Source organism: Hyperolius riggenbachi, chromosome 2, assembly GCF_040937935.1.
Source record: "Hyperolius riggenbachi isolate aHypRig1 chromosome 2, aHypRig1.pri, whole genome shotgun sequence".
Classification (NCBI taxonomy): Eukaryota; Metazoa; Chordata; class Amphibia; order Anura; family Hyperoliidae; genus Hyperolius; species Hyperolius riggenbachi.
In genome coordinates this window covers 318,544,033-318,828,317 of record NC_090647.1, presented here as the reverse complement: position 1 = coordinate 318,828,317, position 284,285 = coordinate 318,544,033, and the positions used below count along the sequence as shown (strand labels likewise).

Below are 284,285 nucleotides of genomic sequence, written 5' to 3'. Positions count from 1 at the left end.
ATCACCTGTCAATCACCCATCAATCATCCAGTCACCACCTTTCACTGCCACCCATCTGATCAGACCTAACCTGCCTCTTGCGGGCATCTGATCACCCTCACACCATCAGATCGCCCACAGACCCACCGTCATATCACCACCAAAGTGCATTGTGCGTTTTACCCGCCCACACCCTCAGATAGCCCCCCAGACCCTCTCTGATCAACTCACCAGTGCATTGCTTGCATATATTCTCCCATGTAATCATCTACTGATCACCTATCAATCAGCCCGTCACCCCCTGTCACTGCTACCCATCAGATCAGACCCTAATCTGCCCGTTGCGGGCAACCAATCACCTGCCCACACCCTCAGATAGCCCCCCAGACCACCTCTGATCAACTCGCCAGTGCATTGCTTGCACATATTCCCCCCTCTAATCACACCTTGAGACACCCATCAATCACTTCCTGTCACCCCCCTAGCACTCCTATCCATCAGATCAGGCCCTCATCTGCCCCATTTTAGAAAGAAGACACCCCAAGGCATTCCGTTAGGTGTATGATGAGTTCATAGAAGATTTTATTTTTTGTCACAAGTTAGTGTAAAATGGCACTTTGAAAAAAAAAAAAAACAATTTTCGCTAACCTGTGACAAAAGATAAAATCTTCTATGAACTCACCATACTCCTAACAGAATACCTTGGGGTGTCTTCTTTCTAAAATGGGGTCACTTGTGGGGTTCCTATACTGCCCTAGCATTTTAGGGGCCCTAAACCGTTAGTAGTCTAGAAACCAAATGCCTCAAAATGACCTGTGAATAGGACGTTGGGCCCCTTAGTGCACCTAAGCTCCAAAAAAGTGTCACACATGTGGTATCGCCGTACTCAGGAGAAGTAGTATAATGTGTTTTGGAGTGTATTTTTACACATACCCATGCTGGATGGGAGAAATATCTCTGTAAATGACACTTTTTTGATTTTTTTACACACAATTGTCCATTTACACAAATATTTCTCCCACCCAGCATGGGTATGTGTAAAAATACACCCCAAAACACATAATACTACTTCTCTTGAGTATGGCGATACCACATGTGTAACACTTTTTTGCAGCCTAGGTGCGCTAAGGGGCCGAACGTACTATTCACAGGTCATTTTGAGGAATTTGGTTTCTAGACTACTCCTCACGCTTTAGGGCCCCTAAAATACCAGGGCAGTATAGGAACCCCACAAGTGACCCCATTTTAGAAAGAAGACACCCCAAGGTATTTTATTAGTTGTATGGTGAGTTCATAGAAGATTTTATTTTTTGTCACAAGTTAGTGGAAAATGACACTTTGTGAAAAAAAACAATAATAATCAATTTCTGCTAACTTGTGACAAAAAAATAAAATCTTCTATGAACTCACCATACTCCTAATGGAATACCTTGGGGTGTCTTCTTTCTAAAATGGGGTCATTTGTGGGGTTCCAATACTGCCCTGGCATTTTAGGGGCCCTAAAGCGTGAGGAGTAGAGGTGGGCCGAACGGTTCACCGGCGAACGGTTCCAGGCGAACCTCGGGTGGTTCGCCTTCGCCGGCGAAGGCGAACTTTCCCGGAAGTTCGATTCACCCCATAATGCTCTATGAGGGTCAACTTTGACCCTCTGCATCACAGTCAGCAGGCGCATTGTAGCCATTCCGGCTATACTAAGCCCTGGAGCCCTACCCCCCCTTATATAAGGCAGGCTCCAGCGGCCATTAGCCTCACTCGTGTGCCTGCTAGAGACAGACTAGGGACAGCTGCTGCAGACTTGTTCTCCTAGGGACAGATTAGTCAGGCTCTTGCCTTCTTAGCTTGTTCCTAGCTGAATCTTATTGCTATAATAGTGCCCCAGAACAGCTCTTTTCAGAGCTCATCCTGCTCGTGTGATCAATTATTTTTTTTCTGTGTTTAAAACTGACACTTGTGTTGTTTAGACAGCATTGCTAATTCATACTGTGTGTCCCACTGCCAGCAGCAGCAGCAGCAGCACATTCAGTGACTACCTGTGTGTGTGAGACACTTGTGTTGCTTAGACAGCATTGCTAATTCATAATGTGTGTGTCCCACTGCCAGCAGCCCACCAGCATTCAGCAGCACATTTAGTGACTACCTGTGTGTGTGACAGGGAGCTGCACATTGTACTACCCACCCAGTACTGCATTTACCTACTACTAGTACCTGTTGTGTTTAGTTAACCCACCTCATCACTGCATACACCTACGTTTGTGTTGAGTGAACCCACCTCGCTGCACATAACTACCTTTTGTGTTGAGTGAACTTGCCTTACTGCATATAACTACCTTTTAAGTTGAGTGAACTCACCTCACTGCATATCTACCTTTTCTGTAGAGTGAACTCACCTCACTGCATATAACTACCTTTGTGTTGAGTGAACTCAGCTGACTGCATCTAACTACCTGTTGTGTTCAGTGAACTCACCTCAATGCATATATAACTACCTTTGGGTTGAGTGAACTCACCTCACTGCATATAGCTACCTTTTGTGTTCAGTGAACTCACCTCACAGCATATATAACTACCCTTGGGTTGAGTGAACTCACCTCACTGCATATAGCTACCTTTTGTGTTCAGTGAACTCACCTCACTGCATATCTACCTTTTCTGTTGAGTGAACTCACCTCACTGCATATAACTACCTTTGTGTTGAGTGAACTCAGCTGACTGCATCTAACTACCTGTTGTGCTCAGTGAACTCACCTTACTGCATATATAACTACCTTTGGGTTGAGTGAACTCACCTCACTGCACATAGCTACCTTTTGTGTTCAGTGAACTCACCTCACTGCATATATAACTACCTTTGTGTTGAGTGAACTCACCTCACTGCATATCTACCTTTTCTGTTGAGTGAACTCACCTCACTGCATATACCTAGCTTCCCCCCAAAATGGACACAATGGACAAACCAGGTAGAGGAAGAGGTAGAGGCAGACCCATAAGGGAGGCCACCTGGCACTGGCAGGTCTGTGTGAGGTGGTGTTGCTGTGATTTCGTGCGGACCTGGCCCAAAGTACAGTGCTCAGAAGAAGGCACGTGCCATCACTTCCCAAAATTGTGAGGAAGTGCTTGAGTATTTAACACAGAACACCTCATCTCCCGCAGCCACCAGCGCTACAACAAGCACCACATGCGCTGCATTTGACACTTCGCAGGAGTTATTTGGTGGTGGTGGTGGTGAAATCACTGATTCACAGCCACTACTGCAACAACAAGAAGAAGGCGCAGGTACACCACCTCATACGTCTGAGTTAGGTGGCGATAGTATGGACGTAACGTGTGAGGAGGGGCATGATGAACCACCTGAAGTTGGTGCAGTTGTGGAGTTGTCTGAGGAAAGCGAAGCTGGGCAGGAGGATTATGATGACGATTATATGGATGCCACGTATGTTCCCAATAGAGGAGATGACCAGGAGGACAGTTCAAAGGGGGAGCCAGAGAGGAGTAGGAGGAGACAACTCCATGATAGAAGCAGAGGGAGCTCGTCCTCAGAAACAGCTGGGGGCAGTGTCCGGCGCCATGTATGGCCAGCTATGGCCAGCCAGCCAACATGCCCTTCAAGGTCAGCTGTTGATGCCACCGTAGTGCCATCACCCCAGGGGGAATCAGCGGTTTGGAAATATTTTAACGTGTGTGCCTCAGATAGGAGCAAAACCATCTGTTCTCTCTGCCTCCAAAAATTGGGCCGTGGAAAGGCCAACACTCACGTAGGGACAAGTGCCTTACGAAGGCACCTGGAGAAAAGGCACAAACAGCTATGGGAAGAACACCTGAGGAAAAGCAGCACCCCTCAAAAGACAAGCCACCCTCCTTCTCCTCTTCCTCCTTCAGGTGCATCGGCTTTCTCCCTTGAACCTTCACAGCCACCATCCTTCACACCGCCTCTGCCCTTGAGCGGTTCCTGCTCCTCTGCCCACAGCCGTAGCCAGGTGTCCGTGAAGGAAGTCTTTGAGCGGAAGAAGCCAATTTCGGCCAGTCACCCTCTTGCCCGGCGTCTGACAGCTGGTGTGGAGGAACTATTAGCTCGCCAGCTATTACCATACAAGCTGGTGGAGTCAGAGGCTTTCCGTAAATTTGTGGCCATTGGGACACCTCAGTGGAAGATACCAGGCCGCACTTATTTTTCACAAAAGGCCATACCCAAACTGTACCGTGCAGTTCAGAGGCAAGTGGTGTCATCTATTGCGAAGAGCGTTGGGTCAAGGGTCCACCTGACCACGGATGCCTGGTCTGCCAAGCACGGGCAGGGCCACTACATTACGTACACAGCCCATTGGGTCAACCTGGTGACCGATGGCAGCAAGCAGGGAGTACGTGGCTGCGCAGCGGACCGACTTGTCACACCTCCACGGCTTGCAGGCAGGCCTCCTGCCACCTCCTCTCCTTCTCCTCCAGCTACATCCTTTTCGCTGTCAACCTCCTCCTTGGCTGAGTGGCAGTTGAACTCTAGCGGTGCTGCCATCTCCTCTTCCTCTCCAGCTACACAGCCCCATCTCCCCAGAGCCTACGCTGCATGCCAGGTACGACGGTGTCACGCAATTTTAGACATGTCTTGCCTCAAATCGGAGAGTCACACTGGAGCAGCTCTCCTGGCTGCTCTTAACAAACAGGTGGAGCAATGGCTGACCCCGCACCAGCTGGAGATCGGCAACGTGGTGTGTGACAACGGCAGCAATCTCCTTTCCGCTTTGAATTTAGGAAAGCTGACACATGTACCCTGCATGGCACATGTGCTGAATCTGGTCATGCAAAGATTTGTCTCAAAGTACCCAGGCTTAGAGGACGTCCTGAAGCAGACCAGGAAGTTGTGTGGGCATTTCAGGCGGTCTTATACGGCCATGGCACGCTTTGCGGACATTCAGCGGAAAAAAAACTTGCCGGTGAGACGCTTGATATGCGATAGCCCAACTCGCTGGAATTCCACCCTGCTCATGTTCTCTCGCCTGCTAGACCAGGAGAAAGCCGTCACCCAGTACCTGTACAACTACAGTAGAAGGACACAATCTGGGAAGATGGGGATGTTGTGGCCCAACAGCTGGACACTGATGCGAAATGCATGCAGGACCATGCGGCCGTTTGAGGAGGAGGAGGTGACCAACCTGGTGAGTCGCGCTAAAGGCACCATCAGCGACTTGATCCCCTATGCTTACTTCCTGGAGAGGGCCGTGCGTAGAGTAGTGGATGAAGCTGTGGAGGAGCGGGAACAGGAACAGCTACGGCAGGAGGATTCGTGGGAGCGATTTACGTCCGAACCACATGTTTCCTCGACACCTGCGGCACCACAGAGGGGGGAGGAGGAAGAAGAGGAGTCGTGTGGGGAAGGAGAGGAGTCAGACTCGGATGACGATTATGAGGAAGGTGTTTCTGTGGAGGAGGAAGAGGCGACGGCGCCTGAAGAACAACAGCAGCAGCCATCACAGGGACCTTCTGCTGCTCCAAGTTCCCGTGGTATTGTTCGTGGTAGGGGGAGGAAGAGGAGTTGCGTGACGTCACTGTGGAAGAGCAAGAGGAGATGGAGAGTACGTCTGGATCCGATTTTGTGCAGATGGCCTCTTTCACGTTGTCCAGCCTGTTGAGGGACCCCCGTATCAAAAAACTCAAGGGGAATGACCTGTACTGGGTGGCCATGCTACTAGACCCTCGGTACAGGCACAAAGTGGCAGACCTGTTACCAACTCAACACAAGGCGGAAATGATGCAGCACTTGCAGAACAAGCTGTCAATGATGCTTTACAATGCATTTAAGGGTGATGTGACAGTACAACGCAATAAAGGTACCACTGGCAGTAATCCTCCTCACCAGTCCACGCAGGCAAGGACAGGACGCTCCAGCGATCTCGGGGTGATGTCGGGCATGCGGACATTCTTTAGTCCAACGCCTCGCAGTAGCCCTTCGGGATCCACCCTCCACCAACGCCTGGACCAGCAGGTAAACGACTACCTGGCCTTAAGTGTGGATGTACACACTGTGACTGCGAGCAGCGAGGATGAACCCTTGCTCTACTGGTTGCGCATGCTTGACCTGTAGCCAGAGCTGTCCCAATTTGCCATACAACTTCTCTCTTGCCCTGCCGCACGCGTCCTGTCAGAAAGGACCTTCAGTGCAGCTGGAGGCATTGTCACTGAGAAGAGAAGTCGCCTAAGTCATGACAGTGTTCAGTACCTGACCTTTATCAAAATGAATGAGGCATGGATCCCTGAGGGCTATTGCACGACCGAAGACTAAGTCAGTCCCCACACACAGCATCTCTGCCTGCAGGCCGCTTGACTGCCTTCTCCGCCACCACCACCAGGGTCCAGGACTCTAGGCGGATTCCAGAATTTTTAAGGCCGCTGCTAGCAGCGGCCGCTATACTAATTTTTCTGGGGCGTGCACATGCCTGCCTAATTTTTCTGGCTGAACTGCAGGCGGCTGCAACAAAAAAATAAAAGGCATGTACATGTGTCCATCCCCCTTCGTGATCATTACCTTGCCGCAGTGAAGGGGCTTGCGTATCACAATGAAGCAATGAGTGTCTCGGGTGGGGGTGGCACACCAAAGATAATAAGGTCGTTGTTTCATTGTGGTCAGACCAAATTTGATCAGCTGGACAGTCACTGTTCTGTCATTCAGCTACATCAGCTGGGCGACCATATGGGCTGAAAAGCCACCATCACCTGCACTCTCGTCATGGTGCACACCAGTCCAGCACGGCCGTCACTACACAAACGGCTGTTTGCAGTCACTGCATACCTTTCACTGTATCTGTGACTGCACATTGTATTATATCTGGCAGTCAGTGCAGAACTTGCACTTCAATGGATGGCAGACTTGCCCTCCATAACGGATTCCCGTTAAAGGATTTAAGGTTGATTCATTACAATTAGGGCCTTAAAAGTCTACCTGAGTCCTGTATTGTTATTTTTGGTCACTACCTCGGGGCGGGCGTGCATGCCTGCCTGCTGCCCTCCTTGCCTGGATGTGTGGTGGTAGCCATTTCTTAGGCTCCAACTCCGGAACGCAATACAACCATCTACAGTTTCAAACAATTTTAAAATACAACCATCTACATTTTAAAACAATTTAAAAATACAACCATCTACAGTTTCAAACAATTTAAAAATACAACCATCTACAGTTTCAAACAATTGAAAAATACAACCATCTACAGTTTCAAACAATTGAAAAAAATGGCAAAAAACTTGCCCTCCGTAAAACATTCTTGGCAAATGCTTTCTACTTGGTTTTTCTTCCGCTGGGTCAAGGGTCCATCTGACCACAGATGCCTGGTCTGCAAAGCACGGTCAGGGCAGCTACAGCATGGGTCTCAGCAGGCTCCCACTTCGGGCCGGAATCCAACCTTCATTCCCCGCCCATCACCCGTGGTGACAATGGCAGACTTGCCTTCCATAATGGATTACCGTTAAAGGATTTAAAGTTGATTCATTACAATTAGGGCCTCAAAAGTCCTCCTGAGTCCTGTATTGTTATTTTTGGTCACTACCTCGGGGCGGGCGTGCACGCCTGCCTGCTGCCCTCCTTGCCTGTGTAGTGGTAGCCGTTGCTCAGGCTCCACACCGGATTCCATCCCTCATTCCCCCGCCATTACCCGGGGTCACAAATGGCAGACTTGCCCGCCTCCATATGATTCTCGTGAAAGGAATGTGGTGTCATCTTTGCCCGCCATAACTGGTTCTCGTTAAAGGATTTAAAGTACATTCATTTCATATACACAGCAGGGCCTTGAAAGTCCTCCTCCTGTATTGTTATTTTTGGTCACTACCTCGGGGCGGGCATGCATGCCTGCCTGCTGCCCTCCTTGGATGTTCCACACCGGATTCAAACCCTCATTCCCCGGCCATTACCCGGGGTCACAAATGGCAGACTTGCCCGCCTCCATATGATTCTCGTGAAAGGAATGTGGTGTCATCTTTGCCCGCCATAACTGGTTCTCGTTAAAGGATTTAAAGTACATTCATTTCAAATACACAGCAGGGCCTCGAAAGTCCTCTTCCTGTATTGTTATTTTTGGTCACTACTTCGGGGCGGGCGTGCATGCCTGCCTGCTGCCCTCCTTGGATGTGTAGTGGTAGCCGTTGCTCAGGCTCCACACCGGATTCAAACCCTCATTCCCCGGCCATTACCCGGGGTCACAATGCCAGACTTGCCCGCCTCCATAGGATTCTCATTGTAGCGGTACTGAACAAGTACACAGCAAGTAGAAAATGTAATTTAAAAACAAAACATAAGCTTTTTAACAATGCCATGGAAAGTTGAGAAGGCAGTCACACATTACCTGACATCACTGAGTGAGGAAGAGCAATCTCGCCATGTTGCGCAGTAGTCCAGCATGGCCGTCACTACACAAACAGCTGGTAACTTGCGGTGCGTTACTCAGTTAGTTTGGTGCGTCAGTGTGAAGCAGTACTCTAATTACACTACCTGATTGATGTATACACATGCAAGATGTTTTAAAGCACGTTAGGCCTGCAATTTAGCATTCAATGTGATTTCTGCCCCTAAAACGCTGTTTTGCGTCACATCCAGATTTTTCCCCGGGACTTTTGGCATGTATCCCACTCCGCCCTGCCCCCCTCCAGGTGTTAGACCCCTTGAAACATCTTTTCCATCACTTTTGTGGCCAGCATAATTTTTTCTATTTTTCAAAGTTCGCCTCCCCATTGAAGTCTATTGCGGTTCGCGAACTTTTCCGTGAACCGAACCTTCCGCGGAAGTTCGCGAACCTGGTTTGCGAACCTAAAATCGGAGGTTCGGCCCATCACTAGTGAGGAGTAGTCTATAAACCAAATGCCTCAAAATGCCCTGTGAAATCCTAAAGGTACTCATAGGACGTTTGGCCCCTTAGCGCACCTAGGCTACAAAAAAGTGTTACACATGTGGTATCGCCGTACTCAGGAAAAGTAGTATAATGTATTTTGGGGTGTATTTTTACACATGCCTATGCTGGGTGGGTGAAATCTCTCTGTAAATGGACAATTGTGTGTAAAAAAAAATCAAAAAAATCTCATTTACAGAGATATTTCTCCCACCCAGCATGGGTGTGTGTAAAAATACACCCCAAAACACATTATACTACTTCTCCTGAGTACGGCAATACCACATGTGTGACCCCTTTTTGCAGCCTAGGTGCGCTAAGGGGCCCAACGTCCTATGAGCACCTTTAGGCTTTACAGGGGTGCTTACAATTTAGCACCCCCAAAATGCCAGGGCAGTAAACACACCCCGCAAATGACCCCATTTTGGAAAGTAGACACCCCAAGGTATTCAGAGAGGGGCATGGTGAGTCCGTGGCAGATTTATTTATTTTTTTGTCACAAGTTAGCAGAAATGGAAACTTTTTTTTTGTTTTATTTTTGTTTCAAAGTGTCATTTTCCGCTAACTTGTGACAAAAAATAATATCTTCTATGAACTCACCATGCCTCTCAGTGAATACTTTGGGATGTCTTCTTTCCAAAATGGGGTCATTTGGGGGGTATTTATACTATCCTGGAATTTTAGCGCCTCATGAAACCTGACAGGTGGTCAGAAAAGTCAGAGATGCTTCAAAATGGGAAAATTCACTTTTTGCACCATAGTTTGTAAACGCTATAACTTTTACCCAAACCAATAAATATACACTTATTGGATTTTTTTTTTTATCAAAGACATGTAGCAGAATAAATTTGGACAAAAATGTATATAGAAATTTTACTTTATTTGAAAAATGTCAGCACAGAAATGTAAAAAAAATAAATCATTTTTTGGACAAAATTCATGTCTTTTTTGATGAATATAAATCACAGCAGCAATTAAATAGCACCAAAAGAAAAAAATGAGTTTTACTCACCTGGGGCTTCCCTCAGCCCCCTGCAGCCCTCGCCGTGTCCATCCGATCCTCCTGTCCCCGCCGGCGGCTACTTCCGGTTTCGCCGTCACCGGCCGTCAGGCTAGGAACGCGAGTGATTCTTGGCTTTCCCAGCCACAATATCTCCCCCTATGCTGCTATTGCGGCCTCCTTCCTGACGGCCAGTGACGGCGAAACCGGTAGTAGTCGCCGGCGTGGACAGGAGGATTGGAGGGACACGACGAGGGCTGCAGGGGGCTGAGGGAAGCCCCAGGTGAGTAAAACTCATTTTTTTCTTTTGGTGCTAGCGCCAATATTTAACTATTGTATCAGAGTCCCCCAGTGGTTGTTACCCAATTTTAAATGTTTTTATCTTTTTTTGTCTCAGTGTTTATAATAAAGATTATGTTTATGAAGTTACATTTGTGTTCAGTGGAGCTTGAATTATTACCCATGCAGATGATCTTTTCTTTTTGGTTCGATGTGACCGATGTCATTACAGGGGGTGCTGTTACCAATGCGAGCTACGCCAGGGGAGGAAGTCGGAAGAAGCGATGAAAGGTGAGTAATTAACTACACCCGCTCCACTCTGCCCAGCTTCCCGCACCTTCCTATCTAATCTATACTGGGGGAAGCTACCTATCTAATTTACACTGGGGGAGCTACCTATCTAACCTTAAGTGGGGGAAGCTACCTATTTAATCTATACTGGAGGATGTTACCTATCTAACCTATATTTGGGGAAGCTACCTATGATATCTAATCTATACTGGGCGAAGCTACCTATCTAACCTACACTAGGAGAAGCTACCTATCTAATCTACACTGGGGGGAAGCTACCAATCTAATCTACACTGGGGGAAGCTACCTATTTAATCTACATTGGGGGAAGCTACCTATCTAATCTACACTGGGGGAAGCTACCTATCTAATCTACACTCAGGAAGCTACCTATCTAATCTACACTGGGGGAAGCTACCTATCTAATCTACACTGGGGGAAGCTACCTATCTAATTTACACTGGGGGAAGCTACCTATCTAAACTATACTGGGGGAAGCTACCTATTTAACTTACACTGGGGGAAGTTACCTATCTAATCTACACTGGGGGAAGATACCAATCTAATCTACACTGGGGGAAGCTACCTATTTAATCTACATTGGGGGCAGCTACCTATTTAATCTACACTGGGGGAAGCTACCTATCTAATCTACACTGGGGGAAGCTACCTATTTAATCTACATTGGGGGAAGCTACCTATCTAATCTACACTGGGGGAAGCTACCTATCTAATCTACACTGGGGGAAGCTACCTATCTAATCTACACTGGGGGAAGCTACCTATCTAATCTACACTGGGGGAAGCTACCTATCTAATCTACACTGGGGGAAGCTACCTATCTAATCTACACTGGGGGAAGCTACCTATCGAATTTACACTGGGGGAAGCTACCTATCTAAACTATACTGGGGGAAGCTACTTATTTAACTTACACTGGGGGAAGTTACCTATCTAACCTATACTGGGGGAAGCTACCTATCTAATCTATACTGGAGTCACCTACCTATCTAGTCTATACTGGGGGAAGTTACCTATCTAATCTACACTGGGGGAAGTTACCTATCTAATCTACACTGGGGGAAGTTACCTATCTAATCTACACTGGGGGAAGCTACCTATCTAATGTACACTGGGGGAAGCTACCTATCTAATCTACACTGGGGGAAGCTACCTATCTAACCTACACTGGGGGAAGCTACCTATCTAATCTACACTGGGGGAAGATACCAATCTAATCTACACTGGGGGAAGCTACCTATTTAATCTACATTGGGGGCAGCTACCTATTTAATCTACACTGGGGGAAGCTACCTATCTAATCTACACTGGGGGAAGCTACCTATCTAATCTACACTGGGGGAAGCTACCTATCTAACCTACACTGGGGGAAGCTACCTATCTAATCTACACTGGGGGAAGATGCCAATCTAATCTACACTGGGGGAAGTTACCTATCTAATCTACACTGGGGGAAGATACCTATCTAATCTACACTGGGGGAAGTTACCTATCTAATCTACACTGGGGGAAGTTACCTATCTAATCTACACTGGGGGCAGCTACCTATCTAATCTACACTGGGGGAAGCTACCTATCTAATCTACACTGGGGCACCTACCTATCTAACCTATACTGGGGCACCTACCGATCTAACCTATACTGGAGGCACCTACCTATCCAACCTATACTGGAGGAAACTACCTATCTAACCTAGACTGGAGGCACCTACAGCCTACAGCTAAGCAAAGCCCTAGGGCCCCAGCCCAGCAAAGTACAGCCCTCAGCAAAGCAAACCCCCCATCCTAGCAAAGCCTCCTGGTCCCAGCCCAGCAAAGCATGCAGCCAAGCAAAGCCTAGTAAAGCCTCAGCCCAGCAAAGCCCCCCAAAATGCCCCCAGCAAATTGCCCAGACCAGCAAAGCCCCCAGCAAGTCATTTAGCAAAGTCAGGCCGGCTCAACATCACCGCCAGCCAAGCTGGCACAGCATCACCATCAGCCAGGTCGGCACAGCATCACTGCCAGCAATGCCAGCACAGCATAACCACCAGCCAGGCAGCCCAGTATAACCGTTAGCCGAGTACAGCACACAGACCAGCCAGCCAAATACAAGACAGAAGCCAGGTGAGGGGCTTATTTATTTGAAATATTGCCTATTGAATATATTTAAGTTACGCCACTGCTATGTTCATGTACAACAATCATTCCCTCATGGGGCCCAGGGGTGCCCCAGATTTGCAAACACTAGCCGAAGATTGTCTCAGGTCGGGACAATTTGACTGACGAGGTCAGTCAATACATTGACAAATTTTTGCGCCCATTTGTGGAGGCCCTACCGTCCTACCTCAAGGACACTAAAGATGTCCTAGCACGTCTGCAAGATCTGGAAGTTTTATCCAATACGTTTTTAGCAAGTTTAGACGTGGAATCCCTCTACAGCAATATCCAACATGATTTGGGGATGAAGGCGATCAATTATTTCCTGCAGACAAGGGGAAAACACCTTGAGGAACATAGCAAATTTCTGATAAACCTTTTAGAGTTTGTGTTAACACACAATCTTTTCCTCTTTGGTGGCCGCATGTACCATCAGCTCAGGGGCAATGCAATGGGGGCGGCGTGTGCGCCGTCCTATGCAAATCTGTTCCTGGGCTGATGGAAAGATACCCTTGTCTTCTCTGAGGACTTACTGTTTTTTACGTCCCATATTCTATACTGGGGGCGTTTTATTGACGATGTGATAATCCTGTGGGAGGGTCCGAGTAAACTTTTTGAGGATTTTGTGTCCATTCTCAATGACAATACGATTGGCATGAAGTTCACTCATGAGATCCATCCATCGTCTATAAACTTTTTGGATTTGACTATATCCATTGGTGAGGGAGGCAAATTGGATACGGCCATTTATCGCAAACCCACGTCTACCAATGCCCTGTTAAAATGGGAGAGCTCACATCCAAGGTCCCTCAGGCAGAGCATTCCAGTGGGTCAATTTTTGAGGGCAAGACGCAACTGTTCCTCTGAGCAGTCTTTTAATGAAGAATGTTTACTACTAACTAAGCGTTTTAACTACTTGAGGACCCACCCTTTACCCCCCCTTAAGGACCAGCGTTATTTTTTGTGATCTGTGCTGGGTGGGCTCTGCAGCCCCCAGCACAGATCATGTTTCATGCAGAGCGATCAGATCGCCCCCCTTTTTTCCCCCCTATGGGGATGATGTGCAGGGGGGGTCTGATCGCTCCGGTGGGCAGGCATGTTGCGGGGGGGGCACCTCAAAGCCCCCCTCCGTGCCGAAATTCCCCCCTCCCTCTCCTACCTGCTCATCCCCGGTGATCGGGGCTGCACAAGACGCTATCCGTCCTGTGCAGCCAGTGACAGGCTGTCCCCTGTCACATGGCGGCGATCCCCGGCCGCTGATTGGCCGGGGATCGCCGATCTGCCTTACGGCGCTGCTGCGCAGCAGCGGCGTACAATGTAAACAAAGGAGACAAATGTCTCCTACGTTTACATTTAGTCTGCGAGCCGCAATCAGCGGCTCGCAGGCTATTCACGGAGACCCACTCCGTGATCTAACAGGAAACGGCCGCTCGCGCGAGCGGCCTTTCCTGATTAATTAGGGAGGCACCTGGCGACGCACAGTTGCGTCGCTGGTCCTCCAGCTACCACTTTGCCGCCGCACGGTATGAGTGTGCGGTCGGCAAGTGGTTAAACAAAGAGGCTTTCCTGACCAAGTGATTGCACGGGCACAAAAAAGAGCTATCGACACCCCAAGAAGTGAATCCTTAAAAGAGAAAATCAAGTAAAGTCAGGGCAAGAACATCCCGAGATTGATCGGTACATTTACGGACCAGTCGCACACAATTTTTTAAATAGTGCGACATTACTGGCCGATCCTACAGAAGGATAGAGATTTGTCACGTATCTTACCACATAATCCAGCAATCACATATAGGAGATCTCCCAACCTCAGAGATATGCTTGTGCACAGCACATTCACACGACATCCATCGTCAGTACAGACTTGGCTACCCCAAAGACCCAATGGGTCGTTTAGATGTGGGAAATGCAAAGCATGTAGATATATACCCACTACCAAACACTTTACATCCCCCAACAATGGACGAACCTTGAGATCAGGTCATTTATAAATTGTGATACCCGTGGGGTTGTATATGGGGCAAAGTGTACATGCAATCTCTGATATGTGGGTAAAACTACAAGACAAATGAAGGATCGTGTTCTCGAACACGTGGGTGACATCAAACATAGAAGGGAGACATCGATATCAAAACACATGAATGAAGTACATGGGTCTGATGGATTCAACATCTCTTTTTGGGGTATCCAATGTTAGAAGAAAAGGGTGAGGGGAGGGGACTTTGATCGCAAATTGACTCAGATAGAATCGCAGTGGATTTTTAGATTAGATACAATTGCGCCGAGAGGATTGAACGAAGATTTCAATTTGGCCTGTTTTTTGTGAGAGTCTAAGTCTCGGCACGGTCAATATGCATTCCTATAATAAATATTTTTTAACATGTACTGCCAGCACTTCTAATTGGTCTATAATTGGTCTTTTCATGTATGCTATATGAAGCATCGTATCCACTTATCCAGTAAGCATATGCGCCTAGTCCCCTATACACTGACCCACCACCAAGATTGTGAGATTGGTTTGCCCCGGAGTTGAGGACATATGGGCCGAATCTACACTAAGAACTACATTTCATATATACGCACATATGTGTTTTATAACTTATAAATGTTTAATCATCATATATGTACTATTGACATTATACTATCAGGCTCATGTACATTTATTGAGATGAGTGTCCGGTGTCACCACTAAGATATTATACATGTGATTGCACTGAATATGTGGCTTATCTAGTCTTGATGATATCTTTTTACATATAACCCACCTAGTCCAATCTACTTCCTCCTTTTTACTGATGCATGTTTGTATATATTGACCATAGGTAGTTTACATGTTGCTGCAGGATTTACGCCTTAATTATATGTACGACAGGTTGCTTAGCAACCTTTGGTAAACATAGCCACATGCTCTGATCTGCTTGGGGGTGTGTCTGCAGAGCGCCAGCATATTATAGGCTATGATGCCGCCAGGCATCAGATGGAGGCATGGGACGCAAGCTGCGCTCCAGACGCAGCTTGTAGTGCGAGGGAATGACCGTGCAGGCGGAAATGACGTCACCGCCTAAGCACCGATCGGACAATTAGTTTACCGGTATAGGGGAAGCCAATTTGAATAATTGGGGCTACCCAATCGGCATGGCAGGATAGAGAGAAACCCTCCCCCTTGCTCCACTTACCTCCCCATATGGGTGGATACTATACAGCGCCTGCTGACTTGGGCGTAACCCTGTGTTTCGTCATCCATCTTCCAGACTAAGGAATTTGATACATAGGTAAGACTTATGGACTTTTACCTCAACCCCGCAACATGTTTACCTATAACAGGTGGGCGGACAAGGGCACACCCCCGCCACACCTGGACATCCATCTCCCCTCCTTCCTTGCCCTCTATATATATATGGCTGTGCAAGATGGGGCACTTCAGCTCTGACTGGGGCTACTATGATGGGGGGTTTTATTGTACATTTGTAAATATGTGAATTAGGTTGTTATTTGACTACTGTAGATATGTATAGCACACTTTCTGAGGAAGCCGTTTAGGTGAAACATGACCATGTAAAAGTTTTGTACAGCACCTTGCACTATTTGTTTTGTCTGAAACCCATCCGTCTCCCTTTGTGGTTCTGTAGGGGGATAACTTACCTTAGGTGATGCACCAGTTTTTGATCCTATAGTAGATCTTTTTGGTAGCATTCCACCATATTGCCCACAGAACACCTCTGTGTATGTTGTCAGTGTGGGATAGCTACACCTCGCTTCAGTAATTGTTACTGGAACGGAGGGGGATAAGCAAAGACCCCCATGTCATCAACATTTCCTCTCATTTGAGACGTACACAGGAGAATTCTCCAGACCTGTGGAATTCTCATTTTTTAACATTATATGTTATATTTATAAGTAAAGATTATTACGTTTTTACATATGTACTGATAGGGCTATGTCCTTCTGGACTTTAGTGTTTGTGCCCCAGATTTCCCAGGAACCTAGAAATGCCCCTGCTGCCAAATATACTGAAGGCATGCATTGCTGTTAGCATTAGGCCCACTCTGAGTGAAGTTCATTCACTCAGATTTCTCCAAAGGATGGATAATAAAAGTAAGGCCTATATTATCTCCCCTCCCTATAACAATCAGGACAAACATATTGGTACTCACCCTCGGGCCCTTTTTTCTATGAGCAGTTGTATGAGACAGCGGAAAGCCTCTTGAATTCCCACAACTGCTTGCTGCTGCCTGGGTACTGCTCACTGCTCCCTGGCAACTGCTCACTGCTGCCTGGTAACTGCTTGCTGAGCACACAGTTGAACTGACCGTGGAAATTAGCCCTCAGAGGTCTAGCAGGCAGCAAATACATATGTAGAGGAGGAATAGAGCCAATCCAAAAGTCAGTAGCTGATGAAAGCTCTTTAGACAAGCTGGAGTTTAGAAGCCAGGAAAATCATCAGCTAATGTCAGAAACCCAGATTACAGTCAGCAGAATAGTTAAAATATTTTTTTTTTCTTTTTACACTCAGATGCACACCACATGCGGAAAGCTTGTCAGCTAAGGGCCTATCAGCCTTAAGTGGCTGTATGCCATCGCTGGGTAGTGCTATCATCATCGTTCGTCTGATATAGTGATTATATTTCTTATATTGCTCATAGGTAGCTTGATTAGATACTCGCCCTTTCAGAGCCCGATCATCCCCACCCTGTAGACAGCCGTGCTACAACAACTACCCCTTCTCACAAACCCTAAGACGATGGACAGTAAATTCCAGCTACCGCATGTGAGCACACACAACCCTCATCCAACCAGCTCTTATACCACAAACTACCCATTCAGACTTCACAAATACCACACCCCTATCACCAGTCTCTGCTACGAATTGCCCAACCGCCTCGAACCCCACCCGCCTTTATCCCCGACATGAATCTATATTTATGAGTTGTTTAAATACCCTTCTGTGATTACTCGCCAGGTTTTACTACACGGTCTTGCCCATTCACCTCCATCATAGGTCATATCATCTTCCTTCATATCTTGGACTACAGGATTCCTGCCACCGCACAGCTGGTCCATTCTACAAACCCATTCATCCAGACTTGGGGGGGTTGGTTCTTTCTACTTATCCAGTATCATTCTTTTAGCAACCTTGGAACCTACTTCTTTGATTAAAATGCTACCCTTACAACCACCTGCATCAGCAAATCCAAAGATAGCTTCTTCTGCGGATAGGTTGAAGGTATCTGTTAGTAATTCTCTGCAAAAGAGGGTTATTTCTTCCCAAAAAACTTTTACTATGGGGCATGACCACCACATATGCATCTCTGTCCCGTCCTCCTGCCCACACCTCCAACAAACCACTTTATGGCTAGTAAATTTCTGGATGCGTGATGGAGTGAGATACCATTTAGCAGTGGTCTTGTACTGGATGAGTTGTAGACTTGTATCCCGTATGGACCAATTACTCTGCCAAATCTTTGGCCATTTGTGGCTAAGAGTGGGACTAACGGCCGTTTCCCATTTTTCAAAATAGGTTGGGGTAGAGTTATCTATCTCGCCTGGGCTATTAAGTTTATTAAGTTTAGATAAAGCTTTTTCCATTTTTTTGTTAAAGAGGAGCTGTTAGGTATAAGGTCTCAGAGAAAATAAACACATATATCAGTAGCTAAAGATTGGCTGTACTTACATTACATATGCATTTCACTGTCCACGTTTGGATTTCACAGAATTTGTATATAGTATATGCAGAGATAGATGCTCCTGACAGCTCATGGCAGGCTCCATGTTTTTCTGTCAAATGTGTCGTCATGTCCTGCCTGCTTCCTGATCACAGAAAAGCTCGTACTGAATAACACAGTGTGCAGTGAATATTAATGAGCCATGTGGCTAGGAACAATAGCTGACTCCTGCAGTGTACTCTGCCCGGAGATTTATCAGTGCTACGCGCTGGACTGATTACAAGCTGCTGTAACGTCTCATTAGCAGCCGAGGGGAGGGCCCCAGAATGCTTTGCAGTATAGTATGCGGCTTGCGTCCTCTTAGGTCTAACAGCTTTTCTGATAAGCACACATCAAAGGTAACTGAGATTTTTATCTTCACTAATGCCTTTTTGGTTTCCTTCTAAACTGTTTAACACAGGAGAATAGAGGTTTAAATTAGCTTCTGCAGCCTGACAGTAACTCTTTAAGCAAGATGTGTTTTTCTAGGATATTCAAGTCTATCCTACTTTTCAAGTGCACTTTATGCAGGAAACTTCGCGCTTGGGTTAGTCCCCACGTATTTTTCTGCCCATCGTTATATAAAAGGCTAGGTATTTTCAGAGTGTGGTCGCCCCTAAGGTTAATAATACGTGTTTCACTACTTATATTATTTTTTATGAACCACGACTTCTTCGCGCCTGGAATAAAGTCTGGGTTGTCCCTCAGTGTAGTCATGGGCGAGAGGCTCGTTTCTTTTTGCCATTTTTGCACATGGCAACACGTGTTGGTGTAATCAAAGGATGGTGGGTAGTCGAATAAATTTTGTAAATGTTGCTGGGTATCCATGAGAAGATTAAATCAGGTTTGCCTTCTTCCTTTTCTAGTGATGTCCATATTTTGCCTGTTTTATTAGGAGAGGATTCTATCCTCCAGTCTAGAATTCTGGCCAAGTGTATACTTCTATAATAATTCTGGATATTTGGGGCGGCTAAGCCACCTCTCTCTTTCCCTCTGGAGATTAGCTTATAACTTAATCTACGTCTGGACCTACTCCATAAAAAATTTTGAATTTTTTTTTGCCAAATTTGGAACCATGAACCTGGGATTGTCACTGGCAAACTCCACAATAAAAAGATGAGTTTAGGTAGCACGACCATTTTGATAATACTGATCCTACCAATAATATTAAAACAAGGGCGGTCCCATGACTGAAGTTTACCCTTAAATTCTTTTATAATTTTTGAGAAATTAGCCTTAAAAAGATCCTTAGGGTCTTTTGTGAGGGAGATTCCAAGATAGTTAATCACGCACTCATTCCATTTAAATTTGTTTTTTTGTTTAATTTTATGTACAGTAGCAACTGAACAGCCCAAATCTAAAATTGTAGTTTTTTCTTGATTTAGCTTAAAGTTGGAATACAGTGCGAATGTGTTTAAGATTTCCTCACATCTAATAATAGAGTGGATCGGGTCAGTCAGGATTAACAACAGATCATCCGCATAAGCAAGGATTTTAATCTCATCTTCATTTGTTTTAACGGCTTTTACCTGATCATCACATTGAATTAATTGAATAACAGCTTCTAGGCTTAAGTTGAATAGCCAAGATGATAGTGGGCAACCCTGCCTGACCCCATTTTTTATATCAAAAATATCAGATATGTGTCCATTAACGTTGACTCCTGCACTTTGATTCGAGTATAATCTTTTTATTTTCTTAATAAAATTGAGGCCAAAGCCAAGCCTATCAAGCATTTGGAATAAAAAGTCCCTTGAAAGTCTGTCAAACGCTTTTTCAGCATCTACAGCAATTATTATTGCTTCAACTCCTCTTTTTTTGCATATGTGAATCGAGTTTATTGCTGCATAGATATTATCTTGAGTTTGTTTATTTTTGACGAAACCTGCCTGTTGTTTGCCCAGGATTCCATCAGCAACCCCGCCCAGTCTATTTGCCAGGATTTTTGCATAAATCTTGACATCACAATTCAGAAGTGATATAGGCCTAAAATTTGCACAATCCAGATTAGATTTCCCTTCCTTTGGGATTAACGTTATCGTTGCTCGGTTAGTCTCTATAGAGAAAGTAGCAGCTCCTTCCTCATTATTAACCATATTACAGAAGATGGGGGCCAAGACAGGGGCGAAGTGCTGATAAAACTCTGCGCAATAGCCATCAGGACCAGGACTTTTTCCCTTCTGGAGTTTCGACACAGTGTCTATAAATTCACTTTCTTTTATTATTGCTCCAAGTATTTCTTGGTCTATAGTATTTAATTTAGGTAAGTTTATTTTTTCCAAGTAAACCCCTATATTCTGGAGCTTAGGAATGTCTGCATTGTATAGTCTTTCATAAAAAAGAGAGAACACTTTACATATGTTTTCTGTACCTATAACCAGTTTGCCGTCTGTTTTTTTAATTTGTTGAATAAATTTAGTTGTATGCTGTTTTTTTTTAATTAAGTCCGCTAATATTTTACCCGGTTTATTTTTCCCTTGTATGTAATGCCTTTTAAACTCTTTATACTCTTTTATACATTTATTATCAAGCATTACATTTAGTTCTGTCTTGATTTTTGATAGATTGAGTAATGTTTTAGACGATAAGCAAGATTTATGTTTTTTTTCAGCTAAGTGTAGACTGTTCATTAATTCGGTGATTTTTTTTTTGCTTGTCTTTCTTTTTCTTAAAACTCAGTTTAATTAGAATTCCTCTTATAACACATTTTAAAGTGTCCCAAAGGATGGCTGGAGTAGTAGCCGTAGGTAAATTAATTTCAATAAATTCTTTAATGGCATTTGTTATCAAAAGTCTGGTGTCTTCATCTTCTAATAGGGTTTTATCTAGTCTCCATAATTTTTTCTGTGGGGCAGTTAAACCTAGATTTATACTTAATATGACAGGGGCATGATCGGAAAAAGTAATATTCCCAATTGTGGCTTCTATAATAGATGTAATGACATTTTCTGCCACAAGAAAATAGTCTAGTCTAGAATAATTTTGATGTACGTGAGAAAAAAAAGTGTAGTCTCTTTCTTCAAGGTTCTTAATCCTCCAAGCATCTACAAGCTTTAAATTTGTGAGTTCATTACTAAATTTTAAAATATCGCGTTTACGAATGTGTGAAAAGCCTTGTGACGTATCCTGTGTTGGGTCGATCGTGAGGTTGAAATCTCCCCCAATAATGACCCTACCTCTGGCTTTTTCTCTCACGTTCTTAAAGAAGTCAATTAGAAAGGCTACTTGGCCTTTATTTGGTGCATAAACGTTTGCCAATGTCAAACAAAAGCCGTTGACCTTCCCAAGCACAATTAGCTCTCTTGCTACTTTATCCTTGTAAATTTTGTCTATGGAGAAGTCCAGACCTGATCTTACTACAATTGCTACACCACAGGTTTTTTTGTGATCATTCAAATTTACGATCCACTCTTTATACCTTTTATCAAAAAACCTGGGGACTTTCCCTTTTTTAAAATGCGTCTCCTGAATAAATGCTATATCAATTTTATTCTTTATTAATTCGTCTACAATTCTCCTACGCTTACACCCAGAGTTAGCCCCTTTAACATTAAGTGTAAGCAATCTTAAATTATCTGCCATATTAATTAATTGCTAAAATCATTGTATAACGCTCCATTCAGTGACTGAGTCAGGGCAGGAGGGCGGGACAGCAGCACTAGGGTACACCAAGGCGGGAATTGGTAGGAAGCATTCATCCATACACTCATTCTTTCCACATTCAAATTGGTCATGTCCGAGTTGACAACTAGATGTTGTCGACATGTATCGGACTTCTCTATTTCCATCTTGACACTCATCAATAGGAAAAGAGCCCCGATGTCAGATTTTTTCCATCTACCTTCTTCTAAAGTGCATCATTAAACAATACTTTGTGAACGAGAAAGAGAGAGAGAAAGAAAAAAACCAAAAAAGAAAAAAATTCAGCCACAAACTATATATCTTCCCAGCCTGGAACATCAATTTGGGGGAGCCCTAGATTGGACAGGAACTTTTGAATTGGTTCGCCGTCTCTAAGAACATATGATTTGCCATCAATAGTAGCTCTCAATGATAAGGGGAAACCCCATTTATAAATTCCTCGTTTCTGTTTAATTTTCACCAGCAGTGGTTTCAACAACCTCCTGCGGTCAATTGTTCTTTTAGACAGATCTGGAAATAGCTCAATGCTCCAACCATTAAATTTCAGAGAGCCTAACGTACGAGTTTTACTCAAAATCTGTTCCTTTTCGTGAAAAAAGTGTACCCTGCAGAGTACATCTGTGCTTTTTAGGCCAGAAATTATCTTTTCTTTGCCAATCCTATGGATTCTGTCAATTAATATGCCGGTCGGTGCGTCATTGCCTGTTATTTCTTTAAACATTTTGCCAGCCACTTCTTGTAACTCCTTAGGAGGAATATTAGATGGCAGACCACGTATTTTTATATTGTTTCTGCGGTTCCTATTCTCTAGGTCATCTATTTTGTGTGTAAGGACCTTCAAACACTTTTCATGTGCCCCTAATTCTTCCTTGTGCAAGTCTGTCTGTTTGGCATTGTCATCCGACTTTTTTTCCAGACTGTTCATTCTCTCTGATAGCTGTAGCATTTCTTCTTTGATCATTTTAAGCTCACTGCTCACTGTGTATACTGAATGCAAAATATGTGTATACTGAATGCATGATAAGGGGCTAGCACAGTCTTGCTTTGTGATGCTAGGGTACATGTTCAATTCTTGCAAAGAAATAATCTGCATGGCGTTTGTATATTCTCTCAGTTTTTGTGTGGGTGGGGACAAAGGTTACACTGGGTGGGGAGGGTTATGACGGGGAGGAGGATGATGCTGGGTGGGGAGGGTGATGTCAGGGAGGAAGGTAACACTGGGTGAGGAGGGTGACAGTGGGTAGGAGAATTACAACCCCAGCACTTACCACCATAAAGCCCCACTGAGCCAGGGAGGTGTGGTCATACCACGTGATCTCAAACAAAGCATCAGCAGCCAGCCCAGCCAAGATTACCAACACAGGCTGACAATGACAAAGGCCTAAATAAAAGGGACTATAGAAAGCTGCAAGGAACGATACATAGAGAAATGTAGAAGTGACATAAAGAACTCCCAGAAACTTACTGTCAGGGGCGTAGCAATAGTCATAGCAGCCATAGCAGCTGCTATGGGGCCCTGGAGCAGAGGGGGCCCAGTGGGTACTTAATGTATTCACCATTAACTTTCTTGTGTTTCTCCACCCTCTGACTTTGTCTCGGTGCCCATGAACTATGTGCAGTGTTGATTGTATGAGAATGTAAATTGCCCAATAAAGTCATATCCATAGGGTAAGGACAGGTGGCATTGCTCAAGAGTGCCTATATGTGAGGGCCCCATAAACATTTTTCTATGGGTCCCAGTCCTCACAGGTGCAGCAAATATGCACCTGTGAGGACTGTCCACTTCCAGAGACTCTCTGACCACATCCAGGATTTCACCTCCACAGATGAGGAGAGGAAACTCTACATCCTGTTGGGGGAAGAGGAAACAACTGTGCAAATAGCTGCCCAAAGTCATGGCCTGCCACCAACTGAGAGGAACATGATACCACATGGACTGTACATCCCCAATAACCTCCTATGGACTGTATATCCCAGCCCCCATACTTTCTCTTATATCCTCCACACCCTATGGACTATATACCCCAACCCTCTTTACCCTTCCCTTATTCCCACAACCCCCTCCCGATATTATTGCTTTGTTATGCTTTGGGAATGATAAATGTATTTAGTCCTGCCAATAAAGCTTTTTTTGATTTGGATTTGCATGACAGCAGGGAGGAAGGTGACACTGGGTGGGGAGGGTGACAGCAGGGAGAAGGGTGACACGGGGTAAGGAGGGTGACGGTGGGAAAGAAAATAACATTGGGTGGGCAGGTTGATGGCGGGGAGGAAGGTGACACTGGGTGGGGAGGGTGACGGTGGGGAGGAAGATGACACTGGGTGGGGACAAGGGTGACACTGGGTGGAGAGGGTGACGACTTGGAGGAGGGTGACTGTGGGGAGGAGAATGACACTAGGTGGGGAGGGTGATGGCAGGGAGGAAGGTGACACTGGGTGGGGAGGGTGACAGAAGGGAGGAGGGTGACACTGGGTGAGGAGGGTGACGGTGGGGAGGAGGATCACACTGGGTGGGGAGGGTGACGGCTGGGAGGCGGGTGACACTAGGTGGGGGAGGGTGACGCTGGGTGGGAGGGTGATGGCAGGGAGAAGGTGACACTAAGTGGGGAGGGTGACAGCGGGGAGGAAGGTGACGGTGGGGAGGAGGATGACACTGGGTGGGAAAGGTGGCAGTGGGGAGGAAGGTGAAACTGGATTGGGAAGAGGGTGAGACTGGGTAGCAAGAGGTTCGCACTGGGTGGAAGGAAATATATTTTAAATTATTCACTCACACATTATTACAGGCCTCCCGCCATTTGCCTTCATCCTCTCTTGTCATCCTGCCTCCACCCTTTGTTCAGTCAGGCTCAAAAACTGTACCTCAGGTGAACCTGTCTGGGCTGACACTGTGTGCCGTGCATCGATGGTTGTTTCTTATTCCGTACCTAATATGACAATTTAAAAAATTTTTTTTAAAAGAAATGACAAGTGCTGACTTACCTTTCTGTGAAATAAATGAGCAGTAGGCCATTAAAAAAGAAACAAAATTTATGTGACAAAAATCCTTAGACATCAATAGGATAGACAGGCGCATGTAATGCTGCCTGGGGCTATTTTTGGTACATACATTGACTTGAAGTAGCAAGGTGTGACTTACAAAACGCTTCGTTGTTTGAGCATTAGGATCTACCCACATGCCTATTGGGTGGTTACTGGTCTAAGTAACCTGGGTTTTTGAGTAACTTCTTTCACATTGTTTCCTAGTATTACCCTTGCCTTGGCACACTAGACTATTGTGGGTGCTTAGTGTTTCCTGAGTGTTTTTAGATCCCTAAGATCCCTCCTAACTTTGTTGACTTTGATCATTGTATAGCACAGCAGCTGTAAGTTGAAAAAACTGTATGGAATTTGCAGACAAAGCCAACTGGTTTGACTGACTATATTTTGAGACATGCCTAAGGCCACATCATAAGGCCTGGCATATGCAAATAAATCAGATATGTAACTTGATTTTCAACACAACGAGGAAGCATCTAGAAATTCACACACACAGGTAATACACACCTTTGAGTTTCTATCCCTGGGTATTATTTAGTGGAAGCTTCCCCTCCTTACCAACTAACCCCAGTGCCTTGAAATAATACAGCATTATAAAATGTTGGAATCTCTAAGGGCCCTTTCACACTGGGCTGATTCGGTGCGGTATTTTTACCGCACTCTACCCCAGGGCAATGAAAGTCTATGGGGACTTTCATACCGACGCTGTACGGCACGATGCAACAGAAGTTGACACCGCGTCCCCGATGTTCGGACAAGTCTACAATACTGCACGGTTCTGTGACGACCTGCGACGACGTGCGGCAGACCAGAAGTACCATATAAGTCTATGGCGACGCATGTGTGTGAAAACCCGCCACAAGTTTTATGCATTGCACATGTGCAGAAGCGTATTTTTAGCAATACGCTTCCGCGCACGTGATTGCTTCAGCCACAGGAAGTGAGTATTACTTCCAGCTTGGCCGACTGCCAGACAGGGAATTACTGCATACTAACTCCGTAATCCCCAAAGGCCTGTTTTTGGCAGTGCAGTGTAGACCCCGGGATGCCCTACACCACTAACGCCCATCTGCAGTATAAAACCAGCCTAAGGGATCACTAGAAATCACAATCAATCAGCGTTTTTGCAAGCGCTTTGTAAAGCGATTTCAGCAGCAATTCCCAAGGCTTTCTGCAGCGATTTAACTTTAGTGCTAGAAATTGCAAAAGCAATTGGGAGTAGCAATTGCAATTTCTATTTTTTTTGTCGGGGGGGGGGGGGGGTTCGGCTAGTAAAATTGCTGCAAAATTGCTTTTCTACAGTGACTGCAAAGTGACTTTGCTGCGATCCTATGCTTAACATTGAATCACAATTGTAAAAATGCTGCATGCCGAGCATTTGTGATTTGTCAAATCGCAATCGCTCCAGTGGGCTTGCCTCCATCCTCTTTTATTAGCAAAGCGATTTCTGGAATCACTGTTGATTATTGGCAATTCCAAATCGCTGCTGAAATCGCTTTAGTGGGCCGTAGCACTAAAGGCACTTCTGACAGTACTGGGAGCACAGAAGTAAACTGGTAAGGGAACAAAACACCTCATCAGTGCATAGTGGTGAACCTTGGGCAATAGAAAAATAAATGAAATAAAAGTTAATTTGGAAAAAGGGAAAATTGATGGTTGCCAACCAATGTCTGACTTGAATCATGGGACATCCCAAAAGCCATCAGTTACAGAGTTAGGCTCCTTTCACACTGCACCCTGTGTGTGTCATTGCAACAGACAATACAATATTTGTATAATGCGTTCACACTGGCGCATCAGCGTTGTGGTGTGTGTTGCTGGGATAATGCTCATAATGCTGTGTGTTTACCAGATGAGGTGCATGCTTACAGTGGCAATGAGGCCTCTTTTACACTACATGCGATTTTGATTTCTGATTTTGATGCGATTTTAAATATGATTTCTAATTTTTAATGCTATTAGCTCTTAGTAATCCTGCCGGCTGCATCTTTACTGTGTTTTCCTTCTTGTGTTGCTAGCATCCAGCAGAGTATGCGGGGCCTGGGGCGAGTGTCATATGCGGGGCCTAGAGACATATGCTGTGATGCTGTGGATACACACACACACACACACACACACACACACACACACACACACACACACACGCTGTGGAAACACAAGCACACACTGTGGAAACACAAGCACACACTGTGGAAACACACACTCTGTATAGGTTAGATAGGTAGGTGCCCCACAGTATAATTTAGATAGGTAGGTGCCTGCAGTATAGATTAGATAGGTAGGTGCCCCGCAGTATAGATTAGATAGGTGCCTGCAGTATAGATTAGTTAGGTAGGTGCCCCACAGTATAGATTAGATAGGTGCCTGCAGTATAGATTAGATAGGTAGGTACCCCACCATATAGATTATAGGTGCCCCGCAGTATAGATTAGATAGGTGCCTGCAGTGTAGATTAGATAGGTAGGTGCCCCACAGTATAGATTAGATAGATGCCTGCAATATAGTCTAGATTAGATAGGTAGGTGCCTCACAGTATAGATTAGATAGGTGCCTGCAGTACAGATTAGATAGGTAGGTGCCCCGCAGTATAGATTAGATAGGTGCCTGCAGTACAGATTAGATAGGTAGGTGCCCCGCAGTATAGATTAGATAGATGCCTGCAGTACAGATTAGATAGGTAGGTGGCCCACAGTATAGATTAGATAGGTAGGTAGGTGCCCCACAGTATAGATTAAATAGGTGTCTGCAGTATAGATTAGATAGGTAGGTGCCCCACCATATAGATTACAGGTGCCTGCAGAATAGATTAGATAGGTAAGTGCCCCGCAGTATCAGTGGCGGACACAGGCAGCAGTGGGCCCCTGTGCAAAATATCAATTGTGGGCCTGCCTGACCTGCGGCGCGCGAAGCGCGCCGCGGCAAAAAATGGGTGCGGCTATAACCTGCGGCGCGCGAAGCGTGCCGCGGCAGAAAATGGGCGTGGATAGAACCTGCGGCGCATAGCGCCGCGTCAAAAAATGGGCGTGGCAATGACCGGATAAGGGTGGAGCTAACTGTAATTTAAAGTGATCCCGGGGTGAGAGTGATATGGAGGCTGCCATATTTATTTCCTTTTAAACAATACTAGTTGCCTGGCGGCCCTGCTGATCTATTTGGCTGCAGTAATAAACTGAATTACACCAGCAACAAGCATGCAGCTTAATCTTCTCAGTTCTGACAATATTGTCAGAAACCCCTGACCTGCTGCATGCTTGTTCAGGGTCTATGGTTGAAAGAATAAGAGGCAGAGGACCAGAACGGCAACCAGGCAACTGGTATTGCTTAAAAGGAGAGAAATATGGCAGCCTCAATATTATTCTCACCTCAGGTTCCCTTGAAAAGTGCAACGCAAAGACAGTGGGCCCAAGTTTTGGTGACCCTTTCCCCAGAAAATTCACATAATTGTGCAGGTTTTCTCAAGAAAATACACATAATGTGAGCAGATTTGCCCAGAAAATACATTCAATCATGTCGGCAGATTTGCCCAGAAAATACGTGCAATGATGTCGGCAGATATGCCCAGAAAATACGTGCAATGATGTCGGCAGATATGCCCAGAAAATACGTGCAATGATGTCGGCAGATATGCCCAGAAAATACGTGCAATGATGTCGGCAGATATGCCCAGAAAATACGTGCAATGATGTCGGCAGATATGCCCAGAAAATACGTGCAATCATGTCGGCAGATATGCCCAGAAAATACGTGCAATCATGTCGGCAGATATGCCCAGAAAATACCTGCAATCATGTCGGCAGATATGCCCAGAAAATACCTGCAATCATGTCGGCAGATATGCCCAGAAAATACCTGCAATCATGTCGGCAGATATGCCCAGAAAATACGTGCAATCATGTCGGCAGATTTGCCCAGAAAACACATGCAATCATGTAGCAAATTTGCCCAGAACATACATGCAATCATGTGGCAGACCTGCCCAGAACATACACGCAATCATGTGGCAGACCTGCCCAGAACATACACGCAATCATGTGGCAGACCTGCCCAGAACATACACCTGCTAAAATAAATAATAAAAAAAAAACATTTACTCACCTGCAGCAGCAGACCTCCTGTCCCAGCCTCCATCCGGCGCGCAGCTCCCATGGGTGGTTGGGTGGATAGGTAGCCTGGTGGGTAGGTAGGCAGCCGGGTGGGTAGGTAGGTAGCCGGGTAGGTAGCCGGGTGGGTGGTTAGGTTGCGGGGTAGGTAGCCGGGTGGGTGGTTAGGTAGCGGGGTAGGTAGCCGGGTGGGTGGGTAAGGTAGCCGGGTGGGTGGGTAGGTAGCCGGGTGGGTGGGTAGGTAGCCGGGTAGGTAGCCGGGTGGGTGGTTAGGTAGCGGGGTAGGTAGCCGGGTGGGTGGGTAAGGTAGCCGGGTGGGTGGGTAGGTAGCCGGGTGGGTGTGTAGGTAGCCGGGTGGGTGGGTAGGTAGCCAGGTAGGTAGGTAGCCGGCAGGGTGGTTAGGTAGCCGGGTGGGTAGCTAGGTAGCCGGGTGGGTAGGTAGCCGGGTGGGTAGGTAGCCAGGTAGATAGCCGGCAGGGTGGTTAGGTAGCCGGGTGGGTAGCTACGTAGCCGGGTGGGTAGGTAGCCGGGTGGGTAGGTAGCCAGGTAGATAGCCGGCAGGGTGGTTAGGTAGCCGGGTGGGTAGCTAGGTAGCCGGGTGGGTGGGTAGGTAGCCTGGTTAGGTAGCCGGGTAGGTAGCCGGGTGGATGGTTAGGTAGCGGGGTAGGTAGCCGGGTGGGTGGGTAAGGTAGCCGGGTGGGTGTGTAGGTAGCCAGGTGGGTGGGTAGGTAGCTAGGTAGGTAGGTAGCCGGCAGGGTGGTTAGGTAGCCGGGTGGGTAGCTAGGTAGCCGGGTGGGTAGGTAGCCGGGTGGGTAGGTAGCCAGGTAGATAGCCGGCAGGGTGGTTAGGTAGCCGGGTGGGTAGCTAGGTAGCCGGGTGGGTAGGTAGCCGGGTGGGTAGGTAGCCAGGTAGATAGCCGGCAGGGTGGTTAGGTAGCCGGGTGGGTAGCTAGGTAGCCGGGTGGGTAGGTAGCCAGGTAGGTAGCCGGCAGGGTGGTTAGGTAGCCGGGTGGGTAGCTACGTAGCCGGGTGGGTAGGTAGCCGGGTGGGTAGGTAGCCAGGTAGATAGCCGGCAGGGTGGTTAGGTAGCCGGGTGGGTAGGTAGCCAGGTAGATAGCCGGCAGGGTGGTTAGGTAGCCTGGTGGGTAGCTAGGTAGCCGGGTGGGTGGGTAGGTAGCCTGGTTAGGTAGCCGGGTAGGTAGCCGGGTGGATGGTTAGGTAGCGGGGTAGGTAGCCGGGTGGGTGGGTAAGGTAGCCGGGTGGGTAGCTATCCGGGTGGGGGGCCCGACTCCTATCCTCCCTCACTCACCTCGGGGCCCCCCTCCCGGTATGCGCTGCAGCCGGCGGGAGAGCAGAAAATACAGGAAGTCTCCGGCCAGGGCTGCAGCAGACGCTAGAGGCAGCTGCTGCTTAGTTTCCGATATGTCTCCAAGTTGGAGACCAAGCGGCAGCTGCCGCCCTGGCCGGAGACTTCTTGTATTTTCCGCTCTCCCGCCGCATGAGGGGGGGGGGCGAGGTGAGGGGGGAGGACAGGAGTTGGGCCCCCCAGGTTAAAAAAATAAAACATAAAAAAAAAAAAATTAAATAAAAAAAACCTGCAATACTTAATGGGCCCCTGAAGCAGCGGAACTTCAGGGGCCCTCGTGCGGCGGCACGGCCTGCACGGCCTTATGTCCGCCACTGCGCAGTATAGATTAGATAGGTGTCTGCAGTATAGATTAGATAGGTAGGTAGCTCGCAGTATAGATTAGATAGGTGCCTGCAGTACAGATTAGATAGGTAGGTGCCCCGCAGTATAGATTAGATAGGTGCCTGCAGTACAGATTAGATAGGTAGGTGCCTGCAGTATAGATTAGATAGGTGTCTGCAGTATAGATTAGATAGGTAGGTGCCTGCAGTATAGATTAGATAGGTAGGTAGCTCGCAGTATAGATTAGATAGGTACCTGCAGTACAGATTAGATAGGTAAGTGCCCCGCAGTATAGATTAGATAGGTGTCTGCAGTATAGATTAGATAGGTAGGTAGCTCGCAGTATAGATTAGATAGGTGCCTGCAGTACCGATTAGATAGGTAGGTGCCCCGCAGTATAGATTAGATAGGTGCCTGCAGTACAGATTAGATAGGTAGGTGGCCCACAGTATAGATTAGATAGGTAGGTAGGTGCCCCACAGTATAGATTAGATAGGTGTCTGCAGTATAGATTAGATAGGTAGGTACCCCACCATATAGATTATAGGTGCCTGCAGTATAGATTAGATAGGTAGGTACCCCGCAGTACAGATTAGATAGGTAAGTGCCTCGCAGTATAGATTAGATAGGTGTCTGCAGTATAGATTAGATAGGTAGGTGCCTGCTGTATAGATTAGATAGGTAGGTAGCTCGCAGTATAGATTAGATAGGTGCCTGCAGTACAGATTAGATAGGTAGGTGCCCCGCAGTATAGATTAGATAGGTACCTGCAGTATAGATTAGATAGGTAGGTGCCTGCAGTATAGATTAGACAAGTAGGTAGGTGCCTGCAGTATAGATTAGATAAGTAGGTAGGTGCCCTGCAGTATAGATTAGATAAGTAGGTGCACCACAGTATAGATTAGATAGGTGCCTGCAGTATAGATTAGATAGGTAGGTGCCCTGCAGTACAGGCTAGATAGGTAGGTTTCTTGAGTAAAGGTTAAATTGGTAAGTGGCTGCAGCGGTGGGGAGAGCAGGCATAGTAGTTAAAATTCGACTTTCTTCCTCCGATCATCGCAGCTTCCATCTCCTACCTGTCCCGGCATCTGTGTATTGGTAACAGCGCCCCCTGTGGTGACATGCAGTCATGTCATCACAGGGACCTCTGTTACCAATGCGTCAGATGCTGGGAGAGGAAGGAGATGGAAACTGCGATGATCGGCGAAAGAAAGGGATAACTTTAACTACTATGCCTCTCCCCACCACCGCAGAGGGTGCAGAGCCTCTTCAGGCGCGGAGCCTGAGGCGATTGCCCCACTTGCCACCCCCAAAGGCCGGCTCTGCTTCCAGTGAAAAATGCAAATCGGAATGGCAAATCGGAATTGCGAATGTACAGTGTAAAGGAAGCCTGAAACATACTTTCTTTGTATTGTATTCCTCACTGTATGCGTCCCATTGTATTCCTACTGCGTGATGCCACTTTTCACCTCTGTTGCATTGTGATCCTATAGCAACGAATCATGCATAGTGTGAAAGGATGATTAGTCGTTTCATGTTTCTGATCTCAAAGCAATCATTTACTCAATGACGTCATACATTTTATCACTACACTATTTAACTACCTTCTCCCATCAGGCTTTCTCCCACCTCCAACTCATTCAAGCAAGCCTTAAAGAATGTTCAGCATCACTAATCCGCCATTTTCATAGTTCCCACCCCCTCCCTTGGACATACACCCCAAGCTCCTAATGTGTCCCTCTCCCTCACCTTTTAGATTGTAACAGAGGCTTTGCTAGCCCCAAAGATCAGTGGCACATGCCCCGGATCTATTCTGGGGCACCATGGATGTCCCCAAGGCAGTCAGCTGTGGAGCCTCAATGACAGACATGCTGGGAACTGTGGTGCATCAATCAGGGTTATACTGGGTGCTGTGGTGCCTCTATGTGGGCATACTGGGTGCTGTGATTCCATGCCAGGTACGCTGTAATGGCTTTATGGGGCATGTAGGGAGCTGTGGTGCCTCAATGAGAGTCCCATGGGAGCATGGGAGCGGTCCACTAGAAGTCAGGGAATGCTGTGGGACCGCCAGATAACCTGGCGGCAGGTCAGCTCGCCCAGCAGAAAGCCAGACCAGCCAGCACAGGAGCCAGGTAACTCTGCCTAGTTATGTTTAAGTGACACTACCTATTTATGTATGTGATATGCTGTATTTTATTTCATTTTTTTTTTGTATTAAAGGACTTCCGAGGCCAGAGAGCCAAAAATCGTTCTGTACCTTTATGATTCTAGAATCCATGGACGACGCCATCCGCGCCCTCCGCTCCGTTCCCCCATCAATTAATTATTTTTACTGCCCCCAGGTCGGGTCCCGACCCCACCGCACGGGTCGCTTCTTCATTCCACACAAAAGATGGCCGCTGAGCTGAGCCGCGGCTGCACAGTACGCATGGACGCTAGTGCAGCTGCGCAGGACTTAGCCCTCCTCCAGCCACGTACTGGGTCCCAGCGTCCTCCTGAGCGTACGTCGGGAGGACGCTCAGGAGGACGCTGGGACCCAGTACGCGGCTAAAGGAGGGCTAAGGGCTGCGCAGCCGCACTAGCGTCCATGCATACTGCGCAGCTGCGGCTCAGCTCAGCGGTCATCTTTTGTGTGGAATGAAGAAGCGACCCATGCGGTGGGGTCGGGACTCGACCTGGGGGCAGTAAAAAGAATTGATTGCCGGCAGAATGGAGCAGAGAGCGCAGATGGCGTCCTCCATGGATTCTAGAATCATAAAGGTAAAGAATGATTTTTGGCTCTCTGGCCTCGGAAGTCCTTTAATGGAGAGGGGGCTTCATCCAACATTTTGCTAGGCAGGCCTACTTAAACTGATGTTAAGTAGGTATGTAAATTTGGCTCCACCCATGACCACACCCACATTCTGGTGCATGGCCACATACATTTTTCGTCTGGAGTGCCCAAAAGTGCCCCAGATTTCTTAGGATCCTAGCAATGTCCCTGGATTGTAAGCCAATTTGGAATGGCCCTCTTCCTTATGGTGCTCTTCACTGACACAATATGGACTCAGTGACTCATTTGCTTTATTTATCTACTAGCGGACCTGTCACGGAACAGCCGTGAGAAACGCGGGCGAATTGGAAGGAGCCATGCAGTCCAATTTCTGATCACTGTCTGGTTAAATTTGTGCAGCCATTACAGGAATCAGAACGGACATTCCTGGTTTTTTTAAAGTACAAGTTTTTCTCCTCTGCCCCTGACTTAGATGCAGGATGTCTTTTGATGTGTTAATTAGCTTAGAATGTTTATCTTTCATTACCTCTCTAGTCACCAGCTGGGGACTCTATTCAGAGAAGGCTTCCCTCCCCAGCAGGGGGCTACTCCAAACCTACTTCCCCCCCCCAGACTTCTTGGCACCGATGAATGGCCAATCTGAAAGCCTGGGTGGTATGATTTCCTGTCGGTATACGAAAACCGAATATCGCACAGCTATGAAATTCATATAGTCTTATTCGGTAAAATCTAGCCATCGTGCTGATATGAAATTCATTGTGATAGTCCGTCCGGTTATTGAGGTATGACCCTTCTCAATAACTGGACCCGCTGCCCTAGCCATGTCTGATGTCATATTAATCTGTATTTTCCGACAAGTATTAATCTGTTATCCCCCTAAATATAACGGGTATCATTTGTGAGGTACGGCAGTTTGTAAGTTTAAAACCTAAAATCTCTCAGAGGGAATGAGCTGTCATTGGTGGGTGACTCAGAGGGGGCCGGCATTGCCACACCCTCAAACCAGCTTCATCAAAAGCACATGGCAGGCAGGCGGGCCTTTATTCCTCCATTTTTCCACCTTCATGAACACACGGTCACCGTGAGGAACAAGTGGTGGCCATTTTGATTGAACTTAGCTGAAACAAAGAACTCTGCGGGACTTGAAATCAAGGACTTGATGATTTTCCCACAAAAGGACATTTTCCATGAAACTAAGTATTTTTTCTCCCCTTTATTTTCATACTGTGTTATCTCATGTCTCAATAATTGTTGATTTTAATAATTTTCTGTATATATTAATTATTTATATTGCTTTCAATAAACCGACGCTATCGTCAGTTGTTGTTCTAGCTACCCTATTATTCAGCATACATAGAAACCGATCCCAGGTGTCTGAAGAGACGCTACTATTGTTTATTGTTGGCTAGACAGAATACAGCGTGTTTTAACCGTTTTATTTGCAGGTCGAGAAATAGCCAGTTAGTGAGTTCCCCTGTCTCAGAAAACAGAGGTGGTGGCAGATACCCTGAAATAGTGTGTAAAGTTGTAATTACCGTACCTCACAGGCTCCCTTCTGGTTTGTCTGCGGCCAATTCCCAACGGTTCCTACGCATTGACTGCGACCAGAGTTCGCACGATCTGTGCGCTGGCACCGTTTGGAAGGCATTTCGCGGTCTGACCACTAGGGCTCCTGTGACAGTGTTTGGCAGCGGTTGGGACCTGTGCTGTGCTGAAAGTATCTAAGATAGCGATAGCGCTATCCAGAAATGAACTAATTCGTTGGTGTAGCTGGAAGGCAATATATTTTTTATATATACAGAGAGACTGTGTAGCCAGTACCCCTCCCCAAAAGTTTTATTTTATTTGGCATGGAAATGTCCGGGAACTACAAGAACATGTGCCTGGCGGACCTGCAAACTCTTTGCCAAGCGAGAGGCATTGATGTCGGCTGCAAGAAACACCAGGACCTGGTAACGGACTTGTTTCAATGGGATGTGTCTGCTGAGGTAGACCCCGACCCATCTGGCTCAAGGCCAGGGGAACCAGAGGCTGAAGATCCTAGGCGTACAGAGGTTGAGCAACCTGTGGGCAATGCGGCAACAGTTACGCAAGAGGCTGTCAGTGTGGTCCCCAATCCCAGAGTTTCTGAAAGTACTTGCCCGGAACCGGCCAGTACTGGACTGTCCGTTTGTACTGATTCGCTAATGCAGCAGGCATTACGACAGCTGATAGAGACTGACCTGGACAAGTACCTGCAGTACATGGCGGAGCAAAAGCGAGAGGCACGAGAGGAACGGGAACGGCAAGCAGCTGCTACGGAACGGGAGCTCCAAAGACAGCATGAGCTGAACCTGGCAAAAGTTCAACAGGCCAGCCGGAGTTCTCTGCCCAGCCTCCCTGCTGAAGGAGCTGCACCACCCGTAAATGCAAAATTTAAATTTGCTAATATTAAAAAAGACTCAGACATTGACTTGTTTTTGCGATCTTTTGAAAAAGCATGTCGTCAGTATCAATTATATAAAATGTCCACAGCGCTAGAGAAAAAATATCAGTTTTATTGTTGTGCAATAAAAATCAATGGTACCACAAGACCTTAAACTAAAATAGCACCTGTCCCCTTCAATTACATGCAATTGTATATCTACTTTGTTGCTTATTCCTACTGCTGCCTAACAACACTGCCTAACAAAACTGCCTAACAACGCTGTTTATTACAACGCTTGCTGTTTGTATGAACTTGTGCATTCATCTACCGCTTCATTATATAATGGATTTGCTCTATATAATCTAAGCACTTTGAGGATAACTTTTATGCATGCCTACTATATCAGGATTTTTATTCCCAGAAATTTTTTGAGTGGACTTTTATTTGTCAGTGGACCTTCTTGACTTTTTTCCGGGATCCCTTTTTTACATACCCAAGTGTGCTCACTGCAGTGAGTTGGAGTTGAGTGCTGTGATTGTGGTTGCATGTAATTGAAGGGGACAGGTGCTATTTTAGTTTAAGGTCTTGTGGTACCATTGATTTTTATTGCACAACAATAAAACTGATATCTTTTCTCTAGCGCTGTGGACATTTTATATAATTAATCGTTTGGTATTTGGGGTGTTAGAGGAACACCTAGTCCACTGGAGCAGCTGACATTTAAAGTGGCGCGGTTTCTCCATCACATTTTTAGATGTCGTCAGTATCGTCTGTCCCAAGACCAGTGGGCCAGACATCTGACACCTTTGCTGCGCTAAAAAGCGCTTGATGCTTTCGCAGAATTGCCTGCGGAGAAAGATAATAATTATGCCGCTATAAAAGACGCTATCATTACCAAATACCAGCTGACGCCAGAAGCCTATCGCAAAAAGTTCAGGGCCTGGCAGAAAAAGTCTTCTGACTCTTATCGAGATGTGGTCAGCAGCTTGCTCACCACACTCCGCCAGCAGACTCTAGGCCTCACCAAAGGGTCTTATGATGTCCAGGAGGACTTCATAGTCCTGGAACAATTTCTGAACATTTGCCCTGCTGATGTACATTACACAGGTTGTCACTGCTGGACAGGGCCCCCGACATTCTCGTGTTACACGTTGGGGGCAATGATCTGGCTGCGCGGTCCACCAGGGTAGTTATTAAAGAAATAAAATTTGATTTCTTGAGGATTAGTGCCCTGTTCCCGGAGACCATTGTGGTCTGGTCGGATGTAGTGGCCAGGAACTATTGGAGATTGGGTAATTCAGTATTCAAGGTTAATACGACTAGGATAAAATTGAGCAAAGAGGTGGCGAGGTTTTTCATTAGAAATGGAGGTTTGGCCATCCGGCACATCGACTTGGAGGAAGACATTGTTTTTTTCTTACGGGAGGATGGGGTCCAACTCAACGATATTGGAACAGACATATGGGCTCTGGGTATTGAGGATGGGATACAAAGAGCTTTGATGTTGTGGGCCTCAAGGGCATAAGGGATCATGCTCTTTCGTGGTGAAGGGGTAAAAAGGGGCTCCGGAGGCCGGTTTTATTGTGAAGGGAGATTTGTCGCGGGACAAATCCGGTGTTGTAGGTAAACGGCGAGAGAGAGAGGCGAATTTGGGGCATGCAGCTGTCCTCGAGCCGGTGGGCGCGGCTTGGGGCTGGTACAAGGCTGCATGTCACACAGGTGTTTGAAAACTGCATTCGGTGCCTCCTGGACCCCCTGTACTCCAGCTCTTTGTAAATGATGTTGGTTGTTTCTAATGGTTATTTATGGTTATCTATTACAATGTTTTGGACTATTGTTAATTTGGCTGATTGTAGTGGAGGCTAATGGTCTCTAGACCAATCTTATTCAAACACTAGGGCTGTGTGGATGTTCATAAGGATGCTGTGTAATCGGCTTTGACGATTGTCGGCTCGCATTGTAAGGATCGCTTTAAGGATCTTACTAATTGAATTTACCAGAATTCACCAGCAATCCAGCAGCATTAAGCAGTCACTAAGGTATTTGCATTATTTACAACTTTAAACACTGCCAAACATCTCGGCCTGCACAAACCATCTCTCCCTACTCTCAAACTCCATGACTCCTCCACCTTTCTGCACACCTCTTCCTCCACTATCTACATATCACAATATGCTCTTCCTCCACCTGCTCCTTCACCACCTAGTCCTCAATAAGGTCACCTTATGTAACTCTACCCTCCCATTTTACCCTCCAACCCCACGCAACTCCCATACCACTCCATCACTGACTCCATGCACACCCCACTCTAAACATGTCTCCACCCCCCTCACAGTTCCTTCCCGCACCCACACTCACTCCCTCTCCTCCCTCATTCCCATCCAGACCTCTCACAAGCACACCACCCCTCTCTCCTGCGCCCTCTGGAATGCTAGATCAGTCCGCAACAAACTCACTGAAATCCATGACCTTTTCCTCTCCAACTCCCTCACCCTCCTTGCCCTCACAGAGACATGGCTCACCCCCTCTGACTCTGCTGCAGCAGCGGCCCTCTCCTATGGGGGACTTCACCTCAGTCACACCCCCAGACCAGAAAACAGGTCTGGGGGAGGGGTGGGTCTGCTCCTCTCCCCGTCCTGCACTTTCCGTGTCCTCACGCCACCCCCTTCTTTAAACTTTACATCCTTTGAGACACATGTTATCCGCCTCTACCATCCCCTTCCAGCAGTCATCGCAGTCCTTTACCGCCCCCCATCCACCTCCATTAAACAATTCCTGGACAACCTGGCCTCTTGGCTCCCACACATCCTCTCCTCTGACCTCCCCACAATCATACTTGGGGACTTCAACATCCCCATGGGCAGTCCTTACTCCCCTGAAGCCTCTCAACTGCTCTCCCTCACTACTTCCCTTGGCCTCTCCCAACACACCAATTCCCCCACCCACCGCGCTGGCCACACTCTCGACCTGATTCTCTCAAAATCCGCCACCCTCCCCAACCTGGACATCACACCCTTCCCCCTCTCCGACCATCACCTTCTCACTTTCTCCATCTCCCCATCATCCTCCCCCAACCCTCCTCCACCCTCAGGTCGTTGGCAGAGAGATTTGCATAACCTAGACCCAACTGCACTAGCCAACCCCCTCCACTCCCTCACATCCACCCTCCCAAACGTTACCTGCCCAAACCAAGCCGTGGCCAAATACAACCAGGCCCTTTCAGCAGCCCTAGACATTGCTGCACCCCCCACATTCCGCCCCAGCCGTCCCATCAACCCCCAGCCCTGGCACAATGCACACACTCGCAACCTCCAAAAACAGACACGCACCTACGAACGCAAATGGAGGAAATCCCGCAGCAACTCCGACTTCTTGGCGTACAAGGCCAACCTGCAGCTGTTCTATACTGCATTAACTGATGCTAAACAAAAATACTTTGCTGCCTTGATCGGATCCCAAGCCTCCAACCCTCGGCGCCTCTTCGCCACCTTCAACTCCCTCCTTAACCCCACCACTCCTCCCCCCACCTCCGCCCTCTCAGCCACTGATCTGTCCACCCACTTTACCGACAAAATAGCCAGCATCCGACGGGAAATCTCATGCCTCCACTCCACCACCTCTTCCTCCCCCACCAATACCTATTCCCCACCCCACCCTCCACTCACTGCCTTTACTCCTATCACAGAGGACCAAGTCAGCTGTCTCCTAGCCACTTCTCCTGCCACCTCCAGCCCCCTAGACCCTGTGCCATCCAAATGCCTCCGTCCTCACTTCCCTGTTCTGGCTCCTGTCCTCACCACTCTGTTTAACCTCTCCCTCTCCACGGGTACCTTCCCCTCTGACTTCAAACAGGCCACTGTACTTCCCCTACTTAAAAAACCCTCACTAGACCCCTCACTTCCATCCAGCTACCGTCCTATCTCCTTACTCCCTTTTGCATCTAAACTCCTAGAGCGTTTAGTCCACCAACGCATGACCCATTACCTTGACTCCAACTCCCTATTTGATCCCCTACAATCATGATTTCGGCCAGGCCACTCCACCGAGACTGCCCTCACCAAGGTCGTCAATGACCTCACGCTTGCCAAGGCCGAAGGAAAATACACTATCCTTCTCCTCCTAGACCTCTCATCAGCATTCGACACTGTTGATCACTCCCTGCTACTCCAGTCCCTGCAATCTGTGGGTATCCAAGACCGTGCCCTAGCATGGTTTTCCTCCTACCTCTCAAATCGCTCCTTCAAGACCTCCTTCAATGGTTCCTCCTCAACCTCCTTCCCACTTTCAGTTGGGGTCCCCCAAGGCTCTGTTCTTGGTCCCCTGCTGTTCTCCATTTACACCGCCTCCATCGGAAAACTCATCTCCTCTCTGGGTTTCAACTATCACCTATATGCAGATGACACCCAGATTTACCTCCATACCACTGACCTCTCCACCACCACCATGGAGAAGGTATCCTCTGGTCTCTCAGCTATTTCATCGTGGATGTCTGCCAGGTTCCTAAAATTAAACCTGGATAAGACTGAGCTCCTAATCTTCCCGCCCCGTGCTGCTTCACCCCCCACTGACCTCTATGTCACTGTCAATGGCACAATCATTCATCCAACCACACAAGCCCGCTGCCTGGGTGTCACCCTAGACTCGGCCCTCTCCTTCACCTCACACATCCAAACCGTAGCTAGAGCCTGCTATTTCCACTTACGCAACATCTCCAAGATCCGGCCTTTCCTGACCCCAGACACTACCAAACTCCTTGTCCATGCCCTCATCATCTCCCGCCTGGACTACTGCAACTCCCTCTTGTCAGGCCTTCCTCAAAACCGCATCGCCCCCCTAAAATCCATCATGAACGCAGCAGCCAGACTCATCTACTCCTCCCACCGCTCTGTCTCCACAACTCCCCTACGCAAATCCCTTCATTGGCTTCCAATTCACTTCAGAATCAGCTTCAAGATCCTATGTTTGGCATACAAATCCTTACACAAGTCCTGCCCAACCTACATCTCTGACCTGGTCAGCAGATATACACCTGGCCGCCCACTTCGCTCCTCCAACGACCTCCTCTTAACCACCCCACGCATCTCGCACTCCCATGCCAGACTGCAGGACTTCACTAGAGCTGCCCCTATCCTGTGGAACTCTCTCCCGCTGCCCATCAGGCTCGCTCCCACCTTCAACACCTTCAAAAAAGCACTCAAAACTCACTTCTTCAAGGAGGCCTACATTAACTCAACACTACCCTAATCCTTTCTGCCAATAACTTCTTGATGCACCCCCTCCTTTTGTGTCACCAGCCCCTCCCTCTAGATTGTAAGCCTTTGGCAGGGCCCTCTTCCCTTGTGTATCATACTTGACTGTGTGCACTTTACCCAGAATTTGGAACTGGTAATTTTTTACCACTACCATTCCAGTTTATGATCTGGCATTGTACTATTATCTGCATTGTGTTGTGTATCTTATTGCTATTACCTGTATTGTTGTATCTATGGTCTGTTACCTGTATTGTTCTGTCAACCCTGTTATCATTGTCTGTAATCCTATTTATTGTACAGCGCTGCGTAATATGTTGGCGCTATATAAATCTAATAAATAATAATAATAATAATAATAAAGAAGGGCTGCTCTGGCCTTAAATTAATCCAATGCCGAGTAGTCCGTGTGCAGTTATTTTAATAGTGTAAGATGGAAAATAGGTCAGATGGTTGGGGGAGGGTCCCAGAGGAGGTAGGCTTTACCATTATCAAGAGAGGGCCTGGAGCTGTAGCAAGCGGAGTGCGGAGGGCCCGGCCATGATGGGGTAGCCATCTCCCTGGTAGTGGTGGGGTTAACTGGGGTGGGCGGGCTGGGACAGCCGTCTTAGCAGTGAAGGGGTTAATTGGGGGAGGGTGGTTTGTACAGGGGGTGGGGGCGTTTTTTCCCGGGCTAGGTGGAGGAAGAAGGGGGGCGGGCACATCCGGTTGGAGAGCGAAAGGGAAAGAAGCTCCCTCCCTCTCTCCCTCCCTGTTTTTCTGTTTTATGTTGTGTGGTGTCTTGTTTGTCATTGCAGCCGGAGGGGTAAAAAGGGGCTCCGGAGGCGGTTTTATTGTGAAGGGAGATTTGTCACGGGACAAATCCGGTGTTTTAGGTGAACGGCGAGAGAGAGAGACGAATTTGGGGCATGCAGCTGTCCTCGAGCCGGTGGGCGCGGCTGGGGGCTGGTACAAGGCTGCATGTCACACGGGTGTTTTGGTGTTTTGGAAACTGCATTCGGTGCCCCCCGGACCCCCTGTACCCCAGCTCTTTGTAAATGATGTTGGTTGTTTCTAATGGTTATTTATGGTTATCTATTACAATGTTTTGGACTATTGTTAATTTGGCTGAATAAAGAAGGGCTGCTCTGGCCTTAAATTAATCCAATGCCGAGTAGTCCGTGTGCAGTTATTTTAATAGCGTAAGATGGTAAATAGGTCAGATGGTTGGGGGAGGGTCCCAGGGGAGGTAGGCTTTACCATTATCATGCTCTTCCATTGCCAGTAGAGGACCTGTGTGAGTGCCTTGACGTTGTGTGTGTGTGGGGGGAAGGATGGGTATCTAATTGTGTGAAGGGGTTACTCTGCCTTGAGGGTGGAAAAGGATGCTGTTATTACAGGGGAACGGGACTTTGATGGGGATGGATGCACAATTTCAGCTTTTGCCATAGCTGCTATTTTACCCAGATACACCACTGTTTATGGATTCCTGATTCTGCTTGGAAAATAGTATCCAGTTTGGTGTGACGCTCCTACACAGTCACTGTTGTTTTTCTTAAGGCTTCTGTCACATGAACATTTCCCGCCCAGTCGCCGGCAGTAAGCACCTTCTGGTTTCGAAGTAATTTAATCAAACAGAAGCATGTAGCCACGTGTGTGTCAGTGATGAAGTTACTATCTGGTAAAGTACCACCTCACGTCACGTCTAGAGGCAGCTGCAACCCATTTAGATGTGCATACATGAGACCACCACAAGTGCTGGGCACTTTCAGCTAAACTGAAAAAGCCCAGCAAATAAACAGAAGCAGCTGACTAGTAGTTAAGTATTCAGTTGTAAGCCATAATTTATGCTGGTGCCGTGGGCCACTCCTTTTTCCTCTAGGGCAATGATTATGCCGTTTTAAGGCAGCCACACAAGATACAATAAAACAATACGATTTTACAGCAATTCAATAAATACGATTGCTTGTGCAGAAAAATGTAAATCTTTTTTTTTTTTTTTTTTATTCGAGTGAAAAATCGAATTTCCTGTTTTTGTTTCGATCTTTCTCGACCGGGAGTGGTGGAAATTTCTGATCAATGTTTTGCAAGATTCTGTGGTGTGGTAGTTGATTGACAATTTCTTTATGTAGGGTGTCAAGAACCGGCCCGCGGCACGCCTGCGTATACGGTTCCCGACGGTTTGACCAGACTGAGAGGGGAAGCAGCCTTAGTCAAGATGAAACAAGGCTGGGACCCCTCAGAACACCTCTTACTGCCACCACTAGTGGTTCGCTAGACACTTCCACTCTGCTGTCGAGTCCTCAGCGCGCACTCCGCGTTTTCGTATTTGGGTCAGCTTTGTGCTTAGGCCGAATACGAGAACGCCACGCACCCACACACACAGTACAGTTGTACAGTTACACAGCACAATCAGACACTGACTTGTAATGCAAGTTACACTGTCGTGCAGCAAAACCACTAACAGTCGTTCCGAACGATACTGTTAGCTACTCGCACTGGTGTTTCGTACGGGTGGTCAGCTGCGCGCTTTAGGCCAACGTATGACAAACGCCCCCACACACACAATGCAATTACAATTTCATATGGTAGTGTTGCTCAAACATACAACTAGGCACGGACTTATACACAGCTACACTGCAGTCTCCTTTAGGCTATGAGTGTTAGTTTAGTACGGCAGAAGTCAAGCTTATTAAATAATAATTTAATATTCCAGAAAAACATAGAACAATGCAGAACTTAATATATACAAAAGATTACAAAAAACAAAGTAAAACTAGTTACAAGATAAAAGTTACAAAGATAACACACACGGATATTTGCGTAAAATAAAAATGGGGATTAAAAAAAACGTTACCAACTTGAAGGTCTCAACGTTGTCGGCAGGAGCATGCCGCTTGTTCGACCAGAAGTCGAGATCAACTCTAGCTATGCGCTAACTCCAAGAGCAGATCTTTATTAGGTATCTGCCTCTGCTTTTTATACTCTGAGCTACGCCTGGAGGCTGCAACTTCCTTGGGGAGGGGAGGAACTAGGTTTTAATTAAATCTCAGACATCCCATTTCCAGGTAACAGTCTATACATCAAAGATTGTGAAGTGAGGCTTTTCACCTCCACCAATAATTTAATTTCCTCACAGTGAAATAGTTTTTCTTCACCAAAAGTTGACATGTGTTAGACTTTTCCTGACTAGGCTTGCTTTGTGTATTGAGACAATGGGCCGTCTCCTGAGTTCAAAAGCCAGGCAGATAATCCCATTAGCAGAAACTCATATGGTCAAGACAATACCCACTTCCTTGCCCCAAGCAATCAACGGACACAGCTCCCTTCTAGCAGACCTACATGGAACACAGGCAGAAAAATGAAAGAATATGTTCCTGTTATCCTTACATCATAAGCACCCCAATATATTCCTGACACGCCCCCTCTTCCAGACGGCGCCGGTAGATGATTCTAACGAATCGTCCTGCCAAAGCCGACACTGACGGCCGGGCCTGGGGGGGGTAACTCCTTAGCTCCAAGCTACAGGAATGGAAAAGTTGGTCAGGTTGCTGCAATGTGTCGTTGTCCTTGGCAACTTGACGTAACCAACCAGGGGAATGCGAGTCAGTGACGACCGTGAATTCGCGACCATAGAGACAGTGCTGCAACTGGGGAAGGGTTCCAACCGTCGCTACACGCACTTTCTCTATAGTGGCAGGAGCTATCTCTCGGTCCCTTTGGGAAACGAGTATCTGCCGGTCTGCCTCCTCCACCTCGGACAGCTCCGAGGGAATAACTTCCCAGAACCCTCTCAGCCTGCCCCTCCCAACTGGTGACCTGCTGGCTAGCCCCCTGAGCTCTTCCAGGCTGCTGTCAAATCGAACAGCCCCAGAGAGCTCAGTGCTGCCTGTCACACATTCCAGGAAGGCTGCAGACGGAGAGGCTCCTGGGCCCTCAGGGCCAGGTTCCGAACTGGATGTGGCTGACCCAGCAACATTTGCCGCTTCGGAGGACAGTCCTTCTGCTGTAGGCCCGCTAGCGCTGCGGGTTACCACTGCAGCTGAGGGAGTGCCCACATTACCCACATCATTATGTAGTTCCTCAAGCGTCCAGGAGCACCAACGAGGCTCAATACACAAAGAATGGCGTGCCAAGGTCCTCACCCCAGTACCCAGGGGCCACAAGCAGCAATCACACGAAAGGACCGGCACCACTCCGTAAAATTATAGCTCTTTTACAGCTTTATTGATGCCAGCATGATGAGCAACAACAGACTGCTGTTTCGGCCTCCAATGGCCTTTGTCAAGTTGCTAAACGATCATATGCACACATAGTGCCCAAGCATATACATATATAGTGCAAAACCCTGCCCCCAAATAGACTAGTGACCAATCATGGGAAGTATACACAGGAGGCTATCAATTCAAAAGATCCATTGCAGTAGACAATCTGCACGTATATGGGTATGGGACAATAGGTCATAGTCTCCAACCCAATAATCAAATACTAGTCTGTACCACTGCCATGAACACAACCAGTTAGTAATAACTAAATTAAATGACTCAAATAATATGGTCTCACGTGTAATCATACAAATAAATGTTTTTATTATATCAAAAATGTAGGAGATGTTAAAAAATAAGAACAGTTAAAAACTAGAGAAGGATGGTTGCGGAGTCATAACAGCAATATACATGGCCGGCCAATTGATAAACACACACCACTCACTCCATGCACACCATAACTCCCCTCATACGACCTATTAGAGCTCAGCGCTGAGATAAACTTCACTAAATAGTGCTAATTCAGAATCCAGTGATGACTGATACATCTTCAATGTTAGTGGATCATAAGCAAATAAAGATCATCCAAGCGAAAAGTTCATTTAGCAGGAAGCAGCTTTTTGCAGGTTAGAGCATAAGCGTAAATCATGCATAGCAAGGTACAATGGCATAGATCTCACCAGTCCAGCTTTCAACTTCCGCAGCGCTTTTTGCAGGTTATGAAGGTTGAGAGGATATGTAGGTTGTGGTCTTTGGGGAGCCCCCTCTCTCTCTCTAAGACCAGGACACCGTGTGTAGAAGGCAGTCAGCGGGATGCAGCGTGGGAACGTAGCCGGCCGGCGTCCCAGCCCAGCTCCAATACTGTCACCACGATCCTCCAATGAGAGCGCCCGTTCTCCTGCCTAAAGGGCTCCTGGGTAGGGTAGTTCCCCGTGAGGAGTGATATGAACGGCTAGACGTTGCGTATGGCTCCGCCCACCGACGCGTTTCACGCCGTGGGCGTTTCTTCAGGGTGTAGTTTCCTCCCCCCCTGTGCATTAGCTTTTAATCCATAAGGACCTCCTCCTCTGTCATCTCAACTCCTCCACTATTGGTCAGTTTTCGCTGTGGCTACCGAGAAAGCAGCGCCCAGCATAGATAAATGTAACTTTCAATTCAATACAAGATGAGAGACGAGCTCTTGATACAAATGGGAACCAGAAGTATTGCAGTGACGATCAATCACTTAAAGTTATCAATTTCAATATTATTTCAAACTTATTTCAGACGTAGTTTTCACTCCAACAATCAGTCTCCAGTGTCATTGATATTCATATAATATTTGATGAAATACAAGTCTCATACTTTATTTATAGAGATATCATTATTCCTTAGTCATATTTTCAAAGATTCTAAGAGTCCTCCACTTCAATATCAAAATTTATGGAGGGCATTTCTAAAGTGAGATTCTGACTGTTTCTCGGCCGCACAATTATCACACATCACTCATTTAAAGGGACATCACCAAAAAGGTCTATTTTCAAAAATAGGGCAAGAGGGGGAGACAGTCCAGTGAGGGACTCTTTTAGTTCTCAACCACAAGCGCACGTCTCACGCTCTCCATCATGTGTACGCATTTAAACGCAAAAATGCTCTCAGATCTAACTCTCTATTGAGGCCATGTGGATACAGGGTATTCAACCTATATATCCACATGGCCTCCTTACAATAAAGAATGTCATCATAATCCCCCCTCCTGCCTGATATATTCAACCTGTATATGCCCTTCACTTTGGTCCCAGTTAGCTCACTATTGTGAAATTCAGCATAATGTGCAGCCAAAAAACTTTTTTCCTCATTGTTATCCTCAATCAAGCGTAAATGTTCAAGAACTCTGTCTTTTAGCATTCTTTTAGATTCTAAAAGAATGCTAAAAGACAGAGTTCTTGAACATTTACGCTTGATTGAGGATAACAATGAGGAAAAAAGTTTTTTGGCTGCACATTATGCTGAATTTCACAATAGTGAGCTAACTGGGACCAAAGTGAAGGGCATATACAGGTTGAATATATCAGGCAGGAGGGGGGATTATGATGACGTTCTTTATTGTAAGGAGGCCATGTGGATATATAGGTTGAATGCCCTGTATCCACATGGCCTCAATAGAGAGTTAGATCTGAGAGCATTTTTGCGTTTAAATGCGTACACATGATGGAGAGCGTGAGACGTGCGCTTGTGGTTGAGAACTAAAAGAGTCCCTCACTGGACTGTCTCCCCCTCTTGCCCTATTTTTGAAAATAGACCTTTTTGGTGATGTCCCTTTAAATGAGTGATGTGTGATAATTGTGCGGCCGAGAAACAGTCAGAATCTCACTGTAGAAATGCCCTCCATAAATTTTGATATTGAAGTGGAGGACTCTTAGAATCTTTGAAAATATGACTAAGGAATAATGATATCTCTATAAATAAAGTATGAGACTTGTATTTCATCAAATATTATATGAATATCAATGACACTGGAGACTGATTGTTGGAGTGAAAACTACGTCTGAAATAAGTTTGAAATAATATTGAAATTGATAACTTTAAGTGATTGATCGTCACTGCAATACTTCTGGTTCCCATTTGTATCAAGAGCTCGTCTCTCATCTTGTATTGAATTGAAAGTTACATTTATCTATGCTGGGCGCTGCTTTCTCGGTAGCCACAGCGAAAACTGACCAATAGTGGAGGAGTTGAGATGACAGAGGAGGAGGTCCTTATGGATTAAAAGCTAATGCACAGGAGGGGAGGAAACTACACCCTGAAGAAACGCCCACGGCGTGAAACGCGTCGGTGGGCGGAGCCATACGCAACGTCTGGCCATTCATATCACTCCTCACGGGGAACTACCCTACCCAGGAGCCCTTTAGGCAGGAGAACGGGCGCTCTCATTGGAGGATCGTGGTGACAGTATTGGAGCTGGGCTGGGACGCCGGCCGGCTACGTTCCCACGCTGCATCCCGCTGACTGCCTTCTACACACGGCGTCCTGGTCTTAGAGAGAGAGAGGGGGCCCCCCAAAGACCACAACCTACATATCCCCTCAACCTTCATAACCTGCAAAAAGCGCTGCGGAAGTTGAAAGCTGGACTGGTGAGATCTATGCCATTGTACCTTGCTATGCATGATTTACGCTTATGCTCTAACCTGCAAAAAGCTACTTCCTGCTAAATGAACTTTTCGCTTGGATGATCTTTATTTGCTTATGATCCACTAACATTGAAGATGTATCAGTGATCACTGGATTCTGAATTAGCACTATTTAGTGAAGTTTATCTCAGCGCTGAGCTCTAATAGGTCGTATGAGGGGAGTTATGGTGTGCATGGAGTGAGTGGTGTGTGTTTATCAATTGGCCGGCCATGTATATTGCTGTTATGACTCCGCAACAATCCTTCTCTAGTTTTTAACTGTTCTTATTTTTTAACATCTCCTACATTTTTGATATAATAAAAACATTTATTTGTATGATTACACGTGAGACCATATTATTTGAGTCATTTAATTTAAGTATACACAGGAGGACCTGGTGGAAGACTGCACACGTCCAGATGGACCAATGGCAAATAAGAAGATTTGAATTCAAAAACTCACCAGTCAGGGGTGAGGTTCCACCGCTGCCTAAAGCTCCAGCACACGAATAGGCGCATCAAAATGCCGGAAAATCGCCGCCTCCATTCACGGAGGAGAGCGAAATGACGTCACAGCCATGTGACCCAGTCACATGACTGAATCAGCTGAACGGCACAGCCAATCACTTGCGCCCAGACGCTGCCTGGCAAAACAGCAGCCCCTGCATCATCACGGCGGGCGGTGCTAAGGCGGCCAAGTAGCTGCCCACATGGTCATAGCAACGGAGCGCGCCCACACAAACAAACAGACCGCAGCAACTCACCAAGCCGCTGCAGGGTTAAAGGGGAACTCCTCACTCCTCCAAATACTTCCCACGAGTGATCTAGATAAAAGAAATAAGATAAAAATTAAAACAGTAACAGAGCCACAATATCAGTATCAGATACACATCAGTTAAATACAGAATCCCAAATCCAACTCCCGATTGAGTCCCGCCCTCCCCATAGCATCCAATCGCCTGATCCAACCCGCCTCTCTTCACAATAACTCTTTGAGTCTATCTCCTCCCCGCCACTGTGTAGGTACCCCATCAATGGCCATCACCCTAAGTTGGGAAACAGTGTGTCCACATGCTTTAAAATGTTCCGCTACTGCCTGCCCCGCCGTGCCTTTAGGAATCGTAGATTTATGAGCAGAGATCCTCATCCTCAGGCACTGTGTAGTTATTTGTAGCACTGTGTAGTCATGCCAACATAGATGAAACTACATGGACACTTAAGTAAATAAACAACACAACTTGATTCACAAGTATAGTGCCCTCTGACATGATACACAGTGCCCAAGGTGGGATGAGTAAATGTATTACCACGTATCACACTGTTGCACATGTGGCAGGACAGGCAGGGGAACATACGTGATAAGTTCGAGAGAAGGGGGTATCCATCTGAAATTCTTCATGATGGGAGATCTCATCGAGCTCGAGGCAATAGGAGGGTACCACGTATCCCTTTTGTCTCGACATATAATACATGTAGTGACGTGATCGCGAGGGCGGTGCGACGCCATTGGCACTTACTAAGGGATGGTTTCCCTACAGTGCCGGAATTCAATCACCCCCCGAGGATGTCATTTCGACGTGCACCTACGCTCCGTGATAAACTGCGACCTAAAACGGCACCTCCTGTTCAGGCTCACTGTGGTAGAACTGGTATGTTCCCCTGCCTGTCCTGCCACATGTGCAACAGTGTGATACGTGGTAATACATTTACTCATCCCACCTTGGGCACTGTGTATCATGTCAGAGGGCACTATACTTGTGAATCAAGTTTTGTTGTTTATTTACTTAAGTGTCCATGTAGTTTCATCTATGTTGGCATGACTACACAGTGCCTGAGGATGAGGATCTCTGCTCATAAATCTACGATTCGTAAAGGCACGGCGGGGCAGGCAGTAGCGGAACATTTTAAAGCATGTGGACACACTGTTTCCCAACTTAGGGTGATGGCCATTGATAGGGTACCTACACAGTGGCGGGGAGGAGATAGACTCAAAGAGTTATTGCGAAGAGAGGCGGATTGGATCAGGCGATTGGATGCTATGGGGAGGGTGGGACTCAATCGGGAGTTGGATTTGGGATTCTGTATTTAACTGATGTGTATCTGATACTGTTTACCTTTATTTATAATGTTTTGATATTGTGGCTCTGTTACTGTTTTAATTTTTATCTTATTTCTTTTATCTAGATCACTCGTGGGAAGTATTTGGAGGAGTGAGGAGTTCCCCTTTAACCCTGCAGCGGCTTGGTGAGTTGCTGCGGTCTGTTTGTTTGTGTGGGCGCGCTCCGTTGCTATGACCATGTGGGCAGCTACTTGGCCGCCTTAGCACCGCCCGCCGTGATGATGCAGGGGCTGCTGTTTTGCCAGGCAGCGTCTGGGCGCAAGTGATTGGCTGTGCCATTCAGCTGATTCAGTCATGTGACTGGGTCACATGGCTGTGACGTCATTTCGCTCTCCTCCGTGAATGGAGGCGGCGATTTTCCGGCATTTTGATGCGCCTATTCGTGTGCTGGAGCTTTAGGCAGCGGTGGAACCTCACCCCTGACTGGTGAGTTTTTGAATTCAAATCTTCTTATTTGCCATTGGTCCATCTGGACGTGTGTAGTCTTCCACCAGGTCCTCCTGTGTATACTTCCCATGATTGGTCACTAGTCTATTTGGGGGTAGGGTTTTGCACTATATATGTATATGCTTGGGCACTATGTGTGCATATGATCGTTTAGCAACTTGACAAAGGCCATTGGAGGCCGAAACAGCAGTCTGTTGTTGCTCATCATGCTGGCATCAATAAAGCTGTAAAAGAGCTATAATTTTACGGAGTGGTGCCGGTCCTTTCGTGTGATTCCACATCATTATGTAGCACAACACATATGACATCAGCATTATCCGTCCTACATATATTGACATTTAGAACATCACATTCCACATCAACATTATCTGCCGCATTATACCCAGTGCTACCCAGCACTTCACAAGTAGCCTCAACAGTTCCTGCATCGATCACCTCGATAGTCCGTGCGTCATGTATGACATCATCAGATTCTGCATTCTTTGTATCGACATGTCCCACTCCAGGCCTAGGCACTGGAGAATCACTAGGGCTGGGTTCTAGTACACAGTCCATAGCCCCTGGGGCCTCACCAGCACTCCCCACTTGAACTGCATTATCAAATAGTACCTTGCAAGAGTCCTGAACTTCTGCTGGGGATGCAGGCTCCACAGGGTTTAGAGTAGGCTCATACCGGGCTGCTAACTGTCCCAGGTCAGTACTCAGCAAAACGTTGGTGGGGATTTTGTCAATTACCCCAACTTCTTTCATTCCGCTGCCGGCCCCCCAATTTAGGTGGACCAAGGCGGTGGGTAGGGCTGGGGTGACACCCCCAATTCCTCGGACAGCAATCATTTTCCCAGGTATGTACTGCTCCGGGTTCACAAGCTGGGGATGTATGAGAGTCACTTCTGCTCCAGTGTCTCTCAGCCCAGTGGCAATTGTACCCCCAACTGTGACAAGCTGCAGATTCTCTGCATAGCCAGTGGCATTCCTGGTAGCACACAAAGCCATTGGGACTTCACTGGGGTTTGAGGCCTCACTGGATTTTGGGGCCTCCCTCTTCCTCTGTGGGCAAGTCGTGCTGATATGACCCACCCTGTCACATACAAAGCATTTCCGAGTGTCAGTGGTTGGTTGCCTGAATCCAGGAGACAGCGGTGCTTGCCTCCTCTGGGTGCTGGGTGACACAGGTTTAGCAATCTGTTCTCCCCTCCAGCTGGGCGTAGTAGTCCTCCGGGACTCAGGTGCTCAATGGGCGGTGTAGGAATCGGCCATTTCCGCAGCCTCATCCACTGTCTTGGGTTCTCGATCCAGCACAAACAGCCGGACCTCAACAGGACAGGTGTGTAGGAACTGGTCTTTTATCATCAGCTCCTGCAGGGCATCCAAGGTTTTGACTGACAGTCCTTTTACCCACTGCTGGAAGGCAGTGCGCAGGTTGCACGCGTGATCCAGGTAACTGTCATTAGGACCTCGCTGCACTGTCCTGCAACGTTTTCGATACACCTCTGGCGTGAGGTGGTATCGTGCAATGATGGCTTTCTTAATTGCCTCAAAGTCTGTTTCTTCCTCCTGGGGGAGACTCACAAACGCCTCCAGGGCCTCGCCTCTCAGCCCTGGTGTGAGGTACCTTGCCCACTGCTCATGGGGCACCCCATACTGCCGACAAGTCCTTTCAAACCCCTGTAGGAAAGTGTCTATGTCAGAGTCCTTGTCCATAGCAGGGAACTTATCCAGGGGGATTCTGTGGACTCGCTCACCTTCGCGTTCTGTGGGTCCAGCAGACCGGTTCTGCTGCTGAAGTTTAGCCAGCTCCAGCTGGTGTCGCTGTGCAGCTTGTTCCCTCTCGGCCTGGAGTCGCTGTGCCGCTTGTTCCTTCTCTGCCTGTCGGTGCAGTAGGATCAGCTTTAGGCGCAGTTCCGGATCAGCCGAGTTCAGTAGCTGTAGATCAGCTTCCAGAGATGTCATCTCCGTGTTCGGTGGATCATCCAGGACATCGTCTCCACTCGCATTCTGTGGTGGGAGCGATTCCTCCTCTGGCGTGTCGTGAGCTGCATCCGCTGACGTTGAAGCACGGGCTCGCTCTGCCTCATCATGCTCCTCGAGCGCACTAACTAACTGCTCCTTAGTCTGGCCGCTCACCATCTCGATGCCTTTGTGCTCACACAGGTTGAGTAGTATCTCCTTGTTTTGCCTTGCATAGCTGGATGCTTTCTGAGCCACCGTGTTGCAAAAAAAAAAAGAAAAAAAAAAAGGGGGGAAGGGAAAGCAAACACCAAGTGTGTATCTTTGGTCAAAAAAAACGTATATAGATTCTGCACTGAGTAGACTTCTGTAGGCTAGTTGCTTCTAGCAAGCTTCCAGCCTTTAGTACTCAGAATAGCAAGCTAAACTGCGTACTAATGTACTAAACGATGCCACCACTGCCAGCCAATTATGTCAAGAACCGGCCCGCGGCACGCCTGCGTATACGGTTCCCGACTGCGGGTTTGACCAGACTGAGAGGGGAAGCAGCCTTAGTCAAGCTAAAACAAGGCTGGGACCCCTCAGAACACCTCTTACTGCCACCACTAGCGGTTCGCTAGACACTTCCACTCTGCTGTCGAGTCCTCAGCACGCACTCCGCGTTTTCGTATTTGGGTCAGCTTTGCGCTTAGGCCGAATACGAGAACGCCACGCACCCACACACACAGTACAGTTGTACAGTAACACAGCACAATCAAACACTGACTTGTAATGCAAGTTACAACTGTCGTGCAGCAAAACCACTAACAGTCGTTCCGAACGATACTGTTAGCTACTCGCACTGGCGTTTCGTACGTTGGGTCAGCTGCGCGCTTTAGGCCAACGTATGACAAACACCCCCACACACACAATGCAATTACAATTTCATATGGTGGTGTTGCTCAAACATACAACTAGGCACGGACTTATACACAGCTACACTGCAGTCTCCTTTAGGCTATGAGTGTTAGTTTAGTACGGCAGAAGTCAAGCTTATTAAATAATAATTTAATATTCCAGCAAAAAAAACATAGAACAATGCAGAACTTAATATATACAAAAGATTACAAAAAACAAAGTAAAACTAGTTACAAGATAAAAGTTACAAAGATAACACACACGGATATTTGCGTAAAATAAAAATGGGGATTAAAAAAAACGTTACCAACTTGAAGGTCTCAACGTTGTCGGCAGGAGCATGCCGCTTGTTCGACCAGAAGTCGAGATCAACTCTAGCTATGCGCTAACTCCAAGAGCAGATCTTTATTAGGTATCTGCCTCTGCTTTTTATACTCTGAGCTACGCCTGGAGGCTGCAACTTCCTTGGGGAGGGGAGGAACTAGGTTTTAATTAAATCTCAGACATTCCATTTCCAGGTAACAGTCTATACATCAAAGATTGTGAAGTGAGGCTTTTCACCTCCACCAATAATTTAATTTCCTCACAGTGAAATAGTTTTTCTTCACCAAAAGTTGACATGTGTTAGACTTTTCCTGACTAGGCTTGCTTTGTGTATTGAGACAATGGGCCGTCTCCTGAGTTCAAAAGCCAGGCAGATAATCCCATTAGCAGAAACTCAAAGCACCTCATATGGTCAAGACAATACCCACTTCCTTGCCCCCAAGCAATCAACGGGCACAGCTCCCTTCTAGCAGACCTACATGGAACACAGGCAGAAAAATTAAAGAATATGTTCCTGTTATCCTTACATCATAAGCACCCCAATATATTCCTGACATAGGGACACAAGCAATTTTTTTCATAAGTGGGGAAAAATTGAACACACACAATGTGGTACATTGGTCCGATTTTTCAAATGTTACAATCAATCAGAAAAATTGATTGTAAACCTTGAATAACAAAAAAAAATTGTATGGTGTGTGGCCACGTTTAACCTCTCTGGCGGTATGATCATTTATGGATTTTAGGGTCTTTTCAGCATTTTTCAAACCCTATAATCAGGAAAAATCATGCTGCCAGAAAGCCAGCAACAGCCCCAGCACTCACTCACCTCCCTGGGCTTCAGCGCTGCAATTTTCCCTCCGTCCTCCAGGTGGCGCTGTAACTCTGTAGTGAAATCACTGACGGCGATCTCACCAGAGTGATTCAGAGCCTCGGAGGATGGAAGGAGAATGGCTACCGACGTATGGATCCCCCGGGAGGGGAGTAAAAACACCCGCTGAGCACTATACTCTGCATAGAACTCCCGGTGGCTAGCCCTGGCTTACCGCCAGGGAGGTTGAGGGCTGTTTCACACTGCAAGCGCTTTACCAGGCACTTGTGATTTGCTCGTGATAATGTAAAGCTATGGGTGTGTTCTCACTGGAGCAATGTGATCTTATAAAAATCCCCTATAGCATTGCCTTAGCAAGAGCTTTTCAAATAACTAGTGCTTAAGAAGCTCTTGCAGTATGAAACATCCCTTATGGTGGCCATACATGGTACAATTTTTTCATACATTCTTACCATTTCTATGTAGTATAAGGGTAAATTAAATTAATATACTGAAAGGATAATTTAGGCAGTTCCCTTATATTACATAGAAATGGTAAGATTGGATGAAAAAATTGTACCATGTATGGCCACCATTAGTGTGATAAAAATGTGTTAATCTCTGTGCTTCATAGAAAAATGTTGCAAAACGGCTAATTTTCCCAAGCAGGTTTATCTGTTTATTTCCTGTAAATCTTGCATCAACTTAATGCACTAAATTCTTTGAGGAGAAATTTCAAACTTGTGAAGAATTGTTGGTCTAAAGATTCCAGCTTACCACCGGATGTGTAGTGATGTACTAAGGCAAACCAGTACAGCAAAATACATTTACCATGGTCTCCTGCACATCTGAAGCTGGGCCTGGCTTCATCAAAATGATTAAGGGAACCAGCGCATGTGCATGACCATTTCCCTACTCTGCACATGTTTATGGATGGCATGTGATAAGAAGAGGTTTGGTTTTTTTGATGCTAGGTACACACTATTATTATTATTTATTTATAAAGCGCCAACAAATTCCGTGGCGCTGTACAATATAAGAAAACAAACAAGGGGTACATAATGATACAGACAATGATATACATCAAATATGAACACTGGTACAAAACACAGAACTGCTGATTACAATAGCAAATTTAACATGATAACTAAAATGTATAAATGTATAACAGAGTGCAAGCGATTAACCCTTTCAGGACCGGCCACCTAACCCCTAACCAGGCACTTTTGCATTGGAGGGGGGGGGCGCGTGTTTGGGGGGGGTCAGGTAGCCGGATCCTGTTAAGGCTTGCTGGTGAGCGCCCCCCCCCCCTGTGTGGCCAGGTGTCCCCCCCTTACAGCAGCAGCCATCACTCACCTTCCAGGCTCCAGCGATTAGCCACTGCGTACACCACCGCTCTCTCCGACATCCCCGCTCGTTCTGACGCTAAGTCCCGGGTCGCGGCTTGATGACGTCATCAAGCCGCGGCCGGGGACTTACATCACAACGAGTAGAGATGCCGGTAAAAGGTGGGGGGTGCCGATCGTCACGGGAACGGCAGGAAGGTGAGTGGATCCTCTTCTTTCCCCCCTGCCGCCGCAGCTGCCAAAGTGATCACTACGATCCACCGGCGATCATAGTGATCACGTGATCAGCAGCCATACGCGATGGCTGCTGATCACTCAGGGGAGATGTCAGCTGTCATATGACAGCTTAATCTCCCCCTCCGGGTGCGCACGATCGAACAGAACAGCTAGAACAGCCACAAGTGCGGCCTAGAATCTAATGCACGCGGTCCCCAAAAGGTTAACCACTTCCCGACCGCCGTATTGACAATTGGCGGCCGGGAAGTGGACCCTGCAAGGACCGCCGTATTGACAAATGGCGGCGGTCCTTGTAGGGGCATGGGCGGAGCGATCGCGTCATCCGTGACGCGATCCTCCGGCGCCGCCTGTCTCCGCTCACCCGCCGCAACATCCTGCCGGCGCTTTCAAAGTGTATAATACACTTTGTAATGTTTACAAAGTGTATTATACAGGCTGCCTCCTGCCCTGGTGGTCCCAGTGTCCGAGGGACCACCAGGGCAGGCTGCATCCACCCTAGTCTGCACCAAGAACACTGATTTCCCCCCCCCCTGCCCCCTGATCGCCCACAGCACCCCTCAGACCCCCCCCTGCCCACCCCCCAGACCCATGTTTACACCCAATCACCCCCCTAATCACCCATCAATCACTCCCTGTCACTATCTGTCAACGCTATTTTTTTTATACCCCCCCTGCCCCCGCTCCCTCCTGAGCACCCCCCCCCCACCCCTCAGATTCTCCCGAGACCCCCCCAGGACCCCCACCCCCCCATGTACTGTATGCATCTATCCCCCCTGATCACCTGTCAATCACCTGTCAATCACCCATCAATCACCCCCTGTCACTGCCACCCATCAATCAGCCCCTAACCTGCCCCTTGCGGGCAATCTGATCACCCACCCACACCAATAGATCGCCCGCAGATCCGACATCAGATCCCCACCTAAGCGCAGTGTTTACATCTATTCTCTCCTCTAAACACCCACTAATTACCCATCAATCACCCATCAATCACCCCCTATCACCACCTGTCACTGTTACCCATCAGATCAGACCCTAATCTGCCCCTTGCGGGCACCCAATCACCCGCCTACACGCTCAGATTGCCCTCAGACCCCACCTTATCAATTCGCGAGGGCATTATTTACATCTGTCCTTCCCTGTAATAACCCACTGATCACCTGTCAATCACCTGTCAATCACCCATCAATCACCCCCTCTCACTGCCACCCATCAATCAGCCCCTAACCTGCCCCTTGCGGGCAATCTGATCACCCACCCACACCAATAGATCGCCCGCAGATCCGACATCAGATCACCACCCAAGCGCAGTGTTTACATCTATTCTCTCCTCTAAACACCCACTAATTACCCATCAATCACCCATCAATCACCCCCTATCACCACCTGTCACTGTTACCCATCAGATCAGACCCTAATCTGCCCCTTGCGGGCACCCAATCACCCGCCTACACGCTCAGATTGCCCTCAGACCCCCCCTTATCAATTCGCCAGGGCATTATTTACATCTGTCCTTCCCTGTAATAACCCACTGATCACCTGTCAATCACCTGTCAATCACCCATCAATCACCCCCTGTCACTGCCACCCATCAATCACCCCCTGTCACTGCCACCCATCAATAAGCCCCTAACCTGCCCCTTGCGGGCAATCTGATCACCCACCCACACCAATAGATCGCCCGCAGATCCAACATCAGATCACCTCTCAAGTGCAGTGTTTACATCTGTTCTCTCCTCCAAACACGGGCAGTGGTTGCAAAGTGCCTACAGGAGCATGCCTGGACGGTTTACTCCTGGCACACACAGAACAATCTCTGACAAATTCTTTACAATCAGAGACTATGGATGGCCACCAAACACATCTGTCCAGGAGTTCCTGTGTTCTGGCAACCCCCAGATGTCCTGCATTCTTATGGGAATGGAAGACATGAAGAATTTTAAATTGAAACTGCAGGGGTCGAGTCCTGCGTAAACGCGGGGGGGCCGGCGTCCACTTACTTTTTTTGGACAGTGAACGCCGTCCCCCCTAGCACCCTGGAGGGGAGCAGCGCAGCAGAGAGGAGCATCGTGCGCAGCGTGGGGAAGGGCGGACGTTTCCCCCCCCCATCCCTCACCTTGGGGCTCCTCTCCCTGGCTCTCCCCTCCATAAAGATGAGACTAGAGTAGCTGCACGCACAGAGGCCACCCGGAACACTGGAGGAGGTAAGTCCCGCCCACCGATGCCGCTGCCAGTCACCGCCGCCGCCGCCGCATCTTTGTGGAGGGGAGAGCCAGGGAGAGAAGCCCCAAGGTGAGGGATGGGGGGGGGAAACGTCCGCCCTTCCCCACGCTGCGCACAATGCTCCTCTCTGCTGCGCTGCTCCCCTCCAGCCGGGGAGGGGACGGGGGGGGGGGGAGAGAACTGGCTACATATACTGGGGGCCACTATATACCTGGCTACATATACTGGGGGCCACTATATACCTGGCTACATATACTGGGGGCCACTAAACACCTGACTACATATACTGGGGGCCACTATACACCTGGCTACATATACTGGGGGCCACTATACACCTGGCTACATAAACTGGGGGCCACTAAACACCTGGCTACATATACTGGGGGCCACTAAACACCTGGCTACATATACTGGGGGCCACTATACACCTGGCTACATATACTGGGGGCCACTATACACCTGGCTACATATACTGGGGGTCATTATACACCTGGCTACATATACTGGGGGCCACTATATACCTGGCTACATATACTGGGGGCCACTATATACCTGGCTACATATACTGGGGGCCACTATATACCTGGCTACATATACTGGGGGCCACTAAACACCTGGCTACATATACTGGGGGCCACTATACACCTGGCTACATATACTGGGGGCCACTATACACCTGGCTACATATACTGGGGGCCACTATACACCTGGCTACATATACTGGGGGCCACTATACACCTGGCTACATAAACTGGGGGCCACTATATACCTGGCTACATATACTGGGGGCCACTAAACACCTGGCTACATATACTGGGGGCCACTATACACCTGGCTACATATACTGGGGGCCATTATACACCTGGCTACATATACTGGGGGCCACTATATACCTGGCTACATATACTGAGGGCCACTAAACACCTGGCTACATATACTGGGGGCCACTATACACCTGGCTACATATACTGGGGGCCACTATACACCTGGCTACATATACTGGGGGCCACTATATGCCTGGCTACATATACTGGTGGCCACTAAACACCTGGCTACATATACTGGGGGCCACTATACACCTGGCTACATATAGAGGGCACATATACCCCTGGCTACATATACTGGGCACATATACACCTGGCTACATATACTGGGGACACCTATACACCTGGCTACTTACACTGCAAACACCTACACACCTGGCTATACTGGGGACACCTATACACTTGGCTATACTGGGGGCACCTATACACCTGGCTATACTGGGGACACCTGAACACCTGGTTAGATATACTGGGGACACATGGCTATACTAGGGGCACCTATAGACCTGGCTACCTATTCTGGGGACATCTATACACTTGGCCACCTATTCTGGGAATATCTTTACACCGGACCACCTATTCTAAGGACATCTATACACCTGGCTATCTATTCTGGTGACATCTCTACATCTGGCCACCTATTCTGGGGACAACTATACACATGGCTACTTATACTGGGGACACATATAGACCTGGCTAGCTATACTGGGGGTACCTATTTTGGGAGAACTGCTGTCAGATCTATATTTTTGGGGAACCGCTGATGCCAGATTACGTGTATTTTGGGGAATTGCTGCCAGATTGTGTATGTTGGGGACCACTACTGCCAGATTACATGTATTTTGGGTGTTACATGTATTTTGGGTGATCCACTACCAGGTTACACGTATTTGGGGGAACTGTTTCCAGATTATGTGTATGTAGGGGGAACTGCTGCTGCCAGATTGTCTATTTTGGGGGAACCACTGCCATATTATCTGTATTTTGGAGGAACCTCTGCCAGATTGTGTATTTTTGGTGAAATGCTGTCAGATTACATCTACTTTTTGGGGATACTCTACGACAGAGTTCAAACTTCCCCTGGCAGACCTTTTATACCACTGCTAAGGCCATGTATATTTGGCCCCACCCATGGCCACGCCCACGCTATGCTTAACCACGCCCATTTTTGGGCACGCCGCGCCACGCGCGGCGCAGAGGTTTTTAGGGTGAGTCCACTCACTTCTTTTTCCAGGACTAGACCCCTGTGAAACTGTAATGGTACAAAGAGAACTCCCTCAGGTTTCTCCTCAGGAGCCTGCTGCTGATAAGAGCTTAGAGTAGAAGCCCAATCCTCCCAAGTTTCTGTAGCAGCCAGTATCACTTTTTCGGGGAGGATGCTTTCAGGGGTCGAGGGCTGTATTGTCTCGGGTTCAAAACATCTGGATAGTGCATCTGCCTTGACGTTTTTACTACCAGGTTTGTAGGTAATAATGAATCTGAACCTTGTAAAAAACAAAGACCAATGGGCTTGTCTTAGACTGAGGCGTTTGGCACCTTCAATATACTCTAAGTTCTTGTGATCGGTGTAAACTGTTATAGTATGTTCAGCCCCCTCGAGCCAGTGTCGCCATTCCTCAAACGCGAGTTTGATGGCCAACAGTTCTCGATTCCCAATGTCATAATTTCTCTCAGCAGAGGAAAATTTCCTAGAGAAAAATGCACATGGATGCAACCTGCCTTGCAGACCAGAGTGCTGAGACAATACAGCCCCCACTCCGATCTCTGAAGCATCCACCTCAACAATGAAAGGGAGCGTGATATCCACATGTCTCAAAATGGGAGCGGAGCAGAACAATTTCTTAAGTGTTGAGAATGCAGATTGTGCTTCTGCTGACCAATTGTAGGTATCTGCTCCCTTTTTGGTAAGTTCTGTGAGGGGTGACACTACAGCAGAAAATCCTTTAATAAACTTCCTGTAATAGTTGGCAAAACCAATGAATCGCTGGAGTGCCTTCAACCCTAAAGGCTGTGGTCACTCCAAGACAGCAGAAACCTTCTTGGGGTCGATAGAGAGTCCGGCAGTGGTAAATATGTACCCCAGGAAGGGAACCTCAGAAACTTCAAAAAGACATTTCTCAAGTTTGGCATACAAGGAATTTTGTCGTAGTTTCTTTAGTACATATTTCACATGCTCCCTGTGCTCAGAAATACAAGATGAGAAAATGAGTATGTCATCTAAGTATACAAGGACGAACCGCCCCAGAACCTCTCTAAAAACTTCATTAATCAGTTCTTGTAAGACGGCAGGTGCGTTGCACAACCCGAAGGGCATCACTAGGTACTCGTAGTGCCCGTCGGGTGTGTTGAATGCCGTCTTCCACTCGTCACCCTATCTAATGCGAACCAGGTTGTATGCTCCTCTGAGATCAAGATTGGTGAAAATACTGGCATCAGTAATCTGAGAGTCATCAATCAGAGGGAGGGGATATCGATTCTTTACAGTAATTTTGTTCAACTGTCTGTAATCGATACAAGGCCAAAGTCCCCCATCCTTCTTTTTTACAAAAAAGAAGCCTGCCCCGGCCGGGGACCTAGAAGGACGGATGAACCCTTTGGCCAAGTTTTCTTCAATATACTCCTGCATAGCAAGTTTCTCTGGCCCAGAAAGGTTATACAAATGGCCTCTGGGAGGCATACAACCTGATCTCAACTCAATGGGGCAGTCAAAACTTCGATGAGGAGGAAGTTTATCTGCCGCTTTAGGACAGAAAACATCAGAAAAGTCTGAATACTGAGTAGGCAACCCCTCCACATGAACCTTGGTAGCACAAATGGTGACTTTTTCCATACAATGATGATGGCAAAAAGAGGACCAGCTCAACAGTTGTCCGGAACTCCAGTCGATCTGAGGGGAATGTTTTTGAAGCCACGGCATACCAAGAATCACTGTGGAGGTAGCCATCTTAAGAACAAAGAATTGTATTTGTTCTTTATGCAGAACTTCAATCTGACATAATAATACAGGAGTGTAAGAGAGAGGTTGTTTGCCCTGTAGTGGTGAATGATCCACTGCAGTAACCACAATCTGATGTCCCAAGGAAAGGAAAGGAAAACCAAACTTGACAGCAAAATCATAATCCATAAAATTAGCTGCAGAACCCGAGTCTATAAATGCCTGGGTGGACCGGACTTGATCCTCCCAAGTGATAGAACACGGGAGCAGTAAGCGATTATTTTTTAGAGGTAAGACAGAATTGCCTAGGGTAGTACCTCCAGCTACACCTAGGCGATAGAGTTTTCCGCCTTCCTGGGACAATTTTGTACCATATGACCCTTCTCAGCACAATACAGACAGTCTTTCAGTACGTCTCCTGTTTTTCTCAACCTCCGAAAGCTTGGATTGTCCAATTTGCATCAGTTCATTCTAAGGAGGAGAAGAAGGAGCAGAGAAAGGAATATGAGAGTGCTTTCTTGGCGGTCTAGCTCGAGTCTGTCTTTGATAACAGACTCGACGATCAATCTTGACCGCTAAAGAAATCACCTCATCCACCGTTTTGGGTTCTGGGTGGCTTAACATTAGATCAGCAACAGCATCAGATAATCCTGATAGAAAACAATCTAATAAAGCATACTGCCCCCATCTGGCTGATACTGCCCATTTCCTAAACTCAGCAGCGTAAGTTTCAACAGTATTGAGCCCTTGTCGGAGCATTTTGAGCTTCCTTTCTGAAGTCATAGCTAAATCGGGATCATCATATATAATTGCCATAGCTTTAAAAAATTCCTGAACAGAAGTTAAAGCCTCATGACCAGTGGGAAGGCTGTAAGCCCATATCTGCGAGTCTCCAGATAATAACGTCTTTAAAAAAGAAACTCGCTGAGTCTCAGAGCCTGAACACACCGGGCGTAACTCAAAGTATGATAAGCAACGATGTTTAAAGTTCTGGAAGTCAGACCGGTGCCCTGAAAATCTTTCAGGATGAGGCATCCTGAGCTCACTGACTATAGGAGATGACACTGTTGTATTGGTCTTTTGAAGTCGAGTCACTACCTCAGATAATAAATTAATCTGAGTCTGCTGTGTGTTGACCGCATTGGTAAGATTGTTTACGGTTGTGGTCAACAGTTTGACCTGAGTGCACAGTGTCTCCATAGACATATTGGTCTGCTGTTCTGTAAAGATTTGTGTCAGCAAACGGCAGAATTCTGATTATTAGGTGATCTGCAGTAATACCAATAATGCAGAAGTATACCTGATGATAAGATGATCTGCAGAATCCCCTATAATGCTTGTATATCAGAAGTTGCCGTGACAACAAATACAAAAGGTGTAACAGGTGTAACGTGTTTGGTGCAACAGTAATGCAGATAGCTCACCAGAGGAGCTGGTGAGTACTTATCAGTGCAGGAGCTATTTCCAGAGGAGCTGGTGAATGATAACAAGTACAATAGTTCTCACCAGAGGAGCTGGTGTATGTTAACAATGTAATAGTTCTCACCAGAGGAGCTGGTGTATGATACAATGTAATTGTTCTCACCAGAGGAGCTGGTGTATGATACAAGGTAATAGTTCTCACCAGAGGTATTGGTGGAGACTATCAAAACAGAAGTCCTCACCAGAGAAGCTGGTGGGCGCTAATAGAAGTAACCTAACCAGTGACAAGGGCTCACTGGTGAGTAGAGTAGTCAGACAGATCGGGTTGGCAACAGACAGGAAGATACAGTACAGAATCGGCAAGCAAGAGGATCAAGGTAATACAGGCAGAGTTAGCAACAGGATCAGATGGCTATAGTACAAAGGCGTTCAGCGAAAGGGAAGTCAGAAGAGAGAGCCAGAGTCATACACAGGTATCAAGCAATATATATCAAATAACAATAATAATCCTAGTCTGTGTGAAATTCCTGGTTTCCTCCCGGATCAAAGCACTCCAGATCTATCTAAAGGTCTGAGTGCTAACACGTAGCATTCGCAACAGCAGACACTTTGCAAGTGAAAGCACGCCGCTTAAGAAGCGGAGGAGACCCCTCAGCCACGCCTCTGCTCATCAGCCAATCGGAGACGCCGAAAGTCTTCCGCTGACGTCAGCCGACCAGCCGGTCAGCTGACGCGCCTCCTTCCCGCATAAAGATCTCGTCTGTGCGCGCGCGCGACAAAGTTACTCTGTGAGCCACTGACAGTCCCCTCCTCGGCGTGCGAGACGCCGGAGGGACGGTAGACCTGCCTGATAGTGAAACCGAAGCAGCTGCAGAGGTATCCAGACTGCCCGCAGCTGCTTCTCCAGGAATTGGTACACCAGGTGAGATCATATTAAGGGGCATTCTGCCTATTTATGTGAAATGCTGTCTATTTATGTGCCTCATGACTGCTGAATTTGTGTTGGTGGGGACCTCCTGATTTGTTGGGGTCCTCATGATTGATGAATTTGTCTAGTTGGGGGCATCATGATTGCTGAATTTGTCTTGTTGGGGACCTCATTTGTTGGGGGCCTCAAGATTGCTGAATTTGTCTTGTTGGGGGCATCATGATTGCTGAATGTGTCTTGTTCGGGGCCTGATGATTTGTTCGGGGCCTGATGATTTGTTCGGGGCCTCATGATTGCTGAATTTGTCTTGTTGGAGGTCACATGATTGCTAACTGCGAGACTATGGGAAAAGCTGAATCATCATCATGAGACAATAGCATTAAACCTACTTTTTTAGCTTTTTAAAACAGAAAATAAAAGTGGGAGGTACTAAAAAAAGAATACATTTTTCAGGAGTAGGATGGATGAAATTGTTTATCTTTATGGAGTTTCCATAATGTTCATGTATGAGTTAAAACGTTTCTATTTAGTTTAAGCTTTTGCCGACCGCGTCACGCCGATGGGCGTGGCCGCGGCTGCAGCCCCAGGACCGCCCAACGCCGATTGGCGTAAAGTCCCGGGGCTCTGTTTTGCAGGAGATCGCTGCGCGCGCATCTCCTGCTTGGGGGGCGGAGCTGCAGTGGCCAATTTGACTAAAAATGGCCTGGTCACTAGGGGGTTTAGCCCTGCAGTTCTCAAGAGGTTAAATTGCTGTTGCCATTTTGCGATAAGTGACTTTTGGGTTGCAGTTTGGGCACTCGGCCTCCAAAAGGTTCGCCACCACTGTCCTAATCTAATGTCCCACATTGCTAAATTCATGTAAATTTGTCTTCACCCGTGGCCACACCAACATTCTGGTCCATGGCCACACCCATTTTTGGTCCATGGCCACACCCATTTTTTGTAACCCCTATGTTTTACTGCCTCCCCGAAATCTTTGGCGCAGCGCGCGTAGCACTTCTTCCCCACCTTTTTGCAACCCTCCCCCCCTGGAAAATTTTCTGCGGACGCCCATGCTTCTTGTCACTCTTCCATAAGAGCCAACTTTGTGCAGTGCACGACTAATAGTTGTCCTATGGTCAGATTCCTCCACCTGAGCTGTAGATCTCGGCCGCTCGTCCAGAGTCACCATGGGCCTCTTGACTGTATTTCTGATTAGTGCTATCCTTGTTCGGCCTGTGAGTTTAGGTGGACGGCCTTGTCTTGGTAGGCTTACAGTTGTGCCATACTCCTTCCATTTCTGAATGATCGCTTGAACAGTGCTCCGTGGGATGTTCAGGGCTTTGGAAATCTTTTTGTAGCCTAAGCCTGCTTTAAATTTCTCAATAACTTTATCCCTGACCTGTCTGGTGTCTTCTTTGGACTTCATGGTGTTGTTGCTCCCAATATTCTCTTGGACAACCTCTGAGGCCGTCACAAAGTAGCTGTATTTGTACTGACATAAGATTACACACAGGTGCACTCTATTTAGTCATTACCACTCATCAGGCAATGTCTATGGGCAACTGAATGCACTCAATTATGCACACCCCACTTTGCAGTTATTGATTTGTAAAAAAAAATTTGAAATCATGTATGATTTTCGGTCCACTTCTCACGTATACACCACTTTGTATTGGTCTTTCACAGGGAATTCCAATTAAATTGATTCATGTTTGTGGCAGTAATGTGACAAAATGTGGAAAACTTCAAGGGGCCGAATACTTTTGCAAGCCACTGTATGTGCTCCAAGAAGGAACTAGGGTAATGGTATAAGGCAGACTTACTATGAAATCTGGAAAGCCATTAATAATAAAGGGGTCCACAGATATGCCCCCACCCAGAAAAACAGGTAAAAAGTGTGGTGATATACTGGGGTGCTTATGATGTTGGGATAATACAGGAGTATATTTCCATCTTTCTGTCTGCTGTATATTATGTATGTCAGCCAGTCTGGCTTTGAAGGTATTGGCAGCTAGCTTCCTGGAGTTCTGTATATACAAGTGAATTAACTCTATCATTGTCTGCTGCTAATTTACAGGGGCGCTCCTACCATGAGGCAAACCAGGCAGGGGCTTGGAGCGGCAAGATGGGGGGGAAGCGCCGCCGCGGGGGGGGGGGGAAGATTCGCCACTACACACTCTGTACTGTCTGTGAGAACTTGGACGGAGCCCGTGGTTTGTTTACATCCACGAGCTCCGCCGCTGCTGCCGCCTCTATGCACTCCCCCAGGCCCCAGCAGCCAATGGGCATGACGCTAGGCAGCTCTGGTCCCACCCTTTATTTCCTCCTCCTCTAGTGGCCAGCCCCCTGCTCATAGCAGCAGCCGCATGGGTTCTTGGACTCCCTTGTGCGCGGCGCCGCCTCTAACTCCGCCCCCCGCAACGTGACTTGCCGCCGGACCAGGGCCGGATTTACAGCTCAGGAGCCTATAGGCACAGAAGTCTTGGCGCCTTAAGCCCCACCCCTCACTACAGGCCACACCCCCATGCCACACAAAAATTAAGAATAAAAAAAGGATCAAATACATACCTTGGGAGGGTGAAGCCTCTGCATCCTAATGAGACTTCTCCTGTCTTTCTCAGCAGAGGGGATCCAATGCTGGCAGCCCCCAAAATACAATAACAAGTGGCCAGTGCGCGTAGGCACAATAGCGGCTTCCCGCTTGGGTGGAAATAACTGAATCTGATCGGGTCCAATGTACAGTGCAGACGTGAGATGACTGTGCAGTAGAGCGAACACGATCGGGCCCAGCTATTCCTGCCAGAGCCTGAGGGGAAAGCCATTACTGTGCCTACGTGCAACACCAAGAAGCGGACTTTTGAGGGTGCCAGCGCTGGATCCAGGAGACTGAGAAAGACTGGATTCTGGAAGCCTCTTTAGGCTTCCCTCTCCCCAAGATAAGTACCCCAAGGTGCACTTTTTTTTCTCCCTGTAAAGTGTACCTGAGACAAGAAGCGTCTCGGATACCTTACTTACATGGTGCTTCCTTAAGCCCCCTTAAGGCTGCACATCCTTCGCCATCTCCCTGGCAATTCAGCCCAAAATCCTGGCTGAGTCGCACTTCACCACGCATGCGTGGCCTGGCAAGCTCCCGTCCCTGGGAGCAATCTGCACCTGCGGGCTGAATTGGCAGGGACCTGAGCCACCCAGGGAGATGGCGAGGGACGAACGGCCTTAAGAAAGCTCCAGGTAAGTATGGAACCGGAGACGCTTCTTGTCCCAGGTTCCATTTAAAGGAACCTTAACGCAAAAAAAAGGTTTCACTTACCTGGGGCATCTACCAGCCCCCTGCAACCATCCTGTGCCCTTTACGTCAGTCACGTCTCCTCTGGTCCCCCACTGTCAGCTTCGATTTTGCCGCCTTGAAGTAGGCAGGCCGCCACGCGTATCTTTGCACACGTTCCCACTGGTGCAGGGAACATGGTGCAGTGGGAACACGTATCTTTACAGGCGAAACTAGCTGACAGCGGGATACCAGAGAAGACGACGTAGAGGGCAAAGGATGGCTGCAGGAGGTTGGTAGATGGAGTACATTTGAAATCGGCGCCGGTAGACTTGGGCGCAGGATACAGCAGTATATGGCTGATCCTGCTTCTTGCACAAGTCCGGGCCGTTGTAATTACTATTCCCCCTCTAGGCCGCCATGGATAGTGGGGGAATGAAATAATTCGGCTTCCAGCAGAGCCGACATTACTCACTGAGCGCCGCTAAAGACTGATTACCATTACAGTCTATGGCGGCACTGGCTGCGCCCAAATCTAGCAGCGCTGAAAAGCACTGCTCCGTGGTAGATGCCCCAAGTAAGTGAAACTTTTTTTGCAGCGTTAAGGACACAGATTCCCTTTAACCATAGAATCCCCCTTCCCCATCAAAAAAGCAATGAAAACAACCACCGAGCACCCTATAAACACACACACTGTACACAACACAAACACACATACAAATACCCAGCCATAGTAACAGCCCCAGCCCCCCTAAGTAGCAGAGATTCCCTTTAATCATAGAACCCTCCTTTCCCATCAAAAAAAGCAATGAAAACAGCAACAGAGCACCCTCTAAACACACACACACACACACACAACGTAACAGCCCCGGACCCCCTAATGAGCAGGAAACAATAGAATACACAAGGGGCGGGGGGAGGAGCTGTAACAAATAAACAGTGCAGTGCAGCCAGGGCCGGGCTATCTCCTACGACCTAAAGGGGCAGAGCTGTTTCGCCCACCCCCTCCCCGCCTGTCACTTATACACATGCTGGTTGGCTGGTTTAGAACAGGACAGGAGAGGGGTCGGGGCGGATCTTTTTGCCTACCTGTGCTGTACGGCTCCGCCGCTTGATTCCTCCTCCACCTTCTCTCTAATTCTCCCACTCCATCAGGAGGCTCTGGGGCTGGGCTCACTGGCGCAGGCAGGGCAGGCTAATCACGCTGTGTGACTTGCCGGCAGTAAGTGATGCCATGCCCGCCTCGCCTTGGCCGCCCACGTGGTTCTACAAAGTTCAAACTCCCAGCCGGCAGAAGACGGATCGTTCCGCCCCTGCTGCCTATGCACGCAGCAGCTGTTTGCAGCGCTGCGTGCAGCCATGGAAACGGCGGCCGGTGGGTGGGGAGAGCGGCGTTATCTATATGTGTGTGTGTGCGCTGTCACTAGCTGCCCGCCCCTGTCTGTAGTTGCGGCCGCCCGCTGTCCTCTGTATTATTATGTAAATAAGGACGCGAGCGGCCGCTATTGTTTTTCACTCTTTTAAATTTAAAGGGGACATGAAACAGATGCCGCCTTTGACCAATCAGGCGCCTGTAGGCACGTGCCTAGTGTGCCTTATGGTAAATCCGGCCCTGCGCCGGACACTATTGCCCTGCTCGTCTGTGCAGCATGGTCCTTGGTTCCCCCTGGCCGGCCCCTCGAACACCTGCTGTGACCCAGCCAGGAGTCAGTCAGGAAAGCAAGCAGCCTGGATTCTAGTGAGAGGAGGTAAGCCTACTCACTGATGGCTGTCTTGCGAGTTGCGACGAAGTTGCAGCTCATATATCATCCTCTGTCTGCTGTCACTCACTGTGCTGTCTGCTCTGCTCTAAAATACACAAGCATCATCACAGGCTCACAGCATAAACGTCTAGTTGCAGGGCAGCAGCCAGAGCAGCAGCAGCAGCTGATAAAAGTCCTAAATATGCAGTTTCTACTCCCTGAAAGCAGACTGCAAACATATACTGTTACACAGTCAGCCTGTGTGCTTTTCAAATGAGCTTATCTGCTATGTCAGGTGACCCAGTCCCAGGGGATCAAATTGCAACTTGCTAAACTCAAATACATACAGGGTGCATTGATTTCTTTTCCGGTTTTGTCTTCTTTCTGTCCTGTGCGTTCAGGTCCACTTTAACCTCTTGACAACTGGCTATAAAACCCCCTTAAGGAGTTATCAGGCTTCTAGATGTAAAATAAGTGCTACTTACCCGGGGCTTCGTCCAGCCCCAAGCTCCCAGCATGTTCCTCACAGCTGCTCTGCACGCAGCCGTTTACCGCCTCTACCTGTTGATCCGCGGTGAGTCAGGCCGACCTGGAGGTCGGACTGTACTGCGCCTGTGCGAGCGGCACTGTCAATCACCGCCACGTGGACCGGAGTGTACTGCACAGACGCAGTAGTTCTGCGTCTGCGCAGTACGATTCGGTCCACGTGGCGGTGATTGACAGCGCAACTCACGCATGCGCAGTACAGGCCGACCTCCAGGTCGGCCTGACGTCATCACCGTGGACCGGGAAACAGAGGAGGCGAACGGTTGCTGCACGAGCTGCGGCGAGGGACATGCTGGGAGATCGAGGCTGGACGAAGCCCCGGGTAAGTAGCACTTATTTTACATCTAGAAGCCTGATAACTCCTTTCAAAGGGAAGGTCAGAGCAGGGAAATAAAAAAAAATTCTACTTGCCTGGGGCTTCCTCCAGCCCCCAGCAGCCTCCCTGTGCCCTAGCCACAGCTCCCCTTCCAGACGGTGGCCCGTGGTGTGTGCTTGTGTGTAAGTGTATGTGGTGGGGGGCAGGGATGAAGGTGGGGGGGGGCACCGGGGAGGGGGGCGCCACAGGTTTTCTCGCCTGGAGTGACAAAATGTCTAGAGGCGCCCCTGAGGGAACACTTAGGAGCAGGGAATGCTAAATGGATTTGCTAGCCCCTGGCAAGGAGATGGCTACTTAGTCAATAGCCAGTCAAATCCTTCCCTTTGATATGCTAGGAAATAATGTCACCCATGTGTTGTCACCTGTAACCGGGAGTAAGGAAGTCTTTTGCTGTGTGTGTGCTATAATAAACTTTTTACATGTGGAAGTAGATCTCTGGGAATCAAATTATGTCTGGGGATTAGTGTTGGGCGAACAGTGTTCGCCACTGTTCAGGTTCTGCAGAACATCACCCTGTTTGGGTGATGTTCGAGTTCGGCCGAACACCTGATGGTGTTCGGCCAAACCGTTCGGCCACATGGCCGAACTAAGAGCGCATGGCCGAACGTTCGGCTAGCGCTGTGATTGGCCGAACGGGTCACGTGGTTCGGACCCGAACGCGCTCTGATTGGCCGAACTGTCACGTGGTTCGGGTAAATAAATACCCGAACCACGTCATATCTCCTCCATTTGTCTGTGGGTTTAGCTTTGGGTAGGCAGGCAGGGTAGTTCGCGCTCCAGCCACGCTAGCCAGGGTCCCCCCAGTCATTGTGTGTCGCTGCTGGGAACAGTAGTACACCGCTCGCTCAGCCACACTATATAGCATTGTGTTTACTGCCACTCTGTGTACCTCGCTCAGCCACACTATATAGCATTGTGTTTACTGCCACTCTGTGTCTGCTGGGAACAGTAGTACACTGCTCGCTCAGCCACACTATATAGCATTGTGTTTACTGCCACTCTGTGTACCTCGCTCAGCCACACTATATAGCATTGTGTTTACTGCCACTCTGTGTCTGCTGGGAACAGTAGTACACTGCTCGCTCAGCCACACTATATAGCACACTATATGCTGCTGGGTTAGCGTTGCCGGTCCCTGTTTATTGAACCTCTCATCTTTATTACATTTATGACTGCATGGCGGCAAAAAGCATTGCTATATCCGCACGCTATTTGTCCTCACGCAAGGCCTGGGATGTTGTGTCTCAAAAAGCGTGGCCTTCTCTTCCTGCGCCTCCTCCTGTTCCATCACGTGTGCTGCTGCTGCTGCTGCTGGGTTAGCGTTGCCGGTCCCTGTTTATTGAACCTCTCATCTTTATTACATTTATGACTGCATGACGGCAAAAAGCATTGCTATATCTGCACGCTATTTGTCCTCATGCAAGGCCTGGGATGTTGTGTCTCAAAAAGCATGGCCTTCTCCTCCTGCGCCTCCTCCTGTTCCATCACGTGTGCTGCTGCTGGGTTAGCGTTTCCAGTCCCTGTTTATTGAACCTCTCATCTTTATTACATTTATGACTGCATGGCGGCAAAAAGCATTGCTATATCCGCACGCTTTTTGTCCTCATGCAAGGCCTGGGTTGCGTCTCAAAAAGCGTGGCCTTCTCCTCCTGCGCCTCCTCCTGTTCCATCACGTGTGCTGCTGCTGCTGCTGGGTTAGCGTTGCCGGTCCCTGTTTATTGAACCTCACATCTTTATTACATTTATGACTGCATGGCGGCAAAAAGCATTGCTATATCCGCACGCTATTTGTCCTCATGCAAGGCCTGGAATGTTGTGTCTCAAAAAGCGTGGCCTTCTCCTCCTGCGCCTCCTCCTGTTCCATCACGTGTTCTGCTGCTTGTGCTGGGTTAGCGTTACCGGTCCCTTTTCCTGGAACCTCTTCTCTGTATTACATTTATGACTGCATGGCGACAAAAAGCATGTTACCTGTGCAAAGAAACATGACATTTTCCACATTTAAAAGACAGTTTTTCCTTTGAAAGTTTACAATCAATTTTCTCAAAAACTATAAGCTCTTTTTCAAATATTTTTTTTCCTCTTGTACCCACTCCCAAGGTGCACATACCCTGCAAATTTGGGGTATGTAGCATGTAAGGAAGCTTTACAAAGCACGAAAGTTCGGGTCCCCATTGACTTCCATTATGTTCGGAGTTCGGCGCGAACACCCGAACATCGCGGCGATGTTCGGCGAACGTTCGCGAACCCGAACATCTAGGTTTTCGCCCAACACTACTGGGGATGTAATTAAAACTAGTTCCCCCCGTCCAAACAGGCTTGCAGCCTCAAGGCAAATATTCCAGCATAAAAAGCAGGGGCAGATACCTAAAATCAGTCCACTCCTGACGGTAGCTGAAGCTAAGTGACCCCTGGTCCAACCAGAACTGTGTCCGTCCACAAAACCCAAGTCCAAGGTTCTTCTATCTTGATCCCTGTTTTATTTGGTAAGCAAATCGCCTTGTGTGTATCTTTGTAACTTGTATTTTGTAACTTTTACTGTTTTTTTGTACATCTTTTGTGTATATTACTTTCTGCATTGTTCCACTTTTTTTCTGGAATATTAAATCGTTATTTAATAAGTTTAACTTCTGCTGTACTAAACTAACACTCATAGCCTAGAAGAGACTGAAGTGTAACTGTGTATAAGTCCATGCCTGATTGTATGATTGAGCAACCCTACTGTATAAGATTGTAATTGCATTGTGTGTGGGGCGTTTGTCATACGTCGGCCTAAAGCGCGCAGCTGACCCAACATACGAAAACGCCAGTGCGAGTAGCTCGACAGCAGAGTGACTAACAGTATCGTTCGGAATGACTGTTAGTGGTTTTGCTTCACTACAGTGTAAGATTGTAATTGTGCGTGTGTGTGTGTGGCGTTCCCGTATTCAGCCTAAAGCGCAAAGCTGACCAGAATACGAAAACGCGGATTGCGCGCTGAGCACTCGACAGCAGAGTGGAAGTGTATAGCAACAGCTAGTGGTGGCAGTGAGAAGTGTTCTGAGGGGTCACAGCCTTGTTTTAGCTTGACTAAGGCTGCTTCCCCTCTCGATCTGGTCAAACCCGCAGTCGGGAACCGTATACGCAGGCGTGCCGTGGGCCGGTTCCTGACAGAAAGCATACACTGTAGAGCAGTGGTCCTCAAACTAAGGCCCACGGGCCGAATGTGGCCCCCTGAGGCTTTTTTACCGGCCCCCCACACACAAAATGTATTACTTACAGATGAGGTCAGCTACATCTTTAAATATTGGTGGTCCGCATATAGAATAGAAGTGCTGGCACCACCCATCCACATGGAAGCCAGAAAGCAGTAATTCCCTGGTTTCCAACCAAATTCCACATCAGGTGACGCTGCTGTCCAATTGCACTGTAGGTTGTCGCCTGGGTATGCTTCACTGTCTGGCCCGAAAAAACTTCTACATCATTTTATGTATACTCTGGCCCCCCAGCAGTCTGAAGTATGTTGACCTGGCCCTCGACCCAAAACGTTTGGGGACCCCTGCTGTAGAGGATTAAAAGGTGAGCAAGTAGACACATATTAAGAAAAAAAAGTTTTCAATGTAATAAACACACCCATTTAAAGCGGAATATAACCCAGAATTTCTTCTTTGCTCTAATAGATCATTCACAGCATATTAGATACAACCAGCATTTTTTTTTTTTACTAGAACATCATTCAAAGTGTTAATCACAGGCTTTAGAAGCCGCCCTGCCAATAGAGCTGCCGCATCCGAATGTTAAACAATGTTATCTTGTGTTTACTTGAATGTATCAAGTGTGAAATGTGACACATTCTCTGACTGTGCAGGAGCTGGTGGACACAGACAAAGGGCTTGATTCACAAAGCGGTGCAAAGTGTTTGCACGCCTGTGAAAAGCCCTTTATCACGCCTAAACTCAGTTTAGGAGTGATAAGAAGAAACTCGCGCGATCTCCCGCGCGCAAAGTTTTGCGCGCGTAGCGCACCGCGCTGCGCGCGCAGTGTGCCCTGCTTCGCGCGCAGCGTCCATTGAGCCCTATGGGACTTTGCGCGCGCAGCGCGGTGCGCTACGCGCGCAAAACTTTGCGCGCGGGAGCTTCGCGCGAAGAGCAGCACAAATCGGTGATAACTCAGCTTTGCACCGCTTATCACGCCTAAAGTCTTTTAGGCGTGATAACTGAGTTATCACCGCTTTGTGAATCAAGCCCAAAGAGTCAAATCATGTCTGCCTGAATGAATGAATGAATGAATGAATGAATGAATGAATGAATGAATGAATGTATGAATAAAACCAGTTATTAATAAAATGCAAAGTCAGCTCACAAAGCAAAAAACTGTACTTTTGGGAACCTATAACTTCTAAATGAATAATAATACTTATGCACAAATGCAAATATGATAACCGTATGGCATATAAAAAGTAGGTAAACATGTTTTTATTGAATTTTATGTCAGGGTTTTTAAACCGCTTTAAGAAAAAAAAATGTTGTGAAAAATCCAGTATTTGCTTACTTTCCAGTAAATGTTCTCTTTTTTCTTTCATTGATGTTCTGTAATTCATCTCTCTTGCTTTACAGAACACTGTCCCGTTGTTTGCGCTGTTGTTTACACCCAACTCTGACTGCAAACCCTGGCATCTGTACCACTCAGATTTCTAGACAGTTATTAACCACTTCCCGACCGCCTAACGCACAGAGGCGGCCGAGAAGTGGACCCCGCAAGGACCAGCTCATGCCCAAAGGCGGCGGTCCTTGTAGGGGCATGGGCGGCGCGATCGCGTCATTCGTGACGCGATTGGCCGCCGGGGACTGGCTCCGCCCACCTCGCGCTGTAACCCGCCAGCCGTTCGGAAGCGCCGGCGGGTTACTAGCACCCGGATTGCCGCATACAAAGTGTATAATACACTTTGTAATGTATACAAAGTGTATTATACAGGCTGCCTCCTGCCCTGGTGGTCCCAGTGTCCGAGGGACCACCAGGGCAGGCTGCAGCCACCCTAGTCTGCACCCAAGCACACTGATTCCCCCCCCCTGCCCCCTGAACGCCCACAGCACCCCTAAGACCCACCCCCTGCCCACCCCCCAGACCACTGTTTGCACCCAATCCCCCCCCTAATCACCCATCAATCACTTCCTGTCACTATCTGTAAACGCTATTTTTTTTTATTCCCTAAACTGCCCCCTGCTCCCTCCTGATCACCCCCCCCCCCCACCCCTCAGATTCTCCCCAGACCCCCCCCCCCCAGACACCCCCCCCTCCTGTGTACTGTATGCATCTATTCCCCTGATCACCTGTCAATCACCTGTCAATCACCTATCAATCACCTGTCAATCACCCATCAATCACCCCCTGTCACTGCCACCCATCAATCAGCCCCTAACCTGCCCCTTGCAGGCAATCTGATCACCCACCCACACCAATAGATCGCCCGCAGATCCGACGTCAGATCACCTCCCAAGTGCAGTGTTTACATCTGTTCTCTACCCTAAACACCCACTAATTACCCATCAATCACCCCCTATCACCACCTGTCACTGTTACCCATCACATCAGACACTAATCTGCCCCTTGCGGGCACCCAATCACCCGCCTACATGCTCAGATTGCACTCAGACCCCCCCTTATAAATTCGCCAGTGCAATATTTACATCTGTTCTTCCCTGTAATAACCCACTGATCACCTATCAATCACCTGTCAATCACCCATCAATCACCCCCTGTCACTGCCACCCATCAATCACCCCCTGTCACTGCCACCCATCAATCAGCCCCTAACCTGCCCCTTGCGGGCAATCTGATCACCCACCCACACCAATAGATCGCCTGCAGACCCGACGTCAGATCACCTCCCCAGTGCAGTGTTTACATCTGTTCTCTACCCTAAACACCCACTAATTACCCATCAATCACCCCCTGTCACTGCTACCTATCAGATTAGACCCCTATCTGCCCCTAGGGCACTCAACCACCCGCCCACACCCTCAGAACGCCCTCAGACCCCAGCCCTGATCACCTCGCCAGTGCATTGCTTGCATCTATTCCCCCCACTAATCACACCTTGAGACACCCATCAATCACCTCCTGTCACCCCCTACCACAACTACCCATCAGATCAGGCCCTAATTTGCCCCGTGTGGGCTCCTGATTACTCGGCCAAACCCTCAGATCCCCCTCAGACCCCCTTCCGATCACCTCCCCAGTGCATTGATTGCATCTATTTTCCCCTCTAACCACCCCTTGAGACACCCATCAATCACCTCCTGTCACCCCCCTAGCACTCCTATCCATCAGATCAGGCCCAATACAACCTGTCATCTAAAAGGCCACCCTGCTTATGACCGTTTCCACAAAATTCGCCCCCTCATAGACCACCTGTCATCAAAATTTTCAGATGCTTATACCCCTGAACAGTCATTTTGAGACATTTGGTTTCCAGACTACTCACGGTTTTGGGCCCATAAAATGCCAGGGCGGTATAGGAACCCCACAAGTGACCCCATTTTAGAAAAAAAGACACCCCAAGGTATTCTGTTAGGTGTATGACAAGTTCATAGAAGATTTTATTTTTTGTCAAAAGTTAGCGGAAATTGATTTTTATTGTTTTTTTTCACAAAGTGTCATTTTTCACTAACTTGTGACAAAAAATAAAATCTTCTATGAACTCACCATACACCTAACGGAATACCTTGGGGTGTCTTCTTTCTAAAATGGGGTCACTTGTGGGGTTCCTATACTGCCCTGGCATTTTAGGGGCCCTAAACCGTGAGGAGTAGTCTAGAAAACAAATGCCTCAAAGGTATTCCGTTAGGAGTATGGTGAGTTCATAGAAGATTTTATTTCTTGTCACAAGTTAGCGGAAAATGACACTTTGTGGAAAAAAAACAATTAAAATCAATTTCCGCTAACTTGTGACAAAAAAATAAAATCTTCTATGAACTCACCATACTCCTAACGGAATACCTTGGGGTGTCTTCTTTCTAAAATGGGGTCATTAGTGGGGTTCCTATACTGCCCTGGCATTTTAGGGACCCTAAACCGTGAGGAGTAGTCTTGAAACAAAAATGACCTGTGAAATCCTAAAGGAACTCATTGGACTTTGGGCCCCTTAGCGCAGTTAGGGTGCAAAAAAGTGCCACACATGTGGTATCACCGTACTCAGGAGAAGTAGTATAATGTGTTTTGGGCTGAGTGGGAGAAATATCTCTGTAAATGGACAATTGTGTGTAAAAAAAAATCAAACAATTGTCATTTACAGAGATATTTCTCCCACCCAGCATGGGTATGTGTAAAAATACACCCCAAAACACATTATACTACTTCTCCTGAGTACGGCAATACCACATGTGTGGCACTTTTTTGCAGCCTAACTGCGCTAAGGGGCCCAAAGTCCAATGAGCACCTTTAGGCTTTACAGGGGTGCTTACAATTTAGCACCCCCTAAAATGTCAGGACAGTAAACACACCCCACAAATGACCCCATTTTGGAAAGTAGACACTTCAAGGTATTCAGAGAGGGGCATGGTGAGTCCGTGGCAGATTTCATTTATTTATTTTTTGTCGCAATTGGAAATGGAAACTTTTTTTTTTTGGGTCACAAAGTGTCATTTTCCGCTTACTTGTGGCAAAAAATAATATCTTCTATGAACTCACTATGCCTCTCAGTGAATACTTTGGGATGTCTTCTTTCCAAAATGGGGTCATTTGGGAGGTATTTATACTATCCTGGAATTTTAGCCCCTCATGAAACATGTCAGGTGGTTAGAAAAGGCAGAGATGCTTCAAAATGGGAAAATTCACTTTTTGCACCATAGTTTGTAAACGCTATAACTTTTACCCAAACCAATAAATATAAGCTGAATGGTTTTTTTTTATCAAAAACATGTTTGTCCACATTTTTTGCGCTGCATGTATACAGAAATTTTACTTTATTTGAAAAATACCAGCATAGAAAGTTAAAAAAATCCTTTTTTTTGACAAAATTCATGTCTTTTTTGATGAATATAATAAAAACTAAAAATCGCAGCAGCAATCAAATAGCACCAAAAGAAAGCTTTATTAGTGACAAGAAAAGGAGCCCAAATTCATTTAGGTGGTAGGTTGTATGAGCGAGCAATAAACTGTGAAAGCTGCAGTGGTCTGAATGGAAAAAAAGTGCCTGGTCCTTAAGGGGGGTAAAGCCCACGGTCCTCAAGTGGTTAAAAACGTCCACACACAATCTGGTATTGGCAACCTAGAATGTGGTCATCCCTCATTAAGCCACCTTGCATGACTTAGTAATGTGTGTATAAAATACACAGCGAACCATAAAATGAGAGTTAATAAATTAATCCACTTACAATAGCAGGGCCAGATTTACCATAAGGCGCTGTAGGCGGCTTACTCCCCCTCCTGAGCGCCTCCCTCCTTCCTTTGCTATACAGAGTGCTGATGAAAGTTTAAATAAGAGGTAATTCACCCTACTCTTGGCATTCCATTGACTAGATCTCTCTTCAGTCGGGGGCACAACTAGCTACTTTATACTGAGGGTACCTCTGGCTACCTAATACTAAGGGGCACCTGTAGCTACCTATCAAAAATAAGGGAGGAGTGACATCTGGGACAACTAGCAGACTTGTGGTGCAGTACGGTGGGGTGTTTTTAGGTTCATGGAGGGTGAAATTCAAGGTGCCAGGACATCTGTGCCTATCGGCTCCATTGAGGTAAATCCAGGCCTGTACAATAGGCATTCACAGTGCAGTAATCTGGAGTGATCTATCAACCTGTACAAAAAGAAAAAAAGAAGGCCTCAAAACTGCACCAGACCAGGGAATATCAATCACAAATCAATTTCGTTAAATTATAAGATTAAAAATCACTAAAATTGCAAAACCATTAAAGTGGGTAATAACAGATTCAAATAACAGTATAAAGATGACACGTTTCACAGGCTACAATCTGCTTTTCAGGCCAATACTTACTGTGGTAAGCAGATACCTCACAGGCATTCTAAACTATCTGATCACCATAAACACTCATTGTTGACCTGAGGATGCCAGATCTAGCCCACAAAACATGTTGCTTGTAGTGTTTTAGCAAATAAATATTGTTTACCTTTTTTCTTTTTAAACTGCTTTTAGATGTTTTATTTTACCTGGGGCGAGGCCCACACTTTAAAGGCCTCAATTCACTAAGCTTTATCAAACACTTTATCAAACGTTTGATAATTTACCTCATGGGTAAAATCTAATTTTGAATTCACTAAGGTGTTATGTATTTATCAAATGTTTTATCGATAAAACGTTCAATAAATCAATAACATCTTAGTGAATACTTTGTGAATTCAAATTTAGATTTTATCCATGACGTAAATTATCAAACGTTTCAATAAAGTGTTTGATAAAACATAGTGAATTGAGGCCAAAGTTGTGTGTTATCTTGCTTGGTCGAGTGGTGGGACTAGCACAGGTCTTCCTTAGCTACACAGTAGTTACTCTTTGCTTTGAATGAAGTATTCACATCCATGAAATTCTGAAATCCTGTCAGGCATTGAAGGAAAACATTTTATTGATACTGGGGATGTGCAGCAATGTTCTGGTATATTTTCTGTTGGAGTCCAGGTAAAGGAAAAGTAGAATTTTTTCAGCGCAATATTTGCCGTTATCATGTGGAACCTATACAATAGGCAGAAACAAGCCAATCTAAAAAATACAAACACGCAATAACTGTATTCATACATAAGCAATGATTCAGTCATGAACACCTTGATATTTCCTTTACTTCTGGCCCGAACAGTTATCTGTAATCTGTGTCGCATTCTTTATTCACCACTCCCTTCTACCATGTCTTCAATTGTTCTCTTCACTTCTAGAGCCTCACACTCTGCTGCAGAATGCTGCTGCTGTGCGCTCTCTTCCTCTTCACAACATTGACTCCAGGTAACTTTTATTTTTATTCTATAATGTAGAAGTGAACCTGAGAGGGCTCTAGCTTTAAGGCACAGCAATTCTGGCTATGCTTTGACATGACTCCGGTGATAGTTGACAGGTTTTGTCATCTGATACTTGAGAAGTTTAGACATTTAAGCCATTCAGTTCAGGTTTGCCAAATCTCTTATGTCCTCCAGCATTCTCTAAGTGGAGACATTTTAGTAAATCAGACCTATTGGCCCATATGCAATTAACGTTTTCTCCCAGGAGATATTTTTTCATCTTCTATTTAAAATAACTTTCCAGCATTTTTCAACTGAAAAAGTATCAAAAAGTAGGTGAAAAAGTGCCATCAAAATTATTTTGACTATTTTCTTGCTTTCTTTTTAAAGGCATTTTATTGACAAGTTCAAAAATATCACCTCGGAGAAAACTCAGGAGAAAAAGTTAATTGCATATGGGCCATTGTCTCTTCTACAATGTATATCCCTTTCTACACTTGCCCATTGCACGCCAGTGTCAGCCATATCCTAAGATCTCACAACTCCAGTAATACTGTTCATTTGATTCATATGTTAGAACCATAGAAGGTTGATCTGTAACATACCTGAACTCACTCCCTTATATACATTAGAAGTTAATCATAAAATAGAAGTGAGAGTGAATGACTCCCCATCAGTATTCCATTATATACTACACCAAATGAGAGATTACCAAATCATAATGAAGCAGTGTGCTGCTCTCACAAAAAAAGCTAAGATTTGGAAAATAGGACAAAAGAGTGTCTAAACCAGCCAATTCCATAACATAGGTCACTTTTCCTCCTAAGTTTTCTCCTAGGAGATACGTTTTCATTTTCTGTTTGAAATACCTTTCAGCACTTTGCAATTAAAGTACAAAAAGGAAAGTGGAGAAACACTATCAAAATAATTCTATTTTCTTACTTACTGGTGGCTCAAAAACATTTTATTGATAAGCTATGAAAATATCACTTAGGAAACAACTTAGGAGAGAAAAAAGTGCATATGGCCCCTAATATGTTAGGGTGCCCACTAATGGTACAATTTTCAGCATAAAAATCATCCAAGTGATCAGATAAATCTGATCGGATTGGCAGAAAATAAACCTCATTGATGTCCCAAATCGAATGTAAAAGATTCCAATGGTGATTGTCCAATGACAATTTAGCCATCTGGAAAAAAACTTTTTTTCATAAGCGGTTGTGATTTATTAGAAAGGGATAAAGCACCAACTATATGGCCCACCATAAGCACCACATACTATATTAGGCAAATGTATAACAATTGTATTCACATACATTACACTATAAAGTACACATTAAAATTCATTAAAATATTCCTCTCCAACAATATATGACCATATATAGTAAATTGCATCACACTATAGAATGGATAATGTTCAGGATAATGACCATAAGAATAAACCCAAGGTGTTTATGAATGAGCTCCCTAAGGGTGTAGAACCTGGCTTCTGCAGAATTGACCATAAAGGTCCGTACACACGTCGGACTGGAGGCAACGACGAGTCCGTCGTTGCCTCCCGCTGGGTGGGCATTCCAACGACAGTCCGGCATGTGTACGCACTGTCGGCGGATCTCTCAGAAACAGCCGTATCAGTCCGCAGACAGTGCGTACACACGCCGAACTGTCGTTGTAACGCCCACCGAGCGGGAGGCAACGACGGACCCGTCGTTGCCTCCAGTCCGACGTGTGTACGGACCTTAAGTGTGATCCAATGGGACCCTAAGAACAACAATAATTGCAAACCATAAAGTGCATAATCAATATATCTTACTTATATTATATATGCAAACGTTTGGATGTTTGTTACTCAATCACACAACAATGGCTGAACGGATTTTAATGAAATTTGGCACACACATAGTACATTACCTGGAATAACATATAGGATAGTTTTTATCCCCATAACCAGAACGTGGGTGGAGACAAATACAAATTTCACTTGGAAAATGTAAACTGCAGCCACTCTTACACTGTTAATGATAGGGTTCTCAAACTTTGCACAGTTGGTCACTGGTTGAGTGAGATTAACCCTCCTGGCGGTATAAAAAAATCCGCAGCAGCGCAGCAGTTTTTTTTTTATTTTTTTTTTCTATATCATGTAGCGAGCCCAGGGCTCGCTACATGATAGCCGCTGCTCAGCGGCATCCCCCCGCCCTCTCTTCGGCGATCTCCGATCAGGAAATCCCATTCAAAGAACGGGATTTCCTGGAGGGCTTCTCCCGTCGCCATGGCGACGGGCGGGATGACGTCACCGACGTCACTGACGTCGGGACGTCATTGGGAGTCCCGGGCCACTCCTCGGCGCTGCCTGGCCCTGATTGGCCAGGCAGCGCACGGGGTCTGGGGGGGGGGGTGCGTGCCGCACCGGATAGCGGCGATCGAACTACGTTCGGGGTTACCGCCAAGGAGGTTAATATTCAGAAAAGTGGGTGGAGCATACAAAAGCCAGGGGAATATTTAATTGCTGCTTGCACTGTTAATGGCACAAGCTTCAAACCCGGTACAGTTGGCCATTGCGTGACTGGGGTTCAAATTTAGAAAAGGGAGTGGAGCCAAAGAAAATCAGATTTGTTTCATTTCAATGCAAATTATTGATGCCAAAGACCACAAAGCTCATAAACTAGGTAATTGAGTAACTGTGTGTTAGGGTTATAAAAGGTGGGCGAAGCCAACAACAGCCAAATTCATACAGCTAATATAGAGATATATATATATAGATATAGATAGATATATATATATATATAGATATAGATAGATATATATATATATATAGATATAGATAGATATATATATATATATATATATAGATATAGATAGATATATATAGATATATATATATATATATATATATATATATATATAGATATAGATAGAGATATATATATATATAGATATAGATATAGATAGATATATAGATATAGATAGATAGATAGATAGATAGATAGATAGAGAGAGAGAGAGAGAGAGAGAGAGAGAGAGAGAGAGAGAGAGTGTGTGTTTTAGTTTTGTTTTTTATTTGGCACTTCAATAATATTCTTCGCTCTGCCTATACTCGGGGCACCTACCTATCTAACCTATACTGGGGGGCAACTACTTATCTAACCTATAATGGGGACACCTACCTATCTAAACTATACTGGGGACACCCACCTAGCTAACCTATACTTGGGGCCCCTACCTAGCGAAACTATACTGGGGACAACTATGCCTGGCTACCTATACTGGGGGGGGGGGGGGACCTATAGGTGGCTAACTATACTGGGGGCAATTAGACCTGGCTAACCTATACCGCAGGCACCTATACCTGTTCTCCACTGGGGGGGGGCGATTTTTACACCCTCGCCCTGGGTGCAATTTAGTCTAGAAACTGCCCTGTGGAATAATTACAATATGAGGACATTTTATTTCCAATCACATTTACACATTAATTGTACCATTAATAGGCACCTTAACACATGTAATTGCTAGACTCTGGAGGTGTCACATATGAGGCATTTCTATCTACAGCAGGGCAGGGCCGAGGCATAGGCTGGAGAGGCTCCAGCCTCAAGGCGCAGTGTAGGAGGGGGCGCACAAATCATTCAGCTGTCATTCCTAATTGTGTATGAAGCAGAAATAAATAAGAAAAGGGGATACATAGCAGTGACTGCAAGCCAGATAACTAGATATTAAGGTGTTGGGGAGGTTGTGGGCCCTGTGGCCCTCTTAGTCTAACAGCAATCAGTGAGTGACAGCGGGGGTGGGAGGGGTAGAGGGGCGTACTTTGGTGTCTCAGCCTTGGGTGCTGGAGGACCTTGTCCCTGCTCTGATCTACAGTATATACGACTTTTAGGCTGGGAGCATATCTGCCTTTTCATCAAGTGAAAAAATACAGTATCCGATCAATTTTAAAAAAAAAAACGCATGCGACTCAGATGCATTTTTGCAGCTCCATTGGAAAGCATTGTATGCAATTTGCATACAGTATGTGATATTAAAACGTACTTTGTGTATCGCAGAGAACGGTGATTTACAGTCATATTAATTTCATTAAATATGATTTTTCCTGAATTTTGTTTGTTATGCAGCAAAAAGCATGCAATTCAAACAATTGTGATCCCTGCCTTATTCTTAATTTCTTTAATACTTCTGTAATTGATTACTTAATCTGGGTTCACAGAACCATCTGAAGAATTGGCCTTTGGCTACAAAACACATCAGGACACAGTTCATGAAACACTACGCTTCACAGCCAATTTACTCTGAGGAAGTTAAATCTATTGTTCAGGTGCCCATACACACACAGATTGCTACACAATGTGGCAAACAGACCAGTCCCTCTCTGATCTGAATTGATCAGAGAAGGTTTGAATCCCCCCCATAAATTATACACCGATTTTGAAATCTACAAAAAAATCTATTGAACCACAGCATTGCACTGTTTAATACACAACGCTGTGGGCTGAACCCCCCCCCCCCCCTCCCTACCACGTCTGACTGACCAATGTTTTCCATCTGATCGTAATGCCAATCTATTGGTACTGTAAATCAATCAAAATTACAATTGATGTGGCTTGTGGTGCTATAGATTTCTGGCAGATTCAATCAGAGTGGTCAAATCGGCCAGGAAAAAAAGTATTGTGTATGGCCAGCTTTATTTGGCTTTTTGAGATTTAAAAAGGTATCAGTACTAACTGTACCTCTTATCAGCTCTCTGTTGAAAACAAAGAAAACCCTGAGAATCCCCCATGAGGAGATGGATGGCCCAAAAACCTGTCGGTTCTGTCAGATTTTAACTTTTTTTGCGATAGTGGTCCTTTAAGGTGCATGCACACATCCAATTTTTACTTTCCAATTTTTTCATTTCTATGTAGTATGAGAGCTTACCTACACAATCTGTTCAAACATTAAAAATCCATTGGCCCTCGTACTACATGGAAGTGGTAAAATTTGTCAATCAAGATTGGATGTGTGTATCAGGCTTAAAGAGTTAGCTAAAAATACAGAAGCTAATAATCAGGTGAATATTGCTCCTGAATCACTTAACAAAGATTATGGTGCTCTGAAGATTTAGTTCCACAAGGTCAAGTAATAAAACCCCCAGGTGCCAATCATTATGATAGTTTTAGGCTACTTTCCCACCAGGACGTTGCGTTTTAGGGGACGTTATGGTTGCATAAAGTGCCCCTAACGCAACGCCTGGTGGTGTTGGATGTGGATGTCAGAGCAAGCCGCGTTGTGCAGCTCACTCTGGCGTCCGTGATGCCGTGATGCGTACTCTTGGACGCATGCGGCATCACGTGGTCCCGCCAGCCAATCGCCGCACAGAGCGGCCGCTCCAGGAAGTAAACACTGCACACGTCACAAAGTGCAGTGATTATTAATTAGCCATGTGCCTGGCCGCTCTCCCCCAACATTACTGAGCATGTGCAAGTAGTCTAACGTGGCTTAGCCGTGTATAAAGTACTGCATGCAGTACGTTGTGTTGACATCTTGCGTTACAATGTAACGCAACGTGGGCACTGTGAACAGCCCATTGACTTTTCATTACTGTGCGGTGGGCTGCGTTACAGGCTGCACTAACGTGTGCCTGTAACGTCAAACTGTGAAAGCAGCCTTAAAGACCCATCGGATTTATCTCTTGATTCAATCAGTACTGTCAGATAGGTTACAGAATGGTTGTAAGACGTCGTACTCAGCTCAGAACTTTACACAAAAGCGAGTTTAAGTTTTATTCTTAACTTTTTTTTTTTTTACTTTTTAGGCTGCTTTCCCAGTAAGACGTTACAGGCGCACGGCAGTGCAGCCTGTAACGCAGCCCACCGCACAGCAATGAAAAATCAATGGGCTGTTCACAGTTCCCACATTGGGTTACATTGTAACGCAGCAGGTTAAAAGAAAGTGCTGCATGCTGTGCGGCCAGCCACATGGCTAATTAATATTCACTGCACTGTGACGTGCAGTGTTTACTTTCTGGAGCGGCCACTCTGTGCGGCGATTGGCTGGCGGGACCACGTGATGCGGATCACGTGGTCTCCGCATCGCACAGCACAAAAAAGGCGCACCAAGAGCTGCATAACTCAGCTCTTGGTAGCGTCCTCCTCCAGCACTACCAGGTGTTGCGTTAGGGGCACGTTATGCGACCTAAAACGTCCCCTAAAACGCAACGTCCTGGTGGGAAAGAAGCATTAATGTATTGTTTTTATTTAAACAAAACTCCTATCCTAAAGACTTAAAATTAATTATCCCTAGAGCAGGCTAAAATATCCCCCCCCCCCCCCCCAGAAAAAAAGGTGAGCCACCAAGCGTGGGCCTCTGCCACCTGAACAATACTAGCCCATGGGGTTGTTGTCCTCAGAGCACTCTGCAATCCCATTTTTCACTATCAAAGAGGATATTCCCCCAACAGCGTTGTGTTCTCCAAAGCAAGGTCATTTATGACTACATGCCATCCAGGCAAAGGCATAAAGGTGCGTACACATGCCCAATTATTTCGAACAAATTATCGTTCCGACTTGTCGTTTGAACGACTTGTAGTGCAAAAAACAAGTCGTTCAGACGTCATGTACACACTGACCAACAAATTTACATGTTGTTTAACCAACTTGATAATGGACAATGGACTAGATAGAACACTGGACTAGATTAAATGACTGATCAAGCAACTTGTTGTTTGAACATCTAAAAGTTGTTTGTACACATGCACGGAGTACGGACCTAACAGTAGTTTTAATGACAGTTAGTCCAACGGATCCACTGAGCACATTGCACAAAATGGCTGTTATCAGTCGCTCGACAGCGCATACGCACGTCCGACTTGTTGTTCCAACAAAACGTCAGACGACAAGTTGTTTAACGACTTGAGGACCGTGGGCTTTAACCCCCTTAAGGACCAGGCACTTTTTTTCCATTCAGACCACTGCAGCTTTCACGGTTTATTGCTCGCTCATACAACCTACCACCTAAATGAATTTTGGCTCCTTTTCTTGTCACTAATAAAGGTTTCTTTTGGTGCTATTTGATTGCTGCTGCGATTTTTACTTTTTATTATATTCATCAAAAAAGACATGAATTTTGGCAAAAAAATGATTTTTTTTAACTTTCTGTGCTGACATTTTTCAAATAAAGTAAAATTTCTGTATACATGCAGCGCGAAACATGTGGACAAACATGTTTTTGATTAAAAAAAAACCCATTCAGTGTATATTTATTGGTTTGGGTAAAAGTTATAGCGTTTACAAACTATGGTGCAAAAAGTGAATTTTCCCATTTTCAAGCATCTATGACTTTTCTGACCTCCTGTCATGTTTCATGAGGGGTTAGAATTCCAGGATAGTATAAATACCCCCCAAATGACCCCATTTTGGAAAGAAGACATCCCAAAGTATTCACTGAGAGGCATAGTGAGTTCATAGAAGATATTATTTTTTGTCACAAGTAAGCAGAAAATGACACTTTGTGACAAAAAAAAAGTTTCCATTTCTTCTAATTTGCGCCAAAAAAAATGAAATCTGCCACGGACTCACCATGCCCCTCTCTGAATACCTTGAAGTGTCTACTTTCCAAAATGGGGTCATTTGTGGGGTGTGTTTACTGTCCTGGCATTTTGGGGGTGCCTAATTGTAAGCACCCCTGTAAAGCCTAAAGGTGCTCATTGGACTTTGGACCCCTTAGCGCAGTTAGGCTGCAAAAAAGTGCCACACATGTGGTATTGCCGTACTCAGGAGAAGTAGTACAATGTGTTTTGAGGTGTATTTTTACACATACCCATGCTGGGTGGGAGAAATATCTCTGTAAATGACAATTTTTTTGATTTTTTTTACACACAATTGTCCATTTACAGAGAGATTTCTCCCACCCAGCATGGGTATGTGTAAAAATACACCCCAAAACACATTGTACTACTTCTCCTGAGTACGGCGATACCACATGTGTGGCACTTTTTTGCACCCTAACTGTGCTGAGGGGCCCAAAATCCAGAGTACCTTTAGGATTTCACAGGTCATTTTGCGGAATTTGATTTCCAGACTACTACTCACGGTTTAGGGCCAATAAAATGCCAGGGCAGTATAGGAACCCTGCAAATGACCCCATTTTAGAAAGAAGACACCCCAAGGTATTCTGTTAGGACTATGGTGAGTTCATAGAAGATTTTATTTTTTGTCACAAGTTAGCGGAAATTGATTTGTATTGTTTATTTCACGAAGTGTCACTTTCCGCTAACTTGTGACAAAAAATAAAATCTTCTATGAACTCACCATAGTCCTAACAGAATACCTTGGGGTGTCTTCTTTCTAAAATGGGGTCATTTGTGGGGTTCCTATACTGCCCTGGCATTTTAGGGGCCCTAAACCATGAGGAGTAGTCTGGAAATCAAATGCCGCAAAATGACATGTGAAATCCTAAAGGTGCTCATTGGACTTTGGGCCCCTTAGCACAGTTAGGGTGCAAAAAAGTGCCACACATGTGGTATCACCATACTCGGGAGAAGTAGTATAATGTGTTTTGGGGTGTATTTTTACACATACCCATGCTGGGTGGGAGAAATATCTCTGTAAATGACAATCTTTTGATTTTTTTTACACACAATTGTCCATTTACAGAGAGATTTCTCCCACCCAGCATGGGTATGTGTAAAAATACACCCCAAAACACATTATACTACTTCTCCTGAGTACGGCAATACCACATGTGTGACACTTTTTTGCAGCCTAGGTGCGCTAAGGGGCCCAACGTCCTATTCACAGGTCATTTTGAGGCATTTGTTTTGTAGACTACTCCTCATGGTTTAGGGCCCCTAAAATGCCAGGGCAGTATAGGAACCCCACAAGTGACCCCATTTTAGAAAGAAGACACCCCAAGGTATTCCGTTAGGAGTATGGTGAGTTCATAGAAGACACTTTGTGAAAAAAAACAATAAAAATCAATTTCCGCTAACTTTTGACAAAAAAATAAAATCTTCTATGAACTTGTCATACACCTAACAGAATACCTTGGGGTGTCTTTTTTTCTAAAATGGGGTCACTTGTGGGGTTCCTATACCACCCTGGCATTTTACGGGCCCAAAACCGTGAGTAGTCTGGAAACCAAATGTCTCAAAATGACTGTTCAGGGGTATAAGCATCTGAAAATTTTGATGACAGGTGGTCTATGAGGGGGCGAATTTTGTGGAACCGGTCATAAGCAGGGTGCCTTTTAGATGACAGGTTGTATTGGGCCTGATCTGATGGATAGGAGTGCTAGGGGGTGACAGGAGGTGATTGATGGGTGTCTCAGGGCGTGGTTAGAGGGGAAAATAGATGCAATCAATGCACTGGGGCGGTGATCGGAAGGGGGTCTGAGGGGGATCTGAGGGTTTGGCCGAGTGATCAGGAGCCCACACGGGGTAAATTAGGGCCTGATCTGATGGGTAGGTGTGCTAGGGGGTGACAGGAGGTGATTGATGGGTGTCTCAAGGTGTGATTAGAGGGGCAATATGCAAGCAATGCACTGGCGAGGTGATCAGGGCTGGGGTCTGAGGGCGTTCAGAGGGTATGGGCGGGTGATTGAGTGCCCTAGGGGCAGATAGGGGTCTAATCTGATGGGTAGCAGTGACAGGGGGTGATTGATTGGTAATTAGTGGGTGTTTGGAGGAGAGAACAGATGTAAACAGTGCACTTGGGAGGTGATCTGACGTCGGATCTGCGGGCGATCTATTGGTGTGGGTGGGTGATCAGATTGCCCGCAAGGGGCAGGTTAGGGGCTGATTGATGGGTGGCAGTGACAGGGGGTGATTGATGGGTGGCAGTGACAGGGGGTGTAGGCGGGTGATTGGGTGCCCGCAAGGGGCAGATTAGGGTCTGATCTGATGGGTAACAGTGACAGGTGGTGATAGGGAGTGATTGATGGGTGCTTGATGGGTAATTAGTGGGTGTTTAGAGGAGAGAATAGATGTAAACACTGCGCTTGGGTGGTGATCTGATGTCGGATCTGCGGGCGATCTATTAGTGTGGGTGGGTGATCAGATTGCCTGCAAGGGGCAGGTTGATGGGTGGCAGTGACAGGGGGTGGATGATGGGTGATTGACAGGTGATCAGGGGGGATAGATGCATACAGTACATGGGGGGCGGGTCTGGTGAGAATCTGAGGGGTGGGGGGTGATCAGGAGGGAGCAGGGGGCAGGGGGGGGGGGGGATAAAAAAAAATAGCGTTGACAATAGTGACAGGGAGTGATTGATGGGTGATTAGAGGGGGATTGGGTGTAAACATGGGTCTGGGGGTTGGCCAGGGGGGGGGGGGGGGTCTGAAAGGTGCGGTGGGCGATCAGGGGGCAGGGGGGGAAATCAGTGTGCTTGGTGCAGACTAGGGTGGCTGCAGCCTGCCCTGGTGGTCCCTCGGACACTGGGACCACCAGGGCAGGAGGCAGCCTGTATAATACACTTTGTAAACATTACAAAGTGTATTATACACTTTGTATGCGGCGATCATCGGGTTAACATCCCGCCGGCGCTTCCGTATGGCCGGCGGGATGTTGTGGCGGGTGAGCAGAGCCAGGCGGCGGCGGAGGATCGCATCACGGATGACGTGATCGCTCCGCCCATGCCCCTACAAGGACCGCCGCTATTTGTCAATATGGCGGTCCTTGCGGGGTCCACTTCCCGGCCGCCAATTGTCAATACGGCGGTCGGGAAGTGGTTAAAAAAGTTGGGCGTGTATACGTGCCTTTAGGCACTCTCTAGCATACAGGATAAAATACTACATAGTATTCTCTGAATTAATGGAATTCTATTTCAAGTAGTAAGAAGTGCAGTATAAAGTATATTCCAACTTTATCAATGATTTCTTCCAGCTTTCCAGGGTCCTCTGTAGTGTACTCCAGCATTCCAGCCATGTAATTGTTGGCTGGAATTATTTTAGTTTTCTTTGTCCAACCTCCTACTAGGGATGAGCGAGAATGATCTTGCAAAAGCGAGATTGTCCTTGAGTGTGAGGGGGGTGGAATGTGTATGTGGGGAATAACTCACCTCAGCCTCCCTTACCATGCACTCCATGCAGTGTTTCATTTTCTTACACTTCCGCCTTCAAGGCAGTAGTTCTGGTTCAGAAGGGTAAGAAGATAGAATGGTAAATAGCCAGACCCCAAATTGCTACAACTCAGAGAGGAAACAGTATTTAACCCGGCCAGCAATTTCAGCAGCAGCAGGGTGAGCTGTCATTTAGCTCGCCCTGCGCCCAGATGCCTGGCGGCATAATAATATGTACACCTCTAAATAGGGGGTCCAGCAGAAATGGTTCAGCTTCAAAGTAATGGGAATTTCAAAAACATGCTATGTGTGAATAACTAATTATCTCTATTTTCACAAGATCGTTCTCGCTCATTCCTACCTTCTCTCTCTCTAGAATATCTGCACATGTGTGGGGTGGAATGCCCTTGGTTTGCTTGCCTGGATCTCTAAAAAGGTGGTCCACCAGAAAAGATCCAGGTTCAAAGTATCTTGATAACCAAGAAGTCACCTTTATTGTATTTATGTGCATTTATTTTTATGTTTCTTTTTTTAGGCGGGGTAGCTGGATCCCAGTGTTACTGTAAGTATTTTTTTTTTTTGAAAGCAAATCAAGTTTATTGATCAAAATAAGACATACATAGTCTGGATTTACATTAGACATATATATAAGCAATATCAGTGAGGTTTATAAAGGAGTACAGTAATACAATCAGGATAGTTGCTTAACCGGATCTGCTTTCAGAGCTTAAATCCCAACATGAACAACATTAACAACAATAACATAGCCTGTTACTTGAAAATTGGTGTCAAGATCTAAAAGGGTAATGATTAAACCAACGGGGGGGGGGGGGGGGAGAGGGGGGCAGGAGAAAGGTCCGGGAGGGAGGAGACATTTCTGTATAAGTTATTTATCACAGAAAGAGAAAGAAGAAATCATGGAAGGTGTACTTAATGGGGTTGCTTACAAGGACCAAGTAATTTACCTACGGGTGCGAGGAGAATCTATCCATTTTCTCCAGATATTGTTAAATTTAGTTAGGGTGCCTCTTTTTTCATAAATGGCCTTTCGAAATGGGATAACTTTATTAACACTACTGATCCATTCAGAACGAGTAGGAATTGTAGGAAGTATCCAGTACCGGGTAAGAAGCTTTCGGGCTATATGAAGGACTTCTAAAGTAAAACGTTGGATATTTTTATCCGAGAATGTAGATGGAAAAATGTGAAGTAAGCAAATCTTTGGGTCACATGTGATCGGGCAGCCCATGTAGTCATTTAAGAATTTGACAATTTGAGTCCAATATGCGTTAACTTCTGGACAGGACCAGACCATATGAAAAAAGGTGCCCCTATCTGTCGTACATTTAGGGCAGTTTGGAGAAGCTCCAGGTTTAAATTTAGAGAGGCGGACTGGGGTGAGAAATGCTCTATGGAGGACATATAAGTAAATCAGCCTATCAGGGGCATGTGGGGATACCAGCAAGACCTTATCAAGGGAGTCTTCCCATTCCTGATCATCTATCGTGCCAACATCCATTTCCCATAATAGCTTGCGAGAGTTGGCTTTGACACTAGCTTCAGGGGAGATAATTGCGTTGTATAGCATAGTTATTAGATGTTTAGAGATACTGCCTCCTAATATGTCATAGATAATTGTATCTTTTAACTCTGTTGGGAGAAGGTCAAATTGTTTGTAGAGAGCATGGGTTAATTGCATATATCTATAGAAGGCGGTACTTTGCAAATGGAATTCCTCAGCCACCTGAGCAAACGACTTAACCATATTTCCCTGCATTAATTGAAAAAGAAACTTTATCCCCTTATTTATCCAAAAGGTATTATCAGTAAGCTTACAAAATTCTTTTAGGTTTTGGTTTTCCCATAGCGGGAGATGTTTAATCGTATTGGTATGTAATGACTTTTGGTGTGCCCTATCCCAGATGATAAACATTTGTTTAAGCGTTGGAGGAAGCCTGTGAAAGTGAGAGATGCCCCTTCTGCCCTTTAATAAATTATACAGTGGGTCAGTGTATTGCACCCCCAGTTCATCAAAGAGAAGAGACTGTAAAGTCTCCTTACCCTCCCTGAATCCATCATAAAGTAGAGATAACTGAGCTGCTAGATAATATGAGTGGCAGTCAGGTAGTGCTATTCCGCCCATATCCTTGGGACGTTGCAACACTGATAATGATAATCTATGTCTGTGATTAGACCATATGAACTGTGTAAGTTGTGCATTCAGTTTCGCAAATTTAGCTGGAGGGAGGTATTCGGGAGAATGCCAGGTAACGTATAGTATCTTAGGGAGTAGTATCATTTTGAATATATTGGCACGACCCAGAGTTGATAATGGTAATTTTTCCCATGCCCGGAGTTTTGTAATCATAAATTGTAGTAAAGGAGCAAGGTTAAGGGTATCATATTCTGTTATTGATCGTGATTTATTTATACCAAGATAGCGAAACACACTAACCCACTGCAAAGGAGATTCCAACTGATCTTTCGTTGGGGCAAATATATCTACTGGCAGGATGGAGGATTTGGACCAATTTATACGTAACCCTGAGAAAAGACCAAATGTAGAAATGACAGCGAGAGACACCCTCAGGGACTCACCTGGGTCTGATAAATATAGAAGCATGTCGTCTGCATATAGACTGACTTTTTCCACAATGTCACCCTTTTTCCACCCCCTAATTCTACCTTCATTTCTGATTAATGCTGCCAGTGGCTCTATGGCCAGGTCAAAGAGAAGGGGGGACAAGGGACATCCTTGCCGTGTTCCACGTTGTAGTAAAAAGGAGGGTGACAGACAACCATTCACCTTGACCCTAGCCACAGGGCCACTGTAGAGTAGACGAACCCAAGAGGAGAATTTGTTTCCAAAACCAAATTTATTTAAAACTGCAAAAAGGAAGTCCCATTCTATTGTGTCAAAAGCTTTTTCTGTATCTAGTGATACTAAGACACGAGTGCCAGTATTACTATGTTTGGCTTGCAGATTGATGTATAGGCGACGCAGGTTCAAAGCCGTGGATCTATTGGAGATAAATCCGGACTGATTCTTGTGGACGAGGTCCACTATCACGGCGTTGAGTCTGCGCGCTACTACTTTAGCTAGAATTTTAATATCAGTCTGTAGTAATGATATTGGACGGTATGAACTGCATTCTTGCGGATTTTTCCCAGGTTTTAGAATAAGGGAGATAATTGCTTCTCGCATTGAGTAGGGTAGTTCTCCTTGCTCCAATGCTACGTTATATAGTTTTAGTAAGATAGGACTAAGTGTAGTCGCCAGTTCTTTGTATAGTTCTGCCGGAAGGCCGTCAGAGCCAGGGGACTTAGAGGAGGGAAGAGACGCTATGGCGTCATTAATCTCTGTCATACTAATGGGTCTATCTAATAGTAAGATTTGGGATTCCGTAAGAGTAGGTAGGTTTATCTGTGCAAGGTATTCATCAATTTCAGTAGGTAATTTAGATGTTTGTTTAGTGTACAAAGTACTATAATAAAGTTCAAATCTTTTTAGTATTGCAGCAGGTTCAGTTAGGATTTGACCATTTGCTTCCGCAATATGGGTGATTACCTGTGGCGTCTCTCGCTGTCTAGATATCTTGGCTAGCAAAGCGCCGCATTGATCACCTGATTCGTACCATCCCTGCTTGGCGAAGAGTAATTTGCGATTGGCTTTTTCTACCAATATATGCTCATATGCAGCTAATTTAGATTTATAGTTCTGCTCCGTGACTAGAGTAGGGGAAACAGCATATGCTCGTTCTGCATTGGCTAGATCAGTTTTAGCAGACTGTTCCTGCTGTGCAGATACTGCTTTGCATTTTTTAATTTCTTTACAAAAGATATACTTAATATGCATTTTTACCACGCTCCAGATTGAAGCATAGGAGACCTCCTCTCCCTGGGCATCCACACACTCCCGTATGAGTCGCTCCATAGGTATTGTGGGCAGAATCTTAGTTATCCAAAATGAATTTAACTTCCATAGATCAGCTCGTGGCGGAAAGACCCAGGAAAAGACTGCTTTAGGCCTCTTGCACACTGCATGCATTTCAGATTCCGATTCCGCTTTTTAATCTGTTTTTACATCCGATTCCGATTCAGATTTTTAATCTTAACTGCATGCTGCGTTTTTTGATCCGTTTTTCTGTTGAATGTATTCAAGGAAAATCGGAAACGGAATCGGAATCGGAAACGGAATCGGAATCGGAATCGGAAAACGGATTTGCAGTGTGCAGGGAGCCTTACATGGGGAATGATCAGACAATACTGCAGGTAGATACTCAATAGACTTACAATTTGGTAGAAGTGAATCACTAGCAAGGAGATAATCAATTCGCGAACGTGAATGGTGGGATGCTGAGTAGCAGGAGTATGCGGATGCCCCAGGAAAGAACTCATGCCATACATCAATTACGGAAACCATCTGTAACATTTGCAGCAGCTTAGTTGGCGCGGTGGAAGTGCTAGCATTGGGGTGTTTATCGAGAAAGGGAAACAATACATAATTGAAATCCCCTAGCCATACAGCAGGCAAGTGTGGAAATTTAGCCATATAGGATAGTGCTTTTTTAATTACATCATATTGGAAGGGTGGAGGTATATATATTGCAATTATAAGAATTGGCACGTTGTAGAGGATACAATTCAAGAAAATAAATCTGCCATCACTGTCTATTTTACTATCACAGTGCTGGAAATAGGCTCTGCGTGTAATTAAAATGGAAACTCCACGGGAGTGAGAGGTGTATAAGGAGTGGTAGCTCCACCCTATCCAAGGCCTAGATACTGCTCTGGTTAATGAATCGTCTAAATGGGTCTCTTGTATAGCTATCACATCCACCGCATGCTTCCTTAGGGTATTCATAATCACAGATCTTTTAATTTTATCCCTTATTCCCCGCACATTCCAAGTTATAAAGGAAACTTTAGCCTCCATGATATAGTGCTAACACATAATATCCCGAACCTCTCCCCTCTCCCCCGTCCCCCACACAGGCACCATAGTACACAGGCTTAAAACAGAGAACCAGATAAACTCCCAGCTCCTTGCCATTAAAACGTGACCGGAGCATTACTCCCAATAAAACATAGTCTCTGAGGTGATGACTCTTCTTTAACCGATCTGCAGGGTGCAGAGCTTCATTGCAGAAGTGTGGCATTATGCTAGTAAAGTCAATCACCCCAGGGGGGGTAAAAACAAGTTCCAACGCAGGCATATACATAGTGAGCAGGGTGGCCCAATCTCGCCCCGGCAAAAAAGAAAGGGGGAATGAAAAGTGACTTCTATGGCATCCTGCCATGCTGCGTATTAGATGTATAGATAATAATGAACAGATTGTAATTTTACTTCGCAATAACGATACTGTGAGGTAGTACTTACAGCATGGATAGATGATTATAGGATCACTCAAAGGAAACAAGATAGTCCTTGCAGACATGATAGGCGTAGATCCTAGGAATCCCGCAGCGGAGAAGCTGCTGTTGTTGGCCGTTTGTCTAGCCAAGAGAAGACTTCAGAGGCCGTGGTGAAGAAATGTGTTTCCCCATCAGCAACTACCCTAAGGCGGGCAGGGAATAGCATGGCGTACTGTATCCCACGTTGTCGGAGCTTTCGCTTTGCCTCGATGAAGCTGGCGCGCATTTTTTGCGTCTCCACACCAAAATCAGGAAAGATGGAGATGGTGACATTCTCCATTTGTATATCTCCCTTTTCACGAGACAGACGCAAGACTGTGTCTCGATCTCTGAAATGAAGTAGCTTCCCGATGAATGTACGGGGCTTGGCGCCAACAGGTTGAGGCCTAGAGGGGATCCGATGGGCCCGCTCCACAGAAAAGCATGTGGTAAAGGCATCGCGGCCGAAGTGTTCTGTGAGGAACCGCTCTAGAAATTCCTCGGCATTATCTCCCTCTGCTTTCTCCGGCAGGCCTATAAGACGGATATTGTTCCGTCGAAGACGGTTTTCCATGTCTTCTTGTCGGAGAAGCATGGTTCTCACCTGAGATTGTGTAGAACACTGTTCACGCGGAAGATGCCTCGTGTCGTCCTCCAGGGCGGATATACGCCTCTCCGTTTCTCTTACTCTTTCCCGCAGGTTCCCCATGTCGGCACGGATTAGCTGGATGTCGGCTTTAACCTCATCTACCTTAGTTGTGAAGGTTGCTGTGAGCGAGGCATGCATAGCGTTGATAGCTTCTAATATCTGTGCAGTATCTGGCGGGGAGGCGTCCTCAGCCTCTGGAGGGGGATCCGGCGCCACGCCATCTTGGATCGGCTGCCTATATTTGTCAAGCGGGCCCGTTATCTTCTCTTTGTCTTTGTCTTTGTTTTTTGGAGGCATAATTACGCTGTGGATTCCTTGGCGTTCTACCCAGGTAGTATAAAGTACTTTTTTCCTCGATAATGGACAGGATGGAGAAGGATTAAGGTTGCCGAGGAGCAGAGCTCAGGAACACACGTCTGCTCACATGCCCGCGCTAGCCACGCCCCGTTACTGTAAGTATTTACATTAAAGAACAGAAAATATGCATGTTTACTGTCATAAAGGCTGTTAAGGAAACATATGCTTTAGTGCACCGTTCCCCAACCCTGTCCTCAAGGCCCACCATCAGTATGTGTTTTGCAGAAAACCACAAACATTCATAGATGAGGTAATTGGTGTCTCAGCAGAGCGGATTAACTACCTCTGTGGATTTCCACAAAACATGCACTGTTGGTGGGCCTTGAGGACAGGGTTGGGGAACACTGGTTTAGTATGTTGATAGTATATACTGATAATATGATCAGTCTGGAACATAACAGAAAAAGGAACAAACATACCACACAAACCATTTTCAATCCAGTAGAAAAACAAGGTTCCTGAACTGACATGTAAAATGAGATGATAAACATGTCAACATATAACTACACTATGACATTTTTTTCTTTTTGTTTTGACTGTAAGGGTTACATAGTCAAACAAAGTTGTTGTGAGCCCCTCTGAGGGACGGTTAGTGACAAGATAATATACTCTGTACAGCGCTGTGTAACATGTCGGAGAAATATAAATACTTAAATAAATAAATAAAAAAGGCAATAAGTCAAAATTTGTCTTTATGGACAAGCCAACATTTATCCAAGGCTAAAAATGTACGTGTTTAATGGACAGTCAAAAGATGATAACATATACATATTTAGGTATTTGTGTTTCATGACACATCACCCGCCAGATGGGATTCTGTTCCCTGAACACCTTACTGTAGTCAGTATCAGTGAACACTCAATGTTTCAGGTGGCCTACATGTGACTGCTCCAACCTCCAACCTGTTCAGATGATTGGATTGTTGATGCGGACTAATTAATGAATACTGAAATAGCTACCAAAGGGTTGTGAAATGCACATCAGGCATTGTTTGATTGGATATACATCTACACATCAAGATATATTAATATAAGACTTTTTGTAAATCAGTGCGGTCCAACTCCAGTCCTCAAGGGCCGAGGTCCTCACACATTTTTAGCACAGCACAAATTATTGATGGTTCTGAATCAGGAAGGGTGTGGTTCATCAAGAAGAACACATTTCTCAATTTCTTCTTTCCTTCCTAAACACTGGCATGGATATGGCCCTCGAGGACTGGAGTTGGACAGCCCTGTTGTATGATATGGCTTAGAAGGTTTTTTTTTTACATACAGTACTCTTGCCAAGGTAAAAAAGAGGAGCAAATTGAGCTCACTGTAAATTCTTAGCGGTGGCTGCTGATTAAAATAAAACTATAATACCATTAAGCTGCCAAAAAGCATATGCTGAGGGAATTGTTCTCCTGCTCGCGCTGCCACTAGATGCTGCTCCATCATGAGCTGCACTGTTGGCCCTCTTCCACAGCAACAAGTTGTGTTGATACCTAGCAGGCTAGTGAGGTGTCTGTTCAGAAGGATGGAGTCCCGATCCTTGCTGGTCCATAATCCTTGTACATGTATACATAGTTGTTGCATAGGAAAAGACGTAAAAATGCAAATGCCAGCACTAACTATAATGTGAAATGTGGTGGGGATTGTGTATTACACAGTTGACAATACTCTGACACAACAGTGGGTAGGATAACTACATAGGCAATTAGGAGCTGAGAGACAAGTTTTACAAAAGCAACAGGCAAGGATTTGTAGTTGTAGTAGGGCTGTTGCTCAAAACGTCCTGTACCATCAAAATCAGCCAGATCGGTTGTACATTAATACTCCAATTATTCATAATGTTTAACCATTATAATACACTTTTTTTTTAAATAAATCTCTTAGTAAAACACAACTAAAAGGTAAAAACAAACTTCAGCTTTGAATTATGTGGGAAAAGATCACAGCCTCTTTTGTGTTTATTTGATTTTAATGCATCTTCACTGGGAAGATGTTTCCTGATTTCCTGTTCCTCGGACATCCATGGCTCTAACATGTACCCTGGTGGTCTTTAAACAGTAATTAATGTTTGCAATTAAATTGTGATGGTGGTTTAAACTGTTCTTCCCTTTACAAGTGATGGTTTACTGCTGTATATTTCCCTGTTGGAGAAATATTTTCCCACATTGGCCTCAATTCACTAAGCTTATCTCTTGTCTTTAATAACGTTTCTAGAGTTATCACCATGGTGAAAAGGCATGCAGTATTCAGAAAACATTTTACCTCAGACAAACCTAAAGTTAACTCTTCTGTCTTTAAGTTAAGGTGTGATCTCTAAAGTTAACTCTTCAATCCTTAAAATAACTCCAGAATTCTAAAGTTAACCTCCCTGGCGGTAAGCCCGTGCTGAGCATGGGCTATGCCGTCGGAAGGCACCGCTCAGGCCCCGCTGGGCCGATTTGCATAATTTTTTTTTGCTACACGCAGCTAGCACTTTGCTAGCTGCATGTGCAATGCGATCGCCGCCGCTGCCCGCCGATCCGCCGCTATTCGTCGCGCCGCGGCCGCCCCCCCCCCCCCCCAGACCCCGTGCGCTGCCTGGCCAATCAGTGCCAGGCAGCGCTGTGGGGTGGATCGGAGTCACCTTTGACGTCATGATGTCGACGGGGGAAGCCCTCCAGGAGATCCCGTTCTTTGAAGCGGCTATCATGTAGCGAGACCTTGTCTCACTACATGAAAAAGAAAAAAAAAATTAAAAAAGAAACTGATTTACTGCCCCCTGGCGGATTTTTTGCAAACCGCCAGGAGGGTTAAAGACAGGGGGCCATATGCAATTCACTTTTTTTCCTAAGTTGTCTCCCAGGAGATAATTTTTCATCTTCTCTTTAAAATAATTTTCTGCACTTTGCAGTGGAAAAAGTATCAAAAAGAAGGTGAATAAGTACCTTCAAAATAATTTTGAGTGTTTTCATGCTTGCTGCTGGTTTAAAAGGCATTTTATTGCAAGAAGTAAAAATACCACCTAGGAGAAAACTCAGGAGGAAAAGTTAATTGCATACGTCCCAGGGGGCCATATGCAATTCACTTTTTCACCTGAGTTTTCTTCTAGGTGATATTTTTAAACTTAGAGTGATAGAGTGAGTATCTTTGTATACCATTTTCATTCTCTGCATTTTATGTGGTAGTCTGTCTGTATGTGAGGTATGGGTACACATTCACTGGTTGATTTGATATGTTTAATTGGGTCCTTGGTGAGTGGACCCTATATAAAATGTTTTGCACCAAGCACTTTTTGGATTTTATATGGACTGAGTGAGTACAGTCTGATGCACTGGTTATGCACTTTGGTTGAGGTTATGTCAACATTGTTTTTAGGTTGACATGGGGAATGAGAGTTGTTTTATATTTTGGATATGACCATTCTCACAGTGCTATCTTTCACAGAGAATTCATTTTTGCACATGCAATATTTGCACGATTTGCACTGGCACTTTTCTTAACAAGAAACACGACATTGGAATTTAAAGATGAAGATATTGATTATGAGGGCGAAAGTGAATCAAGAAAAGAGAGGGAAAAAAAGAAGAAATATATGAAATGTCCTCTGGGGTGTTGATTGACACTAACAGTTTTGTACAGCATGTATTATCAATTTGTATGTTTTATTGATTGAGGTTGTAGGTTTTGCACATTATCACTATGCACTTTGTATTTAGATATATTATTTAGATTGTACACTCTATAGATAACTGATTGTATGAGATAGAATATGGTAATATCTTGAATGTCCACTAGATGGAGCCTTTGTATTGAGAATGATTCTCGCTTGCATTTTTATAGATTGATTTTTATTCAGTCTGCTATTTATGAAAAACAACTTAGACAATTATACATAGTTCTTTATTTCCTTAATTGCATCCAGTGAGATTTTACTTATAGTATTATTTAGCTATTTGATTATGCTGGAAATTTAATCAGCGCTTCCACTGTATCATGATTCTGCCCGCCGGAGACTGTTTGACTGACATACGCATGCGCGATGGTCCCTCTGACTGAGAGGACCATCGTCATAGCGTACATGCGTGGCCACGCATGACGCGTACCGGAAGTGACTGGACGAACTCATAGTGGCGGGCGGCTCTATTTAAATGCGCACCGGAGCACTGTCAGGTACCTCTTGAAAAAGCTTGGCCGCTTGGCCGCGATACGTGTGGAGGGGACACCTGGGGGTCGCACTGTCTACAGACGCACGCAGCAGGTAATTATACATATATTTTTTGTACTATGGGCTTGATTGTACTGGCACCATTGCTACTATCAGAACCATTTGGTATATGTGTACGGGCAGCACGGTGGCGTAGTGGTTAGTGCTCTCACCTTGCAGTGCTGGGTCCACGGTTCGAATCCCAGCCAGGGCACCATCTGCAAGGAGTTTGTATGTTCTCCCCGTGTCTGCGTGGGTTTCCTCTGGGTACTCCGGTTTCCTCCCACATCCCAAAAACATACAGATAAGTTAATTGGCTTCTCCCTAAATTGGCCCTTGACTACAGTACTTACACTACACAATACATACATAGACATCTGTTAATAGTAGGGATTAGATTGTGAGCTCCTTTGAGGGACAGTTAGTGACAAGACAATATATATATACTGTACAGCGCTGCGTAATATGTCGGCGCTATATAAATACTAAATAATAATAATAATAATAATATGTGGAAGCGCAGGACCTGTATAGTTAAATACAAGAGGTTTTTTGAATCTGATATTTCCACCATTTGGTTTTGTTGTTGCTTTATTTTTCAATTGTGGTGCATTCTTTTGATTCATAGTGTGCACAGAAGGTGTTGATTTATTGCCATTTGTATTGATGAGACATTATATATGTGTTTATACGTGCGGTAATGTGATATAGTGAGATATATATTTGGTATTGATATGATGTAACAGGACCCCCATTGTCCATGTGCTCATTTTAAATGATTTTAGCTTTTTTTTCTGTGTTAAGGTGTTTTCAATACAGATTAACATATGGAAGTACTGATTGGTTCAGATCTATATTTGTTTCTCAGGCAGAGGATCTTTTCTTTTAAGTATTTACGATATTTTTAAACTTGTCAATAAAATGCCTTTTAAGCCACCATAAACCAAGAAAATACTCAAAATAATTTTGTTAGTACTTTTTCACCTACTTTTTGGTACTTTTAGAAAAGTGTTGGAAACTTATTTAAAATCGGCGATTAAAAATTATCTCCTAGGTGAAAACGAGAATTGCATATGGCCCAGGCTGTTAATTAACTGCATGTGAAAATAACTACAGTGGTGCTAACTTAACCACAGAGGAGGTAACTTAAGGAATGAAGAGATAAGATAACTCTCTCAATGGCCCATATGCAATTGATTTTTTCACCTGAGTTTTTTCCTAGGTGATATTTTCACTGCTTAAAATAAAATGCCTTTTAAACCACCAACTAGCAAACAAATACTCAAAATAATTTTTGCAGTAATTTTTCACCTACTTTTTGGTACTTTTTTAATTGCAAAGTGCTAAAAAGTTATTTTAAATTGAAGATGAAAAATTATCTCCTAGGAGAAAAACTCAGGAGAAAACGTGAATTGCATATGGGCCACTGTGTGGTGGCAAATTATCTCTTGCCTTATTATCTTCAACATGACCTTAGTGAATTGAGGCCAGTGTCATGAAAATTGGCCCACATGGGATGGAAACACAGACAGCAATAACTCCACTCAGTTATTTCCCCTTTCCAAAAAATAAAGCAAAGTTAACCATTTGCCATGTAGAAGTTGTTTTCATCTTATAAATTGGAGCAAATTGAGCCTTGCAGTTTGTCCTTATTAATTCAGCCATCATTTATTATTATTACTGATTTATAAAGCGCCAACATACTTTGTGGTACTGTACAAAGTAAGAAACAATCATGGGGTACATAATAAAACAGAAAATGGTGCACACCAATATACAGAATTGATACAAAATACAGAATTGGTGATTACAGTGACAAAGTAACATGATTAATAGAATGCATAACAAATTCCAAAACACAAAAGGTTGTGAGAGCTCTGCACTTGTGAACTTACAATCTAAAGGACTGAGGGAGGGGGGGGGGGGGGCAATAGGTGGGGTAGTATACAATATTCATTCCTAGATGCATTGTGTTTTTAGGTTACTTAGTAAGCAGTTCAACTTGGCCAGGGGTCAAAGGAGGAATGGCCTAAAGTAAAACATACGCTTGGTGTAAGGAAACAAGTTCATAAACGCTCTACCCCCATGGTAACACATACCAGTCGGTGCAGGATCTAGAGAGCCAGTCCTTTTAGCACAAACCATGGAAGAAGGATCCGCAAACCAGACTTGGCTGAGTGAAAAAATATCTGTTCTTTATTAAATAATGTCACATGACAAAAAGGTAGTGCAATAAAATCACAGGATCGACTAACGCGTGTCGGGCTTACAATCTGCCCTTAGTCATAGTCAAAGTGAACCTGTTAAGGAAGCGGCTTATAAAGGGCTGGAAGGGATGACTCCACCTCTCTCAGACCAACAGCCAGATCCTTAAAGGGAAACATTACATACAAACAATAAAACCAGTCTTACAATTTACAAAGTGTTCACAAAATGTGTAAAAAGATAAAAGTAATGTTAAAAGGAGGTAACCACTGGATCAAAAACATAGTTACAAGAAAACATCTTAAGGAAGACAAATGCAGAAAAACAAAAAAGTAGTATCATGGCAGTCAGTAGTCATATACTAGGTTCAAATCCCAGCGTTTATTCAAACCATTAGGTGTGCGAGTGACTAACCGCCGAAATTTACAATTAGTTTTTCCTAACACCACCAATTCTTCGGCGGTCCCTCCGATTCTTCAGACATCTGGGGTCCCCATTCCTTCCTCATATTACAGAACCCAGAAGAAAATAACCAAGAACAAAAAACGAAAACCAAAAAGAAACGTACCAGGAGAGCAGGGCGCAAACATAAAAAATCGAAGAACCAACTAGCCATAGATTCACACCCTGCCTCCACGAACAATGTTGTCAATCTTTCAAAATATCAACTTTCACCAGAGGAGAGGAGAATCCTGTCTAGAGGTTTATCCTTCGCTCCTTCCAACCATTTCGACATATTTCGCACCATTCTGGATTTAAACAAATTTATCAGAAATCTGGTAGTCAAAAAACATTTTCTCTCAGGGGACATTGAGGTGTCGGGTTCCGCTGCACCACAGTCCTTGTCCTTGAATAAAATTGAGGATGTTCCCTCTTTTCAGGACATTAGGACTTTAGTGGTGCTGCGAGACATTGACACATGTGGTGCATCAGGGGTGGGAGTTGATCGGGTAGCTCCAGTTAAAGTTTCTAATCCTTCATTTTATCCGGTTAATGCTAGATCCCCAGAGATAGACACCTTTCAGGACCTAATTGAGAAAGTATTGACTACTCTATCTAGACATTCCAGGGCCCCGTCCGACCTCACTTCTTCCGAGCGTCAGGCTCTTTTATCTCTTCAAAGTAATACTGATATAGTCATATGGCGGACAAGGGGAGTGCGGTTGTGGTCCTGGATGCCACTGACTACCAACAGGAGGCCTTTAGGCAGCTGGGGGACACGGATGTGTATCGTCCCTTGCTCCGGGATCCCACATGGATTTTCCTTGGTGATCTTTGGGGGCTGCTGGACCGCGGGCAGGACATGGGTGTTTTATCCAAACGGGTGGCAGAGTACCTTTGTCCCCTCCATCCGGTTGTGCCCGTGTTCCACCACCTCCCGAAGATAGACAAACCGGGCGCTCCCCCCCGGGGCCGTCCCATTGTTGCGGGTATCGGCTCCGTGGGCGAGCGCCTTGGTGAGTGGGTCGATGCGCATCTGCAGCCCCTTGTTCTTAGGTTGCCTGGATACTTGCAGGATACTCGTCATGTGCTTTCCAGTTTCAAGGATTTTGTGTGGGAGAGTAGATATACATGGGTGACCTTGGATGTCGCCTCTCTTTATTCATCGATCCCACATGAACATGCACTTCAAGCGTTAGATTTTCATCTTAACAAATACTCTTCGTTTGATGTGCCCTTGCGGGTGTTTCTCCTGGAGGCTGTGGAGTACCTTCTCACACACAACTATTTTATGTTTGATTCGAGGTTTTTTCTCCAGAGATGCTGAGCTTCTATAGGGGCAAAATTTTCCCCCTCCCTCGCCAACCTCTATATGGGGTGGTGGGAGGAGCTACGCATCTTTGGGGACTCTAACCCTTATGCCTCCCATATCATATGGTATGGGAGGTTTATTGATGATTTGTTGTTGGTGTGGGGGGGTCCTCCTGGCCTCCTGGGGGATTTCATAACTTATGTCAACCAAAATGAGTTGAATCTTAAATTCACTATGAATTCAAACACTACTAAAATTGATTATCTTGATTTAACCTTGGTTGGCGATTCTACATCCTGTTTGGTTTCCACACGCACATTTCGCAAAGCTACAGCGGGTAATTCGATTCTGCTCGCCAATTCATGTCATCCTAAACACACCATAAATGCTATCCCTACGGGAGAGTTTATTAGAGCAGCTCGTAACTGCGCTAATCCACATGATTTACAATCTGAATTCAATCAGGTGGAGGATAGACTCAGACAGAGGGGGTACACAGATAGACAGTTGAAGTTGGGACGTATTAAGGGCACTAAGAAAACACGCTCAGACCTGTTAGGGGCTGCGGGATGGGATGGAGCCGGGACCGATAAAGTAACTTTTGTCACAGAATACAGTCTGGAATTCACAAAAATTACCAATATTGTAAGGAAATATCTTCCAGTTCTGTATTCAGATCCTAAATTTAAAAAAGTTCTCGATGGCGGTTGTCACTTCTCTGCCAGAAAGACTAGAACTCTGGGCTCCATCCTCTCCCCTAGTCTCTTTTTATTATTATTATTATTATTATTTAGTATTTATATAGCGCCGACATATTACGCAGCGCTGTACAGTGTATATATATATATCTTGTCACTAACTGTCCCTCAAAGGAGCTCACAATCTAATCCCTACCATTGCCATATGTCTATATTATGTAGTGTAAGTACTGTGGTCTAGGGCCAATTTTAGGGGGAGCCAATTAACTTATCTGTATGTTTTTGGAATGTGGGAGGAAACCGGAGTGCCCGGAGGAAACCCACGCAGACACAGAGAGAACATACAAACTCTTTGCAGATAGTGCCCTGGCTGGGATTCGAACCAGGGACCCAGCGCTGCAAGGCGAGAGCGCTAACCACTACGCCACCGTGCTGCCCTTCAGGTCTCCTTCCTCATTACATACACCCACATGGTTGGCCACAGTGGGTTCATACCCCTGTGGCTTTCGAACCTGTCATTGTCATAAGCGAGGAACTATGGTGTCTTCCTACTCATTTAACACCAGCTTTCCTATCAAACAATATGTCAATTGGATTACGAAATACACTATCTATGTTATATCTTGGTCTCAGTGTAAGATCCAATATGTGGGTTGCACAACTCGCAACCTAAGAGCTCGCATAGCTGAGCACTATTGTGGCACACACTGGAATACTTTTCAGAAGTCAGCAGTCTCTAAACATTTTGAAACAGTACACCAAGGTGATTTAAAATCATTCAGTTTCCAGGGAGTGGAACGAGTCAGCCTCCCTCCCAGGGGGGGTGACATATTGAGACTCCTACTGAAACGCGAGGCCTACTGGATTTACAGGTTAGGCACTCGCACACCTAATGGTTTGAATAAACGCTGGGATTTGAACCTAGTATATGACTACTGACTGCCATGATACTACTTTTTTGTTTTTCTGCATTTGTCTTCCTTAAGATGTTTTCTTGTAACTATGTTTTTGATCCAGTGGTTACCTCCTTTTAACATTACTTTTATCTTTTTACACATTTTGTGAACACTTTGTAAATTGTAAGACTGGTTTTATTGTTTGTATGTAATGTTTCCCTTTAAGGATCTGGCTGTTGGTCTGAGAGAGGTGGAGTCATCCCTTCCAGCCCTTTATAAGCCGCTTCCTTAACAGGTTCACTTTGACTATGACTAAGGGCAGATTGTAAGCCCGACACGCGTTAGTCGATCCTGTGATTTTATTGCACTACCTTTTTGTCATGTGACATTATTTAATAAAGAACAGACATTTTTTCACTCAGCCAAGTCTGGTTTGCGGATCCTTCTTCCATGGTATACGCTTGGTGTAAAAGCGAGTTTTCAGGGTGCGTTTAAAGATTTCAAAGGTTGGAGAGTGATGGATGTGTTGTGGCAGGGGTTTCCAGAGGAGAGGTGGGGCACATGTGAAATCCTGTATACGTAAACGTGAGGAGGTGATTTTAGAAGAGGACCAAAGAAGGTTGTGAGGAGATCTGAGATTGCGGTTGGGTTGGTATTTGGAAATTATTGAGGAGATATACTAGGGAGAGAGATTGTGGAGAGCTTTGTAGGTTAGGGTTAAGAATTTTATCATCTTGTTAATTGGCAGCCAATGAAGAGCTTGACAGAGGAGCAGCAGAGAAAGAGTGAGAAGAAAGATGAATGAGTCGAGCAGCTGAGTTCAGTACAGATTGGAGCGGTGACAGTCTGCTAGTTGGTAGTCCACGAAGCAGCATATTACAATAGTCGAGACGAGATCATGTACTAACATTTTAGTAGTGTCCTGAGTGAGAAAAGGTCAGATGCGAGATATGTTTTTGAGTTGTATATGACAAGAGCTTCTTAGGGAGTGAATGTGAGGAATAAAAGAGAGAGTGGAGTCAAACATTACCGCTAAGCACCATGCTTTGGCAACTGAAGTTATAGGGGTGTTATTAACATTTAATATTATATCAGGCAGAGAGGTGGACAGAGATGGTGGAAAAATGATTAGTTCTGTTTTACTCATATTAAGTTTTAAGAAGTGAGAGGTCATGAAAGAGGATATAACAGACAAGCAGTCAGGAACACATGTGGGGCCAAGAGGTACAGTTGCGTATCTTTTACATATAAATGGTATTGAAACCCAAATGAGTTGATAAGTTACCAAGACCGTGCATCTAGATGGAAAAGGAAAAGGGGCCAAAGACAGAGCCTTGAGGTACCCCCACAGACAAAAGATGTGGAGAGGAGATCTGATCCAAGAATGAGACTGTGAAAGACGTTTCAGAGAGATAGGAAGATATCCAGGATAGAACGAGGCCCTTTGTGACTACAGATGAAAGTATCTGTAGGAGTGAGGTGTGGTCAACAGTATCAAACATTAATTACAGATCAAGAAGGCTGAGTATGGAATAATGGCTTTGAATTCAGCTGTAAGATCATTGGCTACTTTAGTAAGAGCTGTTTCTGTGGAATGGTTAGAGCGAAAGCCAGACTGCAACTGATTAAGCAGGGAGTTAGCAGATAAATAATGGCTTAGTTCAACATGTATATGGCGTTAAAATAATTTGGATGCAAATGGGAGAAGTGATACAGGGCGGTAGTTGGCGAATGCTGGAGGATCTAGAGATTTTTTAAAAGTAGTGGTGTCGCAACAGCCTTTTTAAAATGAGGACGAGAAGATGACAGTTTAGAGGGATAGGTTAAATAGCGATTATTAGTACAGGTATGAAGGATGACGGTAGCTGTGGAATGAGATGGAAGGGGATAGGATAGGATCGAAAGAACAGGTGGTTAGAAGGGATTTGGAGATTAGAGAGGAGAGAGAATGCTCAGAGATTGGAGAGAAGACAGAGAGCTTTATAACTTACTTATCACACACACACACACATACACTATATATTTTCAAGACATTCTTAGGGCAGTAATTTTTCCCAAAAAATTTTCTATGCATTTTATATGAAAATTCTGAAAAAATGTACCCATTACAGTTTTAAAATAAATGGTGCCCACTGTAGATAAAATAACACAATCCACTGTTGATCCCATAGATCACATCAACTGTATTGCTGGTACAAAGTATTATGATGATATTTTATTTTGAAATTAAAGACTTTGTATGCCTCAACTTTGAGTAATACCTAGTGAAACATGTTAGATGTCACCCTTGGCGATCTCCAATAAGATAAGTTATTCATTTAACAGTGTGTATGTGAAGCTACCATTGTAAAAATATTGTCCTGCCTTGTGCAATTTCTTCTATTTGTACTATATCACAAACAGAAACATGATAATTGTAAAAACAGAAGGAGAGGTTAATAAGGGGTATCATTGAATAAATTATCTTGTAAAGTAGGTTGCCCATAAAACGGTGTGTGATTTACAGATTCAAAATTCAGGTTCAATATTCTGCTTGAAAAGTCCATGCTATAGGGCCCTTCTACATACAGTGGGTTGCAAAAGTATTCGGCCCCCTTGAAGTTTTCCACATTTTGTCACATTACTGCCACAAACATGCAACAATTTTATTGGAATTCCACGTGAAAGACCAATACAAAGTGGTGTACATGTGAGAAGTGGATAGAAAATCATACATCATTCCAAACATTTTTTACAAATAAATAACTGCAAAGTGGAGTGTGCGTAATTATTCGGCCCCCTGAGTCAATACTTTGTAGAACCACCTTTTGCTGCAATTACAGCTGCCAGTCTTTTAGGGTATGTCTCTATCAGCTTTGCACATCTAGAGACTGAAATCCTTGCCCATTCTTCTTTGCAAAACAGCTCCAGCTCAGTCAGATTAGATGGACAGCGTTTGTGAACAGCAGTTTTCAGATCTTGCCACATATTCTTGATTGGATTTAGATCTGGACTTTGACTGGGCCATTCTAACACATGGATATGTTTTGTTTTAAACCATTCCATTGTTGCCCTGGCTTTATGTTTAGGGTCATTGTCCTGCTGGAAGGTGAACCTCCGCCCCAGTCTCAAGTCTTTTGCAGTCTCCAAGAGGTTTTCTTCCAAGATTGCCCTGTATTTGGCTCCATCCAGCTTCCCTGTCCCTGCTGAAGAGATGCACCCCCCGAGCATGATGCTGCCACCACCATATTTGATAGTGGGGATGGTGTGTTCAAAGTGATGTGCAGTGTTAGTTTTCTGCCACACATAACGTTTTGCATTTTGGCCAAAAAGTTCCATTTTGGTCTCATCTGACTAGAGCACCTTCTTCCACATGGTTGCTGTGTCCCCCACATGGCTTGTGGCAAACTGCAAACGGGACTTCTTATGCTTTATGTTAACAATGCCTTTCTTCTTGCCACTCTTCCATAAAGGCCAACTTTGTACAGTGCATGACTAATAGTTGTCCTATGGACAGAGTTTCCCACCTGAGCTGTAGATCTCTGCAGCTCGTCCAGAGTCCATGGTGGGCCTCTTGACAGCATTTCTGATCAGCGCTCTCCTTGTTCGGCCTGTGAGTTTAGGTGGATTGGTAGGTTTACAGTTGTGCCATACTCCTTCCATTTCTGAATGATCGCTTGAACAGTGCTCCTTGGGATGTTCAAGGCTTTGGAAATCTTTTTGTAGCCTAAGCCTGCTTTAAATTTCTCAATAACTTGATCCCTGACCTGTCTTGGACCTGTCTTGTGTGTTCTTTGGACTTCACGGTGTTGTTGCTCCCAATATTCTCTTAGACAACCTCTGAGGCCCTCACAGAGCAGCTGTATTTGTACTGACATTAGATTACACACAGGTGCACTCTATTGAGTCATTAGAACTCATCAGGCAATGTCTATAGGCAACTGACTGCATTCAGATCAAAGGGGGCCGAATAATTATGCACACACCACTTTGCAGGTATTTATTTGTAAAAAATGTTTGGAATCATGTATGATTTTCGTTTCACTTCTCATGTGTACACCACTTTGTGTTGGTCTTTCATGTGGAATTTCAATAAAATTGGTTCATGTTTGTGGCAGTAATATGACAAAATGTGGAAAACTTCAAGGGGGCCGAATACTTTTGCAACCCACTGTATAGGCAAGGAACACCGTTGCTGTAATCCTGCGCATTTTGCCATCAGTGACAGCTCTTGGGAAACGCAAGTTCTTAGCATTCGCTTGACTTTTAAATTTGTGGTTTTTTTTAACTTGCAGCTTTCTGCTTTTTTCTGCACAGTGCACACATTCGCAATTATGATGTATTCTGCCTGAAAAATCATGGCGCAAATGCATACAATCATGTACGGGAAAAACGATCGCAAACGCGAACACACTACGACAGAAACATTGGGAAAAATGTCCCTGCAAGTGTGTTTCTTGTCAAAAATCGCAATCGCAATTGGGGTGCGCTGCAAATGGGATTTTCTAGGGTTTTTGAGCATGCCGAGATCGCATAGCAAATCACATATTATCACGTTTGCTGTGTGATTTGCATGTGCTCCATAGTATTTAACCTAATTGCAAATGGAGGCAAACTGCAGCAAGCACTATGTTTGCGATTGGGTTAAAATGGATTGCACCACTCTGTACAAGGTCCTGCTACTACTATGTAATCCTGGTGCACTCAGGCAAAATGCGCGCACATTGAATAATTGATCTCATAGAAGATTCATTTTGCAGTGATTTCTTCACTAATGTATTTCCTCTAATTTATATCTGATTAGCAGTGTTTTATTTCTCTCTGTATAGCTGGTACTGATCATCCAGTATGTGCTGATTGTAGGGGTCTATGCACTCCTGAAAATGGCTGCCTTTGCAGTGACTTCGAGACTCACTGTCTCCCAACTACTGACTGTTTAACAGTGCCTGTTCAAGTGTGCTGCCCCTTGTATTTATACTGGGACCCGGACAACACATGCTGTTCAAGTAAGTGATTGAGCTAAAACTAACCATTCATTGGCACTATTGATTGTGAATATCCACAGGGGTGGTTTACTGAGTCAAAAGATTGAAATCTTCCCCCCCCCACGTACTATTTATTAAATAAATGCAATACATTGCCTGTAAGAAGTAAGGCTTTAAGTAAAAAGTCATAACTTTTAGTAACATTTAAAAAAAACCTCTAATTTTTAATTACAGTAAATAGAAAAGAAAAAATGTAGCCACCTATCCAAGCCTATTAACTTCTTCATCAACTATGCAGGTTGTGTGGCAAGGGAAAGTGGAGCCATCAAGTGTGAATATGGGATGGTTAAAACCTCCTTCTTAATCCAAATGTAATTGGAAATCCCCAAAACAGCAGACCAATTAAGTGTCACAGTGTTTGTTTAAACACGATCACTAATCTTAGTGTAAAAAAACATACATTGCACAGCCCTCAAAAAATGACAATCTATACAAAATACAAAAATACAAAACTGTTCAGTGTGAACCTGTGTAACAAAGTGCAATGTGCTAATAAATACCAACATTAAGAATACTGGTGCGAAAAGCGGGCTGTACAGATCAATCTAAAGTGCTGACTGTTCAGAAAATATGCATAACAAACATTGGGAAGAAGTGTGCCAGTGCTTACCAATGTAAGGTTCCAGCTGCATGTAGGGAGAAGGAGGAAGATGCCTGGCGCGTTCGCAGCATGCGGCTGCTTCTATGAAGGCCTCCATAGAGCCCTTGGCGTCAGGAGGGTCTTGGTGTCAGGATGGTCACAATCTACAAAAAGCTGTTGCAAGCTCAAGGAACTTGTAACATAGACCCAAACCAACTGGGTTACTGGGAGGGAATAGTAAAAAAGATTTCTTCTTCAGATCAATACATAGTGTCAGAAAAAAAACACTTGAGAACTGGGAGGCTCTCCCAGCTCTCAAACATTTTTTCAGACACTGTGTATTGATCAGAAGAAGTGGGCAGAGATACGCGAAACGCGTTCTGTTTTAGTGTTCAATGAAAAAAACCTTCTTTACCTCAAAGACAGTATTTTCTTTCTTTTTGGTAAATGTTTTTTGGGGTACCACCTAGTTAAACCTTTTAGCATACCTATGTACTACTCATTTGCTTTATTTGTACAATTGGAATTAATCAATCACATGAGGGTTGTAATATTTTATTATGTTCCTAAGGTTCATAAGCGCCTCTATCGCACCTGAAGAATCTTGCTTGTAGATTGAATCCTCTGTGTCTTGTCCATTTGCTTGAAGACTTTCTCTATGTTGATGGAAGGGGTGCTGCCAGTGATGTCCATTTTCTTCAAGCTCTAGTGCTTAACTGATGTAATCTTGCTAGTCCTGCCTTTAGTAATACAATAGATGGGATAATGCAATATAATGATGCAGCTGGGTTATGTCAGTGGCAGAAAGTAATTAAAATAAGCCCTCACATGTTCATATTTAAATGTACTGCCAATGCTTCCCAGCATAGGTACCAATGGACATTGTGATTAGAACAGACTAGGCAAGGCTTGCTAAGCCCATATGCCATGATCGCCCTATAGGAAGGATACCTACAGTGGTAGCAGTATGGTTCTTCATTCAGAGTAATTGCAAGCATGGCAAGAGCCACTGGAAAATTAGAAAACCACCAACGATAGTGAAGGCAGGTGGCTGTTGTCATCATTTGTATGCAAGGCATGGTTGAGGCTGGTATTATTGTCAGTATGGACGCTGAAATCAAGGCAGGCAGCAAGTATCACAGTCACTAGGCAAGCTGAGGCTGGTGGCTGGTATTATAGTCAATGGGTGTGCTAAGGTTGAGGAATGCAGCAAGTATAGTAAGCAATAGGCAAGCTACAGTTAGGCGACATCACATATCACAATCCCACAGGCAAGCCGACATAGAGATGAAGAGCTGGTATCATAATCAATAGACAATAGACAATTGATTATGATACCAGCCAGTCATGCAGTGTAGATACTTGAAAACAGGAGACACCGAATCGAAATGGGAATCCTTAAAGTGGACCTGACGATATAATAAAAAGAAAAAGAGTTTCACTTACCTGGGGCTTCTGCCTGCCCCCTGTAGCCGACCTGTGCCCGCAAAGTTACTAAATGATCTGCCGCTCACTTTCACTTCTGGCAGTCGCTGTCCACTGCGCCTGCACAGCCATGGCCGCACGCGAAAAGTGAGCTGCGGCAGGGGAATTGTTTGGAAACTGCGTGGACACAGGACAGCTGCAGGTGGCTGGCCGAAGCCCCAGGTAAGTGAAACTCTTTTTTAAAAATATATTTTCAGGTCCCCTTTGAGAAGAACACTGAATACTTATATCATCATTAAGAAGACAATAAACATTTTAAATAACAACTTCCGTGTTCCGTGTTTTGTTTACTACAATTTTAGACATACGGCTAATTGGTTGAGTGTCTGCTGAAAGACCCCTTAAACCATACAAGTCAAACTCTGGCCCATGGGCCAAATTTTGCCCACAGATTCATCAAATTTGGCCCCAAGTGGTTTCCCCACTTTGCATTATGTTTGGTCCACTCTAGACCACCAGGGAAGCTATACTGGAGGTGAAGCCCTACATCACCAGAGAAGCCATATGGGGATGGTGGGGGGAAAGCACTAGACACCAGGGAACTGTGTAGTGGAGCTCACTAGACACCAGGGATCTACAAAGAGGAGGGAGGACCCCTACACACCAGGGGACTTGCACTCTTTTGCAGGTAGGCACTAGTCTGTTTTTAAGTAGCGCTGCTCATTTCCTTGCTATGTACTAATGTAATTCGTTTTTGGTCAGCTGCTCCCACTTAACAGCCATGCTTTTGGTGTATATGCAGAGCTTCTGTTTGGGTTCAAGGTCCGTTTGTAGTTCCTGGGGGGGCTCAGCGCATCTCTGATGGAGGCCATTCGGAGGCGGCCTGGTGTTGCGCTGATCCACCTTTTGCGCAATTTTCAATTTTCGATTTTATTTGATTAGCCGCACCCAGGCTATGCATATACATAGGTTAGGATTTAGTTAGTGTTAGGCCCCTCCCATGGAGGATTGACTTCTTCACAGTGGGAGGGACGAGTACTTAATAGGTTGCATGCAAGCTGTTAATGGAAACCAACATCCTCCTCTAGTGGTAGACAGGTCATGTGTATGCTCGGTGTGTATTCGACCCCACAAGTGGGGCTTGCACTCTTTTGCAGGTAGGCACTAGTCTGTTTTTAAGTAGCGCTGCTCATTTCCTTGCTATGTACTAATGTAATTCGTTTTTGGTCAGCTGCTCCCACTTAACAGCCATGCTTTTGGTGTATATGCAGAGCCTCTGTTTGGGTTCAAGGTGCGTTTGTAGTTCCTGGGGGGGCTCAGCGCATCTCTGATGGAGGCCATTCGGAGGCGGCCTGGTGTTGCGCTGATCCACCTTTTGCACACCAGGGGACTGTATAGGGGAGGGAGGAGGGCCACTAGATACTCGGGAACTGTATAGCGGAGGGGGAGCACTAGACACCAGAGAACTGTATAGGAGAGGAAGTGGGGCCATTAGACACCAGGGAACTTTATAAGTGAGGAAAGTGGCCACTAGACATTGAGGTTGGTCTGTGACTTGGCCCCAGTGTTTAACTTTCGTCCCACTTTGTTTTTGAGTTTGAAACTCCTGCCTTAGACCCTTTTCTCTCAATGTCAAAAGGCAGCTGTGCCCACTATTGTCATTAGGTTTCCTTTGTGGCTCTGCACTATGTACCTCCATAGCTCAAAGTAGAATGAAAAACACAGGTTCCTCTTCCTTTACAAAGTAGTTTAAATTTGGTGCTGTTGATTTGAGTTTGGACTACATGGTTCACAATCATTTTCTAATTCAACCATGCTATTTGCATTATTATTTAAGTGCTTATTGTTTGCCGTTCACCTAAGTCCAAATTTTCAACCTGCCTAATTCTTAACTTCCCATTCCTAGTGAAAACTTTTCTTCCTGATGCCTACCCCTAGCTTCTATACAATAATCATAACAATAACTGCCCCATACACTATCCCCTAATCTTCCTAATCAACACCTAACCATAACCTTGTAACCGTAACACATAAAATGAGCGTTGCTCCCAACCCTATCCTCTAACCACCTGCATTCACACATAACTCTCTCCTTTCATTGTCTTTGTTTTGGCATGAGAACATGGCCCCCATTCACATCCCTTCTACTAATAATCTTCTACTGAACACTAGCACTAAAACCAAAAAGCGCAATGAAAGCCCTAATGAAACAGACAGCAAATTCTGCAATTCTGAGAGGAAGTTGGAATGACACCATACACTAGTAAAATGGTGTTATTGGTGTATATGTTACGGCCAGAACCCGAAGTGTGGCCACTTCGCGTTCTGGCCAGCCACTTCGGGTTCTGGCCGGCCAATGTGCGAAGTGGCCGCAGCGCAGCGGCCAATGTCAGACATGTAATGTTTACACTTATTTTACAGCCGTCTCGCTGTGGCCAAATGTATTAAAAGTTGCTTAATTAAATTAAATATAGCCGGCGGCAATGTGATAGATGAAGCCGCCGGCTTTCGCACTGCCTCCTCTTCCTCTCCTCCTCCCCCCCGCCTCTCTCCTCTCCCTGCCTTCCATACAATACGGAGCCGCCGGGAGAGTCGTTCGTCGCGGCAGGAGAGCAGAGCGGGGAGGCTGCAGACATTGCTTCTGCCAGCACCCGCTCTGCAGGAACGGCAGGATTCCCCTGTCGCGACGAACGACTCTCGGGGACACGCGTGTCCCCGCCCGGCTGCTCCGTATGTCGTATAGGAGGCAGGGAGAGGAGGAGGAGGGAGTGCGAAAGCCGGCGGCTTCATCTCATTGCCGCCGGCTATATTTAATTAAATTAAGCAACTTTTAATACATTTGGCCGCAGCGAGACGGCCGTAAAATAAGTGTAAACATTACATTTCTAACATTGGCCGCTGCGCTGCGGCCACTTCGCACATTGGCCGGCCAGAACCCAAAGTGGCTGGCCAGAACGCGAAGTGGCCACACTTCGGGTTCTGGCCGTAACATATATAGAAGACAATGGTAGTGTTGTAATCGAGTAGAGAACATCTTGGAAAAAACGTTTGGTTTTATGGCCAATATCTCATTTCAGTTGCATTAGGCATGTCATTATGTACAAAAAACATTCTATACTTCCTTCATTTCTGTCCATTTCTTTCATCCAGCTACATTTAGATGTTACCCTCCCTGCTATGAAGATGAAACCTGTGTTCCACAGAATGGCACTGCAGTCTGTGAGTGTAACAACACCTTCTATGCTGGGCGCAGTAAGTACCATGGAAGCTTAAAAAAGTGCTAGTGAGGTCATAGGATTCATGACCATGTGAGAGAGCCCTTAGGTTAGGGATGAATCTGGTGTAAAGTTTCAAATTAACTGCAGTATTACTGATAATGACTACTAGAGGGCCCTTCCCTCTCACATTCATTTTCATAGGAATACCAGTAAATGTACTTAGTAAATGTACTTATATACTTAGATATAAGTCGACCCCTCGTGTATAAGTCAACCCCAATATTTGACTCTAAACATTATTTAGGACAAAGAAAGACAAGTTAGGGGTGAAAAGGTAAATTAGAGTGTCAACTGAATACAAATAGTATAGACATTTGAAGGGAGAATTCTGTTAGACATTTGTAAACAAGGTGCTTATGTAGTTTGGAGGCATTTGAAAGAAGATACACGGTACAGTAGCTGGAGAGTAGGAAGTGGTCAAGGGAGGATTTCTTCATTACTGGAAGGATAATTGCATGTTTGAAGGTTGAATGAAAAAGTACCCGTGGAAAGTAAAAAGGTTGAAAAGTTCAGCCAGTACATGGGCTGGAGTGGAGAGGTGAGTACAGGGTAAGCCTAAAGGGACATGGTCAAGTTGATAAGTTGTAGTAGAGGGAAATGAGGGAAGATACTGTAGGTAACTTCCTTCAAACAAAGAGGGTTGAAGTAGGTGACGCGTCACAAGTGGATAGGGAGGGTGATGTAGAAGTAGTAAAATGAGCTGAGATATTGCATCTGATTGGCCTCGATTCATAAAAGTGAGTGCGGTAGTTCAGAGACGGGCGGGAAATTACCGCTACCGGGAAATGAGGGTTTTTGCAGTGAATTCATTAAAAAAAAATCTGAGTGCGAGGTGATTGCGATAGCAGTCGGTAAGTGTGCGGCAAGTGTGCGGTGTGGTGCGGAAAGCTGTCGGTATAATTTGCCGAGTGCGGTAGTTTGCCGCTGACTTCCTAATGACAAGGTGCATGCTGGGTAGAAGTGGGCAGTATTAGACACTCGTGACTTATTTTTTATAAATTATAAATTATTGTCATAATATATATATATATATATATATATATATATATATATATATATATATATATATATATATATATATGTGTGTGTGTGTGTGTATGTATAAATAATATATATATATAATTATTCTCATAAATTATCTAACTCTGTACGATTTCTAAAAGCCTGGGTGATATTACAGCCACCCTTCCTCCTCTGTATCCTTAAAAATTCCATAGCATTAAGTTGAAAGGTCTCCATTTGTCACCTAAAATGCTACTGTGTAGATCAAACTCGCCAGGTCTTTGTTGGCGATAACAACATGTTATTTTTCGCTTCCTTCCTCCCCCTCTTTTTTCATGAATACACTTCATTCAGTTTACCGACACAAACAACGTTTTCATTACCGCACTAATACCGCATGCAGTAAAACATGCGTTAAATTTTATGAATCCACTATCAACAACATACCATGCGGTAATTTACCCCTTGGGTGATAACGCATGCGGTAATGCTTTATGAATCAAGGCCGTTGTGTTGGGTTTTTCTTGTTTGAACCAGGAAGTTACGTCTTCGGTAACTCGGGTGGCAGTAGGGCAGACTCCAATGGTGCATTACATTTATTAAATGCTAAAAAGAAACACAAAATTGTACAATTCCTTGTAGCTTAAAAACACATATAGACACATAAGCCACACTCTTAACTGTCCCTTGGCCTGGCCACAGCTGTTATCAACCCATAGTGACATCATCGGCATCACCCACCGTGAGGCCATGCTCACCTCTCCCTCCGACCATAGCAGGCAGGATGTCCAGCAACTGTGGCCAGGCCAATGGACAGTTAAGAATGTGGCGTGAAGCCTATATGTGGTTTTATGCTACAAGATACTGTAAGTGCGATTTTATATGTTTTTTTTTTTTACATTTTTGTAAAGGTATTGTACCATTGGAGTGCTCCTGTTCCCTTATGTCCTAGTACTCCAGCAACCCAAAGCTAATCAAGCATCAGCACCTGGACATTCAGCAAAGCACACCCAAGTCAAATTCTGAAGAGGGAGTCAAAATATGGTACAGAGGTGACAAGAATTTGAAGACTGGGAATATGTATACAATATAATCTCATTAAACTTCTGATATAGCAAACTAAATGCCCAGGTCCTGGCCAAGCATCATTATAAGTACATGGGAGTAAGGCCTGATATAGTAGTAAACCCTGATATAATAGAATGTCTGTTATAATAAACCTATTTTTTGCCCCTGTGGTATACTGTATCTTGCTATAGTGGAAAGTGGGCAGGCGCATGCGTAATACGTCAGTTAGAGAGACCCATGAGCTGTGGTCAGTGGGTAGGTAGCCACTTGTAGCCTACTCGCTATCTGCACACTACTTTAGGCCTGCATGGATTACCTCAAAAGCACCAACAGGTGAGTTCTATGCTTTCTGTGTAAAATTCTGCCTGATTACTGAGAAAATTGCCTGTCATCTGTGACTTGCTTGTGCATAGCTGCAACTCTACAGTATCATCCAGGCTGCACAGAAATGAGGACAGAGGAGCACTCTATAAGTACTGTACCTGCATTAACTGGTGAGACCTAGGCTTCCTGTGCAAACTATTGCATGATTATTGCATGCAAATGCCTGCACATTGAGCACTGTGCATTTTTATATAACTTAGACACTGTGCTCGCTTGCTAGAGCATTCAAAAGAAAAAATGACTCCCAATTAATGACAAAATTAAAAGAAATGTCAGCCAAAATAACCTACCCCCGATCTACCTTCCAGGGGCTTCCTCCAGCCCCTTGCAGCCGGCATGTCCAACACCGCATCTCCTCTCTATGCCGGCCCAGGGTCCCCGCCGGTGCAGGGGCCAACCTCGCGAGGTCGTTCTCTACTGTGCTTGCGCGCGCGCCGCCGTCACCCTCACTTGCGCTGGAGTATTCTGTGCAGGCGCAGTAGAGTAGCAGAGGATGACCTCGCAAGGTCGGTCTCTGCACTGGTGGGGACCCTGGGCCGGCGGCTGAGAGCAGAGCTGCGGCTTGGGACATGTTGGCTGCAAGGGGCTGGAGGAAGCCCCAGGTAAGCAGATTGGGGGGGGTAAGTTATTTTGGCTGACATTTCCTTTAAAATACAGTACTATAGTACACTTGATGTGCTTGAGTATGACCATTTCTATATATAGTGATAGTAAACTTCTGATATAGTAAACTTTATATAGTAAAATTTACATTCCAGATGCCTTGTGTGATTGTTGTGCTGTTGCTGGGAAATAAAAGGTGGCAGAGTGGTTATATTTGCAATTATGTCTAGAGACTGGGTAGCAAAAAACAGGCCGCATATGCTGCCAGTGTCACTTAAAGTGGACCTGCTCTCTTGCACAGGACAGAAAGAAAACAGGGAAAAATGCACCCTGTATGTATTTAGAGAGTTTAGCCTGTCTAATTCCCCCTTATCTGTGACTAAACACAAGATATAATTTGATCCCTCAGCTGTGTCAGCTGACTGCCATAGCATAGAGCTCAGTTGTAAACACTGGATGTTAACAGTATGTCTGCTTCAATGAAAGCAGGAACTAGACAAACTGCAGCTTTATTACAGGATTTGTATCAGCTGTAACAAAGAAATGTTTTTCTTTAAAGTTTATTATGCTGTTGCGCATCTTTTAGAGCAGAGAGGTGCATCTCTGGTGGAAACACTAACAACTGGAGCGCAGATTTTGTGTGTGTGAATTTATTATGTTACATGTACACACGGATATAACAGAGGCGCCAAAGTAGGATAAAACTGTTTAAAAACCGTTTAAAAGGAAGGGGGTGGGTGGATGCACCTCCCTCAGGTAAATAATGATCAGGCCAAATAAGCCGTTAAATGTATAACAATGACATTTATTAAAACAAGTCTCCAGATGTGCAACACGTTTCACGGGCCAACATTCCGCTTCTTCAGGCAATTAAGTGTGGAGAAAACTGAGAAAAAAAAAAAAACAGAAAACAACAATTCTAGGTGGCGTTCTGGAAAGAGTAATGAATAACAAGACACCTGTGAACATGTAGACAAGCTATGAGTTATCTGTAGTAAACAGTCACATTATATCGCAGACCCAGTATCGTCATCAGCATATTGAAGATCATTTCAAAAACCTTATATATCATCCTATTATTAAAGGGACTCCGAGCAGTGCAGAAACTATGGAAAGATGCATATCATTTTAAAGCTCTCTTTCTCCTCTTTCCAATGATATATAACCCGCCGCCCTACGCCTTTTAGTTTTCGCTATTTTCGCGATTGAAATTGCAGCAGCCGCGATTTCTATCGCAAAAATAGGGAAAACTAAAAGGCGTAGGGTGACGATTTAGGGGTCGTCAGAAAGAGGAGAAAGAGAGCTTTAAAATGATACCCATCTTTCCATAGTTACCTTGTATTACACAGGGCGACTTTTTCAGCAGAATGGAGCTGCTGACTTTAGGAAAAAGTCGCCCTGTGTAATACAATGTAACTATGGAAAGATGGATATCATTTTCAAGCTCTCTTTCTCCTCTTTCTGACGACCCCCAAATCGTCGCCCTACGCCTTTTAGTTTTCTCTATTTTCGCGATCGAAATCGCAGCCGCGGCAATTTCAATCGCGAAAATAGCAAAAACTAAAAGGCGTAGGGCGGCGGGTTATATATCATTGGAAAGAGGAGAAAGAGAGCTTTAAAATTATATGCATCTTTCCATAGTTTATGCACTGCTCAGAGTCCCTTTAATAAGTAAAAAGTCACAAGATGCGGCTGGACTATGCACAACCCCCCGCCTCATAATGGAGAAGGTGCAGGGCCCACTAAAAGAGGTCTATTCTATTACAAAGTTAAAGTATCTGTCACCTTGAATAGGCTATTGCTATGAAAATCATCAAATATGTGTACTAAGGTATAAATTGCTTGTGCTTGGCGGCACAGCTATAATGAGAAAGAAAACCATTGTGACTTACCAATGCTGATCAATCAGAGAACCAGAGCGCCTCTATCGAAGTCTGAAGCGTCTGTCCGTGTGTTAAAAAGTGTTGCTTTTATAGTATAGTATGATATTCTTGATGAATGGATGTTGTGCATGAAATATTAATAGTTCATCATAGTGGTTTAGTATAGTTTCTCCAGTACTTCATTTAATCCCTCTGGAGCAAGGGTTCTCAAAATTTGAATCCAGTACATTTCTTTGTTCCGTATGACCTCAAAAATATTTGGTGTTTGGATGGATTCTATAGAAGTGATGGTGAAGAACTGTGGATTGCCGCCGTGATGGGTACTGAAATGTCTAGAGACACTATGTAGGGGGTATTGTTTGAGGATATTCCTTATATGTTGGCCTATCCTATCTCGGGCTGGTTGGGTGGTGCGTCCTACATATTGCATCTTACATGGGCAAGAGATGAGGTATATGACATTTCTTGTGGTGCAACAGATGTTTTGTTTGATGGGAAATATTGTGTTGGTGGTGGTGGATGAGAAGTTTTGGGCAGTATTTACAAATTGGCAGGCTGTGCAGCGCGTGTGGTTGCACGGAAATGAGCCTGGATTGGTGGTTACGGTCAAATTCATGTTCCGAGGGTGGGGAGAACGGAACTTGCTCGGGGTTAGTACACTGCGGAGATTTGGGGCTCGTCTGAAAGTGAGTAAAGGAGCTTTAGGTAAAGTAGATTTGAGGTGTGTGTCCTGTTTGAGTATTTCCCATCTATTCTGTAAAATAGAGCGTATTTGTGTGTGTTGCTTACTATAACTAGTAATGAATCTAGGGAAGGCCGTAGAGATGTTGGACTGACTTGTAGGAGCAGTTACAGTCGGGGTTGATAAACAAGACCAGCTCACAATCCAAATCAGGACCCATTACAAATTTCTTTGGGCCCGTCAACAAACAGCCCAGTATAAACACTGCCGTCCTTGACAACCCCAACACTTCTATGTCTTCTTTTTTAGATCTACCCTCCTCCATCACACAAACCACACTGGTCCTACAAATACCCAGTCCAACCAAATCACGGGTCATTTTACAACCCAAACACAAACTGAAGAGACTACTCCCAGAATCAGAAAAAGGGGGCACAGAGGCAAAAGAAAAAAGAAATCGCCAACAGTCCCCACTCCGTTAACATATCCAACAATACAAACCCGCTGCATTTTTAATCTGTCAGATTACACTCTGTCCACTTCTGAATCCCAACTACTGGAGAAGGGACTCTCTTTTTGTCCCACCAGTTCCTCTCAGATGTCTAAATTCTTTGTTAATCTCAATTCATACATTCGGAAGCTAACCTTGAAAAGGCACTTTGCCATAAAAAACACCAGTCCACCCTCATGGAACCCCACAACACCCTCATTCTTACCAACAATGATCAAATTCCTACTTGTATAGTCAACACTGAGGACATGGCCACTGAAAAATTCATCACTACTCAACTCAAAGGTAGATCTAGGTTCTATCCCACAACCTCAAAAGGCAATTTCATAGAGACTTTCTACACACTGGTTCTTAATGATTTACAAAAACTCAATTTCGATTTCCAGACTTCTACCTCCAACTTGACCAAACTGGAACATAGGGCTCTCAACTCTCTTAGAAACAACCAAGATATCATTATCAAACCTGCTTACAAAGGGGGAGGGATAGTAATACTCAAAAGGACAGACTACATAACCGAAGCCTATAGACTACTTGACAATCCCATGCATTATACCAAACTCGCCGCAGACCCTATTACTGAATATAATTCTACCCTAAAATCGTTTATCAATCAAGCATTTTTCAACAATATTTTAACAAAAAACGAACGCAACTTTATCATCAATCATCATCCCAAAACACCATTTTTCTACTACCTCCCCAAAATTCATAAGGACCTCACCAAACCACCTGGCAGACCAATTATCTCTGGTATGGAATAAATGACCAGTAGTTTATCCAAATTCATCGATACACATTTACAGCCACTAGTACAGATACTACCATCTTACCTTAAGGATTCCCAGCATTTAATTAACCTACTAAAACCAATTTCCTGGAACAGTGAATACATTTGGTTAACCTGTGATGTTTCTGCACTATACACTAATATCCCACACCTTTTTGGCCTTAGAGCATTGGAGCATTACCTATCCACTAACCTTGACATGCCTATCCAACAACAACAATTCTTAAAGAACTGTGCAGAATTCATTCTGCAACATAATATCTTTTTCTTTGCAGATAACTATTACCATCAAAACACAGGAACAGTCATGGGTAGTTCCTTCGCGCCTGCATATGCAAATTTAGCCATGGGCTATCTAGAACTATTAATATTTCATGCACAACATCCATTCTTCAAGAATATCATACTATACAGGAGATATATTGATGATCTAATTTTCATCTGGAAGGGCAAACAAAGTGACATTCAACAATTCCTCAATTACCTAAATGACAACCCTGCGGGCCTGACCTTTGCCCATCAATATCCCCCCACCTCCATAGAATTTTTAGACTTGGTTTTATACATTAGTGACAATACCATCAAGACGAAAACACACTTTAAAGCAGTTGATGCTAACAATTATATCCATTTTAACAGTTTTCATCACCGCCCTTGGACCACCAATACACCTTATTGCCAATATCAAAGAATATTCTGCAATTGCTCTGACCTCTCTATTTTACACACCCAATCGGATATTCTCACAAAAAATTCATGGAACGTGGGTATCCTAGAAAACTTGTGAAAGATGCAAAGTACAAAGCGTTATCAACCCCGACTGTAACTGTTCCTACAAGTCAGTCCAACATCTCTACGGCCTTCCCTAGATTCATTACTAGTTATAGTAAGCAACACACACAAATACGCTCTATTTTACAGAATAGATGGGAAATACTCAAACAGGACACACACCTCAAATCTACTTTACCTAAAGCTCCTTTACTCACTTTCAGACGAGCCCCAAATCTCCACAGTTTACTAGCCCCGAGCAAGTTCCGTTCTCCACACCCTCGGAACATGAATTTGACCGTAACCACCAATCCAGGCTCATTTCCGTGCAACCACACGCGCTGCACAGCCTGCCAATTTGTAAATACTGCCCAGAACTTCTCATCCACCACCACCAACACAATATTTCCCATCAAACAAAACATCTGTTGCACTACAAGAAATGTCTACCTCATCTCTTGCCCATGTAAGATGCAATATGTAGGACGCACCACCCAACCAGCCCGAGATAGGATAGGCCAACATATAAGGAATATCCTCAAACAATACCCCCTACATAGTGTCTCTAGACATTTTAGTACCCATCATGGCGGCAATCCACAGTTCTTCACCATCACTTCTATAGAATCCATCCAAACACCAAATATTTCTGAGGTCATACGGAACAAAGAAATGTACTGGATTCAAATTTTGAGAACCCTTGCTCCAGAGGGATTATATGAAGTACTGGAGAAACTATACTAAACCACTATGATTAATAGAATCATTATTACGACTAATTTTTAAGAAAACCTTGGTCCTCTCTTTTATTCCATTCTCTAGCCACTTTTAAGATATAAAGATTGCGTATTTTATAATGGTTGATCTTTTGATCTTTTGCCCTATTACCTTTTCACTTTGTTAAATTTATTTGAAATTATTGCCCGGTCTACGCAAACTAAAAGATGTCCCATAATTGTGATATATATTTAGGACCTGTTCCCTTGTAAACGTGGGACTGGATTTACTCAGACTATCTACACTAATCAAACCTGAATTCTCTTTCCTTTTCTCTTTTCTTTTTCCTTTTCCTTTTATTTTTCTGTTTTTGTTTAGATATATCCGTATGAATTGTCTAACTTGAATGTAATAGTTTTTCAGGTGTTTACTAATTATTCTATTTATCCTAATTTTTCCTTTTTTAACCAGCCTGACCATTTATAGAACAGGCTCTGTATAAAAGAATCATTGACATGTCATATAGAAACTACCGCTAGATGGCAGTACCATCAATTAGATATTTTGCCCTTTTGGGCCTGACGCATTTTTATATTTACATTAATACACCTTCCTGTTCCTTTTAATTAATTTATGTTTTTAAGAGAAGGGGAACCACTTCCTCGTTGAAGCTTTGATTTAGTTTAACCTCCCTACTGCTAATAACATTAGCCGCATCAATCTCCCTTTGTTTTGCCTAACTCAATATGGCGGCAACAACCTACAACCTACGCATGCGCCGCGGCCATCCGTATGCCTGCATCTTCTTGGGCGTAAGCGACGTCATTGCCGCTTCCGCCCCACTGTCAGAGGTGACGCTAGCGTCACTTTTCGCTACCCCTTGAACAGCTACAGCGACGCGGTGTGACGTAGTCGTCACGCGGCGCTACCAGAACGACCCGCTGATGTCAGCTCCTGTGTGGGCTGGCCACCCCGAGCCTGCCCTGATTTTTTGGTGCCAGCAACACTTTTTAACACACTGACAGACGCCTCAGACTTCCATAGAGGCGCTCTGGTTCTCTGATTGATCAGCATTGGTAAGTCACGATGGTATTCTTTCTCATTATAGCTGTGCCGCCGAGCACAAGCAATTTATACTTTAGTACACATATTTGATGATTTTCATAGCAATAGCCTATTCAAGGTGACAGATACTTTAACTTTGTAATAGAATAGACCTCTTTTAGTGGGCCCTGCACCTTCTCCATTATGAGAATAATGTTGTGCATAGTCCAGCCGCATCTTGTGACTTTTTACTTATTAATAATAGGATGATATATAAGGTTTTTGAAATAATCTTCAATATGCTGATGACGATACTGGGTCTGCGATATAATGTGACTGTTTACTACAGATAACTCATAGCTTGTCTACATGTTCACAGGTGTCTTGTTATTCATTACTCTTTCCAGAACGCCACCTAGAATTGTTGTTTTCTGTTTTGTTTTGTTTTCTCAGTGTTCTCCGCACTTAATTGCCTGAAGAAGCGGGATGTTGGCCCGTGAAACGCGTTGCACATCTGGAGACTTGTTTTAATAAATGTCATTGTTATACATTTAACGGCTTATTTGGCCTGATCATTATTTACCTGAGGGAGTTGCATCCACCCACCCCCTTCCTTTTAAACGTTTTTTAAACAGTTTTATCCTACTTTGGCGCCTCTGTTATATCCGTGTGTACATATCTAGTCCACCCTTTGGTGGAGGGGGGTTCCCCCAACCCTTTTTTTTCTATCTACAGAGAGCGACTATTTTAAACCTGAGTGGGGTCAGGTCCTAATTCTCCCCACCTGTCTGATCAGTGGTTGCCTTTGAGGTGACCCACACTTGTGAGTATATTTCTTACACTAAAAATTCTTTCAGTTTCATCATAAATACTACGTTAGATTGGGCTCACGGTTTCCATTTTTTTGTCGTTTAAGCTTATTATGTCACATGTTTCTTCCTGTTTTTGCAGTCCCTAATAAAAGTTTTTCTTTCCTTTTTTTTCAGCTACATATGACCTGTCCCCCACAGTGTTGTGTCTTCCAGAAATAATCTTTTTTTCTTTGAATAAATGCTTGCTTCAGTCACTGGGCTATGATCCTGCCAGCTACAGGCTAAATAATGACTCTGTGGAATGTGTCAATACGTATGTAGACACAGATGAAAATGGTCACATAGAGAGCATTGAATTGGAGGCAGTCGATGGCTGGTGTGGGAATGAAGTTATTGTAAGTATGTTTTCATCTTTGTATTTACATGGTTATCTTAGCAATTGAATTATCTCCCTGGCATATTACATCCAATCGAAACAGAACAAATGGGCAAGCACCATCCACATAGCCATAAAATATGGGTAAATAAGTGAGGAGTGTGCAGAAAGGAACATATAACCCTAAAGCACTACAAGAACCAGAAGTTCCCTGAAAAACCGCACCACTCAACTCATAAGTACAAAAATATAAACATCTTTATTAAGTACAATAACCATAAAAACATTTAAGATCAAGGTCAGGGGACACTCATGTAATCAATATCAAACATGATAAGTGTGTGTATATTTACAATAACCATCCATAACGTCCTGCAATGTATCACAATTCCAATATATTATCTCCAGTGTTCACAACCCATAAAGGTAGGGATTAACAGATTATATACCCCAAGTACCATAGTCCAGCACTATGGCTGGTGAAGTGTTAAGTGAGAAAGTGCATAGAGTAAATAGAGGACCAACATGTCCTTAAAAACAATGGATGGAAGACAAAGTATTAAACCATCCCCTGTGTAAACATGCATGTGTAAAAGCTGGTGATAGTGACGAAAATACGGTAGAGCAAACCTAAAGAAGTACCAAGTGTAAGTGGGTATCTGTAGGCTGGAGCTTACCGGGGTGCGGTATTGCAGGACAAGGAGGAAGAGTGTGCCCTCATGAAGAGCCGTCACGATTCGCTGCCTGCAGTATGCAGCTTCGTCTGGGCATAAGGACCTATCTGTTAGCCGGCGTTTTATGTGATACAGGACCTCAATGGGCGGGGACCGGAAAAGCCCTATTCATCCCATGTTTGTGCGCGGCCGCGCACAACGAGGAGGCGGAAGCGGCGTCAGCTGATGTCGCTCCACTTCCTCAAACTATCCTAAAGGAACCTGGGAACTGTCTTCCATCCATTGTTTTTAAGAACATGTTGGTCCTCTATTTACTCTATGCACTTTCTCACTTATCACTTCACCAGCCATAGTGCTATACTGGGGTTACCTTGCCTATCTATACTGAGGGGCTGGGGCTACTATCCTGGGGCTACCTTGGCTACCTATACTGAGGGGAGGGGGGCCACTATGCTGAGGCTTACTTGTCTACCTATACTGATGGGAGGGGGCAGTTATGGCTAGGGGCACATTTGGCTACCTAACACTACTATCTGTGGAAGGGATCATACATGGCTTCCTAATGGTTCTAAATGAGGAATTCACAGGGTTACCTAATACTGCTAACTGGCTGAGTGCACATCTGGCTATTTTATACTGATATCTAGGTGCAATCCTAAAGTGTATGTCAGCGCCAAAATATGGTACAGAAAAGCAGCCAGGGATCAGGCCTGTACCCAGGCCTAATGCGAAAATGTGAGAAAGTACAAATGATCCCAGCGCTACCACAGTACACAGCCTTACCACCTCCCAATAGCAGAGCAAATTATAGGAGTCCTCCCTTCTGGTAATGGGCACCGGCTCCCTTGCTCTCAAATCTCAATATCTAGGGGCACATGACTACTCAATTCTGTCATCTGAGTAACATGGCTACTTAATGTTTGTATATAGGGGGGCACTTGGCTACTTAATTATATTATCTGATTTTATTTCAGTATCAACTTAACAATGGGTAAGGCTTTCATGGAGCAAGCCACGATCTCATTTGGCATAAAAATAATATTGCTTACATATTGCACAATTTATAGTACTGCCACACATCATCTGATAAATATTCAAAAGATATTTGGAGTTTTAAGTTATGTATTCCAGGAATGGCTTTAAGACATTACATGTCACATATAACTATAGTTAATAGCAATGAAGACCTTTGTTGACGTAGTGCATGATTTGAACACGTCATGTATCGCACTTAAAAATATTTTCTATTTTCAGTCCTCATCCATCTTCCTTTCTTATACAAACTGGGTCCATATCTCACCTTATCCCCAGAATCGGTCTACAAGCAATAATCTTACATTTCCAGTCACATGTAGCTATATAGATGGTTCTGCCAGGTGAGTTTATAGTTCTATCAAGATATTGATATGGCAATATGGCTGTATTAGCTTAAAAAAGTTTGTCTTTGCAGCTTTTCAAAAATAAATATGTAAATTACCAAAGGTAGCTATCTATGTGAGTTTACAGTGTATTGGTTGTACTGAGTTAAAGCTATCATATCTAATGGATATTTTCATTATAATTTATTATTATTATTTCATGGAGCATCCTAGTGGATTCAGGTTAGCTGCTGTATTCTTATCCTGGAGCTGCCAGTGGTAAGATCATTTTATGGAACAGGCCAGCTTTGCTCACCCAACCACACGTACACAGGAATGCACCAGTGCAAACTATTTATATTTTTTCAATTAAAACTGCTGCGCTGCCCTTTCTAATAACGACAATTCTCTTACAGTTTGTGCTTAACACAACATTACATAAAATCAATTAAGTCACATCCAGATCCTTTAAGTGCGCTGTGGTTTCTCCTGTAAAGAGTAAAGACAACCTTCTGGTGCTATGCACTCCACTGCGCGCTCAATGATGACCTGTGGCGGAGCCAGTACGCCTGACGCAGGTCACGTGGTTGGAGTTCCGGAAGTCCGGAGGCACGGGAGCCAGCAGTGCGGGACGCCGCGAACGGCTGGAAAAGCTTTCAAGCGTCTGAAACCGAGGGACTTACCGCTGTGACAAGCTACTCTATCCCCTAGAGGGATCTTGTAAGTGTTCTGAGTGCGCGAGAGGCGCAGTGTGTTTTTATGTTGGAACTGACATACTGCGCGATGATGTATTTGCATGTGTTTTATTAAAGGCTGCTTTTATCAGAATTGGATATGGTCACTGAAGGTCTGAGTGATACATATGTGCTGATGTGAGATTACCACCTGTGATACGGTGGAAGCCATCTGGTGAGCCTTTTAACCTTTAGGGGAGCGGGGATCACGTTTGAGCACCTTATCACCTGCACTGAGGAGTGTGTTGTATTTGTTGATCATACAGTATTACGCTATGTAGAGTCGTTTTCTATACAGGTCATCATTGAGCGCGCAGTGGAGTGCATAGCACCAGAAGGTTGTATTTATATTTTTTCTTTTTACACAGTACCCAATTAAAAAAAATGTTATGGATATCACCTTTAAAGGGAAATGCTATTATTGTCATCAACTTGCTATAAACATAGATTGGTATTGTACAAATCTATGTCTAATTTAAAGTCTAGCTAAACACAAGGAAAAAATCACACACACAAAACTACATAGTATAGCACACTTACTTTCATCATAACTTGGCCCATGCCAAACCTCTAACCACTCCCCTACCACACCCCTAATCACACATACCATAAAGATTTCATAAGAAAATATGTTGTTTTATATTTTAAACCAAACTGGTCCTTTTTACTCTGGCTCATTTTCCTTCATATTAACATTTGAAAATTACAAATATATCATTTTTAAAAATGGGAATAAAGTTAAGCATCAAACACATTTTTCAGTAGAAAAATGCATATATTTACACAGATCTGTAAATCACTCTTGAAAGAGGGACAAATGAGGAAGAAAGAGGGACAGAAGGACAGGGGTCCCAAAGGGGCACTGTCCCTCTAAAAGAGGGACAGTTGGGAGCTATGCTTTTTCTTTAAAGCGGGATTGCCACCATAAAAATTAAAGTTCAGCAGCAACTGGTCTGAGTGTATTAGGTGATAAAGATGCTAATCCTGCATTCAAAACTTTCAAAACTTTGTCTGCTGTTATGGTTTGGAGTTATCACATACTTTAGGACAGGGGTCCCCAAACTTTCTCGGTCAAGGGCCGAGTCAACATACTTCAGACTGCTGGCGGGTCGAAACATACATAAAAAGATGTTGAAAAACATTACATTGAATCTAGGTATTAATTCCCCAATTATGCACGGAGGAGTCCTCCCAGCAGCAGCCATTCAGCTATGCGGAACCCGAAGAATGTCTTTGTGCACCAGACAGTGAGTGAAGTATACTCCGTCCAGTTGGATAGCAACATCACCTGATGCAGAATTGTACTGGAAGCCAGCGAATTAGTGCTCGCTGGCTTCTACAGTATGTGCTATTCTATGTGCGGGCCAACAATATTTAAAAGTATAGTGGGCTGAATCTAAAAGTTTTGTATCTTGTGATTGGGGGCCAGTGAAAAAGCCTTGGGGGGAGGGGGGAGCGCATTCGGGCCGCAGTTTGAGGACCACTGCTTTAGGAGCACTGGCCCTTTAATTGCCATTGCCAAACAGGTGCATGCTGGGGGGATCTTTTTATCTATAATATATTCCTCTTCTTCCCTTTATTTCCCCCTCCTTCTAATGACATAACAAGACAAGACAAGACACATAACATTTATATCGCGCTTTTCTCCTGGCAGACTCAAAGCGCCAGAGCAGCAGCCACTAGGGCACGCTCCATAGGCAGTAGCAGTGTTAGGGAGACTTGCCAAAGGCCTCCTACTGAATAGGTGCTGGCTTACGCAGTGCACTTCCTAGTATAGACCTCAGTGGGAGTGCCTGAAAACTCTGGGAGGAGGGTGAGTAACAAATACACAATTAGCAAGAGGACAAAAACAGAGTGAGGGAGGAAATTATTTCAGAAGGTCAAAGGTAACCAAGATGGAAACTGACTAGAATTGGATCCTCTGCTTTTCCTTTATAAAATTCACATGAATCATAACCTGGACAGTGCAATACATCTGTTATGTAAGTAGAACTAGTATTTATCTATCTACTTATATATATGTTTTTTTATTTCTAGGATAGCATGAGTGTCACTTGTTCTTTAAAAGGGGATTGTCAGCCACAAAATCAAATTCTATTTACCTACTGCTCTGTGTTTAATGCTGGGAATACACGGTTCGTGTTGTTGCTGATTAGATGGTTCGATAGATAATTTCCGACATGTCCGATCTCCCTTTCGATTATTTTGTTGCTCCATTCCTGATAGAAGTGAATGGAAAAAAATAAGAAAAACGAGAGGAAGATAAGAATCGAGAGCTGAATCGAGAGCGGAAATCGAGCGGCAAAAACGATTCAGAGCAGAAACGCATGGCAGAAACGAACTGTGTATTCCCAGCATAATATTCAGCCTGCAGCCTTACCCTGCATTGCTAGCACTCCAATCTATTCGGAAATCTTTCTGCTGCAATAAATCTCATCTGTCAGCCTGGCTCTATTCTCTGCCATCGCTGTTGAGGAGAGGGAGAGAGGGGAAGCTTGTCATCATCCCTCCCACATCCCTGTCCCTCACTGATTGGCTGAGAGAGCAGTTCAATGTGACAGGTGCAGCTGAAACCTGATCCTGTGCTTTCATGTGTTTACAAGCAAGCTAGCAGATTGGAGGAGGGAAACATAAAAGAGTAAGGGAGAAAATTACATCAAGATTGGCTTCAGTCAGAGGTAATATAAAATGGAAACTGCCAGGAACACAATTCTCTTCATTTACTATATAAAATTCACTGAAATCAAAATGTGGACAGTACAATACATATGTTATGTAAGTAGAACAAGTACCTTATATACTCACATATGAGCCTAATTTTTCAGCACAAATGTGCTGAAAAGTCAACCCCTCAGCTTATATGTGAGTCAGTGGTGCAGAACAGATGGTGTAGCAGGTTCTGTTACTGGTAGAGAAGCGTAAGGATTGTACACTAGTGATCCTGCTCTTGCCAGCTGGCTTCCTGCTGTGTCCATTCCCCCCATCCTCTGTAACATGGTGTGCAAGCAGAGTGTACTGCTCAAGACTACTTGTGTCCTCTGGCTTGTGGAGCGGAGCATGTCAGCAGTGCAGTGATCAGGGATTCTTTCTGTGGCAATCCCTGTGTATCATCATATCTATGGCGTCATCTAGTGGTGTCTTGAGACACAGCTGTATCATCCTTGGGGCACATCTGGCTATGAGGAGGGGGGCTGACTTGTCTTGGTGGCACATCTGACTACTGCGGAGGAGGCTATACTGATAAGGGGATTTATGCGTGAGTCAACTACTTTTTCCTGGTTTCTGAAAGGAAAAGTGGGTACTTCAGCTTATACATAGGTCGGCTTATATGCGAGTATACACGGTAGTTATCTACTTATATATGTATTTTTTTTCCTGGCATAGTATGGCTGATTCTCCTGCTTTAAAAATATAATTCAGCCTGCTTTTCTAATGTATAAGATAGTACATTACATGAATTAGCAATGCACCATACCTTTTGCAAGAAATATGTTAAATACTTCTTGCTGATTGGGTCCGGCAGTTCCTTTTCCTATGTTCAAGTTTCATGACAACAGTGCAATTTTTTTGCACTGTCTCTGTTTGTTAACTCCTCCCTCTCACTCACATGAGGAGGCCAGGAAGAAGCTGGAAGTAGGCACCAGTCAGGTTTTTCCCAAGCACAGATCACCTGACTCCACCCACCTCCAAATATACTGGCCATGGGCATCCTGTAAATGTGGTCATATTGGGTGTTACATAGTTATATAGGAAAACCCAGAGAGCTCATGGTGACCCAGAATGAGCTGTGTGGGTATTCCTTAGTCCAAGCCCTATCCCACAGAGCCATATCAATCCATACCATGCACTGATGAGGATAAATAAGTTCGAAATAGGCTGTATGTATGTTGGTTTGGTGTGGCTCTGTAATATTTCTTAGTTTCAGGCTCACTATATACCAGGGGTTCTGGATGTGAAGCCTTGCTTTCTAAGGGAGTAAAGAGATGATTTACATATTTGGGAGTGATGCATCACAGAAAATCACAGTTGCTTATTTACAGCTGATTTATCGCAAATATGTTTTGTTTTAAAAAGGCAACGTTACATTTAACATAGTTACAATTTATCTAGGTTGGAAAAACACATGCATCCATCAAGTTCAACTTCCCAAATCATCTCACTGATTGGCTTGTTTAATATAATGCTCAGTTTGTTCAGGATACATTTTCTTTGGTATGGGACAATTGTGGCCCTTCTGTAAATAGTATTTAACAGCACGTAGCACCAATTTGTTAGGGTGCTTTTATATAACAAAGCAATGACCATAGTACAGTGTAGTTCATGCTCTTCAGTTCTGCCAATTTGTTTCCATTTTCTTAAAAAGTTTATAGTGTCCAAGGCATAAGAGTTTGACTACTGTACATTCGGTTGTAGGGTCAGATCAACTAATTGGGCTAAAGATGAATTGGCTGAGCTGAAGCTGGTCTGAAGGTTTGGGGGTTGAATTCATGTTCTTGATTATTTATTACACTTGTTTTTTATGTTTCAATAATACATTGGATCTCTTGCTTTCTTTTATTCTTCATGAACTGATAAATTGTATTTTAGAGGCAGTCTCTTGCTTTTGATAAGCATGATACATATAATGAGCAAACAATAAAATGCATTTTATTGAGTACAAAATAAAAACAAACAATACATGGATATAAAATGTCCTGAATGCTAAGCTAGGTCACTGGTTAAACAGCTCTAATAACCACTGAGAATTTATGGAATTAACTTTTTCTCCTGAGTTATCTCCTAGGAGATAATTTTCATATTCTTTTTAAAATAACTTTTAAGGATTTTACAATTAAAAAGTATCTAAAAGTTGGTGAAAAAAATTCTATCATAATTATTTTGAGTGTTTTCTTACTTGCTGTGTTTTAAACGGCATTTTATGACAAGGTGTGAAAATATCACCAAGGAGAAAACTCAGGAGAAAAAAATAATTGCAAATGGGCCGGACTGCAAACAAATAAGAAACCATTAATGTATATTAAAGGATACACGGGCATGCAATAAACCCTGTATGGCATGCCAAGTTCAGTCCAGGGCTTTTTATACTGTGGTTATGGGACATGTATGCAGTACATGCTTGTAATTTGTGAAACAAGTAATATGTTAGTATTGCAGCAAGATAGCTTGGCTCTTTATTCAATTTACTTTCTCTCTTGAGTTTTCTTCTAGGAGATAATTTTCACCTTCTCTTCAAAGAGACTCTGAAGTGAACAAAAATTGCTATTTTTACCTTGTAGTTCGCTTCAGTAGTCTCAGTCAGGGGCGTAACAATAGGCCCTGCAGCACCTGCGCCCGCGGGGGGGCCCGGCCCCCCCCTGGGGCCCGCTCGGGGCCGTTTTTGGGGGGCTGGAGGGGTGGCAGCATGAGGGGAAATCCTTGCCCACAGTCGGCGGGGAGAGGGGAAGTTCCACCCTCTCCCTCACCTCGGGGCTCTCCCCTCTGCGCCCCCCTCCAGCTAGTGAATGTGTGTGGGCAGCGGGCAGCAGCGGCGGCGGCGGGATACATACCTTCTTCCTTGCGTTCCATCGCCGCCTTCTCGCTCTAGCGGCTGACGTCACTTCCGGAAGTGGAAGTGACGTCAGCCGCTAGAGCGAGAAGGCGGCGATGGAACGCAAGGAAGAAGGTATGTATCCCGCCGCCGCCGCTGCTGCCCGCTGCCCACACACATTCACTAGCTGGAGGGGGGCGCAGAGGGGAGAGCCCCGAGGTGAGGGAGAGGGGGGAACTTCCCCTCTCCCCGCCGACTGTGGGCAAGGCTTTCCCCTCATGCTGCCACCCCTCCAGCCCCCAAAAACCGGCCACGAGCGGGCCCCGGGGGTGGGCCCGCTCTGAAATTCTGCAGGGGGATTTTCAGGTGTCTGCTGCCCACATTACGATTGTCTGGTCACTGCTGCCCACATTGCGATTTTCTGGTGACTGCTGCCCACATTAGGATTTTCTGGTGTCTGCTGCCCACATTACGATTTTCAGGTGCCTGCTGCCCACATTACGATTTTCAGGTGTCTGCTGCCCACATAACGATTTTCAGGTGTCTGCTGCCCACATTACGATTTTCAGGTGTCTGCTGCCCATATTATGATTTTCTGGTGTCTGCTGCCCACATTACGATTTTCAGGTGTCTGCTGCCCACATTGCGATTTTCTGGTGTCTGCTGCCCACATTACGATTTTCTGGTGTATGCTGCCCACATTAGGATTTTCTGGTGACTGCTGCCCACATTGCGATTTTCTGGTGACTGTTGCCCACATTGCGATTTTCTGGTGACTGCTGCCCACATTGCGATTTTCTGGTGACTGCTGCCCACATAAGGATTTTCTGGTGACTGCTGCCCACATTAGGATTTTCTGGTGACTGCTGCCCACATTACGATATTCTGGTGACTGCTGCCCACATTAGGATTTTCTGGTGACTGATGCCCACATTGCGATTTTCTGGTGACTGCTGCCCACATGGCGATTTTCAGGTGTCTGCTGCCCACATTACGATTTTCTGGTCACTGCTGCCCACATTGCCATTTTCTGGTGACTGCTGCCCACATTAGGATTTTCTGGTGTCTGCTGCCCACATTACGATTTTCTGGTCACTGCTGCCCACATTGCGATTTTCTGGTGTCTGCTGCCCACATTACGATTTTCAGGTGTCTGCTGCCCACATTACGATTTTCAGGTGTCTGCTGCCCACATTGCGATTTTCAGGTGTCTGCTTCCCACATTACGATTTTCAGGTGCCTGCTGCCCACATTACAATTTTCAGGTGTCTGCTGCCCACATTACGATTTTCAGGTGTCTGCTGCCCACATTACGATTTTCAGGTGTCTGCTGCCCATATTATGATTTTCTGGTGTCTGCTGCCCACATTACGATTTTCAGGTGTCTGCTGCCCACATTGCGATTTTCTGGTGTCTGCTGCCCACATTACGATTTTCTGGTGTATGCTGCCCACATTAGGATTTTCTGGTGACTGCTGCCCACATTGCGATTTTCTGGTGACTGTTGCCCACATTGCGATTTTCTGGTGACTGCTGCCCACATTGCGATTTTCTGGTGACTGCTGCCCACATAAGGATTTTCTGGTGACTGCTGCCCACATTAGGATTTTCTGGTGTGTGCTGCCCACATTATGATATTCTGGTGACTGACTGCTGCCCACATTAGGATTTTCTGGTGACTGCTGCCCACATTACGATATTCTGGTGACTGCTGCCCACATTAGGATTTTCTGGTGACTGATGCCCACATTGCGATTTTCTGGTGACTGCTGCCCACATGGCGATTTTCTGGTGACTGCTGCCCACATTGCGATTTTCTGGTGACTGCTGCCCACATTAGGATTTTCTGGTGACTGATGCCCACATTGCGATTTTCTGGTGACTGCTGCCCACATGGCGATTTTCAGGTGTCTGCTGCCCACATTACGATTTTCTGGTCACTGCTGCCCACATTGCGATTTTCTGGTGACTGCTGCCCACATTAGGATTTTCTGGTGTCTGCTGCCCACATTAGGATTTTCTGGTGTCTGCTGCCCACATTACGATTTTCTGGTCACTGCTGCCCACATTGCGATTTTCTGGTGTCTGCTGCCCACATTACGATTTTCAGGTGTCTGCTGCCCACATTACGATTTTCAGGTGTCTGCTGCCCACATTGCGATTTTCAGGTGTCTGCTTCCCACATTACGATTTTCAGGTGCCTGCTGCCCACATTACAATTTTCAGGTGTCTGCTGCCCACATTACGATTTTCAGGTGTCTGCTTCCCACATTACGATTTTCAGGTGTCTGCTGCCCATATTATGATTTTCTGGTGTCTGCTGCCCACATTACGATTTTCAGGTGTCTGCTGCCCACATTGCGATTTTCTGGTGTCTGCTGCCCACATTACGATTTTCTGGTGTATGCTGCCCACATTAGGATTTTCTGGTGACTGCTGCCCACATTGCGATTTTCTGGTGACTGTTGCCCACATTGCGATTTTCTGGTGACTGCTGCCCACATTGCGATTTTCTGGTGACTGCTGCCCACATAAGGATTTTCTGGTGACTGCTGCCCACATTAGGATTTTCTGGTGTGTGCTGCCCACATTATGATATTCTGGTGACTGACTGCTGCCCACATTAGGATTTTCTGGTGACTGCTGCCCACATTACGATATTCTGGTGACTGCTGCCCACATTAGGATTTTCTGGTGACTGATGCCCACATTGCGATTTTCTGGTGACTGCTGCCCACATGGCGATTTTCTGGTGACTGCTGCCCACATTGCGATTTTCTGGTGACTGCTGCCCACATAAGGATTTTCTGGTGACTGCTGCCCACATTAGGATTTTCTGGTGTGTGCTGCCCACATTATGATATTCTGGTGACTGACTGCTGCCCACATTAGGATTTTCTGGTGACTGCTGCCCACATTACGATATTCTGGTGACTGCTGCCCACATTAGGATTTTCTGGTGACTGATGCCCACAGTGCGATTTTCTGGTGACTGCTGCCCACATGGCGATTTTCAGGTGTCTGCTGCCCACATTACGATTTTCTGGTCACTGCTGCCCACATTGCGATTTTCTGGTGACTGCTGCCCACATTAGGATTTTCTGGTGTCTGCTGCCCACATTACAATTTTCTGGTCACTGCTGCCCACATTGCGATTTTCTGGTGTCTGCTGCCCACATTACGATTTTCAGGTGTCTGCTGCCCACATTACGATTTTCAGGTGTCTGCTGCCCACATTGCGATTTTCAGGTGTCTGCTGCCCACATTACGATTTTCAGGTGTCTGCTGCCCACATTACGATTTTCAGGTGTCTGCTGCCCATATTATGATTTTCTGGTGTCTGCTGCCCACATTACGATTTTCAGGTGTCTGCTGCCCACATTGCGATTTTCTGGTGTCTGCTGCCCACATTACGATTTTCTGGTGTATGCTGCCCACATTAGGATTTTCTGGTGACTGCTGCCCACATTGCGATTTTCTGGTGACTGTTGCCCACATTGCGATTTTCTGGTGACTGCTGCCCACATTGCGATTTTCTGGTGACTGCTGCCCACATAAGGATTTTCTGGTGACTGCTGCCCACATTAGGATTTTCTGGTGTGTGCTGCCCACATTATGATATTCTGGTGACTGACTGCTGCCCACATTAGGATTTTCTGGTGACTGCTGCCCACATTACGATATTCTGGTGACTGCTGCCCACATTAGGATTTTCTGGTGACTGATGCCCACATTGCGATTTTCTGGTGACTGCTGCCCACATGGCGATTTTCTGGTGACTGCTGCCCACATGGCGATTTTCTGGTGACTGCTGCCCACATTGCGATTTTCTGGTGAACTCTGCCCACATTACGATTTTCTGTCCCACATTACGATATTCTGGTGAACGCTGCCCACATTACGATTGTCTGGTGAATGCTGTCCACGTTACAATTTTCTGGTGACTGCTGCTCACGTTACGATTTTCTGGTGACTGGTGCCCACATTACGATTTTCTGGTGAACTCTGCCCACATTATGATTTTCTGGTGAACTCTGCCCACATTATGATTTTTTGGTGAACGCTGCCCACATTACGATTGTCTGGTGAATGCTGTCCACGTTACAATTTTCTGGTGACTGGTGCCCACATTACGATTTTCTGGTGAACTCTGCCCACATTATGATTTTCTAAAGGCCCACATTACGATTTTCTGGCCCACATTACGATTGTCTGGTAAAATGCTGCCCACTTTACAATTAATTTACAGTGAAACGCTGCCCCATTACGATTATTTGGCACCTATGGGGGGGGGCCCATCCAAATATTCGCAGGGGGGCCCAGTGATTTCTAGTTACGCCCCTGGTCTCAGTAGATGTAAACCGCCGCATCCACGAGCCAAAACGAGGGGTTTATACCCCCCCCAAATCATCCATCTTGGTCATGGATTGTGCTGCCCTGAGAAGCAGAGCTTTGAGCTGTAGCTCTGCCTCTACTGACGTCAATATTTGTGTGGATCTCCGCCTCTCCCCACCCCTCTCTGTGAAGGAAGACTGAGAGGGGCAAGGAGAGGCGGCGATTCGCGGCAATTGACATCAGTAGAGGCAGAGCTACAGCATAAAGCTCTGCCTCTTTCAGGAAGCGCTGCCCGGATTGCCCCCCCCCCCCCCCCCCCCCCCCCCGATTTTCTGGTGACTGTTGCCCACATTGCGATTTTCTGGTGACTGCTGCCCACATTGCGATTTTCTGGTGACTGCTGCCCACATAAGGATTTTCTGGTGACTGCTGCCCACATTAGGATTTTCTGGTGTGTGCTGCCCACATTATGATATTCTGGTGACTGACTGCTGCCCACATTAGGATTTTCTGGTGACTGCTGCCCACATTACGATATTCTGGTGACTGCTGCCCACATTAGGATTTTCTGGTGACTGATGCCCACATTGCGATTTTCTGGTGACTGCTGCCCACATGGCGATTTTCTGGTGACTGCTGCCCACATGGCGATTTTCTGGTGACTGCTGCCCACATTGCGATTTTCTGGTGAACTCTGCCCACATTACGATTTTCTGTCCCACATTACGATATTCTGGTGAACGCTGCCCACATTACGATTGTCTGGTGAATGCTGTCCACGTTACAATTTTCTGGTGACTGCTGCTCACGTTACGATTTTCTGGTGACTGGTGCCCACATTACGATTTTCTGGTGAACTCTGCCCACATTATGATTTTCTGGTGAACTCTGCCCACATTATGATTTTTTGGTGAACGCTGCCCACATTACGATTGTCTGGTGAATGCTGTCCACGTTACAATTTTCTGGTGACTGGTGCCCACATTACGATTTTCTGGTGAACTCTGCCCACATTATGATTTTCTAAAGGCCCACATTACGATTTTCTGGCCCACATTACGATTGTCTGGTAAAATGCTGCCCACTTTACAATTAATTTACAGTGAAACGCTGCCCCATTACGATTATTTGGCACCTATGGGGGGGGGCCCATCCAAATATTCGCAGGGGGGCCCAGTGATTTCTAGTTACGCCCCTGGTCTCAGTAGATGTAAACCGCCGCATCCACGAGCCAAAACGAGGGGTTTATACCCCCCCCAAATCATCCATCTTGGTCATGGATTGTGCTGCCCTGAGAAGCAGAGCTTTGAGCTGTAGCTCTGCCTCTACTGACGTCAATATTTGTGTGGATCTCCGCCTCTCCCCACCCCTCTCTGTGAAGGAAGACTGAGAGGGGCAAGGAGAGGCGGCGATTCGCGGCAATTGACATCAGTAGAGGCAGAGCTACAGCATAAAGCTCTGCCTCTTTCAGGAAGCGCTGCCCGGATTGCCCCCCCCCCCCCCCCCCCGGGGATTTGGGGGGGTCTAAAGCCCTCGTTTTGGCTCAGGTATGCGGCAATTTACATCTACTGAGAGTACTGAAGCGAACTACCAGGTAAAAATAGCAATTTGTGTTCGCGTCAGTCTCTCTTTAAAATAACTTTTTGGCACTGTGCAATTGAAAAAGTAAGCGAAAAAGTGCTGTCATAATTATTTTGAGTTTTTTCTTGCTTGCTGGTGGCACTTGACCACTACAGGTTGTGTTGCTCTTATGGACCAGAGCAATTTTCACATTTCAGTGCTCCTCCCATTAATTCACCATTAACTTTATCGCTATGTTTCACACCTAAATCATCTATACATTGTTTTCTTCACCACAAATAGTCATTATAGTTTTAAAATAAAACAAGCTAATGTTGATAAAACCCACACATCGTATTTTTCCATATGTCCTGGTTTTTACAATTAATTTATGTCCCTAGTACAATGTATGATGACAATACTTTATGACAAACATATTAAAACAAAGTCCCTAGGGTAACTGTTTTTGTGTTTTGTGTTTTTTTTTTTTTTGGGGGGGGGGGTAATGCTGTAACTTATTTATGATTATTATTTTTTTTACAAGCGTTTTATTTTTTTTTACTATGGGGAGGGTAAGGGGTTAATTAATGGGGAATTTATTTATTATTTTTAATGTATATAGGTGTATTTTTTTTTTCTTTCTGGCCACTAGATGTCCCCAAACATTATTCCTGCATACTATGAAGTGATGTGTGTGTGTTTCTACTTTCACTTTGTTAATGACCACTAGAATCTTACTGATGCTGGTGATCATTGATTACAGAAACTTTGATTGGCTTCGGGAACACTAGTGCCCATTCACCGATCAGTGTCATAACGGGAGGTGATGGGAACGTGTGCTCATGTAGCGGAGTACATATATCTACACTCCTAGAGCTAAGATGATGTTTCAAGTGGCATAGATATACTGTCGCCAGTTTAATAATCGGTTAAAAGGCATTTTATTGACAAGGTATACAGATATCATCTAGGAGAAAATGCAGGAGAAAATGTTAATTCAATAGGGGCCTTTGTGTGAAAATCCAAATTCATGCCATCCAAATGGCACAAGTAGAGCAGAGTGCAATGCAGCTTCCTACATTTGTGCTGTGCAGCTCATCATAAACAATCATGCTCAATCCATGTACACAGCATGTAGAATAGACTATTGTTGGGTAAAGAACAGCTGCAGAATATTAATATACAGATAAGTATTCTAAAGGGACAGCTAGTAACAAGACTTTCAACTCTGTAAAGTGCTGCACTAGATGTCAGCACTATATAAACACTAAAGATATAAAATTATAAAAAATACAGATAAGTTTGTGGAGTCTTAGGAAAAGAGAGTCAAGTATAAGATCCACTGATATTCACCGGTGTAAAGCTGTGCCGCACAAGAGGGATCGTGTGCAAGGAATCCAGGAGAAGATCCGTAAGCAAGATTTGAAAGGCATGTTTCATTGGCATCCCGCTATTGTTATCAGAGTGTGGCACTTGGGGAACACCAGGGAAACATATTGGAGATAATATTGCTAGTCGCTTGGCCCAGCCTGTCTTATAGCTGGACCACTATTATTAAGTGGATTGCAAAGGGGTTTTTTTTCCCTACAAAAGTCCCATAATCCCTCTTCCCAGTTCACTTGCATTGCTTCTCCCCACATTCCAGCATTCTCAATACATTTTTATGATTTACAGCAGATCTGGCAGACTGTGTTAATGGAGCATGTATAAAATGAAAATTATCTGTATTATCTGCTCTTCAAGATGTATACTGGCAGCAGAGTTTGAAACATTTTGTAATCACGATTATATAATTTCTTTATAGCATTACTGGATTTGGCTTTATTGATACCAAGGCACAGATGTTTAGTGATGCTGGTTTCCAGAATGAGATATCGAGTGGTGCACCTGTCTCCCTGGGCACATATATCTACTTCCAACTGACTCTCATATCTCCCATATTTGACGGTTATGTCCTCAGAGCTGAAAATTGCTATGCCACTCCTTTAGATAACAAAAACAGCTCTCTACGTGTGAATCTTGTTGTTGGTGGGTGAGTATTGTTTTAGGAACCACATATTGTTTCTGTAAAGATGACTTACAAATCAAAGGGAATGTGTTTTGAGACATGTTGGCTGCCATTAGTGACATTTCCTTCTTGCCAGTTTCCTGGCAGGGATGTGGATCCAATGGATACAATCTTTTCTTAGTAAGTGACTAAAAGAAGTATGCAGAATCAGTGTAGTGACACTTATTTCTAATGCAAGTTAAGTTCTGCAGGCTATGGACCTTGAACAGAACAGATATTAAATCGCACCAGCAGCTTTACAGACACAAAGCTAATTAACAGGTCCACATACCCAAAACAAACCTAGCGCTTGACTGTCAGCATGAGACTAGTCCATGTATGAGAATGTTATTACCAAAAGAATGGTGGAACTGTTGCATGAGGCATCTTAGTGTGTCCACCCCAACAGTGCAAAATGTTATCTTTCTCAAATAAAGTCACATGGTGGATGGGACTGTGGACCTCTATAGATGATAGCGGCAACTTCAGTAATGTAATATATCTGTATTGAAAATGAAGGGGGAGGGAGGAGGGGATTTGGAGTTAATTTAAGTATATTTAGAAATCCACATTTGGTAGCAGAATGATACTAATCATATTTCACATCTGGCTCAAGATATACTAATAAGATTTTACCGTAATAGAATTAAGAGTACCAGGCTTATGCTGGGAATACACGGGTCAATTCTGAGCTGATAAGATGGCTCGATAGATAATTTCCGACATGTCCTATCTCCGTTCTATCGTTTTTCTGCTAGATTTGAAAAAACAATAGGAAAACGAGCGGAAGGTAAGAGAATCGAGCGGGCAAAACGATCGGGCGCAGAATCGAGCGCCAGAATCTACCCGTGTATTCCCAGCATTACGCCCCATACACATACTCAACAAAAGACTTTCAAATGCACAATTATCAAACAACTTTGGTTGTTGAAGCAACCAAAAACAGTTGTTTGCTATTGTTCAAACAACTGATAAGATGCAGCTCAAATCAGTCCAACAGGTGTGTGCATTTAAAACACTTTTGTCGAGCGTCTATATGGGGCTTTACTGTATGTTGTCTAAAAATCTGGTTATATCCAAAGATAAAGATAGGATGCTGACAAAAGAAAGAGGAAACATGCAGGATGAGCTAAAGGACGGGTGAGATGTCTGTTTCAGTGAAATGTCAAAATTCAAAAGGTAACTAATGCCCTTGTGGAAAATAAGACAAGAAACTTTACATCGCCTTATGCTATTAACATAGTGGCATCGCTGCTAGAGATGGCCCGAACCGGTTCGCCGGCTAACCGATTCTTGCAAACTTCACTGGTTCGCGTTTGCGGTGAACCGCAAACTATACGCGAGTTTGATTAGCCCCCTATACTACATCATTAGGGTCAACTTCGACCCTCTACATCACAGTCAGCAGAAACAGGGTAGCTAATCAGGCTACACTCCCTCCTTGCCGCGGTGAAGGGGCTTGCGTATCACAATGAAGCAATGACGGGCTATATGAGTGTGTTGGGGGGCACACTTGACCCAAGATAATAAGGCCGCTGCTTCATTGTGGACAGACCAAATTCGATCGGCTGGACAGTCAATGTTGTTCTGTCCAACCATACAGGGAGTGCAGAATTATTAAGCAAATTAGTATTTTGACCACATCATCCTCTTTATGCATGTTGTCTTACTCCAAGCTGTATCGACTCAAAAGCCTACTACCAATTAAGCATATTAGGTGATGTGCATCTCTGTAATGAGAAGGGGTGTGGTCTAATGACATCAACACCCTATATCAGGTGTGCATAATTATTAGGCAACTTCCTTTCCTTTGGCAAAATGGGTCAAAAGAAGGACTTGACAGGCTCTGAAAAGTCAAAAATAGTGAGATATCTTGCAGAGGGATGCAGCACTCTTCAAATTGCAAAGCTTCTGAAGCGTGATCATCGAACAATCAAGCGTTTCATTCAAAATAGTCAACAGGGTCGCAGGAAGCGTGTGGAAAAACCAAGGAGCAAAATAACTGCCCATGAACTGAGAAAAGTCAAGTGTGCAGCTGCCAAGATGCCACTTGCCACTAGTTTGGCCATATTTCAGAGCTGCAACATCACTGGAGTGCCCAAAAGCACAAGGTGTGCAATACTCAGAGACATGGCCAAGGAAAAAAAGGCTGAAAGAGGGCCACCACTGAACAAGACACACAAGCTGAAATGTCAAGACTGGGCCAAGAAATATCTCAAGACTGATTTTTCTAAGATTTTATGGACTTATAAAATGAGAGTGAGTCTTGATGGGCCAGATGGATGGGCCCGTGGCTGGATTGGTAAAGGGCAGAGAGCTCCAGTCCGACTCAGACGCCAGCAAGGTGGAGGTGGAGTACTGGTTTGGGCTGGTATCATCAAAGATGAGCTTGTGGGGCCTTTTCGGGTTGAGGATGGAGTCAAGCTCAAGTCCTACTGACAGTTTCTGGAAGACACCTTCTTCAGGCAGTGGTACAGGAAGAAGTCTGCATCCTTCAAGAAAAACATGATTTTCATGCAGGACAATGCTCCATCACACGCGTCCAAGTACTTCACAGCGTGGCTGGCAAGAAAGGGTATAAAAGAAGAAAAACTAATGACATGGCCTCCTTGTTCACCAGATCTGAACCCCATTGAGAACCTGTGGTCCATCATAAAATGTGAGATTTACAAGGAGGGAAAACAGTACACCTCTCTGAACAGTGTCTGGGAGGCTGTGGTTGCTGCTGCACGCAATGTTGATGGTGAACAGATCAAAACACTGACAGAATGCATGGATGGCAGGCTTTTGAGTGTCCTTGCAAAGAAAGGTGGCTATATTGGTCACTGATTTGTTTTTGTTTTGTTTTTGAATGTCAGAAATGTATATTTGTAAATGTTGAGATGTTATATTGGTTTCACTAGTAAAAATAAATAATTCAAATGGGTATATATTTGTTTTTTGTTAAGTTGCCTAATAATTATGCACAGTAATACTCACCTGTAAACACAGATATCCCCCTAAAATAGCTAAAACTAAAAACAAACTAAAAACGACTTTCAAAAATATTCAGCTTTGATATTAATGAGTTTTTTGGGTTCATTGAGAACATGGTTGTTGTTCAATAATAAAATGATTCCTCAAAAATACAACTTGCCTAATAATTCTGCACTCCCTGTATGGGCTGGAAAGCCACCATCACCTGCACTCTCGCCATGGTGCGCACCAGTCCAACATGACCATCACTACACAAACAGCTGTTTGCAGTCACTGCATACCTTTCGCTGTATCTGTGACTGCACATTGTATTATACCTGGCAGTCAGTGCATACCTTTTACTTGAACGGATGGCAGACTTGCCCTCCATAACAAATTGTCGTAAAAGGATTTAAAGTTGATTCATCTCATATACAGCAGGGCCTCGAAAGAGTCCTCCTGTATTGTTATTTCTCGTCACTACCTCGCTTAGTCGGGACATGCGTGCCGTGCCCGCTGCCTTCCTTGGATGTGTGGTGGTAGCTGTTCCTGCACCTATGCCCACAGTGTGCCTGCTGCCTTCCTTGGATGTATGGTGGTGGTAGCCGTTTCTTAGGCTCCCACTCCGGACCGGAATCGAACCCTGATTCCCCGGCCATTACCTGTGGTCACCATGATATTGAGAGAGTAATATCGAAACTTTATCAGTCACAAAGTTGAATGAATAGCAGACCATAAATAATCACAATCTCGATGAAGGTGCTGTGCCAGCAGAAAAAGTAATTTAAAAAAATAGATGTAAGCTTTAACAATGGTAGAGAAAGAACCATCGAAAGTTGATAAGGCAGTCAGACATTACCTGACATCACTGAGTGAGGAAGAGCAATCTCGCGATGGTGCACAGTAGTCCAGCACGGCCGTCACTACACAAACAGCTGTTTGCCGTGCATTACACAGTGAGTTTGGTCTGTCAGTGTGAAGCAGTACACTAATTACACTACCTGATTGATGTATACACATGAAAGATGTTTTAAAGCACTTTAGGCCTCCAATTTAGCATGCAATGTGATTTCTGCCCTTAAAACGCTGCTGTGCGTCTAATACGGATTTTCCCCGGGACTTTTGGCGTGTATCCCACTCCGCCATGCCCCCCTCCAGGTTTTAGACCCCATGAGACATCTTTTCCATCACTTTTGTGGCCATCATAAATGTTTCTAGCTTTCAAAGTTCGCCTCCCCATTGAAGTCTATTGCGGTTCACTAAAGTTTGTGCAAATCAAACTTTTGCGGAAGTTCGCGTTCGCGGTTCGCAAACCGAAAATCGGAGGTTCGGGCCATCTCTAATTGCTGCATCATAATAAGCAAAATTAATTGTCAATGGATCCTTATAAAATTTTTATTTGAAAATACCCATCTCATTTCCTCTAAACTTGACAAAATAAAAGCAGTGACACAACCCTTTTGTCCGAGAGGTTTCAATCTCCCAGAGCAGGGAGTGACTATTATTATGCCCCCCAAATGTTAAATGTATCTCTTAAAGGACAAATGAAGTGAGAAGGATATGGAGGCTGCTATATTTATTGCCTTATAAGCAATGCAAGTGGCCTGGCTATCCTGCTAATACGGCTGCTAATACTTTTGACCATAGACCCTAGACCATAGACCCTGAACAAGCGTATACAGATCAGTTGTTTCTGACATTATTGTCAGATCTGACTGGATTACCTGCATGCCTGTTTCTTGTGATATTCAGACACTACTGCAGCCAAATAGATCAGCAGGGCTGCCAGTCAACTGGTATTGTTTAAAAGGAAATAAATATGGCAACCTCCATATCCCTCTCACTTAAGTTATCCTTTAAAGTGAAAATAAACTTACAATATAATGAATTGTATGTGTAGTACAGCTAAGAAATAGAACATTAATAGCATTGTTTCCAGTACAGGAATAGTTAAGAAACTTTAATTGTATCTATTTAAAAGAGCTGCTCTGAGCTCTCTGTTGGTGGGATCTGATCGCACCACAAGTATTTATTTAGTTTATTTTGTTAATATTTTTTTACTATTTTTTAAAATTGTACACTTCCCCTTCCCTCCCTCCCCTCGCCAGCCAATCAGCGTGATTGGCTGTCATAGGCTTCAGCCTATGACAGCTGATCACTTCCGCAGCAACAGGGGGGACAGCCGTGTCACACGGCTGTCCACAGTTCAGCGCTGCCTTAGATCGCAGCGCTGTACATGGTAATTAGATGTTTCGCCGTCTAACAGTCTCCGAGCGGTGATCACCGCATACCAAGCAGGAGATACGTTCGCAGTGTGCACGCGATCTCCTGCAAAACAAAGCCCCAGTATATTTTAACTGCTTGCAGTCGGCAGCTACCTAATCTAACCTATACTGGGGGGGCACCTACCTAATCTAACTTATACTGGGGGGAACCTACCTAATCTAACCTATACTGGGGGGCACCTATCTAATTTAACCTATACTAGGGGGCACCTACATAATCTAACCTATACTGGGGGGCACCTACCTAATCTAACCTATACTGGGGGGCACCTACCTAATCTAACCTAAACTGGGGGGCAGCTACCTATCTAACCTATACTGGGGGCCCCTACTTATCTAACCTGTATTGGGGGCAGCTACCTACCTAGCCTATACTGGTGGCAACTTTACTGGCTACCTATATTGGAGGCACCGACCTAACTAACCTATACTGGGGGCACCTACCTATCTAACCTATGCTGGGGGCAACTATTCTGACTCCCTATATTAGAGGCACCCACCTAGCTAAACTGTACTGGGGGCACCTGCCTATCTAACCAATACTGGGAGCAACTATACCGGCTACCTATACTGGAGGCACCTACCTGGCTAACCTATACTGGGGGCAACTATACTGGGGCACCTATGCCTGGCTACCTATACTGGGGGGACCAATAGCTGGGCACCTATACTGGGGCACCTATGCCTGGCTACCTATACTGGGGGACCTATAGCTGGCTACCTATACTGAGTGCAACTAGACCTGGCTAACCTATACTGTGGGCACGTATACCTGGCTCCGCAGTGGATGTTTTTATCCTGTTCTAGACAAGGATTACAATATTAACTACATGATAATATTGAAATAATGTAGATTAAGACTGTTGTCCTTATATTATGTGTAACTCTCTTGTAAATGTATATTACTAAATTCTATACAATATAAGTTTATTACCTGATATGTTTTACTTTGCATGATAAGTTATTCAGAGCTCCCATGTGGGGTGTAAATGCTGCATATTGTTTTTTCTCATTTTTTTGTAACTGTGACTCAAGAGATGTACAGCATACTTAACTCTGTGTTGCATCTTTGCTCCTAGGTGTCCTGCTAATGAAGAAGTCGACACCGTGGTCCTCCAAAATGGAGTATCCACGGAAATGAAAATGAAACTGGCCAGTTTCAAATTCACTGATTACCCTCTAGTTTTTATTTTCTGTGATGTAACACTTTGCATTAAAAGTGACATATGTGCACAGGTGAGACATAGTAATGGAGATTATAGTGGTAGTGTGGTGTGGTCATGGTCTGCATTGACATTTGTAAAAAAAAAAAAAAGCGATGGTGCCCTAATACATAATTTCCAACAGTAGGTGTTTTCTGCCTGCCATTTACAAAATGAATCACGTATATATGATTTGGTCATTTGGTTTGGCCATAGATGCACAGAGAGATGGGCAGCAGGTGCTTCTTGTCTTCTGGGACAGGCACAGTGCAATGCAAGTATAGAGATCATCCTGTAATTCATCAACACCAAAGTTTACTTTGTGCTGTACAGACTATATGCAGGCTATTATAATAATTACAATAATTACAGACAAAGAGGAAAAAACATAAACAAAATCATTGGCACTGGATGGGCTGCTAACTAAACTTAGTTTGGTTGAGATCTCCTCTATACAAGGTATAAGTCTAATGTTTGTCATGAAAAAAAAAGACTTCAGTAACAGGGGTGTTTATCAGCACAAACATAACATTTCCTTTGTTTATCATCCCAACACCAAGCTTGATCAGGCGGATTTCAAGCAGGGTAAACAATATTTTACTTCCCACCTGATCACTCCTCGCAGACAGAACAGCAAGTTCTGGTGTGGATCTCTCTTCTTACCCAAGCTATATTATATTATATGCATATGCACACCATTAATCACTTTGTTAAAACGCTCTCTGCAACTGCCACAAATACACCACTCCCACCCCAGAGCACAGGAGAGGGCATTCACCAAATTAGATCCTAAATCATGTTGCACAGAGTATTTGAACCCATGTAGGGTCAGGAACCACCTATTCACCCTGCTGTTGGTCTCTTTTTCCCGTTCCAGTTACCTCAGTAGGACGTGATCAGTCACAAGGTCAAATGTCAACCTAGCAAATAATAATGCAACTCTTCTAGAGCTCACTTGATAGCCAAAAACTCTCAACCACAGCAAAAAAATGTTTTATCATGGTCATTTAACTTTTGGCTCAGGTGCACTACTGGGTGTTCCTCCTATTCTCTATATGTGTCAACACTGCTCCTAAACCTACATCTAAATCATCTGTCTGAACCATAGACCCTGAACAAGCATGCAGATGAGGTGCTCTGACTGAAGTCTGACTGGATTAGCCACATGCTTGTTTCAGGTGTATGATTCAGACATCAGCAACACTACCAGGCAAACGATATTGTTTAACCACTTGCCGACCGCACACTCATACCGTGCGGCGGCAAAGTGGTAGCTGGAGGACCAGCGATGCAGATCTGCGTCGCCAAGTGCCTCCCTAATTAATCAGGAAAGGCCTGGCATTACAGGTAGATTAATCTTGTACAGGTTACACATGGGGATGTACCATATCCGTTGATTGGTTTTGTGGTAACATAATGTAAGAACTGCACTTCAGTTTTTACTATTATTATTCTGTTGTGACTAATTCCAGGAATGATTCAGGTACAAAAATATGAACCTTTGTTATTTACATTTTTTTCAGTGCAACACGGGACGTGCATTAGATAATCTACAGACATTTCAAGTAGGATTTTTTTCTGTAACAGGTAATCAGTTTTTTCTATTGCTTCCACTGCAGCTTACTTATTAACATGTTGCTTTATGTAGTATTTTAACTTCTTTTGTTGCAATCAATATAAATAAAATTATTTTTGTATTTCAGAGGATAACAATCTCAGCAGTTCTGGATCACTCACAGGTAAAGTGATAGAGAGAGGAAAGGGTGGAAGGAAGGAGAACAATGAGTTTATACTCAAAATAATGTCAACTTCAAGTATAAATTGCCCATTATAAAGGTGGCCATACATCTATAACTTTTGCGGCTGATTGACCATCTGATTCGATAACTATTATCTCATCTGATGAAAACCAATGCCACCAAAAGCTTGCCTGATCGATGATGCCACCAATTTCAGACCAAAATTGGCCGCATGTATTGATCGGACATGCTGGACACAATTGGCTTACTATACTAAAGGGGGGCGGCACTCCTGGCTACCTGTATTTAAAGAGACTCTGTAACAAAAATTGCATCCTGTTTTTTATCATCCTACAAGTTCGAAAAGCTATTCTAATGTGTTCTGGCTTACTGCAGCACTTTCTACTATCACAGTCTCTGTAATAAATCAATGTATCTTTCCCCTGTCAGACTTGTCGGCCTGTGTCTGGAAGGCTGCCAAGTTCTTCAGTGTTGTGGTTCTGATATGAACTTCCCCTTCCAGGCCCCTCTATGCACACTGCCTGTGTGTTATTTAGGATTAGAGCAGCTTCTCTCTTCTCTCTTATCTTTTACAAGCTGGATAAATCGTCCTCTGAGCTGGCTGTGCTTTCACATACTGAAGAATTACAGACAAGGGCAAAGCTGTTTGCAGGAAGAAACAAGCAGCCTGAAACTTCAGTGCATGCGAACAGGGGGAAAGAAACACACAAATGATCTCTTGAGATTCAAAAGGAAGGGTGTATACAGCCTGCTTGTGTATGGATGTGTTTTCTATGTGTGGACATACTGTACATCAACCTACTTCCTGTTTTGGTGGCCATTTTGTTTGTTTATAAACAAACTTTTTAAAACTGTTTTTAACCATCTTAATGTGGCGAGGAGCGGCGAAATTGTGTCAGAGGGTAGAGATGTCCCCTAACGCACTGGTATGTTTACTTTTGTGCGATTTTAACAATACAGATTCTCTAGGAACGCCAGTGAAAACAAATGTAATAAAAAAGTGCTTCATTTTTACAATAGTTAAGTATAAATGATTTAGTCAGTGTTTGCCCATTGCAAAATCTTTTAAATCCCTGATTTACTTTCTGACATTAATTACATGGTGACATTTTTACTGTTGGCAGGTGATGTAGCTGCTGCATGTTTTTTTAGCAGTTGGAAACAGCTGTAAACAGCTATTTCCCACAATGCAACAGGGTTCACAGACAGGAAACTGCCAAGAGTAGTACTCAGAATTTCTTTGTGGGAGGGGTTTTACCACAATACCAGCCACACAGCGCCCCCTGATGGTCTGTTTGTGAAAAGGAATAGATTTCTCATGTAAAAGGGGGTATCAGCTACTGATTGGTATAAAGTTCAATTCGTGGTCGGAGTTTCTCTTTAAGGGACGGCACCTGACTACCTATACTAAAGGAAGGGTAAAGGCACCTGGCTAACTATACTAAAATAGGAGGGGGGGAATGGCACCTTGCTACCTATACCAAGGGGGGGGGGGGGGCGGGGTGCAGCCTCAGGGTACCTCTAATAAAGTGTGTGTGTTGGGGGGGGGCTTTCAAGATGCTGTTGGTATGTGTCAGCTAGTGACAGTGGGTCTTGGGCGGTAAAAAGTACAAATCCGGCCAGTGGCGTAGCTAAGGAGCTATGGGCCCTGATGCAAGTTTTACATTGGGGCCCCCCAAGCACTCTATACATAACTATTGATATGGGGCACCAAAACCTGCCAGGGACAACTACAGTACAGGAGCGATAAGGGGATGGGGAACAGCTTGTTAATGATTACCACTATTCAAAGCATCTATAGAAATGAATATTACCAGCAAAAGACCAATAAAGAGCTAATACTGTGGTCAAAGGAAGGCCCCTCGGGGTCCCTTTGGCCCAAGGGCCCCGATGTGGTCGCTACCTCTGCAACCCCTATTGCTAGCATGACAGGGATATTTATGTCTACTTGCAGTTCAGCTTTAACTGTAATGCAGTAAAACAGACTGTTAGGCATGGGATTAAATTTGGATTCGGGTGATCTGGATAGTTGCTATCCGGATTTCACCCAGTAATTTATCTGATGTCTTCTTTGCTCGCAATTCAACCTGGAAGGAGGAAGTGTTTGTAGTCACGTGACGGCGGATTGGAACGCGTCGTGGGAGGCGCCGAGGGACGAGCAAAGAAGACGTCAGATAGGTAAGCTTGACCCCCCCCCCCCCCCCCCCCCCCGCCCCTCCCCGCCCAGCCCGCACAGCATTACTGGGTGAAATCCGGATAGTAACTATCCAGATCACCCGAATCCAAATTTAAGCCCATGCCTGCAGACTGTAGCTATTTGTCTTAAAATATTACTCTGCACTGCCTTTTCTTTAACTGATTAGCATAGCTCCCATCCTGTCTGCTTTTTCATTGTTACAGACCATGCAGATCTGTTGTTACTATTCTGGAAATGAAAATAATCTTAACACTACAGAAACTGTGTGTTATTTACTGATCCTGTGATTTTTCTCTTTTCAGTGGTTTCCTGGTCTTTGCTGACAGCTTGCGTCTTACTATTTATATCAATGGTGTAATTATATTGGTGACTAGCTTTTATAAAAAGAAAAAAAAAACTGAAAATCTTCCTTAAATGATCTCTATAGAGCAGTTACACATATTTATAAAATACGTAACAAGCATTAAATCATGTAGATTGGTATGTGTTTCTATGTATGCAGGTTATTTATATCACATTTTTCATGCACATGTTAAAAACGGTCTAGGTGGTTATTATCAGTGTTGCCGGGCAGCCCGTAAATATTGATACAAATTAAGCTGCCCGTGAATTCTGTAAGGAATTCAGCAGCATCCGCTCTGTTGCAGGAGGACAGCAGCGCAGTGGAGGGAGAGCTGTGGGATCAGCGGTGGAGAAGGGGGCAATCTCCCCCCCCCCCCTTCCCTCACCTTAGTGCTCTCCCTCCCTCGCTATCCCCTCCTGAACTAGTGCTGACTGAGTGGCGTTTGGCAGCGGGCGGAACTTACCTTCCGTCTCGCTCCAGGCGCCAGAAGTTCTGCTGCTCTGGTCTGGACCAGACCAGAGTAGCGGCAAATCATCCCGCACCTGCGACGAGACGCAGGTAAGTTCCGCTCGCTGCCGCCTGCCAGCCACTCAGCACTAGTTCAGGAGAGGATAGCGAGGGAGGGAGAGCACTAAGGTGAGGGAAGGGGGGGGAGATTGCCCCCCTTCTCCACCGCTGATGCCACAGCTCTCCCTCCACTGCGCTGCTGTCCTCCTGCTGGGGGGGTCACCTGGCTATCTATTGTGGGCACATATACCTCTGGCTATATATACTGGGCACATATAACCCTGACTACATATACTGGGACATATACCTGTGGCTACATATACTGGGCACATATACCCTGCCTACATATACTGGGGGCATATACCCGACTACATATACTGGGGACACATACACCTGCCTACATATACTGGGCACATATAACCCTGGCTACATATACTGAGGACATATACCTCTGGCTACATATACTGAGCACATATACCCCTGCCTACATATACTGGGGACATATACCCCTGCCTACATATACTGGGCACATATACCCCTGGCTACATATACTGGGCACATATACCCCTGGCTACATATACTGGGCACATATACCTCTGGCTACATATACTGGGCACATATATCCCTGCCTACATATACTGGGGACATATACCTCTGGCTACATATACTGGGGACATATACCCCTGCCTACATATACTGAGCACATATACCCCTGGCTACATATACTGGGGACATATACCTCTGGCTACATATACTGGGCACATATACCCCTGGCTACATATACCTCTGGCTACATATACTGGGCACATATATCTGCTGGCTACATATACTGAGGACACTGGCTGTTTGCCATTATGTGCATTTACTGGTGAAAAGCTGTCTCTTATTATGTGCATTTACTGGTGAAAAGCTGTCTCTTATGTGCATTTACTGGTGAAAAGTTGTCTCTTATTATGTGTATTTACTGGTGAAAAGCTGTCTTATGTGCATTTACTGGTGAAAAGCTGTCTCTTACCTCTTTACTGGTGAAAAGCTTTACCGTGTATCGAGCAGCTGATCCGGCCAGCTGATAATATTCAGCTGGTCAGATCACGCTGCTCGACCCCCGCCCGCTCGATCCCGACCCCCGCCTGCTCGAGCGGTAATTGATCCGCGCGGACGACCGGGGATGCGGCTGGGGTCGATCCGGCGGCTAATCGGCCGCCGGATCGACCCGTGTATTCCCAGCATTAGACCCTCATTAAGACCCTCAGGTTCAGGAGGGTCCTAAGAGTGAAAATTCAATACGTTTCCCTCTCTCCAAGCAGACCTTGGTTGGAAGATAGGGAAGGTAAGGGTACATGTTCAATAGGGATAATGGATAATAAACTAGGATCAGAATTATAAAACTGGGAGAAATGCCGCGACAGAGTGTTTAGAACACATACTGTATTGGAGACCACATGTCCTATATACATTATATATTTGCTAATACAAACTCAGACACTCCTAATGTGTTTCTGGGATCTGAATCAATTTCAATTTAGAATGATACATACACACAGAATTTACAAAAAAATCTACCTTCTATCCAACCTCCTATAAGGGGCCGAATATCGAGAGCTTCTATACAGAGGTTCTAGAGGCGTTAAGACGCCTCGACAAAGATTCCTTACATACTGAATTTAATCTTTCTAGAATTGAAAGAACGGCCATTAACTCTCTTAAAATAACACTGAATTAGCCATCAGCCTGGCTGACAAGGGTGGTGGCATTATCATAATGAATACCATGGATTGTTTTGAAGAGGTTTAACCACCTTACCACTGACAGGTTTTTCCCCTTGTGTACCAAAGCAATTTTCACCCTTTAGCGCTCCTTCCATTCATTTGCCAATAACTTTTTCACCACTAATCACAACAAGATTCTCTATAACTTGTTTTTTTCCGCCAAAAAATTAAGCTTCCTTTTGAGGGGTATGTTTTGCTAAGAATTATGTTATGCTAAATGTATTTTTATGGGAATTATAAGAAAAAAAATGGAAAAATGCATTATTTTTCAGTTTTTGGCCATTTTAGTTTTAAATAATACATGCTACTGTAATTAAAACCCACCTATTTTATTTACCCATTTGTCCTGGTTATTACAACGTGTAAAATATTTGCCTAGTACAATGTATGGCGACAATATTTTATTTGGAAACAAAGGTGTATTTTTTTCATTGTTTTGCATCTGTCACTAATTACAAGCCCCTATTGGCAAAATAACAGTAATATACCCTCATGATATACATATTAAAAAAAAGTTTATTCCCTAAGGTAACTATGTATGTTTTTGTTTTTGTTTTTAAATATTTTTTATTGGAGAAATAGAAAAGTTTATACAAAATATACTTATCACAGTAAACAGTATAAAGAAAATGTCCATACTTATGAAACAACATTATACAGTCCATGTTGATGGTATATTCATTAATAATGTAAATAAGGCGAGCTAAGAGAGATGAGGGGAAAAAAACATAGCAATCACATGAACAAGTGAACAATATGCAAAAAGTGATGACTGTATCTTTACTCACATTGTCCACATAAAGTACCTAGAGTAAGCTTCCCCTCCCGCCCCTCCCCCTCCCCATTGCCTTCTTTCTCCTCTTTTTTTTTTTTATAAACTCCATCCTCTCAAAGAGGGAAACAAAAAAATCTAGAATTTGACCTTGTACATTCACTCTGAAGATTTTGGTTACTAATTTGCAAAAAGGAGATACGTTTTTGTTCCAAAGTGGGGTGAAGACTCTCACTCTTCCTCCCAAATATGGAGTCATCTTAACCCCTACCGGTTTTCTTCACCAGCTTTTAGGGCCCAAAATGAGTCCATTAATGTCAGTTTTCTTAACCGTATAGTAACTATATCTATGACACCATCTGAAAAATGTTTATCTTATCAGAGCTATGAATCACTATTTAAATAACAAACGAAAGTAACAACATTAGCACCACGTTCGCCCACCCAACATAGACTCAAGTCCACCTCTTTTAACTCCGGGTTATTTGTATGTTCAAATAGCAGATTATACTAGTAAGTCGCATATAGTATAAAGAAAAGGGGTCAACACTCAATAAAAGGGGAAGCACAAAGAGATAAGTATCTACTGACATTCTAGTTTGTAGCTAAAGTCCAATATCAAAAACTCCCAATGTCCCTACTATTCTCTTTTTTAAATTCCATTTTGTATACACAAAAGGTTTGAGTATTTCATAGAATTCAGAATGGGTAGTATATTTTATAATAAAGGGTTCCCAGATCTTGAAAAAAATTGCTGTGGCCTTGGACTTGTGTTGTTCTGTATCAAACTTGGCTATATACATTAATGACTTTACAGTGTCCACCAAAATTTTCTGAGAGGGTGGGAGGGCACTGATCTATAACTTCAGGATACATTTTTAGCTGCCATAATAACGAAGTGTTCAATGCGTGTAAAACCATCACCTTTGCTTGCAGTGGAAGGATCTATACAGTGAAATATTGCCTCCCACTGACTATAGTTGCGGTGAATTGAAGTAAGTATTCAACACATTCTCCAGACCTTAGCCCAGAATTGCTGTATGAGTGGGCACATCCACAAAAGATGAAATAGATCTGGAGAATGAGCTCTACACTTGGGGCACAATGTTAAAGTGGACCCAAATTAAAAATACAAGATTTCAGAAATAAAATCTATTTTCTAAATTATAATAATAAATAGCAGCCTTTTTTCAGCTGCTTGATGACGAATATAAAATATTTTACATTTATTGGAAGAACCCCTCCCTTCCTTTCAAATTGCCGGGATTTTTCCGGCAAACTGGTGGAGTAGATGGTGTCCGGCAATGGAGGAATTGCTAATGGCTGCCCCCAGTATAACCCTAGCTCTGAAAATAGAAGGGTGAAAAGCATGCACTGAAATGCTCATAGGTTTGAAGGAGTGTTTATTTATCTTTGTATGTGTCAGAGTGGTGCAACTAAATATTTTGAATTAAAAAAATGTTTGGTTTGGGTCCGCTTTAAGTAATGTGATCCTGGAGAAATACCTTTAAAATTGAAAGCATAATATCCTTTCCTGATAATTTTGAATTGCATTTTCCTCCATTGTTCACCCAAAATCACTTTTCTGACCTCATTCCAGCCCAGTTCCACCAAGGGAGCAAAAACCTCTATTGATTCATCACTTATTTAGCCCAGTAGGCGAGGTGCTTGAACGGTTGCGTTTTGATCTTGAAAGAGCGTACGGCTTGATATAAGTCTGAAATGGATTTTTTCTCAGTAAGATTTCCAATGACGTCCAAAAATCTAGTATGATCCGGAAACAAGGCGGGGCAACCTAAAATGGAAGTGAGATAGTGTTTTATCTGGAAAAATACAGGAATTGATGAGATATTGGAAGATGAAACAGTACAATCTCCTAATAGCGTCAAATGTCATCAACCGCCCATCTGAATCTAAAATTTGAAATAATTTCACAATACCTTTATCTTTAACCTCTTGAGGACCGCAGTGCTAAATAAACCCCCCTAGTGACCAGGCAATTTTTAGTAAAATAGGCCACTGCAGCTTTAAGGCTAAGCTGCAGGGCTGCACAACACAGCACACAAGTGATTCCCCCCCCCCCCTTTTCTCCCCACCAACAGAGCTCTCTGTTGGTGGGGTCTGATCGCTCCCCCATGTTTATTTATTTTTTTAATAAATATTATTGTTACTTTTTTTTTTTTAAACCTGTTTCTTTAAATATCTTCCCTCCCTTCCCCCCCCCCTCCCTCCCCACAGCCAGCCAATTATGGCGATCGGCTGTCATAGGCTTCTGCCTATGAGAGCCGATCGCTCTCTTGTCCCCCAGGGGGACAGCCGTGTGACACGGCTGTCCCCAGTACAGCGTTGCTGCCGATCGCAGCTCTGTACATGGAAATAGACGGCGATCACGCCGTCTAACAGTCTCCCGAGCGGCAATAGCCGCTCGGAGACTGAAGGCGGGGTGGAGCTCCGCCCCCCCCCCCCCCAGCAGGAGATGCGCGCGCAGCCTGCGCGTGCTCTCCTGCAAAGCCTCAGGACTTTACGCCAATCGGCGTTAGGCGGTCCTGGGGCTGCCGCCGCGGCCACGTCCATCGGCGTGACTCAGTTACGTTAAAAAGAGCAGACATACTAGAGCTGGCTCCTCCTGAAAAATCTGGAGATGTCCATAGGGGCATCAACGGTGATAAACACCCTGTTAATTTCTGAAATTTGTGAAATTCACGGAAATCTATGTATGTTTTTTAAATGTTTTATATATATATATATATATATATATATGTTTTCTCTGGTAGCTATGAAAGAGTGGGGGAGGTAAGGGGATAATTCTAATTATATATGTGTGTGTGTGTGTGTGTATTTTTATTTAAAAAGGTGTATGTAAATGTAATTTTACTATTTGGCCACAAGATGTCTCCCCACATTATCTTCCTGTGCGTAGTACACTAACAGGAAGTAATGGGTGGACATGTTACTTTTGTTTTATCATTGGCCATGGCATCACATTGATGCTGGTGGCCATTGATCACACGAACTTAAATCGGTGAATAGGAACTGTGTTCCCATTCACTGATTGGTGTACTGGTAACTAGAACACTGCCACAGGGGAAGGAAGGGGGGGCGCGGGCATGCACATTTGCATGCGCCATGCATTGACAGCAGAAAACGAGTATCTATGTCCCTGGAACGTAAACAGTCTTCCCGCAGGGTGTAGATATACTGCAGCAAATGTAGCCAGTGTTAAAAGCTCTTGGGTGATCCAAAATACTATATTCTCCTAAGGATTTTAGAACCCAATATGAAAAAATGTATTTTCTTCTCATCTCTCATCCACAACTTCCTTTTTTTCTAAGGGTAGGAACACACTAGGCAGAATCGCATCCTCTGTCACCTCTCCTCTTTCTAAATACCTTGACCACTTTTCACAGAAGTGTGTAGTTCGCCTCCCTACTTACCTCAAGGATTCTGGTCATCTCCTAGATCTAGTCCATCATTTGGCTGCCCGACTTCCATTGGGCTTCTCTAGACGAGACAGCCTTATACACAAACAGAGATGATACTCTGATCCGGATATTCCTATTACAGAAAATAATTTTCTTCTTGCTGTAGAATTCATACTCTCACTCAGTGCAGTTTCTAGGCTAAAATGCACCCAGGGCGAGGGTGTAAAAATTGCGCCCCCCCGAGCAAGGTATGGGTGCCCGCAGCATAGGTTAGCCAGGTCTAGTTGCACTTAGTATAGATCCCCCCAGTATAGGTAGCCAAGAATAGGTACTCCAGTATAGGTAGCCAGGCATAGGTGAGCCAGTATAGTTTCCCCCGCTATAGGTTATCCAGGTAGGTGCCTCCAGTATAGGTAGCCAGTATAGTTGCCCCCAGTATAGGTAGCCAGTATAGTTTCCCCCAGTATAGGTTAGATAGGCAGGCACCCCCGGTATAAGTTAGATAGGTAGGTGCCCCAGTACAGGTTAGCTAGGTGGGTGCCTCTAATATAGGTAGCCAGAATAGTTGCCCCCAGCATAGGTTAGATAGGTAGGTGCCCCCAGTATAGGTTATTTAGGTAGGTGCCTGCAATATAGGTAGCCAGTATAATTGCCACCTGTATAGGCTGTAGGTGCCCCCAATACAGGTTAGATAAGTGCCCCCAGTATAGGTTAGATAGGTAGCTGCCCCCCAGTATAGGTTAGATAGGTAGGTGCCCCTCAGTATAGGTTAGATAGGTAGGTGCCCCCCAGTATAGGTTACATTAGGTAGCTGCCCCTTAGTATAGGCTAGATTAGACAGGTGCCCCCAGTATAGGTTAGATTAGGTAGCTGCCCCCCCCCTCCAGTATAGGTTAGATAGGTAGGTGCCCCCCAGTATAGGTTAGATTAGGTAGCTGCCCCCCAGTATAGGTTAGGTAGGTGCCCCCCAGTATAGGTTAGGTAGGTGCTCCCAGTATAGGTTAGGTAGGTGCCCCCCAGTATAGGTTAGATTAGGTAGCTACCCCCTAGTGTAGGTTAGATAGGTAGCTTCCCCCCAGTGTAGGTTAGATTAGGTAGCTGCCCCCCCAGCGTAGGTTAGATTAGGTAGCTGCCCCCCAGCGTAGGTTAGATTAGGTAGGTGCCCCCAGGATAGGTAGCTGTGCACTATAATGGAGGGGGGAGCCGGAGCCACGGGGAGGGCAGCCCGACCAACTCCCTCCCTCTCCCGGCCGCCCTCCGTGCTCCCCCCTCAGATGCATAGTCTGTGAGCAGGCAGGAACAGCTGTTTACAACTCACCTCGCTGGCTCCAAGCGCTGCTCTCTTGCCGCCGGTCTTCTCCTATCTGCCTACACGCTGATACACACGCTGCTTCTGGCTAAACAGGAAGCAGCGTGTGTATCAGCATGTATACAGAGAGAGGAGACCGGCGGCGAGAGAGCGGCGCTTGGAGCCAGGGAGGTGAGTTGTAAACAGCGCTTCCTGCCTGCTCACTGACTATGCATCTGAGGGGGGAGCACGGAGGGCGCCCGGGAGAGGAGAGGGAGGGAGAGGTCGGGCTGCCCTCCCCGTGGCTCGTGCTCCCCCCTCTATTACAGCGCCCCCCTCCCAACAGCGCCCCGGGCGGCGGCACGCCCCGCATGGCCCTAGAAACGGGCCTGCTCTCACTCATCATCTTCTCCTTTCAGGATGACATCTACCTACAGGTAAAAAGGACAGCAATAAGGGCTAATTTTGCACCATCATTTGCTAATCTTAACATGAGGATTTTTTAAATATTTTTTTTTACTGGCAACCATCCAGCCCCCAATGTGGTGCATTATTGGCGCTACATAGACAACATCATACTTGTTTAGAATGGTACTATTGAGGGAATACACCAGTTTGAGGATATAATCAACAGAAATGATTTGGGACTAGTCTTTACATCTAATATAAACTTATTCCAGACTTTCTAGATCTAACCCTATACATCAAAGACAATCAGATTAGAAAAAAAAAACTTTCTTCAAAAAGGGCACTTAATCTGAAAGAGCAGGCTGTAGCTGCTACACAGCATTTGTGGATCTTCAATAAAAGTTGGAATCGTATCTGGAAGTGGTGCGGACCCTTATCTTCTACAGAGCTATTCCAACCCTGTTGGTACAAGGGGTGGGTCATCGCACACCCACTGAGGATTGCTGAGGTGCTGTTCCAGTCCTTGAACATGCATAGATTAACTGTAATAGTTCACATCATAAACCATTGAAAACAAACATACCTTTCGGTCGGTTCTGACGCATTGCAAAGCACTGCTCAGATATTCAGAAGTTTGATTCACAAGCAGAGCTCTGACTTGGGCTGTTATGTTGCTGTAGATTTTTGTCTGATTTGGTGTGTGTGTGTGGGCGGGGGGGGGGGGGGCTAGACATTTATTTTTCACACATTAACACTGATGTTATGTCTGTTGTGCTCCCAACAAAGCCCATCTCAGGTGAAACATGCTCCCATCCAGTGACTGACTAAAAATTAGGTTGTACTGATACTGTGCTGCATGATATGTTTTGCATGTATTCCTGTATTGTCTTATTGCTGTTTGTCACCCCAAAATATTGTCTGTAACCTTAACTACTGTCCAACTCTGCGTAATATGTTGGGGCTTTATAAATACAATAAATAAAGTTTGACACGTCACTGTATATAGTGCACCCCCGGTTTGTATCCCTGATAAGTTTTGTCTATAGCAGTAACTGAGTTGAGAGTTGGGCCGAACGGTTCGCCTGCGAACGGTTCCATGCGAACTTCTGTGGTTCGCGTTCGCGTCCCGCAGGCGAACCTTTGCGGAAGTTCGGTTTGCCCCATAATGCACATGGAGGGTCAACTTTGACCCTCTACATCACAGTCAGCAGGCCCAGTGTAGCCAATTAGGCTACACTAGCCCCTGGAGCCCCACCCCCCTTATATAAGGCAGGCAGCGGCGGCCATTACGGTCACTCGTGTGCTGCCTGCGTTAGTGAGAGTAGGGCGAGCTGCTGCAGACTGTCTCCCATAGGGAAAGATTAGTTAGGCTTAGCTTGTTCCTGGCTGCATACCTGTTCTGTGAACCCACCACTGCATACCTGTACTGTGAACCCACCACTGCATACCTGTACTGTGAACCCACCACTGCATACCTGTTCTGTGAACCCACCACTGCATACCTGTACTGTGAACCCACCACTGCATACCTGTTCAGTGAACCCACCACTGCATACCTGTTCAGTGAACCCACCACTGCATACCTGTTCTGTGAACCCACCACTGCATACCTGTTCTGTGAATCCACCACTGCATACCTGTTCTGTGAACCCACCACTGCATACCTGTTGTGTTCAGTGAACCTGCCACTGCATACCTGTTCTGTTCAGTGGACCCGCCACTGTATACCTGTTCAGTGAACCCGCCACTGCATACCTGTTGTGTTCAGTGAACCTGCCACTGCATACCTGTTCTGTGAACCCGCCACTGCATACCTGTTCTGTTCAGTGGACCCGCCACTGTATACCTGTTCTGTTCAGTGAACCCGCCACTGCATACCTGTTCTGTTCAGTGAACCTGCCACTGCATACCTGTTCTTTGAACCCGCCACTATATACCTGTACTGTTCAGTGAACCCGCCACTGTATACCTGTACTGTTCAGTGAACCCGCCACTGCATACCTGTACTGTTCAGTGAACCCGCCACTGCATACCTGTTGTGTTCAGTGAACCCGCCACTGCATACCTGTTCTGTTCAGTGAACCTGCCACTGCATACCTGTACTGTTCAGTAAACCCGCCACTGCATACCTGTTCTGTTCAGTGAACCTGCCACTGCATACCTGTTCTGTGAACCCGCCACTGTATACCTGTACTGTTCAGTGAACCCGCCACTGCATACCTGTTGTGTTCAGTGAACCTGCCACTGTATACCTGTTCTGTTCAGTGAACCCGCCACTGTATACCTGTTCAGTGAACCCGCCACTGCATACCTGTTGTGTTCAGTGAACCCGCCACTGTATACCGGTTCTGTTCAGTAGAGCCGCTACTGTATACCGGTTCTGTTCAGTGAACCCGCCACTGCATACCTGTTGTGTTCAGTGAACCCGCCACTGCATACCTGTTGTGTTCAGTGAACCCGCCACTGTATACCTGTTCAGTGAACCTGCCACTGCATACCTGTTCTGTGAACCCGCCACTGTATTCCTGTTCAGTGAACCCGCCACTGCCGTCACTACACAAACAGCTGTTTGCGGTGCGTTACACGGTGAGTTTGGTGTGTCAGTGTGAAGCAGTACCTTAATTACACTACCTGATTGATGTATACACATGCAAGATGTTTTAAAGCACTTTAGGCCTGTCATTTAGCATTCAATGTGATTTCTGCCCTTAAAACGCTGCTTTGCGTCAAATCCAGATTTTTCCCGGGGACTTTTGGCGTGTATCCCACTCCGCCATGCCCCCCTTCAGGTGTTAGACCCCTTGAAACATCTTTTCCATCACTTTTGTGGCCAGCATAATTTTTTTTTTTTCAAAGTTCGCATCCCCATTGAAGTCTATTGCGGTTCGCGAACTTTAACGCAAACCGAACCTTCCGCGGAAGTTCGCGAACCTAAAATCGGAGGTTCGGCCCAACTCTATAGCAGTTACGAAGCTGCACTGACATTGACAGCCCTGGGGGCACACCATACGAGCAACATACTTTCAATGATACTTGTATTGCAAGTGTGTGCTCCCATCTACAGTGAGTGGCCCTGACACACATTGGCCTCAATTCACGAAGCTTTATCAAACACTTTATCGAAAGGTTGATAATTCACCTTATGGGTGAAATCTAATTTTGAATTCACTAAGGTGTTATATATTTATCAAAAGTTTTATCTATAAAACGTTCAAGAAATCTATAACGCCTTAGTGAATTCAAAATTAGATTTTACCCATGAGGTAAATTATCAAGCGTTCGATAAAGTGTTTGATAAAGCTTAGTGAATTGAGGCCACTATGTCCAGTACATAAGACAGGATTGTACACCCGTTGTCAGCCGAGACCATTTCATGTCTGCACTCTGCAATTACACACAGTTATCCATGCACAGTTTCGGGGCAAGCTTACACCCCATCCTCTGTGCTATATTAGGGCCCGTTTCCACTAGTAGCGTTGCAATGCGAAAACCGCTCCACATCGCAACGCAAGGAATCTGCAACCAATTCACGTCAATGGAGTAGTTTCCATTGACGCGAGCTTACCTACACAATCCGGCGCAATGCGACGCAGGGGGGATACAGAAGACAACCGGAAGTACCTGCAGAGGGATTCCAGGCGATGCGCCGATCGCCTCGCATTTAGATCCCTATTGGAAACGGGCCCTTAAAGGATAACTGTAGTGAGGGGTATATGGAGGCTGCCATATTTATTTCCTTTTAAGCAATACCAGTTGCCTGGCAGCCCTGCTGATCTATTTGGCTGCAGTAGTGGCTGAATCACACCAGAAACAAGCATGCAGCTAATCTTGTCAAAATTGTCAGAAACACCTGATCTGCTGCATGCTTGTTCAAGGTGTATGGCTGAAAGTATTAGAGGCAGAGGATCAGCAGGATAGCCAGGTAACTGGTAGAGCTTAAATGGAAATAAATATGGCAGCCTCCAAACACCTCTCTGTACAGTTCTCCTTTAATGCTCCTTTGGGGGGAAAGGGGGGGGGGAGGGAAATCAACAAAGAATCCCTTTTACTCGGTGGTTGCCCTCAAGCAAAACTAATTTTGCATTTGAATTTAAAGAGAACCCGAGGCGGGGTTCTAGGAATGAAATCCCCATACAGAGGCTGGGTCTGCCTAAAGAGCCCAGCCTCTGTTGCTATTTAGGTTCCCCCTAAGCCCCCCCTGCGCTCAGGGAGACTCCATAATTCACAGCCGCGCTGCCGACACGGAGCGTGTCAGCAGCGGCTGAGTTTACCTTTGTAATGCCAGTCTCCACTCTCCCTTGCATCCTGCATCGCTCTGGTCCCCGCCCACGTCCCTTCCCTCCACGCTGATTGGAGGGAAGGGACGCGGGAGGGGACCGGAGCTCTGCAGGAGGCGGGGGAGACTGACGGGGGAGACTGACATTACAAAGGTAAACACAGCTGCGCGGCTGTGAATTATGGGGTCTCGCTGCGCGCAGGGGGGTCTTAGGGGGAATCTAAATAGCAACAGAAGCTGGGCTCTTTAGGCAGACCCAGCCTCTGTATTGGGATTTAATTCCTAGAACCCCGCCTCGGGTTCTCTTTAAAAATTCTGTATAACAAGAAAAAAAAAATACAATAAGGGCCCATTTCCACTAGCAATCGCAATCACAACCGCCAGCGATTGCAATTTTTCATTTGCATTGCATTATCCCTCTTAAAATCACTCCTGAAAGCAATTGCTCTTTGCAAATCGAATCACTATAGTGGAAAATACTTCTCATGATTTCTATGATAAAGTAGCAACCGTAGCGACTTAAAAATCACTAGCGATTTGTGATTCAGCTGTGCAGTGGAAAAAGGCCCTAAGGGCCCTTTTCCACTAGCAAACGCTAGCGTTCACACTGAACGCTAGCGATTGCTGAATCGCAAAGTGCAGGAAAGGTCCGCCGATTGCGTTCACGATTTTGCTATGCTGTAGTGTGCATAGCAAAATTGCGGCAAATATCGCTCCGCAGCGCGATCGCGTTTGAGGAAAAACCGAATCGCGGTAATGGAAATAACCTACCGCGATTCCTGTTATGTAGCAAACCGTAGCAATTTAAAAAATCACTAGCGGTTTGTGATTTTGCGATTCAGCATCGCAAACGCCGCTAGTGGAAAAGGGCCCTTAAAGTGATTTTTGTCTTTATTACAAGATAATTTGGTACTTGCAGAGCTGAGTCCTGTGGGCCACATGTGATATTTTGTGTCCCCTGTACCACTTTCGGTTTATGTTGCAAATGACGGAGATGGTGGGGCCAGACTAATGCCTGATACACACCATGCAATTTCCCATCAGATAGATGTGTCGATAATTTCCCACTGATCCGATCGGTTTTCTGATCACTTGTATGCAAATCAATAAAAAAAAAAAAATCGGAAATCAGATCGGACCTGTCGGGAATTATTCGACCCATGTATCAGATGGGAAATTGCATGGTGTGTACCAGGCTTAAATGTGCATATACATGCACAATTAGCGTGGACTGCAGTGATCAGGACTCTATTCATTTGACAACAGTTTGGGGTCACGTGATGTACAGACGCATCACTAGCTTGTAGGCTAGCAATAGATTCTGATGGAATGGAGGGGTGACATTGAGCACGACAGAGCGGGTTCAAGCAGGCGAGCTGAGGAGACAATGGGTTCACAGAATCCGGCACTAAAAATCTCTCGCCAAATCATTGGTGCTGCTGTACACACGCTAGATTCTCAGCAGAGATGGCCCGGACCAAGAACCCACTGGTAAGGCCTGTACAAAGCTTCACTTGAATACATTTGTTCCTCAAAGTAAATAGGAGAGAAAAAAAATGAGTGGTTTGGGTATGTATTCAATAATATAATGATGTTGATGTCTGCCTATAGCATATTACATGGTCAACTTTTAGAAATACAGTCAGAGAAGAGAACATGCCTCTCTTTCAGTTCAATGGCCCAGAGTGGGACGTTGCATTGTGTCCCATGTATAACAGGAACACAGTGCAATGGAACAAAAGAGTAATTTCTTTAGTAATGCAGACATTAATTTATGCACAGTACAGTACCTACAACTGCAGAAGCAGTTGCAAGCACTTGTCCCTAGCATTTTCAAGGCACTTCCCAGGTTTGGGAAGTAGTTGGTTGTTATTCGTCTGGCGGTCACTAATACAGTGTGCACACTGTGTTTGCAGCGGAATTTCCCTATGTCAGCCATCAGTCAGGTGCCGGGTTGTGTCTGGTTGGAACAGATACCTCTTTACTAATCAAATTCATTTTTGGTCTTTTATGACTGTACATATTATCTGGTCAAGATAATTCTCTATGCTTCGTAAAGGCCTGACGAAGGGTCAATAACCCGAAACGGACTAGTGTCATCGCCTGAACTAAAATTACCTTTTTTCATCAAACAAAGCACACAGTGTCTATGGTCTGCTTTTTGCATTGCTTTTTATGTCTGTACCACAAATTCTTCTGCTGCTTTACAAAGAATTTTTCTACCTTTTTGAAGAAGAAAAATAATTTTTTGTGAATATAATAAAGTGTGAAACAAAAATTTTGGAAACAGATCGCTATTTGTGGCTTCACTTGATTTAAATTGATCCTCCTATAAAGAAACCTGGTACTATATGAGCATAGTGGTGTGCTCAAGTGTGGATCGTTATACTAACAAGAGTTCCTTTTTTGTTACCTGGGACTCATTCCCAACCATATTGAAACATGTTTCTTTAAGTTTCACAGCATCAGAACTTTGTTTCTTACCAAAGCATCATTTTTAGCTGCATTTTTAGCTAAGCTCCACCCATCAAAGAAAAACCCAGGCTTTTTCCCCCAGATGCTGTGCAGAGCATGATGGGATTTCCTGTTATTCATGTTGCCTAGCAACTGGGAGAGGTGCTCAGGACACAGGACAGTTGGAACTGTGTCTCATGCTCCCTGTCACCTCCTTTCAACCAAAAAGATGGCTGCCATCATGAAATCAAACATTTGCCTGTTCTTTTAAAACAGTGTGGGTAAGAGATTATATTACCCATCTATTTTAATTAACATAACTAATGTAACTTAATGACAGTATGTTTGTTTAGGCTGGAGATACTCTAAGTTATATTTACCAAATTTGAAGCCCAGCTAAAAGGACCAGAATTTTTTTTTCATTATGTCCTGATATCAATCAACACTAAAATAAAATGTAAAAACACTTGTGACTTTAATCTATAGTGTTCTCCACACATATGGTATTCACCCACTCCAAGCAGTAGTTTGTCAAAATTATTTTATTTGCATGGAAATTGCTAATTGCATGCAGTTTTAGGATTGGCCCAAATTCAGTCTGCATTAGAATTGCTTTAAATTTTTATGCCAGTGACCAGCTCGATCCACCAGCATCATCATGCTGCTAGGACAGCACATGGAAGGTCATACTAAACGGACAGCTGAAGGACATGCAGTAGGAAATAGCATAGGATTGATTTCCTAACATCCTCACAAAGCTGAAGAGTAATGGAGAACACTAAATAGTATGTCTCTGTTCCCAGGCGGCATTTTTTTTTATTTTTTAAGAGAGGCTGAGGCATCTTAAAATACCTGTTTTTATTCAGCAGGCTGCTTCAACATTATAATGCAATCTGTTTCGCTGCAACCTCCTGAAATCCCAGGGCAAAATTCCACGACTTTCCAGGTCGTGGATTTTGCTGCCCGGGTAAGGCTGAGATTTGCACTTTAGCTCTGCCTCCAGTCCAGTCAATATCCGCCTCTCCCGGCCCTTTCAGTGAAAGAAGACAGAGGGGCGGGGAGAGGCAGCGATCAGTGGAGATTGACTGAAGCAGAGCTACTGCACAAAGCTCTGCCTCTACTCGGAAGAATTTTGCCCTGGGAATTTCGGGATGATTAAGACCACGGTTCCGCAGCGCTGTTGAGGCAAATCAGTTTGGATTATAATGCTGAAGCGTCCTGATTAATAAAAACAGGTATTTTAAATCGCTTCAGACTCTAAAGGGAGACATATGGAGGCTTACCTTTTAAACAATACACATTGTGTGTCATGCTGATCCTCTGCATCAAATATTTTTTAATCCGTAGACCCTGAACAAACATGCAGATCAGATGCTTCTGGTCTGGTAGTGTTAAAAAACAAATATGGCAGCGTCTTTATGCCTCACCTTAGGTTCCTTTTAATACTCTGCTAACAGGTGGTGATATTTTGTGTCATATTAGAACAGTGTGAATTGCAGAAACAATAGCGATATACCATTTAGTTACATGCAACTACAGCAAGAGCTCTTTATGCTCATTTTAACTGCTAATCCACTAAGCTTTCAACAACCTTCCCTATGTTCTGGATATGACCCAGGTAATAGAAGCTAAAAAGGAGGTGTGTACAAAAAATAAATGCAAATGTTTTGTGGTGATGCATTGCATTAAGATGCCGCACACCGTTGTAGTGCAATGTAGCCTTATGCCCTCTAACTCAAGAGAAACTTTTGGGCGCTTTTTTTTTTTTTTTTTTTTTTTTTACTATATAACATTCTCCTTTATAAACATAGAAAAGAGCTTTTCTGTGTTTAAAGCACTGATCAGCGATATTGCTGCCTGAATTGCATTGCATTAGTATCGCTATCTTTGAGATGGCAATACCAACTGAAATCAATAGAAGTCAGAACCTGAAGCAGAGGCAGAAATTAGTAAAAAAAAAAAAAAAAAAAAAAAATTTTTTTTTTTTTTACGTACTATGCTTATGTTTGTTTTTCTGTCAGATCATCAATGAGATATTTTTGAGCTGATGCAAATGTCATGCAGATTGGAATATTAAAACTGTTACTGTATCTAATGGGTTTAAAACCAAGCTGATCACATTTACTGCAATTATTGTACAATTTGCATCAACTAAAAACATGACCATCTGAAGTAGTCATGCAAACCTTTTAGCTTGAGCACGTTGAGGGACTTCAACAAACATGCAAGCGAGTGGAGTTAGAAGAAATGATGCACATCTGTTCCGGATGTGAAATTCAAATCTTAAGAATAGATAAGCACAGCAGCCAGCCAAGGAGCAGTAGTACGGATCTGCAGGCTACAATGCTCTGTGAGATGCTCACTCAGAACAAGTACAAAGAGCAGGAAAGTCCAACTACCTGATTAACAAACTTGTTCCAGGCAAAAGACGGCATTACACCCAGGGACTACTGTATGCAGCACCCTTAAAAAGCACAAGTGTACTTCCCCTTGTAACCCTGAGCTATGACACAAATCTGTAAGATACAGTATCTTAAAGCTATTCAATAGTTAACACTTCTACAGACTTCTACAGACATCCACCGCCCCCCCCCCCCCCTTAAAGGGAACCTTGACTGTAAAAAACAAAAAAAAATAGTTTTACTTACCTGGGGCATCTACCAGCCCCCTGCAGCCATCCTGTGCACTCGCCAATCACTCATGGCTCCTCTGGTCCCTCGCTGCCAGCTAGTTTTGTTTTTGCCAACTGGGAGTCGGCCGGCCGCCATGCGTACGTTTTTACGCATTCCTGCTAGTGCAGGAAGCTATTGCAGACAACAAGTACATTTTTACACGTTACAGGTTTAATGCATAAAATTTTACGCATTAAACCCGTAATGCGTAAAAATGTACTTGTTGATGTCTGCAATAGCTTCCTGCACCAGCAGGAATGCGTAAAAACGTACGCATGGCGGCCGGCCAACTCCCAGTTGGCAAAAACGAAACTAGCTTGCAGCGGGGGACCAGAGGAGCCATGAGTGATTGGCGAGTGCACAGGATGGCTGCAGGGGGCTGGTAGATGCCCCAGTTAGGTTACAAAAAAATTTTTACAGTTCAGGTTCCCTTTAAAACAACTACTGGTACTCACTGCGATGAGTGACTTTTCAGCTTTACTGACCAATACGGAAGCTGTGGAGCTCAGCTCATTTTACTTTATGTTCTAATAAGTAAGCAACAGCACTATGTAAGGGCTGGTGCACATCAAGAGTGCTTGTAAGCGCTTTTAAAAACATTAGCGCTTTGAAAAGTGCTTGGCTAATGTATTTGTACGGATGGATCATTTTAACTGCTAATGTATCTATATGGGATGGATCACACCAGAGCAATCAGATTTTTTTTTCCCCCCAAACACAGGTCCCTGCAGCATTTCTGAAGGTGATTCAGCCTCAATGTTAAGTATAGGAAAGTGGAAAATGGCTTAAAAAAAATAAAATTACATAACGGAGTGATTTTCCAAGCATTTTTTTTTGCAAATGCTGTACACTTCCAGCTCTACTATATATAAAAAAAAATTCTCTACACCAAATAGCTTATGTACATGAGGGAGGAGGACGCCTAGGCCTACCGCCGAACGCCTGAATGCATCGTGCGGGCCGCCTCCTGAAGCGGGTAGAGCCCGCGCGATGCATTCAGGCGTTCGGCGGTAGACCTAGGCGTCCTCCTACCTCATGTAAGTCTCTTGCCTTCATTACTATTTTTTCATTAGCACGGACCTGCTTTCTCAGATAGTTCTCACTTAATCTATTCAATACTCATAATTTGTATATACAGTGGCTGTTGCACTTTAGATTGTTCCTACACTGGCTGCCTCAGGTAATCCTGTTGTGCCCTTGCTATAATCTTTTTTTAATTACAGTAACCTGATTACAAACAGGTCGTTGCACGTTAGTGTGGTTTCACACTGTTCACAATTTTGGTTCCTATATGAGGTCTATCAAATTACTTTTGTTTATTTATTTTGCACTGTATAGCACTATGTCAGAATTTTATGGATTACACTTTTGATATGTCTTATGAAATAATGATCTTGGGGGCATGTTTGACCCATTGATTTATTTATGGATTATTATTACATTTACAAATTTGGGATCAATTGTTAGGACTTGTGATTTATATATGTATTTTCTATTACCTACAATTATGTATACTGCCGTTTTCACCTTTGGTGAATTTTAATACTGTTAATAATTTGGTTGTTATGTTACCAATAAAGATTTGTATTTTTGAACAATATTTTGAGAGGTTTGGTGCTGTTTGAATTGGGTACTCTTTAGTTGTTCACACTGATTTAGAGTTTAGCCTGTGTAATTTCCCCTCATTTGTGTCTAATCACACGTTTATTAAGTAATTTAGCTCATCTACCAAGGCAGTCAGGTGACATGAGAGAAATCAGATATTTAGGATAACCTAAAATAAACATTTGTCAGAACACCCATAGTTTGGTGGTCATTCACCAAAGCGACAAAAAGAATATGTTACAGTTTTGTACATTTCATCTCGTATGTAAGTTTTCATTCCTGAAATGTAGAAATCTCAAGTCAACGCTTGCTAAGCATATTAATAAATATTCTTTATTTCATTTCTGCACATTGCGCTTTTACATGATCACATCCAAAACATTTAGTAAGTGGATGTCTAAATTTTGTTAAATCCTATATTTGGTTTGTTACCATTTTGTACAAAATTATAATTACAACATTTGACGCTAAAGGTTGTGTGCACATGTGTACATGTATAACTTTGTACGTGTATAACTGACATGAAGGAAAAAGCAGAAAAAAAAAGGGAAAGGTGCAGGGTGGTACTCATTAAAAGAAATCATAGCCCAGAAATCAACAATGTGCTTTTAACCTTTTCCCTCAAGAAAATAAAATTAAAAAGGAAAAAAAAAAATCTGATAAAAATACAAGAGACCGAATCAAAGTTTTGAAAGACAGAAATGGTGCAGTAATCATTCTGATTGTTTCAATGAAAGTCAGAATTTGTTTATTGTGTTTAATTTGCTCCAGCTGTTGCCAACCAGCTACTACAAACAGGGTTCCGGTGGTCATGTGAGAGACAGTACTTATTAAACTTTTCCTTCAGATACTGCCTGAACTGTTGCCGGTTGCTGTAAAAAGACTGGTTGTTTGCCATAAAAGCCTGGATTTCATCTTGGGAGAGGCCATCTTCCTCTTCTGAAGTGCATTCCGATTCATCCTAAAAACAGAAAGGGATACATGTCATCTCTTGAAACGTATGAAATACTTTTATATTCACAATGCTGCAGGTCTGCTGCTTTCACTTCCCTGCAGTCTTTATACTGTAAGTGGTACATTATTTTTTAGTTAGCATTTTTGTGGTCTTGCAAACCGTCTGTAAGCATGCGTACAGTATATAAAAAACACTATTTTTATTTATATATTTTTTTTACTTTATTATTTGTGGCTATGGGCTGTAGTGCTGCTTTTATCACTCTTTATATTGGAGCAAATATAGATGTTTGTAATGAATTCTATACAATTTTTTTTTCTCTTAAATTTGCGTGTGAGGTGATGACGCTGCGCACACCCGAAACCAGAGGGCACAAGCAACATCAGAGGGATATGCCGGGGGACAGGAAGCCAAGAAGATGGGAATCCGCTTGCAAGGAAGCCAAAACCTTAGGGAGATCCCACACGCCAGCAAGGCCGCTTGTGAGTAATAGCAATTACTGGATGAGCCAGATTCGTTCCTTAATGATTCCAGCAATTTTTATAGGACGAGCCAGGCTCGTTCTTAACGCTGGGAATGTTACTGGCATGGTGGATAATGGAGCATGTAGCAGCATGGTGACTGAATGGTTGGAACCCTGGTGTTGAAGAGGTGGAGTCCCAAGATCTAATCACAGCTAGGAGATGAAGGCTCCTTTCACACTGTTGCATAGCAACAGACAATTTAATCGCAATGTGATGCAATTGTGTCAATGCAGCCTTTCACACTGGTCACTTTGCAGTGTGATCAGTCCCAACAGAACAGGCAGCATGAGCGGTTTTCGGGTTGCGGTGCAAGCACAAGTCTATGGACAGTATGCTGCACTGCATGTCGCATTGCAACTTTTCATCACCATGGCAGTGCAATCCTTTATCTGTGGATGAACACTGCAGCAGATCAAGTGTGAAAGCACCCTTAGGTTCTCATATTTGTGCAGGTTTCCTCTGGGTTCTTAGCTTCAGATAAATTACCAAAAACATACTGGTGAATATATGAATATAATAAGAATGAATCTAGATAAAATGGGTGATAGTTTATTGGGAAACATAAGCATGGAAATCTGTCCTATGCATTTGCCTTTCTTTTCCTTATATGAAAGAATGACTGTTGGTCACCCCTGTAAAAAGGAGTAGAAGTCAATTAAAATTCAGTACTCAAAGCAGTGTCACATGACCATTTGGCCAATGGGAGGAGCTTATTGAGGGAGACAGGGGTGGGCACAACTTACAACACAGGCTCAATTCTCAGAGGTCTGATTTCGTCACAGCACTAGGACACTGGCACATTGCAGCTCATTTCCATGTAATGTCATAGGGAAGTTAAACAGTAAGCTTTTCTTAGGCACAGTTAGTGATGTAAATGGTTTGGACAAAGTGCTACAGAATGTGTTCTAATAATGAAGTATCGTTAAAGTTGACCCAAATTAAAAATACAAGATTTCAGAAATAAAATCTATTTTCTAAATAATAATAATAAATAGCAGCCTTTTTTCAGCTGCATGATGACAAATATAAAATATTTTACATTTATTGGAGGAACCCCTCCCTTTTTCAAATTGCTGGGATTTTTCCAGCAAACTGGTGGAGTAGATGGTGTCTGGCAATGGAGGAATTGCTAATGGCTGCCCCCAGTATAACCCTAGCTATGAAAAGACAAGGCTGAAAAGCAGGCACTGAAATGCTCATAGGTTTGAAGGAGTGTTCATTTATCTTTGTATGTGTCAGAGTGGTGCAACTAAATATTTTTAATTAAAAAAAATGTTTGGTTTGGGTCCGCTTTAAAGACCTCAACCATTCTGAATGGAATGTGAGGATGGCCACAGGAGCACTCATATTACACTGAGACAAACTGACATAAGTATCAGTAAATATATCTCTCTCAATGAAAAATGGCACGTTTGTCCACAGCAACAAACCACATTTTGCTCACTGGCTGCTCATGGTATCTGCGCCACCTCTGCTTTCATTCTCAGCTGATTGCAGAGAATGTCACTGTCATACCAGTGATGCTCAACTCCTGTATCCCACAAAAATTAACATTTTAAATAGGGACCCACAGCTATGCACACTCTTGGGTGGGTGAACCAGCTCACATAAGGATGCAGACCATCCCCTACAATGAGTGGAGGCTTTTTCCATCTTAGAAATATTTCCCAGGCTCCAACGGACTAAATGCACAAATATGTTTATCTTTTATGTGAAGTTACAGAAAGGAATTGATATGATTGAGAGCTTGTGTAGGCCACCACACTGACTGGAACTCTGTGCAAAATATGCCGATAGACCAAAGATATTATCAGACCATGTTTTTATAGTGGCAATATTGGAGTAAACCCACTTCAAAAGTAGCGACCAGGGACCGAGAAGGGTCAGAAATGCATCAGCTGTTCAGTGGCTGCGCAGTCAGTCTAACTGCCACTCTGTGTGTTATATGTACAGTTTGCCAAGAATAATGGACTCTCATTTCAAGAGATTGGTGTGAGCAGTCTTTCAGTAAGTAACGTTTACAGCATCTTGTCCTACACCAAGTCTGTTTGGTTTTGCATATTCTGGCATCAGGGGGATTGAGCTGTAATCTTAAATTGTGTTCTAACTACCAAAAGCTAATCTGACAAAAGATTGCATACAGTAAAATCGACCTTCATCAAATCATAAGAACTTCCCAATTTCAGTTTAATTTTATTCTACACACTTACCAGAAGTTCTTTCAAGCTCTTTGTTTCTCTTCCACCTTCCACACTGTCTGACTGCTGTTCTAATTCTGTGCACTTGAGTAAGTCGCTCGGACGTGGACGTGTACATGACTGTCCATTGCTTCTTACAGAAGAGCAGCAACTGTCAGCTTTGCCATCTTTGGACTGATCACTGTGTGCAGTACCTGGGGATTCTGGAGCACAGCTCACCAGCTATAGAGAAGGAAAATAAATCAGTGAAACCATTATCCATTACAACTCCTTAAATCCATCACTACCACTGCATGGCTCTTAAAGTGGATCCGAGGTGAACTTTTACACATTGCATAATTGTGTTCCTTTCATATAGTTTATAGGGCATTCCTCAAGCCAAATACTTTTTTGTTTTTGTTTTAATACTCTACTTCCCTATAAACTAAAAAAGCCAGGCCCACAGGTTTTCAGAGAGCCTTGGCAGTAGCAAGGGCTCATGGGAGCTCAGTCTGGGCAGGAGGAGGTGTTACTAGCCATTGATTTCAGAGGCAGAGGGGAGAAGGGAGGAGGGGGAATTAGGCTGATGGCTCAAGATACAGATAAGCCTGCCTCTGTGTAATGTTTACAAACAACATGGCGGCTGTCGTATCACAGGAATATGTAATTATATTCTATTAAAACTGTTTGCAGCTAGATTTGCTGTGTAAACCATCTATACTTTAGATAAGATATATATAGACAAGTTACTTCTAACAGTTAGTTTTTCATCTCGGATCTGCTTTAAGGTGGCAAAGCCAATTATTACATATGCATCTCCCAAGAAAACGAGTGGAAGCTCAAAAAAGATCAACTAAACAAGGGTAGGACAAAGCCCAGCAGCCAGGACCCACCGATTTGAAATACAGTAAAAACTTGGATGGAGAGCAACTTGGTTTAAAAGCATTTTGCAAAACAAGCAAACATTTAAATGAACTTTCGACTTGATAAGCAAGCCCGTCTAGATATATAACAGAACAGATCCGGGTGTCACGTCATCAACTGAGCTGTGGGGTTTTTCTCCCTTTGACGCTGCAGGATTGTACTTAATCTGAGTATACCGACTGGGTTTGAAATTTGTAGTAACAGAGGCACCAAAATAGAATAAAACCGTTTTAAAATCAGATTAAAAGGAGGTGGGTTGGTGGGAACCACCCTCAGGTATACAAGGACCAGCCAATGAGTCACTAATTTATACAATATATAATTTATTATGAAATCTCCAGGCATGCAACACGTTTCACGGGTCAAATGCCCGCTTCCTCAGGCAATCAGTGTTGGAGATACACTACAAGACAAAAACAACACAACACGGAATATACCAATGGACGCTAGGCACATGGATGATAATAAAGGAAAAAAACATTTTTTTGTTTAAAGAACATCTAAAATATCCATAATTCATTATAAAATATCTATGGAGCTTCTGTACTAGGGTATATATGTATATATAAAAAGCTTTACTGTCCCTCAATCGCCTGAGGGTATATTAAACCGGATGTGCAAAAGTTCATACAATCAGAGTGCATCTGAGTAGAACAATAAAACAATAAACTGTCCTGGTACAAAACTTAATATAAATACCTGTAAAACAACTGCCCATTTAAAATTGAAGTTGCACCAAAGTAATCAATATATGGTGATCTGTCTATGTAATTGTTAATGGATGGTATATAGTGTCCTAAAAAAACATACATATGTATATAATTGTACCTGCCACTGTAACTGACCAGATCTATCGAATTAATAGAGTGTGATCAAGTATGCAGTGAACTGAGGCGCTAAGAGCAACAGCTTAGAAATTCAAATACGCTTCAGGGGTAGATAATGAGGGACTAAGACAATAATGATAATAGTGATGATAATGGTACTCACCAAGGCTGTATCTGCTAAAGGGCCCAGCGCCTTACTGTGAGGTGTGTTGCGAGTGGTAAGGGTTATAAAGATCCTGGGCGCCAGCGTGGGAGAGTGTCTAACCCGGAAGAGCAGCCCGCAAGCTGTTTCTGGTGGCAGGGGCTGACTGACAGGACCTCACAGTAAGGCGCTGGGCCCTTTAGCAGATACAGCCTTGGTGAGTACCATTATCATCACTATTATCATTATTGTCTTAGTCCCTCATTATCTACCCCTGAAGCGTATTTGAATTTCTAAGCTGTTGCTCTTAGCGCCTCAGTTCACTGCATACTTGATCACACTCTATTAATTCGATAGATCTGGTCAGTTACAGTGGCAGGTACAATTATATACATATGTATGTTTTTTTAGGACACTATATACCATCCATTAACAATTAAATAGACATATCACCATATATTGATTACTTTGGTGCAACTTCAATTTTAAATGGGCAGTTGTTTTACAGGTATTTTTATTAAGTTTTGTACCAGGACAGTTTATTGTTTTATTCTACTCAGATGCACTCTGATTGTATGAACTTTTGCACATCCGGTTTAATATACCCTCAGGCGATTGAGGGACAGTAAAGCTTTTTATATATACATATATACCCTAGTACAGAAGCTCCATAGATATTTTATAATGAATTACGGATATTTTAGATGTTCTTTAAACAAAAAAATATTTTTCCTTTATTATCATCCATGTGCCTAGCGTCCATTGGTATATTGCGTGTTATGTCGTTTTTGTCTTGTAGTGTATCTCCAACACTGATTGCCTGAGGAAGCGGGCATTTGACCCGTGAAACGCGTTGCATGCCTGGAGATTTCAAAATAAATTATATATTGTATAAATTAGTGACTCATTGGCTGGTCCTTGTATACCTGAGGGTGGTTCCCACCAACCCACCTCCTTTTAAACTGATTTTAAAACGGTTTTATTCTATTTTGGCGCCTCTGTTACTACAAATTTCAAACCTGATCTAGTCCACCCTTGGTGGAGGGGTGTATCCCCAACTTTTTCCTGTCTACAGAGAGAGACTTCTTAATACCTGAGTGGGGTCAGGTTACAATTCTCCCCACCTGTACATCCAGTGGTTGCCTTTGTGGTAACCCAGACTTGTGAGTATATTACTTGTCTACGTATCATTGTACTCTATTTACTGTGACATACTACACTAAATTGGGCTCTCGGTCTCTATTCTTTGTATTTTTCCAAGCCACTGAGTATACCGACTGTACAATATTACATTTCCATTAAAAAAAAAAATCCTCCAAAGTAGGCGAAAGAAAGTCTGGATAAGTTCTATGTTTAAGCCACACTGGGGGCGGGGATTAAGGTTGGTGGGAGCCAACAGATAGAGAGACCGAAATGTTAATAGTGAAAGTATTTTTTACTTTATACAGTTCAGTACTTTGTATTAAGTATTTTTCAATAAATGTGTTTTTGACTGGAAAGAATCATCTGAATTTCCATTAATGCTTATCAGTAAATTGCCTTTGATGCAAGTGCTCTGTATAACAAGCATGTTTCCAGAACTAGGCCTCGTTCACATCTGCTGCGCTGAAAAACGTGTTAAAGCGCATAGTAAAAAACGCATGCGCTTGTGCGCGCTTTAGTCCGCGTTTGTGCGTTGCGCTTCTTTAATGCACGTTTTGTTTACTGTAGGAGCAGCAGTTGTCAATAAAACTGTTTTTGTATGTAAATGTATTTTTTTCTCCAATTAGGGGTAAAAAATGCATGCGCTTCTATGCGCTTGTACGCGCTAAAAAAGCGGACCCATTCACTTGCATTGCTGTGCGCTTTACAGCTCAACGCACAGAAATGCCTGCAACACTACGTTTCTGTAACGCTGCTCAGCGCAGCGCATAGATGTGAACCAGCTACATTTAGTTACATGGAAAAATCAATACCTTGCTGAACGCACAGGGCAGTGCGCTGTGAAAAGCGCACAGAAACGGCCCTGATGTGAACGAGGCCCTACTGGTAATTATACTCGCAAGCCAAGGTTTCACTGTATTGAAGGACTGCACGATTTTAGGGAAAAATTGAAATTGCGATTTTTCACTCAGAAATTGTGATTGATTTTTTTCACGTTTTTCTTTCAAAGCAAACTTTTGCACTAAATTGCACATATATGTAAGTGGGGCCTTCTGTGAGGACGCTGGGCTGAGGGCAGTTAATGTGCGGCGTATTGCGGAGTGCTTGACCCGGGCAGCGGTTTCGGTTTTAAACCGCAAAACCGTGCAGCTCTGACACACGCTCTGACAGGCACACGCTCTGACAGGCACACACTGTACACTCATCTCCCTACCTCCGTGCAATCACACAGCTGAAAAAAAAAAAAAAAAAAAAAAAAGTTACTTCACGGGGCAGTCTGAAGTTTCCTGGAGGAAGGAGGTGGGAGAGCATCCCACACTCTCTCGGCTGGAGCTGCCTGTTCTCTCCATATACAGGATCTTCTCAAAAAATTAGCATATTGTGATAAAGTTCATTATTTTCTGTAATGTACTGATAAACTTTAGACTTTGATATATTTTAGATTCATTACACACAACTGAAGTAGTTCAAGCCTTTTATTGTTTTAATATTGATGATTTTGGCATACAGCTCATGAAAACCCAAAATTCCTATCTCAAAAAATTAGCATATCACGAAAAGGTTCTCTAAACGAGCTATTAACCTAATCATCTGAATCAACTAATTAACTCTAAACACCTGCAAAAGATTCCTGAGGCTTTTAAAACTCCCAGCCTGGTTCATTACTCAAAACCGCAATCATGGGTAAGACTGCCGACCTGACTGCTGTCCAGAAGGCCATCATTGACACCCTCAAGCAAGAGGGTAAGACACAGAAAGAAATTTCTGAATGAATAGGCTGTTCCCAGAGTGCTGTATCAAGGCACCTCAGTGAGAAGTCTGTGGGAAGGAAAAAATGTGGCAGAAAACGCTGCACAACAAAAAGTGGTGACCGGACTCTGAGGAAGATTGCAGAGATAGACCGATTCCAGATCTTGGGGGACCTGTGGAAGCAGTGGACTGAGTCTGGAGTAGAAACATCCCGAGCCACCGTGTACAGGCATGTACAGGAAATGGGCTACAGGTGCCGCATTCCCCAGATAAAGCCACTTTTGAACGAGAAACAGCGGCAGAAGCGCCTGACCTGTACTTGACACTGGACTTCAGACATTTTGGCATTTCCCTCTCCCCAGTCTTCCTCCAGACTCTGGCACCTTGATTTCCGAATGACGTGCAAATGTTGCTTTCATCCGAAAAGTACTTTGGACCACTGAGCAACAGTTCAGTGCTGCTTCTCTGTAGCCCAGGTCAGGCACTTCTGCCACTTTTCAAAAGTGGCTTGACCTGGGGAATGCGGCACCTGTAGCCCATTTCCTGCACACACCTGTACACGGTGGCTCAGGATGTTTCTACTCCAGACTCAGTCCACTGCTTCCGCAGGTCCCCCAAGGTCTGGAATCGGTCCTTCTCCACAATCTTCCTCAGGGTCCGATCACCTCTTCTCATTGTGCAGCGTTTTCTGCCACACTTTTTCCTTCCCACAGACTTCCCACTGAGGTGCCTTGATACAGCACTCTGGGAACAGCCTATTCATTCAGAAATTTCTTTCTGTGTCTTACCCTCTTGCTTGAGGGTGTCAATGATGGCCTTCTGGACAGCAGTCAGGTCGGCAGTCTTACCCATGATTGCGGTTTTGAGTAATGAACCAGGCTGGGAGTTTTAAAAGCCTCAGGAATCTTTTGCAGGTGTTTAGAGTTAGTTGATTCAGATGATTAGGTTAATAGCTCGCTTAGAGAACCGTTTTGTGATATGCTAATTTTTTGAAATAGGAATTTCGGGTTTTCATGAGCTGTATGCCAAAATCATCAATATTAAAACAATAAAAGGCTTTGAACTACTTCAGTTGTGTGTAATGAATCTAAAATATATCAAAGTCTAAAGTTTATCAGTACATTACAGAAAATGATGAACTTTATCACAATATGCTAATTTTTTGAGAAGATCCTGTAGCTGTTCGCCGTCATCCTTTTCAGGGAAGGAGAAAGCAGCGGATGCAGCAGAAATAGCTCTGCTTGAGCGGCCACACTCTGAGTCTCCCGGCATAAGTTTGTGCACAGCGCCCCTCCCCCGTCGCAGGGGCTGTGAGGTCAGCAGATACGCTGTCTCTGGGAGATGCAGTGCAGACAGAGTGGGGCGGCATAGAAGCCAGGGATTAGCGGCGGCCGGTAGCTGAGCAGCTAGTAGCACAAAAAAACCGAAGCTACTGACGATCTCAAGATCGTCTGCATGTGATTCGCGGTTTCGGTTTTAAACCGCAAAATCGTGCAGCCCATGTTAAAAAAAAAATAATGGAGAACAAACCTTGAAAATTGTGGACTTTATTACTCAAAAACTGTAAATGAGTTGTGTGGCTAGCCCACACAGAAAGTGCCCTGAACTCAAAATTAAACTTCATCCTGAGCTCTATACAAAAGAAAAATGCTTGGCGTACACCTGGAAAAGGTGAGCAAAGCAATTAAAAATGGAATTTACCTGCACTGAAACTAAGTTTAAAATGGCAGTATAGGTGAAGTGAAAGTTCTATCTATACAACCCCCTAGGGGTTTTTGTACAGACTTTTGTCTGTCAGTGATGGTACCTGCAGTTTGAAGACATTTGCCCACTTTGTCTTTCTTCAGTTTGCACTGAAGTAAGAAACAGACCCAAAAAAGGCTTAGCAATTCTGTCATATACTGAGAGGAGGCCAACCTTAAAGAGAGTCTGAAGCGAGAATAAATCTCGCTTCAGACCTCATAGTTAGCAGGGGCATGTGTGCCCCTGCTAAACCGCCGATATCGCACCGCTAAACGGGGGTCCCTTCACCCCCAAATCCCCCCCCCCCCCCCCGCACAGCGGGGGAGCGCTTCCGCATTGGGGCAGGGCTAGCTTTATTCTCGCTTCTGAGTCTCTTTAAAGAGAACCTGCAACAAAACAGGGGAGTGGGGGGGTGGAACTAACCTCGGGAGGGGGAAGCCTCAGGGTCCCAATAAGGCTTTCCCCTCCCCTGTAGCTGCAGGTAGTCCAGCTCCGGCTCCTCCTGAAGCATCCCGCAATCCTCCCCCGACAAGCGCCGATTTATTTATCTTTCCTGGCTCCAGCGGGGGCGCTGTTACAGCTCTCCACATGGAGAGAGGATAAAATAGTCGATCTCTGTCAGGTCCGCTCTACTGCGCAGGAGACTTGCGCCTGCGCAGTAGAACGGTCCGACAGCAATCTGCTTTTTCCGCCCATCTCCGAGCGGAGAGCAGATACTGCGCCTGCGCTGGGAAGGTAAATATTTACATCCCCGCTGTTCGGGGAGCTTTATCATCGCCGCCGCGGGACCGAGGACGGCGGGGGAAGCCTCAATAGGATCTGGAGGCTTCCCCCACCCGAGGCAACTACCCCCCAGGGGAGGTTTTTTCGTTACAGGTTTTCTTTAAGTGATATGCCATAGTTTTTTTCAAATAACTATTGACGTTTAAAGTTCCAAAGTATGTTACAAAAAAATAAAAACGCAACTTATCAAAACCTCAGTATAATGAATAGTAAAGTTAGAATTGTCCACATATTTATATTTTTAATATAATTGATCAGTCTATTATACACTGTAGGTTTTCTGAATTTAAAGCAAACCTGAACTGAAAAGTAACTCCCACAGTCTACTTATCAATGTCTTTCTCCTCTCCAGCACTCCTTTCGTCCACCATGATAGACAAAAATGTCCATACTCCATGTAAAAAAAATAAAAAAAAAGGTGCTGACCCCATAACAGTTTGAATCAGTGCTATGTGAACATGTAATATTTCCTTCTGGAGTTGCTGCTGCATGTGCCTATAAGGCCTTCAGCTTTGGAGAGACAACGTATGACTAGATCTAGTCAGAAATGAAAGGGATCATTGTTAAAAGTAAATGGGAGCTTCTGAGAAGTACTGAAAGCATGTAGAGACAATGTCATTTTTACAAAATAAATTGTACTCAGTTCAGGTGTCCTTTACTAAAAGTTAGTTTTATATTTTGTAAAAATACTTTGGGCCTTTAAACCCGTCATACTTTTGTTCAAATAACTCCTGAAAAGGTTTACCTTCTGTGCCTCACTAATCCTTGACTTTACACAAGGAGAATGGAGAATGACAAGCTTACAAAATAAGTAATACGCAAAGGAAATCATGCCCAGGAATACTGCATGAAATGTTAACCGCTTCTATAAATGTTATAAATAATGCACATTTCACAAAATAAAAAAAACTCCATGACGCAATAAGGGTCCTTCACATTTTGAATGATATGGTTTTACTTCTTATATGTGAGCAGAATGCAGCCAATCTATCTTTCAGCAGTGCTTACTAAAGTCAGGCCATTCAAGCATGTGAACTGGTCAGTCTATCTCCTCCAGCCCCAGACAGCATGCTGAGGGAAATGTAAAAACTTGTTAAGTCTAAACAATAAACTGCATCAATGGCCAATCCACAAACATCAAGGGTTTCTCCTCAAAGCCTATAAAAGTTCAAAAAAAATTCATGTTTTAGTTTGAAACCTACATTTTCTTTATCACATTTGAATGCTTTGCATTTCTTCTTCTTCTTTTTGTTCTTCCCCTTCATATTTTCCTCTGCCGAGTTGGCCCAACATTCTACACAGCTGTCACCTTCTTCCTCCTCCTTGTCACAGTTGACACAAGAATCATCACCTGCACAACATGTTATATTAAATAAGTCAGTCATTTTAAAAGTTTAAACGGGACATCTTTTAGTGCGAGGATTAAAAAAAGCATGATGAATATGAACTTTCAATTTCAACTGGAAATTGAAAATAAGGCGAATCAGACTTGGGAACTGACTATCAATTACCCGGAAGCTTATACATCAGCTGCCAGCTAATTGCTCACTAGTTCCAGAATCTTGCTCAAGCGCTAGCGCTTTTTAAAGCGCTCAGACTTAAAGCGCTAGTGCAATAACCTATGGGCCTGGTCTCACTTGGGTGATTTGCGTTAATCGCCAGCGATTAACGCAAATCGTTAAAAAAAATTGTATCCTGCACCATTTCCAGGCGATTTCCCGGCAATCGCGCTTAGTGCTATATAAGTGCTAATCGCGATCGCCGGGAAATCGCCCCAAGTGTGAATGGTGTTAATCGCCAAAAAAAGCCAGACCAAAACGCTAGCAAAAGCGCTAGCGTTTTGTAAGTGTGAATTGGGCCATAGAAGTGGCAGATGAGAGTGTGCTTTCCAGTGTTGGTTATGCCTTTTTACACCTCCCAATAGGTTACACACCCATTAAGGGCCTCCTGAAAGTATGTCAAGGAAGCCCACTGTGGACTTGCACTATATGTGTGGTTGTGTTACTGGTGTAGCATGGTAAAGGAGAGCACTGTTTAATCCTTGACATTAGGAGGAAAACAAAAAAAAATATTGAATCAAACAATGCTTCAACACTTCAAACAAGGATCTACGGGCCCACCAACAACTTATACAAAGCTGTGTGTCAGAATCATCAAAATAAACTGCTGAAGCAATCCTTTTCTTAACCAAGCCAGGAAGCAGAAAAATGACTGGAAATATAGGAAACACAAACAAACGAGAGCCAACACGGCATAACAATTAAAAATGCACACAAATATGCCTGCGCGGGCTGGAGGGATTCTAGCTGGAGGAACAGCCTGGGCTAGCGGCACTGCCCAACCCTCGGTTGCAGACCAGTTAGTTCAGCACACTGCCTGCAGCTCTTTACAGGGTAGGCATATTTGCATATGTATTTTTAATAATTTGCTATCATGCCATGTTTATGTGTGGAAGTTAAGAGGAAGCTTTAACACTTCTATTAGGAAAATCAAGTACAGAGCAGTGTGGCGGAATACTACATAGAAAACAGTCCTAAGTTTAGGCTGCACTGTAGAAATGTAAGTAATATTTAGAATCCAAACTTGCTCTACATTTTATAGCTTCCATTGACACATCAATAAAATATTCTAAAGCTACAGTGATTTGTGAGATTACAGAAATAATGTAATAATAATAATAATAATAATAATAATAATACTACTACTACTACTACTACTACTACTACATTTGTCACTACACAGGGAAAAAAAAAATCAAACACGTTTTTTCCTAAGAGATTTCAGGAAAACAATATATAGACAATGACACATTAACCATGACGCTCATTATACATAGCTTACAAAATGAAATTGTAACACCATGGAAAAAAATAAATAAACGTGAACACCACAGCACTGGTAGAAGAGAGCCGTATGCAAATTATGTTTTCGCATGCATCGAGTCATGTGACACCATGTTTCAGGAGAGAGACTATACAGGAGCTGAAGGACCCGAATTTCTTAATGTGTGCAATTGCTGCACTTGTTGGGCATGACGGGAGTACCATCCAGCAATGTGTCATCACAGAACCCTACGAAGAGGGAGTGCATTGACAGGCAAACGACAAAGCCCACAGACTGGCTCGTCAATACCAGTTTGCAATAGCAAGTGACATAGAAGACAGCCCACCACCATCAACTGATGCTGCTGTGTGCAACCAAACCATTCTCAAAACTAGGATGCCCCCGTGTGGAGCACTTGCACACCAATAAATTTGGGTCATGCAACTCCAGAATACAGTCTCAACTGAAACTGACTGTCACGTGACTAGATATGTACATTAACAATAATTTGTCTATGAATATCCTTCTACTGGTACTGTACTTTGCATATGGCTATGTGCATTTCATCATGGTGCTGCAATTTCCCTTGTGAGGAGTGTATATAAAGTCTGGATAAAAGAAAACTCATCAGTAAATCGCTAGGTAGAAATAAACCATGCAATCTCCAGATCAGAATATACATAATAGATCTTTTGTCATCTGAACTAAAAGCCTAAAGGTGCATACGCCTGTCCAATTTTTCCGAATGACCGGTCATTTGTACGACAAGTCAGACGTGTGTACAAACGATCCTTCAACTGATAAGACAAGCAGATCGTCAAAAGCAGCTGAAACGATCATTTGTACACACGTCTGACTTGTCGTCCAAAAGACCAATCGTTCGGAAACAAAAACAAAAATCAGACTTGTATGTACTTTTAAAAGTGCTCTAGAGACTATATAAAGCAGTGGTCTCAAACTCGCGGCCCATTTGCGGCCCTCGATACAATATTTTGTGGCCCTCGCCGGCAAAAGCTTCCTTATAATTCGCTTCAGTGCTCCCAAGTAATCCTCCGCAGCCCCGCTGCTAAACGAGGGCTGCATAGCCCCCATATTGCCCGGGAGGCAATCCGCCGGCATTTCCTGGAAGGGGCAGAGCTTTCAGCTTCAGCTCTGCCCCTCCTGACGTCAATCGCGCACGGATCGCCGCCTCTCCCCGTCCCTCTCTGTGAGAGAAGAGTGAGAGGGGCGGGCAGAGGCGCGATGCGCTGCGATTGTGAAATTCCTTATGCGGCCCAGCCTCATCCTGACTTTACCTCCTGTGGCCCCCCAGGTAAATTGAGTTTGAGACCCCTGATATAAAGCATGCCTTTCAGGTCAACCAAGATTGTGGTAACAGTATGCAAGTCACATATACAAGTTCATGTATTTGTCTTAAAAGCCCCTGGCAAAGCCATACAAACACCAAACCCAGTTTAGAATAGAATTATCTTCAAAATGAAAGCCGCACACATTTTTAATTTTTGTGGCACAAAACGGCACTAACCATATTGGAATCTTTATATGTGCTTATTGTATGGGGGGCAGCTTCCTTTAAAGAGACACTGAAGCGAAAAAAAAATTATGATATTATGATTTGTATGTGTAGTACAGCTAAGAAATAAAACATTAAGATCAGATACATCAGTCTAATTGTTTCCAGTACAGGAAGTGTTAAGAAACTCCAGTTATCTCTATGCAAAAAAGCTATTAACTCTCCGACCAAGTTTAGTCGTGGAGAGGGCTGTTATCTGACTTTTATTATCTCAAGTGTTATTGTACTGTTTACTTTTCCTCTGCTAGAGGAGACTTCATTACTTCACAGACTGCTCTGAAAGACTCATTTTGAATGCTGAGGGTTGTGTAATCTGCACATATTATCGAATAATGCAATGTTAGAAAAAACACTATATACCTGAAAATAAAAGTATGAGAATATTTTATTTGCTGCTAATCTTCTAGTAATTATTCATAGTACACAACCAATTCACTATATCATATTTTTTTTTCGCTTCAGTGTCTCTTTAAGCGGTTTTCACAGTAAGACGTTACAGGCGCACATTAGAGCAGCCTGTAACGCATCCCAACTCACAGCAATGATTAATCAATGGGCTGCTCACAGTGCCCCCGTTGTGTTATATTGTAACACAGCACCTACGTTGAAAGTGCTGCATGCTGTGCGTCATGCGCGGCTAAGCCGCATTAGACTGTGCGCACATGCTCAGTAGTGTTGGAGGAGGAAGTCTTCCCTCCTCCTCCTCGGCCAGGCACATGGCTAATTAATATTCACTGCACGGTGTGACGTGCAGTGTTTACTTCCTGGAGCGCCGCTCTGTGCGGCGATTGGCTGGCGGGACCACGTGATGCCGCATGCGTCCAAAAGTACGCATCACGGACGCCAGAGTGAGATGCACAACAAGGCTCAGACGTCCACATCCAAAAGCACCAGGCGTTGCGTTAGGGGCACGTTATGCGACCATAACGTCCCCTAAAACGCAACGTCTTGGTGTGAAAGTAGCCTTAAAGTTTGTATACAACAAATACATACCAGTTTCATCATGGTTGCAAATTCCTTCAGTGCAGGCCACATCTGAACCTTCTCGAGAACCTGGCTCACTACCCTCCATGCTAGATGAATAGCCACAATCACTACCATTAGAACGTGGTGTTAAGCCTGTTGGTGGCAAAAGAAAAAAAAAAAAAAAAAAAATTAAGGCTCTCTGGAACAGTTGTCCTGAATGACCAATTTCTATTCATGCAAAAGCAAACATTGCCAGAAGGTGGACAAACACCTAACCTACATTAAAGGGATCTACCATATGCACCTTCTATATATATATATATATATATATATATATATATATATATATATATATATATATATATATATATATATATATATATATATATATATATATATATATATATATATATATATATATATATATATATATATATATATATATTTTTACCAACCTCCCAATAAGAGGGGTTTGTAATCAGTGGGGGCAGCAAGCATTTTTCCTTGAAGGGGTTGCTCCCTAGCACCCCCATTTGTATGCAGTCTATTTAGCTGGTCCCTGCCACAGCTATACATACTCATTGTTTTGATTATGACATATGAATGAGCAGATTACCCTCTTGGCATGCAGCGTCAGTTTCCCGTTTTCAGTCTCCATAATTTGTGGATATTAGATTGCCCAGTTATTGCAAAAGAGGCAGCATTTCTGATGAGTCCTTTGAGTTCTGCGTGCAAGCACACCTGTACTGAGCACGTTTGAGTGCATGAGCTGCGATTGCCCAATACAAATGATTCACTCATGCACAGAGGAGCAAGTGCACAAGGCATACACATTAAGCTGCCGGGAAATTTGAACCGGTCTCACACTGCTCCTGCAAAAGTCCCAGTGGCATTAATTACTACTCCCCCTCCACATCATCGTGGGAAGATGCAAGTCGGCTTACAGCTATTGCAGGCAGCAGAATTACGGTGTATTTATAGTAATTTGTGGTCCATCTTCTGACGACACCTAAATTACTCACTCAGTGCGGAGTGGGAAGTTTGGAGCAGGGGAAAATGTTCAAGAACTTTGGGTTCACAATTACAACTACAGCACTGATCTGATGTGCAGGTCAGGATTCCACTGAATAACAGGTGGCAGCAGAGATCTGTGTTTGAGCAAAGAATAGTTTAGTTAATACTACCTATGATGCCTCTGTACACTGTGTCCTGAACACTGGAGAATATGTACAGGATGAGACTAGATTATCAAAACAAGTATAATTCAAAGGTTCATTTTAAGAATTTAAACCAAATTCAAAGCACTCCTGGAGCGTACGTTTACTCTCGCTGCCGGTGAGTTTGGCATAGGGCGAGATGAATGACTGCTCTCCCTGCTGTTACTAAACTCCCCAGCAGCTTTAAATACTATTCCAACTCCAAGTTATAGCAACTCTGAGGGTGGTGTAATTCAGGGGGTCGCTGAATCCTCAAAATACTCCTGTGTGTGGTGCACTTCATAGCATTGCTGCTATGACGGTGCTCAGCTTCAGCACTCGGCGCCGAGATTACTCGCTTCACTGCTGAAGGGGAATGCATACCATGCAGCCTCAGCACCTCAACACAGCAAGCTGCTAACAAAGTTTTACTGAGCCCCTGAGAGTTGGTTGGTTTGAAAGAAAATTCACAACTACTTTTCACCACTGCAATGCTGCTACCATATCCTCCTGTGCCAACCATACAACCCCTCGGTCCAGTTAATGTCACTGCATCGCCTCTGCACCAATACTGAAGCTAAGCAGGTGTTGTGCGGGGAGGAGACTTGTGTAGTTGGGACGTTAGATTCTTATCTAGAGTCAACAGCTGGCAATAGGAAAGCAGTGACAAAATGTACTTTAAAAACTACTGTACTTTATCAAATGTGGAAATTAAATCATCGCTGACGAAGAATGACACCAAAAAACAAACCCCCCCCCCCCACACACACACACACAAAATATACCCTTTTTCATTTTTGAAGAAGCCAGCAGGTCACCATTTGGACAAGTACATGAAGAATTTTCATGGGTTATTACGACTTCTACACAAGCATTGTCATCTAAGCCACTGCAAGACTTGCATCCCATATCTGCGAAGCCGGGCGTCTCCTGAAAGGCAAAATAAATTAAAAAAAATAAACATTAAAGTGCATGTTTGTGATGTATTCAACTTATTTGTTAGATACCAGGCGGCCAGGACTCCCTAAAAATCCCAAGAGCCAGGTAGACAGCACTACCTAAAATGGTTTTCTGAAACTGCTGTTAATGTTGCCGCCTCCCAAAAAAAAATATCCAGCTGGCTCCTTAAAAATCAATATTCATTTTGCTAATCTTTATCAATATCTATAAATCAGAAAATTGCAATTATTCAGGTTGGAGTGAGCATATGATATTTCCCACAATGAATTACTGCTGAACATGAAAATCATTCCTTTTCGGTGTACACAGTTAAACTGAAGTGGCATTCCAGGGATTCTGTTAGTGCATATAGCTTATAAGGACAACAAAGGCAGTGTTCTCCCCAGAATATTTTTCCAGCCGGGTGGCATGAAAAAGTAGCCAGGTGGGGAGGGTCACACTGGGTGCGGAATCACACTGGGTACACTGGGTTTTGGGGGGTTAGGGAATATGCTAGGTACTACTGGATGGGTGGGGGCAGCCCAGGGTAAAAACACACACTCACACCATATACAGGGAGTGCAGAATTATTAGGCAAGCTGTATTTTTGAGGAATAAATTTATTATTGAACAACCATGTTTTCAGTGAACCCCAACCTCATTTATATCAAAAGCTGAATATTTTTGAAAGTAGTTTTTAGTTTTAGCTATTTTAGGGGGGGGGGGGGGGGGTATCTGTGTGTGCAGGTGACTATTACTGTGCATAATTATTAGGCAACTTAACAAAAAAACAAATATATACCCATTTCAATTATTTTTACCAGTGAAACCAATATAACATTTCAACATTCACAAATATACATTTCTGACATTCAAACACAAAACAAAAACAAATCAGTGACCAATATAGCCACCTTTCTTTGCAAGGACACATTTAAAAGCCTGCCATCCATGGATTCTGTCAGTGTTTTGATCTGTTCACCATCAACATTGCGTGCAGCAGCAACCACAGCCTCCCAGACACTGTTCAGAGAGGTGTACCGTTTTCCCTCCTTGTAAATCTCACATTTTATGATGGACCACAGGTTCTCAATGGGGTTCAGATCTGGTGAACAAGGAGGCCATGTCATTAGTTTTTCTTCTTTTATACCCTTTCTTGCCAGCCACGCTGTGAAGTACTTGGACGCGTGTGATGGAGCATTGTCCTGCATGAAAATCATGTTTTTCTTGAAGGATGCAGACTTCTTCCTGTACCACTGCTTGAAGGTGTCTTCCAGAAACTGGCAGTAGGACTGGGAGTTGAGCTTGACTCCATCCTCAACCCGAAAAGGCCCCACAAGCTCATCTTTGATGATACAAGCCCAAACCAGTACTCCACCTGCACCTTGCTGGCGTCTGAGTCGGACTGGAGCTCTCTGCCCTTTACCAATCCAGCCACGGGCCCATCTATCTGGCCCATCAAGACTCACTCATTTCATCAGTCCATAAAACCTTAGAAAAATCAGTCTTGAGATATTTCTTGGCCCAGTCTTGACGTGTCAGCTTGTGTGTCTTGTTCAGTGGTGGTCGTCTTTCAGCCTTTCTTACCTTGGCCATGTCTCTGAGTATTGCACACCTTGTGCTTTTGGGCACTCCAGTGATGTTGCAGCTCTGAAATATGGCCAAACTGGTGGCAAGTGGCATCTTGGCAGGTGCACGCTTGACTTTTCTCAGTTCACGGGCAGTTTTGTGCCTTGGTTTTTCCACACGCTTCTTGCGACCCTGTTGACTATTTTGAATGAAATGCTTGATTGTTCGATGATCACGCTTCAGAAGCTTTGCAATTTTAAGAGTGCTGCATCCCTCTGCAAGATCTCACTATTTTGGGACTTTTTTGAGCCTGTCAAGTCCTACTTTTGACCCATTTTGCCAAAGGAAGTTGCCTAATAATTATGCACACCTGATATAGGGTGTTGATGTCATTAGACCACACCCCTTCTCATTACAGAGATGCACATCACCCAATATGCTTAATTGGTAGTAGGCCTTTGAGCCTATACAGCTTGGAGTAAGACAACATGCATACAGAGGAGGATGTGGTCAAACTACTCATTTGCCTAATTCTGCACCACACACACACTTTAAGTGGCCCAATCACCTGTCATGAAGATACTCTGCTATGAATATCAGAAGGAGGCTGCTGAATAAAGTGCTCTGAAATTTAGACTGAACTAACTACAAAGTTTTTTCCAAGTTTAGATAAAATTACAGCTAAACTGCTTTTTTATTTGCTAGAAATAAGGTCAGTTATGCCACCTTTTTATAATCTCTCAGCACAAATCTGCTGCAACATTACAGCTCTCCTCTCCACTTCTGTTTAATCAGTAGTGTGCATTAGTGAGGACAGTACAAGTGTGTGAAGCTAATGCTGTCTGCATATAAAAGGCATTTATCACAGCAGTGGCTGCGAGACACCCCCCTCCCCAGTTAGGACAGGAGACTTGCCGGAATATGAATAGAGTCAAATTTATCTGTCCTGCGTGTAACTTGACAGGAGTTTTCCCCGCCCCGCTACACTACTAATGCCTGGAATACATGAGTCGATCCGGCGGCCGATTAGTCGCCGGATCGACTCCAGCGGATCGATCCCCGCCGGCATCGAGCGGGCGGGGGTGGAGCGGCTTGATCGTGCCAGCTGAATATCAGCTGGCCGGATCAGCTGGTCGATACACGGTACAGAAAAGTACTGTGTATCCCCAGCACTAGGGAGCTGGGGAAGAGGGTGGAGATAGCGTCCCTGAATAAGAGCGAGCTGGCTGCACAGTGTACAGGCACAGCTGCTGCTGCAGTAATGATTCAAGAGGAGGAAGAAATTCTTCCACAGTCCAGGGCAAACGGCAGCCGGGCGGGTGGGGGGCGCAAAGTCAGGTGGGCGCTCCGCTTAGCTGAAAGGCTCTGGGGAGAACATTGGAAGGGATGATTTGAATATTCAGCAGTGATGCATTGTGGGTAACATAGGCTTACTCCAACCTGAATAATTGCGAATACCTTCTCTTGAGGAAAGCTTCTGTTTGCATAGTGTACAAATTGTTCATGAACAATTTCAGGCTTGACCAAGTATCACTTGCATGCTATTTCTCAAATACTCCAGTGTATCCAAATGAAGTTATTTTAACACACATTTTTCACTGCAGTAGTCTATAAACACACCGCATTTTCTCAACGTCATAGTAATGAAAGGTAAGATGGGCATATTGGTACAGATATTTGAATGATGTTAGCCCACATACAGTTACCTTTTCCTGACTTGAAGTGGCAGTTTCCATACTTTCTGGAGATGATGGCATATCACAAGCACACTTATTTTTTCTCCTATTTTTCTTCTTCTGACGCTTCTTCTCTTGCTTGAGCTCCTGGACCCTTTCCTCTTCCAAAAACTCTTCACACAGCTGTTCCAACCGACTTATTCCTTGGACTTTCTCAACAGTCATCTATAAAACAGCAGGCATATTTTATCCTGATCTTAGTCTGTTCAAGTGCATAAACAATGTCACAAAAGTGCCTGTAATACTAGAATGACTGCTTATCACATGATGGAATCCTGTTTTTCATTCAATGGGATTGAGGGGAACTTCATTGGCAGAGCTGGCGCTGTAGCTATACTCCTAATCATAAGCTGGTCTTTCCTGAAATCCCACAGGCCAATGGAATACATTCAGGACGTGTTTCTAAGAATTCGTACACTTGCTAGATGGTTCTCAGCAAAGGAGTCTTGTATGGCAGCCCTGATGCTCAAGTAAGAGCTATGGACTGCCGGAGATTGTCAGAGCGCAGACTGAGGCAATTACCGCTCCAGCTCTGTCATCCCTCCCCACAGCAACAAAACACATCACTACCCTACAGCTATTGACACATTTGTACAGCACTCTGATCTCAATTGTCGCCCAAGGGTGACAGACCACCTACATGTCTGTACAAGGCTTAAAGAGACTCTGAAGCGAGAATAAATCTCGCTTCAGAGCTCATAAATAGCAGGGGCACGTGTGCCCCTGCTAAAACGCCGCTATCCCGCGGCTAAACGGGGGTCCCTTCACCCCCAACCCACCCCCCGCAAAAGTGTGTCGTGAAAAAGTCGCTGGCTGTCTCTTCCTGGAGGCAGGGCTAACGGCTGCAGCCCTGCCTCCAGTCGCGTCTGTCAGCGGCGCATCGCCGCCTCTCCCCCGCCCCTCTCAGTGAAGGAAGACTGAGAGGGGCGGGGAGAGGCGGAGATACGCGCTGACAGACGCGCGTGGGGCAGGGCTGCGGCGGTTAGCCCTGCCCCAACCAGGAAGCGCTCCCCCGGTGTATCGAGGGGGATTTGGGGGTGAAGGGACCCCCGTTAAGCCGCGCTATAGCGGCGTTTTAGCAGGGGCACACATGCCCCTGCTATTTATGAGGTCTGAAGCGAGATTTATTCTCGCTTCAGACTCTTTAAAGTGTAAAGTGTACTTTAAACAGACACTGAAGCAAAAAAAAAAAAAATTATGATATAATGATTTGTATGTGTAGTAAAGCTCAGAAATAAAACATTAGGAGCAGAGACATAAGTCTAATGTTGTTTCCAATACAGGAAGAGTTAAGAGACTCCAGTTATCTATGCAAAAAAAGCCATTGAGCTCTATGACTTTGAAAAGTCGCAGAGAGCTCCGAGTTCTGAAGGTTGTTATCTGAGCTGTCAGTCAAGAATTTTTTTTTATCTGCCAGAGGACAGGTCAATAGTTCACAGCATGGTCTGTAAAAACTATTAGAATGCTGAGTGTTGTGTAAACTGCACATATTAGAGAATGATGCAATGTTAGAAAAAAACTATAAAACTAAAAATAAAAATGAGAATATTTTCTTTGCTACTTCTCTTCTAGTGATTATCCGTACTACACAACCAATTATATAATCATTTTTTTTTCGCTTCAGTGTCTCTTTAAGTGACATGGTGAGATAGACATGTGTATGTACAGTGCCAAGCCCATTAACAACTATGCTGTGTTCCTTTTTTTCTGTCTGAGTTACACCATTCCAGCATGCAACTGACAATATTTCTCCAGTCGCAACAGTCGGACTATAGCATAACCCTTACCGATAAGGAACTGTAAAAACTATTTCCTGGCTGAGAACAGCTTCTGACTGCAGGTGATAAAGGTCAATAGTTCATATATTTTAGCTCTCAGACACAGAAATACTATCATGAGCAGAGATGATCTGAAACAAGAAGTGTACTTTTTAAAAGTTTTTGAAGTTTCAACGGCAATGCATATATGTAGTTTTGCACGGTTTACAGTTAGATGAACATATAAAGTTTACATCTGGTACATCGTAGTGGATAGAACAGACTTACAATTGTATCTGTAAGTAGCACTTCCTTACTTCTCCTCATGCTGAAGCCTTGCATGAAATACACCCTCAGCATGTGTCCTCGCCTCCAGCCTGCTTACCTCCTCTGCCTGCCCGGATCAAATTACTTCTCTTTTCACAGTGTGCAACAGAGAGAAGAGACGGGGGAACTGCTGCAGTCTGTCTTATATCTGTTTGCTAAAATTCTTATTTCAGATGTCTGTGCCTGCCTGGATTAGATCACAGACATTAGGAGTAGAGTTATATCAATCCCCCAGCATCCTTTGCACCTATTTTTATTTGGGGGGGGGGGGGGAATCACCCTGGCTTAATTTCACACTGGGGGCAGGGATTTCAAGACCATATGGGGAAGAGAATGGACCCTGGGGATGAGGGAAAAAAAAAAAAAAAAAAAAAAAACTGATTTTGTATATCTTGGCAACTTATTAAGTTTAAAGCAAACTGCAAGTTATCAATTTAGGTACTCTTTAAATACAGTATAACAAAACTGTGGGATTCTAAAAGTCATTGTTAGGAGTAGGAGGATAAATACAATTGTTTATCTCATTATCTTCTGGGGACCAACTGCCTAACAATAACCCCCCCAACCAGTTAATGACAATGGCATGTATTAAATCATGCTTTAGCCTGTTGATGGCAACATGACGTTTTAATACATCACGCGTTTCCCGCCACCACTCTGCACGTGTGCGCACCGCTACCGCCGCAGTTTCCGTCGGGATCCCGTGCTAAGTGATTGGGGAAGGGGCCCGAGGAAACTGTCAAAATAAAAAAAATAATAAAAAAAAAAAATAAAAAAAAATGATCACTTCCTATAACGGGAGAGTGTTCACTAGTGCCATCTTGTGGCCAAAAAGTATATTACACATATATACTATGTACATACACAATATTAATAAAATTAATAAATTACACTTCCAAACCCCCCCAAAAAAAAAATTAAAAAAAATTCAGCTTAAAATAAATAGTTGTCTTAGGGGCTCAGAGATATATATAGATAGATATCTAAGGGGCTTGTAATTATGGCCAGAACAAAACAAAAAACAGAAAAACATCTATATTTCAAAATATTATATTGTCACCATACATTGTGATAGGGACATAATTTAAAGAGAACCAGAGACGAAGCACCCTCATAGTTTACCATATATTTCAATGGGAACATGACAGTAAACAACTACTCTGCTCTTTGTTTCATTCTTCTCTGCTAAATCTGCCTGTTATCAGCCCTGACTGAGCATTCAGTCTAGCTTTGCCCGGAATGATTATAGCTGAGTCTGTCTTCTGTAATGTCTTTTCAAGCCCAAGCCTGCCCCCTTGTGGCTCTGCTATAATGACTCAGCTATAATCATTCCAGGCAAAGCTAGACTGAATGCTCAGTCAGGGATTCTTATCAGAGCGGATAACAAGCAGGCTGTGCAGAAAAGAATGAAGCAGAGAGCAGAGTAGGCGTTTACTGTCATGTTCACATTGATTTATATGGTCAAATACATGAGGGTGCTTCATCTCTGGTTCCCTTTAACCACTTCTCGACCGCCTAACGCACAGAGGCGGCCGGGAAGTGGAGCCCTTAAGGACCGGCTCACCCACAGAGGCGGCGGTCCATTTAAGGGCATGGGCGGAGCGATCGCGTCATCCGTGACGCGATCCTCCGCCGGCGCCTGTCACCGCTCGCTCGCCGCAACATCCCGCCGGCTATACCGAAGAGCGGGCGGGATGTTAACCCCGCGATCGCCGCATACAAAGTGTATAATACACTTTGTAATGTTTACAAAGTGTATTATACAGGCTGCCTCCTGCCCTGGTGGTCCCAGTGTCCGAGGGACCACCAGGGCAGGCTGCAGCCACCCTAGTCTGCACCCAAGCACACTGATTTCTCCCCCCCTGCCCCAGATCGCCCACAGCACCCATCAGACCCCCCCCTGCCAACCCCCCAGACCCCTGTTTGCACCCAATCACCCCCCTAATCACCCATCAATCACTCCCTGTCACTATCTGTCAACGCTATTTTTTTTTATCCCCCCCCCTGCTCCCTGCCCCCTCCTGATCACCCCCCACCCCTCAGATTCTCCCCAGACCCCCCCCCCCCCCCCCCAGACCACCCCCCCCTGTTTACTGTATGCATCTATCCCCCTGATCATCTGTCAATCACCCGTCAATCACCCGTCAATCACCCCCTGTCACTGCCACCCATCAATCAGCCCCTAACCTGCCCCTTGCGGGCAATCTGATCACCCCCCCACACCAATAGATCGCCCACAGATCCGACATCAGATCACCTCCCAAATCCATTGTTTACATCTATTCTCTCCTCTAAACACCCACTAATTACCCATCAATCACCCATCAATCACCCCCTATCACCACCTGTCACTTTTACCTATCAGATCAGACCCTAATCTGCCCCTTGCGGGCACCCAATCACCCGCCCACACGCTCAGATTGCCCTCTGACCCCCCCTTATCAATTCACCAGTGCATTAATTACATCTGTTCTTCCCTGTAATAACCCACTGATCACCTGTCAATCACCTGCCAATCACCCATCACCCATCAATCACCCCCTGTCACTGCCACCCAACAATCAGCCCCTAACCTGCCCCTTGCGGGCAATCTGATCACCCACCCACACCAATAGATCGCCCGCAGATCCGACATCAGATCACCACCCAAGCGCAGTGTTTACATCTATTCTCTCCTCTAAACACCCACTAATTACCCATCAATCACCCATCAATCAACCCCTATCACCACCTGTCACTTTTACCTATCAGATCAGACCCTAATCTGCCCCTTGCGGGCACCCAATCGCCAGCCTACACGCTCAGATTGCCCTCAGATCCCCCTTATCAATTCGCCAGTGCAATATTTACATCTGTTCTCCCCTGTAATAACCCACTGATTACCTGTCAATCACCCATCAATCACCCATCAATCACCCCCTGTCACTGCCACCCATCAATCACCCCCTGTCACTGCCACCCATCAATCACCCCCTGTCACTGCCACCCATCAGCCCCTAACCTGCCCCTTGCGGGCAAACTGATCACCCACCCACACCAATAGATCGCCCGCAGATCCGACATCAGATCACCACCCAAGCGCAGTGTTTCCATCTATTCTCTACCCTAAACACCCACTAATTACCCATCAATCACCCCCTGTCACTGCTACCTATCAGATTAGACCCTTATCTGCCCCTAGGGCACTCAATCACCCGCCCACACCCTCAGAATGCCCTCAGACCCCAGCCCTGATCACCTCGCCAGTGCATTGCTTGCATCTATTCCCCCTTCTAATCACACCTTGAGACACCCATCAATCACCTCCTGTCACCCCCCTAGCACGCCTATCCATCAGATCAGGCCCAATACAACCTGTCATCTAAAAGGCCACCCTGCTTATGACCGGTTCCACAAAATTCGCCCCCTCATAGACCACCTGTCATCAAAATTTGCAGATGCTTATACCCCTGAACAGTCATTTTGAGACATTTGGTTTCCAGACTACTCACGGTTTTGGGCCTGTAAAATGCCAGGGCGGTATAGGAACCCCACAAGTGACCCCATTTTAGAAAAAAAAGACACCCCAAGGTATGTTAGGTGTATGACGAGTTCATAGAAGATTTTATTTTTTGTCAAAAGTTAGCGGAAATTAATTTTTATTGTTTTTTTTTTTTTACAAAGTGTCATTTTTCACTAACTCGTGACAAAAAATAAAATCTTCTATGAACTCGCCATACTACTAACGGAATACCTTGGGGTGTCTTCTTTCTAAAATGGGGTCACTTGTGGGGTTCCTATACTGCCCTGGCATTTTAGGGGCCCTAAACCGCGAGGAGTAGTCTAGAAAACAAATGCTTCAAAATGACCTGTGAATAGGACGTTGGGCCCCTTAGCGCACCTAGGCTGCAAAAAAGTGTCACACGTGGTACCGCCGTACTCAGGAAAAGTAGTATAATGTGTTTTGGGGTGTATTTTTACACATACCCATGCTGGGTGGGAGAAATTTCTATGTAAATGGACAATTGTGTGTAAAAAAAATCAAACAATTGTCATTTACAGAGATATTTCTCCCACTTAGCATGGGTATGTGTAAAAATACACCCCAAAACGCATTATACTACTTCTCCTGAGTACAGCGGTACCACATGTGTGGCACTTTTTTACACCCCAAGTACGCTAAGGGGCCCAAAGTCCAATGAGTACCTTTAGGATTTCAAAGGTCATTTTGCGACATTTGGTTTCAAGACTACTCCTCACAGTTTAGGGCCCCTAAAATGCCAGGGCAGTATAGGAACCCCACAAATGACCCCATTCTAGAAAGAAGACACCCCAAGGTATTCCGTACGGAGTATGGTGAGTTCATAGAAGATTTTATTTTTTGTCACAAGTTAGCGGAAAATGACACTTTGTGAAAAAACACAATTAAAATCAATTTCCGCTAAGTGTCATTTTCCGCTAACTTGTGACAAAAAATAAAATCTTCTATGAACTCGCCATACTACTAACGGAATACCTTGGGGTGTCTTCTTTCTAAAATGGGGTCATTTGTGGGGTTCCTATACTGCCCTGGCATTTTAGGGGCCCTAAACCGTGAGGAGTAGTCTTGAAACGAAATTTCTCAAAATGACCTGTGAAATCCTAAAGGTACTCATTGGACTTTGGGCCCTTTAGCGCAGTTAGGGTGCAAAAAAGTGCCACACATGTGGTATCGCCGTACTCAGGAGAAGTAGTATAATGTGTTTTGTGGTGTATTTTTACACATACCCATGCTGAGTGGGAGAAATATCTCTGTAAATGGACAATTGTGTGTAAAAAAAATTAACAAATTGTCATTTACAGAGATATTTCTCCCACCCAGCATGGGTATGTGTAAAAATACACCCCAAAACACATTATACTACTTCTCCTGAGTACGGCAATACCACATGTGTGGCACTTTTTTGCAGCCTAACTGCGCTAAGGGGTCCAAAGTCCAATGAGCACCTTTAGGCTTTACAGGGGTGCTTACAATTTAGCACCCCCCAAAATGTCAGGACAGTAAACACACCCCACAAATGATCCCATTTTGGAAAGTAGACCCTTCAAGGTATTCAGAGAGGGGCATGGTGAGTCCGTGGCAGATTTCATTTTTTTTTGTCGCAAGTTAGAAGAAATGGAAACTTTTTTTTTTTTTTTTTTTTTCTCACAAAGTGTCATTTTCCGCTTACTTGTGACAAAAAATAATATCTTCTATGAACTCACTATGCCTCTCAGTGAATACTTTGGGATGTCTTCTTTCCAAAATGGGGTCATTTGGGGGGTATTTATACTATCCTGGAATTCTAGCCCCCCATGAAACATGACAGGGGGTCAGAAAAGTCAGAGATGCTTGAAAATGGGAAAATTCACTTTTTGCACCATAGTTTGTAAACGCTATAACTTTTACCCAAACCAATAAATATACACTGAATGGGTTTTTTTTTTTATCAAAAACATGTTTGTCCACATTTTTCGCGCTGCATGTATACAGAAATTTTACTTTATTTGAAAAATGTCAGCACAGAAAGTTAACAAAAAAATCATTTTTTTGCCAAAATTCATGTCTTTTTTGATGAATATAATAAAAAGTAAAAATCGCAGGAGCAATCAAATAGCACCAAAAGAAAGCTTTATTAGTGACAAGAAAAGGAGCCAAAATTCATTTAGGTGGTAGGTTGTATGAGCGAGCAATAAACCGTGAAAGCTGCAGTGGTCTGAATGGAAAAAAAGTGGCCGGTCCTTAAGGGGTAGAAAGCCCTAGGTCCTCAAGTGGTTAACCTCCTTGCCGGTTTTCCCGACTTGAGCTCGGGGTAGAAAAAAGCAGCTGCTATCGGTGATCCCGAGCTCAGGTCGGGGTAGGCATTGCAGAGCTTTTCCTGTAGTTGTGGAGTCCCGCGCGCGATCTCGCTGCGCAGCGGGACTCCAGCTTCTCTCCCCGGCAGTGTGGGGTCTTTCCCTGGCCGCCGGGATCCCCCATGTCCCCGCTATTCTTCCGGGGACCCGGCAGCCAGTTTGAGCAGCGCAGCCGTGGTGGTGGCAGCAGAGCGGTGGTGGCAGCGTGACGTCATCGGGGGCGGGGCTAACATTGAAAACGAACTTCTCTATATTAGAGAAATATAGAGAAGTTCGTTTATATGTATATTAGCGCCATCTTGTGGGCAAAGAGGAAACTGCAGCCCAGGAGGGTACATTTTTTTTTTATTTTGCTGCAGATCTCCCTGCCAGAATGATTTTTTTCAGGTTTTAGGGTCTGAAAGAGTGAAAAAAAATTGCACCGCTTTTAGACCCTAAAATCTGGAAAGAATCAGACCGCCAAGGAGGTTAAACGGTTTAATAATCGGGACAACTGGGCAAATAAAATGTGTTGGTTTTATCCACAGGAGAACGTTTAATTTTAAAACTATAATGGCTGAAAACTCAGAGTCCCCATCCTCTCCTTCCCACCCTACCGCCGCTGCTCAATACTGATCACTACGATCGGCCAGCGATCTGGTCTTCGGGAGCACTCAGGCTCTCATTGCCTTCTGGGGGCTCCTGGAGTTGGAGTACCTTTACTGACAGCGCTGGATCAAGCAGACCAAGAGGGGACAGGGAACCCTCAATAGAATTCAGAGCCTTCCATCTCCATAGGTATGACTTTTAAACAAAAAAAAACAGATTTGCTTTAAAGTACACCTAACTTAGGTTTTTTTTTAAAACACTACTACTTGATACTAACGATCTCTGGCTGCAGTTATGTCTAAAGCACACACCTGTAACAAGCATGTGGCTAATCATGTCTTGGGTCAGAGCACATGACAGGCATGCTTGTTCAGGGTCCATGGCTAAAAGTGTTAGAGCAGTTGTCCTCAAACTAAGGCCCGCCGGCCGAATGCGGCCCCCGGAGGTTTGTTTACCGGCCCCCCCCCAGACAAAATGTATTACTTATAGATGCAGTCAGCTACATCTTTAAAGATTGGTGGTCTGCATATAGAATAGCAGTGCTGGCACCACCCATCCACACGAAAGCCAAAAACCAGTAATTTTGCTGGTTTCCAATCAGATTCCACATCAGGTGACACTGCTGTCCAATTGGACTTCAGGTTGTCACCTGGGTATGCTTTCCTGTCTGGCCCACAAAGACATAATTTTATGTATACTCTGCCCCCCCCCCATCAGTCTGAAGTGTGTTGACCCGGCCCTTGACCCAAAATGTTCGGGGACCATTCCACTCGCAGGCGAATTCTGCGGCTCTTTTGTGCGTTTTTTCACCGCTGAAAAAAAAAAAAAAAAACGCACCTCAACAACGCTACAGTGGAAACAGGCCCATCCACTTGCATTACATGTGCGAATCCGCATGCGTTGGACGCATGCGGATTCATGATAGTGGAAACGAGCCCTTAGAGGCTCAACACGATGGCCAGGTAGTTTTCATTGTTAAAAATATACCAACCGCCATATTCAGGTGTGCTTTAAAGGGGAACTGAAGAGAGAGGTATATGGAGGCTGTCATGTTTATTTCCTTTTAGACAATACCAGTTGCCTGGCAGCCCTGCTGATCCTCTGCCTCTAATACTATTAGCCATAGCCCCTAAACAAGCATGCAGCAGATCAGGTGTTTAAGTGGTTCAGACTTATAAGTCTGATCTGACAAGACTAGCTGCATGCTTGTTTCTGGTTTTAATCAGATACTACTGCAGAGAAATAGACCAGCAGGGCTGCCAGGCAACTGGTATTGATTAAAAGGAAATAAACATGACAGCCTCCATATACCTCTCTCTTCAGTTCCCCTTTAAGGAGGTTTTTTTTTCTTCCCTTTCCACCCTCGTTCAACCTCGTTTTAAGTTTTGCACATATATCTTATGTTGAGCGCATGTTCACAGGTTACCTCAAAACTTTTACGTAATGCATCAACACCAAGATAGAAAAGCATCTGCCATGTCTGCTCCTCGGCTCGTAGCTTCTGCCAGATACGATGCAGCCGCTCATACAGATGAATTCCCAGGCATGTCAGGACTTCTTCTTGGGCTATGTCTATTGTCTTAGCATGCCTCTCCCTACGTCTTAAAAAAAAAAAAAAGTTTTAAAACTACTCATACGTAAAAACATGTATTTAAAGTGACATGTGCAATACCAGCTCAGCCCCCACAGCAACCCAAATAGAGTATAAAGCTGCAAAAGACAGACTCATTACTGAGTATAAGCAACCACAGCAAACAGAGAATCCTCTTCATCTCAAATACCGTATATACTCGCATACAAGCCAAATTTTTGACCCCCAAAAAGGGGGTCAAAAGTTGGGGGGGGGGGTCGGCTTGTATGCGAGTCTTCCCTGGTGGTCCGTGGCCCCCGCTACCCCCTCCCCGCTGCTGCTATTACTTGTTTCGGCAGCGGCTTCCTCGTCCCCGGCGGCGTTTCCTCTTCGGGGTCGGCTTATATGCGAGTATATACGGTAGATCACACATCAGTCATAATAAGATTTATAAATGCATAGAGATTGATGGCAGATTCCATAGACATCAAACACAATAAAAGACATGTGCATACATATAGACTAGCAGTAACATGACAAAATATTCAACTTAATAGGTTTAAATATTTTTGCAGACTGTAAAATGGCTATAATGAATAGTGTAAAGTAAAACAAAAAGCGCTAGGTAGCCCACTCTAGCAGGTTACATACTCATACCCTCCCGCGAACTCCGGCTCCGCTCTCCCCAGCAGGTGAGCAATGAAGTCTGTCTCACAGCACACATGGATGTGCCGTTCATGCGGGCAACAGCGAAGACCTTCATACAGTGCAGCACAATAGCCTTTCTCTTTATTGCAGTCCAGTTCTCCAATTAAAATGTTGTAAGCTCTGAGTACTTTATTTTTGCAATCAGTGCAAAACCTGACAAAGAAAACAAAAGTTTAGGCATTGAAAATGAGGACCAAGAGGAAAACAAAAGAAAAACAAACAGGTAGCACTAAAGTGTACCTCCATCCAAAACACATTTTAGCATTGGATAAAACAAAGGTTTTCAAAAATTGCTCGACTCTGAAATATCACCACACTCTTTTTTCTTCAATTACCCCCCCCCCCCCCAAAAAAAAAGATATAAAAAAAAAATCTGAACTAAAAAGCTAAACCAAAGGGAAGATACTGCTAAGTGCTGCTGCAAGTCTGGTGTCAGTACATGCTCGGTTTGTCATTCGTAAGTACAGTTAAAACGTAACGAGCTCAAAACAAGCTGAAAAGGCATGCACCCCCTAGACCTTAACGCCGATCAGAGTCAGGAGGGTGGCAGCCCCAGGACCGCCTAACACATCCCTGCTTGAGTGATGGAGTTCCACTATCAGTCTACCAGTGGCGACCACCGCTAGGAGACTGTTAGACGGCGAAACTGCTGTCTATTTGAATTGTACAGCACTGTGCGGGGGACAGCTGTCCCCAGGAGAGAGGGAAGTGATCCCTCTCGTAGGCTGATGCGAGAGATATCGCGCTGATTGGATCTCGAGGGGATTTAAAAAAAATAAATAAAAATAAATAAGTCGCAGCAGCAATCACATGCCACCAACAGTAAGCTCTGCTGGTGGCAAAAAAAGGGTGTGGGGGGGGGGGGGGGAATTCATTTGTGTGCGCAGTTATATGGCTCTGCAGCGAGCTGTTAAAGCTGCAGGGCCTTAACCTCCCTAGCAGTATTGACAGATATATCCATCCATAAAAAAAAACATGCTGTGAACAGTATAAACCTGCATATACATCAATACTCTCCTGCACTGTATACTAACTGTAGACCCTTGCTTGACACATTTTGGCAAGTTACAGAAAAAATATTTTTTTTTTTTTAATAAAAATTAATTGTATCACTTTTTGTACAGAAATCCTGGGGAAATTGAATGCCAGGGAGATTAAAGTGTAAAATAAAAATGCCTGGTCACTAGGGGGGGTGTAAGCCTTAAGTGGTTAATAGGCATAATTTAATCTCTTGAGGACTGCAGGGCTAAACTCCCCTAGTGACCAGGCCATTTTTAGCTAAATTGGCCACTGCAGCTTTAAGGCCAAACTGCAGGGCCGCACAACACAGCACACAAGTGATTCCCGCCCCCCCCCTTTTCTCCCCACTAACAGAGCTCTGTTGGTGGGGTCTGATCGCTCCCCATGTTTATTTATTTATTTTTTTTTTTTTACTATTGCTGTTCGTGTTTTTAATGAAAAAAAAAAAAAAAACACCTTTCTTTAACCAGCTGGGCGGTATGGACGAGCTCAGCTCGTCCAGTACCGCCGGAGCCTGCCGCTCAGGCCCTGCTGGGCCGATTTGCCCCAAATAAAGTGCAGCACACGCAGCCGGCACTTTGCCAGCCGCGTGTGCTGCCCGATCGCCGCCGCTCTGCGGCGATTCGCCGCGAGCAGCGGCGAAAGAGGGTCCCCCCAGCCGCCTGAGCCCTGCGCAGCCGGAACAAAAGTCCATGACGTCACTCCGCTCGTCGCTATGGCGACGGTGTAAGCAAAACAAGGAAGGCCGCTCATTGCGGCCTTCCTTGTTTATTCTGGGCGCCGGAGGCGATCGGAAGAACGCCTCCGGAGCGCCATCTAGTGGGCTTTCATGCAGCCAACTTTCAGTTGGCTGCATGAAATAGTTTTTTTTTAATTTAAAAAAAACCCTCCCGCAGCCTCCCTGGCGATCTTATCAGAACGCCAGGGTGGTTAAATAACTTCCCTCCCTCCCCACAGCCAGCCAATTATGGCGATCGGCTCTCATAGGCTTCTGCCTATGAGAGCCGATCGCTCTCTTGTCCCCCAGGGGGACAGCCGTGTGACACGGCTGTCCCCAGTACAGTGCTGCTGCCGATCGCAGCGCTGTACGTGTAAATAGACAGCAATCACGCCATCTAACAGTCTCCCGAGCGGCTATAGCCGCTCGGAGACTGAAGGCAGGGCGGAGCAACGCCCCCCAAGCAGGAGATGCGCGCGCAGCCTGTGCGCGATCTCCTGCAAAACAGAGCCCCAGGACTTTACGCCAATCAGTTAGGCGGTACTGGGGCTGTGGCCACGCCCATCGGCGTGCCGCGGTCGGCAAGAGGTTAAAGTATTATCCTTATGAACAATTTGCAGATTGGTGGATACATTCAGGTATTCTGGCTGCAAAAACCATAAAGATGCCGAAAATAAAAAATACCTGTGCTTCCGTAGGTAATTTTCCAGCGTTTCCAAAAGACAGCTGGAATCAATTAAAACTACTTCGTCACGACATTCCTGGGACATGACTTCCCAAATATCCATCCAATTTCCTCTGTTTAGGGGGAACAAAAAAAAAAAAAAAAATTCACTGCATACTCTTGACATTTTAAATCCATCTACCCTATATTTAAAAGTAAACTGTTCATAGTACAAACATTGTCCCCTTTTTTACCCAGGAAAACAGGTAAAAGTAAAGCAGTTACCAAAGTAGACTATAAATCTCCACTGCGGATCCTGATGCCACTGTGGTCTGCCTCTGAACTAGCATGCTAATGGTAAAGCTGCCTTTCATCGGGTCTCCCACCTTCACCTACTGCCTACCATGCCATCTGTTGCCAAAGGCAGTCAATTAATCTTGTGGGTTTGCCTCATTGTGAATCATAGCTAACGAGTCGGAGTAATGGGAAGTAAAGTGGACAGCTAAGGCCCCTATAGGCAGAATGTGGGAGAGCCCATGGAGTGAGGAAAGGTAGCTATATTCTAGCACTTCTCAAATGCTCTCTATGCATATAAGAGAATGGCAGCACCAGTGACAAGTATAAACGGCGGATAGATAGGATCACTTTAACATAGCTTATTTGTATGTATTTCTATGTGCAACTCACAAACATAAATACAAGAAAGGGAGAATGGCATGCCAGTCAACATTACTTTCTCTTTCTCCCATGCATTTCAATAAAGCTGTATTCAAAGCAGACCTGAACTCAGAACTTCCTTTCTGTTCTAAAAAGATACACAGCAGCATAATAACCTTTAAAGAAAAAGATCTTTGTTACAGCTCATGTAATAAATCTGCAGTGCATCTACTTCCTGCTTTCATGGAAGCATATTAACATTCTGTGCTTTCAAAATAGCCTCTCTGCTGTGACAGTCAGCTGACACAGCTAAGGGATCAAATTAAACTTGTGATCACAGATGAGGGGGAATTACACAGGCTAAACTAAAAGGTGCATACACACGCACTACAGCAGCCAATGACGGGTCCGTCGGCACCTCCCACTGGGCGGGTTTTCAGCAGACTGTAGTGCGTGTGTACGTACTGTCGGTGGACTGATAAGGCCGTTCCTGAACGATTCGCCCGGCGGATCGTTCAGGAACAGCCTCATCAGTCCGCCGACAGTGCGTACACAGGCACTATTCTGCTGAAAACCCGCCCAGCGGGAGATGCCGACGGACCAGTCATTGGCTGCTGTAGTGCGTGTGTATGCACCTTAATTTCTCTATGTTTTCCTTCTGTCTTGTGCAAGAGCTCAGGTCCACTTTAACCACTTAACAACCTCTGCCACGCTTATCTACGCCCCTTTAAAATTCACCTGAGTCACAGGGGCGTAGAGTTTATTTTCCTGCTGCGATCGCGTCCGCGTGCACGCGGACGTGCATACGCGTCGGGCACCCGCTGGTCTGTGATTGGCTGATGTGAACATGTGTTCACAAAGCCAATGGCAGTGCTTATTCATGCAGAATGTGTGTAAACATTGTATCAGTCACTATGCTGTTACAGTTACTGAGATCACTCGTGAGAGGATCTCAGATAACTAACACAGCATTAGTGACTGATCAGCATCAGTGAGGTTTTTTTTAAATAAATTATACCCCCATTAACCCTTGCCGCCTTTAAATGTGAAAATTGCTGTGGTTTTTAGGTGAAAAACCCCGTGGTAGAGAAGTGGTTAAAGCCCTTCAAAATGCAAATGTAAACAAAGGCGTATGCGCGGGTGAGCTTATCTGCACATATATATACGGTAATTAACATTAACAGATTGCAGATTTACAGATACCATATTCCATACTATAACAAGTTATACTAGATAAACTTACCCTAAAGGCTTTGGCTTGTGTGTATCTAGCGAATGCAACTGGCATCTTTTATTCTTCTTGCTTTTTGGAATTGCTTCAATCATATTGCTGAGTTTAGTGCTGAAACAAGAGGATAGTGAACAAGCATTAACTTTCCATTTCAGATGGGTGCCTGGAATATTCACATTGATGCTGTAGAAGCTAGCCAGCTGTAGTACAACTTCTGCAGCTAAATCAATCCAACATTTATGGTGACAAGGATATATCCTAGACAGACAGCTGCGGCCAGTAACTTCCCTGGCGTTCAGTTTCTGCTGGATTTCTGTGCAAAAAGTGATCCAGTTAGTGTTCATAACCATTTTTTGCTGTAACTTACCATAATGTGTCAAGCAAGTGTCTAGTATACATTGAGTTTAACAAAATCAAAACTAAATTTCCAAATTACTGTTCAAAAATCTGATCATTTATACTTCCAAGATGCAGCTACTAAACCTGCACTAATACAATTGTAAAGGTAGCCATACATCTAGCGATGATAGGCAGATTCGACAAATCTCTCTGATCAAATCTGATTAGAGAGAGAGTTAGTTCTGTCGGCTGCCCATATGCCCTAGGCGGATTCCAGATTGATTTCAGCATGAAATCTCTAAGGAATCAGCAGAGCTACCTACATCCGCCGCTACCCTTCTAGTGTATAAATGTACCCCCCATGTGTACATTTATACATTACCTGCCCTGCGTCGACCACCGTGTGATGCCCATCAGTCTTCAGAATGTTATTTGCGATGTGGTATTTAGCCCCCCAGCGTAGCTAGCCAGCCATAGGTGCCCACATTACTATAGCTATAGGTGCCTGCTGTATAGCTAGCCAGGTATAGGTGCCTCCAGTATAGCCAGTCATAGCCCAGTATAACCAGCTATAGCTGCCCTAGTACAGGAGCCCCCCCCCCCCCCCCCCAACACTAAGTAAGTTACTCACCGTGCCCCTAGCCAGTGCCAATCGCATCACCTCTGGTCACGATCACCACATCCGCACAGCCCCTTGTCTTGTATGTCAGAAGCATTGGGGCTTGGTCATGACATCGACATAACGTCGCTGAGATCCGATGCTCCCAACAAACAAGACTGGAGCTGTGTGGCGGAGGTGATGCGATCAGCGCTGGCCAGAGGCATGGTAAGTAACTGACAATGCTAGGGATTGCAGAGATCCCCGCAGAGATGATGCAGAAAACCTCATGAGCGGCATGCCCAAAACTGTGTTGAGCATACCACTTTCAGCAAAATGTTCATACCGCTCAGGAAGTTAAGAAGCTTGTATAAAGTCAATGTACATGATCAAGCCAAAACATTTTTCGCAATTTCATGTTTGTACAATGGCATCTGCAATGTAGCTTTCCATAAAATCCAGAGTCCTGTGTAGCACGATTCCTGAAGTATTTACATCTGTACACTAGGTAGTTTTGCTATATCAGCAGGTACTAGCTGCGGTCATTGAATAAGACTTAACTGAGCTGTGGCAAGGCTCCAAAGCTGAAAGAGAATAATACTAGACACTTCACTCCCTCACCCTGACTGCTGCCAGGCATCAGTTTTAGTGCAAAGGAAGTGATGTCATCAAGGGGCCAAGAGGTGGTGTGATTGGGATAGTAGAGGTGCTTCATGGGATAAGAGGAAGTATGTCTGTGCTGCAAACCCCTGATGACTTTTATAGAGGTGATCAAAACTGGCTTGAAGAAAACCAAGGAACAGTCATTACAATGCTCAGTTCTAGGAATCAACAGGATATTACTAACATAAACCAGTGGCAGAACTAAGAATATCAATCTATAAAGACTTAAAAGCTACTTACCCGCGCACATAAAAGAGTGTATACAACTTTGTGGCATCCGTCATACAGCTGTGTAAAAGAGTGAGAACTCCTTTAGCACCCACTGACAGAGGGTCCAGGGCTGGATTTCCAGACTCCACAAGCTGGGTGAAAAGGCGCTCCACGCTCCTGCGACAGCCAACACATGGAACCAACTGGGAAAGCGCATTGAAGACTTCTCGTGACGTCACCATCATAGCAATACTCAATTCCTGCTCACTGAGCATGCCGTGACGCTGAAAAAACAAAACATCTAGAATTGACTTATCTGCCTTGTATTTTCTTTCAATCAACCAATAATAAGCAATGTGAAAGTGATATATAAAAAGCCTAAAGACAAAAGTGACATTATGCATTTATGTAGAATATAGAAGAGTGCTAAGTGTGGACCATTTGTTCCCAAAGTCCTATAACCATCCAATATTGCATAAATGGATTCCAAACTAATATTTTAAGTAGTAGAAAACTCAGGGGCAGTTGGGAAATGGGAGGTGCAGAAGCTTGAAGTGCCAGTTTTCCAGTTTGGTTATGGCATGAGGTATTGGGTAAGGATACAATATATAGTGATTTGGTAGTAGATTCATATTTGGCACTTAACGGTGAAGGCTAAGGTATGGCAATGTGAAAAAAAATTACATGGTTAATCAAGGAGGGAAGTAGAAGACAAGGACCATTTCCACCTGTACTGGATTGCCTCTTTTTGTAAACATAACATTTATCTGCCAAAATTAAATGTTTCCTAGCTTCAGCAGGAAAGAGAAATGTTCCTGAACAGATGGGTTAAAGTAAGGTCCCCTTCTCAAATGCCTGAATTTGTATGATTGACCATTTTAGTACCTGGATGAACTGTTTAAGCTGTAAGGTGTCAATCTGCTGTTTATCAAGTTGCAGCATATTGTCCGAGAACTCCATCACCATCTGTAAAATAAATACAATTAGAAGTCAGACAAAAATAGAAAAAAGGAGGGGGGGGGGGGGGAAAAAAAAAAAAAAAAAAAAAAGACTCAGACTGACACTTCCTCTCCATTCACTTGTCCTGCTTTATGGAGTTTTTACACCTGATTAATAAAGCGCTGGAAGTACCCAGGTCTGTAATGCTTCACAATGAATTACCGTATTTTCTGCCGTATAAGACGCACCTAGGAGTAGAGGGCAAAAACCAGGCTAATGTAATGTTACAAGTATGCTCACACTTGAGCAATGTGATTTTATAAAAATAACCCAAAGCACTGCATTAGCAAGTGCTTTTTAAACCACTAGCGCTAAAAAAGTTCTTGCAGTGTGAACCAACCCAAACACGATTTTCTTACTATGGATGGTTGATGAGATGCAAATAATTACAAGATGATGCAGTATTACGCTATATATGTAGATTTAAAAATGGACCGATTGAATACCACAAATATAGAATTTAAATTGTCCATTTACCAGCTGCATAAGTGACTGGTAGTCTGTGCTTTAGTAGCAGTTAGCTACTCTGCAAACACTTGCACATTAGATAGGCAGGAACCATTGAGCTGAAGTGACTTTGGGGCTTCTTCCACACAGGAAGCTGAAGGTGGTGAAATCACTGCACAACAGCTGCTCCTTTGCACATGCCAGGCACCTGGTAGTGCTTGGCGCAAGTGGAGAAAAGGGAAAAAACCCTATGGACTCACATCTGAGTGCAGCCTCATTGCAGAGACAAGCTTTAACAAAAATGTAATTAGCAATCCACAGCTCAGAACTATGCTGAAAGGAACTCCACCATAGCTGTGCCCCTACTTACCATCATTCGGCAAAACAGTCAACTTATAGTAGATTGCAGTTCAAACTACCAGTAATTGAGCTGGAACTGACACTGGAGTGGTCTTGAATACAGATGTCAATTAGATGCAAATTACAACTTGCGCACAAAAATTTATGCTAACTGTAAGCAGCTTGGAATTGGGCTAATCGAGTGCACTTCGGATTGATTCTGATGGGCCCATTCCAAGCTGCAAACAATTTGCATAAAATCTGCATGGAGGCTGGATTTCTCTCTCAATTACCATTTTCTAGTCCCGAACTGTGGGCTGAAAACTGCTTCAGGCTTAGTTCACATCTAAAATAAATTGCTAATGGCAGTGATTTTCAAATTTTTTAGCCCCCCCCCCCCCCCCCCCCCACGCTACAATTTTGTGCAAAGCGCTTTTGCAGAGAGATTCCGTTTTGTCACATCCTGACATCAGCCAGGAAGTAAAATCAAGTAAAGCGATTACGAGCGTTTAGCTCTCTTCCTATACCTTCCATTAGAGCAAAATCGCCCCAAAAATGGTACAGGCACGGCTTTGCGAAGCACAAAGCGGACGAAGCGCACTGATATGAACCTTCTCATAGAGAATCATTGCACAAGCATTTTGTGGGCGATTTTCAAAATCTCCTGCGCTTGGGGGAGGGGAAAAAAAAAAAAAAAAAAAAAGGGAAAACGCCCTATATGTGAATGAGCCCTCAAGCCTGCATACAGAGCAGAGTCACATTGTGCTAAATCAGCAAATTCAGAGAACTTATAGATTTAGCCAAAGAAATTTTAACAAAACACAAGCAATAATACATGTGCACTTGCCCAGAGTACACAATCAGATTCCTTTTGCACCTATAGCTGAAACTTGATTGGTTGTCTTGAGCACCTGCATGATCTCTGCTTCAGCTTTCTTTGAACTATTGTACATAAAGCAACCCGAGGGCCCACTTCCACTAGTGCAGAAATCAGGCCGAATCCGCAGAGTTTCTCCGCAGGCAAATCGCGTGTGGAAACTGCTATAGGGCATAATGTAGCAGCCATCCAAATCGCTTGTCTTATCAATTCAGACGACATTGCAGCATTTTTTTTCCATGCAAGTGGCAGCAAATCCCATAGCTGTGCATGGCACAACTTCCAGGATTCGGCTGCGTAGTCGCTCAACAGGGAAGTGCCACCGCGCTTCTCGCAGGACTGGCAGCAGCTAGTGGAAATGGCCCTAAGGTTCAGTTTACATGGACAGATCCCTAATTCCCATTTTGCCTCTAATTCACATTGTCAGAGAAATTCACTGGGGCCATAAACAAGTGTATTTGAACTGGACATGCGTGAGTTCTGAGCCATGCATGCCTAGTGAAAGGAATGGCTATGGCTTGTGCCCATCTTCTTTCCTTCGGGCTCAGCGCTTCCCTTTACTGGGCATGTGCAATTTGGAACTTGGCAGCCAAATATAAAAACAGTACAAAATAGACTACTGGAGGTACCCCGACCGCAACAATAAGCAGTAAGGCTTTAGATCCACAGGGAGAGATTTTGCAGCGCTTGCCATTTGCCAGCAATTTGCAAAACACTATACCAGTGGATACCTATGCAAGCAAATCGTTGCTTGCAACATTGTGGCAGCAATCGCATCAGTAGCTGCAGAGTCACAATTGCAATCAGTCCGGGAATCAAGGTCGAAGTCGCAGACTCAAGATTTCTGAAATTGGGGGCACTTAGCGTTTTTGTTGCAAAGCCCGGCCAAGGGAGCTTAGGCCCTTTATTCTACAAATTTAATTTATATTGCACTTCAGGTATCCTTTAAAAACGGACCTGAACTCAGAATGTCCTCTCTGCTCTAAATGATACACAACAGCATAATAACCCTTAAACAAAGGACATTTGTTACAGCTGATACAAATCCTAAAATAAATCAGCACTCTTTATACTTCCTGCTTTCATGGAAGCAGACATTGTTTACAGCCTGTGCTTACCTGCCATAGGCAGTCCGGTGACACAGGAGATCAAATTACAATTTGTGAATAGACACAAATGGAGGATTAGACAGGCTAAACTCTCTGAATACATACAGGGTGCATTTCTCTATGGTTTCCTTTTGTCCAGTGCAAGAGTTCAGGTCCACTTTAATGTTGCTTCACAACCACTCGTGCCAGTATGAATGATTGGTTGAAAGGAGATGGTCAAGTAAAAGTGTAATCCATTACCTCTATAAGGGCCCCATCCACACTTAAAACCACAAACAGCGCACGCTGGAATTGCGTTTATCAGTTTGTGCCGAGTGCAAGTTTTGCCACGAATTATGAGTGCGATTGCATTTTCTGATAGGAAAAAACTAAACAAAAACGCGTGAACTTTTTAAATAGTTAATCACATAGCACTGCGTTTGCTATGTGATCCCATTGGTTGAACCTAATTTCAAACACAGGAAAATTGCAACAGGCATTGCGATTCTGATTAGTTTAACATTGGATTTTACCACTCTGAACAGGGCACTGCAATAACTGTATTTCAGGGTGCCCTCACGATTGACAACCTGCATGGGCACCGGATGGAAGCACATGCAGCGTGAAATGGCCTGTAAAGTGATAAACAAGGAGAACCACATGCATACGCAAGTGAGGGTTTATTTCCACTACAGCGGGCCGAATCCACAGTTTCCCGCAAGCAAATCGCATGGGAAAACTCTCCAATAGGGCAGTAAACTGCAAACTTGCCTCTCCAGTTAAGAGACTACAAGTCCCACAATGCATTTGCCTCTATAAATCATGACTGTGCCTTTCAGACTTCCGCAATGCATTGTGGGACTTGTAGTACCTTAACAGCTGGAGAGCCAAGTTTGTAGATCACTGCCATAGGGGATAATGCTACCGCCATCCGAATCGCTTGCCTTAGCGATTCGGCCGACATTGCAGCATTTTTGCATACGGGCAGCAACCGCACGTCTCGCAGCCATGCGTGGCAGCCAGGCTTGCTTCTTATAAGCTAATCACGAGTAACCACCATGGTTACTCATGATTAGCTTGTGAGGAGCAAGTCTGGTGGCAGCTAGTAGAAGCGGCCCTGAAAGATCTCCACTGAAATATGCACGTCTATAGCACTTGGAGGTTAATGCCTCAAAAACACTACCAATTACACAATAATGTAACTGCTTGATGAACTTTCCCAGGTCTTTTTAAAATAATGTAAATAAGGCCTAGGGTCAGTTCACAATTACTAAAGTGGTAGCATATCTGTATATGGTGCCCTGTCTTCACTGAACTTGGGAGCAGATGTATGACAACGCAGCAGACAAAATCAAAAACAGATAAAAGTGGACATGAGTAAACAGGCCTAAAGGAAAGCACAGGCCCATGCAACATAACTATTTGTCCACTCCATGGTAGCAGGTCTGGTAGCAGACTCAGTGTGAAGTCAAAACCATTTTCAATGTTATACATGTTCCACCGCATATCCATTACATCCAGTGAAAAGCTGGCTTCTATAGCTGGATGGTGTAATGGTTAAGGGCTCTGTCTCTGACACAGGAGACCAGGGTTCGAATCTCGGCTCTGCCTGTTCAGTAAGCCAGCACCTATTCAGTAGAAGACCTTAGGCAAGTCTCCCTAACACTGCTACTGCCTATAGAGTGCGTCCTAGTGGCTGCAGCTCTGGCGCTTTGAGTCTGCCAGGAGAAAAGCGCGATATAAATGTTATTTGTCTTGTCTTTGTCTTGTATAGCTACTCCTTTTAGGTATTCAGCCCTGTCACTATTAGTCAGTCACTGATTGGCTGTTCAGCTGTGACAGCTGACAAGCCTGGTACACACATGCAATTCTAAAGACAAAAGAAATACCGAGAGCCCAATATATAGTGTAGTATGCAAAACAAAGGGTTGGAAATGAAAAGTATATTATGTATATACTCACAAATGTGGGTTACCGCCTAGGTAACCACTGTATAGGCAGGCGAGGAGATTAGACCTGTCCTCACTCAGGATTAAAAGTCGCTCTCTGTAGATAAGGAAATAAGGGGCAACACCCCTCCACCAGAGGTGGATATTGATAATGTAAGAGTGAACAGAGGTGCCAGCAGGATAAAAGGGGCAACACCCCTCCACCAGAGGTGGATATTGATAATGTAAGAGTGAACAGAGGTGCCAGCAGGATAAAAGGTTCTAAAAGGCTTAAAATCCCTCAGGAGGTGGTGGTGGACTCTCCTTCCCGAAGCAGACAAGATACCGTCAGTTTTATGACAACAGGTTTATTAATATACTCCAAAACAAACAGTGCAACGCGTTTCACGGGTATGTTCCCGCTTCCTCAGGCAATAAACAGATAGGAGTACACAGTATAGTCTCAAGGTCACGAATAGCGCCTCTGGGAGGAACATACCCGTGAAACGCGTTGAACTGTTTGTTTTGAAGTATATTAATAAACCTGTTGTCATAAAACTGACGGTATCTTGTCTGCTTCGGGAAGGCGAGTCCACCACCACCTCCTGAGGGATTTTAAGCCTTTTAGAACCTTTTATCCTGCTGGCGCCTCTGTTCACTTTTACACATGCAATTCTGTTTGGCCAATTTTATCACTTCCATGTGGTAAGAGAGTTTATTTATACAATCTGTTGGCCCTCATACTACATGCATGTGGTAAAATGTATTCTGACTTCATGAAGACAGTGTCCTGGGCAAGGATTGAACCCAGGACTGTAGTTCTGCTAAGTGATAGTGCTAAGTTAACCACTATGCTACCACAAATAATCAGCTGTGACTTTTTAAAATGAAGATAATAGATATTTACCTTGGGAGAGGGAAGCCTCTAGATCATAAAGAGGCTTTCCCCTGTCCTCGTATGTGAGCCCGTTCCAGCGTTGGGACCCCTGAAGAGTGGCCTTCTTGCGCACAAGTACCATGCTCTGGCAGAAATAGCCATGCCCGATGGGGTCCGTGATACTGCGCAGATTGCTTGCTTCTGCACTGTATTGTGGACCCGATCTTCCCTGGCTTTTTCTGAAGAAAGCCGGTTGGTGCCATGCTAGTGTGCCAGTGACAACCATCAAGCTCTATTTTGTGGGGTTCCAGCACTGGAACAGGGCTGCAGAGGAGGAACGAGGGAAGCCTCCCCCTCCCGAGGCAAGTACACTCCTAGGGGGACTGTTTTTTGCTAGGAGGTACACTTTAAAAGGAACCAGAGAGGAACGAGGGAAAAAAAAAAAAAAAAAAAAAAAAGCTTTTATACATACCTGGGGCTTCTTCCAGCCCCATAAAGCCTGGATCGCTCCCACGCCGCCATCCTCCGCTTCCTGGATCGGCGGCACCGGTTCCAGTCACTTCCAGCGGACGCAGCCAATTGTCCGCATCACAGGGGCTCCCTCCATACCTGTACGCATGCGGCTGCGCAGTAAGCAGCCTCACGCGTACGTATATGGAGGGAGCCCCGTGTGATGCGGACAATTGGCCGCGTCTGCCGGCCATGATGGGACCCAGTACCGGCGGATCCAGGCAGCAAAGGACGGTGGCGCGGGAGCGATACGTGCATATGGGGCTGGAGAAAGCCCCAGGTATTATAGAATCTTTTTCCTGGGGCCTCTGGTTCCCTTTAAGGCCACGTTCACAGTGGCCATTGCACTGCATCTCTTGTGACAGCTGGCCACAATGCAACAGATCATGACACCGGTGCAGCATAATGTTTGCACAGCATTGGGTACAGTGAACCATATCAAATGAAAAATATGCTTCACTTCTACTGTAATTGCCTGTGTTTAGCGGTAACGTACTGCAAGCAATGTTTTACTACGCCGCAATACACTCGCTGCACTGAAGATCGCATAGGGGGTGCATTGCCGTGTGGTAAGCCACATTACAGAGCTCCACTGTGAACGTGGCCTATGGCTACTTGCACACTGGAGCGTTGTGTAGCACAACCTGGAAAAACCAAGATCGCAACATAAAAGTCACATCGCGTGTCATTCACGTGATGTGAAAAACAGTATATAAAAAGTATGCTTCGCCACAACTGTAAACTTGCTCATTATCCTGCAACACAGATGTTTCTATCAGAAATCTGCAACCATAGTGTTGTGAAAGTTCCAGTACGGTAGCATAATGGATAGCATTCTCGCCTTGCAGCGCTGGCTCCCTAGTTCAAATCCCAGCCAAGGCACTATCTGTGCAGAGTTTTTATGTTTCCCCCATGTCTGCGTGGGTGTCTCACTTGTCTCTGTTTTCTGTGTGCGTTTTTCTGCATGAGCTTTCTGACAATGCTACAATTGCTGTCAGTTTTTCTGTATGTGAAAAACGCATTAAAGTGTGAACTAGCCCATTGTCTATCACTAGCTCTCAGGAGTACATTTGAAATCGGCACTGGTAGACTTGGGCGCAGGATACAGCGGTATATAGCTGATCCTGCTGCTGCACAAGTCCGAGCCGATTTAATTACTATTCCCCCTCCAGACCGACATGGATAGTGGGGGAATGAAATAATTCGGCTTCCAGCGATTGCTGGAAGCCGAATTATTATGTTTTTAAGCAACCGACGTTACTCACTAAGCGCTTCAATAGGAATGATTTCTATTGAAGTCTATGGAGGCGCCGGCTGCGCCCAAATCTAGCAGCGCTGAAAAGCACTGCTCCGAGCTCTCAGTTTTACTGTGCAGAAAATACACAGAAAAAGACAAATGTGACCCCTGCCTTATTGACAAGATAAATATGTTTATAGCGCTCATCTCCAGGCACACTCAAAATACCAGAGCTGCAGCCACTAGGAAGTGCTCTATAGATTAGGGAGTCTTGCCCAAGGTCTACTCACTGAATAGGTACTGGCTCACTGAACTGCCCCCCCCACATATGAAATGAAAAAAAAAAAAAAAAGGGGATTTGGCCCTAGACTATAAATGGTCCTATAACTGTGGTATAAAGTTAAATTGTGAGTTCTCTGAGGGACAGTTAGTGACAAGTCTATATACTCTGAAGCACTACGTGAGAGGTCAGCTCTGTATAAATACTACAGTAAATAATAATAAATAGCAATTAAAAAGTCTGAAACTACTGATTTTGGCTATGTCAGTTTTAAATTGCATGTAAACATTTTTATCAGTAGCTTCCTAAACCTGATTAGCCCTGTGCAAAGTTCCAGTTCATCCCCTGCCTTATGCTGCTCCTATACAGCCAGAAAAAAAAACAAAAAAAAAATGTAATGCCCAATTTAAGACACTTTTGTGAAGCTAGAAAATGAAAGTGAGTGCAGCACCAATTTACAGATCCTCAAGTACCAGTAGTCCAGCTAGCTGCAGCTCCTCCACCAGCCAGCAGCTGACAGAGCACTCTCTCTCCCTCCATGCTGCCGTGAGACTAGCTGCAGTTTTCTATTCTAGTGACGAAACAGTGCAGCTTCCATTTTCTCTTGTATTTCTCCTCTCCCTTTAATTTCATAAGCATAAAATAACGTTCTACGAATTGCATATAACAGCCGAACTTGAATTTGTGACTCTCAGCATATTTAGTGATGGGTGACTAAAAGCGTTCTCTCTCCCCCCCCCCCCCAAAAAAAGTCAAGCTTTATTGTGAAGGCATATATGCTAGTTATATGTCAGCTGCTCCGTGCACGCTCCCGAGCTTGCCTGTGTATAGGGAGTAAGGATGTGTCACTAGTCGGGGTGACAGCGCCAGGCCTCAGGGTGGAGAAGCGAGCAGCCTGCACACACAGCAGCTCCCCAGCCCCCTCCACCTGCCCCGACATGACTGTACGGTCACCCAGGCGCAATGATGAGGCAGTGGCTGCAGCTGAGCACTGCGAGGCCTCGGCTTAGCGCGGAGAACAAGGCGTCCTGAGCTGGGCCAGCAGCCTGCCTCTCCACCATTGGCCGCAGCAGACCAGGCGAGGCGGACTCACCGTCAGCGTGTCATCGATATAGAGCGGAATCTGCCTCGTTTCGAAGGGGAATTCCTCCTCTCCGTCCCTGCACACGGCAACCAGACGCGCCATCTCTGCCACTTCTCTACGACCGGACCACAGCAGCCTACAGTGTCGTAAACAGCAAGCGGACACCCCGCCCTCAAACCCCTCCCTAGTCTGCTTATGCGCCGCTGCACATTCGTCACACCGCCGCTACTTCCGCATCCGTACTCCAGATTCGCCACACGGAAATTAATGACGCTCTCTCGTTAAAGGCTAGCGTGATTTCATAATCTCCACCGGCAGCCTTTTATTTCAAAAGCAATGAACTATGAGAGAGCATCTGTCACATTCACCGCGTGTCGAATCTGCTGTAAGCGCGACGCGAACTGTTTGAATCCAATAGCTTTATTGCCACGGTTTCTGTGAGAAACGAACAGAAAGTTCCAGTAGACAAATGTTGCCGTTTTAACACCTTCCCTGGCAGTGCAGAATGCAGCACAGTATTGAATGTAAAATAGAATTCTACATTTGTTAAAATGCTACAAATGGTCATGTCATTAGTGCTACACTTGTCTTTCCACTATTGAAAGTGTACTTCATTTGACTTCAGGAAGCCTGTGGCAAGCAGAAAGTTATGGCACAGCTTTCTTCACAAACATGAATGCACAGACGTGTTCTGTTTACATATTGCAGTTCAATAATATTTCATCATCTTCACAGTCTACTCTGTGAAGTCCACAGCACTGAGTGTTTCACTCTGCCCTACCCTTCTAGTATGAAAGACTATCTGGCAAGACATCAGCACAAGCAGAGATAACCCCTTAATATGTGCAGCAGCTGCAACCAAGTTGACAGCTTCTGTAAAGGCTGGTTCACATTGGGGCGATTCTTGAGCGCTTTGCTGATCGCCGGCGATCAGCAAAGCGCTGCTACAATGTATCCCTATGGATACATTCACACTGCAGTGGTTGTGATTTTGATCAATCGTAAACGCGCTGCATGCAGCATTTTCAAGGCAATTGCTCTGTGATTCCAGGAATCGCAAGCGCAAATTGTGGCAGAATCGCAAATCGTGGCGGAACGATAGAGACAGAGCAGGTAGGCTCAGTAGGTGGATTGATTCAAAAACTGGAAACTTCCCTGTTCTCTGGCTTTCAGTAGGGCATGTTAGAGACCCTACAATCAGCTTCCAGTAGTGTCATGTTGTTGATGAATGCCAAGGAGTTATGGGCAAGAGAATAGTGGTAGACCCTAAGAGCCTTCTTTTGGGCTTATACACTAATGCTACCATCTCCAACCACCAGACTATTCTGGTCAAGATTTTATGTTTCTACGTTAGGAACTGTTTTATAAATGGTTTTCTGAACAGCACCCTCCCAAGCGGAGCAGTGCTTTTCGGCGCTGTTAGATTTGGGCGCCGCCATAGATTATAATGTGAATCAGTCTATAGCGGCGCTCAATGAGTAACGTCGGCGCCGTCAGAAGACGGAGCCGAAGTTGCTTAAAAAACACAATCATTCGGCCTAATAATAAATAATAATTGCTGGAAGCCGAATTACAGTATATCATTTCACCACTATCCATGGCAGCCTGGAGGAGGAATAGTAATTAATACGGCCCGAACTTGTGCAGAAGCAGGATCAGCTATATACCGCTGTATCCTGCGCCCAAGTTTACCGGCGCCAATTTCATATGTACTCCTCCCAAGGCGTTATGGATCAAGAGACTAAAGCCATGGTATGGTACAAGTTGGCATATATGAACAGGAAATGTCCTCCGAAATTTCATAAGATGTGGTTTCAATGGTCTGACTACTCTGCTTCTCATGACTTAGCTACTGATGTTTGACGCATATGATGTGTATGCTTGGGTGACCCCCCAAGATACTGTTCTCATTCTGCATTCACTGCTTGTCGCACGATGCACTATTGGAGAGCTGGAGGCAGGGTGGGGTTGGATGAGATGATGTTTTTTTTGTTAATGTGTTAAAGGGACTCGTCAGCCTAAACAAACATACTGTCATTAAGTTACATTAGTTATGTTAATTAAAATAGATAGGTAATATAATCTCTTACCCACTGTAACGATTGGTGTCAGCACACAGAGAGAATCTGATTATTGGTGATCTGCAGTATCACCAACAATACAGATATATACCTGATTATTGATGATCTGCAGAATCACCAATAATACAAGTATGACTAACCTCTGGACACCTGATAAAGTGTAAGTGTTTTGGTGCAACAGTAGGCTGTCTCCCGTGGGGCGGGAGATGCCGATAACAATGAGCATGGACCACCTGAGGAGCAGGTGGCCCTTGGCTGTGTGTGAACTATCTCCTAGGAAAAGGGATAGAGATAACCTGCGAGCCAGTGATTCCCTGCAATACTGGGAATCAGACTATACTGCAGCCAAAGGACTCCTAAGGGATAGAGCCCCTGACTGGACTGCAGAGATGCCTCTCTGAGGAACAGGAGGTCTCTGCAGCTACCTGACACTTGGCGGGGTAGTGTCACAGGTAGTACAGACAGACTGAACACTCAAGGTATGAGTGACAGCCAGAAGGGTCGGCCAGGCCAGGCCGGCAACACACGAGCAGATAAGGTACAGAGACAGAAGGCTGATTCGATAACCAGGTACAGGCAGGGTTTGGCAACAAGTAGGCAGATATGCATAGGTACCGAATCAAAAAGCAGGAGAGAGGTCGAGAGAGCAATTGGTTATAACAGATAAAGCAGAGGCCTAGTCTAGAGTGTGAGGCCAGTGGTCTCAACACCCAGGAACTGGTCTAAAGTATATCACAGCAATGACACAGTATTCCTAAGCTTGGGTGTGAGGTCCTTTGGTCACAACACCCTGGAACTGGTCTAAAGTATATCACAGCAATGACACAGTATTCCTAAGCTTGGGTGTGAGGTCCTTTGGTCACAACACCCTGGAACTGGTCTAAAGTATAACACAGCAATGACACAGTATTCCTAAGCTTGGGTGTGAGGTCCTTTGGTCACAACACCCTGGAACTGGTCTAAAGTATAACACAGCAATGACACAGTATTCCTAAGCTTGGGTGTGAGGTCCTTGGTCACAACACCCTGGAACTGGTCTAAAGTATAACACAGTAATAACACAAGCGTAATCTGGCTAAGTGTGAATTCCCAGGTCCACCTGGTTCTAACACACTGTGGGATCTGACTATGGTCTGAGTGCTCATACGTATGCATTCGCAACGGCAGACAACCTGAGACTGACCAGCGAGATCTATATATAGTGCAGCGCTCCTCAGCGCTACTCAGCCAATGACAGTCTGCGCTGGGATCAGCTGACCAACCTGATCAGCTGATCCCTCTCCTCCTGGCATAAAGGTCCTGCCTCCCAGCGCGCGCGCGCGTGTAGCTCTCCATCTGTGTGCACTAGAAGGATCAGACAAACCAGACGCATGCTGCTGTGCGGAAACCGCCGGTCTGAACGCGGAGACAGCCGCCTTGCCGCCAGACCGCGCGGCGGCATCTCCGCAATCCTTTACACCCACCCTGTTTTAAAAGAACAGGCAAATGTTTGTGATCTCATGGGGCAGCCATCTTTTTGGTTGAAAGGTGGTGACAGGGAGCATGAGACACAGTTCTAAGGCCTCTTTTCCACGAACTGTTTACAGGCAGTGAAATGCCTCTCAAACTCTCACAACTGCTTGCTGCTGCCTGGTAACTGCTTGCTGCTACCTGGTAACTGCTCGCTGCTGCCTGGCAACTGCTTGCTGAACACATAGCTCGACAGTTTGTGGAAAAGAGGCCTAACAGTCCTGTGTCCTGATCACCCCTCCCAGCTGCGCGTGCTAAGCTTCAAATCACACAAAAAAAAAAAATCAGAAATCCCATCATGCTTTGCACAGCATCAGGGGAAAAATGCCCAGGCAGATTTATTCTGTATTGCTAAAAAAAGAGGCTTTGGGTAAGAAAAACAAACTTCTGATGCTGTGAAACTGTTAAAGAAACACCAAGCCTTTTCAGTGCTGCTGAGTAGATTTTTAGTCTGGAGGTTCACTTTAAGGGCTCTCCACTGTTGTATTATAGGCAAAGCTTTAATACCATTCAATTGTTTAAAAAAAAGCATTCCTCTGCATCGCTATTGAGATACATTATGTGCGTTTAATATGTTTTTGGAAATTATGCAGCAAGTTGTGCATTTTCAAAAACACGCAATGCATAACGCATTCTGGTATATTCATTTTTTTACATGTGGCCCATAGACTTTCATTAGCGGCAATGCTAGTGTTTTTGCCTAGTGTGTTCCTAGCCTATGAGTTTTTTTCCTCTCTCTCCATTTAGGCCTGAAACCCACTAGCAGTGATTTTCTAAGCACTTGTGATTTGAAAAGTTCTTGCCAACGTAATGCTATGTGTGTGATCCCACTTGAGGGATGTGATTTTTTTTTTAAATCCCCCATAGCATTGAATTAGCAAGAGCTTTACAAATCACAAGTGCTTAGAAAAGCTCTGCTAGTGGGTCCAAGGCCTTATATTTATTCACCAACATGTTTACCTTTACATAAAATTTAAAGGGATACTGTAGGGGGGGTCAGGGGAAAATTTGTTGAAGTTACCCGGGGCTTCTAATGGTCCCCCACAGGCATCCTGTGCCCGTGCAGCCACTCACCAATGCTCCGGCCCCGCCTCCAGTTCACTTCTGGAATTTCAGACTTTAAAGTCTGAAAACCACTGCGCCTGCGTTGCCGTGTCCTCCTCGCTTCCCCTGATGTCACCTGGAGCACATGGCGCCGACACAGACCATGCTGGGCCTGGGCAGTACGCTCCTGGTGCCATCAGTGGGGGTGAGGACACGGCAACGGAGGTGCAGTGGTTTTCAGACTTTAAAGTCTGAAATTACAGAAGTGAACCGAAGGTGTGGCCGGAGCATCAGTGAGTGGCTGCGTGGGCACAGGATGTCTGTGGGGGACCATTAAAAGCCCCGGGTAACTTCAACTAATTTTCCCCCGACTCCCCCCTACAGTATCCCTTTAAGTATTTAGTTCAAGTATTTAGTTTTATTTACTTTGTATTTATACAGGGATGACATCTGCCACCTGCCACAGTTTTACATAAATATATTGCCACAAACTTTTCCTCAGAGGGGCTCACAATGTAATCTCTATCATATTACTATGTCCGTATCGTCTAAATCTATTGGGGGAGGCAATTAACTTATCTGTGTGTTTGTGGATGAAAAGGACTTAAATTCAAAAAACGAGGAACTGAAGTGCTATAGTATCAAGGACTTTGTAGAAAAACTTTATTAACACATATTACAAAAATATTAAAAGAGGTTCTTGAATTCCACATAATTAGTTTCCAATAAATGGTACATCAAAATACATCCAAAAGGCTGAAGCTGATGGAGCTGATAGGAATTGTATTCTGGCTTGACTTACCTTGAATGAGCATTGTGTCCTTAGAGGCAACGACACATGTTCGATTCGGGCTTATTATACAATACATATGCCCTTCATCAGGCCGTAACACAAAATTCTAAAAAATAAACAATAAAAAGGAATACATTAAGATCAAAATTCCATATCAACATTTCAAGCAAAGGAGAAACAAAGAAGAAGAAACCCACCAAAGTGATGGTATGCATTACACCTGGTTCGGTCAATGAACCAACATACCAAGTAAAGAAATATAAATTTACAACAATGTTTCTGGAGTGCGCTACCCCTTCCCACTGTCCAAAAATACAAACAGTTCTCTTTAGTGCGTCCCTCACTGTCCACTTTCTGATGCTCCAGAAGATTCTCCCGTCATTGGCACAGTTCATATGCAAAAAAGAGGGACAAAAAACGAAACATCATAGTGCGATCCGCCTGCATTGGAAACGTGTGGGGACCTTCACCCTATGGGGTCCGACTGTGTAACTTCTATTAAGGGGTCACCTCTATATTCGTGACTAATGGCCAACAAGTGGCACGCTCACCTTGCTGTAAGGCTGCCCAGCCCCACAGACAGCAACTGCGCTTAAGGGGTTAAACCAACTTCTTTTCCACCGATCAATGGTAAATCCAATCTCAAACAAAGCAATGAGACAATATCATAGTGCAATCAAGCTTACACAATAACTCCATACATCAGATCAATAGCACCTATAGATCTCCTGCTCACCCTTTTCTACTGCTGCCCACACTCACAGACAGCTGTCCACGTTTTGGGTGTGCAGTGTTAGCCTCAATGCTCTGAGTAAGGTATCATTGACATTTGGGGATGCTGAACACTTATGGATATTTGATCACTTGAAAGTTTGGGGGATAGCGCAGTTAGTGGAATATGGGAGTGTACGTGTTTATGAGGGTGGGTGGGAGTATGTGCAATGGGCGGTGATGGTTCTGAAAGGGGGGTGGTTCAATGGAGAAGACCATGATCTAGACTGAGCCAAGCCGCATTATGCACTGGTATAATTATAATCCGGCCGATAGTAGTGTCAGAATCTCACGAGGATGGGGGAAGTGTGGGTAATGTAGTTTTGATATACAGGTCTCTGGGTGTGCAATATGGCGGCCGAGGTCTCGCGAGAGTGAGAGATGTGGGGAATGTGGGAAGCGTAGTCCCTCTGAAGAGCGCAATGGGGCCAAGGTCTCGCGAGACAGCGAGATTTGGGCATTGTGGGGATGTAGTTTTGGGTTGTTGCGGAGGATGGTAGTCCAAGGAAGAATTTCAGCGTGGCAAAATAGGCATATATGAATATAAGTATTACGCTGCATGGAAGTTACAGAGAGCGTATTTTATACAAATAAGAATCACTAAGGGCAGGTGGGATATGAGAATATAATTTTATGTGATTTGTATGCAAATGAGATATGGGAATATAAGAGTCTGCTGGGTCACTTCCTAACCAATAGCCCCTGATGAGTCGTATGACGTAACGCGTAGGGCGGAGCCTGGAAGGGAAGTGATCAGCAGCAGGAGGAGACGTCCTCTGTGTGTTTTAATTAGGGATGGGACGACGAATCCGGCGAATCCACGAATCCCTCGAATATTGGGAAATATTCGAGATTCGTGGATTCGAATCCCGACGCCATTTTCCACTTTGCGAATCCGCCGAATCCCGACGCTGCATCGCCGCGCATCCGCCGCTCGCACTCGTCCTCCTCCGACCCCCCCCCCGCGTCTCCTCCGCCCGCGCCTCCTCCGCCCGCCCGCATACATTGTATCAACTCACCTGTCCAGTGGAGCGCAGAGCGGCAGACCTCTCGCTCACTTCCTGGTTCCCTCTAGTGACGGCTTTTACAATGACGTCATCAGTAAAAGCCGGTCCGGCCACTAGAGGGAACCGAGAAGTAATGACGAGGTCTGCCGCTCTGCGCTCCACTGGACAGGTGAGTTGATACTTATGCAGGGCACGGGGGACGGAGGAGGCCGTGGGGGTGAGCGGAGGAGGCACGGGGGGGGGGGGGGGGGGGTAAAGCGACACCTACCTACCTACCTACCTACCTACCTACCCCTATACCTACCTAAAGGCCCGCTATACGTACCTACCGGCCACTGTACCTACCTACCTACAGGCTCCTATACCTACCTAAAGGATACGTACCTACCTACCTACCTACCTACCACTATACCTACCTACCTACAGGCCCCTATACCTACCTAAAGGCCCCCTTTATGTACCTACCTACCTACCTAAAGGCCCCTATACCTACCTAAAGGCCCCTATACGTGCCTACCTACCTAAAGGCCCCTATACCTACCTACCTACCTAAAGGCCCCTATACCTACCTAAAGGCCCCCTATACGTGCCTACCTACCTAAAGGCCCCTATACCTACCTACCTAAAGGCCCCTATACCTACCTAAAGGCCCCCTATACGTGCCTACCTACCTAAAGGCCCCTATACCTACCTACCTACCTAAAGGCCCCTATACCTACCTACCTACATACCTACCTATACTTAAGGCCCTGCTACCTATACTGAAGGTCCCTTTAACTACCTACCAACCTACAGGACACTATACCTACCTACCGGCCACTATACCTACCTACCTACAGGCCACTATACCGACCTAAAGGCCCCCTATACGTACCTACCTACCTAAAGGCCCCTATACCTACCTACCTAAAGGCCCCTATACGTACCTACCTACCTACCTACAGGCCCCTATACCTACCTACAGGCCTCTATACCTACCTACCTACTTAAAGGCCCACTATACGTGCCTACCTACCTAAAGGCCCCTATACCTACCTACCTAAAGGCCCCTATACCTACCTACCTAAAGGCCCCTATACCTACCTACCTACATGCCTACCTATACTTAAGGCCCTATACCCTGCTACCTATACTGAAGGTCCCTTTAACTACCTACCTACCTACAGGACACTATACCTACCTACCTACTGGCCATTATACCTACCTACCTACAGGCCACTATACCTACCTACATACCTACCTATACTTAAGGCCCTATACCCTGCTACCTATACTGAAGGCCCCTATACCTACCTACATACCTACCTATAATTAAGGCCTCTATATACCCTGCTACCTATACTGAAGGCACATATACCCTGCTACCTATACTGAAGGCCCATATACCCTGCTACCTATACTGAAGGCACATATACCCTGCTACCTATACTGAAGGCCCATATACCCTGCTACCTATACTGAAGGCACATATACCCTGCTACCTATACTGAAGGCCCATATACCCTGCTACCTATACTGAAGGCCCATATACCTTTCTACCTATACTGCAGGCCCCTATACCTTGCTACCTATACTGAAAGCTACCAATATTGAAGGCACCCATACCTAGCTAGCTATACTGAAGGCACCTTTACCTCGCTACCTATACTGCGGGCAACTATACCACGGATCGCACAATTCTTATGTGCAGGATTCGTTAGATTCGGGATTCGAAAGGTTCGAGATATTCGAGAACCTTTTCAGATTCGGATTCGGATTCGGATTTGAAAAAATTGTGGATTCGTCCCATCCCTAGTTTTAATTATACAAGCACTTTTTACATTGATGTTTTTTATAGACATATGCCTGTTATGCCTGGTATCCTGTCATCAGACTGTGGAAGTGGATTATAACTCAGAGCATTGAGGCTAACACTGCACACCCAAAACGTGGACAGCTGTCTGTGAGTGTGGGCAGCAGTAGAAAAGGGTGAGCAGGAGATCTATAGGTGCTATTGATCTGATGTATGGAGTTATTGTGTAAGCTTGATTGCACTATGATATTGTCTCACCTGCCCTTAGTGATTCTTATTTGTATAAAATACGCTCTCTGTAACTTCCATGCAGCGTAATACTTATATTCATATATGCCTATTTTGCCACGCTGAAATTCTTCCTTGGACTACCATCCTCCGCAACAACCCAAAACTACATCCCCACAATGCCCAAATCTCGCTGTCTCGCGAGACCTTGGCCCCATTGCGCTCTTCAGAGGGACTACGCTTCCCACATTCCCCACATCTCTCACTCTCGCGAGACCTCGGCCGCCATATTGCACACCCAGAGACCTGTATATCAAAACTACATTACCCACACTTCCCCCATCCTCGTGAGATTCTGACACTACTATCGGCCGGATTATAATTATACCAGTGCATAATGCGGCTTGGCTCAGTCTAGATCATGGTCTTCTCCATTGAACCACCCCCCTTTCAGAACCATCACCGCCCATTGCACATACTCCCACCCACCCTCATAAACACGTACACTCCCATATTCCACTAACTGCGCTATCCCCCAAACTTTCAAGTGATCAAATATCCATAAGTGTTCAGCATCCCCAAATGTCAATGATACCTTACTCAGAGCATTGAGGCTAACACTGCACACCCAAAACGTGGACAGCTGTCTGTGAGTGTGGGCAGCAGTAGAAAAGGGTGAGCAGGAGATCTATAGGTGCTATTGATCTGATGTATGGAGTTATTGTGTAAGCTTGATTGCACTATGATATTGTCTCATTGCTTTGTTTGAGATTGGATTTACCATTGATCGGTGGAAAAGAAGTTGGTTTAACCCCTTAAGCGCAGTTGCTGTCTGTGGGGCTGGGCAGCCTTACAGCAAGGTGAGCGTGCCACTTGTTGGCCATTAGTCACAAATATAGAGGTGACCCCTTAATAGAAGTTACACAGTCGGACCCCATAGGGTGAAGGTCCCCACACGTTTCCAATGCAGGCGGATCGCACTATGATGTTTCGTTTTTTGTCCCTCTTTTTTGCATATGAACTGTGCCAATGACGGGAGAATCTTCTGGAGCATCAGAAAGTGGACAGTGAGGGACGCACTAAAGAGAACTGTTTGTATTTTTGGACAGTGGGAAGGGGTAGCGCACTCCAGAAACATTGTTGTAAATACTAAGGTGTACATGTGGCATCGATTTTGAGTTGCAGCAAGCCTGTTTACATAGAGGGGAGGGTATTGAGAGGGGAGCGCAATTGATACAACCATACAAAGAAATATAAATTGTAGATCCTACAAGATCACAGGAATTGAAGGACAGATACTACAAAGACTTGCCACCAAGGGGTCTAAGAAATAGACCTTCCCTAAAGAAAGTCCTTAAGTGAAAAACAGTCGCAAAAAGACCCTGCGCCATGGACTAGTAAATATCAGTCCATATATCCATGCGCTTGCCCAAGAGATTCAATACACCAAAGAATGAACAGAATCTTGAGTAGTAAGAAAAGAGAAACACCAAACTAATGTGTACCATCAATCTGATGCAATTATAAAACTAATGCTGACAGCTAAGAATGAATTGTAATATTATGCCCTGTACTTGCCTATGTATTGATTTATAATCCTGAGCTCCACGCGAATTCCCCCTTATTTGTAATGTACCTTCCCATCTTTTTTGATGGGTTCGTATCAGCGCTGGCTATTCCGCTGGGTATAGAGAGGAGGCGTCCAGTTACTATGGAGATTGCCTCCTCCCATACCTTGCCGTGCCCTTTATGTGTTGACGCATTGTTGCGCTGACATCATCCTTGGGCGCATGCATTACGCTTTGGCGTGCCGTGTCCCTTATTGGTCGACACATTGATGCGCTGACGTCATCTTTGTGCGCACGCAATGCGTTCCGGCGTGGTTGTTGTTTTCCTGTCGGCGCATTGTTATGCCGACGTCACTCTCAAGAGCACACGATGCACTTTAATGCGGATGGCTGGCGCATGCGTATAGCTTTCCCCAGGATGCCGGGTTGGATATTTAAGTGGTGCTAGACGCCATTACTTACTAGGCTTCCATCATAGCAGCACCCTCTTCACATTACGCCGTGGAAAGGTAAATATACATCCTTCTATCTTGTTTTATTTAGGGTATATTCTGCTATAGTTATGTCGCTCATATGTGGGACTGTTTCTGGACATGGTGCCTACTTTATAAATGATAATATGTAATGCATGGGTGAATTTGCCCTGCTGTATTTTTGTTTATGCATACTTAGTATAGATTGAGGCTATAAGTATATGGGATCTCTCTGGGCACTATATGCTGAGACATGGTTTTACATCTGTGATCTTATATATACCTTTTTATGTGTATGTTTTCAGGCCATTTTGTGCATCTGGTGGGTCAGATGCCATTTCCACTTTTTTCTGGCCTTCATACTGACTGAGCCATACAGGTTTGTTCTCTTGTATATTGTGTGGGTGTATGCATGTACGTTTTATATGTGCATGCGTGTATGTCTATATGTATTTATGTATATCTTTATACATTGTTGGCCATTAGATACCTTAACATTCTAGGGTTAGTTTGGTGTTTCTCTTTTCTTACTACTCAAAATTCTGTTCATTCTTTGGTGTATTGAATCTCTTGGGCAAGCGCATGGATATATGGACTGTCCGACTGATATTTACTAGTCCATGGCGCAGGGTCTTTTTGCGACTGTTTTTCACTTAAGGACTTTCTTTAGGGAAGGTCTATTTCTTAGACCCCTTGGTGGCAAGTCTTTGTAGTATCTGTCCTTCAATTCCTGTGATCTTGTAGGATCTACAATTTATATTTCTTTACTTGGTATGTTGGTTCATTGACCGAACCAGGTGTAATGCATACCATCACTTTGGTGGGTTTCTTCTTTTTCTTTGTTTCTCCTTCGCTTGAAATGTTGATATGGAATTTTGATCTTAATGTATTCCTTTTTATTGTTTATTTTTTAGAATTTTGTGTTACGGCCTGATGAAGGGCATATGTATTGTATAATAAGCCCGAAACGAACATGTGTCGTTGCCTCTAAGGACACAATGCTCATTCAAGGTAAGTCAAGCCAGAATACAATTCCTATCAGCTCCATCAGCTTCAGCCTTTTGGATGTATTTTGACGTACCATTTATTGGAAACTAATTATGTGGAATTGAAGAACCTCTTTTAATATTTTTGTAATATGTGTTAATAAAGTTTTTCTACAAAGTCCTTGATACCATAGCACTTCAGTTCCTCGTTTTTTGAATTTAAGTACTTTTCCATAAAGTAACCAAAGGTCTATACAGGTAAAGTGGATTGCCTTTTAAAAGGACTGTGTTTTTGGATCCTACTCTATAGGACCGTACCCTAATATATATATATATATATATATATATATATATATATATATATATATATATATATATATATATATGTTTGTTAATGAAAACCAGAGTGTCAATAGGAAACCCACGTAAACCATGACCCAGCGCAAAGCGAGAATGCCATCCATTAAGCCAGTTTCACAAGTACTGTCTTAAAGGACTACTGTAGTGGGAAAAAATAGTTGAACTTACCTGGGGCTTCAAATGGTCCCACACAGGCGTCCTGTGCCGGCGCAGCAACTCACTGATGCTCCGGTCCCCGCCTCCTGTTCATTTCTGGAAATTGCGATTTTAAAGTCGAAAACCACTGCGCCTGCGTTGGGGCCCCCCTCCCGCCACCGGGAGTGTATTGCGCAGGCGCAGTACGGTCTGCGCCTGTGCAGTACACTCCTGGTGAGGTCAGCGGCAGCGAGGACACTGCCGCAAAGGCACAGTGGTTTTCCGACTTTAAAGTCAGAAGTTCCAGAAGTGAACCGGAGCATTGGTGAGTGGCTGCGCAGGCACAGGACGTCTGTGGGAGATCGTTAGAAGCCCCAGGTAAGTTCAAATCTTTTTCCCCCTACAGTAAGTTCCCCCTACAGTTAAGCTCTGCCTCTGTAACATTACTGTAAAATATTGTGTTTTTAAAACTCTGTGTCATTTTGTCAGAAGAAGGCAGTAGGCTTCACAAAGGTTGCTTATAAATGTCTAAGGGCCAATTTCCACTATCGTGGAAATTGGGCCGAATCCGCAGAGTTTTTGCGCAGGCCAATTGCGTGGGGAAATGCTGCCATAGGGAATAATGCTGCCGCTAGCCGAATAGCTTGCCATAGCAATTTGGCCGACATTGCAGCATTTTTACATGTGGGCAGGAGCGAATCTCATAGCCATGCGAAGCATGGCTTCTAGAATTCATCTGCATACTCGCAGACCAAGAAGGGCCGCTGCGTGTCTCGCAGCCACGCACTGTGGCCAGTGAAAACGGGCCCTAAAACAAGGAGGTCGAACGCCAGTCCTCAATGGCCGAGGTCCTCACATTTTCATAGCTTAAATTAATTTATGGGACTGAATCAGGAAGGGTGTGTATCATCAAGTAGAACATTGTTTCCCCATTTCTCAGTCCATCCTAAACACTGGCATGGATATGGTCCTCGGGGACTGGAGATCGAAACCTGTGGTCTCGAACAGGGGTGGGCAAACGTTTTTCCGCTGTGGGCCACATGGTTTTCTTCCCTCCCTCCCTGCAGAGTTACGAGCGGTGCGCAATGATAGGTTTAACTCACTCAATTGCACCTTCCAGCAGCAATCACCATGGCCACATGCTGGCATGTACTGATGAGAGAACTGTAGAAGTGATCAGGTAAAAAACACTGAGGCCTTTGTAGATTACCATCAAACAGTGCTGGAGGTATACCAAAGGGTGCTATAAACCTCATTGAGTAGGGTGAACTAACCTTGTGTGAGAACATACGATGAGGGGGGCCTGGGGGAGACAAGAGGCCATTTAATTGATTATTGAATACAACCTTACCATTCTATCCATAGTGCTCATTTTGAAAGCTTTTTTTTTATCAATTTAGAGTCAAGGCCATTCCTGACTGCAGAAGAGACCACAGAGACATCCTTGCTGGTCCACATACATACATACATACAGTATCTCTACATTGAAGCTAGATGTGGCTTATATTCATGTGTCTGGAAAGGAGGCACAGCATGTGAAGCCAGGGCCGGTCCTGGACTTTCTGCTGCCTGAGGCAAAGATCGTGAAGGCGCCCCCCCCCCGGCACCCCCCCCTCCGGGCACCCTTACCCTCCTCCCCACCCACGGGCACCCTTACCCTCCTCCCCACCCATGGTCATTCATCCTCACCCTCCTCACCACCCACGGGCACCCTTATCCTCCTCCCCACCCACGGCCATCCTCACCTTCCTCACCACCCACGGGCACCCTTACCCTCCTCCCCACCCACGGTGATTCATCCTCACCCTTCTCCCCACCCACGGACACCCTTACCCTCCTCCCCAGCCACGGCCATCCTCATCCTCCTCCCCAGCCACGGCCATCCTCATCCTCCTCCCCAGCCACGGCCATCCTCATCCTCCTCCCCAGCCACGGCCATACTCATCCTCCTCCCCAGCCACGGCCATACTCATCCTCCTCCCCAGCCACAGGCACCCTTACCCTCCTCCCCACCCATGGGCACCATCACCCTCCTCCCCACCCACAGCAGGCACCCTTACCCTCCTCCCCACCCATTCCAAATAAATGTACCACCTCATCCACCAGTCAGTCTGACTGACTACATTACAAAACATTAAAATACAAAATAGGAATCCAACCCGACCCGACCCCACCGCTAAGAGCAGCCAGAGCCAGGGGCAGCCGCAGCAAAGTGACTCACCGGGGATGGTGGGGTCCGGCGACGATAATGGCGGAGAGCAGGCCAGCCGGCCAGGCATCGGGCACAAGCCAGGCAGCATCCATCTTGTGCCGGCGGGCAGAGGGCAGCGAACTTGCTCCTCCATCTCTCGCTGGAGCCGGGCAAGGCCGGGGGGGCGGGCTCATCATTGTCACGGTCACGGGCGGCAGCACTCAGTGACCGTGACTATCATGGCGCAGCGGGCGGAGGCAGCGTGACTCCAGTTACTTCCGTTCCCGCCCGGATTCTGCAGGCGGAGCGGAGGCAGCGCAGCGGTGCAGCCAGGACAGCCTCACAGAGGCCTAGTAGGCGGCGCCGCGGCAGAGCTCGCCTCGGAAGTCCGGCGGCATGGTGGGTGGGCGTGGGCGGCACATCACGCAAGTGGCAGGGCTGGCGCCGCCGCCGCGTCACTGTGCACACAGGCAGCCAGGGCCACTCACCGATTCGGTGTGCTGCGTGCTGCCACTGCCAGGCAGGGGAGACTTCACTGTAGCACTTGAGGCGGCCAGGCAGGCGGGCGGCGGTAGCCGATAAGTGACACTCCAGTCTCTCCTGAGGGCGGCAAGAACCAGGCGCAGGCACTTCCTCTTAATGCCTGGTTTCGCCCCTCCACTTCCTGCCATCTGAGGAACCCGTCTCACCCCGCCTCATGGGCGGGCCGGCCCTGTGTGAAGCTATACCTTCCCCTGCTCAAGGGCTACATTCAAGTCAGGTAGGTGGATGGATGGCAGTGCAGCCTGTGACGTCTTCGATATGACATATCGAATGCATCATGGAGTCACAAACGCAAGATTCTTTGCAAGCAACCAAAATTACATTTTTGGTTTAAATCCGCTGTTTTTTTTCTCTCCTTCCTGGCTCTTCTAGCAAGCACTGGCAGTTTTGTGTGAAATCTGTCACCTAGCATTTCTGGGAAGTTAAGCCCCGTCTACACGGGGAGATGTTGGGGAGATGTTGTGGCGATCGGCGGCCTGTTGCGCGTCCCCGCCGCGTCCCCGCTCGCCGCGCGTGCGCCGCATTCGATTCCCCGCTCGTGCCCGCTCGTCCCCGCTTATCTCCCGCACGATTCCCTGCCATTGTCCCCTCGCGGGGATCGAGCAGGGAATCGGCGGTGCGGAGATCCGTCCTGTCGGATCTTATCAATCGAGCCGCATCAGCGGCTCGATTGATAAGGAGCATCGCGGCCGCATCTACTCGTGTAGATGCGGCTTTATATAGCTCATCCATCAGATGAAGATTAGATATCAGCCTGACAGAACCAATTTAAAGCAACCTTCTCCAGACTGATCGGCCCCGATCTCAGCAGGGAATCTGACACTTAGCTCTGCTGTCCGAGCTTCAAAGACTTCCAGCTGAGTTCTTCAACTCTCCCTGGAAGTAGCTAACCTATTGTGACCCAGGAATCCCCAATATCCATATTTCCTTCACATTTTCTTCATAATTAATGGCATAGCAAATCTCTATGCCCATAAAATCTGCACAGGTTGTGGGATTCCGCAGGACGCTGGGCCTGAGAGGTTTCCTGACCAATCGGACTCCCAGAACTGAAGTAAGACTGTTTAAAGTAACTTTTTAATACCCCAGGGGTCTGACCCCTCAAGTTTGATATCATTGTTATCGATAAATTCTGATCGACCTTAAAATGTTACTAGGTTTAACATAACCTGTATGGTTTTGAAGATTAGCACACCTATCATGATTCAGATATAGTCCTGTGTCCGTGAGAAGAGGCTGGCACATCTCATGTTCCAAAGAGGTGTGTGATCCCCGCCCTAACTCCTCCTTGCTGAAGTGAGGGGTATAACTTAACTGGGCACAGGTTGTCTAAGGTCCATCATCTGAAATCTTTGTGTAATAGATAGTGGAAATGCCGCCGCAGCGGTGAGCGGCATGGCGGCTGTCTCCGTGTCTCAGCCGGCGGCCAGTTATATGGTGGAGTTTTGCCTGGTCCGTCAGTTGCACATAGACTGAGGGCTACGCACACGCCAGGCGACAGGACCTTTATGTGAATAGAAGGGGAGTCAGCTGATCGGCCGGTCAGCTGACTCCAGCAGTGCTCCTGATTGGTTGAGTGACTGGGGCGGCGCTCTCAGTATATATAGGACCTGCCGGTCAGTAGCTCCTCGTCTGCTGTTGCAAATGCTACGTGTTAGCACTCAGACCTTAGTCAGATCCCAAAGTGTGCTAGAACCAGCAGGAGCTGGGGATCCACACTTAGTCAGATTCTGTTGATAGCTAAAGTACTAATTGAATTGTATTATTTGTTATGACCTTCTGCTAGCGTTGACTACTCTTCTGCTTACTGATTCTGTTGCCTATCTGATCCTGTTGCCTACTCAGCCTGAACACTACTCTGATTTAAGCCTTCTGTCTTTTGTACCGTATCTGTCCAGTTGTTGCCGAATCTGCTTGTCTGACTCTCCTGCCCTCACCAGTGAGCCTAGTCCCTGGTGAGGGGTTCTCTGTACAGCTTAATCACCTGCTCCTCAGGTGACCAGTAGCTGCAGTACAGTCTTAATCACCTGCTCCTCAGGTGACCAGTAGCTGCAATACAGTCTTAATCACCTTAATCACCTGCTCCTCAGGTCACTAGTAACTACAGTATTGTCCTCATCACCTGAGGAGCAGGTACAGTTTTGATCTCCTGCCCCTCAGGTGATCATCTGCTGCAGTACAGTCTGAATCACCCGCTCCACGGGTGATCAGTATACGTTGTCTTACTGTGCACCACCCGTTCCTCGGGTGAACTGATTACTAGTTCATCTACATCTCCAGCTTGTTGGAGTGCTGATCCCTGTGTTCTATAGAGATATCTCCCTCTACCAGCTTCTCTGGGGGAGTCGGTATCTCTATCTGTATTACTGTTGCACCAAACACCTATCTTTACATCTGGTTGTCCTGTGTCTCGCTATACTCACATTTTTGGTGATTCTGCAGATCACCATATAATCAGGTATAGTATCTGTATTATTGGTGATACTGCAGATCACCAATAATCAGAAAATCTGTTCTTGCTGACACCAATCGTTACACAACAGCAGACCAAACATTATGGACGCACTGCATAGTCAGGTTGAAGTCCTGACCACCGTGGTAAACAATCTTACCGGGGTGATCAATACTCAACAGACTCAGATCACTCAACTGTCTGGGACAGTACAGGTACTTCTAACGACTATTAATACAGTGCGATCCCCTTCAGTCACGGACCTTCGTATGTCCGTACCCGAAAAGTTTTCTGGGCATAGATCTGACTTTCAGAATTTCAGAAACCGTGTGCTATCCTATTTTGAGTTGAGACCCAATCTGTCAGGATCTGAGAACCAGAGGGTAACCTTTATAAAGACCCTTTTGTCAGGAAATTCACAAACATGGGCATATAGTCTTCACACAGGGCATGAGGCATTATCCTCAGTTCAGGAGTTTTTTAAGGCCATGGCCATTATATACGATGATCCGGATATTGCTATCACGGCTGAGAGGAAACTAAAGACTCTCAGGCAAGGTCGTAATCCAGTGGAGGTTTATGCCGCAGAATTTAGGAGGTGGGCTGTATCAGCTAGATGGGGAACGTATGCTTTATTAGACTGTTTCCTGTCAGGACTATCCGATGCAATTTCTGATTTGATGTTAGGTCATCCTGAGCCTAAATCTCTAGACGAAGCAATTTCATTGGCGGTGCGGGTTGATCGCCGCCTTCGCTATCAAAAACAAACCCGTGGCAGAAATGCTGTAAGATCTGTTTCGTACGCCTCTTCTCCACCCTCGTCACCTCAGGACGAACCGATGCAGTTCGGTCAGTCTAGGTTAACACAAGTGGAGAAGAATCGCAGAAGGTCAGAAAGACTCTGTCTATACTGTGCTGAGGAGGGTCACATTGTCCAGAATTGCCCTAAAAAGTCGGGAAACGCTGCCGCCTAGGTGTAGTCAGAGGTAATACCCTAGGCGAGCCGTGTTTACCTCTAGATAATAACCACTTACTCCTCCCTTGCTCCATTACCTGGGAGGGTCACGGCCACAGAAGCATTCGTGGACTCTGCAGCTAATTTTATAGATTATGACTTTGTCAAAAAATTGGGGATTCCCTTACTTCCTTTAGACCGTCAGATTTTGATCACAGCGGTAGATGACTCTCCGTTACAGTGTAGACAGCCTCTCTCCCAGACCTAATTTTTGTCGTGTAATATAGGGGTTCTACATAAGGAGAAATTACAGTTCTTTGTCTTGCAAATGGCAACTGCCACCATAATCCTCGGTATGCCTTGGTTGCAATTACACTCCCCTCAGATCGACTGGGCTTCAGGTCAGCTACAAAGCTGGTCAGCCCATTGTCATCATCATTGTTTGGAGAAAGTTGCTGTTTGCGCCACCAAGGTTCAGGTGAAAGGGGTGCCAGTGCAGTCCGCAGAATTTTCTGATGTGTTTTGTCCAAAATCAGCAGAGAAACTCCCGCCACACCGGAGCTTAACCTGTCCCATAGAGTTAAGATCAGGTTGTATGCCCCCTAGAGGCCATTTCTATAATCTGTCGGGGCCAGAGAAGCTGGCTATGCAGGAATACATTATAGAAAATTTGGCCAAGGGCTTTATCCGTCCTTCCCGGTTACCAGCAGGGGCTGGCTTCTTTTTTGTACAGAAAAAGGACGGTGGGCTTCGACCTTGTATTGACTATCGGGGGTTAAATAAGATCACAGTGAAAAATCGCTATCCACTGCCTTTGATTGACGATTTGTTTGCTCAGGTGACTAATGCCAGTATATTCTTTAAGCTAGACCTACGAGGAGCATACAACCTGGTACGCATTAGGGACGGTGATGAATGGAAGACGGCATTTAACACGCCCGATGGGCACTACGAGTATCTGGTCATGCCCTTCGGGTTGTGTAATGCTCCTGCCGTCTTCCAGGAGTTGATCAATGAAGGGAAGTTCTGGGAAAATTTGTGCTAGTGTATCTGGACAATATACTGATTTTCTCACCCAATCTAACCGAACATCGGAAATGTGAAGTTCGTTTTAAGAAAATTGAGGCAGAACTCGTTGTATGCGAAGTTAGAGAAATGCCTCTTTGAAGTCACTAAGGTCCCTTTTTTGGGATATATTATTTCCACTTCAGGTCTCTCCATGGATCCTGAAAAAGTCGCTGCTGTATTGGAGTGGCCTCAACCTGTAGGATTGAAGGCACTCCAAAGATTTCTTGGCTTCGCCAATTACTACAGGAAGTTCATTAAAGGGTTTTCTTCTGTAGTGTCACCCCTCACCAACCTTACCAAGAAGGGGCTGACACTTACCATTGGACAGTAGAGGCACAGTCTGCCTTCGCTACGTTGAAAAAGTTATTTTGTTCTGCTCCCATTTTGAGACACGTGGATGTCACCTTCCCCTTCATTGTTGAGGTGGATGCATTGGAGATTGGGGTTGGGGCTGTACTGTCTCAACGCTCTGGGCTTCAAGGCAAACTACATCCCTGTGCCTTCTTTTCTCATAGGTTCTCTCCAGCCGAGAGGAACTACGATATTGGCAATAGGGAGCTCTTGGCCATTAAGTTAGCCTTTGAAGAATGGCGCCATTGGCTGGAAGGGGCAGAACATACGATCACGGTCTATACTGATCATAAAAATTTGGAGTACATCGAAGGGGCTAAAAGACTTAGCCCCCGACAGGCTCGCTGGTCCTTGTTCTTTTCAAGGTTCAGGTTTGTCATCACGTATACATCGGGAAGTAAGGATGTCAAAGCAGATGCATTATCTAGGTGTTTTGAGCCCGAGACAGTTCAGCCATCAACCCCTGAGACCATCTTACCTCAAAGACTGGTGGTGGCAGCCACGGAAAACTGGGAAGACTGGGCGGTTATCCTAGGGCCTTACCAGCAAGTTATTCCAGAAGGGAAGCCCGAGGGGGTTCTGTTTGTGCCATTTCCTTTTCGCCTACAACTCTTGCAATTGTTCCATGCCCATAAGAATGCAGGGCATCCCGGGGCTGCACGAACTCAGGACCTACTGGCCAGATGTGTCTGGTGGCCTTCGTTGGCTCTTGATTGCAAACAGTTTGTGAGAGAGTGCTCTGTGTGTGCCAGAAATAAACCCTCTCGTCAAGCACCAGTAGGTACGCTACAACCTTTACCGGTGCCAAATAAACCATGGACCCACTTGTCTATGGACTTTGTAGGAGAACTCCCTAGGTCTGAGGGCAAGTCGGTCATCTGGGTGGTAGTTGATAGGTTCAGTAAGATGGCTCATTTTGTCCCTCTGAAGGGACTCCCCTCGGCCCAGGAATTGGCTGATCTCTTCATCCAGCACATTTTCCAGCTGCATGGCATTCCAGAGAATGTGGTGTCAGATAGGGGAGTCCAGTTTGTGTCTAAATTCTGGAGAGCCTTTTGCCACCAGCTCAGGATGGACCTATCATTTTCATCAGGCTACCACCCACAGACCAATGGACAGACCAAAAGAGTTAACCAGTCCTTGGAGCAATTTCTCAGGTGTTATGTGGTAGATAAGGTTTCTGCCATTTGCGGAATTTGCGCATAATAATCTGAAGAGTTCTTCTTCAGGTTTTTTTCCTTTCCAGGTGGTTTCGGGGAGATCTCCCAAATTCTCCCCAATACCAGTGGCATCTTCCCCTTTTCTGGCTCTATAGGATTGGCAAAGGGAGAGGTGTAAAAAGCATGAGAGGTGTGAAAGCATTTCATGTTTCTTCATTGAAGTCTGCTGTACATGTGGATTCCTCTCTCTCCCCCCCCCCCCCCTATGATGATTGACGACCAACCTGAGTATGATATGAGATCGAGAAGATTTTAGATTCTCGATTAGTGCAGAATTCTGTACAGTACCTGGTCCATTGGAAGGGGTATGGCCTGGAGGAGAGAACTTGGGTTCCGGATTGGCACATGCATGCCGAGAAGAAAGAGTTTCATGAGTTACACCCTGAAAAGCCGTGTAAGAAGTGTCCGGGGTCCACTCCTCAGGTGGGGTCTACTGTAATAGATAGCGGAGATGCCGCCGCAGTGGTGAGCGGCATGGCAGCTGTCTCCGCGTCTCAGCCGGCGGCCTTCGCCGCTCAGTTACATGGTGGAGTTTTGCCTCGTCCGTCAGTTGCACATAGACTGAGGGCTACGCGCGCGCGCCAGGCGACAGGACCTTTATGCGAATAGAAGGGGAGTCAGCTGATCGGCTGGTCAGCTGACTCCAGCAGTGCTCCTGGTTGGTTGAGTGACTGGGGCGGCGCTGTGGGGTGCTCTCAGTATATATAGGACCTGCCTCTCAGTAGCTCCTCGTCTGCTGTTGCAAATGCTACGTTAGCACTCAGACCTTAGTCAGATCCCAAAGTGTGCTAGAACCAACAGGAGCTGGGGATCCACACTTAGTCAGATTCTGTTGATAGCTAAAGTACTAATTGAATTGTATTATTTGTTATGACCTTCTGCTAGCCTTGACTACTCTTCTGCTTACTGATTCTGTGCTTCTGCCTATCTGATCCTGTTGCCTACTCAGCCTGAACACTACTCTGATTTAGCCTTCTGTCTTTCTACCGTATCTGTCCGTTTGTTGCCGAATCTGCTTGTCTGACTCTCCTGCCCTCACCAGTGAGCCTAGTCCCTGGTGAAGGATTCTCTGTACAGCTTAATCACCTGCTCCTCAGGTGACCAGTAGCTGCAGTACAGTCTTAATCACCTGCTCCTCAGGTGACTAGTAACTACGGTACTGTCCTCATCACCTGCTCCTCAGGTGATTAGGAGTTGCAGTACAGTTTTGATCTCCTGCCCCTCAGGTGATCATCTGCTGCTGTACAGACTGAATCACCCGCTCCACGGGTGATCAGTATACGTTGTCCTACTGTGCACCACCCACTCCTCGGGTGAACTTATTACTAGTTCATCTGCATCTCCAGCTTGCTGGAGTGCTGATCCCTGTGTTCTATAGAGATATCTCCCTCTACCAGCTTCTCTGGGGGAGTTGGTATCTCTATCTGTATTACTGTTGCACCAAACAGCTATCTTTACATCTGGTTGTCCTGTGTCTCGCTATACTCGCATTATTGGTGATTCTGCAGATCACCATATAATCAGGTATAGTATCCGTATTATTGGTGATACTGCAGATCACCAATAATCAGAAAATCTGTTCTTGCTGACACCAATCGTTACACTTTGTCTATAACATCGGACAGCCAGCTGGACACTGACAAATCACTTGGATTATTTCTCACAAAAGGACCTCTTGGCCTCTATGGCAATCGCCCATCTTGGACTGTCGCCAAAGACTTGCGATTGCCTCAATGACTACCAATAACGGTATTTGAACTGTACATTCAGACATTCTGTTTCTTTTCATCTCTACTCTCTTTCTATCAAACCCATCTGTTCTGCCGGACAGGTATATTTACAGTGGGTTGCAAAAGTATTCGGCCCCCTTGAAGTTTTCCACATTTTGTCACATTGCTGCCACAAACATGCATCAATTTTAATGGAATTCCACGTGAAAGACCAATACAAAGTGGTGTACATGTGAGAAGTGGTTCGAAAATCATACATCATTCCAAACATTTTTTACAAATAAATAACTGCAAAGTGGGGTGTGCGTAATTATTCGGCCCCCTGAGTCAATACTTTGTAGAACCACCTTTTGCTGCAATTACAGCTGCCAGTCTTTTAGGGTATGTCTCTACCAGCTTTGCACATCTAGAGACTGAAATCCTTGCAAATTCTTCTTTGCAAAACAGCACCAGCTCAGTTAGATTAGATGGACAGCGTTTGTGAACAGCAGTTTTCAGATCTTGCCACAGATTCTCGATTGGATTTAGATCTGGACTTTGACTGGGCCATTCTAACACATAGATATGTTTTGTTTTAAACCATTCCATTGTTGCCCTGGCTTTATGTTTAGGGTCATTGTCCTGCTGGAAGGTGAACCTCCGCCCCAGTCTCAAGTCTTTTGCAGTCTCCAAGAGGTTTTCTTCCCAGTTTGCCTCTGTATTTGGCTCCATCCATCTTCCCATCAACTCTGACCAGCTCCCCTGCTGAAGAGATGCACCCCCCGAGCATGATGCTGCCACCACCATATTTGACAGTGGGGATGGTATGTTCAGATTGATGTGCAGTGTTAGTTTTCCACCACACATAGCGTTTTTCCCAAAAAGTTCCATTTTGGTCTCATCTGACCAGAGCACCTTTTTCCACATGGTTGTTGTGTGTCCCCCACATGGCTTGTGGCAAACTGCAAACAGGACTTCTTATGCTTTCTGTTAACAATGCCTTTCTTCTTGCCACTCTTCCATAAAGGCCAACTTTGCACAGTGCATGACTAATAGTTGTCCTATGGACAGTCTCTCCCACCTGAGCTATAGATCTCTGCAGCTCGTCCAGAGTCACCATGGGCCTCTTGACTGCATTTCTGATCAGCGCTCTCCTTGTTCGGCCTGTGAGTTTAGGTGGATGGCCTTGTCTTGGTAGGTTTACAGTTGTGCCATACTCCTTCCATTTCTGAATGATCGCTTGAACAGTGCTCCGTGGGATGTCCAAGGCTTTGGAAATCTTTTTGTAGCTTATGCCTGCTTTAAATTTCTCAATAACTTGATCCCTGACCTGTCTGGTGTGTTCTTTGGACTTCACGGTGTTGTTGCTCCCAATATTCTCTTAGACAACCTCTGAGGCCCTCACAGAGCAGCTGTATTTGTACTGACATTAGATTACACACAGGTGCACTCTATTTAGTCATTAGCACTCATCAGGCAATGTCTATAGGCAACTGACTGCACTCAGATCAAAGGGGGCCGAATAATTATGCACACCCCACTTTGCAGTTATTGATTTGTAAAAAATGTTTGGAATTATGTACGATTTTCATTCCACTTCTCACGTGTACACCACCTTGTGTTGGTCTTTCATGTGGAATTACAATAAAAATGATTCATGTTTGTGGCAGTGATATGACAAAATGTGGAAAACTTCAAGGGGGCCGAATACTTTTGCAACCCACTGTATCTGTGGGCTAAAATAGGCTATGTGTATGTAGTTTTAGAATAAAAACTAACGATTTTATCTTCAGTCTTGTGCCTGTTCTGGTCATCTGATTGTTGCTACAACGAATCTGCCCTCTGAAGAGTCAGAGTCATGCTACCGCATTGTTTTATTATTTTCTTATAAATTGTTCATTTGCTAGCTAGGTTGTAAATAACCGTTTTCTTCTTTTTAGGAGTAGTTAGCGGGAGTCTCTTTCCTCCCTGAACATGAGAGTGGTGGCAGTAAATTACCTGATTTCCCGCGCAAAATCGATATTTTTAGTTACCGATTGTACATACAATCGGGATTGTACATGTATGGGCACCTCCAACCAATCTTAACCGTTTACTATGCACACAGTGAATCTGCCTCCAGAAGTCTCTAGTGCATGAGACCTGCATGGCAACAGTGGCCTAGTAATACGGGATTGGTGAGTGATTGTCATATTACATATTGTCGGCAGCTGCGCGACCAATCTCTATTGTCAGTCTGCTCACCGTACTTCCTGCGTATGCTAACGGGAGCAGATTATACGGGATTGGCATGCTCTGTCACATTAACCTTCTGACGTTCCAGCAACCGGTCTTTATTGTCAGTCTGCTTACCGTACTTCCTGCTAACGCTAACGAGAGCAGATTAGACGGGATCGCGGGGCTGGATTGTCACACAGCCATATTCCCTTTACACAACCCACATAACTATAAGCCGTCTTCAGATCCAATGCACTCTGGATTTATGGTAATGGAGGTGGTCAGGAAGTACCAGGAAGTACAGGATATTGTAAAGCCCTGTTAGCTTTCTACAGCCTCATTTTTTAAAGCCAGAACTTTAGGGAGGTTGGTAAGGCCATACCTTAAGCAGAGACAGGTTTTCTTTAAAGAATCTGCTGCTTATGTCTTAGTAGTACATATCATAGGACACCTCCAGGAGTCTTACAGAGTCAATGTCTGAATGGATAAGAGCTGTTCTGGTGGCGCAATGGAACCTACACTATATATCGCAGGTTTTAATGTTCTGGCTGATCAGTGAATATATCTACACACTACATACATGGTATGATCAGATTATTGTAGATGACGATTAATTTCCCTCCACAGTGTAGATCTTATTTATATTATCATAACTTTAGATTATAAAGATTAAAAGGACACCTGAAGAGAAAATGTAAAAAAAGTTACTTACCTCAGTAGTGGGAAACCTCTGGCTTGTCCAGAGGCTTCCCGGATCCTCCTGCAGCCCACCGATCTAGCACAGGACATGTGGGAGTAAAGTCCATGCATGCCCAGTAAAGCAAAGCATTTATGCAGAGGAAAAAAGCCCGGTACTAGTGGCTTCATTTTACTGGGCATGTGTGGACCTTAATTGCACATACCCTGTATGGATATACTCATCCACGGCTAAGTGCGCAATCAGAATATGAAGCAGTGCATTGGTGGGCTTTACAAGGATGCAGAAAAGACAAGACACAGAACATTCATATCACGCTTTTCTCCTGGCAGAATCAAAGCGCCAGAGCTGCAGCAACAAGGACACACTCTATAGGCAGTAGCAGTGTTGTGGAGTCTTTCCCAAGGTCTCCTAACTGAATAGGTGCTGGCTTATGGAATAGGATGAAACAAGAGTTGAAGCCTGGTGGACTCCTGTGTCAGAGGCAGAGCCCTTAACCAATACATTATCCAGCCACTACCTCTGTGATTTTTTTTTTTTATTTATTTCATGTGTGCTTTAACCACTTGTGTACCAGCAGTCTCTGGCCCCTTAAGGACACCAAAGACTGCTGGTACCAAAAAACAACTCCTACTGACGAATTGCCGCACGGATCCGCCGCTCACGAATCACCGCAAGCCCCTCGCTCTGCCGTCGCTATGACGTCAGAGCTCTGTGAGCCAGTCAGGAGCCGATTTCACTAGCTCTTGACCCTGTGATCAATGTGAGCCACTCACAGTGATCACAGGGTCAGGAGCCAATGAAATCGGCTCCTGACTGGCTCACAGAGCTCTGCCCTCATAGCACCGGCAGAGCGAGGGGCCCGTGGTGATGGATGAGCAGCGCGATCGGCGGGTCCATGCAAGCGCGGTAATTGAAATCTACACCCTGGCAGGAATAAGCAGCAGCAAACAGGGCGTAGATTATAACTAATGCAGTCCAGAAGCAGTTAAGATAAAAGCAAACAAAAAAAACCCCACAATATTTCCAGTTGGTTCTCAGAGTTGAATTCCCTGTCCAAAAAACACATTTTAATGCAGATTGTGTGAAAATATACAGTTTATTATGTACAGCAGCCTTAAAACCCAAAGATACAAAGATGTCCAGAGTACAAATACATATATATGACAATTGACAACAGAAAACAGACAAAGACTGAGAGCATTCAGTGTAGTAATGATTGTACTTACCAAAACTTAATAGTAATATTGTTGATGTGTAACATATATATTATAAAACAGTTTGTACACATGTAAAGGATTAGCATAAACAGAGAAAAACAATCACTGCAGTGAATTGTGTCAATTGTCATGTTTACTATTCCAGTTAGAACATTTGACAGTAAGAAGAACAGTAATTGATTTCTATTTATAGCTTCAATAAGGCATAGGGGAACCTCTTCTTTCACTGTAGTGGCCTTTCTGATAGGGGCTTTTGTAGCACTACATACATTCCATGTGCATGGCAAATTGCTTCCAGGTGTCATATACTTAGCAAGTGCCAGTAACAGGTCACACAATAAAAATAAGCACACCCAAGCTAGGGACTGACCAACAATCCATGTGCAAAATGGAAAGTTTGCCATCCTGCGGGACACAGGTTCCATGTAGGATTGGAATACAGCAGTGCTGAGAAAAAACAACGATGATAAGATTGCCAAGATCCAAGTGAGCTCTAACCATTCTTTCACAAACCTCCTTCTTCTCAGAACATGTAATCCCACCTGAACTCCAGTCATGTATATCCCAAGATAGCCAATTACAGAGAAGATACCTTCCCTGTTTGCATTTAAGAAACCAGATCTTGAACCCTGCCCATCGCTACCATGTAAAATAAATGCCATGAGATCAGTCAATTCCAAGAGTATTTGATAACTGGAAATGACCATGGCAGCAATAATATAGGATTTTTGTGGTGGAACCAATATCAGCAGAAGTGATGACATCACCCGAACAGCTGCCAGAGTGAAAAAAAAATTCCAGTGAACACCATACTCGGAAACATGTTCATGATAATCCACTGCTTTCACGCTTATTAGGCGTCCAAGTCCAAGAACAACTAGTGGCCAAACTGACAGAACCTGTTTCTTTACTGTGGAAAATGTTGAACCTGTCCCTCTTACTTGTATTCTGGCTTCTGGAGAAACAAGAGCATTTCCAAAGATAAAGCCTCCAACACCCATGTCCATAACTCCTGTTCCATATGTCTCTGTTTTAGCATACCGCCTCGGGAAGGCAGGGAAATCCACAGCAAGTATGGAAATGGCGGTGAGCACATTAAGGAAAATGCGGAAGTCTGCGACAGCTGGGACAGGCCCATTTTCCACTTGTGCATTCAGGAAGGCCTGGCAGATGTCATTCAGAGACGTTTTACTAGATGTAAGTGTCCTTCTGTATATGGAGTGAAACACTAGCATGCATAGTGTTGCAATAGACACAGAAACTACATAAAGGTAAGAAGAGAAGACTGTGCATGACAGAACTAGAGGTACGATCAACACAATAAAATCAAAGAGAAAGGAAACTCTCCATGACTTATTGATACTATGTTTAGTGTAAAAGCAAATTAACAGCAATCCTCTGAACAGGAAGCACAAGGAAGCTATGATCAAGCCCAGTGAAATCTCTGTAATTCCGGTCCCGGATAGATTGCTTACGAATGCTTCTTTAAGGTGCTTGGTAGACATTCTCTGCTAAAAGAGAAAGACAGTCTTACACAATGTACACTTAGTTGAAGACACAGCTGACAAATATTACATTTTATTACAAGTGTACTGTAGTCTGAGCCAGCAATTCTGTAACTGTTTGCCAGTTCTCTCCTTTTGAGGTGCAGGATCTGACTTAAAGCCTCGTATACATGCTTGATCAAAGTCGGCTGAGGCTGCTGATAAAGACCGCCTCAGCTAATAAGCAGGCGTGTGTACAGAGGCGCCAGAATCACAACCAGCGACGGGGAAGTCATCCGCCCAGTGGATCATCTCACCTCCAGCAACAGCCAGCTTAATTGTTCACACCGCTCCCCCGCCTGCTGCGTGACATCACCCACAACTCACTCAGTCATCCCTCAGCCCCACACATACCAACTCTATACTCTATACAGCTGACTCGCGTCTGTGCAGCCCAACAATGTCGCCCAATGGGATTGGGTTCCGATCCATGACATCCATCAAAGGATTGAACGCACCTTAAGCCTGATACACATATCCAACTTTTATAAGCCAATCATTGGCCAATTTTACCTGCACAATCTGTTCGCCCTCATACTACATGGAGGTGGTAAAATTGGCCAATCAAAATTAAATGTGAGTACCAGATTTAGCGGTGGACAGCAGTGGAAAGCCTAACTAGAAAGGATTTTTTAAAAAGTTGACTTAAAGTGGACCCAAATTAAAAATACAAGATTTCAGAAATAAAATCTATTTTCTAAATTATAATAATAAATAGCAGCCTTTTTTCAGCTGCATGATGACAAATATAAAATATTTTACATTTATTGGAGGAACCCCTCCCTTCCTTTCAAATTGCTGGGATTTTTCCGGCAAACTGGTGGAGTAGATGGTGTCCAGCAATGGAGGAATTGCTAATGGCTGCCCCCAGTATAACCCTAGCTATGAAAAGAGAAGGGTGGAAAGCATGCACTGAAATGATCATAGGTTTGAAGGAGTGTTTATTTATCTTTGTATGTGTCAGAGTAGTGCAACTAAATATTTTTAAATAAAAAAAATGTTTGGTTTGGGTCCACTTTAACTTTGCAACCCTCACTTGGGTTATACAATGACACAAAAAGGGTTGCTACAGGGTTAGTGAAATAGTCATGTGCAGTGTTCTCCCCAGAAATTTCTACCAGCCGTGTGGCATGAAAATGTAGCAGGGTGGCATAAAAAAGTAGCAGGGTGGGGCAAGATGAGAGAATGCAGGGCCGGTGCTTCTGTGCTCAATCCTGCTTACAGAATAGGAGGAGGTAAGCTGATAACAGCCAGGTGCTCACCAAAACTAGCCGGGTGGAGCACCTGGCTAAAAGAGCCTGGGGAGAACACTGTTGTGATTGTAGTCCTCTGGATGTGCTGGCAGTGCTGAATTTTAAAAATAAATCCAGGTTGTCAGGAATTCATTTTAATGCAGATGTATGCATGCTAATGCAATATTACAAACACTGTTTCAGCTATCCTCATATTCTGTTGTGAACCAGGGAAGGGTTGCAGAGTTATTCCACCTCATAGCACCCAGTTTCTAATGAATGCATTCAGGTTTGCTGGATAGCTTAGGATGGCCATTGTTCTCCAGTCTTTATAATGCCTAATTCACATGATGCAATTTTCCGTCAGAATGACGGTCGAATCTATTAATTCCATCAGGTCCAATCTGATTTTCCGATCACATGTATACAGAATTGTCACGGACGATTGCGGGGACGCAGGCGCGTCCTGGAACCGCCCGTGAAGAAAAGAACGATCGCACTCGATTCCTGCATCAAGTGCGCCTCAGATCAATAGAACCAAGATTTGACGTGTAGTATCCCTCTGCTTAAAACAGCTGGGGAATCTGTCTTAGCTGAGTGAAAGCCTGGGGGGAGGTGTTAATTAGCTTGGACATATTCCCTGTGGAAGGCCCAATTTCCCTTTTGGCTCTGGGAACCAGGTGACACTTAGCTGATCTCATGGAGATGTTAATTAACCAAAGGATGCCTAGGTGCAGCCAAGCAGGCTACGAATCCACGGGAGGTCTGGACACTCTGATCTCTGCTAAAGATCAAAGGAAAGTCAGCTGTTAGCAGCTAGAACACAACCTCAGTCTCCTGGCATAATCCATAACTTCCCAGATCTGTAATATTTCTGGGGTTCCTGAGATGGCAGCTTCACCAAACGTGGGGGAAGTGTAGCATGAGCCCCGGTGCTGGTTCTGAGGAAGTTTCAGAACCTTCGGAGGTAAGGACTGCCAGCTAGGCAGTTTCAAAGTGCCCTGATGATACCACAGGGGTCCCACCCCTCATGTCTGGTATCAGGGCGCTGGGTAAATCGAGACAGACCTGAAAATGTTAATAAATCTGCCCTGACCTGTACGGTTCTGTGAGATAGAGCCCATATATGGGTAGATATGATTTCTAGCCCCAGTACAAGGGGAGGGCTCATCTCATCTTTGAAGGGGGTGTATGGCTCCCCGCCCTCACTCCCTCCTACTGAAGCAGGGGCATAAGAATGGCTGAGGACCCAAACTCAGTGTCCTCCACACTGAACCATCTTGCACTCATCAGATGCCAGCTTGAGGATATGCTGGCATCCACCTGGTCTGAACTCTGAACTCTGGACTTTGAAACCAAGAACTTTATGATTCTTCCCACAATAAGGACATCTTTCCAGGAACTAAGTATTTTTCTCCCTTCTTTTATTTTTCATACTGGCTATTACTGTTTTAATAGTTGTTGATTTTCATAATTGTCTGTATATATTAATTATTTATATTGCGTGAATAAACGACTTTCCCCAAGTCATTCACTGTTTCGCTACCCTGCTTATCAGCACACACAGAACTGATCCCGGGTCTCTGAAGATACGCTACTGTTTGTTTGTTGTTGGCTAGACAGAATATCGTGTGTTTAACCGTTTTATTCGCAGGATTAGTCAGTCAGTTAGTGGGCCCCACGGTCCCATAGTAACCGCGGTGGTGGCAGTTTACTCTGAACCAGTAGGTGACGTTGTAATTACCCGTGTCTCACAGGCTCCCTTCTGAGTTGTCTGCGGCTAATTCTTAACGGTTCCTGCGCATTGACTGCGACCAGAGTTCGCACGATCTGTGCGCTGGCACCGTTTAGAAGGCTAAGTGCGGTCAGCCACGAGGGCCCTTGTGACAAGAATCAATCAGAAAAATGTTCGGAAGTCAGATTGGACCTGTCGGAAATAATTGATTTGACTGCCAATCTGACGGAAAATTGCATTGTGGCATAACGGCCACAGTGGCATTTCCAGTGAGGAGCAAGAAGATTGTTTTAATTACCAGCCTTCTCTGTGTTTTCAGAGTTTTCTACAGGGCATTTTTATTTTGTGCTAACTATTCTAAACTGCTCTGCAATACTGTGCTTAGGTGACTAGCCCACTAAAGGTAGCAGTAATAGCCTAAACCACATGAAGCCAGTACTACGATCTGTACAGATGCCTTTGAAGAAAACGTTAGATTGGAAAAAAAAAGTTGAGATTGACATACCTGGGGCTTCTTTCAGCCCCCTGGTGCCTCGCTGTCCTCTTAGTCCACTGCCTTGTGCTGCTGGCACCACTAGCAACATACTGGTCGCACGCATCTCATTAATTGCGCTCCTGTGGCCTGCAGCATTCTGTGCATGCGCAGTTCATAAAAATTGTAACTGTGCATGTGCAGAACACTCCTGGCCATGGAAGTGCAATTTAGGCTGCGCATGCACAGTAGCCAAGAGTTGGGGGGGGGGGGGGGGGGAGCGAAACAACATTGTGGGCCTGGAGGACAGTGAGGGACCTATTAGACTGTGGAGGCTGGAAGAAGCCCCAGGTAAGTAAATCTCTACATATTTAGCTCACTTAAAGAGACTCCGTAACAAAAATTGCATCCTGTTTTTTATCATCCTACAAGTTCCAAAAGCTATTCTAATGTGTTCTGGCTAACTGCAGCACGTTCTACTATCACCATCTCTGTAATAAATCAACTTCTCTCTCTCTTGTCAGACTTGTCGGCCTGTGTCTAGAAGGCTGCCAAGTTCTTCAGTGTTGTGGTTCTGTGATGCATCTCCCCCCTCCAGGCCCCTTTCTGCACACTGCCTGTGTGTTATTTAGATACGTGCAGCTTCTCTCTGCTCTATTATCTTTTACAAGCTGGATAAATCCTCCTCTGAGCTGGCTGGGCTTTCACATACTGAGGAATTACATACAGGCAGAGCTGTCTGCACTCTGCAGGAACAAACAGCCTGACACTTCAGTGGAAGATAGCTGCAGGGGGAAAGAAACACACAAATGATCTCTTGAGATTCAAAAGGAAGGGTGTATACAGCCTGCTTGTGTATGAATGTATTTTCTATGTGTGGACATACTGTACATCTACCTACTTCCTGTTTTGGTGGCCATTTTGTTTGTTTATAAACAAACTTTTTAAAACTGTTTTTAACCACTTTTAATGTGGCGAGGAGCGGCGAAATTGTGACAGAGGGTAATAGGAGATGTCCCCTAACGCACTGGTATGTTTACTTTTGTGCGATTTTAACAATACAGATTCTCTTTAAGATTTCCTTTAACCACTTGCCGACCGCGCACTCATAACGCGCGTCGGCAAAGTGGTAGCTGCAGGACCAGCGACGCAGTATTGCGTCGCCAGCTGCAGGCTAATTAATCAGGAAGCAGCCGCTCGCGCGAGCGGCTGCTTCCTGTCAATTCACGGCGGGTGGCTCCGTGAATAGCCTGCGGGCCGCCGATGGCGGCTCGCAGGCTAAATGTAAACACAAGCGGAAATAATCCGCTTTGTTTACATTGTACGGCGCTGCTGCGCAGCAGCGCCGTAAGGCCACATACAGACATCAGACTATAGTCTTTGGAAAATGAAAGATCACAGACCAATCTTACCACCCTTCCTGTAGTATAAGAGCCATACTCTACACAGTCTATTCTATGGAGCTGAACTCCACATCAGGAAAAAATCTTGACAAGATGCTGCACACACAGATGCTGTACAGACACAAAAGATCAGTATCTGCAAAAGATGTGTTCCTGCCAAAAATCCATTCCTGCAAATTGCAATGATAGTCTATGAGATCTGCAGATCATCATACACACATGATTTAACTGACATTCATCTGCAGATCAGATCCACCAGGATGGATTTTCAGATCTGCAGATCTGCAGATGAATGTCAGTTAAATCATGTGTGTATGATGATCTGCAGATCTCATAGACTATCATTGCAATTTGCAGGAATGGATTTTTGGCAGGAACACATCTTTTGCAGATACTGATCTTTTGTGTCTGTACAGCATCTGTGTGTGCAGCATCTTGTCAAGATTTTTTCCTGATGTGGAGTTCAGCTCCATAGAAAAGACTGTGTAGAGTATGGCTCTTATACTACAGGAAGGGTGGTAAGATTGGTCTATGATCTTTCATTTTCCAAAGACTATGGTCTGATGTCTGTATGTGGCCTTAGGCAGATCGGCGATCCCCGGCCAATCAGCGGCCGGGGATCGCCGCCATGTGACAGGGGACGTCCCGTCACTGGCTGCACAGGGCAGATAGCGTCCTGTGCAGCCCCGATCACCGGGGATGACAGGTAGGAGAGGGAGGGGGGGAATTTCGCCGCGGAGGGGGGCTTTGAGGTGCCCCCCCCCCGCAACATGCCAGCCAAGAGGAGCGATCAGACCCCCCCTGCCCACCATCCCCATAGGGGGGAAAAAAGGGGGGCGATCTGATCGCTCTGCGTGCTGCCTGATCTGTGCTGGGGGCTGCAGAGCCCACCCAGCACAGATCACAGAATACTGCGCTGGTCCTTAAGGGGGGGTAAAGGGTGGGTCCTCAAGTGGTTAAAGGACAACTTATACCTGGCTACCTATACTGGGCGCACTTATGCTTGGCTAACCTATACTGGGGGCACCTATGCTTGGCTAACCTATACTGGCAGCTCCTATGCCTGGATACCTATACTGGGGGAACCTATGCCTAAACACCTATACTGTATATGTACAGTATATGCCCTACACGTATGGCTCTAAGCCCGGCATATGACACTCATCCCAGGCCCCACATACTCTTACTCTGGAAATACATGGGCTGATTCTGAGCTGATAAGATGGTTAGATTGATAATTCTTGACATGTCCGATTCATTCTTTTTGCCGCTTAATTTGTCATTGAAGTAAATTGAAAAAAAGATAAGAAAAACGAGCAGAAGATAAGAGAATCGAGCGGGCAAAACGATCGGGCGCAGAATCGAGCGCCAGAATTGACCGTGTACTCCCAGCATTAGGCCGCCTCTGTCTGCATATTCTTGTTCAGGGTTTATCGCTAAAAGTATTAAGAGGCAGATGATTAGTAGGATAGCCAGGTCCGGAACGCATGCAGTGTGAACATCAGACATTGCACTCTATGCAATGTCTGATGTCGTGCGTTTTGGCCACCTGCACGCGTTTCCAAAACGCGGCTGGAAACGCGTGCAGTGTGAACGGGCCCTAAGAGATCGAGAGTGTCAGAACATCTCAGCTGAGCACAATCTTCTTCTCAACCCACCAGCCAGAAGCCACTCCGCCCTGCAGTCACCCTCTCCATAGCAACAGATGTGTCACTAGCCTGTAGCCTCGCAATGCATCTGTAGAGCCCTCTGCCCTAAACTGTCGTCTGATGGATCAAGTCGTGATACTTGCAGGCGACACTGCTAGTGAATGTGTAAGTACCTTGAAGGCTGAATTTCTAAGACTAAATTCCAAACAGCAGCCATGAGAGTCTAATCTAAAAATTTGCTTTATTTAGCTTCAAACATTTAGCTTCAAACAAAATAAATAATAGCAGGTTGAAATTTACAGCTTTGTCTTGTTATCAACAGTGTTTCCTTGGCCAAACAGAAGTGTTTTGGCATCTGTTTAGCTTTAAAGAGAGCCCGGGCTGAATTAATCTATCTGATTTGCATAGATAAAAGCACTAGGCTTTTAACCCTTGCAATAAGACACAAAAATAAAAAGACAGGGATCTCAGCCAAGTTATTAGTAGATAAAGTATACTGTGTACTTGTGTTTAATGTCAGTTGAGGTGCGTATACACACACACACACACACACACACACACACACACACACACACACACACACACACACACACACACACACACACACGACTATTGCCAGTAGGTTTTGGAACTTGATCCCTAGGGCAACAGTTTGCAGCACGAGTGCTTGTACAGATGTATCTTTATACTATAACAAAGCAATGCATACTGTTGCTATGGGGAGGAAGAGGGATGAAGGCGCAGTGCACGATGGAGCCACTTCTGGCAGGTAGGGAACAAAACCCTCATTTGTTGCTATAATTTAAGGATCTGGCATATATCAGGACAGCTGAACATACACACTAGATTCTTGTTGTAGGTGGTCCTTCATGGCTACCTCTGTCGAGCATAAGACTCATACACATGCACAAGTACAGTCTACTGCAGGGATCAGGACACCTGGGCGACAGTTCAGGGGTAAGTGCTGTACAGACACATTATTAGCCTAGAGGCCAGTAATATGTTCAGTTGCTATGGAGAAGGAAGAAGGGATAGCACGCAAGGCACAGCTAGGTTTCCAAAAGGTTGTTGTAAACTACAACCACACTATTCGACCTATCAGAATCCTTTGTGCTGTAGAGAGTGCTGTGATTGGAGAACTGGTCCCTATGAGGTTTCCTACTGGGTCCCCTAAAGTGAACGCACACCGGTGTTCTAGCATTTCAGCATACTCATTCAAATAACATACAAATGCTACGGAGCATGTGCAAAATGCAGCCCATAAACTAACCCCATAATACCAACCAGCAGGACTAACTTTGCAACTCGAGTTACCAGCCAGAAGCCCAGTGAATGGCCAAGGGTTCTGGTGTGCAATGTCCACAATCCATGTGGACAAAGAGTTAGAATAAAAAGTTGTCCGAGTGACGTGAGGACCAAGCGAGCAACCCAGTGAGTAAAGCGAGTGGGCAATTGGATCTCTCAAAGAGGAGAATATAAGTTTTACGCTATTTGGACAATCTCAGGGCTGTGGAGTTGGTACAAAAATCATTCGACTTAGTGGCGAATCTTAAAAGCTAGGGGCCCGGTGCGAATTGTACATCCCCCCCCCCCCCCCCCCCCAGCGCTTTATACTTAACAATTGATACGGTGCACCAAAACCTGCCAAGGACAACCACAGTGTCAGAGGTGCAAGAAGGGCATGGGAAGCAGCGTTTGAATGATTATTATTATCATTCAAAGCATCTATAGAAGTGATTATTACCAGCACAGGACACGGTGGCAACCTCTACAACCCCTATTGTTATGCGACTCCAACTCCTCGGTTTATGAAACCTCCAATTCCAGGTACCCAAAGTTGCTCCTACTCCACAGCCCTGGACGATCTAAGCTGAAATGTAAATGCTGGCAATACACGACTCGATTCTGAGCCATTTCGATGGCTCGATAGATAATTTCCGACATGTCCGATCTCCCGCCCGATTGTTTCCGTGCTCGATTCTACATGGAAGACAATGGGAAAAGATAAGAAAAACAAGCGGAAGATAAGAGAATCGCCCGCAGAATCGAGCGCTGAAAACGATCAGCGCGGAATTGAGCAGCAAAATCGAGCCATGTATGCCCAGCATACACGTTACAACATGCTAACTGCAAAAACATAATAATCATTAGGTCGATTTCAACTCTTGAAAATTAGTTGAGAAAGAAGAGTAGTAAAATGTATCCACTATTGAGGCGAGGTAAGCGCAACAGCAGAGCAGATGAGAATGGATGATGAATGTGTTCTATGCCATACTTACATACAGACACTATTATCAGTATTTCGGTGTAAGCAAGTGGGATGATGTCCCGCCAGCGGAGGTGCTGCGCCCAGCATCAATACACTGACTGTATACGGTAGACAGGCAGACCACAAGCCACACAAGTAGGAACTACTAGTGCTGACATGTAATCCTACCACTGCCGGGTCCTCTCAGCAGCCAATCAGCGGCCAGACAGCGCAGACCTATGGCAGGCGAGGGACTGAGTGACGCGAATGGCGGCGGGCAGGGTTTAATCTGCAGGCGACTCCTCTTGTCCTTCAGCAGTCTGGCTGGCAGCTGGGTGTGCATACCGGGACCACATCTGTCATGAGCGCCGCTAACACACTGGCCAAGGGGAGCGGGAAGATGCAGGTGGGTGACTCGCATCATGCTTCCTGTAGGGCAGAATCAGGACACAATGCGCCTCACATACTTCATTTTGTGGTCTGTGATATTACTGTTATTAATTATTAGGCAGCTCTGTGCAGAATTCTCCTATACCAGCGACTCACTAGTAGTCTCTTCTCCTGGTAATAACATTAGATCTGCAGGAACGGATGAAAGCATGCTTCACCCATTACTCATCTCTGGATTCATATTTTCCAGCCAACCCGAATCAAACTTTGGGATGAAACAAACCCCGCCCACTATCCGCCCAAACCACGCCTTGTTTGAAAGTAAGCCCCGCCCCTGTTGCTGTACCGGGCACTGCACTGCAACTGGACAGGTGGCAGAAATAGCCAGGTTGGCTGGTTTTGAAGTGCTAATGCGGTGTCTTTCGAAACCTGTTGCTTATTTGTTTAAAAACGTTGCTCTTATGCTGTACGACACCTGGTTGAGACTACTTAAGGTGGCCACTAATGATCCAATCTTTTTCATCCAATCTTACCAAATCTATGTAGTATAAGGGTAAACTAAGTGAATATACTGAATGAATAATTTAGGCAGTTCCCTTATATTACATAGAAATGGTAAGATTGGATGAAACAGGTTGGATCATTAGTGGCCACCTTAAGGGAAAGAAATGTTTTTCTCAGCCCTTTTCCAGTAGTATTTTTTGAGCCCTAATGGCTACCCTACACTACTGGGAGCTAGTCTAGTAAACCTGAATTGCGAGCAGGAAACCTCATAGACAAGCTCTTCTACCTGCAATAATTGTGGCAAACTCTTTCTGATCAAACCAAAAGTACATAAACCACTAATTTGCCTTCTGAAATGTCATTCTTTAAATTACAATTATTTGTAAATTTTAAAATGGCACGGCTTTGAGCACGGCACTCGTTTTTGGGTTACAAACCACTTGTGCAACTGTACTAAACCTATTTGGTTGGTAGCATGGATACTGGTTAGGCTCCTTTTACACTTGCCTTGCAAATGCGTGTTGCATTACCCTGTTTTGCGACAGAGTAACACAAGGACAATGCAAGACAATGGGGCCTAGCACACTTGCCACGTCGTATTGCTGCAGAAGTTCCGGAACGGCAACAGCGCGTTACTGCAGCGCCCATGGAAAGCATGTAAGTCAATGGGCAATGCAGAAAATATATATATATTGGCAGTGCAGCGCAGAAAATATATATTGGCAGTGCATCGCAGATGCTTGGAACAACGTGATTACGAATGCTGTGAATCCCAATGAAGTACTTGCTGTCCAGCAGGGAGTATGTCGCGCGGCAAGTGGCGTGCTTGTTGAGGCGAAGGGCATGTGGGGGGTCAAAGCACTCTGCTGCTGGGTCAGATGAGTGAGGTTTTTGTGGATGAAATGGGGGTGGAGCATCACAATGCTATGGCCAGGTGTAAAATGGGCCTCAAACTAATGACATATTTAGGACGGGAAACTAGTGTATGTATATACTTGTTAAGCAATTTGCTTCTAGCAGCGGGAAATTTGCTTCAATTTATTGCAGGGAGTGAAGTTTGTCTATGAGGTTTCCCACTGTGTCCCCTGCAATTACACTGTTCACAACCAATTGAGGTTCTGATCAGAAGAATTCAGACCGAGGATTTCCAATTGAACTACTCGAGCACGCTAACACGAAGGCCTCTTTTCTACGGACTGTTGAAGTGTGTGCTCAGCAAGCAGTTACCAGGCGGCAGTTACCAGGCGGCAGTTACCAGGCAGCAGTTACCAGGCAGCAACAAGCCACTACCAGGCAACAGTGAGCAGTTGTGAGAGTTTGCGAGGCATTTCACTGCCTATTAACAGTCCATGGAAGAGAGGCCAAATAATTGTATTGTGTTAAAGAGGCACTATGGCGAAAAATGGTAAAATTTAAAATGTGTGCAAACATAGACAAATAAGAAGTACATTTTTTTTTTTCCAGAGTAAAATGAGCCAGAAATTACTTTTCTCCTATGTTGCTGTCACTTACAGTAGGTAGTAGAAATCTGACAGAAGCGACTAGTCCATCCCTCCATAGGGGATTCTCAGCAAGGCTTTTATTCTTTATAAAGATATTCCCTAAAAAGGATTTAAACAATGATGCGGGCCAGCTTCCCTGCTCACTACACAGTTTTTTGGCAGTTGGACAGAACTACTGCCATTCACTAAGGCCTGGTGCACACCAAAAGCCGCTAGCAGATCCGCAAAATGCTAGCAGATTTTGAAACGCTTTTTCTTATTTTTCTGTAGCGTTTCAGCTAGCATTTTGCGGTTTTGTGAAGCGGTTTTGGTGTAGTAGATTGCATGTATTGTTACAGTAAAGCTGTTACTGAACAGCTACTGTAACAAAAGCCGCCTGGCAAACCGCTCTGAAGTGCCGTTTTTCAGAGCGGTTTGCGTTTTTCCTATACTTAACATTGAGGCAGAAACGCCTCCGCAATCCAAAATCTGCAGCAGCCCGAGAGTATGCGTTTCTGCAAAACGCCTCCCGCTCTGGTGTGCACCAGCCCATTAAAATACATTACCCAAGCGTATCCGCAGCCGTAAGCGGATCGCAAAACGCAGCCGAACCGCTCTGGTGTGCACTAGGCCTAAGTGCTTTTGAAAATCTATAAATCCCTGAGAATCCCCCATGAAGAGATGGACTAGTCCAAAACCTGTCGCTTCTGTCAGATTTCTACTACCTACTGTAAGTGACAGCAACATAGGAGAAAAGTAATTTATGGCTCATTGTATGCTGGAAAATACGTACTTCTTATTTGTATATGTTTGCACATATTTTAAATTTTACAATTTTTCGCCATCGTGCCCTTTAACAATGCAAAGACGTTGTCTTGACGCAACGCCCCAGCATGAAAGTAGCCTCGGTCTTTGTGAGCTTGTTTCAAGAACAAGCAGTCTATTCACTAAATCTAATAGTGACTCGCTTTTGTAAGCTACACTTGATGGTGCCCACCCAGTCAGATATAGGAGAAAAGTAACTGGTCTATAAACTTTCCTTAATGGCATCTCCCCACCCTCTTTCAAAACAGACACGCTTCCTCTCATTATCACTAGTTCATTCATAACTGAGAAAAACAATGGAGGGCTTTTTTTTTTCCAATAGATTTTCAATATATAGCAGATTTTCAATATATAGCTATGTCTTATTAAAAACGTTTTGTACAATAGTTGGTGCTAGTCTAGTTAAGGGGATAGCAGGGGTGAGATTGCTGTGATGTATTGCAGGGAGCAGAGCTTGTCTATGAGATTTTCCACTGGGATCCCTCAACTAGACTAGCTACCATGAGTCTTCATACATGTGCACATGTATGACGTATAATGCAATGGCCAAGAGTGAACCTAGCCTGATGCTCCTGTAATAGGCTTGAAGCCTGTGATGAGTTAGTTGTGAGGGATAGGTACAGTCAAGATAAGTATTAAGGGTTGGTGGCATTGAAAGTTATAATAGTTAAAAATGACCAAAGGATTGCTTTTCATTCACACATACGGTAATACTCCTATTATGTGTGAATGAAAAGCAATTCTTTGGTCATTTTTAAAATGATTAAATTCTATTTTTGTGTTTTGCCATTTTATAGCATTCTGTTGCAAAATGATTGCCGTAAATACATTTCTATTATGTAGTAGTTTTTTGGAATCAATCTCTGCACAATACCATTGCATTTTTACATGTAGGACCAGCACCAGTAAATTAACTACAAGTACCAGAATTCCAAGTAGGGTTATCCTTCTCTGCAACACACAGCAACCATAAACTGTATGATCCACAGATTCCAGTCGCAAACATACAAGTCTCCACAATCCACATTCTCTTTGGCACAACAAACAAACTACAAATCCCCAGTGGAGTTACATCCCCAAGCACAATACTGGACGAACACCAAGCTCCAGTAGTGAGCTTTCAGGTCTCCAGCTGGTGGAAAAAATGAGAGAGAAGAGATCGGAAACTTTAAAGATTCAGCAAGATAGACCACTTTTCCAGAGGCGGCTGAACTGTGCACTCTGTGAGCAGTTACCAAGCAAGAGCAAGCAGTTACCAGGCAGCAGCAAGGAGTTGTTAGAGTTTGACAGTCTTTTCGTTGCCTATCAACTGCTTGTGGAAAAGGACTCTTAGGGCTCTTTCACATGGGCAGCTGACAAGTGGTGAAGTCACCGACTGTCAGCTGCTCTCCTGCACCACTGCTTGTTTGTGTCCGGGGGCGCTCTCACGAAGTGAGATCTGAGCGCTGCTGTGGGCATGCTCAGACTCCACATGTGTTCCTCCACTGCCCAGTAACTCCACTGCGTGTCAACGTTGGACACGCGTGGTGTTACAACCTCTGCAATTTGGCTGCATATTAATTGCACTGGCGGGCGGCAGACAGGAGGCTGAACTGCTCGGCAAACACGCAGTTCAGCTGCCCGTTTGAAAGGGGCCTTACTATCCAAGACACAGGTCTCCCCAGATGCTTTCAGCTCTCCAGACAAAAAACAACTCCTAGCTTGCGATTTGGAAATGTTCTAATCAAAGTCAGTAGAAAGTGTTTGCCCAATTCCAAGCTGCGTTCAATTTGCATTTTTCTATGTGAGCCGGTGTGGTGTCCAATAAAGCCTTCTCTGCATTGGCTGCACATCATCACATGCATGCCCAGAAGGATCTTTATGATCTCTGAAATAGTGGATTCCAGGCCTGAAACAGCTGTCAACCAAGAGCACTTTTCTCATCGCTTTTTGATTTGAAAAGCTCTTGCTAATGTAAACCCATGGGTGTGATCCCACTTGTGCGATGTGATTTTATAAAAATCCCCCATAGCATTGCATTAGCAAGAGCTTTTTCAAATCACTAGCGCTTAGAAAGCACCGCTAGTGGGTTTGAGCCCTCAGTCATGCATAGCAGGGACATTTTTATCACAAGTACGAGGTGTGTTGCCTGGTGGGGAATGTTGCTGTTCTGTTATTGGGATGGGGGGGGGGGGGGGGGGGTGTGACAGCACACAAGTGATGTCACACGGTGGCTAAGGTGAATGTGGAGAACAATGCTCTTGGCTATCTATCAGCTAAAATGATCGCCTGGGTTTCTATCATGTCAAGTCGTCGGGTGGCATGGGGGGAGGGGGCGCTGTACTTGTGCTAGACTCTCGGCAGAGGCGGTTGTTAATGGCCACCTTAGCTGTGTGTGTGTGTGTGTGTGTGTGTGTGTGTGTGTGTGTGTGTGTGTGTGTGTGTGTGTGTGTGTGTGTGTGTGTGTGTGTGTGTGTGCGTGCAAGAGGCTCTAGTCCCATTTGAATGTGCATACCCAGAACCCCCAGACTTCTCCCATAATGCAGAGTTCTGGACATGTGCATTGAAGGAAAATAAAGATGCACCACCAGTTCATTAAGTTTGAGCCTGAGGACCTCTTCACCCATGCCTCCTACAGAGAGTAGGGAGGGAAACCCCTGTGCTACTTCCATGGGGCTATCTCTCCTGAAATACTGTTTGAAGTCACACAGATTAGCAAACTAGAAAACCTTTGACACAGAAGCAATTCTGTGTACCCCACACACATCTCAAGCAATAAAATCAATTTTAACAGCAGATGGGTAAGAGTTCGGCATCCACATAACAGGAATATCCATACTAAACCGTACACTACGCCATGCATGTTGTGCTAATCCATAAGCTGCTCATGGATGAGATAGAAAATAAGATGTTTGTCACCACCTAGAGAACACTGATCATACAATCAATTTGTTTCCAGATGTTGTTTATAGTTTCCACTGTAATTAACACAGTTCATAAAGTAGCACCAATTAGTTGCAGCATGTAGAGGGTATAAACAACATTTAGCTCAGGTCAGTATGCAAGCTATACAGTACTACCGGTATTTACAGAATTGCTAATGTTTCAATAAAGGCTTTCTACTTTCTTCCGGGATTCGTGTGACAGTTGTAGCTCTCAGTCTTGAGCGATGTCGTAAATTTTTATCATATTGCTGTCCAGAGTGACCATATGTACTTTGTATGTGTTTTTTTTTTTTTTATTAAGCATGCTTCAGAAATAAATGCCAGGTATACGCTTAACCCTGTGAGTTTGAGGATAGTTTCACAGTGGTCAGTTGCATGACGCACACATTGTGAGTGTGAACAGCAATGGAGACTGGACATAGACTTTAATACAAATCCTGCATGCAGCAAGTTAGAATACCGTGATCAGTTACAACATAAAGATGTGAACAGGCCCATAGAATTGTATGGGCAGTGCGTTGACATGCAGAATTTTTCTACCATACAACTGACCACTGTGAACAAGGCCTCAGTTTTTATAATGTTGATCAGATTTTGTTTGTCATGCTTGTCTATGAATAAAAGAAGATAAGCATACCACCTGTTCAATTTGTTTTAATTGTGGCAAAAATATTTTGCACAGATTGACGCCATTGTTGTGACTGTGTATCTGTGCATGCAGCATGCCCAGTGTTCTCCCCAGAATTTTTTTTCCAGCCGGGTGGCATGAAAAAGTAGCTGGTTGGGGCGAGATGAGAGAATGCAGGGCCGGTGCTTTTGTGCGCAACTCTGCTTACAGCATAGGAGGAAGTGAGCTGATAACAGCTGGGTGCTCACCAAAACTAGCCGGATGGAGCAGAAGAGCCTGGGCAGAACACTGATGCCCCATGTCTTTTGTGACTGTAGAGGTGACAAGGGCTACCAAAACTACAATTAGGTGTAATTAGGATTATTAGCTTCTAATTTGAAACAGTATATCCACATGAAACAAAAGGTGTCAGCTTCTAAAAGTGCCTAATATTTAGTTTGTCACTTTGAAATTTGTGAAAGTCATAATGATTTATTTGAATTGAATGTTCTGTTTACAATGGACAGTGCCTTGACCATGGGAATTCATGTTTTAAAAAAGAACACCTGGCTATAAACTCTGAGGAGTAACAGAGGCTCCAGTAACATCATCACTGAAAGCAGCATTTCTTCCAGCAGCATCTTAAATCATGAAAACAATGTGGCATTGTAATGGTGCTGGAACAGCCTTCAGGAAGGAGCATTGAGGGACAGATGAACACCAGGCGGGTGCATGCAGCCTGCTGGGGCCACGTTCACAGTGGTGCGGTGTGACGGCTGCATTGTGACACAGCTTTCCGCTCCGCAATACAACGTTAACAGTGCGGTGGATGCGTTGCGTTATAATGTGTGCATTACTACAAAATGTGCATGCTATCAGTGACAGGGAAGCATGCTTTTCATTGACTGTATGCCTCACTGTATGTGAATCAACAAGCAGATAATGTGGGGCGAGACTTTCCCATTCCATTGAGTTTCTGCTTTTACAGGGAACACAATGCAATACCCACTGTGAAGACCCAACCTTAAAGAGAACCTGAGTTGGGGCAGATGAGTGTATTTATACTTACCTGGGGCTTCCTCCAGTCCCATGAGATGCGTGGGGACCCTCACCATCCTCTCTATTCTCTTATAATCTCCCTCAGTAATCTGGCCAACTGTGCTCTTCTGCGCATGCTTGGCCACGCAAGCGCACCCCCCGTCGTGCTCCCACAGCCGGGACCATTCTGCACCAGCACAGTAGTACTGCACAGGTGCAGAACGCTCCTGGGCATGTGGGGGTGCACAGCTAGGCCGTGCATGCGCAGAAGTGTGCGACTGACAAAATTCCTTGTTGTATTTACAAGAGAATAGCGAAGGACCCCACAAATCTAATTGGGCTGGAAGAAGCCCCAGGTAAGTATAAATACACCCATATGGCCCATCTCAGGTACACTTTAAAGCTCAGATTTCAGAACAAAATATATTTTAGATTTGGATGGCATGGAAAAAAGTGAAAATATCCTACCAGTCTTTCTGCTGTGTGGAAAAGGGTGTCTGGCTTCAACACAAGTCTCCCCAGATGCTCTCAGCACTCCGGATAAAACTCAACTCCCTAGCTGCATGCAGTTTGTTATTGAAAAACATGCACGCTAACAGTGACCGTAAAGCATCCTTTTTTATTCACTGTATGCTTCACTGTATGCAGCTCAACGTGCGGCTCCGCTCTCCCGATCCGTTGCCTTGCATTCCTGCTGTTACAGGGAATGCAATGGCCGCTGGGGATATAGCCTTAGGAATATTTAAGCATAATAAATAACTTTTATTATATGAGCACCTTGATTTCCCTTCACCTTAGGGCTAGCTGTACACTAGTAGATAAGGTAACCATCAATATTTATTCGATCTCGATTGTTTGCCGACATGCTACTTCCCCCAGTCCATGCCAGATCAGGTTTTAGACTTGCCATATAAAAGTATAGGGGTTGACTTGTACTCAAGTTGGATTGCCGAGGGGATGGGGGCACACTTCTTTCTCAACTTTTGCTGAGCAAGCCGCAGGGGCCAGTATGCTTTATAACCCCTCCCCCACTGTCCCCTTTTGTTTGGAAGACCACTCCTCCTTTTATAGCTTTCATTTGATATAAGAAGGCCACACACCATACAATGTCTTTAAATATCTTTTCAATTCAAGAATTGCAATCAATTTTTCTGAGTGATTGTAACATTTCTAAAATCTGACCAATGTACCACACACGTGGTAAATTTTTCCTCAGTTATAATAAAAATGATTGAAAACTTGGAAAACATTTCTTGGGTTTGTACATCAAGAAATTGTCCATCTACCACACACCATTCAATTTTCATATAAATTGATCAGAAAAATCAAACGCTCCCGATCTTTTATCAACTTAAAAATGTAAACTCTGATCAGATTTATCGAATAGATGGAAGAAAAACCTTTCTATTTTTCAGGACAACTGATCATATTTATCTAATTGTTGTAAAATTGGATATTTAAATTGTATGGTGTGTGGCCACCTTTAGAGGAATCCATTTCCTGTGAGACACTGACATTTTACCACCAATGGCTGCTACACTGAGCACACTGAGTAATGTGTGTACTATTAGGCCTTGTGCACACCAAAACCCACTAGCAGATCCGCAAAATGCTAGCAGATTTTGAAACGCTTTTTCTTATTTTTCTGTAGCGTTTCAGCTAGTATTTTGCAGTTTTGTGAAGCGTTTTTGGTGTAGTAGATTTCATATATTGTTACAGTAAAGCTGTTACTGAACAGCTTCTGTAACAAAAACGCCTGCAAAACCGCTCTGAACTGCCGTTTTTCAGAGCGGTTTGCGTTTTTTCTATACTTTACATTGGAGGCAGAAACGCCTTCGCAATCCAAAATCTGCAGCAGCCCGGGAGTATGCGTTTCTGCAAAACGCCTCCCGCTCTGGTGTGCACCAGCCCATTGAAATACATTACCCAAGCATTTCCACATCCGCAAGCGGATCGAAAAACGCTGCCGAACCGCTCTGGTGTGCACTAGGCCTAAGTGGCATTCACATTTGTACCAATTTATCCAGTGGTAAGTGACACTTTTATACCAAGAAAACACAGGTCTAAAAATCCTGTCCACAACAATTAACAAAGAAAGGGTGGGGGTGATGGGGGAAGATACTGGACTGCAGTGCTTACTACAGAGGGGCAGTGAATAACTGCAGCACTTTGTAGACCTAGAGGAGTTATTGGCCAGGAGTGGTTAATGGCTGCAATACTTCTATGCAGTGTAGTCGTTTACCCCCTCCTGGTCCCCTAGTGCAGCAGTAGCACCCAGGAGCATGGCAGCCACTTTCCAAACACACTCAGTGATATAGGATAAAACGCCATTTAAAAAAAAAAAATTGTTAGCAATGGATTAAAGCTGTTTATGGCATTATGGAGAAGTAGCTGATTGGCCTCATTGGGCTTGATTCACAAAAGAGTGCTAACTGTTAGCATGGCCATTTTCCCGTGAAGTTTTGCATTGCGCGCGATCGCGAATGTTCGTGCGAAATCGATATCGTTTTCGTGCAAAAAATCACGTTTGCGCACGAAACCATTATCGTTTTGCATGAAAATTCGCGCGAAAACACCCGTGCTAACGGTTAGCACTCTTTTGTGAATCAAGCCCATTGTGTGGCGAGCCTGGTTAGTGGTTCCTAAAGAGCGTTAGACCCACCTGATTTCTGAGGTGGTGAAAATCTGGTGAGCCGCTTCACTGTCGGTGGGGTGTGTGTTTTGTCCTTTATCGCTGAGGGTTTTTGAAAGGTGGCTGCCACGCACCTACGTGCTATGACTGTACTGCTGGACTGAGTGCTGTCTGTTTCACAGATTCACACTGTTAGTTTTTATTTCTCTCTAGTAATATTTTTAGTGGAGAGTGCAGGTGGAACATAATTTTCAAAATGAAAAATTCCAGCTTAAAGGATGCCAAAGCTAGAGAAACTGGGGGAGCAGGCATATACTGTCACCTATCCTGATGCCCACCGCTCCCCCCGTTCTCCTCTTTGCCCCCTGTAGCTTACCTAAAAGCCCTCCGGATCCTCTTCTGGATTGCCGGAGTTTGGCTTTACTGGCCAGGCTGTGCGCATCCTACAGTGCGATCTGTGGTAGGGAGCGCACTGCGCATTATTTCACAATTACGTCATGCACAGTGCGCTCACGGATGCGCCCGTAGGACGTGTGCAGCCTGGCCAGCGCAGGACCTAGGTGCTGATATCACACTTTGGGAGGAGTTTCCCTACAATATCAGCCATACAGACCACCCTGATGATCTATTTGAGAAAATTTAAAGATTTCTCATGGGAAAAAGGGGTATCGGCTACTAATTGGGATGAAGTTTAATCCTTGGTTATAGTTCCTTTTTTAAGAGGGTCAAATATTGGAGTCAACTTATTCTCTGCTATGAAGTCTTGTATAGCCTCTCTTAGGAAACCCTTGATATTACACTTGTCTTTTAGGTCTCTTCAGTTGCTCTGCATGTTTCAGTAGAGGAACTACCTTGAAACTAATAATGCCTATTCCACACCATACAATTTGCTGTAAGATTTTTCTGTTAGATTTTTTTGTAAGATTTTCTGCAATTAGATTATTTTCTGTAATGCTGGGGATACATGGTAAATTTCTGTACCGTGTATCGAGCAGCTGATCCGGCCAGCTGATAATATTCAGCTGGTCCGATCACGCTGCTCGACCCCCTGCCCGCTCGATCCCCGCCGACGGACAATGGCGGGGAATCAAGCAGCTGATAAGGAGCGCCGGCGGGGACGAGTGGTAATTGATCGCGGGGACGGATCCGGTGGCTAATCGGGTGCCGGATCGACCCGTGTATTCCCTGCATAAAGTACTGGTAGAGACTGGTCATTGTCTTCTGGTTACGGTATCTCCTGCTGAGTAGAACAATGCTTAATTGCTAGGCAGATAGATGGTTAGATCATTTCCAACATGTTGGAAATTATCTATCTAGCAAGTAAATCTTACAGAAAATTGGTGTGTACTCAGGGCCGGTTTAAGCAACAATGGGGCCCCAGGGCAAAATAAACCTGGGGGGCCCCCCAACAGATACGCTGGAACAAAAATCGGCATTAAGGGACCTTTTTTTGCAGCTGGTATAGTCAGGGTGTGAAGCCCCAATCGGTCGGAGCTCCACATTCTGGCTACCCCAGCCTGAATGGGGGACAAGGGGTTAAAAAGTTTCAGGAGGGGGTACCCCACATAATTAAAAAAAAGATCCCACACTAAACATAAAAAAATTTGGGAAAATAGGAAAAAATGTCGGATCTTCATACAGCCATATTGGGCCAAAGCGCTGCGGCTGCGTATGGACCCCCTGGAAACCCCGTCAGGAAATGTATTGCTCTTTCTTTTGATGCATGTAAAATTACACTACCGTTAGGTTTGCTACTTAAAGTGACATTTACTGCATTTAAAAGTATACTTTTATTTTCTCAAAAACTATAAGGTCTTTTTGAAAAATAGTTTTTTTCTCTTATTCCCAATGATCTCCTTAACATATCCTGCAAATTTAGGGCTTCTAGCATTTAAGGTGGATTTGCTATTAACCGTTAAAGTCGGCGGATTTTTAAATGTGTATTTTTTTTTTCCTTTTGAAACTTTAAAATCGATTTTCTCAAAAACTATAAGGTCTTTTTGAAAAATGTTTTCCTCTTGTAGCCACTGGGGGCCCCTACAAGCTCTGGGGCTATTGCCTCCTTTGCCTCTATGGTAGCGCCAGCCCTGTACAAGGCATAACACTCTCACACACTCATGGTGCATACACACAGCAGACCATAGTCTTTGGAAAATGAAAGATCACAGACCAATTTTACCCTCTTCCATGTAGTATGAGAGCCATACCTACACTGTCTATTCTATTGAGCTGAACTCCCCATCAGATAGAAATCTTTGCAAGATGCTGTACACATGTAACAGATCAGTATCTGCAAAAGATCTGTTCCTGCAAAAGATCCGTTCCTGCAAAATGCATTCATTGTCTATGATATCTGCAGATCATCATACACACCTTGTTTAACAGACATTCATCTGCAGATCAGATTTATCAGGATGGATCTTCAGATCTGCATATTGTCTGATCTGCAGATGAGTGTCTGTTAAACGAGGTGTGTGAGGATCTGCAGATATCATAGACTATGAATGCATTTTGGAGGAACGGATCTTTTGCAGATACCGATCTTTTGAATGTGTACAGCATCTTTGTGTGCAGCATCTTGCAAAGATTTCTGTTTGATGGGGAGTTCAGCTAAATAGAATAGACTGTGTAGGTATGGCTCTCATACTACATGGAAGGGGGTAAAATTGGTCTGTGATCTTTCATTTTCCAAAGACTATGGTCTGATGTGTGCTAGGCACTGTACATACACATGTCTACCTCATCATGTCACTTCGGGTATCCTTTAAGATGCCCGAGACAGTTCTGCATGGATTTCTAAAACCTTTTACTATTTAGTCTCAGACACTGTTGATAAATCTGGCCCTATGTGTTTACAAGTTTATCAAATCATGCCACATGTCTTTTCAGTTACCACTTTAAAGGACAACTGAAGCGAGGGGGATATGGAGAGTGCTGTATTTATTTCCTTTTAAGTACGGTAATTCCAGTTGCCTGGCCGCCCTGCTGATCTGACTCTATCTTTGGCAGGAACATAACTTTTGCAGCTACAGATCTTTTGTGTCTGTACAGCATCTGTGTGTGCAGTATCTTGCAAAGATTTTTTTCTGATGTGGAGTTCAGCTTCATAGAAAAGACTGTGTAGAGTATGGCTCTCATACTAGATGAAGGGTGGTAAGATTGGTCTGTGATCTTTCATTTTCAAAAGACTATAGTCTGATGTGTGTATGTGGCCTATGGTCTGATGTGTGTATGTGGCCTTATACTTTTAGCCATAAACCCTGAACAAGCATGCAGCAGATCAGGTGTTTCTGACATTATTGTCAGTCCTGAGAAGATTAGATGCATGCTTGTTTCTGGTGTGTTATTCAGACGCTACTGCAGACAAATGGATCAACAGGGCTGCCAGGCAACAGATGTTTAAAATGAAATAAATATGGCAGCTTCCATAGCCCTCTCACTTCAGTTACCCTTTAAGTTCTTGCCTTCCTTTGACCTATGATTGTTAGACCTGAATTATACATGTAGCCTAAGGCCTCTTGCACACTACATGTGATTCAGATTATTATTTTTTTTTTATATACGATCTGATTTTTGATTCAGATTAAAAAACGTAGCAGCATGCAGGACTTTTTTAACCGGAATAAAAAGAAAAAAAAATCGGAATTGCATGCAGTGTGTAAGAGGCTTTAACCATTTAAGGACCGCAGTGATTGAAATCTACGCCCTGTTTTTTTGGTGGGCTTTTGGCTGGCAGGGCGTAGATTTCAATCACTGTCCGCAGCGCGTCTCCGCCGCTACCCGCCGATCGCGATGCTCAAACCCGACGATTCTCGCTGCATCTCACAGGCTCTGCCTGTCTCTATGGCGGCAGAGTCATGTGAGCCGGTCAGGAGCCGATTTCATTGGCTCCTGGCCGTGTCTATCAATGTAAGCTGTTCCCATTGGCTTACATTGAAAAACAGGGTCAGGAGCCAATGAAAGGGGCTCCTGACCGGCTCACATGACTCTGCCGTCATAGAGACAGGCAGAGTCTATGTCCTGGGGATCCCGGCGAGAGGCGATGACGGCGGTTGTGACGGGTATGTGCTGCGATTCGTCGGGATTGGACCAGCGGTCTCTGGTCCTTAAGTCCCCAGAGACCGCTGGTCCTTAAGTGGTTAAAGTGGACCCAAATTAAAAATACAAGATTTCAGAAAAAAATCTATTTTCTAAATTAGAATAATAAATAGCAGCCTTTTTTCAGCTGCATGATGACAAATATAAAATATTTTACATTTTTTGGAGAAACCCCTCCCTTCCTTTCATATTGCCGGGACAGAATCCGGCAAACTGGTGGAGTAGATAGTGTCCAGCAAAGGAGGAATTGCTAATGGCTGCCCCCAGTGTAACCCTAGTTATAGAAAGAGAAGGGTGAAAAGCAGGCACTGAAATGCTCATAGGCTTGAAGGAGTGTTTATTTATCTTTGTATGTGTCAGAGTGGTGCAAAGAAATGTTTTGAACTAAAAAACATTTTGGTTTGGGTCCGCTTTAATTGGTTGAGAAGCCTCTGTTTAGCTGTATCAGCAGAATTGTACAGGTCATGAGCCCCAGTGTGCAATCCTTTTTTCAGTCCAATCATTTTTGCAATTTTTTTTTTTCTCGATTGTAAAAGTACAACCCTTCCTTATTTACTGTAGCCATGCCTGAGGTCCTCTGTGTCACCCAAGGGCTGCATGTTGTATTCTGACATTACTATTACATGTTACTGTAGCCATGCCTGAGGTCCTCTGTGTCACCCAAGGGCTGCATGTTGTATTCTAACATTACTATTACATGTTACTGTAGCCATGCCTGAGGTCCTCTGTGTCACCCAAGGGCTGCATGTTGTATTCTGACATTACTATTACATGTTACTGTAGCCATGCCTGAGGTCCTCTGTGTCACCCAAGGGCTGCATGTTGTATTCTGACATTACTATTACATGTTACTGTAGCCATGCCTGAGGTCCTCTGTGTCACCCAAGGGCTGCATGGTGGATTCTGACATTACTATTACATGTTACTGCATGTTACTGTAGCCATGCCTGAGGTCCTCTGTGTCACCCAAGGGCTGCATGTTGTATTCTGACATTACTATTACATGTTACTGTAGCCATGCCTGAGGTCCTCTGTGTCACCCAAGGGCTGCATGGTGGATTCTGACATTACTATTACATGTTACTGTAGCCATGCCTGAGGTCCTCTGTGTCACCCAAGGGTTGCATGTTGTATTCTGACATCACTATTATTGATCCTGAGCATATGACGCAGTTCCAAGCGTGTTCTAAAGCCTAGTTTCTCAACGTGTGGTACGCGTACCCCAGGGGGTACTTCTGATGGTTCCAGGGGGTACTCGGCCTTAATATACTTAACCAAGAATAACAAATTTAGAGTTTTAGAAAATGATAAATCTTATTTAAACAACACCAAATTAGTGTTTTAGCTATTTAAAAGCTATAGTAAATGCTTGGAAATTGTTTAGAACCAATTATCATGTACTACAATTAAATATATATTTGTCAAGGGGTACTTGTGATAATATTTACTATGCTGGGGGGTACTTGGTGAGTACAGGGTGTTAAAAGGGGTACGTACCAATAAAATGTTGAGAAACACTGTTCTAAAGGACCCCCACCTTTGTAGTCCTAAATCTGAGCGCTTAGCAAGCCAGGCATTTTGCTATGTAGCAACACCCAAGTTCTGCCCTGCATCTATCTTGATGAAACAAATTTTATGTGTCTAGTGCAAATTTTCACCACAGAGTACTAGCTTGGACAAAAAAGTATTGTTTCACAGTAGAATACAAGCCATCCCTTTCCTACAAATTGGTTCCTTTCTGGGTAGTTGTTTTGTAAGTTGATTTTGTTTGTAAGTTGGTGCATAGTGAAATGTGGATATTTCATGCAACTCTGGGTTTGGACATACCGTATAGTATAAACTATGCTCTCTTGTAGTTTTCAATGTGCTTTTAATGATTTTTTTTTTTTTTTTTTTTTTTATAAACTACCTACAGCAGCTTATACAATACTAGAGCATGTAATGACTAGTATTACTAGTATGACTAGTATTTAATTTCAAAAACTAGTATTTAATAACAAAAACAGTACTGTATATTTAACATGACGACAACTTTGTTTGTATGTATGAAACGTTGTTAGTCAAGTCATTTGTAAATAGGGGACTGCCTATATTACTAAACAGTCATGTTAGAGCTGTCCATCAACAAATGCTGAGAATTTGATATGATCAAAATGAGCACTATGGGAATTGCATGTAACAGAACTTACTATGGCAATGTATGGTAAAAAGCACACTTATGACAGGTGGATAAATTATTTCCCTGTATTGTACTGCAGATATTTAGGATGATGGGTTGGGGCGGCATGCATCTTACGGTCATAGGTTGGCTTAGAGGAGCTTCTATGCATGCACTTAAACTTTTTATTTCATGGCAATGCTTGGCTCCCACACGGACTTCTGTCCCTCTTTCTGTTCAAATCTACACGGGGGCAGCAGACAACCATTTCTTTCTTGTGATATATATACACGTACTATTGGTGTCACGTTACAGGACAAAGCTCAATCCTGTGGGCAGCACTGCGAGGAACAAGCGCCATACAGTGCAACACATACTATTATGGGAGAGAACGGGTTCTAGTGGGCTGAATAAGGAGGGGAACAATGCACTCAGCAGATCTGGCATGCTGTATTTTTAAATGAATTCGAGGGACTTTAAATGAATTCGAGGGACATCTGTCCACACTTAGGTATTCAGGGGAAGCCTTGTTTGTTCATATCGCTCTGCAGCTGCCTGGGGGGAGATCTCACTGCTTCTGCTTGTGAGTCGCTCTCTTATCACCACTTCAAAGCATGCAGTATTATTCCGTGTCATTATCGCTTGTTCTAATCTTTATGAATTAACATTTACTGACATGTGTTGAGGTAATTACTGCACAAGTCGGTAATTTACCTTACTGCTCGGGAATTTCAGCTTTTCATGCGGTTGCTGCTTTTATGAATTGACATTTGTGCTCGGTAAAGTCAGCTGTCTTCTGCATTACCGAATGCAGTAATGCTTTAAAGCCCCATCTACATGATACGATTCTTTGTGCGATTCGATTACGATTCTATTTACGATCTGATTAAATCCGACATGTCCGCTCGAGATTCGATTCAATTCGGTTTACCACTGTTTTGCAATGGCAAATCAAGTTGAATCGAATCCAAATCGGACATGTTGGATTTAATCGGATCGTAAATAGAAACGTAATCGAATCGTACACAGAATCGTGTCGTGTAGATTGGGCCTATCAATAGACCCCTATATCAGTCAGACAGATGTCCCTGATGATCTAATAGAAAAAAGGTAAAGATTTTGTGTGGGAAAGAGGTATCTGCATCTGATTGGGATGAAGTTCAAACCTGGGTTAAGGTTCCTCTTTAAGTTGGGTACACACACTGTGTAGATGAATTTAAACAGAGGCGGCCGATAATTACTGACAAGAATTCAACATGTGTATAGCAGCCCCCAACCCCCCCCCTTGGCCAGTGAACTGAGAGCATTGTTCTCTCAACATACCTGGCTCATGCATGACGTCACACCCGCTCTGCTTCATCATTTCTACTCTTCGGCACCCGATGGATCAGGTACCAATCCCTGCCGGGCGACATGCCTCGTCCGTGTGTACAAGGCTTTATTTGATTGACAGATAAAAAGGACAGAGGAAAATCCTTGAGCTATATAGAGTATAATGCACTCTAGCCAATGTCTGGAACTGTAGACGCTTGCTCAGCTTGGATGTTTGCCAGATTAACAGGTCTTTCCTGTTTGTGCTGCATTTCTCTGGTAAGAGTGTAACCTGTAAATGTCATTGAAAGGAAAACAAGTGAGATTTTTCTTTCCCTGCTTGCATCAAATGACGCCTTGACATCAAAGCATCAGAGGTGTGTGTGTGTGTGTGTGTGTTTTGTTTTTTGCTTAGGTGTTGCTTGGTCTTCCCAATGCATGAATCTTTGAAGTGTGTACTGAGGAGTGTGAAGCAAAGTGTATGGCACAATATGTGCAGGCCAGTGCTCATACCTTCCTCAAATGGTTTATAACCTGGAAATAGAGGGAAACTGACTAGCATAAACTTAGTTTCACATATTGCGTGGTGCAATTGTCCTGAGGCAGGAGAGCCCAGGGCAGGACAACCACGCCATTCCCCATACTTATTACCCTGCAGCAGACTGCCCAGACAGGGTAATATGCATACCACTGCCCCCCCCCCCCCACTCAGTAACGTGCTCCCTGCTGGGCAGGAAGTATGCCACTGACATTTCAAAGCTCTGCGCTGGCACGCCGCAACTGCAATCGGGCATTTACACTTGCCATAGACTTGTCGCCTTAGCTTTTCTTTGCTGCATAATCCCTGCTGTAGGCATGGATCACACGGTAATGCATTGCAGAGTTTGAGGCGGCCTTGCATTGATTTTGCTACTTCTGCTGCACCATGACACCATAGTGTGTACATTTCCATAGGCTTACATTGCCCTTGTGACAAGCTGCGGCGGGGGAGAGTGACGCGACACAGGAAGTGTGAAAGTAGACTTAACAGTCTGTCTTTAACTGGGAGAAAGTTGTGGCTACCAGATCACTGAATACTTATAATTGGCACAGCAGCTAGTTAAATGGATCAGCTACTAGAAGCTTTGCAAACTTTGGTTACAAACAGTCGGTGCGAAGCTATAAACATTTGCACCTTTGGTGGAGCGGAAATTATCAGCAGATAGTTAGGTGTTTGTGTGTGAGTGTGTGGAAGGGGGTTTGATGTGTGTAGGACTAGGTGCTACTGGGGTGGGGGTCATGTCTTCAGCACTAGGTTCTAGTGGGAGGGGGGTTGTTTTAAGGTACAACCAGGATGGTCTCAGGTCATGCAATGCCAGAGGGGTCCTTAATGTTAGGCACTGCCGGGGGGGGGGGGGTTAGTGTTGGGCATCAAGAGGGAGAGCTTGTGTTAGGGTAAGGTTAGGTTAGAGCATAGTAATATATTGGTTTTACTATTGGAATAAACTGGTAGAGCATCGTTAACTTTTACCAATATTTTATTCGCTACTTTCTTTGTCGGCCTTTTTACATGTACGTTGAATGGCTGTAACAAAATGGTAGTCATACTGTATATCGCAGCAGGGACTGTGTCCTAAAAAGATTTTGTATTCAAAGTTGCATTCTCTTTTAATCCTGTGCTCCCCTTCTTTGGGGGTCTGCTTTGGCATCATGGGATATATATGGAAAGGTAAGTGTGTGCTTAGTTTCAGTGTCAGTTCCACGGGCTTCACAATATGAAAAATGTACTTCCGATAGCGACAGGCAAATTTGGGTCAATAACCAATTTAGAAAGTTGATAAAGGTTTCACTTCCCTGCATTACATCATTGTGTGTATGATAAAGCTGGGTGTACACTTTAATGATCTGAATTTGCTAATGTGACCAACTGGTTCTGTAACTTGTCACTGACTTGTTGCTCTTTTAGAGGCATGCAGAGTCTGGAAAGTAGTTGATAAAAAGTAAGATGGAGGTTTAAGGGCTCGTTCTCACTATAACATGCAAATGCACAGAGGAAAAATTGATCGCTTCCATGCAGTTTTTCATATGTTTTTCAAAGTATTATTTTTTTGTTATCCTTTTAAAACAGACAAGCCTTTTTAATCTCTGCTCCCCAGGGCAGGCTAGTAATGACTAAAGCAGCTTGGCTATAAGTGTGGGGCTCTGCAGTCTAAGCAATACCTTCACAAATTCTTCTCTTGTCTGGTCTTTGAGCAAGATTTACAAACGGCTCCTGATGATTACAATTTGTTTTTGTTTTAATTTTTTTTTCCATGGTGCTAGATACTCCTGCAACCCCCATTTCTAACTATTTATTAAAAGATAACCCCTGTGTCTCCTTCCCTAATGTCTCCAACCCACTACCTTCTAGATTGTAAGCTCTCAAGGGCAGGGATCTCCTCCTAGTGTTTCATATTCTGCTGTACTTTATATGAACATGTTTCCAGTGTTGGTGATATCTCAAACCACATATCAACTATGTATGTATGTACTGTATATTCCTGCGTATAAGACTACTTTTTAACCCTTGAAAATCTTCTGAAAAGTTGGGGGTCGTCTTATACGCCGGGTGTCATTGATGCCAGGTGATATGCCCTATCCTGTTACCGCCTCTCAGATCTCCCTGCTGAGGGAGCGCAATCTATTCTTCCAAACCGCTCTGAACAGGTAGACAAGGAGAGCTGACCAGTCTACTTAAGAAGAATTGACCAATGCAACAAGTCAATTGACTATATACTGTTATATACTGGGTAACACATTCAGGACAGCACTAGTATCTGTTCATACACAGCACCAATATATGATTTTTTTATTTTAAATTTTCATTTGGTTTGCGTTGGAAGAGGGGTAGTCTTGTACGGTACGTATATCCCAAACTCTATATTTTAACTGGAAAAGTTGGGGAGTCGTCTTATACGCCCAGTCGTCTTATACGCCGGAATATACGGTATTTGTATTGCTAGGTGTCCTGATTGTGCAGTATTTTGTACATCTCATGTATCTATGCTCCACACTATTTGTTTTGTACTATGTACAGTGCACAGAAGATGATTGGTGCTATATAAATAAAAAATAATTATAATTGAATATACAAAACAATGCATGGATAACATTGCGTTGCGTTCCTGTTTTCACATTGACGTTGCGTTTCCTGTAAAGGCAGGAATGCAACAGTATGGGAAAGTCTCACCGCACATTATCCGCATGTTGCATTGCATACAGTGAAGGATACAATGAAAAGTATGCTTCACTGTACCTGTTAACGTGTGATTTGTGGTAACGTACTACATGCAATGTGTTTGGATGCCACACGCCGCTAGAGCCCGCACCGGCCCTGCTGTTAATGTCGCATTGGATTTACATTGCAGTGTGGAAATACAATATGACCATTACGCCACACTGCAATGCCCCAATGTGAACATAGCCTAATTCTATCTCTTGGGTAAAGCTAATTATCAAAACAAAAACAAAAACAAAAAAAGTTACCGATTAAGTGATGTATTGTTTCTTGAGCTAAAAATGAATACTGAAAAAACTGGGGAAAACAGACCTAAAATACTTAGCCAGTTTTCCTCTTGAGCTTCTATGCATTTTTTTTTTTAGGCTTCTCATTGTCCATTTCTACTCTGACATCCAGATTATATTTACCAGCCCTGCCGAATGCTGCCCAGGAGTCAGGACCCACCATAGAAATCAACACTACTGAATCTTTTGAACTGGATCACCTTGGCCAGCACTGCCAGATGCCAGTAATCAGTGTCAGCCATCACTGCAGGTTTCTTTCATGAAGAACTGGGTGATGACTGCTAAACCTTCTCCTCCCTCGATCACCAAACACCTCCCCCCCTCCCCGATGTCTCCTTAGGGATAACAGATGACTGCCAAATGTGACTGGTGGCGCCGTACGATAGTATGGCAGCTTCGGCTCTTGGCTTTCAGACATTATCCCCCATCCTTCCTGAACCTGTGTGAGACAAAACCAATTCTGGGTACAAGCCCCTATTTGTACTTGACGAAATAAATTTTTCTGATTCTGCACAGAAATGCTTGCAGCAGTGTTTTGTGAGGGCAATAACACAGGTTGTGCAAAGGGGGGGAAGGGGGGGGGGTAAAAGCTTGTGTAAAAAATGCCAATAAATCTAGTGTAAATGAGATGTAAACTGCTACATACCTTATAAAGGTGTTCTAGATTTTTGTTTATATTTATCATTTTATTTCTATTTGTAGCCTAATGGATGGAAGAAGAAGAATCCACCCAATCCTGTCAACCACAATGAATCATTTGGCGAGGAGATAAATGCTTTTTTAATTGATGAACGAGAACTTCACTCTTACGATGATCTTACCAAAGTAAACCCTGTAACCACCAAAACAGGTAAAGCCTTGAAAAATATATAAAAAAAACCTAGAAAAGCTGTCAGCCATACTATCTCAGAAAAAAAAAACATATGCAGATAAATACTTGCTCTACTTACATAACATATGTATTGCAATGTCCATGTTTTGATTTTACTGAATTTTCTACAGTAAAAAAAGAGAAAAATCCTTCTTGGCATTTCCCATTTTAAGTGTGGCTATTTTGAAGCAAATGCTGATGTAATTTCCTCCCTTAATCTCCTCTGCCTGATAGTGCATTCATTGCCCACCCTTCACTATAGAAAGTGAATTGTCTCCGCATGAGAAATATTGGCCAATCAGAGAGGAACAGAGGTGTGGGAAGGGAAAACAGGAGGGAAAGAGGCTTCAGCCAATCAGGCTGCATTAGTTAAGTCTCAGGGGATTTAGAGAAGCAAAAAAGGACAACCCAGCGTGACCTGCAACTTCCTTTTAGTGTAAGGGCCTGTTTCCACTATTGCGGTGCGAAATCGCTGCGGCAAAATGTGAATTCGCATGAAAATTCGCATGGATGCCGATGTATACAAATTTAACCATTGCAATGCCGGTGTGCTTTTCCATTGATTTCATGCGAATTTGCATGAAAATTCACATACCAAAAGAGCATGCGAATTCCCTATTAACCGGTTCAGCACCGCAGTGCCGAAAATCCCATTCATTCGCCTATAACTTTATTGTTACTTATCACAATTAATTGATCTATATCTTGTTTTTTCCGCCACTAATTAGGCTTTCTTTGGGTGCTACATTTTGCTAAGAATTATTTTTTTCTAAATCCATTTTAACAGGAACATTAAGAAAGAAATGAAAAAAAATC

General features: G+C 44.7%; 4 protein-coding genes and 1 long non-coding RNA gene across 9 annotated transcripts in view; 3 read left to right on the top strand and 2 right to left on the bottom strand.

Annotated features, from left to right (window-relative positions):
* Positions 1–80,794: 80,794 nt before the first annotated feature.
* On the top strand, positions 80,795–156,205 carry LOC137544398 (uromodulin-like). 2 transcript variants are annotated; one of them, XM_068265464.1, is made up of 11 exons: positions 80,795–80,854; positions 92,407–92,433; positions 112,805–112,981; positions 118,176–118,277; positions 128,745–128,965; positions 130,875–130,996; positions 144,939–145,166; positions 151,501–151,657; positions 153,147–153,210; positions 153,327–153,362; positions 155,883–156,205. In XM_068265464.1, exons 1-11 carry the CDS (start codon positions 80,809–80,811, stop codon positions 155,936–155,938), a joined length of 1,236 nt encoding a protein of 411 aa, XP_068121565.1. In that variant the 5' UTR covers positions 80,795–80,808; the 3' UTR covers positions 155,939–156,205. The 2 variants fall into 2 exon arrangements, with proteins under 2 accessions (XP_068121565.1, XP_068121566.1); XM_068265465.1 differs by lacking the exon at positions 118,176–118,277.
* A 19,613-nt stretch (positions 156,206–175,818) lies between these two features.
* Positions 175,819–223,631, bottom strand: GGNBP2 (gametogenetin binding protein 2). Of its 2 annotated transcripts, none has more exons than XM_068269201.1 (13): positions 223,444–223,631; positions 214,654–214,734; positions 213,799–214,052; positions 211,971–212,069; positions 210,091–210,204; positions 207,618–207,821; positions 206,817–206,991; positions 196,836–197,030; positions 193,407–193,551; positions 191,453–191,578; positions 187,266–187,414; positions 178,786–178,995; positions 175,819–176,057 (listed from the first exon to the last, which is right to left on the bottom strand). In XM_068269201.1, the coding sequence occupies exons 1-13, from the start codon at positions 223,534–223,536 to the stop codon at positions 175,854–175,856; spliced, it is 2,049 nt and encodes a 682-aa protein (XP_068125302.1). In that variant the 5' UTR covers positions 223,537–223,631; the 3' UTR covers positions 175,819–175,853. The 2 variants fall into 2 exon arrangements, with proteins under 2 accessions (XP_068125302.1, XP_068125303.1); XM_068269202.1 differs by having other exon boundaries at positions 207,612–207,821; positions 223,444–223,627.
* Positions 223,283–235,705, top strand: LOC137546569 (uncharacterized). The gene is made up of 3 exons (XR_011026290.1): positions 223,283–223,958; positions 235,006–235,079; positions 235,615–235,705. It is a non-coding gene; the product is annotated as an uncharacterized lncRNA (long non-coding RNA).
* A 14,969-nt stretch (positions 235,706–250,674) lies between these two features.
* PIGW (phosphatidylinositol glycan anchor biosynthesis class W) lies at positions 250,675–261,282 on the bottom strand. 2 transcript variants are annotated; one of them, XM_068269199.1, is made up of 2 exons: positions 261,119–261,282; positions 250,675–252,315 (listed from the first exon to the last, which is right to left on the bottom strand). In XM_068269199.1, the coding sequence occupies exon 2, from the start codon at positions 252,307–252,309 to the stop codon at positions 250,810–250,812; it is 1,500 nt and encodes a 499-aa protein (XP_068125300.1). In that variant the 5' UTR covers positions 252,310–252,315; positions 261,119–261,282; the 3' UTR covers positions 250,675–250,809. The 2 variants fall into 2 exon arrangements, with proteins under 2 accessions (XP_068125300.1, XP_068125301.1); XM_068269200.1 differs by having other exon boundaries at positions 250,675–252,312.
* An 87-nt stretch (positions 261,283–261,369) lies between these two features.
* MYO19 (myosin XIX) overlaps positions 261,370–284,285 on the top strand; it is a 93,876-nt gene continuing 70,960 nt past the window's right edge. Inside the window, exons 1-2 of one of the 2 annotated variants that reach the window (XM_068269198.1) lie at positions 261,370–261,493; positions 283,301–283,448. In XM_068269198.1, coding sequence (XP_068125299.1) covers positions 261,449–261,493; positions 283,301–283,448 — 193 coding nt within the window. In that variant the 5' untranslated portion in view covers positions 261,370–261,448. The remainder of the gene's footprint in view (positions 261,494–283,300; positions 283,449–284,285) is intronic. The other variant, XM_068269197.1, reaches the window with a different exon arrangement.

Bases quoted from the DNA above. Each gene is read 5' to 3' on its own strand.
- PIGW (XM_068269199.1), bottom strand. From the start codon at position 252,309: ATGTCTACCAAGCACCTTAAAGAAGCATTCGTAAGCAATCTATCCGGG.
- LOC137544398 (XM_068265464.1), top strand. From the start codon at position 80,809: ATGCTGCTGCTGTGCGCTCTCTTCCTCTTCACAACATTGACTCCAG. The intron at 80,855-92,406 runs GTAACTTTTATT...TTCTTTTTTTAG, and splicing joins CTTCACAACATTGACTCCAG to GCGGGGTAGCTGGATCCCAG. The intron at 130,997-144,938 runs GTGAGTTTATAG...ATTTCTTTATAG, and splicing joins TATATAGATGGTTCTGCCAG to CATTACTGGATTTGGCTTTA.
- GGNBP2 (XM_068269202.1), bottom strand. From the start codon at position 223,536: ATGGCGCGTCTGGTTGCCGTGTGCAGGGACGGAGAGGAGGAATTCCCC. The intron at 207,822-210,090 runs GTATTTTTTATT...TTTCTTTGTCAG, and splicing joins AATTACCTACGGAAGCACAG to GTTTTGCACTGATTGCAAAA. The intron at 197,031-206,816 runs GTAACCTGTGAA...GCTGTTTTATAG, and splicing joins CATTACGTAAAAGTTTTGAG to ATGACTGTTGAGAAAGTCCA.